Source organism: Acinonyx jubatus, chromosome E3 (assembly GCF_027475565.1).
Source record: "Acinonyx jubatus isolate Ajub_Pintada_27869175 chromosome E3, VMU_Ajub_asm_v1.0, whole genome shotgun sequence".
In the NCBI taxonomy this organism is placed as follows: Eukaryota; Metazoa; Chordata; class Mammalia; order Carnivora; family Felidae; genus Acinonyx; species Acinonyx jubatus.
In genome coordinates, this window is record NC_069398.1 from 12471637 (window position 1) to 12718017 (window position 246381).

General features: G+C 38.0%; 2 protein-coding genes across 2 annotated transcripts; one reads left to right on the forward strand and one right to left on the reverse strand.

The window, feature by feature from the left end:
- Positions 1 to 18907: 18907 nt before the first annotated feature.
- LOC106970513 (phospholipid-transporting ATPase ABCA3-like) lies at positions 18908 to 198640 on the forward strand. The gene is given in 34 exon segments (XM_053212893.1): positions 18908 to 19062; positions 28935 to 29057; positions 29723 to 29791; positions 30140 to 30404; positions 35005 to 35132; positions 36931 to 37078; positions 42977 to 43236; positions 55604 to 55724; positions 56304 to 56417; positions 72194 to 72367; positions 73062 to 73240; positions 73990 to 74124; positions 103529 to 103658; positions 117437 to 117591; positions 117831 to 117986; positions 118348 to 118438; positions 118441 to 118557; positions 136173 to 136323; positions 144235 to 144333; positions 144833 to 145001; positions 145998 to 146298; positions 153344 to 153593; positions 153747 to 153951; positions 161475 to 161691; positions 164353 to 164523; positions 171897 to 172075; positions 179493 to 179618; positions 179849 to 180043; positions 189097 to 189284; positions 189947 to 190117; positions 190494 to 190684; positions 196890 to 196963; positions 197361 to 197492; positions 198378 to 198640. Coding segments are annotated over 32 exon segments (5133 nt in total). The 5' UTR covers positions 18908 to 19062; positions 28935 to 29057; positions 29723 to 29731; the 3' UTR covers positions 198459 to 198640.
- On the reverse strand, positions 181046 to 182675 carry LOC106970512 (lysine-rich coiled-coil protein 1-like). The gene is given in 1 exon segment (XM_015067140.3): positions 181046 to 182675. A coding segment is annotated over 1 exon segment (774 nt). The 5' UTR covers positions 182432 to 182675; the 3' UTR covers positions 181046 to 181657.
- Positions 198641 to 246381: the final 47741 nt, after the last annotated feature.

Genomic DNA, 246381 nt, shown 5'->3' on the forward strand with positions numbered 1-246381 from the left:
AGCCGTAAGAGACTCTTAAATAGAGAACAAACAGGGTTGTTGGGATGGGGGAAATTGGTGATAGGCATTAAGGAGGGAACTTATTGGGATGAGCACTGGGTGTTATATGTTAAGTGATGAATAACTGGGTTCTACTCCTGAAGCCACACCTACACTGTATGTTAACTAACAAGGAAGAGAGAGAGAGAGAGAGAGAGGAGTAAGAGAAGAAAGAAAGAAAGAAAGAGAAGAAAGAAAAAGAAAAGAAAAAAGAAAAGAAAAAAGGGAAGGAAGGAAGGGAGGGAGGGAGGCAGGGAGGAAGGAAAAGAAAGTCATTTTAAAGTCTTTGTGTAACAGATCTATCATCAGGTCTTACTCAGGGACAGTGTCTATTGATTTATTTTATTCCTTTGAATGGGCTCTACTTTCCGGTTTTTTTTGCATCTCTCTGATCAGGAGCAGAAATAAGTAGTCAGAGTACAAGGTGCCCAATATTTGGAAGACAGGATCCCTTTTGCCCACCCTGCTCCACCTAGCTCTATGCAAGCTGCTGCAGAAACATGTCCTCAGATACTATCATAGTGCTGGGAATAGAGGATGGTAGGTGCTAGTGTGCTAAAAGCTAATTAAAACTAACTACAATTTATAGTCCATACCTGCCTCTGGAATTTCCAAGCTTGTAGTAGACTCCAGAGTTCCAAAATATTCTATTAGACAGCTTCTGCCTGTGTAATTGTTGTCTACGTGGGGAGATAAATTGATGCTTCCTACTCTGCCATCTTCCCAGAATCCCCTGAATCTGTATACTTTTTATATTGTTTTGAGTTAATTTCTTAATTGTTTAGTGGGCTTCTCAATGCATCACAGTATTTGTTGTTCAAAATAGTTTGCAAGATGTATTGGGTTCTCTAAAACACCTGAATTATGAGTGTAGGCTTAGAGATTAGTTTTAAAATTTGTAAAATAAACAAGTTTTTAAAATATTCATTATTTTTATTATTGGTTTTAACTTAGGTTTTAGTCAGCTATTTTGTCTGAATATTAGATAATTTTTATAATACATTATCTTTATCATCAATATATGACTGCAATAATAACTAGGATCCCAGTTCTACTCACCTACATCTTAAACGATGGTCATAATGTCATATTGCATATAATAGAGCTATGGAAGGCCTCAGTTACTGCACATCTATCTACTACCACTACCAAAAAGTAGGATGTCACTGAGCCGAACCTAGATGTTATTGTCCAAACCCCCTTCTTTGACAGTCTTTGCTTATGATATCGTAGCATCCCTTGAGATTAAACCAATGAAGACTTATTAGAGAAAATAAAGTCCCAAATTTCAAAAATATCCATCCAGTTATTAACACTGTACATCAAACTAGTGATTTAGATCTCTTTTACTTTTCAGGGTCATCAGATTTTCCTTTAGGTTTACAGTGAGTAAAGGTTGAGCCAATGGTAGGCTAACCACTTTCAGGCTCATTCAGCTTGTTCAGGTGAATATAGTTATGTAAATCGGTACACTGCTATTTTGTAATTATTTTCCATGTATTTAACAGATTAATTATGGCCCTTTATAGGGAAATAACATCATGACAGAAAAATCCATACTTTTGCACAGTTGTAGATCCAGCACGTGACAATACCCTCTAGATGTAATGATTCCATAATCACTGGAGAAATTCTTTGGAAAAACTGTAGGTTCTAACCTTTTTAGACACATGGGCTGGAGAACTACAGGTCTTCTATATTATCCATATTTACCATATGCTCAGTAAGATAGTTGAGTTGTGTTCATTGTTATTTCTTATTGCAGGTGAGGTCAAAAATTGGCTATTGTCCATAGTTTGATGCCTTGCTGGATTACATGACTTGTCGGGAAATAATGGTCATGTATGCCATGTTGTGGGGGGTTCCTGAGAAGAAGATTAAACCATATGTGAATAAATCATTGCAATCACTGAATCTGGAACCCTATGTTGACAAGTTTATTTACACTTACAGGTGAGGTATAGTACTAGTGCTCTCATTGCAGCTAATATTGATGAGCCTCCTGTGTTTCTGCTTTTTGGAATGGGTGCCCACAGTTTAACCAGAGTTCCACTGACAAACAGAGGCAATGACTGTGAAGTGATCTAATGCCCTGGCAGTGTTTAGATGCCAGCAGTAAAGCAGACCTAGACAGTATCATATCTCCCCTTTGCAGAGATGAAACTAAAAATCCTGGTGCTATTAAAATTGTAGCCACTGAATTACAAAAGAGACCATTTTTCTACCTGTCTCTCTATATAGTTCTTTGTCTCTCAAAAAAACACAGTGTAAGATTCTTTGCATTGGCCTGGCCACTATGTAGTTTATATATCTAGGAATCCCAATGAACCTCAAGAATAATAATACAAATTTCACTGATAATGTGGCTAAATTGATTTTGTAAACAAAAGTTACCCTTCTACGTTTCAAATCATCTGGTTTTGGGTCTGGAGCCTTGGTTGAGCCACATGTAATCAGCATTTTTAGTATCTCTGCTTGTTCCCTGACTCAGCATTTTGGAAATAAGCAAATTATTTTCTGTAAAGGTTGATATGTATTAAGTAGATGTTTTATGTATTAAGTTACTATAATGTATAGCCATCTCTGCTTCTGCTTTCTGTCTCCTTCCTTGACCATGAAGTGGAGGAAACAAACGTAGACTCAGCGCTGACATTGCCCTAATTGGAAAGCCCTCAGCTATCTTCCTGGATGAGCCATCAACTAGCATGGACCCAGAGGCCCGGCATCTGCTTTGGAACACAGTGACAAAGACACATGAAAGTGGCAAAGTCATCCTCATTACCTCTCACAGGTGTGGTTTTCCAGGAAGCTTGATTAAGGATTAGAAGGGTTTTCATGGCTATGGGAGGGCATTATTTGGAGCTTGCAATATTGGACAGTGAACTTGCCTAAGCATGAGCTCCTCCTGAATCCTAGTGAGAGGAATGGCTAAGAATTCTCACTGAGAGGAGAAAGCAGAAAGTTTAGGATCTGTTCCATTTGAGAATTTAGTCCTCAACCACCTTGAACTTGAAAATATCTCCATTTCCCATGATATTAATGATGGAAAATGCACCTTCCTATTTTAGAGTCACAAAATACTGAAAATTTGAACTACAGGATGTCTTCCAATGGAGATCTTTTCAGCCTTACATCATTCTGGTGTCTTGTTTTGCTAGTATGGAGGAATGTGATGCCCTCTGTACCAGGCTGGCCATCATGGTGAAGGGAAAATTCATGTGCCTGGGCAGCCCTCAGCATCTCAAGAACAAGTTCAGCAGTATTTACATACTGAAGGGTAAGGTCAAGATTGATACAGATGAGAATAAATTAGAGAATTTTAAACAATATATTGCAGCATTTTTCCCAGGTAAATTAAGTTGGCTAGGCTAACTTTGTTAGACATGTGTTAAATCATATTAGTTGTCCTCACGATCCATATGGTGTGTGTCTCCAATAACTATTTCTTGTGAGTGATTGATATTTATTGATACTCCACATTGAGATCCTTTTTAATGTTTGTTCTTATAAAACTATTGTATCCGGTTGTGTTAAGAACTTTTCACACAAAAAAACACAGAAGTACAGTTGACCCTTGAACAACATGGGTTTGAATGGCATGGGTCAACTTATACATGGATTTTCTTTTCAGTAAGTACAGTATAGTACTATAAATGTATTTTTTCTTGCTTATAGTTTTCTTAATAACATTGTCTTTTCTCTAGCTTTATTGTAATAATACAACATATAATACATAAAACATACAAAACATATGTTAATTTACTATGTTATCAGTAAGGGTTCTGGTCAACAGTAGGCTATTAGTGGAGGACCTGGGGAAGATGGCGGTGTAGGACACTGGGCTCACCGGCGTCCTGCTGATCACTTAGATTCCACCTACACCTGCCTAAATAACCCAGAAAACTGCCAGAAGACTAGCAGAATGGACTCTCCAGAGCCAAGTGTAGACAGGAGGCCCACGGAAGAGGGTAGAAAGGGCGGAGAAGCGGTGCCCACTATACGGACTGGCGGGAGGGAGCCGGGCGGAGGGGCAGCCCGCCGGCCAAGCAGAGCCCCCAAATCTGGCTGGCAAGAGCGGAGGGGCCAGATGGAGTGTGTTCTGATAGCAAGTGGGACTTAACATCTGGAAGGTTATAAGCTAACAGCTCTGCTCGGAGAATGGGAGGGCTGGAGGACAACGGGAGGGAGAGTTGCTGGGCCCCAATGACAGAGCTCAGTATGGGAGGGAACAAAGGCACTCGCCAGCGCCATCTCGCTCGCCCATGCCCCAGCCAAAATCCCAAAGGGAACCAGTTCCTGCCAGGGAACTTGCTTGCACCACGCAAACACCCAACGCTGTGCTTCTGCGGATCCACCCCTCCAGTGGTGGGTCTGACTCCCTCCCGCTGCTGCAGGGCCCCTCCCAAAGCAGATCACCAAAAGAGAAGCGAGCTGAGCCTGCTCCTCCCGCCCCCGTGCACCTTACCTATCCACCTCAGCTAATACAACAGATCCCCACCACCACAAGCCTGGCAGTGTGCAAGTAGCCCAGACGGGCCACACCACCCCACAGTGAATCCCGCCCCTAGGAGAGGGGAAGAGTAGGTACACACCAGTCTGACTGTGGCCCCAGCGGTGGGCTGGGGGCAGACATCAGGTCTGACTGTGGCCCCACCCACCAACTCCAGTTATTCAAGACAGCACAGGGGAAGTGCCCTGCAGGGCAGCACTACTCCAGGGACTATCCAAAATGACGAAACAGAAGAATTCACCTCCAAAGAATCTCCAGGAAATAACAACAGCTAATGAACTGATCAAAAAGGATTTAAACAATATAACAGAAAGTGAATTTAGAATAATAGTCATAAAACTAATCGCTGGGCTTGAAAACAGTATAGAGGACAGCAGAGAATCTATTGCTACAGAGATCAAGGGACTAAGGAATAGTCAGGAGCTGCTAAATAATGCTATAAACAAGCTGCAAAATAAAATGGAGACAACCACGGCTCGGATTGAAGAGGCAGAGGAGAGAATAGGTGAATTAGAAGATAAAATTATGGAAAAAGAGGAAGCTGAGAAAAAGAGAGATAAAAAAATCCAGGAGTAGGAGGGGAGAATTAGAGAACTAAGTGATGCACTAAAGAGAAATAATCTATGCATAATTGGTATTCCAGAGGAGGAAGAGAGAAGGAAAGGTGAAAAAGTGTACTTGAAGAAATAATACCTGAGAACTTCCCTGATCTGGGGAAGGAAAAAGGCATTCCTTTTTCCAAGAGGCACAGAGGACTCCCTTCAGATGTAACTTGAATTGATCTTCTGCACGACATATCATAGTGAAACTGGCAAAATACAAGGATAAAGAGAATATTCTGAAAACAGCGAGGGATAAACGTGCTCTAACATATAAAGGGAGGCCTATAAGACTCATGACTGATCTCTCTTCTAAAAGTTGGCAGGCCAGAAAGGAATGGCAGGAGATCTTCAATGTGATGAACAGAAAAAATATGCAGCCAAGAATCCTTTATCCAGCAAGCCTGTCATTTAGAATAGAAGGAGAGATAAAGGTCTTCCCAAACAAACAAAAACTGAAGGAATTCGTCACCACTAAACCAGCCCTACAAGAGATCTAAGGGGGATCCTGTGAGACAAAGTACCAGAGACATCGCTACAAGCATAAAACATACGGACATCACAAGGACTCTAAACCCATATCTTTCTATAACAACACTGAATGTAAATGGACTAAATGCTCCAACCAAAAGACATAGGGTATGAGAATGGATACAAAAACAAGACCCATCTATTTGCTGTCTACAAGAGACTCATTTTAGACCCGAGAACACCTTCAGATTGAGAGTGAGGGGATGGAGAACTATTTATCATGCTACTGGAAGTCAAAAGAAAGCTGGAGTAGCCATACTTAGGTCAGACAAACTAGACTTTAAATTAAAGGCTGTGACAAGAGATGAAGAAGGGCATTATATAATAATTACAGGGTCTATCCATCAGGAAGAGCTAACAATTATAAATGTCTATGCCCCGAATACGGAAGCCCCCAAATATATAAAACAATTACTCATAAACATAAGCAACCTTATTGATAAGAATGTGGTAATTGCAGGAGACTTTAACACTCCACTTTCACAAATGGATAGATCATCTAGACACATGGTCAATAAAGAAACAAGGGCCCTGAATGATACATTGGATCAGATGGACTTGACAGATATATTTAGAACTCTGCATCCCAAAGCAACAGAATATACTTTCTTCTTGAGTCCCCATGGAACATTCTCCAAGATACATCACATACCAGGTCACAACACAGCCCTTCATAAGTATACAAGAATTGAAATCATACCATGCATACTTTCAGACCACATTGCTATGAAGCTTGAAATCAACCACAGGAAAAAGTCTGGAAAACCTCCAAAAGCATGGAGGTTAAAGAACACCCTACTAAAGAACCAATGGTCAACCAGGCAATTAGAGAAGAAATGAAAAAATATATGGAAACAAACGAAAATGAAAATACAACAATCCAAATGCTTTGGGATGCAGCAAAGGCAGTCCTGAGAGGAAAGTACATTGCAAACCAGGCCTATCTCAAGAAACAAGAAAAATCCCAAATACAAAATCTAACAGCACACCTAAAGGAAATAGAAGCAGAACAGCAAAGGCAGCCTAAACCCAGCAGAAGAAGAGAAATAATAAAGATCAGAGCAGAAATAAACAATATAGAATCTAAAAAAACTGTAGAGCAGATCAACGAAACCAAGAGTTGGTTTTTTGAAAAAATAAAATTGATAAACCTCTAGCCAGGCTTGTCAAAACGAAAAGGGAGATGACCCAAATAGATAAAATCAGGAATGAAAATGGAATTAGTACAACCAATCCCTCAGAAATACAAGCAATTATCAGGGAATACTAGGAAAAATTATATGCCAACAAATTGGACAACCTGGAAGAAATGGACAAATTCCTGAACACCCACACACTTCCAAAACTCAATCAGGAGGAAATAGAAAGCTTGAACAGACCCATAACCAGCAAAGAAATTGAATCAGTCCTCAAAAATCTCCCAACAAATAAGATTCCGGGACCAGATGGCTTCCCAGGGGAGTTCTACCAGACGTTGAAAGCAGAGATAATACCTATCCTTCTCAAGCTATTCCAAGAAATAGAAAGGGAAGGAAAACTTCCAGACTCATTCTATGAAGCCAGTATTACTTTGATTCCTAAACCAGACAGAGACCCAGTAAAAAAAGAGAACTACAGGCCAATATCCCTGATGAATATGGATGCAAAAATTCTCAGTAAGATACTAGCAAATCGAATTCAACAGCGCATAAAAAGAATTATTCACTACAATCAAGTGGGATTCATTCCTGGGATGCAGGGCTGGTTCAGCATTCACAAATCAATCAACATGATACATCACATTAATAAAAGAAAAGATAAGGACCAGATGATCCTGTCAATCGATGCAGAAAAGGCATTTGACAAAATTCAGCATCCTTTCTTAATAAAAACCCTCGAGAAAGTCGGCATAGAAGGAACATACTTAAACATCATAAAAGTCATTTATGAAAAGCCCACAGCTAACATCATCCTCAATGAGGAAAAACTGAGAGCTTTTTCCCTGAGATCAGGAACACGACAGGGATGCCCACTCTCACCGCTGTTGTTTAACATAGTGTTGTCAGCAATCAGACAACAAAATGAAATCAAAGGCATCAAAATTGGCAAAGATGAAGTCAAGCTTTCACTTTTTGCAGATGACATGATATTATACATGGAAAATCTGATAGACTCCACCAAAAGTCTGGTAGAACTGATACATGAATTCAGCAAAGTTGCAAGATACAAAATCAATATACAGAAATCAGTTGCATTCTTATACACTAATAATGAAGCAACAGAAAGACAAATAAAGAAGCTGATCCCATTCACAATTGCACCAAGAAGCATAAAATACCTAGGGATAAATCTAACCAAAATGTACAAGAACTGTACGCTGAAAACTATAGAAAGCTTATGAAGGTAATTGAAGAAGATATAAAGAAATGGAAAGACATTCCCTGCTCATGGATTGGAATAATAAATATTGTCAAAATGTCAATACTACCCAAAGCTATCTACACATTCAATGCAATCTCAATCAAAATTGCACCAGCAGTCTTCTCGAAACTAGAACAAGCAATCCTAAAATTCATATGGAACCACAAAAGGCCCCGAATAGCCAAAGTAATTTTGAAGAAGAAGACCAAAGCGGGAGGCATCACAATCCCAGACTTTAGCCTCTACTACAAAGCTGTCATCATCAAGACAGCACGGTATGGGCACAAAAACAGACACATAGACCAATGGAATAGAATAGAAACCCCAGAACTAGACCCTCAAAAATATGGCCAACTCATCTTTGACAAAGCAGGAAAGAATATCCAATGGAAAAAAGACAGTCTCTTTAACAAATGGTGCTGGGAGAACTGGACAGCAACATGCAGAAGAGTGAACTAGACCACTTTCTCACACCATTCACAAAAATAAACTCAAAATGGATGAAGCACCTGAACGTGAGACAGGAAACCATCAAAACCCTAGAGGAGAAAGCAGGAAAAGACCTCTCTGACCTCAGCCATAGCAATTTCTTACTTGACACATCCCCAAAGGCAAGGGAATTAAAAGCAAAAATGAACTACTGGGACCTTATGAAGATAAAAAGCTTCTGCAGAGCAAAGGAAACAACCAACAAAACTAAAAGGCAACCAACCGAATGGGAAAAGATATTTGCAAATGACATATCCGATAAAGGGCTGGTATCCAAAATCTATAAAGAGCTCACCAAACTCCACCCCCAAAAAGCAAATAACCCAGTGAAGAAATGGGCAGAAAACATGAATAGACACTTCTCTAAAGAAGACATCCGGATGGCCAACAGGCACATGAAAAAATGCTCAACGTCGCTCCTCATCAGGGAAATACAAATCAAAACCACACTCAGATATCAGCTCACGCCAGTCAGAGTGGGCAAAATGAACAAATCAGGAGACTATAGATGCTGGCGAGGATGTGGAGAAACGGGAATCCTCTTGCACTGTTGGTGGGAATGCATATTCGTGCAGCCACTCTGGAAAATAGTGTGGAGGTTCCTCAAAAAATTAAAAATAGACCTACCCTATGACCCAGCAGTAGCACTGCTAGGAATTTACCCAAGGGATACAGGAGTACTGATGCATAGGGGCACTTGTACCCCAATGTTCATAGCAGCACTCTCAACAATAGCCAAATTATGGAAAGAGCCTAAATGTCCATCAACTGATGAATGGATAAAGAAATTGTGGTTTATATACACAATGGAGGACTACGTGGCAATGAGAAAGAATGAAATCTGGCCCTTTGTAGCAACGTGGATGGAACTGGAGAGTGTGATGCTAAGTGAAATAAGCCATACAGAGAAAGACAGATACCATATGTTTTCACCCTTATGTGGATCCTGAGAAACTTAACAGAAACCTATGGGGGAGGAGAAGGAAAAAAAAAAGAGGTTAGAGTGGGAGAGAGCCAAAGCAAAGCATAAGAGACTCTTAAAAACTGAGAACAAACTGAGGGTTGATGAGGGGTGGGAGGGAAGGGAGGGTGGGTGATGGGTATTGAGGAGGGCACCTTTTGGGATGAGCACTGGTGTTGTATGGAAACCAATTTGACAATAAATTTCATATATTGGAAAAAAACAGTAGGCTATTAGTAAAATTTGGGGGGAGTCAAAAGTTATACACTAATCCTCACATTGTTCAAAGGTCAATAGTACTCACCAACCTTCTGTATATTAACTAGTAGGTCTGTTGTAGATTAGGATGTCCATATGTTTATATATGTAAAGTCATATATTTTAGCATAATTCTCAATTATTTGCACATATAATCTAAGTCTGCTAGGGCTGCTATAATAAAATACCACACACTGTGTGACTTAAACTACAGAAATTTATTTTTTCATAGTTCTCTGGCTAGAAGTCCAATATCAAGGTTTCAGTAAGTCTGGTTTCCTCTGAGGCCTCTTTCTTTGGCTGCTGATGGCTGCCTTCTTCCTTTGTCCTCATCCAGCCTTAGCTCTGTGTGCACCTTAGCTCTGGTGTCTCTTCCACTTCTAATAAGGACACTAGTTAAGAGTGGATTGAGGCCCCATTCTTATAATCTCCATTAGTATTAATTACCTCCATAAAGGCCCTTTGTCCAAATACAATCACATTCGGGGTTAGGACTTCAGCATATGAATTTGGGAAGATACAGTTCAGTCTATAAGATCTTTTAAGGTTTTTTCCTTGCACTAATAATGTAACTCTGGTCTCTTTCTGTAAGAGCCAGGATATGGAATTGAGATTCAAATAAAAATCAGTAAGCTTTTCTCTCCTTCAAGAGTAGCATGCTTCTACAAGCTAAATTCAATAAACATCTCTCTGACTATATGGTACAATACCAGAGAAAGCAACTATTTTTTTCTACCCTTTATTTTTCTTTCCTAAATATAAAGCATGGACCTAGCAAGACTTAATAATTCTGGTTTTTCACCTTAGTTTCCACCCCGCTATGCTGTACAAAATATCACAGAAGTTTCCACTGTGTGTCAGGCTGGGAATTTAGAATGTTATCTTCTAAGCAATGGAAAATAGCATGATGGATTATGCAATAAGAATGAAGATCAGAAAATAGAAAGAAATGGATATTAGATTATATCTTGGAAACATATATGTGGGAAATAGAATTACTTCAGTGGTGTTCATAGTCCATTAAGAAGTTCAGTTTTCACTTATGCATTCATTTGCTAAATATTTCTGAGTAGTACTTGTATCAGAGTTCTATTTGATGTGGTCCCTAAATCACCACAAAGAAAAGCTGCCACCATAAAACCTTACTGTGTGCTGTCCTAGAAACTTGCTCTACTTGAAGGAGGAACACTAAACACTGACACAAGACCTATCCCCAAGGATGTGGACACAAGAACTTTAATGGGAATATGGGTTTGAGTCACTTTCTTGTTTGAGGCACTTGTAAGGTGGTTGTTGCCCTGTTGTTCCTCACATTATTTTGAACAAAAAGCTATTCAAATATGATATAATCCAAAAGAAACTGACATGGAACCCTTATATAAATATTGACTTTTAAAAAGATGGAATAAATATTGCAAGCAAAGGCAGCTGGAATATCCACTTCTTTTTTTTTTTAAGTTTTAAACATTTATTCATTTTTGAGAGACAGAGACAGATTGTGAGTGGGGGAGGGGCAGAGAGAGAGGGAGACACAAGATCCAAAGCAGGCTCCAGGCTCTGAGCTGTTAGCACAGAGCCCAACTTGGGGATCAAACTCACAAACCATGAGATCATGACCTGAGCCAAAGTCAGACGCTCAACCAACTGAGCCACCAGGCAACACTGGAATATTCGCGTCTATAATGGGCTTACCAGAGGAGTGAGAAATATTTAGAGTAAATGGTTCCATGAAAGAAAATACTAAATCACATTAGGAAGGGCTAAGAAATTAGATGACTAGACAACAAAGAGATATGGAAAGACAACTGTCAGCTTTTTTTTTAAGTAAACATTTCAGGGGTGCCTGAGTGCCTCAGTTGGTTAAGAGTCCAACTTCAGCTCAGGTCATGTTCTCATGGTTCACAGATTCAAGCCCCACAATAGGCTCTGTGCTGACAGCTCAGAGCCTGGAGTCTGCTTCGGAGTCTGTGTCCCCCTCTCTGTCTGCCCTTCCCCTGCTCATGCTCTCTCTCTCTTTCAAAAATAAATAAAACATTTTTAAAAAGTAAACATTTCAGAAATAATTAGGTATCAGGAACAAATAGTGTAGGAAGTTCAAGGGAAATGGGGATTGGAATGGAGAAAAAGAGGAAAACACCAAACAAAAATATAAACAAGCACTTGAGAGACATTCAGAAAGAAGGAAGGGAATCTTAATATAGCATAATCATAAAAGTAGTCCACAAAGAAAAAATGTCACAGAATAGAATAAATACTAAAAATTTTCAGGAAAATTTCCTAAACTAAAACAAAACCTAATTGAAAAGGCAACGAGACACCCCCCAAAAAACTTACCTCAAATCATTAATGCCAATGAATTCTCACTTGGGTGCCGCCTTACAAGGATCACTGAGGAATCTATGGGGCTTTTACCATTGTGGATCACATAGGAACAGAGAAGGTAGGTGGTGCTTAAAGCAAGCAGCATCCAGATCTTGGCAGACCACATTCCTACTTGTACTAGCATTGGAGCAGAAATTCCACTCTGTGGCTGTGCCTGTGCCTGTCTGCAGAGCTGAGCTGGTACTACATCTGGCCTGGGAGCAGGAGGGTACTTCTGCCTGATTTGGGTCCCCAGCCAAAAAGCTGTGCCAGATATGGAGCCCATTCTACAGCTCTGCTAGCCAGAGAAGTAAATGCAAAGTCCTGACCAACTGCTAAGCATAGACTCCAGCCTTGCCCTACTAGGAAGCCAGGAAGCCATGGAGCCTATCCCACAGCTATACTTTCATCGGTGCCTAATCAGAGATTCCAGTCAGTAGCTCTGCCCAGCTGCAGAGCTGAACCAGTGGCCCTATCTGACCAGTGAACTCAGTGGGCCGTCTGCCTTCTTTGGATCCCAACAATGAAGCACAGCCAGTAGCTTACTAGATTATAAAGGCCAGCCTTCAGTCTTGCCCAACTTTGGGAAACAGTCATGCCCCTGCATAATTTTAGAGCACAGTCTAGGCCTTATCTGACTGTTAGGCCCTGCTTGTGGCTCCACCAGAACACAGAGATCAGATGGTACCATCAACCTGTTAGAGAGCACAGCCTGAGGCCTCCCCTAGACAAGAGCAATGGGGCTTAGTCCCTGGCCCTGAACAATTGTGGAGTCCAAACAGTGGCGCCACCCTTCTAGGGGTACAGAACCCAGTTAATGGCACCGCTAGACCGTGGACCACAGCCAGTAGTCCTGCCCAATCAGGAAGCCTACCCAGTAGCCCTGCTTGAACACAGAGCTCAATGCACAGGCCAATCAAGCGATGGAACACAGACAGCCACTGCCCTTCCCTTCACCTTAGAGCACAAGTGTTCGACCCAACCAAACCAAGACCCTGATAACAAGCACTCTCTGCCCTTGGAAGCTACCACGTAAAAACAGTCTAGTACCTCAAGTTGATGGATGAAGATCTGTCCCTGATAAAGTAAACCTGCAAAGTCTAGGAGACTATTCATTCAAATGTGCAGGTACAAACACAAGGACCACAGAGAATCAGGTAAACATGATGCCACCAAAAGAAACTAATAAATCTTCAACAATCGACCCTAAAGAGAGATCTGTGAACTATCTGACAAAGAATTTAGAATAATCCTTTTAAAGAGGCTTAGTGAACAACAAAAACATACAGAAAGACAGCTAAGCAAAATTAGTTGCATAAACAAAATGAAAAATACAGAAATTGACACCATCATACAAATCCTAGAGCTGAAAAATACAATGACTGTACTGGAGAATTCAATAGAGAGCTTCAGCAACAGACTCAACCAAACAGAAGAAACAATCAGTGAAATATGAGGTATGTCATTTGAAATTATCCAGTCAGAGATGCAAAAAAGAATAAAAAATGAAAAAAAAAAGCCTACAGGACTTAGGGGACACTGTAACAGAAACAATTATAGGCATTATGGGAATTCCAGAAGAGAAGAGAAAAAGAAATAGAAAGTCTATTTAAAAAAATAATGGCAGAAAACATTCCAAACTTGGGGAGGGATATTATGTACATATTCCTGGGGCCCAAGGGACCCCAAATAGTTGAATTAGAAAAACGTTAACTGAGAAACACATTTTAATACATTTCTCAAATGTCAAAAACAAAAGATAATTTTGAAAACGCAAGAGAAAAGTGATTGTCACACAAGGGAATCCCCTATAAGATTCCTTAAAAGAAGCTTTGCAGACTAAGAGAAAGTGAGATTATATATTCAAAATATTGGAAAAAAAATCTGTCAACCAAGAATAATACACCTGGCAGAGCTGTCCTCTAGAAAGGAAGGCCAGAAAAGATTTAAACTTTATTAAACTATCCAACCAAAAGAGATTGGCAGAATGGATAAAAAACATGGACCCATAATTTTTATACATTTGGAGTCCCAGATGGAGAACTCCCAGACTCTTTGAGCTCAGAGGAACTAATTTTTTCCTCTCCATTCCTTAAAACAAAATTTAAACCTACCTTAGGCCCCACACTGAACTCAGTTCAGTTTTAGTTGGATCCAGTCCAACCCTGGACCCAGTTTGGTTGAAGACAGAGAACTAATAATGTTTAAGTCAGACCTTGTTCAACTCCAGACTCAGTCTGGTAAAAGAAAAGGTCAAATGAAGTCGGAGAGCTCGTGACACAATACTGAGGAGCTCAGATATCCAATAGGAACATACACAGACTTTCAGGCACAGTGTGAAAGTAAATGAGTGCAAAGGGCTCAGTGAGTACCTATGCCTGTTTGATCTTTGCTCCCAGGGCCACTGGGGGGCTCTTTTGGATCCAGTTCTATCACCAGAACTATTAAAAGATAAACTGGTGCACATTACGATTTTCAAGAGTTCATTAGAACATATATCAATTCTAATTGGGCAGCTCCAAACTAAAGGTCATGAGGAGGATTCCACAAACAGGAGCTAAGGGAGAGGTTTATACAGAAAAAACCTGTGGATAATCAAGGAAATATTTTATTAAGCAGTTGCCTTATTTGAGAAAAACTAGCTGGTTATTTGTGGCTATCTTTTCTTGAGTTTCATTTTCTTAGATTTGAGTACATTTACTCTGGCTTGGGTTTTGATTTACTTATGTAGCCTACCAAGGAATTAGACCCACCTCAGTCTCATGACTTCTTTAATTACTTTAACATATATTTTAAAAACAATTTTAACCCTGATGGATTTAATTGGTAATAGTTTGCAAATATGCAGTGCTAAGAATAAACACATCTATTTGTTCTTAATTTGAAATGGATGCCCCCTGACCTTCCCTCTCATTCCACCAGTGGGTTCTTATTCACCTGTAAAAGAAATAACACGTGGCCTGACTTTGGGGATTTATATGTGTGATTTCCTATTTCATGTGAGAATAGAAATCCTTGTCCTGCTGCACTCCCCAGCGAACATAGTGTACATGCATACATACTCATACAACCAGAATAAAAATCCTTTCAGTTCATATTCTCAAAACTTGGTTTGTAGTAACAAAAATATCAGAAGGTTCAGGTTTTACATTGTACATATGAAGTAATAATTTTTTGGTGACTGAAGCCTGCTGAAATAATTAACCGTGTTACATATACTAAAAGGTTGGCCTTTGGATTATGTCCCTCTTTTATCTGAGACCTCTATTCATCCCTCTATTGTGTATAATCAAGTCGATGTAGCAATATTTTAGAACTTGAAAATTAAATCTGTAAGATTATTTTCTTTCTTTTCCTAGGTAGGGAATTAAAACACGAACATCGAGGGCTCCTTAACTACTACATTCCCAGCAAGAACAATGCCTGGGCAAAGGCGAATGTTGAAACCATGTTCTTCTAATATTACATGTTAAGAAAGTCCTAATGATGGGAAATATTTGGGACTCTCATGTGGAATGGGAGCCTGATATTATAGAATTAGCAGAGACCTTAGGTTGCTTTTCAGTGGTTCCTAGAGTTTAATTGCTTCAGATTTCTACCTTTTAATCCCACTTTTTGTCCCTCTCAAAAAAATGGGGACAGGGAACTGCTTCCTCACAGATTATCAATGATTTATTCTGTCACTTTCTCATCTCCCCTTTCTGTGCTTTTTGTCTTCCAACAATAACTTGGTAGGAGTTGGAAGAAATGATAGAGAGACTCATCTGGGTTGGGCACTGGAGGGGATGGCTGCAATGTTAACTGTACTTTTTTGTTGTTGTTGATAAAGATGTTTGATGTTTTGGAGAAAGCTAAAGTGAAATTCGATTTAGAAGACTACCCCATCACTCAGAAAACGCTGGAACAAGTCTTCCTGACCTTTGCTAACTCAGAGAACATTGGAGTTGATTGAAAAAAAAGGTACAATGAGACTCACTTCTAACTAGTGACATTTACTATGTCTTCTGTAGTACTCTTTACTAAGCCTGGATACATAGAGGGGCATATCTGTATGTGTACATCTTAGTGTATATATATTTATGTAATAAAGTTTCCCCCTAAGGAGACTATTTGTCACTTTTTTTTTGTAGGTTTACATGGCCTATACAAATCTAAAGACATTTGGTAAAACTCCTGTTTTCTATGCTAGAAACATGAAGGAGCAGCATTTATCAGGGTGAGAACAAGGACTTATTCCTGAGTATTTTGAATGTCTGAACAGAAACATCCAATAATGATAGAGCTGCCACATGGGACAACATGAAGAGCAAAAGCTTTATGTTTTAGCAGCTGAATTAAACATAAGAGGATCATAAAGCCTGGGTCAAAAAATCATCTTTCCCATAGATACACACACACACACACACACACACACACACACACACACCAGTTTTATAACAAAAAGAGTAATTAAAATCAGTATCAAAGTTTATGGTGATAAGTTGGATTATTTTTCAAAATTCAAACCAAGATTCTACATTTGTCTACATTTGTAAAAGAATCTTTGCATCAAGAACATTTAGAGTCCAAGAAAGGAAGCAAAAACATTCTTTAAAAATAGTGTGTTTATTTTCCTACCCTTGCCCAACTCTCTGATTAAGAAGGAACAAAGGACAAATAAGGTGTAGAGGAAACAGAGTTCTGATTCTTGTTTGGGCACATGGAGTCCCCCTTAGAGAGAGAGGGAGAGAGGGAGAGAGAGAGAAAGCTAATCAGTTCTCTAGATTCTTGGGCAGATGAGCAGAAGGGAGGATGATTCTCCTGAAATTACAAGATGGAAAGAGTCACTGAAGCTGTTCTATTTTGGGGTTGTTTGGGGACAAAGGGTTTTATGTCCTCATTTGGGTTGTTTGGGGATAAAGGTTTTTATATCCTCATTTGGATACTGTAATGAAGTAATATCCAGAAACTATTCTGTTTTATTGTTTTTAGCTGTAAAATAACTTTCTGTGGTTTCCAACCAATACCACCCATAGATCTCTGACATGTGATTTCAGTTATTGCAAAAGTTGTTTCCCAGGCTGGCCATCTTTAAAAAGGGAGAGGAACCTCACTTGATTAAGCTCTTAGTTGCATCTCATCTCCCAGTAGTCTTTATTAATGATCCCTTTAAAAAATTCCTTTAGTCAGGTAGTCTTTTTCACTGACTCTGCCTATTTCTCAACCCACCTTTAATCTTCCAGCAATAAACAAACAAAAAATTGTGTCACTTCCTCTACTAAGCACTTTACATGTATTACATCATTTAATACTACTAGAAAACTCTGCTGCTATTATCCTCATTGTACATGGAGCCTCAGAGGGGTTAAGGGATTTACCCAGGGTCACCCAGCAAGCAAGCAGGAACACCTGTCAGTGTCCCTATTAGGAGCCAGGAAACCACACAGCAATTTGAACAGGGAAAGTTAAAAGAATTAGTAACTATAATAGGGCGATAGCTGTAAGGAGGTACAAAGAACTCTCAAGAATAGACTATGGCTGAAGAAAATACGCAAATACCATGGAAGAGGACCCTTCCCCAAGGCTGAGAATCAGGTCTTGGAGAAAGTGCACTTGGGGCTTACTTGATGGTGGAGAAGTTTCTTGGCCCTGGGTCAAGGCTGTTCCACACCTTCTGAGCAAGCAAGAAACACCCCATAGTTACAGGCTGCCTAGGCTAGCCAGCAAGGAACTGTGGCTGGATCTAGCAAGCAGGAAACTCTTCTCTGTGGTTGTTGGCAGGCTGGTGCTAGGCAGGGGCACCTGCCGGAGTCACTGAGAATCCACGGTTAATGGGGGTCGGGGGAGGTACAGGGTGAATGCCCAGAAATGTCCTCCACACCTGCTGCTGGCAGCAAGGGGAGAGCAACAATCAAGAGAAAACACCTGAACCTGGAGCAGCAGCCTTTGGTCCTGTAGCGTCCCGCCAGCACCCTCTCCTGACCAAGCTTAACCTGACAGTTCAAGAACCCAATTCCATTTGCTGCCTGGAGGCCAGAACCCGATCCCCGGCGGGGTAGGGAAGAGATTAGCCTCTGGCAGAATTCAGAACCTGCCTGGCAACGCTTAAGCTACACCGAAGGTGGGTATTGGGGTGGGGTCCGCCAAGAGAAGCGACCACTGACGAATCTGTGGAGCAGGAGAGAGGTCGGGACGTGGGGCCCCCTGAGTGGCTGGCGGGTCGGGGAAGCGCGTGGAGAGGACTCCGTGGGAGTCACAACGCGCAGAGCGCCCACGTGTCGAGGCGCAGGCGGCGCTCGCTGGGGAGCTGGACTCGAGGACCGCGCGCCTTACGCCAGAGTCGCCCCACGTCGGGGGCTGCGAGTGGCCCCCGCAGCAGGCTTGCGGGCCCCCGAGTGGGGGGAACCTCTGCAAGTTCTCTGCTGCCGCCCACAGACCCTAGAGGGCGGCCACTGAATCTCTCCCAACTTCCTGCCACGAGCTACTGGCCCGCTGAGGTGACCATGACACTTGAGGGAGAGGGGAGCCCGCGAGAGTCGGAGGGTGGTGGGGTGGTCCAGCGGGGTCTAGAGGCAGAGAGCCTGGGGGCAAGCGCACGGGCCCCGAGGTAGGGCCCTGAGGGTCTGGGGGCCTCGGGCAGTGCTGGGTGGGGCCCCACACTCTAAGGGGTCCCGGGCGGAGGGTCCAGTGCGCGCAGGGGGCAGGGAGGCGCGTGCGGGCCAGGTGGCGGGGCTGCAGGGAGGAGGGGGGAGGCTGGGGGACTGGGTGCGTGCGCGCATGCGCGAGGAAGGGTCCGTGGCCGCTGACCTGCTCGCGGGGCCGGCAGGCAGCTGGGCGGTTGGCGAAGGCGTTGGGAGGAGACGCCGCGCCCGGTGACCCGCGTCCCTCAGCGGCGGAGGCGCAGGTGTAGCAGTGGCGGTTTCGAGGCCCAAGCGGTGAGTGCGGGACCCCCCGCCCTGGTGGTGTCTTCTCCCCAGATTCCCCCGGGGAGGCGGAGGGTGGCCCTCCTGGACTTCCCCGGAGGCCCACCCCCTGGCCGCACTGTTGAGTGCAGAGCTGGAAAGTGTGAACCCCCCAACACCCCCAAAAGCCCCAGTACACTGGAACCCTCCACAACCCTTTCTGCCCCCTCCAAAGCCCGTTGTATGTAACATATATATTATAATATTCCCCGTACCTCGCTGTCTAACATCGCTCGCCACCACACCCAGCGTTGACCCTCCATCCTGTAGTTTTGCATGTCCCTCACTGGACCTCACTCCCTTCCTTTTCCTCTCCAAGTGCCCCTGCTCTGGGGAATACATCCCGGACTTCCCAGGGAGGAGAAAGTGCCAAAACAAGCACATGACGTAGGAGACACTTCTCTGGACCCCAAGACACACAGAGAAGCTAATGGGAACACATTAAACAAACAATTTTATTTTGGTTGCCTTCAGTATTTGAAAGCCAGGGGTCTTGAGGCACATGTTTTGGGTCTAGGGCTGGGGTGTCCAGAATTGACTTGCTGTGTGACTGTCCCAGTCAGCTGGGGCTGCTGTAATAGAATACCTACCATGGGCTGGGCCACCCAAATGTATTTCTCACAGTTCTGGAGGCTGGGAAGTCTCAGCTCAGAGGTCCGTGAGATTCAGTGTGTGGTGAGAGCCTGATTTCTGGGAGCAGGGGAGCTCTCTGGGGCACTAATAATATGGGCACTATATTATAATGTCTTATAATATGGGCACTAATCCCATTCATCGGGGCTCCATCCTCATGGCCTCATCACGTGCCCAATGTCCCTCATCCTGATACCATCACATCCGGGTTTGGATTTCAACATAAGAATCTGGGGAGGAGGGGAGGACCCAGACAGTCAGATTATAGCAATGACCCAAGGTAAACTTTGACTTCACAAGGCCTGGGTTTCCTTGTCTGAAAGAACCTGGATATTACGCGTACCCATCTCTCAGGGTGACTAGACTATTTCAACTGACAGAACACAGTAAGTGTTCAATAAATAGAGAGAAAGGGTATGGAAGTTAAGTGCTGCAGGAAGCTCACGTTGTCTTAGTTTTCTTCTCTCAAAGCAAAAATTGCACTGGACGAAGTAAAACAGGCAAGGAAGACTTTATGCGAGGCTACCGGAGCAGGGAAGAGAGGCCAGAACTCAGTCTGAGCTCAACTCTGCTGAAACAAAGGGTGGGAAGGTGTTTGTGGACTGGGGTGAGACAATGGGAAAGTTGGAAAAGTTGGAGGGAAGGTTGACCAGGAGAACACCTTGAGTAACTTCCTGAGTTTGTCCATGTGGTTCTCTGATGAGGCCATCTGTGTTTGCTGATTGGTGCCTGTTGAAAGCTAGCTCCCCCCTCGCACAGAGACTGGGAATAGGGGTGTTATCTTCCTTAAGGATTACGTGTCAAAGGATGACTCCCAGGTCCTTCAGAAAGGCAGTTTGGGGTTGTAAAACAGGAAAGAGGCTTGTAAAAAAGGGTTATCTGTATTTTAAACAGAGAAAGGATGTATAATTACAAGTTTTCTAAAGCACATGTTCAAAGAAAAGGGTGGTTAGGACCTAGAGCCAGAAGAGCCTTTCTAAAGGTTGGTCCAGCTCAGAGTAACAGGCAGGCCATCTTGGTCACCTCATTGTATGCAAAGTAAGCAGAAGATTTAAAAGGAAGGAGACCTCTGGGTTTTTAATTAATTAATTAATTAGATCTTTTTTTTTCCTTTGGTAACCGGATATTTGTACCTCTTTTTCTTTTTTTTATATGAAATTTATTGTCAAATTGGTTTCCATACAACACCAGTGCTCATCCCAAAAGGTGCCCTCCTCAATACCATCACCCACCCACCCCCACCCCACATCAACCCTCAGTTCTCAGTTTTTAAGAGTCTCTTATGCTTTGGTTCTCTCCCACTCTAACCTCTTTTTCTTCCTTCCCCTCCCCCATGGTCTTCTGTTCAGTTTCTCAAGATCCACATAAGAGTGAAAACATGGTATCTGTCTTTCTCTGTATGGCTTATTTCACTTAGCATCACACTCTCCAGTTCCATCCACGTTGCTACAAAGGACCAGATTTCATTCTTTCTCATTGCCACGTGGTACTCCCTTGTGTATATAAACCACAATTTCTTTATCCATTCATCAGTTGATGACATTTAGGCTCTTTCCATAATTTGGCTATTGTTGAGAGTGCTGCTATAAACATTGGGGTACAAGTGCCCCTATGCGTCAGTATTCCTGTAACCCTTGGGTAAATTCCTAGCAGTGCTACTGCTGGGTCATAGGGTAGGTCTATTTTTAATTTTTTGAGGAACCTCCACACTGTTTTCCAGAGTGGCTGCACCAATTTGCATTCCCACCAACAGTGCAAGAGGGTTCCCGTTTCTCCACATCCTCGCCAGCATCTATAGTCTCCTGATTTGTTCATTTTGCCCACTCTGACTGGCGTGAGGTGATATCTGAGTGTGGTTTTGATTTGTATTTCCCTGATGAGGAGCGATGTTGAGCATTTTTTCATGTGCCTGTTGGCCATCCGGATGTCTTCTTTAGAGAAGTGTCTATTCATGTTTTCTGCCCATTTCTTCACTGGATTATTTGTTTGTCGGGTGTGGAGTTTGGTGAGCTCTATAGATTTTGGATACTAGCCCTTTGTCCGATATGTCATTTGCAAATATCTTTTCCCATTCCGTTGGTGGCCTTTTAGTTTTGTTGGTTGTTTCCTTTGCTCTGCAGAAGCTTTTTATCTTCATAAGGTCCCAGTAGTTCATTTTTGCTTTTAATTCCCTTGCCTTTGGGGATGTGTCAAGTAAGAAATTGCTATGGCTGAGGTCAGAGAGGTCTTTTCCTGCTTTCTCCTCTAGGGTTTTGATGGTTTCCTGTCTCACATTCAGGTGCTTCATCCATTTTGAGTTTATTTTTGTGAATGGTGTAAGAAAGTGGTCTAGTTTCACTCTTCTGCATGTGGCTGTCCAGTTCTCGCGGCACCATTTGTTAAAGAGACTGTCTTTTTTCCATTGGATGTTCTTTCCTGCTTTGTCAAAGATGAGTTGGCCATACGTTTGTGGGTCTAGTTCTGGGGTTTCTATTCTATTCCATTGGTCTATGTGTCTGTTTTTGTGCCCATACCATGCTGTCTTGATGATGACAGCTTTGTAGTAGAGGCTAATCTGGGATTGTGATGCCTCCTGCTTTGGTCTTCTTCAAAATTACTTTGGCTATTCGGGGCCTTTTGTGGTTCCATATGAATTTTAGGATCGCTTGTTCTAGTTTCGAGAAGACTGCTGGTGCAATTTTGATTGGGATTGCATTGAATGTGTAGATAGCTTTGGGTAGTATTGATATTTTGACAATATTTAGTCTTCCAATCCATGATCATGGAATGTTTTTCCATTTCTTTATATCTTCTTCAATTTCCTTCTAAGCTTTCTATAGTTTTCAGCATACAGATCTTGTACATTTTGGTTAGATTTATCCCTAGGTATTTTATGCTTCTTGGTGCAATTGTGAATGGGATCAGTTTCTTTATTTGTCTTTCTGTTGCTTCATTATTAGTGTATAAGAATGCAGCTGATTTCTGTATATTGATTTTGTATCCTGCGACTTTGCTAAATTCATGTATCAGTTGTAGCGGACTTTCGGTGGAGTCTATCAGATTTTCCATGTATAATATCATGTCATCTGCAAAAAGTGAAAGCTTGACTTCATCTTTGCCAATTTTGATGCCTTTGATTTCCTTTTGTTGTCTGATTGCTGATGCTAGCACTTCCAACACTATGTTACACAGCAGCGGTGAGAGTGGACATCCCTGTCGTGTTCCTGATCTCAGGGAAAAAGCTCTCAGTATTTCCCCATTGAGGATGATATTAGCTGTAGGCTTTTCATAAATGGCTTTTATGATCTTTAAGTATGTTCCTTGTATCCCACATTTCTCGAGGGTTTTTATTAAGAAAGCGTGCTGAATTTTGTCAAATACTTTTTCTGCATTGATTGACAGGATCATATGGTTCTTATCTTTTCTTTTATTAAGGTGATGTATCACGCTGATTGATTTGTGAATGTTGAACCAGCCCTACATCCCAGGAATGAATCCCACTTAATCATGCTGAATAATTCTTTTTATGTGCTGTTGAATTCTATTTGCTAGTATCTTATTGAGAATTTTTGCATCCATATTCATCAGGGATTTTGGCCTGTAGTTCTCTTTTTTTTACTGGGTCTCTGTCTGGTTTAGGAATCAAAGTAATACTGGCTTCATAGAATGAGTCTGGACGTTTTCCTTCCCTTTCTGTTTTTTGGAATAGCTTGAGAAGGATAGGTATTATCTCTGCTTTCAACGTCTGGTAGAACTCCCCTGGGAAGCCATCTGTTCCTGGGCTGTTATTTGTTGGGAGATTTTTGATAACCGATTCAATTTCTTCGCTGGTTATGGGTCTGTTCAAGCTTTCTATTTCCTCCTGATTGAGTTTGGAAGTGTGTGGGTGTTCAGGAATTTGTCCATTTCTTCCAGGTTGTCCAATTTGTTGGCATATAATTTTTCCTAGTATTCCCTGATAATTGCTTGTATTTCTGAGGGATTGGTTGTAATAATTCCATTTTCATTCCTGATTTTATCTATTTGGGTCATCTCCCTTTTCGTTTTGACAAGCCTGGCTAGAGGTTTATCAATTTTGTTTATTTTTTCAAAAAACCATCTCTTGGTTTCGTTGATCTGCTCTACAGTTTTTTTAGATTCTACATTGTTTATTTCTGCTCTGATCTTTATTATTTCTCTTCTTCTGCTGGGTTTAGGCTGCCTTTGCTGTTCTGCTTCTATTTCCTTTAGGTGTGCTGTTAGATTTTGTATTTGGGATTTTTCTTGTTTCTTGAGATAGCCCTGGATTGCAATGTACTTTCCTCTCAGGACTGCCTTCACTGCATCCCAAAGCATTTGGATTGTTGTATTTTCATTTTCGTTTGTTTCCATATATTTTTTCATTTCTTCTCTAATTGCCTGGTTGACCATTGGTTCTTTAGTAGGGTGTTCTTTAACCTCCATGGTTTTGGAGGTTTTCCAGACTTTTTCCTGTGGTTGACTCCAAGTTTCACAGCATTGTGCTCCTAAAGTATGCATGGTATGATCTCAATTCTTGTATACTTATGAAGGGCTGTGTTGTGACCTGGTATGTGATCTATCTTGGAGAATGTTCCATGTGCACTCAAGAAGAAAGTATATTCTGTTGCTTTGATATGCAGAGTTCTAAATATATCTGTCAAGTCCATCTGATCCAATGTATCATTCAGGGACCTTGTTTCTTTATTTACCGTGTGTCTAGATGATCTGTCCATTTGTGTAAGTGGAGTGTTAAAGTCCCCTGCAATTACCACATTCTTATCAATAAGGTTGCTTATGTTTATGAGTAATTGTTTTACATATGTGGGGGCTCCCGTATTCGGCACATAGACATTTATAATTGTTAGCTCTTCCTGATGGATAGACCCTGTAATTATTATATAATGCCCTTCTTCATCTCTTGTCACAGCCTTTAATTTAAAGTCTAGTTTGTCTGACCTAAGTATGGCTACTCCAGCTTTCTTTTGACTTCCAGTAGCATGGTAAATAGTTCTCCATCCCCTCATTTTCAATCTGAAGGTGTCCTCAGGACTAAAATCATTCTCTTGTAGACAGCAAATAGATGGGTCTTGTTCTTTTATCCATTCTGATACCCTATGTCTTTTGGTTGGAGCATTTAGTCCATTTAAATTCAGTGTTGTTATAGAAAGATACGGTTTTAGAGTCATCATGATGTCTCTAAGTTTCATGCTTGTAGTGATGTCTCTGGTACCTTGTCTCACAGGATCCCCCTTAAGATCTCTTGTAAGGCTGGTGTAGTGGTGACGAATTCCTTCAGTTTTTGTTTGTTTGGGAAGACCTTTATCTCTCCTTCTATTCTAAATGACAGATTTGCTGGATAGAGGATTTTTGGCTGCATATTTTTTTCTGTTCATCACATTGAAGATTTCCTGCCATTCCTTTCTGGCCTGCCAAGTTTCAGTAGATAAATCTGTCACTACTCTTATTGGTCTCCCTTTATATGTTAGAGCATGTTTATCCCTAGCTGCTTTCAGAATGTTCTCTTTATCCTTGTATTTTGCCAGTTTCACTATGATATGTCATGAGGAAGATCAATTCAAGTTACATCTGAAGGGAGTTCTCTGTGCCTCTTGGATTTCAATGCCTTTTTCCTTCCCCAGATGAGGGAAGTTCTCAGCTATGATTTCTTCAAGTACATTTCATCACCTTTCTTTCTCTCTTCCTCCCCTGGAATCCCAATTATGCATATGTTGTTGCATTTGATTGCATCACTTAGTTCTCTAATTCTCCCCCCTACTCCTGGATTTTTTTATCTCTCTTTTTCTCAGCTTCCTCTTTTTCCATAATTTTATCTTCTAATTCACCTATTCTCTGCCTCTTCACTTTGAGCTGTGGTCGACTCCATTTTATTTTGCAGCTTATTAATAGCATTTTTTAGCTCTCCTGACTGTTTCTTAGTCCCTTGGTCTCTGTAGTAATAGATTCTCTGGTGTCCTGTATACTTTTTTCAAGCCCAGCGATTAATTTTATGACTATTATTTTAAATTCATTTTCTCTAACATTGCTTAACTCGTTTTTGATCAGTTCGTTAGCTGTTGCTACTTCCTGGAGTTTCTTTTGAGGAGAATTCTTCCATTTCGTCATTTTGGATAGTCCCTGGAGTGGCGTGGAACTGCAGGACTCTTCCTCTGTGCTGTCTGGAGTAACTTGCATTGGTGGGTGAGGCCGCAGTCAGACCTGATGTCTGCCCCCAGCCCACCGCTGGGGCCATAGTCAGACTGGTGTGTACCTTATCTTCCCCTCTCCCAGGGGCAGGACTCACTGTGGAGTGGTATGGCCCCTGTCTGGGCTACTTCCACACTGCCAGGCTTCTGGTGCTGCTTCCATGGGATCTGGCGTATTAGCTGGGGTGGATCCTGAAGGTGCACAGGGGCGGGAGGAGCAGACTCAGCTCGCTTTGCCTTCGGTGGTCCGCTTCAGGAGGGGCCCTGCGGCACCGGGAGGGAGGCGGCCCCGTTGGAGGGATGGATCTGCAGAAGCACAGCGTTGGTTGTTTGCTTGGTGCAAGCAAGTTCTTTGACCGGAACTAGTTCCATTAGGGATTTTGGCTGGGGGATGGGCGAGGGAGATGGCGCTGGTAAGAGCCTTTGTTCCCCACCAAGCTGAGCTCTGTCCTCCGTGGCTCAACAGCTTTCCCTCCCTTTGTCCTCTAGCCCTCCTGCTCTCGGAGCAGAGCTGTTGACTTATAATATTCCAGATGTTAAGTCCTGCTGGCTGTCAGAACACACTCCGTCCGGCCCCTCTGCTTTTTCAAGCCAGACTGAGGGGCTCTTCCTTGCTGGGCGGGCTGCCCCTCCACCACCCCGGCTCCCTCCCGCCAGTGCATGTAGCGCCCATCGCCTCTCCACCCTTCCTGCCCTCTTCTGTGGGCCTCTCGTCTACGCTTGGGTCTGGAGAGTCCGTTCTGCCAGTCTTCTGGCGGGTTTCTGGGTTATTTAGGCAGATGTGGGTGGAATCTAAGTGGTCAGCAGGACGCGGTGAGTCCATCGTCCTCCTATCCTGCCATCTCCCTCCGGAAACCGTACCTCTTATTCATTAATTAGATCTTTATAGCAGCTTTATTCTTTTTAAAAAATTTATTTCAAGTTAGCATACAGTATACTATTGTTTTCAGGAGTAGAACCTAGTGATTTATCACTTACATATGACACCTACTGTTCGTCCGAGTGCCCTCCTTATTGCCCATCACCGATTTGTCCCATTGCCCCACCAACCTCCCATCTAGCAGCCCTAAGTTTGTCCTATTTAAGAGTCTCTTATGGTTTGCCTTCCTTCCTGCTTTCATTTTATTTTTCCTCCCCTTCCTGATGTTTACATGTTTTGTTTCTTAAATTCCACATATGAGTGATATCATATAATTTTTCTATCTCTGACTGACTTAATTTGCTTAGCAAAGTAGGTCCATTCACGTTGTTGAAAATGGCAAGATTTTATTCTTTTTAATTGCCAACTAATATTCCATACTGTGTGTGTGTGTGTATACACATGTCACATTTTCTTTATCCATTCATCAGTTAATGGACATTTGGGCTCTTTCCATAATTTAGCTATTGTTGATAGCATTGCTATAAACATTGGGGTGCCTGTGCCCTTCAAATCAGAATTTTTGTATCTTTTGGTAAATACCTACTACTGCAATTGTTGGGTCATTGGGTAGTTCTTTTTTAATTTTTTGAGGAACCTCCATGCTGTTTTCCAGAGTGCTGCACAGTTTGCATTCCCACCAACAGTGTAAGAGGGTTCCCCTTTCTCCACATCCTGGCCAACATCTGTTGTTTTCCCAAGTTGTTAAATTTAGCCATTGTAACAAGTATAAGGTGGTATCTCATTTGTTTTTCTCCAATGATGAGTGATGTTGAGAGTCTTTTCATGTGTCTGTTAGCCATCTGGATGTCTTTGGAAAAGTGTTTATTCATGCCTTCTGCCCATTTCTTCACGGAATTTTTTTTTTGTATGTTGAGTTTGATGTTTATAGATTTTTGATATTTTATCCAATATATCTTCTTTTGCAAATATCTGCTCTCATTTTGAAGGTTGTCTTTTAGTTTCATTGATTTTTTTCCTTCACTCTGCAGCTTTTTATCTTGATGAGGTCCCAACAGTTCAATTTTACTTTTATTTCCCCTGCCTCCAGAGACCTGTCAAGTAAGAAGTTGCTGCGGCTGGTCAAAGATGTTGCTGCCTCTTTTCTCTTATAGGATTTTGATGGTTTCCTGTCTCACACTTAGGTCTTTCATCTATTTTGAATTTATTTTTGTGTATGGTGTAAGTGGTCCAGTTTCATTCTTCTACATGTTGCTGTCTAGTTCTCCAGCACCATTTGCTAAAGAGACTGTCTTTTGTCCATCGGATGCTTTATCCTGCTTTGTCAAAGATTAGTTGGTCATACATTTGTGGGCCCAGTTCTGGGTTCTGTATTCTATTCCATTGGTCTATGTGTCTGTTTTTGTGCCAATACCATATTGCCTTGATGATTACATCCTTGTAAACAGGCTAACATCCAGAATTATGATGCCTTCAGTTTTTTCAACATTATTTTAGCTATCCAGGGTCTTTTGTGGTTCCATACAAATTTTAGCATTGTTTGTTCTAGCTTAAATGTCTTTTTGAGTGTATTTCCCACTTTAAAAATTTGGGTTGTTATATTTTTATTATTGGCTTATAGCAATGCTTATATATGTCTTTTGTCAGATAAATATGTTAGAAATATTTTCCCCTTTTATGACTTTCTTTCCTATTTTCATGATGGTATTCTTTGAGGAGCAAAAATTTTAGATTTTTATGAAGATCTTTTTTATGGCTTGTAGTTTTTTTCATTTACTTTAAGAAATCTCTGTATCCACAAGGCCACAAAGATATTCTTCTATATGTTTTCTACTAGTTTTATAGGTTAGCTTTATGCTTAGGTCTAGGACCAGTGCTTCCTCCATCCTTTGAGATCCTAATCTAATGCTCTTTTGTGGAATTTCTAAACCTTCTATGTTTTTTGCCTTGAAAATGGTAAGCATACTTATTTTAAATTTTGCTCCTGATAATTCCACCCCAGATGTCAGGAGTGCCAGATGTTATATTCAGAAAAATTGTTTGGAGAAATAGCTGAGTCTCCAGGATAATATTAGTTTTCTTCAGAGAGGATTTATTTATTTATTTATTTAGTTAGTTAGTTAGTTAGTTAGTTAGTTAGTTAGTTCTAGGTACCACAGGCATTTGCAATATAGGATACCTTCATCTGGTATCAAGGATTAAAATTATTTGAAATTGTGCAGTCCCTGCACAGACCATGGCCAGTTTCTTTCACATTCATCCTTATTTATAAGGTGAGGTCCTAAAATAATGTCTCCCCTTCCTGGCCCTGAATTGTAGCTCTCTTTCTGGTAACTCCAAGAATTTAAGTCAAGTGTTCAAGATCACACAGATAGTGGTAGAGCTGAGAACCAACCTAGATAGTCTGATTTCAGATCCTGGGTTATTAATAACCTATTAATAAAATAACAAAAACCTTTGTTATGTTTCCCATTATACACCTAAGTGACTTAATATGTCACGTAATAGATGTTCAGCAAATATTCATTAAATATAAAAATGAATCTTCTCCTATTAGCAATGTTGTTAATGGAAGTACTTTCAGTCTTGCTACTTGTTGAGTGGCATTTTGGGCTTATAGCTATGATGTGATTTTCACATACCATTTTGTCTTTTTGCTGATGGTGATTATTTATTATCTCTTGTATTGTTTCTTAATAATCATTGGGAAAGCTACTGGTCAAATTTACCTGGAAGCTTGCATCAATAACATACTGATCTTTGTTTTGTGCTTGAAGTTTTATACATATTAGAAACCTGGTAGATACTGAGTAGGGATTTAGGGATAAACAGCTTCCCTAATATTTCAAGTGCTTATTGTTTCTTATTGTCCTCCTTTGAGTTTGATTAAAACATTAAACAATTCAAATCTAAGTAAAAATCTTTACTCCCTCCTTAGAATTGAAGAATGGATTTCTCATGGGTTTACCAATTTATGGCTCTTCTGTGGAAGAATTTTATTTTAAAGGTAAGTTGAGCTATCTATAGGAGTTTTGCAACAGCTAAGAGACCACAGTGTGAAAATTCTTACAGCCTGATCACTACATTTCAATTTATCCTGTTACATTTTTCGCAGTCCTACAGCTGGGGGTATCTCTTCCAAATGTGAAGGGTCCTCACAGAGTGAAATAATAGCAGAATGACATGGAGAATGGAGAAAACAGTCCAGGAAACTATTGCTACTATAGAGTTCTTCTTTGCCATCTATATATCTTCTTTTAAGAAGTGTCTTTTAATAAAAAAGAATTAGGCATTTGCAGAGGTAATGGACTTACAGGACATTAACATAATCTTTTTTTTTTTTTCCATCTCCTAGAGGCGGCGATTGGTGGCGTTATTTGTAGAATTCACCTTGACGTTACTGTTTGCTGGTACGCTTCTGTTAACACGCAAGATTTTGACTATAAAGAAGTATGGGCCTTTCAATTACTCTCTTCAACCTATTGATAAGTTACCTGCATTTCTTGGAATGCCCATGATTTTTCCTGGTCCATGGGAACTGGCTTTCGTGCCTTCCAAAAGTGTTGTGGTGAAGAGCATTGTTGACCACGTGAAGAGGGATTTACACTATAATTTCACAGGTTAGAAATTAAAGTTTTTGAAAAAATGTATTATTAAACTGGGTTTCAGTAAAGACACATATGTAATCTTTTAGCCAGGCATTGTTCTCCCAGCTAAAGCATTATAGGATATATCCTCATAACCAGAGAGTACCCTCCTAGATATAATATTACAGACTTTGTTAAACTTGAGAGTTAAATTCATAAAAAAATATTTTCTCCTAGAGCCCAAAACATAGTAATATTTAAAAATTAGATGATCAATTTATATTATTTTGGATTATTATCCAATTCTTTGATACTAAGTCGTCCTGGTTTCTGGTTGTGCTTCTTAAACCTGGTAAGTATAACCCTGGAGGTATATGATGTGCACCAAAGGTACACATAGGCACAGCATAAGCATGAGCCCTCATTCTGGATGTGTGCTCTGTGGTCAGTTATTTCAAACATTGTTCATATAAAAATGTGCAAGTCATATATAGATGCTTTAGAGAAGACTTAAACTACATAGAATTATCTTAAAAGCCCCACAGTAAGCTTACCCCACCTTCTCAACTCAATTTCTCTCCTTTTCCCCCAGAAAGAAACACTGTCAAAAGTTTGGTGAGCATACCTCTAGTGCCCCTTCCTTTTACATACATACATTTATTCACTAGTATATTTTTTCAGCCTTTTTTTGACTCTCAAGGGATTTGAGGGAACTTGAGACCAGATGCCATCTCAAAACATACCTTATTTAAAACATCAGTGAAGCAGAAGAATGCAAAATCCCCAATAAGCTTTGAAGTATATAATACAAATATCCCAATAAACGTAGTCTCTTAGAAGCTACTTTGGGTTACCCAGAATATTGCCTGATTTCCATTCTGATTTCATCTTTGATGCATGGGATTCTTAGAAATGTATTACTTTACTTAAAAACATTTGGAATTTGTTGTTCTCTTTCTCGGTTTTTTTTTTTTCCATTTCTATTTTAACTTCCTTGAATCAGAATATATTTGATTTCAGTTCTTTGAAATTTTGAGAATTGTTTATGCCCACTTTATGGTGTATTTTGAAAAATGTACCATGTACATTTGTAAAGACCATGTGTTTTGCGGGTTTTGCTTGTAGTGTTTTATAAATGCTACCCAGGCGAAGTTGTCAAGTTAGTTAATCATAATGCTTTTCAAATATGTATTCTTACTGGTTTTTGTCTGCTTATTCTGTCAGTTATTGACAGAGGTATTACATTTCCAGCTAGGTGTTGTTAGTATGAAATAGGTGTTTTATATATAAATATATAGATATAAAACATCTACTTTAACATTATATACAATGTTCAAATTTCTTTATGCTTATATGTTTTGAAACTATTAGCTCATGTGATCTCTCTGTTGAATTGTTTCTAAAAATATTTCTCTGTTCTGGAATTTCCGCTTGTCCTGTTTTTAATAGATTTCAGGTAACCAGAGAAGTGTTCTCTCTTAACTATATTAACCATAGTTACTTTTAAAGTCCTTAACTGAAAAATTGTGGTATCTAGATTACTTGTATATATTTTTTTCTCTTTAAGTCATTGAGTTCTGTTTTATAGCATATTTTGTATATTTTTATAAAGTGACAGGTGTTGTGGATAAAAAACATCAGAGGCTCCTGAGGGTTAACTTTTCTTCTGGTTGGTTGTTAGAGTACTGACAGAGTAACTTAATTCCATCAAAGTCTGGTTTTAGGCTTCATAAAGGCGGCTCTGTTTCAGTTTTGTCTTTACTCTTGCAGCATATCCTGTGTTCTAGGGCATGGTTCTTCTAGGGTGTCAGCTGGAAGCCTGGAGTATTTATGAAGGCTCCTCGACCTTTGTGGGGCTTGAATGCTAATCTCTATTTCATCAGCACTGTGTACCTGATGAAATCCCTGCTCAGCATTTTAGCCTGCCAGCTGCTGTTATCTCCTTGGTTTCAAAGAGTCTTAGCCTATACATTCTCAGTTCAGGAGTTGACTGCTGACTTCAGAGGAATTTACAAGCTGATTTTCACTTCTATGCTCTTCTCCTCTCTTTGCAAGTTTACCTCTCAAGTTCCAGCCATTTTGGCAGCCTGAGCTCTCATCTCTTTTCTTCAGCTCAGTAAGTCTACAATTTTCTGCAAATGCGTTCAGGTAAAGTACCAGGGTGAATATGGCACTCACCCTATGCATTTCCCTTTTTCAAGGTTTGTAAGTCCATAATTATTCATCGCAGCATTATTTACAATCAACCAAGGTATAGAAGCAACCATAGTGTCCATCAGCAGATCAGTGCATAAGGAAAACGTGATTATTCCATCACAAAAAAGAAGGAGATCCTGTCTTGTAACAATATGTATTATGTTTGGAGAACATTATGCTAAGTGAAAAAAGCCAGACACAGAAAGACAAATACTTTATAATCTCACTTATATGTGTTATCTAAAAATACTGAGCTCACAGAAACAGAGAGTAGAGTCATGGTTTCTGGAGTGGAGGCAGGTGGGGAAAATGGGGAGATTTTGGTCAGGGTGTATGAACTTTCAGTTATGAAGATGAGTAAGTCCTGGAAATCTAATGTACATGGTGACTACAGTCAATAACACTATATAGTGTATATAAAATTTATTCCGGAAGTAGATCTTGCAGTGTTCTTCTCATAAAAGAGGATGGTGACTACAAAATGTGATAGATGAGTTAATTAACCTGGTTTTGGTAATCAATTCACAGTCTATGCATATATTAAAACATAATGTTATACCTTAAAATCACATTATACGACCTACATATATACAATTTTATTTTGTCAGTAACACCTAAATCACTCTGGGCAGAAAATTTTTAAAATAAAGTAAGTGGTAACTGTGTTGTGGTGGAGATATTAATTAGCTTGATTGTTACAGTCATTTCACAGTGTATACATATATCACATTATCATGTTTTACAGCTTAAATACACAACTTTTATGTGTCATGTACTTCAATAAAGCTGGGGAAAAAATAAAGCCACCCAGATAATAAATGAAAATAAATAAATAATAAATAAATTTCCCTCCAGCTCTATTTTTGAGAAATCCACACAAACACATGTTTTAGCCTCATTAAGCACTCATAAATCTCTCACTTTCAGGGCACATGGGTGGCTCAGTAAGTTAACTCCTGAGGCTCAGGTCTTGACCTTGGGGTTTGTGATTTCGAGCCCAGTGTGGGGCTCTGTGCTGACAGCTCGGAGCCTGCAGCCTGCTTTGGATTCTGTGTCTGCCTCTCTCTCTCTCCCTCCCCGTTCTCTCTCTCTCTCTCTCTCTCTCTCTCTCTCTCTCTCTAAAAAATAAAATAAACATTTAAAAAAATCTCTCACTATCTCCCTTTATCTCTCTCAGTCTTTTCACATACCCCTGCTTGAGCAGGTAACACCTTCCTTGAAGCCCAGATAAATTATTGAAAACAGACTGACAAACTGGTGGATCCCTCCTCAGTCCCTTACCACCTTGGCCAGGCAGTTACAAAGAATTGTGGTTATTCCCACAACATTCCATGGTTAAGGCAGATGGAAGGTTCCCTGGGACGTAAAGAATGCACAGGTGAGATGATGACAGTGGTTAAGTTCAGATGCAGAAGCAGAGGCTACATGCCCCAAAGTGTACCTGACTACCTGTTTGTATGCACTTCACCTTTCCACAGTGTACTTTCAGGATAATATTCTGAAATTTCCAGCTGTGTTCCTATGTTTTATTTTGTTTTGTTTAATTTGGTGGACTTTGTTTTTGCAGCTTTGATCATTTAAACTCTCTGAGGATTTTGTTTTGTCCTGCTCCTGGTCACCTTGCGTGGGTCCAAACCTGATTCTAGTCCCTGACATCCTGCTTCCAGCTTTGGAATTTATATTCCAGCTGTGCCCACCTTGAGAAAAGTATGCACACTTGGCATTTCCAAACTACCAAAAATAATGATTATCACACATAATCACCTCCAATATTAAAATTGTGAAGTTGTTTCATTCTTCAACTTCTAAGTAGTTTTTATTCAGATATTAGAGATTCTCATCGTACACGACTTTGAATAGATTTCATGGATCAATTTTGTTATTTCCTTCTAAAATGAAAATTTGAAAACACTTTGGAAGTATCCCTCTTCCTTTATTTCAGTATGTATTTATTATAATGATTCATTATACTTTATTTTTTTAATTATACTTTAAACTTGTGGTCAAACTTTTAAAACTCCTAAAAATTTTCATGCACTCCTAATATCCATTAGTTTGTTGTGCCGATGTTTGAACACTATTTTAAATTTACTTTAAAAAATATATATTGACTTATTTTTGAGAGACAGCACAAGTATGGGAGGGAGAGAGAAAGGAGACACAGAACCTGAAGTAGGCCCCAGGCTCTGAGCTGTCAGCGCAGAGCCCGATGCGGGGCTTGAACTCACAAACCATGAGATCATGACCTAAGCCGAGGTTGGACTCTTAACCAACTGAGCCACCCAGGTACCCCTGAGCAACAGTGTTTTAAAATTTATATGTTGATAATCTTTCATCCGTGTAAAGCATTTTTCCATCTTATAGATAGAAAAGGCACTCAGATACATTTGCCTGTATGTGGGCAACTCACACATTAGATTTATTTTTCTTTCTACAGTTCAAGGCTTTTCTTCAGAACAAGATTTTGAAGAGTATGTTAAACAAGAGAATAACTCTAAAAAAGTGTTGGTTGCTATTATTTTTGACCATGAATTCCAAAATAGTGATAATCCCCTACCACTTAAGGTAAGAAGGTTTTATGTAGAAACTTCATAAGTGTGCTTCCAGTTTCTGAGGTTTAATGAAGTAGAGGCATAATTATTTCATTTATTAAGTGTGGGGGCTGCAACTTACCCAAGATCATACTGCTTGTACATAGTTGAGCAGGGATTTAAATCCAAATCTAACTAATTTCTGTGTATGTGTATTTATTTAGCCAGAGCTTTATGTTGGTGGGGAAAGAATTAAATTTACCATGTACTAGATTTTCTCCTTATAAATCAGAATCATAGGAGACATGGACCACCAAGGATATTACCTTTCCCACTGTATCTGATACAGCTCTTTCCCAGCTGTGTACATGACGGTGAAGTGAATGCAGATTTCCCAGCTCAAAAGACCTGAGGTGTTAAAAGCAGCTGCATCTTCACCAGCATGGAACACAGCATGAAAATGTTCCTGTTTCTTTTGTTTGAATCTCATAGTTTTTCACCAGAATCTAAATCTAGAAAACAGTGCCAAGGTTTAGCCAAGTGGAATCAGAATTAGGACATAAGCAGACTCTGAGGAAGATTCTGATAACAACCTCCAAGAAGGAGAGACAAGGACTGTGCTTTGAACTTGGTGTCCTTGGTGTTGAAGGAAATAATCAAAATATAGTATAGATGTACGCATGGAGCTATAATTCTGCATTTAAGATAACTGCTGGTTCTCAATGGAAGGAAAAAGTAAGGAAAACCACTGGGTTGTAAGTAGAGTTGGAGGTACGTTTTCATTCTTTTCCCTCACTCTTTCACTCCTTTCACGTATGTAAAATTCCCTCAAGTTACTAATTTGGTATGAGCTGGTGCTGATGTAGGCTCATCAGTGTATATACAGACTGGTTAGAGTGTTTTTGGTACAGTTTCAAACTTCACCTGTTTTTCCTTGGACAATCTCCCCACTGTCCCTGCCACTTGGCTCACTCTCTTACCTTTAACATTGCTACTGTGACTTGCTGTACAGTTTCTCCTAACCACACCCACCTCTGTCCTCCTCCATACTCCCATAAATGCTCCTTACATGTTACTATCATTGAATTTGCTGTAAAGTAAATATATATGTCGTCTCAACTAGAATTTGAGCTCCTTGAGGAATAGGTTCTATGTCTTAGTCCTTGAACATGCAGTAAGTGTCTGAAGCTCTCGGCTTGATAACTGAGTATATTAATATTTACCTAGATTTATGACATCGGCCTGCTCCTCCTGATGTTACTGATTTCTCTGGTCTGACCCTTGACTCTAGGCAACTGCTGGACCATTTTCTGTCTTGTAAAGCTACTTAGACCCAGCATGCTCTACCTTGAGGTTTATTTAGTTCTCTAGAATTAGTATTATTATCTTTTCATTTAATAAGGAAATTATGCAGTATTCCACATTTATATTTTATCACATTTCTCCTCTGTCCTCATGTGGGATTCTTTCTTATGGTTACAATCACTTTTAGGGGAGGAAGGGATTTTCCTCTTAAAACACTTGGCTGATGTAATGGGAAGAGAAATTAGCAGCATCTTTTGGTGTGTTTCATTTCAGTATGCATGCCAGCTGTCTATTTTGGGAAAAAGACATTGGCACTGGTGTGCAAGTTGCCACCGTGTTTGTTTACCGCAAACCCACAATAGCCATATGACAAGTCTGCTCCACTGCCTAACGTTCGGAATCCACTTAGTGCTCAACAGTCTGCCTCAGAATCACACACATGCGATTTTTCTTTAACTTCCTTTTGTTTCTCATTCTTCCTTAATTATCTTTTGTTTACAGGTATCATTTCTTTTTGTTCCCTGTAGGTAAAATATTATCTGCGTTTTAGTAGTTTTCAGAGGAACAAGTATGTGGGTTTTGTCCGAACAGAAGGCTGGGAAACAGGTGTTCTCTTTCCAACTTTTCCTTCTTTGGGTCCCAGAAGTGAACGTAGTTCCCATGGGGGGAGTCCTGGTAAGCAGATCTTTAATCATACTTATTTTTATATCCTAGTCATATAAGTCATATAAGTAAGGCTCTTAAGGCATCACATGTTTATACCTGTATTTCTTTAACCTTGTGATGAAAATTGTTAATTTTTAACTTACTGTGCTGGTGATTTCTTCTTTTTTTTTTTTAATTTAAATTCAAATTAGTTAACATACAGTGTAGTCTTGGTTTCAGGAGTAGAATCTTGTGATTCCTCTCTTACATATGGCACCCATTGGTCATTCCTAAAGGTGCCCTCCTTAATGCCCATCACCCATTTAACCCATCCCGCCCATCTACTTCCCTCCAGCAACCCAGTTTGTTCTCTGCGTTTAAGAGTCTTTTATAGTTAGCCTCCCTCTCTGTTTTTATCTTTTTTCCCTTCCCTTCCCCCATGTTCATCTGTTGTGTTTCTTAAATTCTACTGGTGATTTCTTTATTTAAAATTTTCAGTGTCCAAAAACCTATATAAAACTTCTATATATTGGAACAATGTATTTTTATCTTTTCCTGGTCATTGTATATCCTCATTTTTTCATGTAGGTTCACTTGTGAAATTTGGATTTTAATTACTTTAACATACATGTTCCTGGGTACCGACACAGTCTGACCCATTATAACTGTATGCTACTCTGTTGGGTTGATAAACAGTTTCTAATATAGTTCTATTAATTTAAAATATATTATACAAACTACCATTAAAACATCTTTAAGTGGGGCTTTGTTTTTATTAACAATAATGCACATTTACCTTGAGGAAATTATCCAACAAGAAAAACAAGCTATAACCAATTCACCATAATTCATAAAAATTTGAAATAACCTGCATCTTAAGTATGGTAAATGAATAACAAAAGTATAAAATTTAATTTTACTGAACATTGTACAGTCATTAAAAATAGCCATCATTAAGTCTTCTGAAAAAGTAGAGTTCGGAACTGTATTTTGAAATGATAACTGTGTAAACTGCATATTTATCAGCACAAAGCTGGGACAAATTTCCAAATATGAAAACTTTTACTCTGTTAGGTGGTGGGATTGTTTTGCATGTTATTATTTTTTTTATTTCTTTATTTTCTTTATTATTTTGTTATTATTTTCTTTAATAAATATTTTAAACTTTTTCCCATCATAAAATTTAACAAGGAATCTTATGTCTTTTCCACCATACATACTGCATGCATTATGAACTTCGCCTGGGGTATGATTTTATAAGGGTTAGTTGGATAATGCTAAGGATTGCCAGGGGTATGTAAATGCACTGCAGAAGGGAGGCCACACAAGCTGATACAGCCCTTCTGGGGAGCGGTCTGGCAGTGGCAGCTGTATTAGCTCACTTAGGCCGCTGTAACAAAATACATACCACATATTGGGCAGCTTATAAACAACAGAGATTTCTTGCTCACAGTTCTGGAGGCTGTGAAGTTCAAGATGAAGGCTCCAGCATGGTCATGTTCTGGTGAGGGGCCCCCTTCCTAAGTTTCTCACTTGTGCTTTCTCACTATGTCCTCAGTTGGTGGAAAGGACTAAGGAGATCTCTGGAGCCTCTTTTATAAGGCACTAATCCCACTTATGAGGGCTGCACTGTCATGATTAAAACACATCTCACAGATCCCACCTTCTAATACCATCACCCTTAGGGGTTAGGATTTCTACATATGGATTTGGGGAGACGTGAACATTCACACCATAGTAGTAGCCAAATTAATAATATGTTCCTGGGTAGAAACCCTAAGAAACTCTTTTTAATGATCCATAGAGAGTTCCTGGCACTGCTGGTTGTAGTGGCAAGGAATAGGAGGCAATCTGTAAGTTAAGTTGAGGCCCAGGTTCAGCCCAACTCAGCTGAACTCTTGGAATTTAAATGGTCAGCTTCTTCCTCTAGCTGCATGACAAAGGAAGGAGCTAGCATCTTTAAGAAAACAGAACAAACGATTATACACTTTAGTGTCCACTCTTCCTTTAATCACAATTTCTGGCATGAGATCCAAAATTATAGGACATGCAAAGAAGCAGGAAAATGTTACCTAAAATTAAAAGAAAAAAAGAGTCATTATAAATAAGTGAACTGAGAAGCTAGATATTGGAATTAGTAGCCAAGGAATTTAAAATAATTTTATGAGTACTTTGATGTCATGTTGATAGCAAATATTCCCTGATACAATTTGATGAAGAGGCCACTTTACCTCTGTGGTATCTTTCTCTAAAACTTTTAATTCTAGTCTATTAGTAAAAAAAACATCATGCAAACCCAAATTGTAGATAATTCTCCAAAATACATGCCCAGTATTCTTGAAAACTCTCAAGGTTTTAAAAAACAAGAAAGGATGATAAAGTTTCATAGATCAAAGGAGACTATGGAGACATGGCACCTAAATACAATGTAGTATCTTGGATGGGGGTTCTGCAACAGAAAAAAAATGACATTGGTGAGAAACTCGTGAATCCAAAGTTTGTATAAATTAGAAATTGTATTGTGCCATTGTCAATTTCTTAGTTATGACAGATTTACCATAATAGTATAAGATACGATATTTGGGAATCTGGGTGCAGTGTGTAAGCAATATTTCTCAATCTTTTTTTCATCATTGCCCTTATAGAGAATCATTTTGGATATTTTCTCCCTAAGTGTTCTCATGAAATTTTAATACTACAGGTACACTACAGATCTGCTCTGTGTGCTATGGTCTAATTGAAGTTGTATAACCCTCTGTTGAGAATGCATGGTATATGGGACTGTCTCTATTATTTTTGCAACTTTTCTGTAAGACTACATTTTTTCCCCAAATATAGAGGTATATTTTAAAAACTCTCCAAACCAAAGTAGCAATACAAGTGAAGTTTCTGGCCGCCACCCCCCCCCCCCCCCCCGCCCCAGGTGGCTCTGTTAAGCATCTAACTCTTGATTTTGGCTCAGGTCATGATCTCATGGTGGTGAGATCCATCCCTGCTTTGAGCCCCACTTTGGGCTCCACGCTGGGCATGGAGCCTGCTTTGAGATTCTTTCTCCCTCTGCCCCTCCTCTGCTTGTGCACTCATGTGCATGCATGCTGTCTCTCCCTCTTTCTCAAACAAAACAAAACAAAACAAAACAAAAACAGTGAAGTTTCTGAATCTGATCAAGTACATGTGTGAGAAATTTGTTATCTTCCTAGTGAAATATTGAACATTTCTCCCCTAGTAATCAGGAATAAAGTAAAGTTGTTTGCTCTCATCAGTTCTATTCAGCATATTACTGGATGTCCTAGCTTGTATCAGAAAAAGGAAATGAAATAAAAGGTATAGATTTTGGAAAGGAAAGAGTGAAATTACCTTTGTTTGAAGTTGACAGAATCACGTGTGCAGGAAATTCTGAAGAGATCCACAAAAAAGTATTACATACAATGTATTAATTTAGCAAATACCCAAGATAGAAAGCCAGTCTACAAAAATAAATTATAAATCTACACCAAAAATAACAAAACATTTCTGAGAGATAATTTAAACACCTAAACAAATGATATCTAAATCTCATTGGTTGGATGACTCAAAATTGTTAGGATGTAGATTCTCCCTAAATTGATCTATGATAGCAATATAGTGACAGTCAAAATCCCAGCAGTCTTTTTTGAAAAAATTGGCAAGCTATCCTAAAATTTATAAGGAAATGCAAAGGGTCTAGCTTAGTAAAAAAAAATCTTGGAAAGGAATGCCAGTGTTAAAGAACACTTAAGACTTAGTACATATGTACATAATGTACATAATTAGTACAATTGTACTATTGTACAAATGTACATAATTAAGACAAAACTGTATAGGTTTAAGGATGAAGAAATACATTAAGTACAAATGTACTTAATTAATGTAAAAATGTACATAATTAAGACAAAACTGTATAGGTTTAAGGATGAAGAAATACATTAATAAAAAGAATGAGGTAACTGGAAATAGACATTTGATTTTCCACAAAGATGCCAATATAATTCACTGGGGAAATGAAATCTTTTGAACAAATTGTGATGGAATAACATGGCATTTATATGAAAAGAATGAATCTTGATCACTAACTCATATCTACACAAAATTAGTTAACGAGATAATCATAAACCTAAATGCAAAAGCTAAAATCATAAATCTTCCACAACAAAATTTATGAGAATATCTTCATGAATTTGGGGCTAGCAATGATTCATTAAGACAGAAAGTATTACCATGAAAGGGGAAAAAATGGATAAATTGACTTCATTAAAATTAAATACTTCTGCTTATGTGAAAGACACTATTAAAAATAGTAAGGTGGGGCACCTGGGTGGCTTAGTTGGTTGGGCGTCCGACTTCAGCTCAGGTCATGTTCTCACGGTTAGTGGTTCTAGCCCCGTGTGGGGCTCTGTGCTGACAGCTCAGAGCCTGCAGCCTGCTTCTGATTCTGTGTCTCCCTCTCTCTGGCCCTCCCCCACTCACACTCTGTCTCACTCTCTCTCTCAAAACTAAATAAACATTAGAAAAAAAAATAGTAAGGCAAGAGGTGCCTGGGTGGCTCAATTGGTTAAGCGTCCAACTCTTCATTTTGGCTCAGGTCATGATCTCACAGTTTGTGAGTTCAGCCCCGCATTGGGCTCTGCACTCGCTGCACAGAGCCTGCTTCAGATTCTCTGTCTCCCCCTTTCTGCCCCTCCCCTGCTCTCTCTCTCTCAAAAAAAAAAAAAATGAACATTAAAAAAAATATAGTAAGGAAAGATCCAGAGGGGAAAAAATGTTACACATATTCACATTCAAAATCTATAAAGAATTTGTATAGATTAATAGAAAAATCAGTTTCAGATGTCACAGCAATGCCAAATTTTAATAAGTTTTTTAAGTGTCTGCTCATTTTCATACTAAAGTTATATGACGGCAAGAAGCTTTTGCATACTACCACAGATCTAAAGACCACACTGAGTATTACTGCCTTAGTGGATATCAGCTCACAGTATGAACTTCACTTAATTTTTCAAATGTCAAGAGTACTGAATTAAAATCTATACCTATACAGTAATTCTCATTCAGTTGATTGAAATTTCAGAAAGCAGTTCTGTAATTTCATACAATATTTACTTTCTGGGAAGCTGGGAATTAGGATCCTTTTATTATTTTTTAATTTTTTTTTTTTGAGAGAGTGTGTGTGAGCATATGAGTGAGGAAGCAGGGCAGAGGCAGAGAGAGATGAGGAGAGAGAGAGAGAGAGAGAGAGAGAGAGAGAATCCAAGTAGGCTCTACACTGTCAGCGTCGAGCTCAACATGGGGCTTGAACCCACAAACGTGAGATCATGACCTGAGCCGAAATCAAGAGTTGAATGCTTAACCCATCAAACCACCCAGGTGCCTCAGGATCCTTTTAAAAAGAATCTTAAAAAAAAAATGAATAAACAAAAAGCAAAATCAGACCTATAAATACAGAGAACAAACTGATGGTTGCCAGAGGAGGGAGGGATAGGAAAAATGGGTGAAGGGGAATGGGACATACAGGCTTCCATTTAAGGAGTAAATTGGTCATGAGAATAAAGCACAATATAAGGAGTATAGTGAATTGTAGTGTAATAACATTTTATGGTGACAGATAGTATCTGCACTTGTAAGCATAGCATAACGTATAAACTTGTCAAATCACTATGCTGTAGACCTGAAACCAATGTAACATTGCGTGTCAACCATATTCGTATTTTTTAAATAATAAAAAGTATTTATTATCTGTTTGTATGGGTAAACCATAATAGCTGCTCTGGGAAATTTAAGACTATAACAAGGGCCTCTTTACAATAATTAACTTTGTTGTTTGTCTTTGACATACTTCAGTTACCTTTTTCTTTGTTCAGCTCAGCTGTTACTTGTTCTGTTGTCCTTAGCAATCCTTGTTTTCTCACTTAGGGTACATCACTGAAGGATTCCTGGCTATGCAGCATGCCGTGGATATTGCCATCATGAAATACTATAATCACAAGGCTACACAAAAGCTATTCCGAGAAGTCACTGTATTTGTTCAGAGATTTCCATATCCAGCATATTCTCATGATTACTTCTATACCTTTTTTGGTATTTTCATCCCTTTAGTAATCTTATTTATCTTCTCTATGAATCATCTTACCCTCATTCAGGCTATTGTGTGGGAAAAGGAAAACCGACTGAAGGTAACTTTCCTTTTCTTGTGGTAGATAGAATTTCTGTAGAAAAAGTTGGGTTTGTAGCATAAATTTTTGTGGAGGGTTGGATTATTTCTGACCACTCAGCACTAGTGGATGGTTATGTTTTGGTAGCAGCCAAAAGTGAACACTTACTTCTCTTCGCAGTTTTCTAGAATTTTTTTTTATTGGAATTATTGGATTGGTCTTTAGTTTTAGTTTCAGAAGATAATTACAGATAGAATTTAAATGCCAAATGCTCTAAATCTCTCTGGAATAAGGTGAGTTACAAAGAAATAATCAACTGGGCTGTGGAATTGTCTTGATGAATTCGGATACAATTAAATGTCAAGATTTTATGATTGTGTGATTAGTTTTTCTATTTTCTGATATATGAATTTTTTTTTCTAAATGACCTCTCATAGTTCCCTTCAGAATTTCTGTTTCTTGGTCAGAGAGCATGTTGTGTTATGGCCACATGCTTTGCAGTTCAAACTCCAGTCATTTAGCCAATAATGTATATAATATATATAATGTAAATATATAAAATACATAATGTAAAATAATTTTATATAATATATATAAATGTATAATATAAATATAGAGGGTGAGATGACTTATATAACTTACATGTATACACACACACACACACACACACACACATACACACATACACATATGGTTGATTTATTGCCTAATTTGTTTCAGGAACTGATAAATCATAGATTTAAATCCTATCTCTGTTGTTTATTAACTGTGACATGTCGTATAACTTTTCTAGCCTTTTTTTCCTCAGACATAAATTGATTAAAACTAATTTACAGGACTGTCATGATATTCAACTAGATATTGTGTGAAAAATTATCACTGTCTAGTCATCTGGACCAGCTGTTGTGAGGCATAAAGGAGGAAATGCATGTTGAGTGTTTGATAGATTGCCAGGCGCATAGTTGAATACTCAGTAGCTGTTAGATGTGACTGTTCACATCGGCCATCTCCATGTCACTTATCTCCTTATGTAATCTTGAATCATATCATTTTCTCTCTTTCCTTTCTTAGTGGCCACAACACTTCATGTATCAGGCTCCTGTTGTTTCTCCCCATCCAGCTCTTCTCACTCAGGGCTCTTGTCATACATCTCCTTATCCATCCATCAAACAAATGGCTTTTTTGAAACTTCCTTTATGTTTATGTTTCCTCTGACTGTAATGCTTTCCTCTTTCTTTTCTGGTTGGTGTACACACAGTTAACTTACTTGTCCCAAATGTTGTGCTGCTATCTCCTTGTTGATGGTCTCTTTTTTTTCTCAATGATAATTTAAAGTTTTTTCTTTGAGTCCCCAGAACATGGTACATAAATGTCAACATTGTGACTTATTTATATTTCATTTTTTAAAAATTTTCATTGAAGTATAACATACAAACAAAAAAATACACAAGTCCTAAGTGTATGTGTTTTAATCCCTTCAGGCTACTATAACAAAAATATCAAACAGTATACCTTATAAGCAATAGAAATTTACTTCTCTCATTTCTGGAGCCGGGAAAGTCCAAGATCAATGTGCCAGCAGATTCAGAATGTCTGATGAGAACCCACTCTGTGTTTCTGGTTCATAGATGGCACCTCATCACTGTCTCCTCCTGTGACAGAAGGAATGCAAGCTCTCCAGGGTCTGCTTTATAATGGCACTATTCTGATGCATGAGGGCTCATCCCTCATCACCTAATCATCTCTCAATACCCCACCTCAAAGTGCCCTTAGAGTGGGGACTGGGTTTTGGGTTTTTTTTAATACAAAATTTATTGTCAAACTGGTTTCTTTTTTGTTTATTTTGAAAAAAATTGGTAAGTGTGTTTATTTTTTTAATATGAAATTTATTGTCAAGTTGGTTTCTTTTTTGTTTATTTTGAAAAAAAAATTGGTAGGTGTGTTTATTTTTTTAATATGAAATTTATTGTCAAATTGGTTTCCATACAACACCCAGTGTTCATCCCAACAGGTGCCCTCCTCAATGCCCATCACCCACTTTCCCCTCCCTCCCACCCCCCCATCAACCCTCAGTTTATTCTCAGTTTTTAAGAGTCTCTTATGGTTTGCCTCCTTCCCTCTCTCCAACTTTTTTTCCCCTTTCCCTCCTCCATAGTCCTCTGTTAAGTTTCTCAGGATCCACATTAAAGTGAAAACATAAGGTATCTGTCTTTCTCTGTATGACTTATTTCACTTAATATAACACTCTCCAGTTCCATCCATGTTGCTACAAAAGGCCAGATTTCATTCTTTCTCACTGTCACGTATATTCCATTGTGTATATAAACCATAATTTCTTAATTCCATTTATCAGTTGAGGGACATTTAGGCTCATTCCATAATTTGGCTATTTTTGAAAGTGCTGCTATAAACCCTGGGGTACAAGTGCCCTTATGCATCAGCACTCCTGTATCCCTTGGGTAAATTCCTAAGAGTGCTGTTGCTGGGTCATACGGTAGATCTATTTTTAATGTTTTGAGGAACCTTCACACTGTTTTCCAGAGTGGCTGCACCAGTTTGCATTCCCACCAACAGTGAAAGAGGGTTCCCGTTTCTCCACATCCTCGCCAGCATCTCTAGTCTGATTTGTTCATTTTGGCCACTCTGACAGGCGTGAGGTGGTATCTGAGTGTGGTTTTGATTTGTATTGCCCTGATGAGGAGTGACGTTGAGCATCTTTTCATGTGCCTCTTGGCAATCTGGATGTCTTCTTTAGAGAAGTATCTATTCATGTCTTCTGCCCATTTCTTCACTAGGTTACTTGTTTTTTGGGTGTGCAGTTTGGTGACTTCTTTATGGATTTTGGATACTAGCCCTTTGTCTGATATGTCATTTGCAAATATCTTTTCCCATTACATTGGTTGCCTTTTAGTTTTGTTGATTGTTTCCTTTTCAGTGCAGAAGCTTTTCATCTTCATGAGGTCCCAATAGTTCATTTTTGCTTTTAATTCCCTTGCCTTTGGAGACGTAGCATTTGACAAAATTCAACATCCTTTCTTAATAAAAACCCTTGAGAAAGTCGGGATAGGAGGAACATACTTAAACATCATAATAGCTATTTATGAAAAGCCCACAGCTAATAATCATCCTCAATGGGGAATAACTGAGAGCTTTCCCCCTGAGATCAGAAACAAGACAGGGATGTCCACTCTTACCACATTGTTTAACATAGTATTGGAAGTTCTAGCATCAGCAATCAGACAACAAAAGGAAATCAAGGCATCAAAATTGGCAAAGATGAAGTCAAGCTTTCACTTTTTCCAGATGACATGATATTATACATGGAAAACCCAATAGACTCCACCGAAAGTCTACTAGAACTGATACATGAATTCAGCAAAGTTTCAAGGTACAAAATTAATGTACAGAAATCAGTTGCATTCTTATACGCTAATAATGAAGCAACAGAAAGACAAATAAAGAAACTGATCCCATTCACAATTGCACCAAGAAGCATAAAATACCTAGGAATAAACCTAACGAAAGATGTAAAAGATCTGTATGCTGAAAACTATAGAAAGCTTAGGAAGGAAATTGAAGAAGATACAAAGAAATGGAAAAACATTCCATGCTCATGGATTGGAAGAATAAATACTGTGAAAATGTCAATGGTACCCAAAGCAATTAACACATTCAATGCAATCCCAATCAAAATTGCGCCAACATTCTTCTCGAAGCTAGAACAAGCAATCCTAAAATTTGTATGGAATCATAAAAGACCCAAATAGCCAAAGTATTTTTTTTAATATATGAAATTTATTGTCAAATTGGTTTCCATGCCACACCCAGTGCTAATCTCAAAAGATACCCCCTTCAGTGCCCATCACCTACCCTTCCTTCCCTCCCACGCCCCCATCAACCCTCAGTTCTCACTTTTTAAGAGTCTCATGCTTTGGCTCTCTCCCACGCTAACCTTATTTTTTGTTCCTTCCCCTCCCTCATGGGTTTCTGTTAAGGTTCTCAGGATCCACATAAGAGTGAAAACATATGGTATCTGTCTTTCTCTGTATGGCTTCGTTCACTTAGCATCACACTCTCTAGTTCCATCCACGTTGCTACAAAGGGCCAGATTTCATTCTTTCTCATTGCGACATAGTACTCCATTGTGTATATAAACCACAATTTCTTTATCCATTCATCAGTTGATGGACATTTAGGCTCTTTCCATAATTTGGCTATTGTTGAGAGTGCTGCTATAAACATTGGGGTACAAGTGCCCCTATGCACTAGTACTCCTGTAACCCTTGGGTAAATTCCTACCAGTGCTATTGCTGGGTCATAGGGTAGGTCTATTTTTAATTTTCTGAGGAACCTCCACACTGCTTTCCAGAGTGGCTGCACCAATTTGCATTCCCACCAACAGTGCAAGAGGGTTCCCGTTTCTCCACATCCTCTCCAGCATCTATAGTCTCCTGGTTTGTTCATTTTGGCCACTCTGACTGGCGTGAGGTGATATCTGAGTGTGGTTTTGATTTGTATTTCCCTGATGAGAGCGATGTTGAGCATCTTTTCATGTGCCTGTTGGCCATCTGGAGGTCTTCTTTAGAGAAGTGTCTATTTATGTTTTCTGCCCATTTCTTCACTGGGTTATTTGTTTTTGGGGTGTGGAGTTTGGTGAGCTCTTTATAGATTTTGGATACTAGCCCTTTGTCCGATATGTCATTTGCAAATATCTTTTCCCATTCCGTTGGGTGCCTTTTAGTTTTGTTGGTTGTTTCCTTTGCTCTGCAGAAGCTTTTTATCTTCATAAGGTCCCAGTAGTTCATTTTTGCTTTTAATTCCCTTGCCTTTGGGGATGTGTCAAGTAAGAAATTGCTATGGCTGAGGTCAGAGAGGTCTTTTCCTGCTTTCTCCTCTAGGGTTTTGATGGTTTCCTGTCTCACATTCCGGTCCTTTATCCATTTTGAGTTTATTTTTGTGAATGGTGTGAGAAAGTGGTCTAGTTTCATTCTTCTGCATGTTGCTGTCCAGTTCTCGCGGCACCATTTGTTAAAGAGACTGTCTTTTTTTTCCATTGGATATTCTTTCCTGTTTTGTCAAAGATGAGTTGGCCATACTTTTGTGGGTCTAGTTCTGGGGTTTCTATTCTATTCCATTGGTCTATGTGTCTGTTTTTATGCCAATACCATACTGTCTTGATGATGACAGCTTTGTAGTAGAGGCTAAAGTCTGGGATTGTGATGTCTCCTGCTTTGGTCTTCTTCTTCAAAATTACTTTGCTATCCGGGGCCTTTTGTGGTTCCATATGAATTTTAGGATTGCTTTTTCTAGTTTTGAGAAGAATGCTGGTGCAATTTTGATTGGGATTGCCTTGAATGTGTAGATTGCTTTGGGTAGTATTGACATTTTAACAATATTTATTCTTCCAACCCATGAGCACGGAATGTTTTTCCATTTCTTTATATCTTCTTCAATTTCCTTCCTAAGCTTTCTATAGTTTTCAGCATACAGATCTGTTACATCTTTGGTTAGATTTATCCCTAGGCATTTTATGCTTCTTGGTGCAATTGTGAATGGGATCAGTTTCTTTATTTGTCTTTCTGTTGCTTCATTATTAGTGTATGAGAATGCAACTGATTTCTGTACCTTGATTTTGTATCCTGAAACTCTGTTGAATTCATGTCTCAGTTCTAGCAGACTTTTGGTGGAGTCTATCGAGTTCTCCGTGTATATTATCATGTCATTTGCAAAAAGTGAAAGCTTGACTTCATCTTTCCCAATTTTGATGCCTTTGATTTCCTTCTGTTGTCTGATTGCTCATGCTAGCACTTCCATCACTATGTTACACAGCAGCGGTGAGAGTGGACATCCCTGTCGTGTTTCTGATCTCAGGGGGAAGCTCTCAGTGTTTCCTCATTGAGGATGATATTAGCTGTGGGCTTTTCATGATTGGCTTTTATGATGTTTAAGTATGTTCCTTCTATCCCAACTTTCTCGAGGGTTTTTATTAAGAAAGGATGCTGAATTTTGTCAAATGCTTTTTCTGCATCTATTGACAGGATCATATGGTTCTTATCTTTTCTTTTGTTAATGTGATGTATCATGTTGATTGATTTGCGAATGTTGAACCAGCCCTGCATCCCAGGAATGAATCCCACTTGATCATGCTGAATAATTCTTTTTATGTGCTGCTGAATTCGATTTGCTAGTAGCTTATTGAGAATCTTTGCATCCATATTCATCAGGCATATTGGCCTGTAGTTCTCTTTTTTTACTGGGTCTCTGTCTGGTTTAGGAATCAAAGTAATACTGGCTTCATAGAATGAGTCTGGAAGTTTTCCTTCCCTTTCTGTTTTTTGGAATAGCTTGAGAAGGATAGGTATTATCTCTGCTTTCAACGTCTGGTAGAACTCCCCTGGGAAGCCATCTGGTCCTGGGCTGTTATTTGTTGGGAGATTTTTGATAACTGATTCAATTTCTTCACTGGATATGGGTCTGTTCAAGCTTTCTATTTCCTCCTCTTTGAGTTTTGGAAGCATGTGGGTGTTTAGGAATTTGTCCATTTCTTCCAGGTTGTCCAATTTGTTGGCATATAATTTTTCTTAGTATTCCCTGATAATTGCTTGTATCTCTGAGGGATTGGTTGTACTAATTCCATTTTCATTCCTGATTTTATCTATTTGGGTCATCTCCCTTTTCGTTTTGACAAGCCTGGCTAGAGGTTTGTCAATTTTGTTTATTTTTTCAAAAAACCAACTCTTGGTTTCATTGATTTGCTCTACAGTTTTTTTAGATTCTATATTGTCTACTTCTGCTCTGATCTTTATTATTTCTCTTCTTCTGCTGGGTTTAGGCTGCCTTTGCTGTTCTGCTTCTGTTTCTTTTAGGTGTGCTTTAGATTTTGTATTTGGGATTTTTCTTGTTTCTTGAGATAGGCCTGGATTGCAATGTATTTTCCTCTCAGGACTGCCTTTGCTGCATCCCAAAGCATTTGGATTGTTGTATTTTCATTTTCGTTTGTTTCCATATATTTTTTAATTTCTTCTCTAATTGCCTGGTTGACCCACTCATTCGTTAGTAGGGTGTTCTTTAACCTCCATGGTTTTGGAGGTTTTCCAGACTTTTTCCTGTGGTTGATTTCAAGCTTCATCGCATTGTGGTCTGAAAGTATGCATGGTATGATCTCAATTCTTGTATACTTATGAAGGGCTCTTTTGTGACCCAGTATATGATCTATCTTGGAGAATGTTCCATGTGCACTCAAGAAGAAAGTATATTTTGTTGCTTTGGGATGCAGAGTTCTAAATATATCTGTCAAGTCCATCTGATACAATGTATCATTCAGGGCCCTTGTTTCTTTATTGACCGTGTGTTTAGATGATCTATCCATTGTTGTCAGTGGGGTATTAAAGTCCCCTGCAATTACCACATTCTTATCAATAAGGTTGCTTATGTTTGTGATGAATTGTTTTATATATTTGGGGGCTCCCGTATTTGGCACATAGACATTTATAATTGTTAGCTCTTCTTGTTGGATAGACCCTGTAATTATTATATAATGCCCTTCTTCATTTCTTGTCACAGCCTTTAATTTAAAGTCTAGTTTGTCTGATATAAGTATGGCTACCTCAGCTTTCTTTTGACTTCCAGTAGCATGATAAGTAGTTCTCCATCCCCTCACTTTCAATCTGAAGGTGTCCTCAGGACTAAAATCATTCTCTTATAGACAGCAAATAGATGGGTCTTGTTCTTTCATCCGTTCCGATACCCTGTGTCTTTTGGTTGGAACATTTAGTCCATTTACATTCAGTGTTATTATAGAAAGATATGGGTTTAGAGTCATTGTGATGTCTGTAGGTTTCATGCTTGTAGCGATGTCTCTGGTACTTTGTCTCACTGGATCCCCCTTAGGATCTCTTGTAGGGCTGGTGTAGTGGTGACGAATTCCTTCAGTTTTTGTTTGTTTGGGAAGACCTTTATCTCTCCTTCTATTCTAAATGACAGACTTGCTGGATAAAGGATTCTTGACTGCATATTTTTTCTGTTCATCACATTGAAGATTTCCTGCCATTCCTTTCTGGCCTGCCAAGTTTCAGTAGATAATCTGTCACTACTCTTATTGGTCTCCCTTTATATGTTAGAGCATGTTTATCCCTAGCTGCTTTCAGAATGTTCTCTTTATCCTTGTATTTTGCCAGTTTCACTATGATATGTCATGAGGAAGATCAATTCAAGTTACATCTGAAGGGAGTTCTCTGTGCCTCTTGGATTTCAATGCCTTTTTCCTTCCCCAGATCAAGGAAGTTCTCAGCTATGATTTCTTCAAGTACACCTTCATCACCTTTCCCTCTCTCTTCCTCCTCTGGAATACCAATTATGCATAGATTATTTCTCTTTAGTGCATCACTTAGTTCTCTAATTTTCCCCTCACACTCCTGGATTTTTTTTATCTCTCTTTTTCTCAGCTTCTTCTTTTTCCATAATTTTATCCTCTAGTTCACCTATTTTCTCCTCTGCCTCTTCAATCCAAGCTGTGGTCATCTCCATTTTATTTTGCAGCTCATTAATAGCATTTTTGAGCTCCTCCTGGCTGTTCCTTAGTCCCTTGACCTCTGTAGCAATAGGTTCTCTGCTGTCCTCTATACTGTTTTCAAGCCCAGCGATTAATTTTATTACTATTATTCTAAATTCACTTTTTGTTATATTGTTTATATCCTTTTTTAATCAGTTCTTTAGTTGTCATTATTTCCTGGAGATTCTTTGGAGGTGAATTCTTCTGTTTCGTCATTTTGGATAGTCCCTGGAGTAGTGCTGCCCTGCAGGGCACTTCCCCTGTGCTGTCTTGAATAACTGGAGTTGGTGGGTGGGGCCACAGTCAGACCTGATGTCTGCCCACAGCCCACTGCTGGGGCCACAGTCAGACTGGTGTGTACCTTCTCCTCCCCTCTCCTAGGGGCAGGATTCACTGTGGGGTGGCGTGGCCCATCTGGGCTGCTTGCACACTGCCAGGCTGGTGGTGCTAGGGATCTGGCGTATTAGCTGGGGTGGATCAGCAAGGTGCACAGTGGCAGGAGGGGCAGGCTCAGCTTGCTTTTCCTTTGGAGATCCACTTCAGGAGGGGCCCTGCAGCACTGGGAGGGAGTCAGACCCGCCAGAGGGATGTATCTGCAGAAGGACAGTGTTGGGTTGGGTGCGCGATGCAAGCAAGTTTTGTGATGGGAACTGGTTACATATGTGATTTTGGCTGGGGGATGGGCGAGGGAGATGGCGCTGGTGAGCGCCTTTGTTCCCCGCCAAGCTGAGCTCTGTCATCTGGGGATCAACAACTCTCCCTCCTGTTGTCCTCCAGCCTTCCTGCTCTATGAGCAGATCTGTTAACTTATAACCTTCCAGATCTTAAGTCCTGCTTGCTGTCTGAACACACTCCATCTGGCCCCTCCACTTTTGCAAGCCAGACTCGGGGCCTCTGCTTGGCCGGCGGGCCATCCTTCCACCTCAGCTCCCTCCCACCAGTCCTTGTAGTGGGCACCGCCTCTCCGCCCTTCCTGCCCTCTTCCGTGGGCCTCTCGTCTACGCTTGGCTCTGGAGAATCTGTTCTGCTAGTCTTCTGGCGATTTTCTGGGTTATTTAGGTAGGTGTGGGTGGAATCTAAGTGATCCACATAATGCAGTGAGCCCAGCGTCCTCTTATGCCACCATCTTCCCAGAAGCTGCCAAAGTAATTTTGAAGAAGAAGACCAAAGCAGGGGACATCACAATCCCAGACTTTAGCCTCTACTACAAAACTGTAATCATCAAGATAGCATGGTATTGGCACAAAAACAGACACATAGACCAATGGAATAGAATAGAGACTCCAGAATTGGACCCACGAAAGTATAGCCAACTCATCTTTGACAAAGCAGGAAAGAATATCCAGTGGAAAAAAGACAGTCTCTTTAACAAATGGTGCTGGGAGAACTGGACAGCAACATACAGAAGAATGAAACTAGACCACTTTCTTACACCATTCACAAAATTAAACTCAAAATGGATGAAGGACCGGAATGTGAGACAGGAAACCATCAAAACCCTAGAGGAGAAAGCAGGAAAAAACTTCTCTGACCTCAGTCGCATTTTCTTACTTGACTTGTCTACAAAGGGACTAGGTTTTCAACTTAAGAATTTTGAGGAAACAATAACATTGAAACTATTGTAGTAGAATTGAATGGGTTATCATAAAGAAAGTATGCCCATATTATCATGATCCTGTAAGAAATAAAACACTGCCGACACTCTAGAAGTCTGATTGTGTTCCCCTCAAAACATTTTCCCTAAAGTATACAGTAACCTGATTTCTAATATCATGAGTTAGTTTTGTCTGTTTTGAACTTGATATAAATGGAATCATGCACTATATTGTGTCTGCGTGATTCTTTACAGCTAAATATGTAGCTGTAGTTCGTTCATAGTCATTGAGTTATAGGAGTTTTAAGATTCCGTAGTATGACTATCAAAACTTACCTATTTTCCTTCTGTGTTTGGAGTTTGGGTATCGTAAGTAATTCTATGAATATTTTATACATTTTTTGCTGAATGTTAGATTATGCATATTTAACTTTAGTAGATAATGCCAGTGCTGTCAGCACAGAGCTCCATGTGGAGCTTGATCTCACCAACCATGAGATCATGACCTGAGCCGATATCAAGAGTCAGGTGCTTAATGGACTGAGTCACCCAGGTGCCCAAATTTTATCTAATTTTCTAATTTTTTTCCAATTTTATGGGAGTGTTTTGGCTTCAAAAATGTAGAGATCTTTCACTTTTCATTGTTTCAATTGTACAAGTCTTTTGCATCCTTGGTTAAGTTTGTTCTTATGTGTTTTATTCTTTTTGATGCTATTGTAAATGGAATTGTTTTCCTAATTTCCATTTCAGATTGCTCATTGATAGTATATAGAAGTTCTACTGATTTTTGTGTGTTGACTTTGTATTCTCCTACTTTGATGGGTCATCTATTAATTATGACTTTTTTTAATGTGTGGAATCTGTGGGGTTTACATGTAAGATCATCTCATCTGCAGAGTACTCCTTCCTTTCCAATTTGGATGCCATATGATACACACACACACACACACACACACATACATATATATGTATATGTATATGTGTGTATATATATATTTATATATTTATTTGCTCTGATTAGAACTTCTAATACTGTGTTGAATAGGAGTGAAAGCTAGTATCATTAATTTTCTCTTGATCTTAGGTGAAAGAGTATGATATTAGCTGTTATTTTTTTATATGGCCTTTGTTATGTTGAGGGAGTTCCCGTCTATTTCTAGTTGAATGTTTTATCAGTCTTGAATTTCTGCATCAACTGAAATGATCATGTGTTTTCTCTTAATGTGGTGTGTTATATTGGTTGATTTTCTATGTTTAACTCTCCTTGCGTTCCATGAATAAATCCCACTTGGTCATGGTGTATAATCCTTTCAACATGCTGCTAAATCTGGTTTGATACTATTTTGTTGAAAAATTTTGTGTCAATATTCACAAGGCATATTGGTCTGTAGTTTCTTTTCATGTGTATCTGTCTGAACACTAGACTTATAAAATGAGTTTCCTCCTCTTCAAGTGTTTGGAAGAGTTTGAGAAGGATTATTGTTTATTCTTTTTGAAATATTTGATAGAATTCACCAGTAAAGCCTTCTGCTCCAGGGATGTACTTTGTTGGAAGTTTTTAATTAATGATCTAATCTTATTCCCCATTATTGATCTGTTCAGATTTTCTCTTTCTTCATGATTCAGTTTTGGTAGCTTGTGTGTTTTTAGGAACTTGTGCCTTTTATATAGGTTATCTAATTTTTTGGCATATAGTTGTTCATAGTATGCTTTAAGTGATTGTTTTTATTTCTGTAAAATCAGAAGTAATGTCCCCAGTTTCATTTGGATTTTAGTAATATGAGTCTTCTCTCATTTTTTAGCCAATTTGACCAAAAATTTGTCCATTTGCTTTTATCTTTTGTAATTGAATTAAAATATACTTACATTACATGTTTACATTTATAAAATATATTTATATTACATTGAATTAAAATATATTATGCCCTACTAGAAGAAGGCATAATAAAAAGAAAGGGGATATTAATGTAAGTAGTTTATAGTTTTGTTAAGGGTGTTTCATGCCTGAAAAATATCAGGTAAATTATTGGTGAGGTCATCTATGGGCTTATAAGCATCTCAGAGCTCCCACACACTAGCTGAGTAATTTTAGTCAAGTCATTGATCTCCTCTATAAATTGGGCATGATAATATTTCTTATTTAGCCAATTTTGATTGTGGTGGAAATTTAGATAATATTTGTGAAAGCATTTTGTATATTATATTGTTTTACATGATGTTGATTTGTGTTAATTCTCCCACAGGAGTACCTGCTCATGATAGGACTCAGTAATTGGATGCTCTGGGCTGCCTATTTCTTCACATTCCTCTCTTTGTATTCAGTTATCATCCTTTTGATGTGCATTATTTTCTTTGCCAAGGCAAGTGTCTATTTCACTGTCCAGGCTATAGCTAAACTCTGAGAGGAAAAATGGATACATATGGTGTGGTCCTGTTGGATTCAGGAAGTGAACATGTGCCTATTGGTGACTCCGCTCTGGAAATTCAAGTGCTGCTTAGTCTCTCAGCAAACTAAACTTTTTTTTTAAGATTTAAAAAACATGTTTATTATTTTTGAGAGAGAGACAGAGAGACAGAACATAAGCAGGGGAGGGGCAGAGAGACAGGAAGACACAGAATCTGAAGCAGGCTTTAGGCTCTGAGCTGTCAGCACAGAGCCTGACACAAGGCTCGAACTCACAAGCCGTGAGACCATGACCTGAGCCAAAGTTGGGTGCTCAACTGACTGAGCCACCCAGGCACCCCTCCAGCAAACTAAACTTTAAGTCTAGGTGTGTGGACCTTCTGTAGTTAATGAATTGTTTACTCATCTCCCTGAGGCTTGTCATTAATTTCACTAGGACTTTTAAAATATTTAAAGATGTTTCATTTCTCTTCTATTGTTTTGCTGTGACACCATTTAGAGTATGACTCAACTGGTTTCCTGATTGTTTTGCTAGATAGAACCTGTGCCAGTTATCCAATACAGTGACCCATCTCTTGTCTTCGTCTTTTTGCTATGTTTTGCTATCGCCACAATGTTCTTCAGCTTTATGGTTAGCACATTCTTCAATAAAGGTAAGTCAAAAACTCCTGGGAAAAATTGTCAGTGACTCAGTGGGGATTATATTTGGAAGCTCCTGTGACTTTCATTTGCCATCTCATCTGTAGCTTGTTTACATTCTAGCTAAAAAGACAAGTATTATATGTACATGAAATGATTCCAAAAGAAATGAAAGGAGTAGTGAAAATATAGTATAGTATACATGTGAAAAAGGATAAGAACCAAAATAAGATAATGTTTGAGGATTCTTTTTAACCTTTACCTGTGGCTTCACATGTGGTATCTGTTTAACCATCCAGCAGGAATGGTAATGATTCAGATGGCTTCTGTATATTCTACTAGAGGGAATAAAGTCTGTCAGTATGCGATGATGATCCTGGGGTATGTGAAGAGGAAGAAAACAACAAAATTGCTTTCCTGAAATAAAGGGTCTGTGTACTTCATTAATAGATTTTTATTGTGTGTTTGATGTGAATTGGAAATATAGTGTCCCATAGAGCTGACATTGACCTTGGAGACATGCATATCATATGCACAAAAAAAGATTTGACAGGACATGCAGAGAGCAATGAAAATTAATGGATCATAGTATACACACGAAAAAAGAATTAAAATCCTCCAAATTCATATTAAGGTTGAGATAAACCAAAGAATGCTTCCTGTAGAGATTAGTTTTTAAACACTTTTGAAAGACTAGAAGATTGGAATAGGAAGTCAATGGATGCAAGCATCATTCATATCTTTGTGCTGGCACGGTGTCTAATATACAAAGGCAAGTGAAAATTGTTTCCTTCCTTTTTGAGGGCTCATACCAATAGCAGTCATGACCAATAATTCTATTTCATTTTATTTTTATTTTTCTCAGTACATTATCACAGTATTGTTAGTTAATGGCTCCTCACAAGGCACATGATTGTATGTATGACCATAAACAGCCAAAATTAAAAAACAAAACCAGCCAACCCGGAGGTAAAGAAAAGTGGTGTGTCAACGTAAGGCACAATGTGATATACCAAAGAGAAAAAAGAGATAGTTAGAAAACAAATACTGTTGTTTTCTGTTTCTGGAATTATGGCAGACTAGATATTTAGAAGGTTTTTGTACGTGTCTTTTGGTATATATGTGTAAGACTTTCACTGTGGTATATAGTTAGGAAAGGAATTGCTAGGTCATAGCAAGGTTTGTAAATGCCCAGCATGACTACCCATGTCCAACATTTCCAAAGTGGTTGTGTGCTTTTACAGCCCCACTAAAGGAAGATGAGAATTCCTACTGCTCATATCCTTGCCAGAATTTACTGTCAAGCTTTAATTTGTGCCACACTAGAGATATGAAATACTATCTTATGGCAGTTCAAACCTTCATTTTCCCACTTACTGATGAAGCTGAGTGTTATTAATATGAGTCATGTGTTTCCTTTTCTATAAAATCTGTGCATGCTTGTCTATTATGATTATTGATTTTCAGGAGTTATTTATATATTCCTACTGCCGACTTTTCGTTAGTTGCAAATGTGTTGCAAAACTTGTCCCAGTTTGGAACTTTTAGCTTTTTGTTAATGTTATCTTTTAATAGCGATTTGAATGTAACCAATTGTTTCCTTTACCAATCTCATCCTTCATAATCTGTGATACTAAATATTTCAGTGAAAAAAAATTTTCCAAGGCACAGAGTTATCTTCCTGTGTTCTATATAGGGATTGATATTTTGTGTGTGGTATGATATGGTGAATTGATTTTTCCCTCAAGTGCATAAGCAGTTGTCCGGCAACATGTGATAAATAGTTCACCCTTTCCTCACTGCTCTGCAGTACCTATTCTGTTATACGTCAAGATCCCCCTCATGTGTGCATTTGTATGGAGGTGGTCCTTTCACTGATACGTTATGTTTGAAGCATATTCACAGCATTTTAGTCAAGATGGCTTCATAATAAATCTTATCACCTGGTAGGGAAAGACGTCCAGTCCATTCTTTTTCTTCAAGTATGTCTTTGACTATTCCTGGCCCTTTGCTACTCTGTATACGTTTTAGAATAAGTAGGTTATGTTTCATAAAAAAAATACTGTTTGCATTATCAATCAAAGTGTATTAAATCTATAGATCATTTTGGGGAGAATTAACATCTTTATAATTTTGAATCGTCCTCTTCAAGAACATGATATATATTTCCTTTTGATTAGGTCTTTTAAAATTCTTTTTTCTAGCTTTATATTTTTGTTATAAAAATTTAATAACTGTCTTCCTGAGTGTTTTTATTCTTTATTATTAAAAATGAAATATTATCAAAGTTATATTTTCACCTGCTTGTGATAATATTTAAATGTTGCCTTTCCTTACAATTTATTAAACTCTTAAATTATTTCTAAGAACTATACATTCCTTTGGATTTTCTATATGCACATTCCTATAACGTGAAAATAAGGTGGGTTTTTTTTTCCCTCAGTCATTTTGTCTTATTTTCTTTCACCTCTTACTGCACAGGCTAGATCCTCTAATATATAATAAAAGGAATTAATGTAGATATCTTTGTCTTGTTCCTAAAATTAAATGGAAGTGGGGTGTTGTTGTTTGTTGTTTGTTTTATTTTAGAAAGAGCGTCCAAGAGTGGGGGAGAGTGACCAAGGGAGAGGAAGAGACAGAATTCCAGGCAGGGTCCATGCTTAGTGTGGAGCCTGCCATGGGGCTCAGTTCCACAACCCTGGAATCATGACCTGAGCTGAAATATAGAGTCAGATGCTCAACCGACTGAGCCACCCAGGTGTCGCAAATGGAAATGTTTTTTATTAGTAGTAAATACATACAACATAAAAATTACCATTTTAGCTATATTAAATAAGTATACAATGTGGTAGCATAAAGTATATTCCTAATATACCATCACTATTATTTAATTTCAAAACATTTTCATCACCTGAAATGGAAACCACATATCTGTTAAGCAGTACTCCCATCCCACCATCCCCTCAGCCCCTGGCAACCACTAATCTGCTTTCTGTTTTTATGGATTTGCCTATCTGGATATCTCATATAAATGTAATGATACAAATATGTGACATTTTGTGTCTGAATTTTTTTTTACTTAGCTTAATGTTTTCAAGATTCATCTGTTGTGTGGCATTTATCAGTACTTCACTCCTTGTTATGACTGACTAATATTACATTGAATGGATGTACAACATATTGCTCATCTAGTCATCCATTCATGGGCATTTGGATTGATTCCTCCTTTGACTCTTGTGAGCCAAAGTGCTTCAATGAACATGTGGGTACAAATTATTGTTTGTGCATGTGCCTTCAATTATTTTGAATATAAACCTCAGAGTAGAATTGTTTGGTCATATGGTAATTTAATTCCCAACTTTTTTGAGGAACCATTAAACTGTTTTCCATAGTTGTTGCAACATTTTACATTTCTACCAAGAATAAAGGAAGGTAACAATTTCTCCACATCCTTGCCACTCCTTGATACATTCCATTTTTTATTATAGCCATCCAAATGAGTGTAAAGTGATACCTCATTGTGATTTTGATTTTCACTTCCCTAAACGGTAATGGTGTTGGGCATCTTTTCATGTGCTTGCTAGTCATTTGTATATCTTCTTTGGAGGACTGTGTGTTCAAGTCCTTTGACTAACTTTTAATTGGATTGCTTGTATTTTGGTTGGTGTGTTGTAAGAGTTCTCTATATATTCTGGATACTAAGCCCTTTCAGGTACATGATCCTCAAAATACCTTTTGACTCTCTTAATAATATCCTCTGGTGCACAGAAATTCTTAATTTTCATGAAATCCACTTTACCTCTTTTTCTCTTCTGTGTGTCAAAGAACCCATTTGCTAAACCTAGGGTCATAAAGATTTACCTGTACATTTTCTTCTGAGAATTTCATAGTTTTAGCTGTTATATTAATGTCTCTTATCCACTTTTAGTGTTTATATATGGTATGAAATCCAGGTCGAAGTTCATACCTTTTGCATTTAGATTATCTGTTTGTCAAAGGACCATTTATTGAAGGACTGTTCTTTCCCTTATTGATGCTCTTGTCACCATTGTCAAGAATCATGTGTATATAGGACATATGACATAAGTCCTTTATTTCCATATTCTCAGATGTATTCCACTGGGTTTATATATATCCTTAGATCAGTAACACACTTTTGAGATTACTATGGTTTTGTAGTAAGTGTTGAAAATGGGAAATGTGAGCCTTCAATTTTGTTTTTGTTTTTGTTTTTGTTGCCTGTTTAGGGTTCTGTGCAATTCAACATGAGTTTTAGGTTTGGCTTTTCTATTTCTGCAAACAAAAAAGGCAAATGGGATTTTTTTTAAAGATCACAATGAATCTGTAAATCACTTTGGGGAGTATTTTTATCTTAACTATATTGTCTTGTAATTCATGAAGACATTTCTTTCCATGTATTTAGGTAGTCTTTAATTGAGGAATATTTTATTGTTTTCAGTGTACACTTCTGCAACCCCTTGGTTTAATTTATTCCTAACTATTTTATTTTTTTCTGCTATTACAAATGGAATTCCTTTTTAATTTTATTTTCAGATTGTTCATTGATAGTGTCAAAAATTCAGCTCAGGGGTGCCTGGGTGGCTTAGTCAGTTACACATCCGACTTTGGCTTAGGTTATGATCTCACTGCTCCTGAGTTTAAGACCTGTGTCGGGCTCTGTGCTGACAGCTCAGAGCCTGGGGCCTGCTTCAGATTCTGTCTCTCCCCTGCTTGCATACTCTCTCCCTTTCTCTCTCTCTCAAATATAAAACATTTAAAAAAATTTAATTCAGCTGATTTTTATGTATTGAACTTGTACCCTCCATTGTTGCTGAATATGTTCATTAGTTTTAATAGATTTTTTTTGTAGATTCTTTAGGGCTTTCTGCATATAAGATCATGTCATCTGCAAATAGAAAAAATAGAAATAAGCTTACTTCTTCCCCTCCAATTTGGATGTCTTTAATTTTTTTCTTGCCTAATTGCTGTGGCTAGGACTTCTAGTGCTATGTGAATAGAAATGGTGAAAACACTCATATGTGGAATTTAAGAAACAAAACAGATGAACATATGGGAACGCAGGGAGAGAATAAAGGGGAAAAAACCACAAGAGACTCTTAATGATAGAGAACAAACTGAAGGTTGAAGGGAGGGATGTGGGTGGGCAATGGGCTAGATGGGTGATGGGTATTAAGGAGAGCACTTGTTCTGATGAGCACTGGGTGTTGTATGTAAGTGATGAATCACTAGATTCTACCCCTGAAACCAATATTACACTGTATCCTAGCTAATTAAAATTTAAATTGAAAAACAAAAACAAAAAAAGAAAGATACGGTGAAAACAGAAACTCTTACCTTCTTCCTAGTCTTGAGGGAAAATTTTCATTCTTAAACCATTAAGTGTGATCTTAGCTGTGGATTTTTCATAATCTCGTTTATCATGTTGAAGTTTCCTTCTTTTCCTAATTTTTGAGGTTTTTTTTTGTGAAATGATGTTGAGTTTTGTCAAATCTGTTATCTGCACAAATTAAGATGATTATATGGGTTTTTTCCTCCTTTCTACTAATGTAGTGTGTTTCCATGGACTGATTTTTCTCTGTTGAACTATCTTTGCATTCCTGGGACAAATCCTACTTAGTCATGGTGTAGAATCCTTTTAATTTGCTGCTGCATATTTGGCAAAGTACAACATCCATTCATAGTAAAAACCCTCAACAAAGTAGGTCTGGAGGGAACATACCTCGACATAATAAGGCCTTAGATGAAAAACACACAACATCATACTCACTGGGGGAAAATTGAAAGCTTTCCCCTTTAAGATCAGGAAAAAGACAAGGATGTCCAATCTCTGCACTTATATTCAACATTGTACTGGAAGTCCTAGCCATAGTAATCAGACAATAAAAAGAAATAGAATGCAACTATATTGGTAAGGAAGAAGGAAAACTTCCACTCTTTCCAGATGACATGGTACTATATTTAGAAAACCATAAGGACTCCACCAAACTACTATAACTGATAAATGAATTCAGTAAAGTCTCAGGATATAAAATCAATGTACAGAAATCTGCATTTATATACACTAATAATAAAGCAGCAGAAAGAGAAATTAAGAAAATAATCCCATTTGCAATTGCACCAAAAGTAAAATACCTAGGAATGAACTTAACCACAGAGGTGAAGGACCTGTATCCTGAAAACTATAAAACATTGATGAAAAAAATTGAACATGATACAAAGAAATGGAAAAACGTTCCATGTTCATGGATTGGAAGAACAAATATTGTTAAAATATTTATACTACCGAAAGCAATCTACAGATTTAATGCAATTCCAGTCAATATACCAACAGCATTTTTCACAGAACTAGAACAAACAATCCTAAAATTTGTATGGAAACATAACAGACTATGATTAGTGAAAGCAGTCTTGTAAAAGAAAAGCAAAACTGGAGGTATCACAGTTCCAGACTTGAAGTATATTACAAAACTGTAATAAAACAATATGGTACTGGCACAAAAATAGACACATAGATCCATAGAACAGAATAGAAAACTCAGAAATAAACCCACCATTATATGGTAAGTTAATATTTGACAAAGGAGGAAGGAATATCTGATGGGAAAAAGACAGTATCTTCCAACAAATGGTGCTGGGAAAACTGGACAGCTACATGCAAAAGAAACTGTACCACTTTCTTATACTACACAAAAATAAACTCAAAATGGATTAAATACCTAAATGTGAGACCTGGAACCATAAAAATCCTAGAGGAGAGCATGAGCAATAATTTCTTTGACATTGACCATAGCAACATTTTTCTAGATATGTCTGTTGAGGCAAGGGAAATAAAAGCAAAGATACTTAACTACTGGGACTACATCAAAATAAAAAGCTTCTGCACAGAAAAGGAAACAATCAACAGAACTAAAAGGCACCCCCCGGAATGGGAGAACATATTTGCATATGACATATCTGTTAAAGGGTTAGTATCCCAAATATATAAAGAACTTATAAAACTCAACACCCCAAAAACACCCCAAAAACTAATGATTCGATTAAAAATGGGCAGAAGACATGAATAGACACGTTTACAAAGAGGACATCCAGATGGCCAACAGACACATGAAAAGATGGTCATCATCATTGATCATCAGGGAAATACAAATCAAAACTACAATGAGATGTCATCTCATACCTGTCAGAATGGCTAAAATCAAAAACACAAAGAATAACAAGTGTTGATAAGGATGTGGAGAAAAAAGAATCCTCGTGTACTATTGGTAAGAATGAAAACTGGTGGAGTTACTGTGGGAAATGGTATGGAGGTTCCTCAAAAAATTAAAAATGGAACTACCATAAGATCCAGTAATTCCATTGCTAAGTATTTACCCCCAAAATACAAAAACATAATTCACAGGGACACATGCACCCCTGTGTTCATTGTAGCATTATTTACAATAGCTAAATTATGAAGTCAGCCCAAGTGTCCTTCAATAGATGAATGGGTAAAGATGTGGCATATATATATACAATGGAATATAATTTGGCCATGAAAAAGAATTTGGCCACTTGCAACAACATGGATGGAGCTAGAGAGTATTTTGCTAAGCAAAATAGTCAGAGAAACACAAATACTATATGGTTTCACTCGTGTGGAATTTAGGAAATAAAGTACAAAAAACGAGGGAGGGGGGAAGGAAGAGAGAGAGAGAGAGAGAGAGAGAGAGAGAGAGACAGAAACAGACTCTTAACTATAGAGAACTGACTCATGGTCACCAGAGGGGAGGTGCACTGAGTAATGTATAAAATTGTTGAATCAATGCATTGTAAACCTGAAAATAATGTAACCCTGTCTGTTAACCATACTGGAATTAAAATATATACCTTAAAAAAATGTTGCTGTATTCAGTTTACTAGATTTTGTTGATGACTTTTGCATCTGTTATTCACATTTTATTTTCTTGTGATGTCTCTCTCTGACTTTGTTACTGGGGTTATGCTTTCCTCAAAGAGTGAGTTATGAAGCATTCCTTTCTCTATTTATTTTGGTAAGTTTGAGGGGGATTGGTGTTAATTATTCTCTAAGTTTTCATATAATTCACCAGTGAAGCCATAGAGTACTTTGTTTTTTCAATTGGAAAGTTTTTGATAGTAATTTAATATCTTTGCTTGTTATAGGTCTATTCAGATTTTCTATATCTTCTTGAGTCAGTATTGGCAGGATCTGCATTTCAAAGATTTTTCCCATTGCATCAAGGTTGTGTAGTCTGTTGCTATGCAGTTATTATTAATATTTATTATTTGTATTACTTTGAAGTTGGTGTGAAAGTGCACATCTTTCTGATTTTAGTAATTCTCTTTTTTAGGAGGTATATGTAAAAGTTTATTAATTTTGTTGACCTTTTCAAAGAAAAAAAAACTTCTGTTTTTCTTAATTGGCTCATTGTTTTCCTATTCTCTATTTTGTCTCTACTTTAATCATTATTATTTCCTTTTTTCTGCTAGCTTTAGGTTTAGCTTGTTCTTCTTTCTCCTTTTCCCTAAGGTGGAAAGTTAGGTTATGATTTGAGGTATTTCTTCTTTTTTAATGTAGGTCTTTACAGCTATAAATTTTCCACAGCACTGCTTTCATTGTATCTCCTATGTTTTGGTATGTTGTATTTTTGTTTCATTTATCCTTAAATATTTTCTAATTTTCCTTGAATTTCTTCTTTGACACATTGGTTGTTTAAGAGATTTTTTTTCTATAATTTTCACACATTTTTTGGTTTAATTTGTACACATTTGTAACTTTCCACCTGATTTCTTGCTTCATTCCATTGCAGTCCTAAAATATCGTTTGTGTGATTTAAACCTTTTTAAAAGATTTATTGAGACTTGTTTTGTGGTCTAACATATAGTCTTTCCTAGAGAATGTTCCATGTGCACTTAAGAATATATATTCTGGGGTGCTTGGCTGACTCAGCCTATTAAGCATCTGACTTGATTTTGGCTCAGGTCATGATCTCATGGTTCATGAGGTCAAGCCCCCTATGGGACTCTGCACTGACAGCATGGAGCCTGCTTGGGATTCTCTCTCTCTCTCTCTCTCTCTCTCTCTCTCTCTCTCTCTCTCTGCCCCTCCCCCACTCACACACTCGCTCTGTCTCAAAATAAATAAACATTCTTTAAAAATGAATAATATATATTCTGCTCTTTTTGGATGGAGTATTATGTATGTCTTTTAGGTAAAGTTAGTTTACTGTGTTGTTTAAGTCCTCTCTTGATCATCTGTCTAATTGTTCTCTCCATCATTGAAAGCTGGGTATTGAAGTTGTTAAGTATTATTAGAGAGCTTTCTATTTCTCCCTTCAGTTATCTTTTTTTGGTTCTTGGAATTCTCTTGTTAGATGAATATATGTTTTTAATTATTACATCTTTTTGATTGATTGACACTTCCATAAGTGTATGATATCCCTGATTGTGTCTTGTAACAATTTTTTACTTAAAGCCTATTTTATCCTATATTAGTTGAGTTACTGTAGCTCTCTTTTGGTTACTATTTACATGAAATATCTTATTCCATTCTTTCCCTTTAACAAAATTGTATCTTTGGATCTTAAAAATTTTTTTTTGTTTTATTTATTTTTGAGAGAGAGAGAGAAACAGAGACAGAGCATGACCCGAATAGGGGCAGAGAGACAAGGAGACACAGAATCTGAAGCAGGCTCTAGGCTCTGAGCTGTCAGCACAGAGTCCAAGGTTGGGCTTGAACTCAGGAACTGTGAGATCATGACCTGAGCCACACAGGCACCCCTGGATCATTTTTAAAAAATCCCTTCTATTACCTTCACTTTTTAATTGGAGTTTAATCCATTTATATTGAAAATAATTACTGATAATGGAGGACTTATATCTGCTATTTTGGTATTTGTATTTTATATATCATACCTTTTTTGTTCCTTATATCCTCCGTTTTGATTCCCTTATCATTTTTTTGTATGTATTTTCTAGTTATTTTCTTAAGGGATAATTTGGAGAGTACAATGAACACTTTAAACAACTTAATTATAATTAATACTAATTTAGCTTTAATAGTATTAAAAGCTCTGCTCCTGTCAGTCTCCATCTACCTTTTATGTTGGTATTTTCACAAACTGCATCTTTATATTTATATACCTATTAACACATCTTTACAGTTATTTACATGAATTTATTTGTCATATAGGAAAAAAAAAGAGGTGTTATAAACCAGAAAATACCATAATTCTGATTTTCATATTTATCGATGCAGTTACCTTCACTGGAGTTTTCTATTTCTTTATATGGCTTTGAGTGACTATCCAGTATTCTTTCATTCAGATTGTTCATCCTTGTGTGGCACATGTACAAGCAACAAACTCCATCAATTTTTGTTGATTTGGAAATTTTTTTTAATGTTTATTCATTTTTTTGAGAGAGAGACAGAGCATGAGTGGGGAGGAGCAGAGAGAGAGGGAGACACAGAAACCAAAGCAGGCTCCAGGGTATGAGATATCAGCATGGAGCCTAATGCGGGGCTCAAACCCACAAACCATAAGATCATAACCTGAGCCTAAGACAGAAGCTTAACCGACTAGCCACTCAGGTGCCCTGATTTGGAAATTTCTTAATGTCTACTTCATTCTTGAATGATAGTTTTGGTGTGTGCAGAATTCTTGCTTAACAGTTTAGTTTATTTTTACTTTTAATGCTTTAAAAATGTCACTCTACCTCCTTCTGGCCTGCAGCTTTCTGGCAAATTGGTTTTTAATCTGGTACATTATGAAACAGTTCTCTCTTGCTGCTTTCAAGATTCTTTTTTTTTTTTTTTTTGTCTTTGACTTTCCTCATTTTTGTTTTAATGTGTCTTAGTGCTGATTCCTTTGATTTTATTCCACTTGGAGTTTGTGTAGCTTTTTGGATTTGTACATTTACGTCTTTCATCAAATTTGGGAATTTTTCAGCCATTATTCCTTCATATAATTTCTCTGACCCTTTCTCTCCCTCTTTAATTTCTATGACTCCACAATTATGCACTTATTGGTAACCTTCATGGTGTCCCACAGGTCTCTTAAGCTCAATTAACCTTTCCTTATTCTTTTTCTGCCCTTCAGATCACATAATATCAGTTGTCTTATCTTCAGTTTGCTGATTTTTTTTCTTCTGCCTACTCATATATACTGTTGAACCCCTCTAATCAAATTTTCATTTCAGTTTTCTGTTTAAGCCCCCAAATTTCTGTTTGATGCTTTTTATAATTTAAATCTATTGATATTTTCTAGTTCATGGGATATGATTCTTGTTATTTCCTTTAGCTCTTTGTTAATAGTCTCCTTTAGATATCTGTGCATATTTAGGGCACTCTATTTAAAGTCTTTGATTAATAATGTAATGTGGTAATTCTAGAAATGTCTCCCCCAACTTCATGGTTTATTGTTGGTTGTGTGGATTGTAGTTATTAACTTAGTGAGTTTTCTAAACTATTTTTACAAAGACTGTATTATTTTGATGTGTAATCACTGAAGTCTGTGCTCTGTTGGTTTAGTAGTCAGCCAGCGATTTGACAGATTTCCTTAACTAGAGCAAAAAAAAAAAAGTATACTCTCTGATTGGCTCTCTGTTGGGCACTCTTTCAATATTTAGCATTAGTCTTCACTTCTCACTTTTGCAGAGCCTAAAGGTCAGCTCAAGGTTAAAGAGTAGGGTCTTCTCAGGTCAGTTTTGAACATTGTCCAACCCTGAGCATGTGAGTGGCCTTCTAGATTCTCCACTATATGTGGAAGTTTTTTAATGCCCTTATTCTTCCTTGTGTTTCTTCTTCACACCTTTTTTCCCCCAGGCTTTTTGTTGTGTCTGCTACTTTTCTCATTGTTATCCTTTGCAGCAGTCAACTGTGGGAAGTGTGTTTGCCTTTAAATGCTTTCAACAAACACTGATTGGGAGGCTGACTCTGCTCTGAGAAAGTTCAGAGGGGTGTGAAACAATGTGAAGTCCTTGAGCCACTTCCTCCGGAATCCCTCAAGGAGCCATCAGGCAGATCAGAAGAGTCAAGCACAGTTCTTTAAGAGTCAAGTCTGTATTGCACCCTCTGGTAACAGCAAGCCATATCAGGAAGGTAGACACCATCCCCATGGTTGGCACTGAGCTGGGGAGTCAGTTATGGTAGGCAGTTAAGAAAAAAAACACCATAATGTTGTTTTACTGAAAGTTGTCAGCTTTTTTTCTTTATTTAAGCACTTCCCTGGTGCTTATAAGTGTTAAAAATAACATTCCAGACCTCCAAAAAATCAGCTGATTCTGACAGCTTGAACCAATCAAGCTTATATTTGTCAGTTTACTCATTGTTTAGTAGAATACAGTTTTGGAGTTCTCTGCCTAAAAGAAACATTTTAACAGTTTACCATATATATGTATGTATGTATGTGTATATATATATATATATATATATGGTCTTGGTCCCCTTTTCTGGCACATAGATTTTAAAATCTTTGAAATTTTTGAAGTGTTGAGAACAGCAGAGGTGTCTTTTGTTACGTATTGAGGTGGCTTTTGGAAAGCACCTAAGGATGGGGGATGGTTGCCGCAGGAGCCAGCCATGTGATTAGAAGATTGGAACTCTCAGTCTCACTCCCTTGACCTCCAGCATCCAGGAGAAGGCCTGGAGGTTGAATCAGTCATCCATTGATAACTGATGATTTAATCAGTTGTGCCTATTTAATGTGTGAAGCCTCCATAAAAATCCAAAAGGATGGATTAGGATTACTTCCAGTTTGGTGAACATCTGAATATTTGGAGAGAGTGGTGGAATGGGAGAGGACAAGGAAGCACGATGCCTTTGTGCTATACCTTATTTTATGCATCTTTCCATCTGGCAGTTCCTGTGTTGTATTGTTTAGAAATAAACTAATGGTCTGGTAAGTAACATGTTTCTCTGAGTTGTGTGAGCTGCTCTAGCAGATTAATTGAGCCTAAGGAAGTTGTCCTTGGAGCCTCTGATCTATAATCAGTCAGCAGAAGCAAAGGTAATAATCTGGGCTTGTGACTGGCATCTGAAGTCAGGGTAGGGGGAATGGCCCTGTAGGACTGAATCCTTAAACTATGGAATCTGATGCTATCTTGGGATAAATAGTGTCAAAATTGAGTGACACCCAGCTAATGTCCTGGAAACTTGCTTGGTGGTATGGGGAACCCCCCCCACACACACACACATCCACTTTAAAATTGGGGTCCACAACAAGTTTTTAGGGTATAAGGTGACTGGAAGCTTTTAAAGTATATAGATATATAATTATCAGGTTAAAAAGATTCTGTTCATTTACTGTTTAAGAATTTTATCTGAGCTAAGGATATTGAGTTTTATTTAACATTTTAATTTGCATTTATTTAGATGGTAAAAATATATTTCTTCTTAATGTGCATTATATAAGCTGATTTTTAAATGCTATACCAATCTCATTCTTTTTTTTCAATATATGAAATTTATTGTCAAATTGGTTTCCATACAACACCCAGTGCTCATCCCAAAAGGTGCCCTCCTCAATACCCATACCAATCTCATATTCTTAGAATAAATTTGTCAAGATATGTTTTCCTTTGTATACAGGCTGGATTCATTTTGCTAATATTTAGTTTAAAATTTTTACCTATATGTTCAGTAGTGAAATTGCTCTATAATTTCCTTTTTTGTACTGCCTTTGTTTGATTTTGGTATCAAGTTATGGTAGTTTTATAAAAGTACTTAGGAAGGATATCCTCTTTTTCTGTATCTCTATCTCTCTGGAAATTTCAGTGCAGTGTCCTAATCATTTCCTCTTTGAATATCTGCTAGAAGTTGCTGAAAAAGCACTGAGAAGGATTTTAATTATTGATTCAATTTCTTTAATGACTGTAGGACATTCAGGTTTTCTAGTTCTTTCAATTTTGGTAAGTTCTGTTTTCTTTATACTTTTAGTTTTGAAATTTATTGGTGCAATATCATTAATTTAATATGTGTTTCTTCTGTTTTTAATGTCTGTAAGTATCTGTCATGATATATCCTTTTTTACTCTTTGTACTGGTAATTTGTGCCTTCTGTCTTTTTTCTTGATCAGTTTCATAACAGGTTTGTTAGCATTATTAGTCTCTACAGAGATTCAGCTTTTGGCTTTGTTGGTTGTCTTACCTATAGTTTTGTTCTAATTTCTGCTTTTACCTTTACCCTTACGTTCCATAAACTTTGTGTTTATTGCCATTTTTTAAAGCTTTTGGTAGTGAATATTTGTCTTATTTCTTTCAATAAATGAATTTAAGGCCAGTCATTTCCCTCTTAGTACTGGTTTGCATGACACAAATTTTGATAAGTAAGCTTTTTTTGGTTGTTACTTTATTTTTTTAATATTTTTTTAGTGTTTATTTTTTGAGAGAGAGAAAATGAGCAGGGGAGAGGCAGGGAGAGGGAGACACAGAATCCCAAGTAGGCTCCAGGCTCTGAGCTGTCACCACAGAGCCTGATATGGAACTTGAACTCACAAGATTATGACCTGAGCTGCAGTCGGAGGCTTAACCAACTGAGCCACCCAGGCACCCCTGAGCTATTACTTTAAAATGTTTTATAATTTTCCTTGTAATTTCCTTCTTTAATTGAGAATTATTCAAAGATGTGTGTCTTAATTTCTCAACATACTGGATTTTTTAGTCATCTTCTGGTTATTGATTCCCAACTTAATTTAAATCCTTTAAAATTTGTTAGGATTTATTTTATGACCTAGTTAATGTCTGTTTTTTTTTTAAATTAATATTCCAAGTCTGTTTGAAAAAATATATATGATGAGGTTGTTTGGGGTAGTTGACATGTATTTTCATTTAGGCCAAGTTTGTTAATCTGGAGAAAGATGGTCAACGTTTCTACTGTGGTTGTAAATTTGCATATTTATTCTAGAATCTGTTACTTTTTGCCGTATATACTTTGATTCTTTTTTATCAGGTGCATCTGATATATTGCCTTTATTATCCCTTATTTGTCCCCTCTCATTCTCTTTATAATTTTAATTTTAGAAAATAACAGACATGTACATAAGATGTACACGTACATGAGACATGTACATAAAGATGAGTACATAAAACATAATTGTTCTAGTTGGTGAATATGGTATGTGGAGTGAGGTAAAGAAGAAAAGCAAGAATCATTCCTAATAGTGGGATAATATGTTGTATTTCATAATATCCAATTTTTATTTAGATGCTAAATTTTGCTTCCCAATGACGTTAATTGGTTTCTTAACAGGGATTTTCTTTTTGGTGTTTTATCAGAGTCACATTTTTGGAACTCTTCATATTCTAAACCATATCTGGCTTTTTAAGACCAACTTTGTATTTCTGTTTATTCAAGTATACTTCTTTTCCCCCAGTATTATGACATAGACTGAATCTCATAGTGTCTGGAAATCTAGATATTTTCTGATACTATAATAACAGTATTTACATTTATAATTTTTTATGCTGAGTGATAATAAATATGTAAAATTTCTATTAAGAGCTATAATATTTATAGTTACTACATATAGAATGACAAATTCCAGAAAAATCAGTTACTAAAATGTTTAATTTCAGACTTTTATTCATTCAAAAAATACTTTTGAGCACTTAGGAAGTGTCAAGTATTATATAATGTGCTGAGGAAGCAATGGTGAAGAAAACAAATTTTAATTCTCCATGTGTTTATTTTATTACATACATCCTACAAAATATTTGTAGTTGAGGCTTTTGCATATTGCTTAAATTGACCTTATAATTTCCTTTTTATTTCTAGTACATTTTGCTGTTTCTGTTGGAGGTTTCATTTATCTCGTTACCTACTTTCCAGTTGTTACTGTCTCTATAAACTTTGCAGAAATGACATTCACCCAGAAGCTGGCTTCCTTTCTCAGCTCAAATATCGCAATGGGGATGGGAACTAAATTCCTAGTCAAGGCAGAAATGGAGAGTGAGTATTTACCTTGTAAGTTTGGCCGTATTCTCATAAGATATTCACAGTTTTAAAGTTGATTAATATTGTTAAACTGTCCTTCAAAAAATGATATTACTTCATACCACCACCTGTAGCACATGAGTTCCTCCACATTCTCTGCATAAATTTATTCAAGTCTGCTACTCCATTTGGAGTTCCTGGCTGTTCTTTGATGCTAGGAGAGGAAGCAGCACAGGTCTGCTTTTAGCACCTTTCAGTCTTCCTTTTTTCATCAGTGCAATATCTATGCAAAAATTCTTCTAGTCTTCTCTTCTGTAGATAGCATTTATTTCTGCTTTTCAATGATTATGTTTTCCAAAATTATATTTTCCAGTGAACATTTAGCATGAGGAGGGATTGAGAGAAAGGAGTCATTGTCTTAACCCATAGGGGCTTCCTTATTTTTCTTAAAGCTTATATTCCTGAGTTTTTAGTATATGTATTTTGTTTTGGTTTCACTCATAACTGATTGTTCCTGGCACACTAGAAAACATCTTAAATGATTACTTTCTCAAATATCCTAAATTCTAGTGGTATTAGAAAGTGACTATAGTAGGAATTTCTAGAAAATATTAACACCTTTTCTCTTCACTCTTTAATTATGATGCAGATGGATAACTGTTTTAGTGTCGGTTGGCACCTAAATTAAATGTCAACTGTTGTCTCTTAGAAATTGGAATTAAATGGAGCAACATCTTCTCACCACCCCAAATGGAGAACTTTGGCTTTGCCCACGTACTGGGAATGTTTTTATTTGATGCTTTCTTATATGGCCTTGTGGCCTGGTATATAGAAGCTGTCTTTCCAGGGGAGTATGGTGTGCCCAAGCCATGGAACTTTTTCTTGCTGGTGAGTTCTAATGCTTGTGTTACTGAGAAAGGCCACAGTCCTTATGAATATGTATTGTAATTTCTGTAAAAGCCACCATGAGTTAATTTTGCACTGTGTATACTTGAACCAATAGATCAGGTGAAAGAATCATTCTACTTACTCCAGCCATTCACTGGCCTTTTCTTATTACACTTTAAAGCATCCAGTATATATAAATATAAATAACCTGTAGATCATGGCCTATTACCTCAAACTTTACAAACTCTGAGTTATCCATCACATTTACAGGCAAGTATTTCATAAAGGATTAAACTCGGGCATAAAGAAAGTAATATAGGATGGGTCTTTGGGTGGTAAAAAAAAAAAAAAAGTTTAGTTAAGTCCCCCATCTGGGGACTGCTTTTTATCCTTGGTTAGCACAGATCTCTTGGAGTCAGAACTATAGCATGATGGCTCATTCTTTTTCTTGATTCCTTTCCTTATCTGCTAAGAGAAGATATGACAAAAAATGATACAATCATTTTTGCCATGACCTCATTTTGGAGTAATTTTCTTTTGTCCCTCTTGGACACTTATAATTTTCATAGAGTAGTCTGCTTTTATGCCCGGGAATGCAAATTATAACCAATTGGCTCCAAAATTTAATCACAAAAAAATTTCAGCAATCCATCTCAGTACAAAAGATAACAGGCTAGAGTATTTTATAATGAATCATTTTTCAATACCATTGCAGTAATGTCACATTCATTCCCCTCTTTTTTTTTTAGCGCTCTTACTGGTTTGGGGAAGCATCTAAGGGAAAAAAGGAAAGAAGGCAATTTTATGAGACAAATGAAAGCAAGTATTTTGAAGCAGAACCTACTAATTTGGTGGCAGGTATCCAAATCAAACATTTGTGCAAGGTATTGTTTCAAATTTTTTCTTCTTGATAGGACTGAAATTTAGTTTAGTGTTCACTGTAAATGATTATTACTAGAAATACAAGAAAAAGATCACATGCTAATAAAAGATCACAGCCATCCTTTTGATCTTTGAGAAAGATAAAAAAAATCATTTTTTTTCAGTATATACTAAAAAGTCAAATCTTTTTCTCCTTCCCCCAGAATAGAGTCAGGTTTTCTATAAGCTGTATGGTATCTTCCAAAAATTCTCTCATTTTAAAAGGTAGAGTCTATTGGAGATGAATGATTTGAGTGTGTAAGCATTAATTTCTGTTCACAAATACTTTGCATTTATCTATTATGTAATCTTTCCCCTGTCAAGGAGTTCATCAAGGGAGGGCTTTTAATCTCTTAATTTATCTGCACCAACTGTAGGCATGTAGTATTCAGGTAACCTGTATTGGCTGGCATTCCGTTGCCTCTCAAAGGTCTACCTAAGCTTGGTTTGAACTCTTAACCCATAGCCTATGGAAACCCAAAGCCCTCCATGCTAATTCAGCTAATTTTGGAGATGAGTATACTCTTGTCGTACCCTTTGCCTCCAGTATGCTATATGCTTTCTCTGTTTTGGTTACATCAACCCAAATGCAAAACTCACTCTTTTCCCTGGTTTTCTCAGGAAATGTAGTCACATCCAACATTTTTGTGGATATCAGTATAGATTAGGGCTGGAGGGTGTTGGCCTAAGGAACACATGGTCTGTGACCATTTCCCCAGCTGTAGTTACCTTGGCCCCCCCTTATTTCTCTCTTCATAATTTTCCTACCAGATTTTCCCTGAGAAGCCACTCTGATGTGACTCCCTCAGATTCTCATGAAAATGCCCAGAAGAACCAAGGTCCTTCTATGTATCACTCCATTCATTCATTCATTATTGACACTGGGGATATAAGTGATGAAAAATCCAGATTAGACCCATGCTCTCAAGGAGCTTACATTCTAGTATGAATGAAAGTGGGTTGAGAAGTGAACAAACAGGGTAATTACAGCATACAGTCAATGCCATTGGGAAAACAAATAGGGTGATGATACAGTAATTTAAGTGGGGGAGGAAAAACTTTGGGTAAGTTATTCATTTGAACTCTCTGAAAACATGGCCACTGTGGATACTGGCCACCCTCTCCAACCATAACCTCACCTGAACAGAGTCACCTCACACAGAATCAAATGCATTTCCTTGAGGAGTTGGCCCAACTATTCTCTCTCCCAAACCTTCTTGTCTTCACTCAGATGTTGATCTCAGGAACACTCCTCCATGCTAATTTCCATCTTTTGTAAACTTCCTGGATACTAACTTCTGTCTTAGAGTGTACTTCCCACTGGGAATGTAAGTTCCCAGGGAACTTAATTAGGGATAGTTGGTACCTGAGTGGACTGAGAAAGCAGATGATGAGATACAAGGTAGCAGTGCAGTGTCCATAGGTGTTGAACTGGGATGTATTCCAGGGAAAGAAATCCATTAGTTGGTGTCATGTATCAAGCATGTGAAAAATATGGGTGAAGTAATTATAGGTACCATGGGATGGGTGGCTGTTTTGGGGGAAACTGATAGACTGGAGACAGAAAATTAAAGGCTGTCTATGATTAACCATCAGAGGCTAACTGAAATCTAGTCAGTCTTCCAGGAAGCACATGAAGAGATTTTCATTTCCAGCACCCAAGAGCAGAAAAGCTGAGAACTAAGCCATAGACTTAATCATAAGAATAGCAAGCTTTAGAAAAAGTTAAAATTGTAATTTAGGAAAGTCTACTCTCCCAGGATTAAGGCATTGATTTGGAGAGAATGGACTATGGAGACATAGGATAGGAAATCTAGGATGCAAAAATCTCAAGTCCCATTTTCTCCTGAACCCTTTGCCTGCAGAAATGGTTCACTCCTCCCTGTTCAGGGCTAGGATTTCTTTCTCTCTTCCTTGAAGATCCACCCCACAAGACAACTCCTTCTAGCCACTAGGAAAATAACATAGATTATATCACAAAAGGTAGTAGACAGCCTCAAAGATGATCCTCAGTGACACACATCGCCTGATTTTCATGCCTTTGAATAGGCCTGACCTGTATGAGCAGTCAAGAACTGCAGAAGTGAAATGACTGCTTTCTAAGACTAAGTCATAAAATGCATTGAGGCTTCACTTTGGTCTCTTGGGTTGTTTACTCTGGCTAAGTCAACTGCCATGCTGTGAGTATACTCAGTCGCCTAAATGACTGAAGAGAGGCCCACATGGGATTAACTGAGTCCTTCCTCCAACAACCAGAACAAACTTGCCAGCCAGTTGAGTGAGTCACTTTTAAAGTGGGTCTTCCACTCCCAGTGAGCCTTTCAGATGACTGTAGCTCTTGTCAACATTTTGAATGCAAAATCAAGACAAACCCTGAGCCAGAGGTCCCGAGTTTATGAGGCCAGAAACTGTGAGGAAAAACAAATATTGTTTTAAGTCACTAAGTTTGGGTAATTTATTACTGAGCAATAGATAAATAGATATTGGTACCTGAAAATGGGATGCTGCCATAACAAAAAACCAATAAATGTGGGAGTAGTTTTAGGATTGGGAAGTGAGGGGACACTGGAAGCCTAAAGGGCCTACAGTAGACTGTTAGCAGAAACCTAGTGATCTTGGAGATGGTTGCCTTTGAAGGCCTAAAGGGAAGTGAGGAACTGTTAACTGAAAACTGGGAGGAAAGAAGTACTTGTTATTTAAGATACAAAGTCTGTCAACACCATCACTTAACAGTAATGTGGGAAACAGAAAATGTTACTAATGAGCTGGTTAAATGAAATATTTTCAGGTGAGTTGGTGAAGGAGCTGCCTGACTTCTTGTTGCCTTAAGTAAAATGTAGTGTATGTGAGAGGAGAGAGAGAAACAGAAGAAAGGATTATGAAACTTAAAGGAGACAGATACTGGTTTAGAGAAATCCTAGCCTCTCCTGATGATAGATGATGTTGAAATTGAAGTGGCATCTAATCAAAGAGAAGATCCAGATCAGAAAACCATGGTCCGAAGTTGAACCCACAGTGTTGAATAAAGGAATTCCAGTTCAAGATGGTAACATAAGAAGACTCTAAACTCCATCCTCCACAGAACACACCAATTATACCTATTAATAGAACAATTCTTCCTGAAGAAGTACTGAGGGCTGACTAAACAGCTACTAAACAGCTCCCAGCCTAAGGCAGGGAGAATGGCAAGAGAACAGCAAGAGAGACAGAGACATGGTAACAAAGGGAACCCCCCCCCAACTCTGTGAACAGCACTGGGATGGGGTAGTTCTGAGAGACCAACAATAGATCCTTCTGTCCTTGGGCACAGGAAAACACACACACACACACACACACACACACACACACACACACACACACACACACGGTTTAAAAGGGCAACTACCTATAAAAGAGGCAACACTAGAATTGTGCTAAGCAGTGGAGGAGCTATATCACATCAAGATCACATCGAGATGACCAACCCACTTGCCATGATAGCCCGACTCTGCTCTGGTCCAGGCTTCCAAGGTGGGATGAGAACATAAACTCCTCAGTCCCTCTGATCAGGATCCTGAAACTCTCACACCAGCCCCAGTCACACTGGGCATAGGGGGAAAAAAGCCTTGGTTTGAAAGGGCTGAGGAACTCTGGGAACATTCTTTCCCACCTCCACCTCCAGATCAGAGCAAGGTTTGGCTCATGGTGAGCTTGCAACCTAAGTGAGCCCAGGGTCCACAAGCCCATGCCAGCTGTTCTGTGGTGCTGGGGCACAGAAAACAAGCTGCAGTTTTGTGTTTTGTTGTTGTTAGTTTTTAATATTTTCATTCTATACTTATTAAAATTTGTCTTATTTTTTATTTTTTATCTTTTTTTCTTTCAAGTTTTTATTTAAATTCCAGCTCATTAACATACAGTGTAGTATTAGTTTCAGATATAGAATTAGTGATTAATCACTTATATACAACAGCCAGTGCTTATCATAACAAATGCCCTCCTTAATGCCTATCACTGAATTAACCCATCATTCCCACCTACCTCCCCTCCAGGACCTTCAGTTTGTTCTCTAAAGTTAAAACTCTGTTTCCTGGTTTGCCTCTTGTTTTTCTCACCCCTATGTTCATGTGTTTTGTTTCTTAATTTCCACATATGAGTGAAATCATGTAGTATTTGTCTTTCTTTGACTTACTTCACTTAGCATAATACTCTCTAGCTCCATCCACTTCAATGCAAATGGCAAGATTTCATTCTTTTTGATGGCTGAGTAATATTCTATTGTGTGTGTGTGTGTGTATATATATATATATATATACACACCACCTTTCTTTATACATTCATCAGTTGATGGACATTGGGCTCTTTCCATAATTTGGCTATTGATAATGCTGCTCTAAATATAGGGGTACATATATCCCTTCAAATGAGTATTTTTCTATCCTTTGGGTAAATACATAGTAGTGTAATTGCTGGCTCATAGGGTAGTTCTATTCTTAACTTTTTAAATACTGTTTTGCAGAATGGCTGCACCAGTTTGCATTCCTAAAAATGCATGAGGGTTCCTCTTTCTCTGCATCCTCTCCAACACCTGGTGTTTCATGTGTTGTTAGTTTTATCCAGTCTGGCTAGTGTGAGGTGATATTTCATTGTAGTTTTGATTTGCATTTCCCAATGATGAGTGATGTTCAGCATCTTTTCATGTGTCTGTTAGCTGCCTTGATGTCTTCTTTGGAAAAATGTCTATTCAAGTCTTCTTCTCATTTCTTACCTGAATTGTTTGTCTTTTGGGTGTTGAGTTTGTTAAGTTCTTTATGGATTTTAGATACTAACTATTTATCAAATATGTCATTTGCAAATATCTTCTCTCATTCTGAAGGTTGCCTTTTAGTTTTGTTTATTGTTTCCTTCGCTGTGCAGAAGCTTTCTATCTTGATGAGGTCCCAATGAAAAGTTTATTTTTGCTTTGTTACCCTTACCTCATAAGACATATCAAGTAAGAAGTTGCTATGGCCAATGTCAAAGAGGTGTGTTCCCCTGCAGGATTTTTGTGGTTTTCTGTCTCACAGTTAGATCTTTCATCCATTTTTTGTGTATGGTGTAAGAAGTCCAATGTTACCCTGATTCCAAAACTGCACAAATATTCCACTGAAAAAGAGAACTATAGGCCAATATCCCTGATAAACATGGATGTAGAAATTCTCAATAAAATATTAGTAAATTGAATCCAACAGAACATTAAAAGAATCATTCATCACAATCAAGTGGGATTTATTCCTGGGTTGCAAAGGTGGTTCAATATTTGCAAATCAATCAATGTGATATAGCACATTAATAAAAGAATTGATAAGAACCATATGATCTTCTCAATAGATGCAGAAAAGAAGCTTTTGACAAAGTACAACATCCAATCATGATAAAGACCCTCAACAAAGGAGGGATAGAGGGAACATACCTCAACATAGTAAAGGCCATCTACAAAAAAACCCACAGCTAAGGAATAAGACAGGTGTCCCCTCTCACCACTGTTATTTAACATAGAACTGGAAGTCCTTGCCTCAACAGACAACAAAAATAAAGGGCATCCAAATCAGCAAGGAAGAAGTCAAACTTCCATTATTTGCAGATGACATGATACCCTATATTGAAAACCCGAAAGATTCTACCAAAAAAATTGCTGGAACTGATACACAAAGTCATAGGATGATTCGATAAAGTCACATGATACAAAATCAACATACAGCAATCTGTTGCATTTCTATACACCAAATATGAAGCAGCAAAAATAGCAATCAAGGAATCGATTCCATTTATAATTGCACCAAAAACCATAAGATACCTAGGAATAAACCTAACCAAAGAGGTAAAAGATCTGTATTCTGAAAACTACAAAACACTAATGAAAGAAACTGAAGAGACATAAAGAAATGGAATAACATTCCATGCTCATGGATTGGTAGGACAAATTGTTAAAGCATCTATACTACCCAAAGCAACACATTCAATACAATCCCTATCAAAATACCACTAAAATTTTTCACAGAGCTAGAAAAAATAATCCTAAAATTTGTTATTTTTTTGTTTTTTTCTCTTTTTTCTTATCTTCCTTATCTTTTATCTCTTTTCTTTTTAAAATTATTTAGTTTTTCTTTATTCTCTGTAAAAAGCCACAGTTCAAAATATAACTAGCATGTACAGCCACAGCTCCAACCAGCCATTAAAAGTCAACAAGCACACAGTCTATAGGGGGTCAGCATACACAAGACCACTCCTTTAACTTTAGGAAAAGTAGCCATTTCATCTAATCCATAGAAACAAACACAGAATGTCAAGCAAAATGGGAAGATAGAGGAATATCGTCCAAAGGAAAGAACAAGACAAAACCTCAGTAAAACAATTAAATGAAATAGAGATAAGCAATCTACGTGACAAAAAAAATTTTAAGTAATTACCATAAAGATACTGACTGGACTGAAGATAACAATGGAAGAACTCAGACTTCCAATAAAGAGAAGAAAATATTAAAAATAACCAATCAAAGCTGAAGAATACAATAACTAAAATTAAAAAAAAAAACACTAGAGGGAATCAACAGATTAGAGGATTCAGAAAAACATACTAGTAATCTGGAAGACAGAGTAATGGAAAGCACACAAGCTGAACAGAAAATAATGTTTTAAAATAAGGATAGATTAAGAGATTTCCTGGGCAATATAAAGCAAACAAACATTTGTTGTAGACTATGAGTCTGGAGTTCTCTCCTGTCCAGCAAGAGAGCAGATGCAGAAATGAAAACAAGAGAGGCTAATGTCTGGGAGGAGACAAGAGCCCCAAACAGTGGTTTCATCTCTGTATTTATTGAGCCCACAAGATATTACCCACATGGTAAACGTGAAGAAAATAAGATCTTACACAGTTGAATGTGGAGAAAAGAATCAGACAGTAATCATTAAGTTGTGTAGGAAGCAAACGGTCTGGGCTGGGGGCAAGTGGAGTTTGTGATCAAAGTATAATAGTATATTGGCGTCAGATGGAAAGTAATTTCCTGCAGGTGATATAACAAGTTACTCGTGATCCCATTACAGTATCTCGCTAGCTATCCTTGGGCACTTTTGTCCTATGGTGGTGGCTTTCCACCCTAAGCTTTTTTCTAACCCATTTATGTAAGTAGAATCTATTTCCCCACAAACATTAGCATCCCCAAAACATTTTAGGGTCAAAGGAGAAGAAGAAGAAGAAGGAAGTGTAGAAAACTTACTTGAAGAAATAGTAACTGAAAACTTCCATAACCTAAGGAGGAAAATAGACATCCAAGTCCAAGAAGTACAGAGAGTCCCAAACAAGATGAACACAAGGAAATCTACACCATGGAAAATAATAATTAAAATTTCAAAGGCTAAAGATAGAGAATCCTAAAATCAGAAAAACAAACAAAAATTTACCTATAAGGGAAAACCTATAAGACTACTAGCTTATTTTTCAGCAGAAATCTTGTAAGCCAGAAGGCAATGGTATGATACATTGAAAGTGCCAAAAAGAAAGAAAACCTACAGCCAAGAATACTCTACCCAGCAAGATTACCATTAAGATTTGAAAGAGAGATAATAGAGTTCTCAAACAAAAGATAAAGGAGTTAATCACCACTAAACTAACCTCACAAGAAATGTTAAAGGGACTTCTTTAAGTCCAAAAGTGGCCATAATTATGCATATGAAAAATATGAATAAAAAGATGTAAAATAAGACAATATATACTTGAATGTGGATAAGAAACTAAAGACAGAAAAGAAGGAAAAAGAAAAACAATTTTCTTTGTTTTTTTTTAAATGTGTTTGAACTTAAATGACCATCAAATTAATATGAACTGGTATTATGATGTTATATATAAATCTCATGGTAACCACAAACCCAAAACCTGTGATAAATACACACAAAAATAGAGCCAAACAAAACACTAAAGATACACATTGACCAGAGAAAAAGCAAGAGAAGAAAGGAACAAAGCAAAACTAAAAATAAAAAATAGAAAACAAAATTTTAAATGGCAGTAGTTACATACCTATCAATAATTACTTTAAATGTAAATGGACTAAATGCTCATAATCCATGTCACTCAAAAGACACAGAGTATCAAAATGGGGGGAAAAACCCAAGACCCATCTATAATGCTTCCTACAAGAGACCCACATCAGATCTAAAAATCCGTACAGACTGAAAGTGAAGGGATGGAAAAACATTGACCATGCAAATGAATGTGAAAAATAAATCCAGGCTAGCAATACTGTCTGACAAAATAGACTTTAAAACAAAAACTGTAACAATACAGTACATAATGATAAAGGGATCAGTCAAAGGATCAGGATCAGTCAAAGGATATATTAGTTGTAAATATCTCTGAAAAAAATAAAATACTGATGAAAGAAATTAAAAATAACACAAATGGAAAGATATTCCATGATCATGGGTTAGAAGAATTAATATTGTCAAAATGTCCACATTACCCAAAGCAATCTACAGGCTCAATGCAATCCCTGTCAAAATGCAAATAGCATTTTCACAAAACTATAACAAATAATACTGAAATTTGAATGGAACCATAAAAGCGCATGAATAATTTTTGGAAGATGGCGGCGTAGGAGGAGGCTGGGCTCACCTCGTCCTGCTGATCACTTGAATTCCACCCACACCTGCCTAAAAACCCAGAAAACCACCAGAAGACTAGCAGAAGGGACTCTCCAGAGCCAAGCATAGACAAGAGGCCAACAGAAGAGGGTAGGAAGGGCAGAGAGGCGGTGCATGCTACACGGACTGGCAAGAGGGAACCACAGCAGTGGAGGGGCAGCCCACCCGGCAAGGTGGAATCCCTGAGTCTGGTTTGCAAAAGCGGAGGGGCTGGACTGCATGAGTTCTGACAGCCAGCAGTACTTAACATCTGGAATGTTATGTCAACAGCTCTGCTCCGAGAGCAGGAGGACAAGAGGATACCAGGAGGGAGAGCTGCTGAGCCCCAGAAGACAAAGCTCAGCTCAGCGGGGAACAAAGGCCCTGGCCAGCACCATCTCCCTCTCCCATCTGCCAGCTGAAACCTCAAAGGGAACAAGTTCCCCTAACCTGCTTGCACCAGACAACACCCAACACTGTGCTTCTGTGGATCCATCCCTCGGATGGGTCAGCCTCCCTCCCAGTGCTGCAGGGCCCCTCCCACAGGGGACCACCGATGGCAAAGTGAGCTGAGCCTGCCCCTCCCACCCCTGTTCACCTTGCGGATCCACCCGGACAACACAACAGATCCCATCAAAGCAGGACCACAAGCCTGGCAGTGTGCAAGTAGCCCAGACAGGGGCCACACCACTCCACAGTGAGTCCCGCCCCTCAGAGAGGGGAAGATAAGGTACACAGCAGTCTGACTCTGGCCCCAGTGGTGGGCTGGGGACAGACATCGGGTCTGACTGTAGACCCACCCACCAACACAAGTTACTCCAGACAGCACAGGGGAAGTGCCTTGCAGTTCTGTGCCACCCCAGAGACTATCCAAAATGATGAACGGAAGAACTCTCCTCAAAAGAAACTCCAGGAAGTAGCAACAGCTAAAGAACTGATCAAAAACGATTTAAACAGTATAACAGAAAGTGAATTTAGAATAATGGTCATAAAATTAATTGCTGGGCTTGAAAAAAGTATAGAGGACACCAGAGAATCTATTGCTACAGGGATCAAGGAACTAAGAAATACTCAGGAGGAGCTAAAAAATGCTATAAATGAGCTGCAAAATAAAAATGGAGGCAACCACAGCTTGGATTGAAGAGGCAGAGGAGAGAATAGGTGAATTAGAAGATAAAATTATGGAAAAAAGGAAGCGGTGAAACAGATAAAAAAAATCCAGGAGTGTGAGGGGAGAATTAGAGAACTAAGTGATGCGATCAAACAGAACAATATCTGTATCATAGGAATTCCAGAAGAAGAAGAGAGAAAGGGGCTGAAGGTGTACTTGAACAAATATTAGCTAGGAACTTCACTCATCTGGGAAAAGAAAAAGGCATTGAAATCCAAGAGGCACAGAGAACTCCCTTCAGACGTAACTTGAATCGGTCTTCTGCACGACATATCATAGTGAAACTGGCAAAATACAAGGACAAAGAGAAAATTCTGAAAGCAGCTAGGGATAAACAGGCCCTAACATATAAAGGGAAATTTATAAGACTAGTGACAGAACTATCTACTGAAACTTGGCAGGCCAGAAAGGAATGGCAGAAAATATTCAATGTGAGGAACAGAAAAAATATGCAGCTGAGAATACTTTACCCAGCAAGTCTGTCATTCAGAATAGAAAGAGACATAACGGTCTTCCCAAACAAACAAAAACTGCAGGAATTCATCACCACTAAACCAGCCCTACAAGAGATCCTAAGGGGGATTCTGTGAGTGAAATGTTGCAAGGACCACAAAGTACCAGAGACCTCACTACAAGCATGAAACCTACAGACATCACAATGACTCTAAACCCATATCTTTCAGTAATAACACTGAATGTAAATGGACTAAATGCTCCAACCAAAAGACATAGTGTATCAGAATGGATAAAAAAAAACAAGACCCATCTATTTGCTGTCTACAAGAGACTCATTTTAGACCTGAGGACACCTTCAGATTGAAAGTGAGGGGATGGAGAACTATCTATCATGCTATTGGAAGTCAAAAGAAAGCTGAAGTATCCATACTTATATCAGACAAACTAGACTTTAAATTAAAGGCTGTAACAAGAGATGAAGAAGGGCATTATATAATAATTACAGAGTCTATCCATCAGGAAGAGCTAACAATTATAAATGTCTATGCGCCGAATACGAGAGCTCCCAAATATATAAAACAATCACAACATAAGCCAACCTTATTGATAAGAATGTGGTAATTGCAGGGGACTTTAATGCTCCACTTACAACAAGGGATAGATCATCTAGACACAGGATCAATAAAGAAACAAGGGCCCTGAATTATACATTGGATCAGATGGACTTGACAGATATATTTAGAACCCTGCATCCCAAAGCAACAGAATATACTTTCTTCTCAAGTGCACATGGAACCTTCTCCAGATCACATACTGGGTCACAAAACAGCCCTTCATAAGTATAAAAGACGTGACATCATACCATGCACACTTTCAGACCACAATGCTATGAAACTTCAAGTCAACCACAGGAAAAAGTCTGGAAAACCTCCAAAAGCATGGAGGTTAAAGAACACCCTACTAAAGAACCAATGGTCAACCAGGCAATTAGAGAAGACATTAAAAAATATATGGAAACAAATGAAAATGAAAATAAAACAATCCAAATGCTTTGGGATGCAGCGAAGGCAGTCCTGAGAGGAAAAGACATTGCAATCCAGGCCTATCTCAAGAAACAAGAAAAATCCCAAATACAAAATCTAACAGCACACCTAAAGGAAATAGAAACAGAACAGCAGAGACACCCTAAACCCAGAAGAAGAAGAGAAATAATAAAGATCAGAGCAGAAATAGACAATATAGAATCTAAAAAAACTGTAGAGCACATCAATGGAACCAAGAGTTGGTTTTTTGAAAAAATAAACACAATCGATAAACCTCTAGCCAGGCTTCTCAAAAAGAAAAGGGAGATGACCCAAATGATAAAATCATGAATGAAAATGGAATTATTACAACCAATCCCTCAGAGATACAAGCAATTATCAGGGAATACTAGGAAAAATTATATGCCAACAATTTGGACAACCTGGAAGAAATGGACAAATTCCTAAACACCCACACGCTTCCCAAACTCAAACAGGAAGAAATAGAAAACTTGAACAGACCCATAACCAGCAAAGAAATTGAATCAGTTATCAAAAGTCTCCCAACAAATAAGAGTCCAGGACCAGATGGCTTCCCTGGGGAATTCCACCAGACATCTAAAGCAGAGATAATACCTATCCTTCTCAAGCTGTTCCAAGAAATAGAAAGGGAAGGAAAACTTCCAGACTCATTCTATGAAGCCAGTATTACTTTGATTCCTAAACCAGACAGAGACCCAGCAAAAAAAAGAGCTACAGGCCAATATCCCTGATGATTATGGATGCAAAAATTCTCAATAAGATACTAGCAAATTGAACTCAACAGCTTATAAAAAGAATTATTCACCTTGATCAAGTGGGATTCATTTCTGGGCTGAAGGCCTCGTTCAACATTCACAAATCAATCAGTGTGATACATCACATCATAAAAGAAAAGAAAAGAACCATATGATCCTGTCAATCGATGCAGAAAAAGCATTTGACAACATTCTGCATTCTTTCTTAATAAAACCCTCGAGAAAGTCGGGATAGAAGGAACATACTTAAAGATCATAAAAGCCATTTATGAAAAGCCCACAGCTAATATCATCCTTAATGGGGAAACACTGAGAGCTTTCCCCCTGAGATCAGGAACACGACAGGGATGTCCACTCTCACCACTGTTGTTTGACATAGTGTTGGAATCAGCAATCAGACAGCAAAATCAGACAACAATCAGCAATCAGACAACAAAAGGAAATCAAAGGCATCAAAATTGGCAAAGATGAAGTCAAGCTTTCACTTTTTGCAGATGACATGATATACATGGAAAACCTGATAGACTCTGACAAAAGTCTACTAGAACTGATGCATGAATTCTGCAAAGTTGCAGGATACAAAATCAAGGTACAGAAATCAGTTGCATTCTTATACACTAATAATGAAGCAACAGAAAGACAAATAAAGAAACTGATCCCATTCACAATTGCACCAAGAAGCATAAAATACCTAGGAATAAACCTAACGAAAGATGTAAAAGATCTGTATGCTGAAAACTATAGAAAGCTTATGAAGGAAATTGAAGAAGATATAAAGAAATGGAAAAACATTCCATGATCATGGATTGGAAGAATACATATTGTCAAAATGTCAATACTACCCAAAGCTATCTACACATTCAATGCAATCCCAAGCAAAATTGCACCAGCATTCTTCTCGAAGCTAGAACAAGCAATCCTAAAATTCATATGGAACCACAAAAGACCCCGAATAGCCAAAGTAATTTTGAAGAAGAAGACCAAAGCAGGAGGCATCACAATCCCAGACGTTAGCCTCTACTACAAAGCTGTCATCATCAAGACAGCATGGTATGGGCACAAAAACAGACACATAGACCAATGGAATAGAATAGAAACCCCAGAACTAGACCCACAAAAGTATGGCCAACTCATCTTTGACAAAGCAGGAAAGAATATCCAATGGAAAAAAGACAGTCTCTTTAACAAATGGTGCTGGGAAAATTGGACAGCAACATGCAGAAGAATGAAACTAGACCACTTTCTTACACCATTCACAAAAGTAAAGTCAAAATGGATGAAGCACCTGAATGTGAGACAGGAAATCATCAAAACCCTAGAGGAGAAAGCAGGGAAAAACCTCTCTCACCTCAGCCGCAACAATTTCTTACTTAACACATCCCCAAAGGGTAGCGAATTGAAAGCAAAAATGGACTATTGGGACCTCATGAAGATAAAAAGCTTCTGCACAGCAAAGGAAACAACCAACAAAACTAAAAGGCAACCAACCGAATGGGAAAAGATATTTGCAAATGACATATCAGACAAAGGGCTAGTATCCAAAATCTATAAAGAGCTCACCAAACTCCACCCCCAAAAAACAAATAACCCAGTGAAGAAATGGGCAGAAAACATGAATAGACACTTCTCTAAAGAAGATCTCCAGATGGCCAACAGGCACATGAAAAGATGCTCAACGTCGCTCCTTATCAGGGAAATACAAATCAAAACCACACTCAGATATCACCTCACGCCAGTCAGAGTGGCCAAAATGAACAAATCAGGAGACTATAGATGCTGGCGAGGATGTGGAGAAATGGGAACCCTTTGCACTGTTGGTGGGAATGCAAACTGGTGCAGCCACTCTGGAAAACAGTGTGGAGGTTCCTCAAAAAACTAAAAATAGACCTACCCTATGACCCAGCAATAGCAGTGCTAGGAATTTACCCAAGGGATACAGGAGTGCTGATGCATAGGGGCACTTGTACCCCAATGTTGATAGCAGCACTCTCAACAATAGCCAAATTATGGAAAAAGCCTAAATGTCCCATCAACTGATGAATGGATAAAGAAATTGTGGTTTATATACACAATGAACTAGTACGTGGCAATGAGAAAGAATGAAATCTGGCCTTTTGTAGCAACGTGGGTGGAGCTGGAGAGTGTTATGCTAAGTGAAATAAGTCATACAGAGAAAGACAGATACCATATGTTTTCATTCTTATGTGGATCCTGAGAAACTTAACAGAAGACCATGGGGAAGGGGAAGGAAAAAAAAAAAAGAAAGGTTAGAGAGGGATGGAGCCAAAACATAAGAGACTCTCAGAAACTGAGAACAATCTGAGGGTTTATGGGGGGTGGGAGGGAGGGGGGTGGGTGATTGGTGTTGGGGAGGGCACATGTTGGGATGAGCACTGGGTGTTATATGGAAACCAATTTGACAATAAATTTCATATTTTAAAAAAAGAGCCTGAATAGCCAAAGCAATCATAGAAAAGAACAAAGCTGGAGGTATCAGAATCCCAGATTTCAAGATATACTACAAAGCTTTAGTGATCAAAACAGTATGGTACTGGCACAAAAGTAGACACAAAGATCAATAGAACATAAAGATAGTGACTGTACTGAAGACACAAGTGGAAGATATCAGACCTTCAATAAATGGAATAAAATGCTCCAAATGTGGCAGCAACCAAATATATAAATCAATTAATCACAAACATAAACTTATTGATAGTAATACCATAATAGTAGGGGACTTCCACACCCCACTTACAGCAATGGACAGATCATCTAAACAGAAAATCAACCAGAAAACAATGGCTTTGAATGACACAATGGACCAGGTGGACTTAACAGATATATTCAGAACATTTCATGCTAAATAGTGGAATATACATTCTTCTCCAGTGCACATGGAACTTTCTTCAGAATAGATCACATACTGGGACACAAATCAGCCCTCAAGAAGTACAAAAAGATCGAGATTATACCGTGCATATTTTCAGACCACAACTCGAAGAAAAAATTTGGAAAGATAACAAATACTTGGATACTAAAGAACGTCCTACTAAACAATGAATGGGCTACCCAAGAAGTTAATGAGGAAATTAAAAAGTACATGGAAGCCAATGAAAATGAAAGCACCACAGCCCAAAACCTCTGGGACTCAGCAAAGGTGGTTAATAAGAGGGAAGCATATAGCAATCCAGGCCTTCCTAAAGAAGGAAGAAAGTTCTCAGATACACAACCTAACCTTACACCTTAAAGACATGTAAAAAGAACAACAACTAAAACCCCAAACCAGCAGAAGACAAAAAATAAAGATTAGAGAAGAAATCAATGCTATCAAAACCAAAAAAAAAAAAAAAAACAGTAGAACAGATCAATGAAACCAGAAGCTAGTTCTTTGAAAGAATTCACAAAATTGATAAACCACTAGCCAGTTTGATCAAAAGGAAAAAGTAAAGGACCCAAGTAACTAAAATCGACAATGAAAGAGGGGAGATCACAACCAACACAGCAGAAATAAAAACAATAATAAGAGAATATTATGAGCAATTATATGCCAATAAAATGGGCAATCTGGAAAAAATGGACAAATTCCTAGAAACATATAAACAACCAAACTGAAACAGGAAAAAATAGAAAATTTGAACAGACCCAGAACCAGTAAAGAAATTAGATTAATAATCAAAAATCTCCCCAAAAAACAAGAGTCCATGGCCAGATGGCTTTCCAGGATAATTCTACCAAACATTTAAGGAAGAGTTAACACCTATTCTCTTGAAGCTGTTCCAAAAAATAGAAATGGAAGGAAAACTCCCAAACTCTTTTTATGAAGCCAGCATTACCTTGATTCCAAAATCAGACAGAGACCCCACTAAGAAGGAGAACTATAGACCAATTTCCCTGATGAACATGGATGCAAAAATCCTCAACAAGATATTAGCCAACTGGATCCAACAATACATTAAAAAAATTATTCACCACGACCAAGTGGGATTTATAACTCGGATGCAGGGCTGGTTCAATATCCACAAAACAATTAACGTGATTCATCACATCAATAAAAGAAAGGACAAGAATCAAATGATCCTCTCAATAAATGCAGAGAAAGCATTTGACAAAATACAGCATCCTTTCTTGATAAAAGCCCTCAAGAAAGTAGGGATAGAAGGAGCATACCTCGAGATCATAAAGGTCATATATGAAAGACCCAATGCTAATATCATCCTCATGGGGAAAAACTGAGGGCTTTCCACCTAAGATCAGGAACAAGACAGGGATGTCTACTTTCGCCACTGTTATTCAACATAGTATTGGAAGTTTTAGCCTCTGCAATCAGACAACACAAAGAAATAAAAGGCATCCAAATCAGGCAGGGGAGGTCACACTTTCACTCTTCACAGATGACATGATAGTCTATATGGAAAACCCAAAGGATGCCACCAAAAAACTGCTAGAACTGATCCATGAATTCAGCAAGGTTGCAGGATATAAAATCAATGCACAGAAATCAGTTGCATTCCTATACACCAATAATGAAGCAATGGAAGAAGAATTCAAGGAATCAATCCCATTTACAGTTGCACCAACCCATAAAATACCTTGGAATAAATCTAGCCGAAGAAGTGAAAAATCTATACACTGAAAACTATAGAAAACTTATGAAAGAAATTGAGGAAGACACAAAAAGGAAAAATATTCCATGTTTCTGGATAGGAAGAACAAATATTGTTAAAATGTCAATACTACCCAAAGCGATCTACATAGTCAATGCAATACCTATCAAAATAACACCAGCATTCTTCACAGAGGTAGAACACACAATCCTAAAATTTGTTTGGAACCACAAAAGACCCAAAATAGCCAAAGCAATCTTGAAAAAGAAAAAGCAGGAGGCATCACAATTCCAGACTTCAAGCTGTTTTACAAAGCCAAAATCATCAAGACAGTATGGTACTGGCACAAAAACAGACACTCAGATCAATGGAACAGAATAGAGAACCCAGAAATGGACCCACAAATGTATGGTCAACTAATCTTTGACAAAGCAGGAAAGAATATCCAATGGAATAAAGACAGTCTCTTCATTAAGTGGTGCTGGGAAAACTGGACAGCGGCATGCAGAAGAATGAACCTGGACCAGTTTTTTACACCATACACAAAAATAAAATGGATGAAAGACCTAAATGTAAGACAGGAAGCCATTAAAATCATTGAGGAGAAAGCAGGCAAAAACCTCTTTGACCTTGGCTGCAGCAACTTCTTACTCAACACGTCTCTGAAGGCAAGGGAAACTGAAGCAAAAATGAACTTATTGGGACCTCATCAAAATAAAAAGCTTCCACACAGCAAAGGAAACAATCAGAAAAACTCAAAGGCAACCGACAGAATGGGAGAAGATATTTGCAAGTGACATATCAGATAAAGGGTTAGTATCCAAAATCTATAAAGAACTTATCAAACTCCACACCCCAAAAAAACAAATAATCCAGTGGCGAAATGGGCAAAAGACATGAATAGACACTTCTCCAAAGAAGACATCCAGATGGCCAACCGACACATGAAAAAATTCTCAACATCACTCATCATCAGGGAAATACAAGTCAAAGCCACCATGAGATACTACCTCACTCCTGTCAGAATGGCTAACATTAGCAACTCAGGCAACAACACGTGTTGGTGAGAATATGGAGAAAGAGGATCTCTTTTGCATTCCTAGTGGGAATGAAAACTTGTGTAGCCACTCTGGAAAACAGTATGGAGGTTCCTCAAAAAATTAAAAATAGAACTACCCTACGACCCAGCTATTGCACTCCTAGGTATTTATCCAAGGGATACAGGTATGCTGTTTCAAAGTGACACATGCACCCCAGTGTTTATAGCAGTGCTATTGACAATAGCCAAAGTATGGAAAAAGTCCAAATGTCCATCAGTGGATGAATGGATAAAGAAGATATGGTATATGTATACAATGGAGTATTATTTGGCAATCAAAAAGAATGAAATCTTGCCGTTTGCAACTATGTGGATGGAACTGGAGGGTATTATGCTAAGTGAAATTAGTCAGAGAAAGACAAATATCATAAGACTTCACTCATATGAGGACTTTAAGATACAAAACAGGGGCGCCTGGGTGGCGCAGTCGGTTAAGCGTCCGACTTCAGCCAGGTCACGATCTCGCGGTCCGTGAGTTCGAGCCCCGCGTCAGGCTCTGGGCTGATGGCTCGGAGCCGGAGCCTGTTTCCGATTCTGTGTCTCCCTCTCTCTCTGCCCCTCCCCTGTTCATGCTCTGTCTGTCTCTGTCCCAAAAATAAATAAACGTTAAAAAAAATTTTTTTTTAAAAAAGATACAAAACAGACAAACATAAGGGAAGGGAAGCAAAGATAATATAAATACAGGGAGGGAGACAAAACATAATAGACTCTTAAATATGGAGAACAAACAGAGGATTACTGGAGGGGTTGTGGGACGGGGGGTGGGCTAAATGGGTAAGGGGCATTAAGGAATCTGTTCCTGAAATCATTGTTGTACTATATGATAACTAACTGGGATGTAAATTTAAAAAAAAAGAAGACTTAATAGTATGTACTGCCAACTCATGATTACTCATGAAATTTATTGTCATTGGGGGAACAATATTTCAAAGCTATAAAAGTCAATAAAATTATAAAAATAAAAAAGCAAGATAGCATGTTGGAAAAATCTTGACTGCATCCATAGGATGCTTTTCATGATTAAGAAAGGATGATTGAGAAGTCAAGAGAATAGAAAGTGGAGCCAAAAGCCTTGGAGAAACATTCTGTGGTCTTGAGTCCTAATCAAAGTACTGCCAATAATCCCAGTAGTAGGTTTCACAATTTCATTTGACTGATTTATACTTCCTGCCTTCCACTTATTTCACTGGGAGTATGTGTAATGGTTAAGTTATGCATATCTCACCAGTTTTTGTTGTGTTTGTGGGGAGAGTGTAAGAGGATACATATCAAGTCTCTTTGGATCACAGGTCTTCAGATCTAGAATAATTGTACTCAGGAGGTAATCTCCAGAAACTAGACCACAAGGGGCTCATCAACACCTGGACCTGATTTAGGTGACAAGACCCCGGACTTTGAGCTGATGCTATAAAGGTTTGGTGCTTTTGTAGCAGTGAGAGCAGGTAAAGCTGTCTTTATGAGAGAATAAAATGAATCATTGGAGTCAGAGGGTGGACTATGGTTGTTGGCAACCTCATCATGGGATGAGAATCCCCAGGAATTCTCACTAATATTCACATTTTTGTGCAGTCCTCTTCTGCAATGAATAGGCTAATCTTGTGACCTGTATAATACTGTGCAAGTGAAGTATGGGACTTCCAAGACTGAATCATAGAAGTCATCATGGCTTTTGCCTTGGTCATAAATTGCTTGCTCTGAAGATAGCCACCATATCATTCAAGTTGTTCATATGGACGAGAATTGAGTCTTTCTAAATCAATCAGTATGAACTTGAGTAGGCCTGCTTGGAAGTGGATACCCTGGTCTTGGCCAAGTCTTCAGATGACTGTAGCCCAGGTTGCTACTTGATTGTAGCCTCAGAAAGACCCTGAGCCAACCTCACCCAACTAATCTACTACATGACTATGCTTTTGCATGTGAGCCTAGTCAAAACAATAAGGAGTATACTAGTGAGAGGAACATGATCATCACTGATCATGGCTAGCAGTAGGAGATATCTTGACAGAAATGGACACACTGGTAGCAGTGGAGTAACATGACTCCAACATAATAAAGGATAGGTGGTGACACAGGCAGGAACAATTTTTCTAATAAAGTGGCAAGTATGGAGTCTGGAACACCTGATCCACAAATGATGGTTATCAGAACGCAACACTCTTGAGGCAAGATAGGAGGACATCCAGTGAGGATATTGACAACCTATGCTACCAGAAGAAATAAAAGTTGGATTGTCAGAAGCTAAGACAGGCACCTGATATAAATTCATGGTCTCCTCCACCGTTTCCCGTTTTCACAGCTTACACTCATTGACTCAAGGAGGATCTGGATTGGCTAGGAAGAAATGCTCTACAATACCACAGGAACTGTACATGATGATGATTGCCCAAGTCTACAAAGGGACTTCTAGCAATTTACTTGGGTAACCATACTTGGAGATTCAAAGTACCATCATAGTCCTATTGTTAGAGCAAGGCTATGTGCATGCTAGGTAATAATTTTAATCTTAGCTTTTAATGACTTACACTGGGACCACACAATCACCTAGTGGGAATTTCTATGGTTGCCAAATGTATAAATAGAAATTACATACCTGGTAGCTGGTGTAACCCTTATCTTCACTCCTTGGCTTCTGGGGCAGAGCTATCCTTAGAAATGGCCTATCTCCACTGGACAAGGTGGTTATCAAAGGCAATATCACATTCTTGGGAAAGTGGCAGGGATGAAAGAGGCATGAGTTGCAGTTCCCATAAACCCATTTAACTCTCCACTCTGGTCCTTGGAAACCTGAAAAATGACAGTGAATCCACCACAAATTTAAACAAATAGTTCACCTATTTGCCACTTTTGTGTCAGATGTGGTAACTTTGACTTGTGGTAGGAGATTAACACAGCCTAAGAACATGATATAGGGCCACTGATTTGGCAAATTTATTTTTCAAATACCATTAAAATGGGGATCAGAGATTTTTGTATTCATTTGAAATGGACAACAATAGTATATATTTATTTGTCCAGGAGGGCTTCTCAGCTCTCTGTCATAATATAATCTGGAGGAACCTGGATTAGCTATACATTTTGCAGAGCATCGCTCTGGCCCACTATATTGATGATTGGACCAGACAAGCAGGAAATAGCAAGTATTTTGAAGGCCTTGGTAAGACATATGTATTGTGAGGAGGGTACAGATAAAGCCTATGAAGACAGATGTCACTTCACACCAGTAAGAGTGGCTAAAATGAACAAATCAGGAGACTGTAGATGCTGGAGAGGATGTGGAGAAATGGGAACCCTCTTGCACTGTTGGTGGGAATGCAAACTGGTACAGCCACTCTGGAAAACAGTGTGTAGGTTCCTCCAAAAATTAAAAATAGATCTTCCCTATGACCCAGCAATAGCACGGCTAGGAATTTACCCAAGGGATACAGGAGTGCTGATGCATAGGGGCACTTGTACCCCAATGTTTATAGCAGCACTCTCAACAATAGCCAAATTATGGAAAGAGCCTAAATGTCCATCAACTGATGAATGGATAAAGAGGTTGCAGTTTATATATACAGTGGACTAGTACGTGGCAATGAGAAAGAATGAAATCTGGCCTTTTGTAGCAACGTGGGTGGAACTGGACAGTGTTATGCTAAGTGAAATAAGTCATACAGAAAAAGACAGATACCATATGTTTTCACTCTTATGTGGATCCTGAGGAACTTAACAGCAGACCATGGGGGAGGGGAAGGAAAAAAGTTAGAGAGGCAGGGAGGCAAATCATAAGAGACTCCTAAAAACTGAGAATAAACTGAGGGTTTATTGGGGGGGGTGGGAGGGAGGGGAAAGTGGGTGCTGGGCATTGAGGAGGGCACCTGTTGGGGTGAGCACTGGGTGTTGTATGGAAACCAATTTGACAATACATTTCATATTAAAAATAAATTTAAAAAAGACTCAGGGGCTTACTACATCAGTAAAATTTTTAGGAGTTAGTGATCTGGTATCTGCCAGTATTCCTTTCCAAAATAAAGGATAAGTTAGTATATTTTATACCTCCCACCATGAAAAAGGAAAATAGTTCCTGCTGGCCACTTCAGGTTTTGAAGTCAATATATTCTATACCTGAGAATACTGTTTTTACCCCTATACCAAGTGACACAAAAAGATGCCAACTTTGAGTAGAGTCCAGAGCAGGAAAAGACACCACAGCAGGTCCAGGCTGTAGTAGAAGCACTTCTGCTGCTTGGTGATCCCAGTCCATCAGACTTTATGGTATTAGTGGTGTCATGCTGGGAAAGTATATCTTGTTGATTTTATCGTAAACCTGAATGGGAGAATAACAGTGCAGACATCTAGAGTTCTGTATCAAAGCCATGCCATCAGCAATTGATAGATAATTGTGTTTTTCAACAACAGTTCCTGGCACACTGTTGGGGAGATGAAGTAACTGATAACAGGACACCAAGTAACTGGGTCCAGAAGTGGCCATGATGAGCTGGGTTCCATCATGAGCTGGAACCACCATATTATTAGAGACAGGCAGCTACCCCATCATGAGATGAAAGTGGTATATCAAAGATTGAACATGAGCACAATCAGTGGACGTCAGCAAGCTGTGTGAGCAGGGAATCTAAATCTTCATGTCATCCATGATTATCAGTTCAGTGCTTCTCCCTCAGCTCACACATATGGCCATAGAGAATTATCATTTTAACCAATTCACACAGGAGGAAAAAGTTCCGAGTTTGCTTCACAGGTAGTTCAGCTTGGTACATAGGTGAGGTTCATAAATGATTAGCAGCTGCACTAGAGCCCTAATGGGAATAACCTTGGAAGAGGAAAGGAGAGGAAATTCTCCCAAAAGACAGCTTCCAGCTCTTCACCTTGTCCTCCACTTTGTGTCACTGAATTGGCCCAAGACTACTGAACTGGGCAGTGATTAATGATCTGGCAAATTAAGGGCTTACAGTGAGAAATAGTGGAAGATTAGGTTCAAGAAATTCTAGGGTAGAGGCACATGGATGGAACTATAAAAATGAGAACAATGTAGGAAGATATTTGTAATGCATGTTAACAACCACTAGAGACTACATATCATGGAAGAAAGTACTAAATTTACCATGTAGACAAATTGACTCAGGTGACATTAGGTAGCCTCTGCCATCAGTGATAATACTAGTGGTACAGGAATAGAAATCTATAGTGTCAGGAGTACAAGAAAAACTAAAATATGGGCTCTTACCATAGTTAATCTTGCTATTCTTTTTGCCACATTTATAGCATGTCCTCAACAAAACTCACTTCTGAGGACCATTCCAAAGGAGATCAGACATCTGCTTGGTGTCTAGATGAGTACTTTGGGCCTCTTTCACACTGAAAGGCACTTCATTTCATCTTATAGGAATCAACACTTACTGTAAGCACTTTCTTGCCTGTAGAACCTCACGCAAGATGACATCCCAGAGCTTATTGATTGTTTGGTCCACCAGTATGGGATTCCACATACAGTCACATCAAAGAATCTTACTTCACAGCAAAGGAAGTACAGTAGTGAGCTCACAACCCTGGGATGTGCTGGTCTATACGTACATCCAGAAGCTCTCATCTGAAGGAAGTAATGAAATAGCCTGCTGAAGGCATATTTGAGGCAACCATGTAAAGATGGTAATTTGCACAAATGAGTCACCATCCTTCAGGATGCAATAGTCACACTAAAACAAAAGCCATTATGTGGTTCTTTGTCCCCAACAGGTAGGAGACATGGTTAGAAACCAAGGGGTAGAAGCAGAAGTGGTCCTAGTTACTGGTACTCCTAGTGATCCACTTGGGCAGTTGGTGCTTCCTGTAATCCCAACCATGGCCTCTGAGAGATCATGATCCCAAAACGGAAGATGCACCAAGGGATCCTTTGAACTATAAACTGGTTACTGCCAAGCCACTTTGAAGCTTTTATGCCAAGAGACCAACAAGAAGAGGAATCACATTTCTGCAAAGAGTAATTGATTATAATCACCAGGAAGTAAAGTTGATAGCTATTACATAGAAGAGGGAGGAATATATTTAGCACTCACATGATCCCCTTGTATGTATTTATACTCTCCTACCCAATTTGGTAGTAAAAGGAAAAATGTAGCAGTCATGGCCTGAGGAGTGCATAGCAACCTCAGGAAGAATGTTTGGATCAACCCCACAAAAGATCATCAACAATGCTAGCCAAATATGAGAGTAATCTAGAATAGACAGTAAATTATGAAGATAATCTCAGCTGCAGTGTTAAGGCCAGTGGCAGGGATCCCACTTAACTTTTTTCATATAAGTTTCCCTCAGGAAACGTTTCACTAGAGTCCTGAAGAAGCTGCTACCAGAACTTGATGAAGGAAGAAAATTTAATGCAAGGAGTGGACTGGAGAGTATACTGCACTACCCAGATGCCGCTCTCTGGAAAGAAAGACCTTTTTTCCCAACTGTGGAAAAGAGTGTGAAAAAGATGACAGCCTTAGCTGACAGCTCAGTGTCACCTTGTTTGGAATATCTTTGGCAATGGAGAGCTACCCTCACCTAAGCTCTTGTTCCTTGCCTTGGAGAAACCTAAATCCAATGACTATTCCATGAGAGGGCATGAAGACCCTATCTCTCAAGTTGGGATAACTTTAAATAGCCATCCTAGCCTAACAGCTTCTCTGAGGCCTTAGAGTTGCTGAACTGTATTTTGTATTCATCCTCTGCCCAGTTTCTTTCCAGCCTTTTCTTCTACAGGTGTTGATCTTTAATAAACTTCCTACATTCTAATCTTCCAATCAAGTGTGCTTCCTGGGAACCCAGCTTGTAACAGTGACATTAAAGCTGAGATCAGAATGATGATAATGGGGTAGATAGTTAAAAAACAAACAAACAAACAACAACTAGGTACAGATAATTCAAACAAACAGAAAATTCAAAGCCCTGAGATGGAAAAGATCTTCATTTGTTGAGGAACACAGATGAGATTAAAGTTGGAGTGAAGAATTTCTCACACCATTCACAAAAATAAACTCAAAATGGATTAAGGACCTGAATGTGAGACAGGAAACCATCAAAACCCTAGAGGATAAAGCAGGAAAAGACCTCTCTGACCTCAGCCGTAGCAATCTCTTACTCGACACATCCCCAAAGGCAAGGCAATTAAAAGCAAAAATGAATTACTGGGACCTTATGAAGATAAAAAGCTTCTGCACAGCAAAGGAAACAACCAACAAAACTAAAAGGCAACCAACCGAATGGGAAAAGATATTTGCAAATGACATATCCGATAAAGGGCTAGTATCCAAAATCTATAAAGAGCTCACCAAACTCCACCCCCAAAAAACAAATAACCCAGTGAAGAAATGGGCAGAAAACATGAATAGACACTTCTCTAAAGAAGACATCCGGATGGCCAACAGGCACATGAAAAGATGCTCAACGTCACTCCTTATCAGGGAAATACAAATCAAAAGCACACTCAGATATCACCTCACGCCAGTCAGAGTGGCCAAAATGAACAAATCAGGAGACTATAGATGCTGGCGAGGATGTGGAGAAATGGGAACCCTCTTGCACTGTTGGTGGGAATGCAAATTGGTTCAGCCACTCTGGAAAGCAGTGTGGAGGTTCCTCAGAAAATTAAAAATAGACCTACCCTATGACCTAGCAATAGCACTGGTAGGAATTTACCCAAGGGATACAGGAGTGCTGATGCATAGGGGCACTTGTACCCCAATGTTTATAGCAGCACTCTCAACAATAGCCAAATTATGGAAAGAGCCTACATGTCCATCAACTGATGAATGGATAAAGAAATTGTGGTTTATATACACAATGGAGTACTACATGGCAATGAGAAAGAACGAAATATGGCCTTTTGTAGCAACGTGGATGGAACTGGAGAGTGTGATGCTAAGTGAAATAAGCCATACAGAGAAAGACAGATACCATATGTTTTCACTCTTATGTGGATCCTGAGAAACTTAACAGAAACCATGGAGGAGGGGAAGGGAAAAAAAAAAAAGAGGTTAGAGCGGGAGAGATCCAAAACATAAGAGACTCTTAAAAACTGAGAACAAACTGAGGGTTGATGGGGGGTGGAAGGGAGGGGAGGGTGGGTGATGGGTATTGAGGAGGGCACCTTTTGGGATGAGCACTGGGTGTTGTATGGAAACCAATTTGACAATAAATTTCATATATTGAAAAAAAAAGTTGGAGTGAAGAAAGCAAATGACATGAAATGAATTTGGCAATATACTCATAATACAAATCATGTAGGGGACGTTGAAGGCCACAATAAAACTTGGATTCCATTTTTAAAAGGTTGGACAATAATTATAGGCCTTTATTATTTTTTTCTCCAAGTTTTTGTTTAAGTTCCAGTTAGTTAACTTACAGCGTAATATTGGTTTCAGGTATAGAATTTAGTGACTCATCACTTACATACAACACCCGGTGCTCATCACAAGTGCCCTCGTTAATACCCATCACCCATTTAACCTATTGCCCTACCTACCTCCCCTCCTGTAATCATCAGTTCTCTACACTTAAGAGTCTGATTCTTGGTTTGCCTCTCTTTTTCCTCCCTGTATTCATTTGTTCCTTAAATTCCACATATGAGTGAAATCATATGGAGATAGAAGTGTAGAGATTCAGAACATACAGTAAATTCATTTGCAAGTATAATTCATTTTGGAAACATGTTTGTAATCCAAAGCACTTGTATGTCAAAGCGAATTTCCCCTTAAATAATGGAAACTCAGATGATTCGTTCCACAACCCAAAAATACACATATAACAATGATTACAATACTGTGTAATATAATACAAAATAATAAGGAAAATACAAAATATACAGAAAAATAAATTAAGCTGCACTTACCTTTGAAAACCTTCATGCTGGTGTGAGGGAGACAAGAGAGTGGAGGGTTATTGTGTAGGACGATTTTTACTATCATTAATGGAATCACTGCTATCTATTGGCTCAATGGAATCTTTTTCTTTTTGTGCAACTTTAATAAGGAACCTATCCAATGACACTTGGTTTTGCCTTCTTTTCAGGATTTCATGTAAAGGTGATTTTGCATTGTCATTAAACATATTCATCCTTCACACTGCTACATCCTTATTCGGGTGATGATTTTCTACAAAATTTTGCAGTGTTTCCCACATTTTACACATCCCCCTAATCTCACTTGAAGTGAGGAATTTCTCCACCTTTTTGTCCTCCTCCTCCTCTATAGACAGAATAGAGACAGAGACTTCTTATAAAATCTTGCACTTTCAGCCACTTGCATACCTCGTTTGTACTTCTTGATTTCATTCTTAACTTCCACCATAATCATCTCCTTCTCGCCTTTCTTTTCAACCCTTTTCTGCACGGGGCCCATTGTATATGCTTGCACAGATGTTGACTACAATACAGTATTAATAAATTCTTGTCATATACTGTATTTAATGTAACTGGCAGTAAGGCAGCAGAAAAAAAGTGTCTATGTCTGCAGGCAGCCTGACCTAGAATGAAGCAAAGCATCCCTAACCTTACTCTTGTATGAAAAAGCAAAGGACTGTCCATACATGCTTTGAAGTGACAAAAAATACACTAGTGCCCATTATGGGCACCTTCCAACATTCTGAAAAAAATCACTGACTTCTGCCAAACACTGTGGCCTGAGATCGAGCATGTGAGCATAGGAGATGATCACTCTCAATACCACAGAGAGAAAGAAAGCGAGAGAGAGAGAGAGAAAAAGAACCATTGGTCAGTTGTGATCATGTGATGTTTGGCATCATGTACTATTTGTATTACAAGACATCTCTCATTTATCAAGTTAAAATTTATTAGAAATATTTGCTCATCTTGCAGAACATTCACAGAACAAGTTACTCACAAACCAATGTTTTACTGTATTTGGGGTTAGAGCTGAAAAGATTTGCTTAATGGTTGCTTGTGAAATTGAAGGAAAAGGAGGACACTAATGTAGCTGTTGGTTTTGTGCCTTGAACAATGGGTGGTTGTTGGAGAGATTTATGGATATTGAAGACATTGAGGGAGAATTTGAGGTTGGCTTGGTTGAAGTTTGAAAAAGACACAGGGGTGCCTGGGTGGCCTAGTCGGTTAGGTGTCCAACTTCGGCTCAGGTCATGATCTCGTGATTCATGGGTTCAATCCCCACGTCGGGCTCTGTGTGGACAGCTCAGAGCCGGAGCCTCCTTCAGATTCTGTGTCTCCCTCTCTGCCCCTCCCCCAGCTCACACTCTGTCTCTCTCTCAAAAATAAATACACATTAAAAAAATAAAAGAAAAAGATACAAAAATACAGATTTCAAGGGGTATATGCACCCTGGTGTTTATAGCAGCATTAACAGTAATAACCAAACTATAGAAAGAACCCAAATGTCCATCAACTGATGAATGGATAAAGAAGATGTGGTGTGTGTGTACACACACACACACACACACACATACACTGGAATATTACTCGGCCATCAAAAAGAATTAAACCTTGACATTTGGAACAATGTGGGTGGAGCTAGAGTGTATTATGCTAAGAAAAATATGTCAGAGAAAGACAAAAAGCATATAATTTCACTCATGTGGAATCTAGGAAACATCAGATGAACATATGGCAAGGAGTAAAAAAAGAGAGAGGGAAGCAAGCAATAAGAGACTCTTAAGGATAGAGAACAAACTGAGGGTTGATGGAGGGAGGTGAATGGGGGGTGGGCTAAATGGGTGATGGGTATTAAGGAGGACACCTAGGGAAAAAACTTTTACTGCCATTTGGAATAAAAGAGAAATAGCCTTTTTTTGTTGTTACGCAAGATGTTTTGCTTTATTCACCATCTGTTAGTTATATTGGAAGGAATAGATGTTTGAAGTCTGAATGAAATGGGCTTGAATCCCAACTTTTTAATTTAGATATTGTTTCTTCAAGTGTTTTTACTTTATTTTCATCAAAAATTGACCAGAATCCTTTTACTAGCTTCATAGTGCCTGTGTTTTCTCCAGACAAGCAGATGTTTGTATATCATCTCTCCTTGAAGGCATCTATCTTTTCTTAAATTTAAGGCTGATTGGTTGCCTGGAAATATCACTCCTCTGATGAGTTCAAGAAAACTTAAGATTTTTTTAGATTATTTAGTTTCTTGTTTTCTAGAGTGAGAGTGATGCTCTTTCCATATTTTTGCATCTTAAGCAGAAGCACTGCTAACCTACACAAAAGAAGAAATTTGAGATGCCTATAAAATATCTATGTTTTAGATGTTTCATCCAGGTTTTCTGTTGGCAGTTGTCCAAACCAGGAAAAATGCATGAACTTAAGAAGATAATGGCATTATCAGCTTTAAGATGTTAATTGAATCAAAGCATGAATGGATATTACTGAGGGATGTTTATATATTTACTGTGAAATTTTACAACTCGTGTTATGGCATCAATTAATTTGTTCCAATCACAATTTCATCCTTCTTAAATTTTTATTTCTTTTTCCTTACAAGATTATGTGGTATGGTTTCTTGTATAAATAGTTGATTTGAGTGTTTGTTCTTTCAAAGTGATAGTGATAGATGAAGTCAATATTTGTGTATTTTCCCCAACAGGAATTCCGAATGCAAAATACTACCAAAATAGCTGTAAAAGACTTGTCTTTGAATTTATATATGGGGCAGATTACTGTTCTTCTAGGACACAATGGAGCAGGAAAATCCACTATTCTGTCTATTCTCTCAGGTAGGTCTCTTCAGAGTGTCATAGACACTGTAGATCAAACTTGCAAGACTTTTGTGTATCCCTTTGATGTTTACAATTTAGTCAGTTCAATGATACATAAAATTGTTCAGTAATTCACTTTAAGTTGTAAATAATTCCATGTGAGAGATGCCAGATATCACGTTTTACAAATATTTTACAATGTAACCATTGTAAAAAAAAATGTTCAAAGAACTAAAGGAAACCATGATTTAAAAAATAATGGAATGTAGGGGCGCCTGGGTGGCTCAGTCGGTTGAGAGTCCGGCTTCGGCTCAGGTCATGATCTTGCGGTCTGTGAGTTCGAGCCTCACGTCGGGCTCTGTGCTGACAGCTCAGAGCCTGGAGCCTGATTTTGTGTCGCCCTCTCTTTCTGCCCCTCCCCCACTCATGCTCTGTCTCTCTCTGTAAAGAAATATTGGAATGTATGAAAACAAGATCAAATAGAAAATATCAGTAAAAAGGTAGAAATTATGAAAAGAAGAGCCAGTTGGGAATTCTGGAGTTGAAAAGTATAATAACAAAAGTGAAGAATTCATTAAAAGGGCTTAATAGTAGATTTAATCAATTGTCACAAGAGAGAACCAGTGAACTTGAAGAAAGATTGATGGAGATTATAAAATGTGAATAAAACAAAGCAAAAAAGAATTGAGTAAAATTAACAGTTTCATAGGAAGTTTTGATATCTTTATCTTTTTTTTTATTATGAAATGTGTTCTCAAATTGGTTTCCATACAACACCCAGTGCTCATCCTAACAGGTGCCCTCCTTGATACCCATCACCCACTTTCCCCTCCCTCCCACCCACCATCAACCCTCAGTTTATTCTCAGTTTTTAGGAGTCTCTTTAGGTTTGCCTCCCTCCCTCTCTAACTTTTTTTCCTTCTCCTCCCCCATGGCCTTCTGTTAAGTTTCTCAGGATCCACATAACAGTGAAAACATATGGTATCTGTCTTTTTCTGTATGACTTATTTCACTTAGCATAACACTGTCCAGTTTCACCCACATTGTTACAAAAGGCCATATTTCATTCTTTCTCATTGCCAAGTAGCATTCCATTGTATATATAAACCACAACCTCTTTATCCATTCATCAGTTGATGGACATTTAGGCTCTTTCCATAATTTGGCTATTGTTGAAAGTGCTGCTATAAACATTGGGGTACAAGTGCCCCTATGCATCAGCACTCCTGTATCCCTTGGGTAAATTCCTAGCACTGCTATTGCTGGGTCATAGGGTAGATCTTTTTGTTTTTTTTTTTTTTATTTGAGGAACCTCCACAGTGTTTTCCAGAGTGGCTATACCAGTTTGCATTCCCACCAACAGTGCAAAGGGTTCCCATTTCTCCACATCCTCGCCAGCATCTATAGTCTCCTGATTTGTTCATTTTAGCCACTCTGACTGGCAGGAAGTGGTATCTGAATGTGGTTTTGGTTTGTATTTCCCTAATGAGGAGTGACATTGAACATCTTTTCATGTGTCTGCTGGCCATCTGGAGGTCTTCCTTAGAGAAGTATCTATTCATGTTTTCTGCCCATTTCTTCACTGGATTATTTGTTTTTGGGGTGTGAAGTTCGGTGAGTTCTTTATAGATTTTGGATACTAGCCCTTTGTCCGATATGTCATTTGCAAATATCTTTTCCCATTCGGTTGGTTGCCTTTTAGTTTTGTTGGTTGTGTCCTTTGCATTGCAGAAGGTTTTATCCCAATGAGGTCCCAATAGTTCATTTTTGCTTTTAATTCCCTTGCCTTTGGGGATGTGTCAAGTAAGAAATTGCTGCAGCTGAGGTCAGAGAGCTTTTTTTCCTGCTTCCTCCTCTAGGGTTTTGATGGTTTCCTGTCTCACATTCAGGTCCTTCATCCATTTTGAGTTTGTTTTTCTGAATGGTGTAAGAAAGTGGTCTAGTTTCATTCTTCTGCATGCTGCTGTCCAGTTCTCCCTGCACCATTTGTTAAAGAGACTGTCTTTTTTCCATTGGATATTCTTTCCTGCTTTGTCAAAGATGAGTTGGCCATACTTTTGTGGGTCCAATTCTGGAGTCTCTATCCTATTCCATTGGTCTATGGGTCACTTTTTGTGCCAATACCATGCTGTCTTGACAAGCACTCCTACACTTTTTATGGAACCACAAAAGACCCTGAACAGCCAAAGTAATATTGAAGAATGCCAAAGCAGGAGGCATCACAATCCCAGACTTTGGCCTCTAGTATAAAGCTGTAAGAATCAAGTTGTGATATCTTTAAATGCACCAGAATACATGTAATAGAATGTAGGAGAGGAGAAAGAGAACAAAGCTAAAAAGTAGTCTACAAAATAATGGATTAAAACTTGCCAAATTTGCTGAAAACATTAATCTACACATCTCAGAATTTCCACAAACTTCAAATAGCATGAATGTGAAGAGATAATCACCCATAAATATTATACTAAAAATTATGAAAGAGAGTATCTTGAAAACAGCAAGCCAAAAGTTATTTGTCACATTAAGTGGTGCCCCAATAGGACTAGAAGCTGAGTTCTCATTACAAATAATGAAGACAGTCTCTTCAGCAAGTGGTGCGGGGAAAACTGGACAACGATATGCAGAAGAGTGAACCTGGCCCACTTTCTTACACCAGACACAGAAATAAACTCAACATGCATGAAAGACCTAAATGTAAGACAGGAAGGCATCAAAATCTTCGAGGAGAAAGCAGGCAAAAACCTCTTTGATCTTGGCCACAGCAACTTCTTACTCAACACATCTCTGGAGGCAAGGGAAACAAAAACAAAAACAAAAATGAACTACTAGGACCTCATCAAAACGAAAAGCTTCTGCACAGCAAAGGAAACAATCAGCAAAACCAAAAGGCAACCGACAGAATGGGAGAAGATATTTGCAAACGACATATCAGATAAAGGGTTAGTATCCAAAATCTATAAAGAACTTATCAAACTCAATACACAAAACACAAGTAATCCAGTGACAAAATGGGCAAAAAACATGAATAGACACTTCTGCAAAAAAGACATCCAGATGGCGAACCGATACATGAAAAAATTCTCAACATCACTCATCATCAGGGAAATACAAATCAAAAACACCATGAGATACCACCTCACACCTGTCAGAATGGCTAACATTAGCAACCCAGGCAACAACAGAGGTTGGCGAGGATGCAGAGAAAGAGGATCTGTTTTGCATTGTTGGTGGGAATGCAAGCTGTTGCAGCTACTCTGGAAAACAGTATAGAGTTTCCTCAAAAAATTAAAAATAGAACTACCCTACAACCCAGCCATTTCACTACTAGGTGTTTACCCATGGGATACAGGTGTGCTGATGCATAAGGGCAAATGTACCCCAATGTTTATAGCAGCACTATCAACAATAACCAAAGTATGGAAAGAGCCCAAATGTCCATTGGTAGATGAATGGATAAAGAAGATGTGGTATATATATACAATGGAGTATTGCTCAGCAATCAAAAAGAATGAGATCTTGCCATTTGCAACTACATGGATGGAACTGGACGGTATTATGCTAAGTGTAATTAGTCAGTCAGAGAAAGACAAATATCATGATTTTACTCATATGAGGGCTTTAAGAGACAAAACAGATGAACATAAGGTAAGGGAAAGAAAAATAATATAAAAACAAGGAGGGCAACAAAGCATAAGAGACTCATAAATATGGAGAACAAACAGAGGGTTACTGGAGGGGATGTGGGAGGGGGAATGGGCTACATGGGTAAGGGGCATTAAGGAATCTACTCCTGAAATCATTGTTGCACTATACACTAACTAATTTGGATGTAAATTTTAAAAAAGTAAAGAAAAAGAAAGAATGGAGTCTAGGGGACCTGGGTGACTCAGTTAAGTGTCTGACCCTTGGTTTTGGCTCAGGACATGATCTCATGTTTCATGGGTTCAAGGTCCACCTTGGGTTCTGTGCTGGCAGAGCAGAGCCTGCTTGGGATTCTCTCTCTCCCCCTCTCTCTTTGCCCCTGCACTGCTCATGCTATGTCTATCTCAAAATAAATAAATAAGCTATAAAAAATTTTAGAAATAGTGGAGTCCAGAAGGCAATGGATGATATACAAAAAGTGCTGGAGAGAGACTGGCAGAAGATGGCGGCATAGGAGGATGCTGGACACACCGCACGTCCTGCTGATCACTTAGATTCCACCTACACCGGCCTAAATAACCCAGAAAACCACCAGAAGACTAGCAGAATGGAGTCTCCGGAGCCAAGCGCAGATGAGAGGCCCATGGAAGAGGGGCCCCTCCTGAAGTGGATCACCTAAGGAGAAGCGAGCTAAGCCTGCCCCTCTGCTCCCATGCACCTTGCCTACGCACCCCAGCTAATACACCAGATCCCCAGCACCACAAGCCTGGCAGTGTGCAAGTAGCCCAGATGGGCCACGCGACCCACAGTGAATCCCACCCCTAGGAGAGGGGAAGAGAAGGCACACACCAGTCTGACTGTGGCCCCAGCAGTGGGCTGGGGGCAGACATCAGGTCTGACTGCGACCCCACCCACCAACTCCAGTTATACACGACAGCACAGGGGAAGTGCCCTGCAGGTCCGCACCACTCCAGGGACTACCCAAAATGACCAAACGGAAGAATTCCCCTCAAAAGAATCTCCAGGAAATAACAACAGCTAATGAACTGATCAAAAAGGATTTAAATAATATAACAGAAAAGTGAATTTAGAGTAATAGTCATAAAATTAATCACTGGGCTTGGAAACAGTATAGAGGACAGCAGAGAATCTCTTGCTACAGAGGTCAAGGGACTAAGGAACAGTCAGGAGGAGCTGAAAAACGCTTTAAACGAGATGCAAAATAAAATGGAAATGACCACAGCTCAGACTGAAGAGGCAGAGGAGAGAATAGGTGAACTAGAAGATAAAATTATGGAAAAAGAGGAAGCTGAGAAAAAGAGAGATAAAAAAATCCAGGAGTATGAGGGGAAAATTAGAGAACTAAGTGATACACTAAAAAGAAATAATATACACGTAATTGGTATCCCAGAGGAGGAAGAGAGAGGGAAAGGAGCTGAAGGTGTACTAGAAGAAATAATAGCTGAGAACTTCCCTGAACTGGGGAAGGAAAAAGGCATTGAAATCCAAGAGGCACAGAGAACTCCCTTCAGATGTAACTTGAATCGATCTTCTGCACGACATATCATAGTGAAACTGGCAAAATACAAGGATAAAGAGAACATTCTGAAAGCAACAAGGGATAAACATGCCCTAACATATACAGGGAGACCTGTAAGACTCGTGACTGATCTCTCTTTTGAAACTTGGCAGGCCAGAAAGGATTGGCACGAGATCTTCAATGTGTTGAACAGAAAAAAATTTGTAGCCGAGAATCCTTATCCAGCAACTCTGTCATTTAGAATAGAAGGAGAGATAAAGGTCTTCCCAAACAAACAAAAACTGAAGGAATTTGTCACCACTAAACCAGCCCTACAAGATATCCTAAGGGGGATCCTGTGAGACAAAGTACCAGAGACATCGCTACAAGCATGAAACCTGCAGACATCACAATGACTCTAAACCCGTCTCTTTCTATAATAACACTGAATGTAAATGGACTAAATGCGCCGCCAAAAGACATAGGGTATCAGGATGGATAAAAAAACAAGACCCATCTATTTGCTGTCTACAAGAGACTCATTTTAGACCTGAGGACACCTTCAGATTCAAAGTGTGGGGATGGAGAATCATCTATAATGCTACTGGGAGTCAAAAGAGCTGGAGTAGCCATACTTAAACCAGACAAACTAGACTTTAAATTAAAGGCTGTAACAAGAGATGAAGAAGGGCATTATATAATAATTACAGGGTCTATCCATCAGGAAGAGCTAACAATTATAAATGTCTATGCGCCAAATATGGGAGTCCCCAAATACATAAAACAATTACTCATAAACATAAGCAACCTTATTAATAAGAATGTGATAACTGCAGGGGACTTTAACACTCCACTTATAGAAATGGATAGAACATCTAGACACACGGTCAATAAAGACACAAGAGCCCTGAATGATACATTGGATGAGATAGACTTGACAGATATATTTAGAACTCTGCATCCCAAAGCAACAGAATATATTTTCTTCTCGAGTGCACATGGGACATTCTCCAAGACAGATCATATACTGGGTCACAAAACAGCCCTTCATAAGTTCACAAGAATTGATTTTATACCATGCATACTTTCAGACCACAATGCTATGAAGCTTGAAATCAACCACAGGAAAAAGTCTGGAAAACCTCCAAAAGCATGCAGGTTAAAGAACACCCTACTAAAGAATGAGTGGATCAACCAGGCAATTAGAGAAGAAATTTAAAAATATATGGAAACAAACCAAAATGAAAATACAACAATCCAAATGCTTTGGGATGCAGCAAAGGCAGTCCTGAGAGGAAAAGACATTGCAATCCAGGCCTATCTCAAGAAACAAGAAAAATCCCAAATACAAAATCTAACCGCACACCTAAAGGAAATAGAAACAGAGCAGCAAAGGCAGCCTAAACCCAGCAGAAGAAGAGAAATAATAAAGATCAGAGCAGAAATAAACAATATAGAATCTAAAAAACTGTAGAACACATCAACAAAACCAACAGTTGGTTTTTTGAAAAAATAAACAAAATTGACAAACCTCTAGCCAGGCTTCTCAAAAAACAAAGGGAGATGACCCAAATAGATAAAATCATGAATGAAAATGGAATTATTGCAACCAATCCCTCATAGATACAAGCAATTATCAGGGAATACTAGGAAAAATTATTTGCCAACAAATAGACAACCTGGAAGAAATGGACAAATTCCTAAACACCCACACGCTTCCCAAACTCAATCAAGAGGAAATAGAAAGCTTGAACAGACCCATAACCAGCAAAGAAATTGAATCAGTTATCAAAAATCTCCCAACAAATAAGAGCCCAGGACCAGATGGCTTCCCAGGGGAGTTCTACCAGACATTTAAAGCAAAGATAATACCTATCCTTCTGAAGCTCTTCCAAGAAATAGAAAGGGGAAGAAAACTTCCAGACTCATTCTATGAAGCCAGTATTACTTTGATTCCTAAACCAGACAGAGACCCAGTAAAAAAAGAGAACTACAGGCCAAAATCCCTGATGAATATGGATGCAAAATTCTCCATAAGATACTAGCAAATCGAATTCAACAGCATATAAAAAGAATTATTCACCATGATCAAGTGGGATTCATTCCTGGGATGCAGGGCTGGTTCAACATTCCAAATCAATCAACGTGATACATCACCTTAATAAAAGAAAAGATAAGAACCATATGATCCTGTCAATCGATGCAGAAAACGCATTTGACAAAATCCAGCACCCTTTCTTAATAAAAACCCTCGAGAAAGTCGGGATAGAAGGAACATACTTAAACATCATAAAATCCAATTATGAAAAGCCCACAGCTAACATCATCCTCAATGGGGAAAAACTGAGAGCTTTTTCCCTGAGATCAGGAACACGACAGGGATGCCCACTCTCACCGCTGTTGTTTAACATAGTGTTGGAAGTGCTAGCATCAGCAATCAGACAACAAAAGGAAATCAAAGCATCAAAATTGGCAAAGATGAAGTCAAGCTTTCACTTTTTGCAAATGACATGATACTATACATGGAAAACCTGATAGACTCCACCAAAAGTCTGCTAGAACTGATACATGAATTCAGCAAAGTTGCAGGATACAAAATCAATGTACAGAAATCAGTTGCATTCTCATATGCTAATAATGAAGCAACAGAAAGACAAATAAAGGAACTTATCCCATTCACAATTGCACCAAGAAGCATAAAATACCTAGGAATAAACCTAAGCAAACATGTAAAAGATCTGTATGCTGAAAACTATAGAAAGCTTATGAAGGTAATTGAAGAAGATATAAAGAAATGGAAAGACATTCCCTGCTCATGGATTGGAAGAACAAATGTTGTCAAAATGTAAATACTACCCAAAGCTATCTACACATTCAATGCAATCCCACTCAAAATTGCACCAGCATTCTTCTCAAAACTAGAACAAGCAATCCTAAAATTCATATGGAACCACAAAAGGCCCCGAATAGCCAAAGTAATTTTGAAGAAGACCAAAGCAGGAGGCATCACAATCCCAGACGTTAGCCTCTACTACAAAGCTGTCATCATCAAGACAGTATGGTATGGGCACAAAAACAGACACATAGACCAATGGAATAGAATAGAAACCCCAGAACTAGACCCACAAATGTATGGCCAACTCATCTTTGACAAAGCAGAAAAGAACATCCAATGGAAAAAAGACAGTCTCTTTAACAAATGGTGCTGGGAGAACTGGACAGCAACATGCAGAAGGTTGAAACTAGACCACTTTCTCACACCATTCACAAAAATAAACTCAAAATGGATGAAGCACCTGAATGTGAGACAGGAAACCATCAAAACCCTAGAGGAGAAAGCAGGAAAAACCTCTCTGACCTCAGCCGTAGCAATTTATTACTCGACACATACCCAAAGGCAAGGCAATTAAAAGCAAAAATGAACTATTGGGACCTCATGAAGATAAAAAGCTTCTGCACAGCAAAGGAAACAACCAACAAAACTAAAAGGCCACCAACGGAATGGGAAAAGATATTTGCAAATGACATATCGGACAAAGGGCTAGTATCCAAAATCTATAAAGAGCTCACCAAACTCCACACCCGACAAACAAATAACCCAGTGAAGAAATGGGCAGAAAACATGAATAGATACTTCTCTAAAGAAGACATCCGGATGGCCAACAGGCACATGAAAAGATGCTCAACGTCGCTCCTTATCAGGGAAATACAAATCAAAAGCACACTCAGATATCACCTCACGCCAGTCAGAGTGGGCAAAATGAACAAATCAGGAGACTATAGATGCTGGAGAGGATGTGGAGAAACGGGAACCCTCTTGCACTGTTGGTGGGAATGCAAACTGGTGCAGCCACTCTGGAAAGCAGTGTGGAGGTTCCTCAGAAAATTAAAAATAGACCTACCCTATGACCCAGCAGTAGCACTGCTAGGAATTTACCCAAGGGATACAGGAGTACTGATGCATAGGGGCACTTGTACCCCAATGTTGATAGCAGCACTCTCAACAATAGCCAAATTATGGAAAGAGCCTACATGTCCATCAACTGATGAATGGATAAAGAAATTGTGGTTTATATACACAATGGAGTCCTACGTGGCAATGAGAAAGAACGAAATATGGCCCTTTGTAGCAACGTGGATGGAACTGGAGAGTGTGATGCTAAGTGAAAAAAGCAGAGAAAGACAGATACCATATGTTTTCACTCTTATGTGGATCCTGAGAAACTTAACAGAAACCCATGGAGGAGGGAAGAAAAAAAAAGAGGTTAGAGTGGGAGAGAGCCAAAGCATAAGAGACTCTTAAAAACTGAGAACAAACTGAGGGTTGATGGGGGGTGGAAGGGAGGGGAGGGTGGGTGATGGGTATTGAGGAGGGCACCTTTTGGGATGAGCACTGGGTGTTGTATGGAAACCAATCTGACAATAAATTTCATATATTGGAAAAAAATGCAACTGAATTCTGTGCATTGATTTTGTATCCTGCTACTTTGCTGAATTCATCTATCAGTTCTAGTAGACTTTTGGTGGAGTCTATCAGGTTTTCCACATATAATATCATGTCATCTTCAAAAAGTGAAAGCTTGACATCATCTTTGCCAATTTTGATGCCTTTCATTTCCTTTTGTTGTCTGATTGCTGATGCTAGCACTTCCAACATTATGTTAAACAACAGCAGTGAGAGTAGACATCCCTGTCGTGTTCCTCATCTCAGGGGGAAAGCTCTCAGTGTTTCCCCATTGAGGATGATATTAGCTGTGGGCTTTTCATAAATGGCTTTTATGATGTTTAAGTATGTTCCTTCTATCCCGACTTTCTCGAGGGTTTTTATTAAGAAAGGATGCTGAATTTTGTCAAATGCGTTTTCTGCATCGATTGACAGGATCATATGGTTCTTTTCTTTTCTTTTATTGATGTGATGTATCACATTGAATGAGCCCTGCAGCCCAGGAGTGAATCCCACTTGATCATGGTGAATAATTCTTTTTATATGTTGTTGAATATGATTTGCTAGTGTCTTATTGAGAATTTTTGCGTCCAGAATCATCAGGGATATTGGCCTGTAGTTCTCTTTTGTTGCTAGGTCTGTCTGGTTTAGGAATCAAAGTAAATGCTGGCTTCATAGAATGAGTCTGGAAGTTTTCCCTCCCTTTCTATTTTTTGGAAAAACTTGAAAAGGATAGGTATTATCTCAGCTAGATGTCTGGTAGAATTCCCCTGGGAAGACATTTTGTCCTGTACTCTTTTTTCTTGGGAGATTTTTGATGACTGATTCAATTTCTTCGCTGGTTGTGGGTCTGTTCAAGTTTTGTATTTCTTCCTGTTTGAGTTTTGGAAGTGTGTGGGTGCTTAGGAATTTGTCCATTTCTTCCAGGTTGTCCAGTTTGTTGGCATATAATTTTTCCTAGTATTCCCTGATGATTGCTTGTATCTCTGAGGGATTGGTTGTAATAATTCCATTTTCATTCATGATATTATCTATTTGGGTCATCTCCCTTTTCTTTTTGAGAAGCCAGGCTAGAGGTTTATCAATTTTGTTTATTTTTTCAAAAAACCAACTCTTGGTTTCATTGATTTGCTCTACAGGTTTTTTTTAGATTCTATATTCTCTATTTCTGCTCTGATCTTTATTATTTCTCTTCTTGTGCTGGGTTTGGGGTATCTTTGCTGTTCTGCTTCTATTTCCTTTAGGTGTGCTTTAGATTTTGTATTTGGGATTTTTCTTGTTTCTTGAGATAGGCCTGGATTGCAATGTCTTTTCCTCTCAGGACTGCCTTCACTGCATCCCAAAGCATTTGGATTGTTGTATTTTCACTTTCATTTGTTTGCCTATAAATTTTAATGTCTTCTCTAATTTCCTGGTTGACCCACTTATTCTTTAGTAGAGTCTTCTTTAACCTGCATGCTTTTGGAGGTTTTCCAGACTTTTTCCTGTGGTTGACTTCAAGTTTCATAGCATTGTGGTCTGAAAGTGTGCATAGTATGATGTCAAGTCTTTTATACTTATGAAGTGCTGTTTTGTGACCCAGTATGTGATCTATCTTGGAGAATGTCCCATGTGCACTCGAGAGGAAAGTATATTCTGTTGTTTTGGGATGCAGAGTTCTAAATATATGTGTCAAGTCCGTCTGATCCAATGTATCATTCAGGGCCCTTGTTTCTTTATTGATCCTGTGTCTAGATGATATGTCTCTTGCTCTAAGTGGAATATTAAAGTCCCCTGCAATTACCACATTTTTATCAATAATGTTGTTTGTGTTTGTGATGAATTGTTTTATATATTTGGGGGCTCCTGTATTCGGTGCATAGACATTTATAATTGTTAGCTCTTCCGGATGGATAGACTGTGTAATTATTATATAATGCCCTTCTTCATCTCTTGTTACAGCCTTTAATTTAAAGTCTAGTTTGTCTGGTGTAAGTATGGCTACTCCAGCTCTTTGACTTCCAGTAGCATTATAGATGATTCTCCATCCCCACACTTTGAATCTGAAGGTGTCCTCAGGTCTAAAATGAGTCTCTTGTAGACAGCAAATAGATGGGTCTTGTTTTTTTTTATCCATTCTGATACCCTATGTCTTTTGGTTGGAGCATTTAGTCCATTTACATTCAGTGTTATTACTGAAAGATATGGGTTTAGAGTCATTGTGATGTCTGCAGGTTTCATGCTTGTAGCGATGTCTCTGGTACTTTGTGGTCCTTGCAACATTTCACTCACAGAATCCCGCTTAGGATCTCCTGTAGGGCTGGTTTAGTGATGATGAGTTCCTTCAGTTTTTGTTTGTTTGGGAAGACCTTTATGTCTCCTTCTATTCTAAACAACAGACTTGCTGGGTAAAGGATTCTTGGCTGCATATTTTTCCTGTTCATCACATTGAAGATTTCCTGCCATTCCTTTCTGGCCTGCCACGTTTCAGTAGATAGGTCTGTCACTATTCTTATCGGTCTCCCTTTATATTTTAGGGCCTGTTTCTCCCTACCTGCTTTCAGAATTTTCTCTTTGTCCTTGTATTTTGCCAGTTTCACTATGATATGTCGTGCGGAAGATTGGTCCAAGTTACATCTGAAGGGAGTTCTCTGTGCCTCTGGGATTTCAATGCCTTTTTCCTTCCCCAGATCAGGGACGTTCTCAGCTATGATTTCTTCAAGTACACCTTCATCACCTTTTCCTCTCTCTTCCTCCCCTGGAATCCCAATTATGCATATGTCATTGCATTTGATTGCATCACTTAGTTCTCTAATTCTGCCCTCCTACTCCTGGAATTTTTTTTATCTCTCCTTTTCTCAGCTTCCTCTTTTTCCATAATTTTATCTTCTAATTCACCTATTCTCTCCTCTGCCTCTTCAATCTGAGCTGTGGTTGCCTCCATTTTATTTTGCACCTCATTTATAGCATTTTTTAGCTCCTCCTGAATATTTCTTAGTTCCTTGATCCCTGTAGCAATAGATTCTCTGGTGTCCTCTATACTTTTTTAAGCCCAGCAATTAATTTTATGACTATTATTCTAAATTCTTGTTCCATTATATTGCTTAAATCGTTTTTGATCAGTTCATTAGCTGTCACTACTTCCTGGAGTTTCTTTTGAGGAGAGTTCTTCCATTCATCATTTTGGATAGTCCTGGGTGGCACGGACCTGCAGGGCACTTTCCCTGTGCTGTCTGGAGTAACTTGTGTTGGTGGGCGGGGCCACAGTCAGACCTGATGTCTGTCACCAGCCCACCACTGGGGCCACAGTCAGACTGCTGTGTACCTTATCTTCCCCTCTCTGAGGGGCGGGACTCACTGTGTAGTGATGTGGCCCGTCTGGGCTACTTGCACACCGCCAGGCTTGTGGTGCTGCTTTGATGGGATCTGGTGTATTAGCAGGGGTGGCCCACAATATGCACAGGGGTGGGAGGGGAAGGCTTAGCTTGATTTGCCATTGGTGGTCTCCTGCGGGATGGGCCCTGCAGCACTGGGAGGGAGGCTGACCCATTTGAGGGATGGAGCCACAGAAGCACAGCATTGGTTGTTTGCACGATGCAAGCAATTTCGGTGATGGGAACTGGTTCCCTTTGGGATTTTGGCTGGGGAATGGGAAAGGAATATGGCACTGGCCATTGCCTTTGTTCCCCGCTGAGCTGAGCTTTTTCTTCTGGGGCTCAGCAACTCTCCCTCCCAGTGCCCTCTCGCCCTCCCCGCTCTCTGAGAGCAGAGCTGTTGACTTACAATAGTCCAGATGTTAAGTCCCACTGGCTGTCAGAACTCACGCAGTCCGACCCCTCCGCTTATGCAAGCCAGACTTCAGGGGCTCTGCCTTGCCAGGAGGGCTGCCCCTCCACCACCCCGGCTCCCTCCCGCCAGTCCAGGTAGCATGCACTGTCTCTCCGCCCTTCCTACCCTCTTCTGTGGACCTCTCTTATCTATCCTTGGCTCCAGAGAATCCATTCTGCTAGTCTTCTGATGCTTTTCTGGGTTATTTAGGCAGATATGGTCTAAGCAGTCTAAGCGATCAGCAGGACTCGGTGAGCCCAGTGTCCTCCTGTGCCTCCATCTTCCAATCTCCATATGTAGATTTCAAATTTAAGGTATTAAAGAACAGTTTGTTATGTCCCTCATGAAAGCTAAGATTTTGTTATGTCTTCTACTTGATCCTAGGTCTCTATCCTGCTACCAGTGGAAAGGCCTATGTTAATGGATATGACACCTCAAAACAGATGGTCCAGATCAGGAAAAGCTTGGGCTTGTGTCCCCAACAGAACTTGTTGTTTGATTACTTGACCGTCTCAGAACACCTTTATTTTTATTGTTTGGTAAGCCAAAAATATGTTCCTTTTTCCCATTCTATTGGTGTACTTCAGGCACATTACCAATTATCCATATCCTTATTCTTAGAAAGTTCAAAAACTTATTTTTGATGAATTCTCCTTTAAACATAAAGTCAGACAAAGGGAAAAAGACACTATACAGATGATATAAGAGAACAGCTTGTGTAAGGTGTTTCTAAGGATAAAGCTGGAAGTACCATGTAAAGTCTCGCTTCTCTTTCTAGGTAAAAGGAATACCTCGAAAGAAACGTCTTGTGGAAATTGATCATATGTTGTCTACTTTTAACCTGCTAGATAAGCATAATGCATTTTCATTTTCACTGAGTGGAGGAATGAAGCGCAGACTCTCCGTGATCATAGCACTTATAGGGGGCTCCCAGGTAAAAACAACAAGAACAATGACAAAAAACACACATAAACAAAAAATGGATCCACACTGAAGCTGGTCTAAAAAAATCAGCCAACAGAAACCTGAGAGCTGATATAGATCTAAGACTGTTAAAGGAACTTTACATATGAAATCCCATATGGAATTCATATTGTCAACCTTGTAACCAAACTGTCTCAGGTTTGGAATTTTCCTAGCATTCGTAATTCAGTTTTAGTCTAAACTTGTTATCTTAGCTTAATTGGACAAGTGACTGAAAAAGCAAAACCAGAATAAACCCCATAACTGGTAAGACCCTAGTGACACTAGTACATAGTATTTAATGGTTATGGAATTGTTCTTCTGGTCTTTAGGTTGTGATACTTGATGAGCCAACATCTGGAATGGACCCACTCTCAAGGAGGGCCACCTGGGATGTCCTTCAGCAGTATAAAGAGGATCATACATCTTATTGACCACCCACTACATGGATGAAGCTGACATCTTCGGTGACCGCATAGCCATCATGGTCAAAGGATCCCTGCGGTGCTGTGGCTCTTCAGTTTTCCTGAAAAAAATATATGGTCTCTTTCCCTTTGATTATTCTTTGGATATTGATATGTTAATATTCTTCAAACATAATCTTCATGGATATTGATTTCTTCGTAATATTATAGTATAATTTCCCTAGTTTTTTGTCTATCACCCCAAAACTTCTATTTCCTTTGTCCTTTTATTTGGAACTCTACAGTGAGCTCTTTGAAGTAATGGTCATAGTTTACATATTGTTAATATGGAAGTAGAGTTGACATACAGTGTCATATTATTTTCAGGTTTACATCATAGGGATTCAGTATTTTTATACATGACAAAATGATCCCCATAAGTCTAGTTACCATCTGTAATCACACAAAGTTATTGTAATATTATTGAATGCATTCTCTACACTGTGTATTATACCTTCATTACCTATTTATTTGGTAACCAGTGTTTATTCCTCTTAATCCCCTTCACCTATTTGCTTGGCCTCCAACCCCTTCTACTTCTGGTAACTGACAGTTTCTTTCTTTTTTTTTTTTTTTAAATATTTCTTTCTTTCTTTTGTTTTTTCAATATATGAAATTTATTGTCAAATTGGTTTCCATACAACACCCAGTGCTCATCCCAAAAGGTGCCCTCCTCAATACTCATCACCCACCCTCCCCTCCCTCCCACCCCCCATCAACCCTCAGTTTGTTCTCAGTTTTTAAGAGTCTCTAATGCTTTGGCTCTCTCCCACTCTAACCTCTTTTTTTTTCCTTCCCCTCCCCCATGGGTTTCTGTTAAGTTTCTCAGGATCCACATAAGAGCGAAAACATATGGTATCTGTCTTTCTCTGCTTTTTTCACTTAGCATCACACTCTCCAGTTCCATCCACATTGCTACAAAGGGCCATATTTCGTTCTTTCTCATTGCCACGTAGGACTCCATTGTGTATATAAACCACAATTTCTTTATCCATTCATCAGTTGATGGACATGTAGGCTCTTTCCATAATTTGGCTATTGTTGAGAGTGCTGCTATCAACATTGGGGTACAAGTGCCCCTATGCATCAGTACTCCTGTATCCCTTGGGTAAATTCCTAGCAGTGCTACTGCTGGGTCATAGGGTAGGTCTATTTTTAATTTTCTGAGGAACCTCCACACTGCTTTCCAGAGTGGCTGCACCAGTTTGCATTCCCACCAACAGTGCAAGAGGGTTCCCGTTTCTCCACATCCTCTCCAGCATCTATAGTCTCCTGATTTGTTCATTTTGCCCACTCTGACTGGCATGAGGTGATATCTGAGTGTGCTTTTGATTTGTATTTCCCTGATAAGGAGCGACGTTGAGCATCTTTTCATGTGCCTGTTGGCCATCCGGATGTCTTCTTTAGAGAAGTGTCTATTCATGTTTTCTGCCCATTTCTTCACTGGGTTATTTGTTTGTCGGGTGTGGAGTTTGGTGAGCTCTTTATAGATTTTGGATACTAGCCCTTTGTCCGATATGTCATTTGCAAATATCTTTTCCCATTCCGTTGGTGGCCTTTTAGTTTTGTTGATTGTTTCCTTTGCAGTGCAGAAGCTTTTTATCTTCATGAGGTCCCAATAGTTCATTTTTGCTTTTAATTGCCTTGCCTTTGGGTATGTGTCGAGTAATAAATTGCTACGGCTGAGGTCAGAGAGGTTTTTCCTGCTTTCTCCTCTAGGGTTTTGATGGTTTCCTGTCTCACATTCAGGTGCTTCATCCATTTTGAGTTTATTTTTGTGAATGGTGTGAGAAAGTGGTCTAGTTTCAACCTTCTGCATGTTGCTGTCCAGTTCTCCCAGCACCATTTGTTAAAGAGACTGTCTTTTTTCCATTGGATGTTCTTTTCTGCTTTGTCAAAGATGAGTTGGCCATACATTTGTGGGTCTAGTTCTGGGGTTTCTATTCTATTCCATTGGTCTATGTGTCTGTTTTTGTGCCCATACCATGCTGTCTTGATGATGACAGCTTTCTAGTAGAGGCTAACGTCTGGGATTGTGATGCCTCCTGCTTTGGTCTTCTTCTTCAAAATTGCTTTGGCTATTCGGGGCCTTTTGTGGTTCCATATGAATTTTAGGATTGCTTGTTCTAGTTTTGAGAATGCTGGTGCAATTTTGATTGGGATTGCATTGAATGTGTAGATAGCTTTGGGTAGTATTTACATTTTGACAGTATTTGTTCTTCCAATCCATGAGCAGGGAATGTCTTTCCATTTCTTTATATCTTCTTCAATTACCTTCATAAGCTTTCTATAGTCTTCAGCATACAGATCTGTTACATCTTTGGTTAGGTTTATTCCTAGGTATTTTATGCTTCTTGGTGCAATTGTGAATGGGATCAATTCCTTTATTTGTCTTTCTGTTGCTTCAATGTTAGTGTATGAGAATGCAACTGACTTCTGTACATTGATTTTGTATCCTGCAACTTTGCTGAACTCATGTATCAGTTCTAGCAGAGTTTTGGTGGAGTCTATCGGGTTTTCCATGTATAGTATCATGTCATCGGCAAAAAGTGAAAGCTTGACTTCATCTTTGCCAATTTTGATGCTTTGATTTCCTTTTGTTGTCTGATTGCTGATGCTAGCACTTCCAACACTATGTTAAACAACAGCGGTGAGAGTGGGCATCCCTGTCGTGTTCCTGATCTCAGGGAAAAAGCTCTCAGTTTTTCCCCATTGAGGATGATGTTAGCTGTGGGCTTTTCATAATTGGATTTTATGATGTTTAAGTATGTTCCTTCTATCCCGACTTTCTCAAGGGTTTTTATTAAGGAAGGGTGCTGAATTTTGTCAAGGCCTTTCTGCATCTATTGACAGGATCATATGGTTCTTATCTTTTCTTTTATTAAGGTGATGTATCACGTTGATTGATTTGCAAATGTTGAACCAACCCTGCATCCCAGGAATGAATCCCACTTGATCATGCTGAATAATTCTTTTTATATGCTGTTGAATTCGATTTGCTAGTATCTTATGGAGAATTTTGCATCCATATTCATCAGGGATTTTGGCCTGTAGTTCTCTTTTTTTACTGGGTCTCTGGTTTAGGAATCAAAGTAATACTGGCTTCATAGAATGAGTCTGGAAGTTTTGCTTCCCTTTCTATTTCTTGGAACAGCTTGAGAAGGATAGGTATTATCTTTGCTTTAAATGTCTGGTAGAACTCCCCTGGGAAGCCCTCTGGTCCTGGACTCTTATTTCTTGGGAGATTTTTGATAACTGATTCAATTTCTTCACTAGTTATGGGTCTGTTCAAGCTTTCTATTTCCTCCTGATTGAGTTTGGGAAGCGTGTGGGTGTTTAGGAATTTGTCCATTTCTTCCAAGTTGTCCAGTTTGTTGGCATATAATTTTTCCTAGTATTCCCTGATAATTGCTTGTATTTCTGAGGGATTGGTTGTAATAATTCCATTTTCATTCATGATTTTATCTATTTGGGTCATCTCCGTTTTCTTTTTGACAGGCCTGGCTAGAGGTTTGTCAATTTTGTTTATTTTTTCAAAAAACCAACTCTTGGTTTCATTGATTTGCTCTACAGTTTTTTTAGATTCTCTATTGTCTATTTCTGCTCTGATCTTTATTATTTCTCTTCTTCTGCTGGGTTTAGGCTGCCTTTGCTGCTCTGTTTCTATTTCCTTTAGGTGTGCTGTTAGATTTTGTATTTGAGATTTTTCTTGTTTCTTGAGATAGGCCTGGATTCCAATGTATTCTCCTCTCAGGACTGCCTTTGCTGCATCCCAAAGCATATGGATTGTTGTATTTTCATTTTCATTTGTTTGCATATATTTTTTAATGTCTTCTCTAATTGCCTGGTTGACCCATTCATTCTTTAGTAGGGTGTTCTTTAACCTCCATGCTTTTGGAGTTTTTCCAGACTTTTTCCTGTGGTTGATTTCAAGCTTCATAGCATTGTGGTCTGAAAGTATGCATAATATAATTTCAGTTCTTGTATACTTATGAATTGTATGCACTCGAGAAGAAAGTATATTCTGTTGCTTTGGGATGCAGAGTTTAAATATATGTGTCAGGTCCATCTGATCCAATGTATCATTCAGGGCCCTTGTTTCTTTATTGACCGTGTGTCTAGATGATCTATCCATTTCTGTAAGTGGAGTGTTAAAGTCCCTTGCAGTTACCACATTCTTATCAATAAGGTTGCTTATGTTTATAAGTAATTGTTTTATGTATTTGGGGGCTCCCGTATTCGGCGCATAGACATTTATAATTGTTAGTTCTTCCTGATGGATAGACCCTGCAATTATTATAATGCCCTTCTTCATCTCTTGTTACAGCCTTTAATTTAAAGTCTAGTTTGTCTGATATAAGTATGGCTACTCCAGCTTTCTTTTGGCTTCCAGTAGCATGATAAATAGTTTTCCATCCCCTCACTCTCAATCTGAAGGTGTCCTCAGGTCTAAAATGTCTCTTGTAGACAGCAAATAGATGGGTCTTGTTTTTTTATCCATTCTGATACCCTATGTCTTTTGGTTGGCGCATTTAGTCCATTTACATTCAGTTTTATTATAGTAATAGACAGATTTAGAGTCATTGTGATGTCTGTATGTTTTATGCTTGTAGCGATGTCTCTGGTACTTTGTCTCACAGGATCCCCCTTAGGATCTCTTGTAGGGCTGGTTTAGTGGTGACGAGTTCCTTCAGTTGTTGTTTGTTTGGGAAGACCTTTATCTCTCCCTCTATTCTAAATGACAGACTTGCTGGATAAAGGATTCTCGGCTACAAATTTTTTCTATTCATCACATTGAAGATCTGCCAATCCTTTCTGGGATGCCAAGTTTCAGAAGAGAGATTCGTCACGAGTCTTATAGGTCTCCCTGTATATGTTAGGGCATGTTTATCCCTTGCTGCTTTCAGAATTTTCTCTTTATCTTTGTATTTTGCCAGTTTCACTATGATATGTCAGGCAGAAGATCGATTCAAGTTACGTCTGAAGGGAGTTCTCTGTGCCTCTTGGACTTCAATGCCTTTTTCCTTCCCCAGTTCAGGGAAGTTCTCAGCTATTATTTCTTCAAGTACCACTTCAGCACCTTTCCCTGTCTCTTCCTCCTCTGGGATACCAATTATGCGTGTATTATTTCTTTTTAGTGCATCACTTAGTTCTCTAATTTTCCCCTCATACTCCTGGATTTTTTTATCTCTCTTTTTCTCAGCTTCCTCTTTTTCCATAATTTTTTCTTGTAGGTCATTTATTCTCTCCTCTGCCTCTTCAATCCGAGCCGTGGTCGTTTCCATTTTACTTTGCAGCTCGTTTATAGCATTTTTCATCTCCTCCTAACTATTCCTTAGTCCCTTGATCTCTGTAGCAAGAGATTCTCTGCTGTCCTCTATACTGTTTTCAAGCCCAGCGATTAATTTTATGACTATTATTCTAAATTCACTTTCTGTTATATTATTTAAATCCTTTTTGATCAGTTCATTAGCTGTTGCTATTTCCTGGAGATTCTTTTGAGGGGAATTCTTCCGTTTGGTCATTTTGGATAGTCCCTGGAGTGGTGCGGACCTGCAGGGCACTTCCCCTGTGCTGTGGTGTATAACTGGATTTGGTGGGTGGGAACACAGTCAGACCTGATGTCTGCCCCCAGCCCACCGCTGGGGCCACAGTCAGACTGGTGTGTGCCTTCTCTTCCCCTCTCCTAGGGGCGGGATTCACTGTGGGGTGGCGTGGCCCGTCTGGGCTACTTGCACACTGCCAGCCTTATGGTGTTGGGGATCTGGTGTATTAGCTGGGGTGGGTAGGCAAGGTGCATGGGGGCAGGAGGGGCAGGCTTAGCTCGCTTCTCCTTAGGTGATCCACTTCAGGAGGGGCCCTGTGGCAGCGGGAGGGAGTCAGACCCACTGCCGGAGGGGTGGCTCTGCAGAAGCACAGCTTTGGGTGTTTGCGCGGTGCAAGGAAGTTCTATGGCAGGAACTGGTTCCCTTTGGGATTTTGGCTGGGGGATGAGCGAGGGAGATGGCGCTGGCGAGCACCTTTGTTCCCCGCCAAACTGAGCTCTGTCATCCCGGGGCTCAGCAACTCTCCCTCCCGTTGTTCTCCAGCCTTCCCGCTTTCTGAGCAGAGCTGTTAACTTATGACCTCCCAGATGGTAAGTCCCGCTTGCTGTCAGAACACACTCCATCTGGCCCCTCCGCTTTTGCAGTCCAGACTCAGGGGCTCTGCTTGGCCTGTGGGCCGCCCCTCTGCCCGGCTCCATCCCGCCAGTCCATACAGCACGCACCGCCTCTCCGCCCTTCCTACCCTCTTCCACAGGCCTCTCGTCTGCACTTGGCTCCAGAGACTCCATTCTGCTAGTCTTCTGGCAGTTTTCTGGGTTATTTAGGCAGGTGTAGGTGGAATCTAAGTGATCCGCAGGATGCGCGGTGAGCCCAGCATCCTCCTACGCCACTATCTTCCCTAGAATCCCCAAATATTTATTTATTTCTGAGACAGAGAGACAGAGCATGAGTGAGGGAGGGGCAGAGAGAGAGGGACACAGAATCCGAAGCAGGCTCCAGGCTCTGAGCTGTCAGCACAGAGCCTGACGTGGGGCTCGAACTCACCGCAAGATCATGACCTGAGCCCAAGTCCGAAGCTGAACCGACTGAACTACCCAGGCGCCCCCTGACAGTTTCTTTCTTATATTTATGAGTCTCTCTTAGTTTTGTCTATTTGTTTTGTTTTGTAGATTCTACATGTAAGGGAAATTATTTGGTATTGTCTTTGATTTATTTCACTTAGCATGACACTCTCTAGGTCTATCCATGTTGTCAAAAATAGCAAGATTTCACTTTTTTAATGAGATTTATTGTCAAATTGGTTTCCATACAACACCCAGTGCTCATCCCAACAGGTGCCCTCCTCAGTGCCCATCACCTACTTTCCCCTTCCCCATCAACCCTCAGTTTATCCTCAGTTTTTAAGAGTCTCTTCTGGTTTGGCTCCTTCCCTCTCTAGCTTTTTTTAGCATTTTTTTTATGGCTAAGTTATATTCCATTGTATATATTTACCACATCTTCTTGATCTGTTCATCAATGGATGGATACTTGGGTTGCTTCCATATCTTTGCTGTGATAAATAATGCTGCAGGAAACATAAGGGTACATATATCTTTTTGAATTAGTGTTTTTGTGTTCTGTGGGTAAATACCCAGTAGTGGAATTACTGGATCATATAGTAGTTCTATTTTTAATTTTTTGAGGAACCTCCATACTGTTTTCCACAGTGGCAGCCCCAGTTTCCATTCCCACTAACAGATTCTTTTTTTCCCACATCCTCACCATCCCCTGTTGTTTCTTGTGTTACTGATTCTAGCCATTCTGACAGGCATGTGGTGATTCTCCTTGTGGTTTTGATTTGCATTCCCTGATGATAAGTGATGTTGAGCATCTTTTCATGTGTCCGTTGGCCATCTGTATGTCTTCTTTGGAGAAATGTCTGTTTTTTAATTGGATTATTTGTTTTTTGGAGTTGAGTTGCATAATTTATATATATAAAAACTATATATGTACATATGTATATGTACATATATATACGTATATATATATATGTTTATATCATGGATATTAACCCCTTATTGGTTATCATTTGCAAATAACTTCTCCCAATCAATGTGCTGTGTTTTTGTTTTGTTGATGGTTTCCTTCCCTGTGCAAAAGCTTGTTTGGGTGTAATCTCAATTTAATTTTGCTTTTGTTTTCCTTGTCAGAGACATGTCTAGAAAAATGTTTCTACAGTCAATGTCAGATTACTGCCTGTATTTTCTTCTAGAAATTTTTGGTTTGCAAACATTTTCCTTTATTCTGTATGTAGCCTTTCCATTTTGTTGATTGTTTCCTTTGCTTCTCAGAATCTTTTTAGTTTGGTGTAGTCAAACTACTCTATCTTTTATTTTGTTTCCTGTGCTTTTGACTTCATATCCAAAAAAATTAATTGCCAAGACCTATCTCAAGAGGCTTTTAACTCAGTGTTCTCCTGTAGGAGTGAATCTTTTTTTATGTATTTAGTTACTCTGTCTTTTGATTGGAGAGTTTAATCAGTTTTTATTTAACACAGATTTTGATAAGGAAGTACTATTGTTAATCATGTCCCATTTGCCTTGAAGTTCTTATGTCCTTCTTTTCATCTCTTGCTGTCTTCCTTTCCTTTTTACTAATTTTTGTATTGATATGTTTTGGTTTCTTTCTTTTTCTTTTGTGTAATTTCTAGGCATATTTTCTTTGTGGTTATCATGGAACGTACATAAAATATAACAGTATATTATAAGCTGATAACAACTTAACCTCCATTGAATATAAAAAACTGTTTTCTTTACTCTCCTCATAAAACTTTAGTTATTGATATCAGATTTATATCTATTTGTGTTGTGTATTGTGTATCTTATTATTTAGTTATACTTTTTAGTAAAAATATAACACTTTTTAGTTATGGTGTTTAATGCTTTTATCTTCTAACTTTTATAATAGAATTAAAAGTAATTTAGGGGTGCCTGGGTGGGTCAGTCAGTTAAGCATCCAACTTCGGCTCAGTCATGATCTCACGATTCGTGAGTTTGAGCCCCGCATTGGGCTCTGTGCTGATAGCTCAGTGCCTGGAGCCTGCTTCTGATTCTGTGTTTCCCTCCCCTCAGCTCCACCCCTGCTCATACTCTGTCTCTCTCTCAAAATAAAGAAAGATTAAAAGCAAGTTTCTTTAAGTAATTTACCCATTACAATATAAATTATTGTATTTATTGTATAAATTGTATTTATTGTATAATTATTGTATAAATTATTATATTATATTACCCATACAATATAAATTATTCTGTATTTGTATATTTAACACTACCTGTGAGATTTATACTTTCATATGACTTTGTATTACTGTTTACCATCCTTTCTTTCCTTTTCTTTAAATCATCCTTTCTTTTCAATTTGAATAACTCCCTTTAGCATTTCTTATAATGCAGATATAGTGGTAGTAAACTCTCTTAGCTTTTGTTTGTCTAGTAAAATCTTTCTCCTTAATTTTTGAAAGACACTTTGCCATGTATAGTATTCTTGGTAATTTTTTCTTTCAGTACTTTGAATATATCTCATCATTCCCTTCTAGCCATCTTTTCAGGTTTCTGCTGAAAAATCAGCTAATAGTCTCATGTGGGTTCCCTTGTATGTGACAACTTGCTTTTCAAAACCCTCTCTTTGTCTTTGACTTTTTACTATTGGATTATAATGTGTTTTATTGTAGATATCTTTGGATTCATCTAGTATAGATCTTTTGCATTTGTGACCCAGAATGTCCATTTCTTTTCCTTGGTTCGGAAGTTTTCAGCCATTATTTCTTTGAATAAACTTTCTAACTCTCCCCACTTTCTCCCCATATGGGACTCTTATATTGCATTTATTGCTCTACTTAGTGATATTCCATAAGTCTCTTGGGCTTTATTTACTTTTTTCATTCTTTTTTGTTTTCTTTTGTTCCTCTGAGTGAAATTATTCACTTGACTAATTAATTCACTTGGCCAATTAATGACTTGACTTTGAGGTCACCCATCCTTTTGTCCACTTTATGTAGTCCACTTTTGAACCTGTCTAATGAATTTTTCAATTCAGTTACTGTATTCTTCAGCTCTGCAACTTCTTTTTGGTACTTCTTTTTTTTTTTTAATTTACATCCAAATTAGTTAGCATATAGTGAAACAATGATTTCAGGAGTAGATTCCTTAATGCCCCTTACCCATTTAGCCCATCCTCCCCTCCCACAACCCCTCCAGTAGCCCTCTGTTTGTTCTTCATATTTAAAAGTCTCTTATGTTTTGTCCCCCTCCCTGTTTTTCTATTGTTTTTGCTTCCCTTCCCTTATGTTCATCTGTTCTTTGTCTTAAAGTCCTCATATGAGTGAATCCATATGATATTTGTCTTTGACTAATTTTGCTTAGCATAATACCCTCTAGTTCCATCCACATAGTTGCAATTGGCAAGATTTCATTCTTTTTGATTGCCGAGTAATACTCCATTGTGTGTGTGTGTGTGTGTGTGTGTGTGTGTGTGTGTGTGTGTGTGTACACACAGCACATCTTCTTTATCCATTCATCCATGATGGACATTTGTGTTCTTTCCATACTTTGGCTATTGTTGATAGTGCTGCCATAAGCATGGGGGTGCATGTGTCCCTTCGACACAGCACACCTCTATCCCGTGGATAAATGCCCAGTAGTGTAATTGCTGGGTCGTAGGGTAGTTCTATTTTTAGTTTTTGAGGAACCTCCATACTGTTTTCCAGAGTGGCTTGCATTCCCACCAACAATGCAAAAGAGATCCTCTTTCTCTGCATCCTCACCAACATCTGTTGTTGCTTGAATTGTTAACCTTAGCGATTCTGACAGGTCTGAGGTGGTATCTCATGGTGGTTTTGATTTATATTTCCCTGGTGATGAGTGATGTTGAGAATTTTTTCATGTGTTGGTTGGCCATCTGGATGTCTTTTTGGAGAAGTGTCTATTCATGTCTTTTGCCCATTTCATCACTGGATTATTTGTTTTTTGGGTGTTGAGTTTGATAAGTTCTTTGTAGATTTTGGATACTAACCCTTTATCTGATATGTCACTTGCAAATATCTTCTCCCATTCTGTCAGTTGCCTTTTAGTTTTGCTGATTGTTTCCTTCGCTGTGCAGAATATTTTATTTTGATGAGGTCCCAGTAGTTCATTTTTGCTTTTGTTTCCCTTGCCTCTGGAGATGTGTTGAGTAAGAAGTTGCTTCGGCCAAGATCAAAGAGGTTTTTGCCTGATTTTTCCTCGAGGATTTTGATGGCTTCCTGTCTTACATTTAGGTCTTTCATGAATGTTGAGTTTATTTTTGTGTCTGGTGTAAAAAAGTGGTCCAGGTTCATTTTTCTGCATGTCACTGTCCAGTTTTCCTAGCACCACTTGCTGAAGACACTGTCTTTATTCCATTGGCTAGTCTTTCCTGCTTCGTCAAAGATTAGTTAGCCATACATTTGTGGGTCCATTTCTGGGTTCTCTATTCTGTTCCATTTATCTGAGTGTCTGTTTTGTGCCAGTACCTTACTGTCTTGATGATTACAGCTTTGTAGTATAGCTTGAAGTCTGGGACTGTGATGCCTCCTGCTTTGGTTTTCTTTTTCAAGATCACTTTGACTATTCAGGGTCTTTTCTGGTCCCAAATAAATTTTAGGATTATTTGTTCTATCTCTGTGAAGAATGCTGCTGTTACTTTGATAGGGATTACATTGAATATGTAGATTGCTTTGGGTAGTTTTGACATTTTAGCAATATTTGTTCCTCCTATCCAGAAACATGGAATATTTTTCCATTTTTTTTGTGTCTTCTTCAATTTCTTTCATAAGTTTTCTATAGTTTTCAGTGTATAGTTTTTTTCACCTCTTTGGTTAGATTTATTCCTAGGTATTTTATGGTTTTTTGTACAACTGTGAATGGGATCGATTCCTTGATATTTCTGTCGCTTCATTGTTGCTGTATAAGAATGCAGTCAATTTCTGTGTGTTGATATCCTGCAACCTTGCTGAATTCATGGATCATTTCTAGCAGTTTTTTGGTGGAATCCTTTGGGTTTTCCATAGAGAGTATCATGTCATCTGCGAAGAGTGAAAGTTTGATCTCCTCCTGGCCGATTTGGATGCCTTTTATTTCTTTGTGTTGTCTGATTGCAGAGGCTAAGACTTCCAATACTATGTTGAGTAACAGTGGTGAGAGTGGACATCCCTGTCTTGTTCCTGACCTTAGGGGGAAAGCTCTCATTTTTTCCCCATTGAGGATGATATTAGCATTGGGTCATTCATATATAGCTTTTATGATCTCGAGGTATGCTCCTTTTATCCCTACTTTCTTGAGGGCTTTTATCAAGAAAGGATGCTGTATTTTGTCAAATGCTTTCTCTGCATCTATTGAGAGGATCATATGGTTCTTGTCCTTTCTTTTATTGATGTGATCAGTCACGTTAATTGTTTTGTGGATATTGAACCAGCCCTACATCCCAGTTATAAATCCCACTTGGTCGTGGTGAATAATTTTTTTAATGTATTGTTGGATCTGGTTGGCTAATGTCTTGTTGAGGATTTTTGTGTCCATGTTCATCTGGGAAGCTGGTCTATAGTTCTCCTTTTTAGTGGGGGTCTCTGTCTGGTTTTGGAATCAGGGTAATGCTGCCTTCATAGAAAGAGTTTGGAAGTTTTCCTTCCGTTCTATTTTTTGGAACAGCTTCAAGAGAATAGGTGTTAACTCTTCCTTAAATGTTTGGTAGAATTCCCTTGGAAAGCCATCTGGCCCTGGGTCATTTTTTGGCAGATTTTTTATTACTAATTCGATTTCCTTACTGGTTATGGGTGTGTTCAAATTTTCTATTTCTTCCTGTTTCACTTTTGGTAGTGTATATGTTTCTAGGAATTTGTCCATTTCTTCCAGATTGCCCGTTTTGTTGGCATATAATTGCTCATAATATTCTCTTATTATTGTTTTTATTTCTGTTGTGTTGGTTGTGATTTCTCCTCTTTCATTCTTGATTTTATTTATTTGGAGCCTTTCCTTTTTCTTTTGATCAAACTGGCTACTGTTTTATCACTTTTGTTAATTCTTTCAAAGAACCAGGTTCTGGTTTCATTGATATGTTCTACTGTGTTTTTAGTTTTGATAGCATTAATTTCTGCTCTAAACTTTATTATTTCCTGTCTTCTGCTGGTTTGGGGTTTTATTTGCTGTTCTTTTTCCAGATCCTTAAGGTGTAAGGTTAGGTTGTGTATCTGAGATCCCCTTTCTTCTTTAGAAAGGCCTGGATTGCTATATACTTTCCTCTTATGACCACCTTTGCTGCGTCCCAGAGGTTTTGGGTTGTGGTGTTATCATTTTCATTGACTTCTATATACTTTTTAATTTGCTCTTTAACAGCTTGGTTAGCCCATTCATTCTTTAGTAGGTGTTCTTCAGTCTCCAAGTATTTGTTACCTTTCCCAAATTTTTCTTGTGGTTGATTTTGAGTTTCGTAGCATTGTGGTCTGAAAATATGCATGGTATGATCTCGATCTTTTTGTACTTACTTAGGGCTGATTTTTGTCCCAGTATATGGTCTATTCTGGAGAACATTCCATGTGCACTGGAGAAGAATGTATATTCTGCTGCTTCAAGATGAAATGTTCTGAATATATCTGTTAAGTTCATCTGGTCCAGTGTTTCTTTCAAAGCCATTGTTTCCTTGTTGATTTTTTTATTAGACGATCTGTCCATTGCTCAGAGTGGGGTGTTGAAGTCTCCTACTATTATGGTATTACTATTGATGAGTTTCTTTATGTTTGTGATTAATTGATTTATATATTTGGGTGCTGTCACATTTTGTGCATAAATGTTTGCAATTGTTATGTCTTCTTGGTGGATAGACCCCATGATTATGATATAATGCCCTTCTGTTTGTCTTGATACAGTCTTTATTTTAAAGTCTAGATTGTTTGATACAAGTATAGCTACTCCGGCTTTCTTTTGTTGACCATTAGTAAGATAGATGGTTCTCCATCCCTTATTTTCAATCCGAAGGTGTCTTTAGGTCTAAAGTGGGTCTCTTGTAAACAGCATATAGATGGATCTTGTTTTCTTATCCATTCTGTTATCCTGTCTCTTTTGATTGGAGCCTTGAGTCCACTGACATTTAGAGTGAGTAATTAAAGATATGAATTTATCGCCATTATGATGCTTGTAGAGTTGGAGTTTCTGGTGGTGTTCTCTGGTCCTTTCTAATCTTTGTTGCTTTTGGTATTTATTTATTTTTATATGTATATTTTCATCTTTTCTCCCCTCAGAGAGTCCCCCTTAAAATTTCTTGCAGGGCTGGTTTAGTGGTCACAAACTCCTTTAGTTTTTGTTCGTCTGAGAAACTTTTTCTCTCTCTCCTTCTATTTTGAATGACAGCCTTGTTGGATAAAGAATTCTTGGCTGCATATTTATCTGATTCAGCACACTGAATATATCCCACCACTCCTTTCTGGCCTGCCAAGTTTCTGTGGATAGGTCTGCTGCAAACCTGGTCTGTCTTCCCTTGTAGGTTAGGGACTTTTTTTCCCTTGCTGCTTTCATGATTCTCTCCTTGCCTGAGTATTTTGTGAATTTGACTATGATATGCCTTGTTGATGGTCGGTTTTTGTTGAATCTAATGGGAGTCCTCTGTGCTTCCTGGGTTTTGATGTCTGTGTCTTTCCCCAGGTTAGGAAAGTTTTTTGCTATGATTTGCTCACATAACCCTTCTACCCATATTTCTCTCTCTTTCTCCCCTGGGACCCCTATGATTCTGATGTTGTTCCTTTTTAAGGAGTCACTGATTTCTCTAATTCTTAAATCATGCTCTTTTGCCTTAATCTCCCTCTTTTTTTTTTTTCTGTTTCATTATTCTCTATAAGTTTGTCCTCTATATCACTGATTCTCTGTTCTGCCTCATCCATCCTTGCCGCTGCTGCATCCATCCATGGTTGCCACTCAGTTATAGCATTTTTAATTTCATTCTGGATATTTTTTACTTCTTTTATCTCTGGAGAAAGGGATTCTAATCTATTTTGACCCCACCTAGTATTCTTATTATCGTGATTCTAAATCCTGGTTCAGACATCTTGCTTGTGTCTGTGTTGGTTAAATCCCTGGCTGTCGTTTCTTTGTGCTCTTTCTTTTGGGGTGAATTCCTTTGTTTTGTCATTTTGAAGGGAGAAAAGGAATTAATGAGGTAGAAAAATTGAAAATAAAAAATTAAAATTAAAAAAATATTAAAATTAAAAATTAAAAACACACACACACAAAAATAAAATAGATGATGCTAGATCCTTGGTGTGTTTTGGTCTGGGTGTTGAAAGTGGTTTGACAGATTAGAGAAAAAAAGGTCGGAGCAGAAAAAAAAGGAAATCATTTGAGAATTTGAAAAAAATACACTGAAGTAGACTAAAATGAGATGATGGGGGTAAAATAGAATTTGAAAAAATTTACAGAAAAGTAAAAAATATAGTAATAAAAATTAAAGGAAAATATTTTTAATAAAAATTAAAAATAAAAATGAATTTTTTCTCTTTCTGTAGTCAAGAAAAAGAAATGCAAAAGAGAAAAAGAAAAAAAAGAAAAAAAAGAAAGAAAATTGAATAGATGAACCTGCTAACATATTGAAGTAGGGCCGAAATTACTTTGTTTTCCCCTAGAAATCAGTCTCTGTAGCGCTTTATAGTCCATAAACTAAGCTGGTGGATAGACTTGTGTTCTTGAAGAGCAAAGTTGGCCCAGGCTCAGTGTAACAGCTGCACTCTCCTAGAAGGCACTGCAAGCCTACTGGGGTGGATTGTTGCGGTGCTCATAGGTGCATATGCACATGCCTGGGAGTGGTGAAAATGGCGCCACCCAGCTACCCAGTCTGTTCTCCCAGATCAGCAATCATGCACCCATCCTCTATCTTCAGCTTTCATCCACTCCCTGCTTTTTCACTCTCTGTGACCAGGCCCCAGGCAGTACCTCTCTCCTGAGTTTTGTCTCAGATGCAGCTGTTTTCCCCAGCCCCTTACTTCTGAAGGACTGCGGCTTTGACCTGTTCCGCCCCTCTGCAGGAGGGTGTCACCGAGCAGTGGCCGAATGAGCAATGGCCGAATGTCGGCTGCACCTAGGAACACTTGCTGGACCCTGCTGCTGCCGGTGTCCCGAGACTGCGGCCAGGTGCCAGCCTGCCCCAGAAAAAGTCTGTGAGATAGTGTAGCAGCAGCATTTCAGGGATTATGGAAAATCACAACACACATCTGGCACCAGGCTTCACACTTAATGACCTTGTTCCAGCACCAGTGAATGTGACTGTTTTCTGGGATCTGCTGGGACCAGGTGGCTTGAACAGTCTCTACCAAATGTCCTTCCAGCAGTGGAACCACTTTTCCCTGTGTGGCTCGAGAACTTCCTAGACCCCACTCTGTTCCTGGGGATTCGCCCTTCCCACCAGAGCACCACCAGGTATCGAGCTGAGGAGTTGCAGCCTTTGCACTCCCTTTGTTTACAATGCTAATGGAATTTAAACCTTCTCCTTTCTCCTTTCTCCTTTTTAGTTTAGTCCCTGCGGCTGTTTCCAATTTTCCACTTTGTCTCCAGCTGCTTTTGGGGAGGGGTGATTTTCCCGTATTCTGCCCCCCTCCCCAGTCTCCACCCTCTCTCTGCCAGCAAAAGCAGCTCCCTACCCTCCACGGCTTCTCATTCCCCAAATTTACCTCTCCGTTCTGCGTACAGCTGATTTCTGTGGTTCAGGTTGTGCAGATTGTTGTGTTAATCCTCCAATCAGTTTTCTAAGTGTGTAGGATTGTTTAGTGTTGGTCTGGCTGTATTTCATGGATGCGAGACACACAAAAAACTTCCATGCTGTTTCGCCATCTTGGCTCCTGCTCCGAGCCTCTTTTCAGTACTTCTTAAGCTTTCTGTTTCTTTGTGGAAATTCTCACTTTGTTCATGCATTGGTATCCTGACCTTGGTGAGCATCTTTATTATGTTATTTTAAATTCTCTGTCAGGTAAGTTATATAGATCCCCATTTAATAGAGCCATATTCTGGATATATATGTTTTCTTATTGGAAAACATTTGTGTGTCTGCTTCTCTTGATTTTTTCCATCCCATTTAGTGTTATATTTTCTAGTTTCCTTGCATGTTTTTTTCATTTTTATAATTAAATTTGTGAATAAAATAATAGTGCAGACTAAAGTAATTGGTAATTATCCTCAGTAAATGGTATACCCTGGTCTATTAGGCCACGTTTATGGAAGACTGAGTTAATATAACCTGTATTTGAGCGAATATTGGGATGTATTACACCTTTATTTAGATTCTCTTTATCACTGTCTTCAAGTGTGTTAGTAATAGGATCAGGATTTTGCTCTTAGCAGAGGATGGGATCTGTATATGAATGAGATCATGGGGATCTCTTGAAGCTATAATTCAGTTCCCAGCTTTTAGATCTGACAAATGCTCTTTGCTTTCCATTTCTAAACTATTTTCTTTACCTCAAAGGTTTTCTCTCTATGCTGCTGCCCTCTTCCTACCCTTTAAAGGCCCATTGTAATAAAGGACTGATGTACCTCAGAAGTATTTTTCTTAGCTTTTTTGTCCTGTCCTGAGCTATCAGAGTACCACTGCAATGTTTTCACAAAGTTCTGAAGAGCCCTGACGGCATTTTTGTTCATTTGTGTGTTTGTTTCTTTGTTTGTTTGTTTTTACTGCCTTACCCTTCCCCCACCCCCCACCCCCCAGCCGCACCTTTGAGAGCCTAGGGCAGTGCAGGTAGTGGAGGTGGAGACTACTTTGGAAAGGTTTCTCAGATCTCTGAAAGAAAGGACTTGTATCTGATTAATTTACCCCCTTACATATAATAGGCACCAAATGTATATCTGTTTAATGAATATTAACCTTGTTTTCTCAGATTTTATTGTCAGTACAACAAGAGACTATGTAACAGAGATTTTTCCCTATCTCTGTTCTCTCAGTCCCTAAGAAAATTAATGAAATTACAAAAGAAGTATTTACTAGATTTCTTAGACTTGTAATCATATGATTAGCATGCCTTATCTTCTACCTCACACAAACCATGGAAAGCCAAGTGTGGTCTCACAAGAATATTGGAAATACAAAATTGTTTTATTCATTCTTCTAAATGGATTTTCTCAGGTGTGGGATACCACATGGTCATGGTGAAGGAAGCTCACTGCAATGTTGAAGAAATCTTAAAATTTATTCAGTATCATATACCAGAAGCCACTTTGGAGAAGAATGTTAATAATGAAATATCTTTTCTTCTACCCAAAGAGTATACACACAGGTATGAGTCCAAAGAATGTAAAATGATTGATGTTTAGATAACCGGATGTTATTATTGCTTTTTCTGGTTTCTTCAGGCATAGCAAATAGAGTTTATTTAACAAACCAAAACTCCAGTCATTGCTATCACTTGCACTGAAAAGAAGGATGCTGCTTTTGGCTATAGATTCCTGGTTTTAATTGGCTATAATGGATGGTATTGGTAGAGTAAAACTTGTCTGGTGAGTGAAGTGAATGGAAATATAAATATAATGAGATAAAAATTTAGTGGTGGCTCTTGAAGTCAAGGTGACAAGAACTTCGAGTAAATAGGCAGTTTGACTACACTAGCTAGGCAAGTTTTTCATCAAAGGGAATCACAAAGAATAATAACTTTACCTAAGACAACCATCCTAATAAAGGGAAATGGAAACTAAGCGTACTTATCAGAGACTTTCAGAGTATGATATTTTTATCTTCTTGTAATATACAAGTAAGTAGTTGATGTAGTATTTCCTAAAGTAAATCCACTTGTCATATTCAAGAAGAATATGAAGGACTTTAATGCCCCCTTTTCTAGTAAATCTGAAAGTTCTTGAGAATCAGCAGCATTGTATAGTGTGATCAGGTACCAGAATGGAACTAAAATTCTAGTCATCTTCTGGAATAAGAGAATGAAATACCATGGAGAATTAGAAATAAAATTCTAGATATGTAACCTCAGAGATGCATGGTGGTTGACTCATTCAGTAAAGTTGGGAGCCAGATGAGTGCTTTGGCCCATTGTGACATTTGTGATCCATGTGAAATGCACAGTCTCTCTTGAAGGAGACATAAAGGTAAACCACTTCTTTAAACTTATCACATTGGGGCGCCTGGGTGGCGCAGTCGGTTAAGCGTCCGTCTTCAGCCAGGTCACGATCTCGCGGTCCGTGAGTTCGAGCCCCGCGTCAGGCTCTGGGCTGATGGCTCAGAGCCTGGAGCCTGTTTCCGATTCTGTGTCTCCCTCTCTCTCTGCCCCTCCCCCGTTCATGCTCTGTCTCTCTCTGTCCCAAAAAATAAATAAACGTTGAAAAAAAAATTTTAAACTTATCACACTATCTGCCTGTCTTTATTCATGTGGGCACAAATGGCATTCTCAAAAAATGTCTAAAACTGGAAATGAAAATATTCTGAAGGAGATGATATTTTCTGTGTATTTGTTTCATATTTATAAAATGTATTCTTATTTATTGTATCATATCTTCATATTCATATTGATAATATCTTCTCCATATTTTATCATACCTTCATATTTGGAAGCAAAGGATGTTTATCACATATTCTTACTAATCATTTGGGCTTCAAGAACAGAAAAAGAAGGGGCGCCTGGGTGGCTCAGTTGGTTGAGTGTCCGACTTCAGCTCAGGTCATGATCTCACCGTTCATGAGTTCGAGCCCCGCGTCGGGCTCTGGGCTGACGGCTCAGAGCCTGGAGCCTGCTTCTGATTCTGTGTCTCCCTCTTTCTCTCTGCTCCTCCCCCCGTTCATGCTCTGTCTCTCTCTGTCTCAAAAATAAATAAACTTAAAAAAAAAAAAAAAAAAGAACAGAAAAAGAAGATCCAGAAGGTGAACAACTAATTATAGATTGCTGGGCAATAAATTCAGATTTAGAATGATGGACTCACTACAGAATAAACTGAAAGCCATGAAATTAGGGAAGAATGTGTTTTTCTAACAGGGAGATGTTTTAAAGTATGAAATAGGAAAAACAATTTTAAGACAAAAATACCTATGGATCTATTTTTTCAGAGTATAATATGAAAAAAAAAAGAAATGATGGTTACAATTCTTAGTGATCTTTCATTCCAGCTAAGATTTTCATAGCTAATAATAATTGAGCACAAACTGTTTGCAAGATATTGTCCTAATACGGATTTATTCACAAATCTGAATAAACAATAAGGAAGAGAAAAAGAATGTTAACAGCATATACTTGTATTCTGATTCATTGAATGTATCTCGTAAGGAAAGTACTCTTGAAACTTTACAACAGTGTTGTAACTTGCTGTAAAACAGTGCTGAGACTTGTTGGAATGAAGCTTAAGTTCAGAATGTAGCAGTGGAGTGACATGCAGCCTTCCAAAGGCACAGAGACATAAGATGGGTCTCATAATAGTGCTACATATCAGGGAATATTTATAGGCTTAAAGTTCATGAGTTAGAGACTGTCCTGCCCTCACTCTTTTTTTCTCTCTCAAAAATAAATAAACATTTTTTAAAATTTTTTAAAGAGGCTATAAATATAAAGGGAAACCAGCAGGTGACAATAGGAAAAAAAAGAAACAAGTATAATTTTGTGAAACTCCTACAAGTTAAAAGGAGGAAGTGTGTTATTCCTGATATAAGGTTTAATTAAGCAAGACAACATAATAAAGAGAGTAATCAAGTATAGTCATGCAACAAATATTAAATTTACCTCAAAGCAGATTTCCTGATGAGTCTCTGAGGTTTGTCGCCAACAAATATGTCTTAGAAAAGTGGAGGAAATAAAAAACAAACTAACTCTGTATATCTAATTCTGATAATCAAGAAAATGTTGGTTGAAGGAAAAAAGAGTCAGATATTTTACGGAAAATGTACAACATCATGGTAAATTTCATGGTTGGAAAGAAGGAAGGATCTGGTATTTTTAGATACAGGCCAATATTGGAAGATACATAGAAAAGCAAGTTTCCGTAACATAACCTCAAGATTGTTTGGAAGCTTCAAAAATGAAATTTTTACCACAGATCCCAAAGATAAAGAAAATAGACTGACAGCTGAAATTCAATAAACAAGAATAATAGAGTTGTTATAGAATATCAGGAATTTTATCACCCCAATCTGTTATTCAACGGTAATTTAAAAAGTAGTTCATTTCATGTTAATTTAGGGTGTCTTGAGCAAGTCTGGCTCCTAAGCAGAAAAGTTGGAAAGGTATATGAGGGTTACAAGAATCTATTTGGTAGAGCAGAAGAAGAGCTAGTATTTGAGACAAGGTCCAGCAAGTTAACCAGGAAGAAATAGAAGGGAAATTAAATGTGCACATGAAAGCTCCAGATAACTGTTATGTTTCTGCAAGGCTTCTTTTGAAGTGTTCTGAAACCTTCCTCTAGTCTGGCTTCAACTTGTCTTAAAGGCATAAGATTTTGAGGTTAGGATATGGAAATGAGAAAAAGAAAAGTCTAAAATATCATCAAGAAGGAAAAGAAGCTTCAGTGCTGGGGTCAAGGAAAGAAAAAATTTTAACTCCTGTTTTGATTCAATCTTTTGATCAAAGTAAATGATCTTTCAACTTAAAATATAAGAACAAACAAAGAGGGAGAAATTTTCATTGTGCTTCTCACAGCTGTAAGTAACTTCAAGTCTCCAAGCTAGGATAAAGTGCATGTGAGGCACACCACTATGAAGTGACTGCAGAGGAATAAATGCTAGTTCAGATGGAATAACTTTGCAACAAATAAGGGAAGAAAATCAAATGTACTTAATTTTACCTTTTTATAAGAGATATGATGTCTCACGTTTAGAAAGATTATACCAAATAATAAGATTAAGTTAATAGTAAATCAAGAGAGATTAAGTCAAAAAGAAATGGTGATACAATTGGATTCAAACACAAGGCCATTTATCTCCAAACTTTATGTTCTCCCATCAACACCCGTGGTGTTAGAAAACTGGAGATGTGCCAATCCAATTCTAATTTTAAACTTCAAAAATTGACATTGATGATCCCATGGTTGATTCACAAAGAAAACAATCAAACACAACAAAACCTAGAATGAGAACTAAGAAATCACTAAATCATGCAAAAACTCATCTTAGTCTTGGACAGAATTCCCTCCACATGTTTCCTCCACATGATGGATAAACATCAATCTCTTTCATAAAGGTGAAAAGGGAAAGAATGCCTGTAGAAAAGATACTGCATTTTGAAATAAAAGCACCAATCTAAGAAATAATAAGAAATGCCTACTTTGAAAATAATTTCCCAAAATGAAAAATTTTAGAAACTCTCTGCTTTATAGTCTCAATCAAATTAAAGAGAACACTTGAACAATTAAAGAGAACACTTGGAGGAGGGAAAATGGGATAAAATGATACGAAATTCTTGATTGACTAGTAAAAAACTGACCAAATAATTGTGGCAGAAAAGAGAACTCCTGAAGGAGAACACTGTGTCAAGAATTCTTCCCAGAACTATGAAGAAAACTGCAAAAAATAAAGAGACCAACCAGTACATTACCACTACACACCCACAGGAATGGCTAAAACTAAAAAGACAGATTATAGCATATAAACATGGTAAATGGATCTCATTGCTGATAGAAGTATAAAATGGTAAAACTGCTTAACATGTAAACTTAGTAAACATTGCTATGTTTACTAAGCTAAATATGTGCTTATCCTACGACTCAGCAATTATTCCTAATATATACCCAAAAAAACACTTGTCCCTGAGAAGAGACGTAGAAGAGTGTTTATATTTGTAGACACTATTCATAATAGCTCCAAAATGTCCGTCAGCAGGAAAATGGAAGAATATAGCAATAAAAAGAAAAAAATATTAGTATATACAATATGAATGAATCTCACAGACATGGAAACATTAGGAAAAAATATATAGGCTGTAGGATTCCATTTATATGAAGTTCAAGAAAAGAAAAAAAATCTTTAGTTATGGAATTCTAGAATTAAAATCACCTCTATAAGAGGAGTGCCTGGCTGGCTCAGTCAGTGGACCATATGACTCTTGATCTTAGGGTTGTAAGTTTGAACCCTACATTGGGTGTAGAGATGACTTAAAAATAAAATCTTTTTTTAATATTTATTTAGAGAAGGAGAGAGAGAAAGTAGGCACAAGCCGGGTAGGAGCAGAGAGAGAGGGGAGGGAATCCCAAGCAGGCAAAGCCCGATACAGGGCTCAACCCCACAACCCTAGGATGATGACCTGAGCCACTATCAAGAATCAGGTGCTTAACCAATGGAGCCACCCAAGTGCCCCCAAAATAAGATCTTTTTTTAAAAAAAATAATAAAATTACCATAAAATGCCTAGGTGTGTGTGTGTGTGCGCACGTGGGGGGGGGGGGTTGTGTGCACACATAGACACAGGGAAGGAAGTTATTGATTAAGAAAGGGCCTTGGGAAATCCCCCTGTGGGGTTCTGGAAATGTTCTCTATCTTATCTGGGTGGTTATCCAGGTATGTACATATGTGAAAATTAGTTCATAAGCAGTACACTTTGTTATACCTCAGTAAAAAAATATCTTTATTTAAAAACATGGGGCGCCTGGGTGGCACAGTCGGTTAAGTGTCCAACTTCAGCCAGGTCACGATCTCGCGGTCCGTGAGTTCGAGCCCCGCGTCAGGCTCTGGGCTGATGGCTCAGAGCCTGGAGCCTGTTTCCGATTCTGTGTCTCCCTCTCTCTCTGCCCCTCCCCCGTTCATGCTCTGTCTCTCTCTGTCCCAAAAATAAATAAACGTTGAAAAAAAATTTAAAAACATATGTAATGAAAAAAACTTCGTAATGGGTAGAATACATCAAATGTCAACAGTAGTATACTCTAGATGGTCACATTTTTTCTGTTTTTATATTTTTCTGTATTCTCCTCTTAAGTAGACTATATATTATCTTTATAATTTTATCTATATACTTATTAAATATATATTTATGTGTATTATAGATAACATGTATTATATATTGTATATAATAAATAACAAGACATATAAGAAAAACAGCTATACTCAAGATGGTCACTTTTATTTCTTTTTTATATTTTTTGTATTTATCTCAAGTATAATATATAGAATGTATATAATTATATTTGTTAAATATATACTATTTTATATATTATACATAATAAAACTTATATAATGAGAAAAGTACATGTTCTTCACATTATGATTGGCTCATACAATAATTTTTTTTTACCTATTATCTTTTTTCTTTACTGATTATCACTAAGGAGGCTAAAGTTTGCTCAGCTACAGAATCAAAAGCTTATTTAGTTCTGAAGTGTATGAAATAGAAAGTGAATGTCTCCCATAATTACTGGGAAAATTTCTGTGTATATTTCTCAGGATCATTACATGCATATACTGACATGAATACAATATATTGTACATTGCATACATATACTGACATAGATACAATAATAATAATTAGTTTTACAGAAATGAAATCCTATCGTAATAGTGTTCTGAATCTTGTTTTGTTTATCTGAATCTTTGGTCAGCTGTTTATGGTAGGACTTTTAGGATTTCCTATTTTTAAGATAACTGAGGAAAAATCTACATTTTACTTAGATGTTATTGTATCATATCATACCATAATTTATTTGTTAAACTGTTAATGGGTATTTGTCTCCAGTTAGTGCTATATTTGTGCATTTAAAGCATTATACAAGTTTAATTTTGTGATGTATTGTATAAAGTCAAAGCAAACAAAAACAAATAAATATGCCAAATTATAGTGTATTAACAGTCGGTGTCTTTGGGGCCTGGTATTGTGATGATGTTTATATTTTTATAATTCATCTCTAAATATTTTATGATGCATACATATTAATTTCTTAACTAAAATTAAAGAAAAAAAAGAAAATGTGTGAATCCTAGCTGAAAAGTCAAGCACTAGGAATGAAGAAGCACCCAGAAGAAATGGACTTAAAACATGTGAAGGCTGTCATGTAGGTAGATTATACATGTTCTATATAACTAAGGGTGTAAGTTTAGAACCAATGTGCAAAACTAGATGTATTGAATGGAAAACAATTTAAGTTTAAATATGGAGGAAATTTTTATCTTCCAAAGAGTGAATTTTGAGTTCCTCCAACACTGAGAGGGGCAAACACTTCACTTGCTCCTCATTGGGAATATATCCCATGGTTTTGAGACCTGGAGGGTTTTGGAAAAGATCATCTTTTAAACATGAAGTACTGTAAAATCTTCCCAGGAAAACTATTCTTTAAAACTCTTGATGTCTCTGGGGCACCTGGGTGGCTCAGTTGGTTAAGCTTCTGACTTTGGCCTAGGTCATGATCTTGAGGTTCGTGAGTTCGAGCCCCATGTTGGGCTCTGCGCTGACAGCTCAGAGCCTGGAGCCTGCTTCAGATTCTATGTCTCCCTCTCTCTCTGCCCCTGCCTTTCTCTCTCCCCCTCTCTCAAAAATAAAAATAAACATTAAAAAAAATTTTTAAACCCACTCTTGATGTCTCTACATTGCATCTGGCTCAATTTCCATGGCTTTTCTTGATTGCTGAAACTGTATGTTCTTCTCTGCATATAATTTTTACTATACCTACTCCATTTTCTATTTTTGAGTGATTTTTTCCCTGCTAATTGGAATATGTTTTTTTGTTGTTGTTGTTGTTTTTTAAGTTTATTTCCAGTAAGAGAGTGCATGAGTGAGGAAGGGGCAGAGAGAGAGGGAGAGGGAGAATCCCAAGCAGGCTCCGTGCTGTCAGTGTGGAGCCTGGTGCCAGGCTCAATCCCACAACCCTGGAATTATGACCTCAGCCAAAACCAAGAGAGAGACATCAACTGACTGAGCTACCCAGGCGCCGCCCTTTTTTTAAACTTACTGAATAAGAACCATAGCCTGTATATGTGCATGATAAATTAACTCATGTGCCCTAGAGTCATTAGCATATATAGTCTTTTTGTAGTTTTAGAAGACCAGAATTACGTGTTTTCAAGAATTAAGTAGAATGGGAAACAATTTGCTGCAGCAGTCTGTGGGTTCCATTATAAGTATTGAAGTGAAGAATGAGCTACATTTTCCCCACTGCTGGGGGGAAATCAGTTCAAAATAAAAATATATAAGTAGGAAAATCTTCTGATTTGGTGCTAACATTTACTCCTCCCCTTCCCCATTTCCCTTCCCCTTCTTACTTTTATTCTAATTCTTATTCTAGCTTTGAAGCTCTGTTTACTGATCTGGAAAAGAGACGGTATGAGTTACGCATTGCTAGCTTTGGTGCCTCTGTTACTACCATGGAAGAAGTATTTTTTAGGTGAGCAAGGATACATAGGGAAAATAAAAACCATGGCCAGGGGGTGGGGGGAGGACCATATCTTGGTCCCTTCTGTACACTCACCAGGCTCAGAGTCACACATTAGAAATTTAAGAGGTGCGAGGAGGAGGGAACTGACATGATTTGTTTTACAGCAACACTGAAAAAATACTGCCATCATTTCAAAATAGGAGCAGATATTTTGATATACTCAAAATATGACTAAGATGTTAATCTTTAACTTGAATCAGTTCAACCTAATGAAGCATTCAATACCTTGCACTAGTTTTCCTAGATTTACTATGTCTCGCAGCAGTCCTGTGACTGGTGTTTGGGAACCACTACTCTACCCGAGTTACCCTGTTGCCTCCATATAATGCCCCCTGCCAAGTCAATAAGCAAACCAAGGAGGCTTCTGAGTTGAATGTTGTGACTCACATTCTTCAAATAAGACATGGGATAGAATTGAAATTAAATGCTGTGTTCTATTTTTATGCAGAGTCAATAATATGGAAGATTCACAAGTAGATATCCCAGCTACCCAAACTCCACCTCCCTCTGTGATGAGTGAAGTCTCAGTTAAGAACCAGAATAGGAATATGTCAAGCAATGAGAGAGCACAGTGTTCCACCATGAACGAAAGTCCTGCTATTATGTTTAATACTGGGGTAAGCACCTTTGCCAAGAAACCTTATGTATATTTATTTGATTGGTGCACAAGAGGTACATCTTCTTTTACTACTTGAACAAAGATGGTGTGGCATTCTTAGCCACTGCACCCCACCAGTTAGGGAGCAGTCTGTACCACGAACTAATTAATTTCCCAGTGCAGAAGTGATGAGGTCTAGATAAAGGTCACTCTCACCATTGCTATTCCTTAGTTCTTTTTTCTGTCTTAGAATTCTTTTCTTTTCTCTCAAATTGCTAACCCGGAAATTTGGTAGTTCACTGAAGCTAAAGAGAACTGGAAAGAGCATGGTTTTTGGTAATCAAGTATGCCCAGTGTTTTAAGTTTTTGCTGTGGGTATTCATACTGCATAAGGGATGTTTCCTTAATCAGTGTGATCCTCAGCATGGGAAGTCTCTTCCCATGGGAAGTGAGTTGCCCAGCATTTCTTTGCTTCTTCTTCTAATTATCTCTTCCTCCTATAAGGAACCTGTTTGTTTGTTTGTTTGTTTGTTTGTTTGTTTGTATTTTGACTGTCAGGAGTCTGGGGAAAATCATCCTGTTGAGATTTTAAGTGTGTTATATGAAAATCCAGACCTTAAACACCATATTTAATACCTTACAACAGTGGCTAGCAAACTTGCAGAAAGGGATAATAGATATTTGAGGCAGGTTGCCCACTTGGTCTCTCTTGCAGTCACTCCAAAAAAGCAACCATAGACAATACAGAAATGAATGGGTATAGCTGTGTTCCAGGAAAATTTGGTTTACAAAAATAGGTCATAGTTTGTTGACCCCTGCCTTATAAAGAAAAGACTGATCAAACTCTCAGGTAGTGTCACACTATGCTTAGATTCTAAGTATTTATGTAGGTAAATTTTATGTGTCTTCTATAAAATTCCAGAGTGTTCATTCATCTTAATGAATGTCATCATGAATGATCTGTTTGGGTCCATGAATATTGTAACACGGTGTTTTTTTTTTTCTCCTTCTTTAGTATTCCCTCTACCACCAGCAGTTCTGTGCCATGTTCATAAAGAGGGCGCTGTTCAGTTGGAGGAATTGGAAATTGATTTTGCTACAGATGCTGGCACTTCTAGGTTCCTTTACTTTTCTCTCAAAGGCTGAAAATTTTTTACATAATAATGATGAAAAGGCCAGACAAATGGATTTGAATCAATATGGTCAAACTATAGTGCCTTTATCTATTTCTGGGAATTCTAATTTGACCCTGATTTTCCTAAAACATCTTAGGAGTATGCTAGAGTCTGACAAACACACACTTAAGGAAGTGCAAGGTAAGACTCTTTAAGTAAAAAAAGACTGCTCTTAGATGAAGATCTGGTTGTATGATTTGCAAAGAAGGTCTTAATGGTATATTTGGCTACAGTGTAACTAAAGACTTAATGGGCTAGTTCCTCTGAATACATTTGTTTTTAAGATACTAGCAATAATAGTTTATATTTACTGAGCCCTTGGTTTTGACAAGAACTCAGCTAAGCACTTTACCTGCATGTTATTTAATCTGAGCAATCACCCTGATTTATTTTTTTAATGTTTTTTTAATGTTTACTTATTTTTGAAAGACAGGCAAAGTGCGACTGTGGGAGAGGCAGAGAGGGAGGGGGACAATGAATCCAAAGCAGGCTCCAGGCTCTAGGCTCTGAGCTGTCATCACAGAGTCCAAAGCAGGACTCGAGCCCATGAACTGTGAGATCATGACCCGAGCTCAAGTCAGACGCTTAACCAGCTGAGCCACCCAGGCACCCTATAGTAGATATTTTTATTCATAACATCAGTTAAATGAAGGGTACTGGCATTTAAGGAAGCAGTAATTTGCCCCGTATCAGGCATGTAATAAATAGAGACTTTAATCTGTTCTGCTGACATCTGCAAACTTAACCACTCACTGCACTGCATTACCTCTCTGACCATAAAGTCTGTTTGTTCTCTTAAGTCATCATTTCCTCCCAGAGACTACACTTTTTTTTTTTTTAACTGTGATCTGATGAACAGTGTTCTTGAGTTAGCAAACAGCCTGAAGTTTTGGCAAGCTTGTATGGTTCTTTTTCTTCTGTCATTGAGGTTCTGTTGTAAAAATGCATTTCAGAAATGTTAATTGTTCCTTATAAACATCATACTGATACTGATTCTACAACCTACAAGTAATAGGTTGGCTGACTACGAATAATCATCCCTATTCTTCCTCCACTACAAATAGTAGGTAAGCCTTTGTTAACCAAGGTCATACAATAAGGACAGAGGATATGATTTAAATGATTTAAAAATCATTATTTTTAAAAAATTATGACATACTGGGGCGCCTGGGTGGCGCAGTCGGTTAAGCGTCCGACTTCAGCCAGGTCACGATCTCACGGTCCGTGAGTTCGAGCCCCGCGTCAGGCTCTGGGCTGATGGCTCAGAGCCTGGAGCCTGTTTCCGATTCTGTGTCTCCCTCTCTCTCTGCCCCTCCCCCGTTCACGCTCTGTCTCTCTCTGTCCCAAAAATAAATAAACGCTGAAAAAAAAAAATTAAAAAAAAACATAAATAAATAAATAAATAATTATGACATACTGCTTACATTAAAAAAGTAAAATGATTAAATATGCTTTATTATATTGATAATAAGACTGAAAAATACAATAGAATAATACAGTAGCCCCACTGATAAGCATTCTCAATTTAGTGTTATTATTTTAAAGTTCATTAGCTAGAAATTATCAAGTCGTAGAGAGATAATGTTTAGGCTTAGCCAGTCCTACTTTGTTTTTTAAGAACCTTACATGTACTTTTCTATCTTGTACTCTCATTAGCTTAGACACAGAACCTTTTATAAGTGAACTCTACTAATTTTACATGGTTTCTCTCTATTCCAAACTGCATGCCTTTTTTAACTGAAAATTTTAGGGTAAAGGTAGAGCGAGAACTTGCTCTCTCTTTTCCCCAAACTATAAGAAAATGTTTACTAACAAGGAAATTGTTTCTAGATAATTTCTCCTCTCTAACTTTCTTCTCAAATAGTATACACATTAACACTGGGGAAATCACTGCTAACTTTTTAAGCAGAACCACAAAATAAGTGAGTATGTGCTTTAGAAAGGATATGAGCTTATAATAACTGAAAAATGCCATCTGCCCTACCAAACAACAGTTTACATTTCCTCTTCTTTCACAATTTAGATGAATGCCTCTTTTATGGAATTTATCTCACTGAATTACAATAGCACATTTTTCATGTGCCTCTGAAACTAATTGTGGAGAGGCCAGAACTTCTTTTATATCTCTAGAACCTAACCCAATTCCTGGCACATAATGAGCATATAATTAAATATAATCTTATCAAACTGAATTAAATGTGAGGGAATGATTCGAAAGGGGAGGGATCCAATGTCAATGAAGTCAGCTAGGATATAATTGTGATAATCCAGGCAAGAGAGGTTAAGGCTGTGAAAGAAGGAAAGAAAGAAAGATAGGTTTGAAAGATCTCTGAAGAGGACTAAAGTAGATTTTGTTTTCCCTTTAGAAGTGGAGGAGAATAAGAACCATTAGCACTGAATTTGATACTTTAACTTTTTGTTTTGAGATAATTGTCATTTTAGTGTTGTGCAAAATAATACTGAGAGATTCTGTGTACCAAGGGTAACATCTTTGCAAAACTATAGTACAATATCCCCACCAGGATATTGACATTGATACAGAACATTCCATCACCACAAGGATCATTCCTGCTGCTCTCTTCATTCCCTGTCTACCCTGGCAATCACTAATCTGTTCTCCACTTGTATAGCTTAATCATTTCAAGACATAAAAATGGAATCATATAATATGTAAACTTCTGGGTTTGGCATTTCACTCAGCATAATTCTCTGGTGTGGTGTCTCTCCATAGTTCATTCCATCATATGTTATGAGCTGTTCCATCATGAGGATGTACCACAGTTTGTTTAACTGTTCACCCATTGAAGGACACCTCGTTCCCCGCCCCCCCCCCAGTTTTTGTCTTTTATGAATAAAGCTGTTATGAAACTTTGTGTACATATTTTTGTGTGAACCTACATCTTAAGTTCTATGGGATAAATGCCTAGGATTTTAATTTTAATTGTTGACTCATGATAGTTGCATGTTTGTTTTTTGAAGAAACTACAAAACTGTTTTTCAGGATGGCCGTATCTTTTTACATTCCCACCAAAAATGAATGAGTTCCTCTCATCTTCCCCAGCATTTGTGTTGTCACTATTTTTATGTTTATTTTAGCCATTCTGATAGATGTGTTGTGGTATTTCATTATGTTTTTTTATTTCAGGTTAGTTAACATATATTGTAGTATTGGTTTCAGGAGTAGAATTTAGTAATTCATCACTTACATACAATACCCAGTGCTCATCACAAGTGCCCTCCCTGATTCCCATCACCCATTTACCCCTTCCTCCACCCACCTCTCCTCCAGCAACCCTCTATTTGTTCTCTGTATTTAAGACCATTTGAAACAACATGGATGGAACTAGAATGTATTATGCTAAGTGAAATACAAGTCGATCAGAGAAAGACAGATATCGTATTTCACTCATATGTGGAAATTAAGAAACAAAACAGATGAACATAGGGGAAGGGAAAGAAAAATGAGATAAAAACAGAGAGGGAGGCAAACCTTAAGATTCTCATTGTTGTTTTAATTTGCCTTTGACATCCTTTCTTATGCTTATTGACATCTGTGTATCATGTTCAGTGAAATGTGTGTTCAAGTGTTTTGCTCATTTTCTAAGTGGATAGTGTTTTGTTTTGTTTTTTACTGTTGTTTTGAGAGTTAGTTATATATTCTTTCTCGTACTGTTTATTATCTTTTCATTATCTTAATGGGTTCTGCAGGATAAAAGTTTTTTATTTGGATGAAGTCCCACATATTCATTTTCTTATATATTGTGTATTTGGTGTCAAGTCTAAAACTCATTGCCTATTGAGGAGGGCACTTATTGGGATGAGTACTGGGTATTGTATGTAAGCGATGAACCACAGGAATCTACCCCAAAAACCAAGAGCACACTTTACACACTGTATGTTAGCCAATTTGGCCATAAATTATGTTTAAAAAATAATTTAAAAACTCATTGCCTAGCCCTAGATCCTGAAAATTTTATCTTAAATGTTTATAGTTTTCTGAAATTTTTAGTTTTACACTTTACATCTAAAGTCATGATTCATTTGGCATTGACCTTAATACATGTGAGATGTGGGTCAAGGATAAATTTTGTACTTGTAGATGTCCAAGTGCTTCAATAACATTTGTTAAACTATGATATCCATTTAATTTTTCACACATTTATCAAAAATCATTTGGGTGCATGTGAGCCTATTTGGGGGCTCCCTTTTCTATTCCATTAACCTGTGTATCTCTTCCTTCATCACTATTACGTTTGATATGTGGTAGGCTGATTCCTCCCACTTTTTTCTTATTATCTAAAGTTTCTTAGTTCCTTTGTTTCCATTTAAATATTTTTTAAATTTTTTTAATGTTTGTTCATTTTGAGAGAGAGAGAAACAAAATGCAAGCAGGGGAGGGGCAGAGAGAGAGGAGGACACAGAATCTAAAGCAGGGTCCAGGCTCTGAGCTGTCAGCACAGAGCCTAATGCAGGGCTCAAACTCATGAACCATGAGATCATGACCTGAGCTGAAGACAGACACTTAGCTGACTTCAGAGCCACCCTGATGCCCCTCCATTTAAATGTTAGAATAAGCTTGTCTATAAATACAAAAATAAATTTTTGGAATTTTGACAAGATTTAATTAAATCTGTGTCTCAATTTGGGGAGAAGTGACATCTTTACTGTGTTAGAGAGTCCATCCATGAACATAACTGATTTATTTAGAATTCCATGAAGAACTTTTTTCTTTCATCAGTGTTGCATACTTTTCATCGTACATGTCCTGTATGTATTTTGTTGAATTTACACCTAAACATTTCATTTCTTTAGCAAATATAAATGGTATTGTATTTTTAATTTTGGTGTCTATATGTTTATTCTAGTGTATAGAAAACAATTGATTTTTGTACGTTATTTTGTATCTTGCAAACTTGATGAATTCATGCATTAGTTTCAAATTTTTGTGTGTGAATTCCTTTGGATTTTCTATATAGACAATCAAGTCACCTGCAAATGAAAGCAGTTTTATTTCTTCTTTTATGATCTGCATATCTTTTATTTACTATTTATGCTTTACTGCCGTGGGTAGAACCTCTAGCACAGTGTTGGATCAGAGTGGTGAGAGTGGGCATTCTTTCCTTTGTTCCCGGTTTTAGGGAGATAGTAGGCAGTCTTTCATCAAAAGTATAATTTTAGCTATAGAGATTTTCTAGATGTTGTATATAAAAGTGAGGAAGTTCAGCTCTATAACTTTCTTTTTCAGAGTATTTTCATGACTGATTACTGAGTTTTGTCAGATGTTTTTTCTGCATAGATTGATATGATTATTAATGATTTTTCTTCAGACTAAAATATGGTGGATAACATTGACTGAGTTTTAAATGTTGAACCAGGCTTGGATCCCTGGAATAGACCCCACGTGATCAGAGTTGCAATTATTTTCATGCTAAATTTTATTGCTAATATTTTGTTAAGGGGTGTTTCATTATATTTGTGAAGAATATTTGTCTGTAATTTTCCTTTTTTTTTTTTTTAGTGCTGTCTTTCTTCTATTAGAGCAATACTAACTTGATAAAAAGAATTCAAAAATACTCCCTTCTCCTATATTTTCTGAAAGACATTGTGTATAATTAGTGTTGATTCGTCCTTAAACATTTGGTAGGAATTTCCAGTGAAAACATCTAGACCTAGAGATTTCTTTTGGGAGGAATTTTTAATTTATGAGTTAAATTTCCTTAATAATTACAATTATTTGAATGACCTATATCACATTGGGAGAATTGTTGTAGTTTATCCATTTAGAGGAAGTATTCTGTTTCATCTAAATTGTCAAATTTTGTGTGTAAAGTTGTTCACAGTATTCCTTTATTACCATTTTGACATCTGTAGGATCTGTATTGATTTCCCCTGTGTCATTTCTAATATTGGTAATTTATGTCTTGTCTTTTGTTTCCCATTCTCTTTCTCACTGTGCTTTTAGCTGGGTATTTTCTAATCAACCTGTCTTCCAGTTTCCTGTCAACTCTTTATTTGTATCCAACCTGCTATGAGTTATATGTTGAATTTTTTTTAACTTTTTAATGTTTATTTATTTTTGACAGGGGGTGGGGGGAAGGGGCAGATAGAGATGGAGACACAGAGTCTGAAGCAGACCCCAGGCTCTGGGCTGTTAGCACAGAGCTTGATGCAGGGCTCAAACTCAAACCATAAGATCAAGACCTGAGCCAAAGTTAGACGCTTAACCGACTAAGCCACCCAGGTGCCCCTATATATGTTGAATTCTTAATTTTAATTGATGTGTTTTTTCAATTCTAACATCAATATTTGATTCTTTCTGTGGACTCCAGTTCTCTGATAAATTTTCTGTCTCTAATACTTAGTTTATATGTGGATCTAGTTCTATTATCTGTGCTTTTTCTTGGTTCTGTTTTTTTATTATACTTAGTAATTTTTTAATTGAATGCCAAATATTGTACATGAAAATGATATGACTCTACTGGAGATTGTCTTCTCCAGAGGAGATTTAATTTAGCTTCTGAAAGATAGTGAGGTTAAGGGAAGATCTAAATCTAATCAGTGATTTAAGTAATTTGAGACTGGGTGGAAATTTTTATAAGAACTGATCTAATGTTACTCACTCTTACTCTTATGGAATAGCCCTCAGGAGCCGCACTGAAAGCTTGAAGATTTACCAATGCATTCTGTCATTTATAAATCTAAAATGCCTTACAGGAAAAAGGGGTATGGAATTTTTGGCTTGCTTCAATGCATTTATATTCCTTCTAGGGGCTTAGTCCCCAAATGTTGATTGTATTTTTAGATATCTACACCTTCAAACAGGTGACTTTTTATTTTTTTAATCCACACTTTTATTTTCACAGAGGAAGGGTTTTTTTGCCTTAAGCAATAAAATCTATAAGTGGAAATACTTATGGATCTCTTTGAGTTAGATAAGGAAGTCTATACCATGTGCCTGTGTTTTCTCAGTGAAGTAGGAATCTAGGTTATAGGCTATGAAGTGAGAGAGCTTGGAATTTAATGATGGAATAGAGTGCTTGAGGAGAATGGCAAATCTTTGAAATAATTATTATGAGAAAATTTAAAGGGATGAGAACCAAGTAAAATTATTTGTTCCTTTCCCCAACATATGTTGTAGATGACCTCTTTTGTGGATAAACTGATCAACTTCGTTTCCTCATCTTAGGTGACCTACTGAAATACTTAATGGAAAATGAAGATTGTATTCACTTATGCATTGTTGCATTTTCCATTGAGGTGAAGACAAATAAAATAATACTTACTGGTCTTTTCAACAATCAAGCATATCATTCACCATCTCTGACCCTGTCGATATTAGACAACATTCTTCTCATGACCATTGCTGGCTCTAATGCTTCTTTAACAGTCTCCAATAAGCCTCAGCCATACCTTAGGCATAAAAAACAAAGTGCAACGTATGTTATCCTTTTTATTAAAATTTGATATTTTAAATGCATCTCTCCTATGCTATATGATTACATTTAGATAATTAAAAATACCTATTGCTAGAAATTTGTTTCTGCTGTATTGATTTTCTGATATATCTACTTTTGTTCCTTATTCTGTAGATTGTCAAATGGACTCCACGTGGCCTTAAATATACATCTTGGCATGGCTCTTTTGATCAGTGGCTTTTGTCTCCTGACAGTGACCGAACAAATCACTAAGGCAAAGCACATCCAATTTTTGAGTGGGGTTTATGTCCCTGTGTACTGGCTTTCTGCTCTACTGTGGGATTTCATCATATTCTTTATTACCTGCTGCTTACTACTAGTAAGTATTAGATACAGTTTCTTGAGGGCTCATTTTCCTTCTGTACCCCATGGAAAATTCCTATTCTCTAATTATGTAACTTAACTGTATTTGTAGATAGGACCTTCAAAGAGGTGATTAAGTTAAAATGAAGTAGTTAGGGTGGGTCCTAATCCAATCTGACTGATATCCTTCATAAGAAGAGGATATTTGAACATACAAAGAGATACAAGGAGTGTGCATGCACATAGTAAAGACCATTGAAGACACAGCCAATAAGTGGCCACTTGCAAGCCAAGGAGAAAGATCTTAGAAAAACCAACCCTAAGATGGCGGCAGAGTAGGATGATGCTAGGCTCATCTCCTTCCATGAACACAACTAGATAACTATCAAATCATTCTAAATACTCCAGAAGTCAACTTAAAGACTGACAAAGCTAACTCCACAACTAAAGGGAGAAAAGAAGCCACATCATAGAAGGTAGGAAGTGTGGAGATGGTTTAGGGGAGAAAAAGATAACAGGTGCTGTGGATGGGAGAGAGCCATGGTAATGGAGAAGGGTGAGAGAGAGTAGAGCACACAGGGGAATGCACAGGAAATCATTTCCCCAAGGTCATTGGCTGGGAAAATGAGAGGGAATGATTTTTGTGAGTTCTTGCAACCACCAGGGCTTAAATCCTGGAGTTTTAAAGGTCAGGGGGCTTGGGTGGGCTAGATCCCTGAAGTCATTATCCTGCTTCTGGAGAGAAGGGCAGCAAACAACCTAGGGGCAGATGATGTGGAAAAAGCAATCTGAAGAATGCCTGGGACACACAGGGGTGCGATTATTTGCTCTTCTTGGAGGGCATCCCTGAGAGGCAGCATTCATGAAGATGCCTCTCCAGGGACAAAGGAGGTGGCTGGCCCCATTTCCTTCCACTACCCCTTAGCTTAAATACAGAGCCACCTGGAAGAAGTGCAGTGCTGACAAAGGCTGACTAACTTGCTGATACCAAACCCCACACCCCTGTACTCTGGCAGGACTTCTCTTCTCAGTCAAGCTTGTGTCAGTACAGCATAGAGAGTCCTTCCCCTTGAAGACCAGCCAAGCCCCTGCCCACACCATGTCTCTAAAGCCTGGAATTTTAAAGGTCAGCAGGCTGGCTGGGATAGAGCTCAGAGGACGCTGTGCTGCTCCCTGGAAAGAAGGCAGGAACAGTTCAGAGGCAAACACCATGGAAACAGCGATCTGAAAAACACCTGGGACACACAGTGGGGAGCTTATTCGCTCTTCCAGTAGTGCTTTTTTGAGGGGCAACATTCACAGAAACATGTCTCTGGGGACAAAGGAGCTGGCTGGTGCCATTTCATTCACCTGCTCCTCATCATAAACACACAGCCACCTGAGGGAAGCAGCACAGCACTGACACAGGATTCCTAACCTGCTTACAACAAGTCCCATGTCCCGGTGCTTTGGCGGAACGGCCCATCTCAGTCAAGCATGACTCAGTCCCAGTGCAGTGGTCCCCTTCCCCAGAAGACCAGCAGAAACCCCTCATCACACCATGTCTCCCGACCAGAGAGTTCTGCAGGTCTTCTAGAAGTAGTATGGTCTCATTTAATAAGCAGACTAGAGCACACCTAGTTAAAACTCAACACATTCTGGCCAAGGACTAAACACTGCCCACTGCAGGCAAGGAGAGCCTCTGCAGACAACTGGTCTGAAGGATAGAGCAGCCAGAACACAATGCAGAGTGTATGCGACATGCACCAGAGAGAGTAAGGCACCAGACTCTGGACACTATATGACCCCTCCTTCCTAAAGCCACTTACTCTCAGGAACAGAAAACATTACAGGCTTTTCTAACACAGAGAAGGCAGGGGAGACTTGGACAAAAATGCCAAGATGGAGGAATTCATCCCAAATGAAAGAACGAGATAAGGCCACCGCCAGAGATCTGAGTGAAACAGATATAAGTAACATGCCTGATGGAGAATTCAAAGCAACAATTATAAGGGTACTTGGTGGGCTTGTGAAAAGAATGGAAGACCTCAGAGAGGCCCTTACCACAGAGATAAAAAAGTTAAAAAAGAATCTGTCAGAAATAAAGAATGCAATAACTGAGATTGGAAACAAGCTTGATGCAGTGAACAGTGGAGTGGAAGAGGCAGAGGAATGAATAAGTGATATAGAAGACAAAATAATGGAAAATAATGAAACTGAACAAAAGAGACAGAGAAGAATCATGGAACACAAGAATAGACTTAGGGAACTCAGTGACTCCATCAAACGTTATAACATTTGTATTATAGGAGTCCCAGAAGAAGAAGAGAGAAAAGGGTACAGAAAATTTGAGGAAATAATAGCTAATAATTTCCCTAATCTGAGGAAAGAAACATCAAAATCCAGGAGGCACAGAGAATTCCCAACAAAAGCAGACCAACACCAAGATATATTATAATAAAATTTGCAAAATAAAGTGCTAAAGAAAAAAATTTTTAATGCAGCAAGACAAAATAAGTCCTTAACTTACAAGGGAAGACCCATAAGGCTAGCTGTAGATCTCTCAACAGAATCATGGCAAGACAGAAGGGAGTAGCATGATATATTCAACATGTTGAATAGGAAAAAGCTGCAGCCAAGGATACTCTATCCAGGAAGCCTATCATTCAGCATAGAAAGAGACATAGAGTTTTCCAAACAAAAACTAAAGGAGTTTGTACCACTAAACCAGTCCTGCAAGAAATATTAAGAGGGAATCTTCAAGTGGAAAGGAGAGACCAAAAATGACAAAGGCAAGAAAGGACCAGACAAAATCTCCAGAAACAACAATAGAACAAATAATAAAATGGCATTAAATACATATCTATCAATAATTATTCTGAATGTAAATGGACTAAATGCTCCAATCAAAAGATACAGGATGTCATAATGGATTAAAAAAAGACCCATCTATATGCTATCTACAGAGACTATTTTATTTTATTTTATTTTATTTTATTTTATTTTACTTTATTTTATTTTGAGAGAGAGAGAGAGAGAGAGAGAGAGAGGGCATGAGAGAGGGCATGAGTGATTGAGGGGCAGAGAGAGAGAGAGAATCCCAGGAGAGGTGGAGGAAGAGAGAGAAGGAGAGAGAGAGAGAGAAAATGGGGTTCCCCTGAAGTGGGGCACATTTTTTTTGTGATTTTTTTATCCAAAGCAGGGCTTGAGTTCACTGGAATTGGGGCTCGTGCTCACCTGATGTAGGACTCAAACTCAAGAACTATGAGATCGTGACCCGAGCCCAAGTCAGATGCTTAATGACTGAGCCACCCAGGTGCCCAAGAGACTCATTTTAGAGCTAAAGACAACAGCAAATTGAAAGTAAAGGGCTCAAGAAACACTTATTATGCAAATGTATCTTAAAAGAAAGCTGGGGTAGCAATACTTATATCCAACAAACTAGACACTAAACCAAAGACTATAACAAGACATGAAGAAGGCCACTCTATCATAATAAAGGAGACAATCAAAGAAGAAGATCTAACAATTGTAAATTGTCGACCTCAACAGGCCATGGACTTGGGGTGGTGAAGGAAGTGAGAAAAAAAGACAACAGTAGAGCAAGGCACAGGGGACCCAAGCCAACAGCCCGGGGTACCAAGGTTTATTGTACATCTTATATACATTTTCAGGAAAAACAGATCAGCAATGATTAACAACAGAAGCTTAGCAAAGCATGTCAACAATGTACATCTGATTCAGCTATCATACTTATCTTGCATACAAGAGCAGTCTTGCAGATACATATGTTCTGATAAGAATCTTTAGGATAGAAGCGAAGACAAAGAAGGGAGTGAACACACTGTGCTATATACAGCTGGCTTCCTTTAAGCAAAACATCCCTATCTGTGTACTAAAAAACAGACCACATTTCCCAAGGGCAATTCACTCAAGTCCTTTTAGGTTATTTTTAACCTTACAATCTCAAGTTTTCTCAGAGATCTTGGAGCCTGAACAAATATGCACCTGTGGTCATTGTGGTGTTCTTGTTCCCACAGTAAATATTTATGCATCCAACATGGAAGCACCAAAATATATAAAACAATTAACAACAAGCATAAAGGAATTCATTGATAATAAGACAATAATAATAGGGGATATTAACACCCCACTGACATCAATGGACAGATGAACTAAACAGAAAATCAATAAGGAAACAATGGCCTTGAATAACACTGGACCAGACGGACTAATAGATATAATCAGAATATTCTATCCTAAAACAGCAGAATACACATGCTTTTCTAGTGCACATGGAACATTCTCCAGAATAGATCGCATACTAGGACACACGTCAGGCCTCAACAAATGTAAGAAGGTTGAGATCATACTGTGTATATTTTCTAACTATAACTCTATGAAACTTGAAGTCAACCACAGGATTAAATTTGGAAAGACCACAAATACATGGAGGTTAAACAATATGCTACTGAACTATAAATGGGTAAATCAGGAAAATCAAAGAAAAAATTAAAAGAAATACATGGAAACAAATAAAAATGAAAACACAACAGTCCAAAAGCTTTGGGGTACAACAAAGCAGTCCTAAGAGGGAAGTATATAGCAATACAACAAAACTAAAAGGCAACCGATGGAATGGGAGAAGATATTTGCAAATGACATATCTGATAAAGGGTTAGTATCCAAAATCTATAAAGAACGTATTAAACTCAACACCCAAAAAACAAATAATCCAATTTAAAAATGGGCAGAAGACATAAATAGACATCATTTCCCAAGGAAAACATACAGATGGCCAACAGATACAGGAAAAGTTGTTCAATATCACTCAATATCAGGAGAACAGAAATCAAAACTACAATGAAATATCACCTCACACCTGTCAGAATGGCTAAAATCAACATGAGGAACAACAGGTGTTGACAAAGATGTGTGGAAAGGGAAACCCTCCTTCACTGTTGGGGATGCAAACTGGTGCAGCCACTCTGGAAAACAGTATGGAGTTTCCTCAAAAAGTTAAAAATAGAACTACCCCACAATCCAGCAATTGCACTACTAGGTATTTACCCAAAGGATACAAAAATACTGATTCAAAGGGGTACATGCACCCCAGTGTTTATAGCAGCATTATCTACAATAGCCAAATAATGGAAACAGCCCAAGTGTTTGGAATGTAATATTATGGAATATCATTCAGCCATCAAAAGAATGATATATTGCCATTTGCAAACACATGGATAGAGCTAGAGGGTATTATGCTAAGTGAAATAAGTCAGAGAAAGACATGTGATACCACTCATATGATTTCACTCATATGTGGAATTTAAGAAACAAAACAAATGACCATGGGGGAAAAAAGAGAGAGAGAGGCAAACTAAGAAACAGACTTTTAACTATAGAGAACAAACCGATGATTACCAGAGGGGAAGGGGGTGGAGGGATGAGTGAAATCAGTGATGAAGGTTAAGGAGTGCACTTGTGATGAGCACCAGGTATTGTATGACGTGTTGAATCACTAAATCATACACCTGAAATATTACACTGTATGTTAACTGGAATTTAAATAAAAACTTTTAAAAATTGCCTAAGTAAATTGCGATACACTTATATAAAAGAATGATATTGAACTACTAAGAAGCTACTAGAAAAGTATATTTTTCTCATGAAAAGCATTAAGTAATCAAAAATTTAGTCCATTATAAGAAAAAATATATAAGTGTATGCAGTTGAAATAGTCTGAAGTGATAGATGTTCACATTTTAATAGTGAAGTTGTTTGAGCTGTGAACTTTGAGTATTTTTGTATTTTCCTATGCATATGTGCGTTTTCTAGTTTTTCTACATTGAACATGTTCTATTTCTGTGACTAGAAAAACATGTTTGAATAAAATTTTTCAGAAATATTAAAAAAAGAGAAAATAAAATAAAAAATAACCCTGCTGGCATTTTAATCTTGGACTTCCAGCCTCTAGAACTGTGAGAAAATGAATTTCTGTTGCCTAAGCCACCAGTCCACACTATCTGGTTACGGCAGCCCTAACAAAGCTACTACAGTGATGAAACTTTGGGAGCAACCCATTATCGATCAAAAGTAAAACTCAAAGGAATTTTTTATAGCAATGATAAAGAGTGAACTAAGGCTGCATTCATCACATGAATGAATCACACAAACATAATGCTGAGTGTAAGAATCCAAATTCAAAAAATATATATTGTATAATTACAATCATAAAAATTTCAAAATACAGTTAATACATATTTTAGTATTTAGGAATGCATGCATATCATACTATTAAGAAATATAAGGAAGTATTGATAAATTTCAGAATAGTGGTTACTTTTACAGGAGTTGAAGGAGTTCATGATTGATTTCTTTGGGTACTGGCATGGTGTAGTTGCCCGCGATGTTTTGTGGTAATAAAATGTGATAATTCATTTATATTTTATGCATTATTCTGGGCATGTGTTACATTTCATAATAAAGAGGTTGAAATATTTACTTAAAAACCTTGTGTGCATGTTTATTTATAGATCAATTTGGGTAGAATCTACATATTCACAGTATGCAGTCTTCTTGTCAAAGAACAGAATATATTACATATCCAAGTAGGAATTTAACTTTTCCTTGAGATAACTTATGATTTGTGACTTTCAAGGATTTTAAGCCTTCAAACACAGAGATTTCTAGATCACCCCAACTTTTATTTGACTACCTCATTGTATTTATTCTGTTTAAGTTTACAGAATGCTCATTCAGAAACAAACCAACCATAGCTACAGATACTGGATTTAAATAAATAACCTACTAATCCTTTCGATTGCTACTGCTACCACCACCAAGAGTATCAGTAATCAATTGCATAACTATTCTTAGCTTAACTGTATTATTTTCTCCTTGGTTGTCCTGCTATGTAATTGTGTAACTGCCCAAAGAGACAATGCTGACATTTGTGGAGAAACTGCATTTACTAACTAATGAGATACAGATTTCTAGAAATCTTTTTGCTTTAACAACTACAGGTTTCTCTCCACCACCATCTTCCATTCAGTTTAGGTACCTCTAATTTTGTGCTTCAGTATCTGTTTTTAAATTTCAATTAGAAAAATGGAAGAAAGAGGCCCCAGAGTTGCTTGGGTGGATGTGATAGGAGTGGGAGAATAGAATAGAATCAGGAGACCTGGTTTAAAGGTATGATAAATAATATATATAACCAGAGATCAACAATCTTTAGAGAAATAGGCTTTCTGGAGAAATAATCTACTTTTGGGGGAAAGTATACTGACTTTGTTTGTTAATTAAAAAATCATTCCAAGTAGAAAAAAATAAAGGGAATTATACTGGTTCTGCTCATTGAGCTGTCCTCTACTGAAGCAGACGTAGAAGTATCTTACTTCATGTTCCTAGGCTAATGACCTTTTTAGAGGCTGATGTAATTAATGAATACTTCCATGCTAAATAGTGATGGGATTTGCTATCTCCTTCTCTAAACATTCTGGCTTGCATTATTTTTGCAGTTGCCCTTCACTTTGCCTTATTTCTGTGTCTTCTGTGTTTCAGGGAGCATTCAAATTCTGCCAACTGGATATTTACATCACAGACTACCATTTTCTGGACACAATGCTGATCTTCATGCTATATGGCTGGTCTGTCATTCCCCTCATGTACCTGCTGAGCTTTCTGTTTACTAAAAGTACTTCTGCCTACATCAAGCTTGTCCTATTCAACTACCTTTCAGGCATTTTCAGTGTCCTCATAGATGCCACTCTTCAGTTCGGTAAGGGTAAGGGGCTTCACAAAACTTCTCTTTCCCCAGAAGGCAATAAATAAATAAATAAATAAATAAATAAATAAATAAATAAATAGATAGGAATGGACTAAAGACATTAGTAGACAATTAAGTTCACAGTTTGGGGAAAATCCTGTACTTTATCTAAGTCCATAAAATTATTTTTGAGTGCCTCTGATATTCTGGGCACTGTGTTAGAGCTGGGATCCTCATGCTGAAGTGATAGGACTGAACCTGACCTACAGGTCTTTGACAGGGTTCCTCCTCTCTATCCCCACCTCCAGTAACTCCATCACATGACCTAAAAAGTCCGTTTCGCAACAGATATGGTAAATTTTAGGAGCATTTGTCCTGAGACTCATTTGTCAGAGAGAGAGAGAGAGAGAAAACACAAAAAAGCAGCTTTCTTCTTTGAAGGGGAGGCCTCAGAAAGTTGGAATAAATTCTGTCTCAACTATAGGAGGTCATTATTATCTTTAAAAAGATGAGCACTGGGTGTTGTATGGAAACCAATTTGACAATAAATTTCATATATTAAAATAAATAAATAAAAAAATGTTCTTCCTTTTTTTAATTTTATTTTTTCAATTTACACCCAAATTATTTATCATATAGTGCAACAATGATTTCAGGAGTAGATTCCTTAATGCCCCTTACCCATTTAGCCCATCCCTCCTCCCACAACCCCTCCAGTAGCCCTCTGTTTGTTCTGCATATTTGAGTCTCTTCTGTTTTGTCCCCCTCCCTGTTTTTATATTGTTTTTGCTTCCCTTCCCTTATGTTCATCTGTTCTGTGTCTTAAAGTCCTCATATGAGTGAAGCCATATGATATTTGTCTTTCTCTGACTGACTAATTTTGCTTAGTATAATACCCTCTAGTTCCATCCACATAGTTGCAAATGGCAAGATTTCATTCTTTTTGATTGCCAAGTAATACTCCATTGTATATATATACCACATTTTCTTTATCCATTCATCCATCGATGGACATTTGGGCTCTTTCCATACTTTGGCTATTGTCGATAGTGCTGCTATAAACATTGGGGTGCATGTGCCCCTTTGAAACAGCATACCTGTATCCCTTGGATAAATACCTAGTAGTGCAATTGCTGGGTCATAGGGTAGTTCTATTTTTAATTTTTTGAGGAACCTCCATACTGTTTTCCAGAGTGGCTGCACCAGCTTGCATTCCCACTAGCAATGCAAAAGAGATCATGTTTCTCCGTGTCCTCGCCAACATCTGTTGTTGCCTGAGTTGTTAATGTTACCCATTCTGATAGGTGTGAAGTGCTATCTCACTGTGGGTTTGATTTGTATTTCCCTGATGATGAGTGATGTTGAGCATTTTTTCATGTGTCGGTTGGCCATCTGGATGTCTTTTTTGGAGAAGTGTCTATTCATGTCTTTTGCCCATTTCCTCACTGGATTATTTGCTTTTTGGGTGTTGACTTTGATAAGTTCTTTATAGATTTTGGATACTAACCCTTTATCTGATAGGTCGTTTGCAAATATCTTCTCCCATTCTGTTGGTTGCCTTTTAGTTTTGCTGATCGTTTCCTTCTCTGTGCAGAATATTTTATTTTGATGAGGTCCCAGTAGTTCATTTTTGCTTTTGTTTCCCTTGCCTCAGAGACGTGTTGAGTAAGAAGTTGCTGTGGCCAAGATCAAAGAGGTTTTTGCCTGATTTCTCCTCAAGGATTTTGATGGCTTCTTGTCTTACATTTAGGTCTTTCATCCATGTTGAGTTTATTTTTGTGTCTGGTGTAAGAAAGTGGTCCAGGTTCATTCTTCTGCATGTCGCTGTCCAGTTTTCCCAGCACCACTTGCTGAAGAGACTCTCTTTATTCCATTGGATATTCGTTCCTGTTTTGTCAAAGAATAGTTGCCCGTACGTTTGTGGGTCCATTTCTGGGTTCTCTATTCTGTTCCATTGATTTGAGTGTCTGTTTTTGTGCCAAAAAATGTTCTTCCTTGATGTTAGGGCAGTTCGTAGTGAAGTGAAGAGAGGGAAGAGTGTAGAGGAATCTTGAATTCTTGGGAGAGGCTGACAGTTTTGTTGAAGGAGGTTTTATCATGTGGCTGTCCTTCCCTAATTCAATGAAAAGGTACAAGCTTGTGAGCACCCTAACAAGGTTTTCCAAAGAAAATCTCTATATGCCTCTGACACACATACAATTACCTAAGCCAGTTTTTCTTCCTCCCAGGCCTGCTTTTTATAGTATTCTTGAATTTGTATCTCATTTTCCTTCTCTGATTTTGAGATTCAGGGAGATATTCACTAAAATGGTTATTGTTAAAAATGAAGTTGTTGATTCACCCTCTAATGTACATTTTCAACTGACCTCAGCACTTCCCCCACATCCTCCCTCTCTGCTGTTGCTCCACAGACACTGGTCTTGTTCCCTTAGTCCTTCACTGGTATCTCATAGACACCCACTTCACCAAAGAGACTTTTCAGAACTCTGCAATTATCAACACAAACTGTCACTGGATATTGACTGGAAGAAACTTATTGAATAGTAATTAGTATTCTTCAAATGTAATATTTTTTTTTAATTCCCAAAGTTTATTTTGGTCATCCTTGGGAGATTTGTTGTCCTAGGGATAGTTCATTTCCTATAATGAAATCTAATTTTATCATCTTTTTAGAAGTTCAACATAAGATGTCAAAAGCCACCAGAGCCTTCATACTTAATTCATTACTGTTCTTTCCTAATTACAACCTTGCGAAGTGTATCGATGACTATTTTACTTTCTACCAGATAAAGAAATGGTGCTCTGGAAACAAACCTCCTGTCTACATAAATTGTAGTAAAGAAAGTAAGTATCATTAATCTTAAACATAAGAATGCCAGTAATTTTTCCAGCAAAAATGGGTTTATTGGGGAATGGGAGAGAATTGCAATACAGGACAAGCAAGTTACAGCAAATCACAGACAAGTCTCACAAACATTATTATTTTAGAGAGGAACATTATTTAGGAGGAGGAGAGAAATTGGGAGGAATTGTTTGAACAAAAGTCTATTGGAGAGAAGCAAGTGTTCAGGGTGATGACAGTTTCTTATTGACTGAGCTGCAGGGGGTAGTCAATTTCTTATAGGACATACAGTGTGCTTTTTTGTTGTGGTTGGGGTCTGTAATCGATGATTCTTTCTTTTTGAGGATTCTTCTGTTGGGTGTACAATTGACAATTCTTGTAATTGACAAGTGGCATGGTATGAGAGTTCTGCCTGTTGGCCTTCTGACTCCATCTTAGTGAAGATTACCTTTAATTTTCACAGTATCCTTAGAGTCCCTAAGCCTAAAAAATTGGTCTCAGTCTTAGCCTATGAGACATGTGGGGAATCAGCCCTTTTTTCAAAGGAGAGAGTCAGGACACATATTCAGTACATAAGTCATTTTATCAGAGTGGGAGAAAGCCTTTGTAATAATAAAACCTCAAAAACAAAGCCAAGTTAAGTTTCAAGTAGTCATCGGATATAAAAATAAGAGCTACTAGTAATCAACCACATAGTAACTATGTTATGTTAAATCTTCACAACCTCAAGTTATCGGTTTTTATGCCCATTTTGAGGAAACTGTGCCCTAGGCCACATAGCTTTTGTGGTCCAGAACTGAGATTCACAGCTTATGTTCCCTCATTGCATAATGCATTTCATCTTCAGAAGAAAACCTCCATAGGAAGAATTTGTGTGATATTTACTTTTGTTACTTCTCAGCACTTTCATCACTCATAAGCACCCACACTCACTTGGCCACAACTTATTTGAAGAAATAGATAAAACCCATTCTCCAGTGTCTAATATAGTATCTGCACATAGAGGAACTCAACTTTTTTAAATAAATAAGTAAAGGTCAGGATGTGGTGATTTGAGTAATAAAGAGCAGTACAATAGAGAAAAGAGCCAGAAAAAGAGAGTAAGAGAAAGGAGAACAATACTGCAGATTTGTCAGAAAGAGTAAACATTTAGAAATCCTCATGGTGGTGGTGCCTGGGTGGCTCAGTTTGTTAAGCATCCAGCTCCTCATATTAGCTCAGGTCTTGATCTCAGGGTCATGAGTCCAAGCTCTCCCTGCACTGGGTGCCATGCTGGGCATGGAGCTTACTGAAAAGGAAGGAAGGAAGGAAGGAAGGAAGGAAGGAAGGAAGGAAGGAAGGAAGGAAGGAAGAAAGAAAGAAAGGAGGGAAGGAAGAAAAAGAGAAAGAAAGAAAGAGAAAAAGGAAGGAAGGAAGGAGGAAAGAAAGAAAGAAAGAAAGAAAGAAAGAAAGAAAGAAAGAAAGAAAGAAATCCCCACAGTGGCACTGTATCATTTATTAGGTAATTTTGGAAGTATCTTATTTTTGTGAGAGTGGGCAGAATGAGAAAGGCGGGAATATTTAGTAGCAAACCAGATCCTACCTAGAATAGTAGTTGATGACCTCAAAGGGAAGATCAGTAAACTGTAACTGTATGACAATAAACTTTAGCAGATGGGGTGAGGTGGGGAAAAAATGGAAGAGAAATATTTCATGCAAAATCTAGTGACATGGGAAGTCAAGTATTACTGAGTCTCCATAGAAGCATGGAGTATTTTGTACGGCAATATAGAAAGGTTCCAGTTTCTCCATATCCTCTCCAACAATTGTTATTTTCCATTTTTTTATTATAGTCTTTCTAGTAGGTATGAAGTTGTATCACACTGTTGTATCAATTTGCATTTCTCTAATGACCAGTGATTTGAGCATCTTTTAATGTGCCTGTTGTCCATTTGTGTATCTTTTTTCATAAAAGTGTCTATTCAAGTTCTCGACCCATTTGAAATTGGGTAATTGGCCTTTATATATTCTGTAAAGTAGACCCTTCTTTGATATGTGGGTTGTAAATATTTTCTCCCATTCTGAGGGCTATCTTTTCACTTTCCTGCTAGTGTCCTTTGATACACAGCAGTGTTTCATTTTGATGAAGTCTAGTTTATTCACTGTTTTTTTGTTGTTTTTTGTATACTTTAGGTGTCAATTGCTTAATCAGAGGTCACAGAGATTTATTCAATGTTTTTTCCTAAGAGGTTTATAGTTTTAGCTGTTACATTCAGGTTGTTGATCCTTTTTTAGTTGATTTCTGTATATAGTGTGAGACAGTGTTCCAACTTGATTCTTGTACATATGGATATCCAGTTCTTTCAGCATCATTTGTTAAAAAGACTATTCATTTCCCCATTTAATTAACTTGGCACTCTTGTTGAAACCAGTTGACCTCAGAAGCATGGGTTTATTTCTAAACTCTCAATTGTATTTCATTGATATGTATGTCTGTCCTTGTTTCAGTATCACCCCCATCTTGATTACTTTAGCTTTGTAGTAAGTTTTTGAAACTGGAACTTGGCTATGTCTTGATATTTGTTTTGCAATTCCTTATACATTTAAGAATTACCTTTTTTGAGGGTGGGGAGGCACCTGGGTGGCTCAGTCAGTTAAGTGTCCAACTCTTGATTTTGGTTCAGGTCATGATCTCATGATCATTGACAGTGCAGAGACTGCTTGGGATTCTCTCCCCCTCTCTCTGGTCCTCCCCTGCTTGTGCTCTCTCTCTCGCTCGCTCTCTCTCTCTATTTGAAAATAAATAAATAAAGTTTTTAAAAGAATTACTTTTTTTAAGACCCAAAAAACAAATCTAGTAGGATTTAAACAAATTTTATTTATTTATTTATTTATTTATTTATTTACTTACTTACTTATTGAGAGAGAGAGAGAGAGTACTCAAGATGCATGCACGAGCAGAAGAAGAACAGAGGGAGAGGGAGAGAGGGAATCTTAAGCAGGCTCCACACCCAGTGTGGAGCCCATCATGGAGCTTGATCTCGTGACACTGGAATCATGACCTGAGCTGAAATCAAGAGTCAGACACTTAACTAACTGAGCCATGCAGGCACCCCAGAATCTGTAGGACTTTTATTGACATTGCCTTAATTCTATAGAACAATTTTGAAAGATTTAATACCTTTACAATTTTGATTTTACAGTCTATGAACTTGGTACATTCCTTTGCTTATTTAGTTTTAGCCATCCATCTATTTACTTATGCCTTCTGCATTTTTATTTAATACTGTTTATTTGTTATTGGTTTAGAGGTATTATAGATATGTTGTTAGCTTTATTCCTACATATCTTTTGATGTTACTATAAATGGTATCACTTTTGAAGAGTCATTTTTCATTGTTTTTTGCTGATATAGAGAAATAAAATTAAAGAGCTCATTTTTTGTATATTGAACTCCCTAAATTATTTTATTAACTTTAATAATTTATGAGTAGATTATTTTTAATTTTCAATGGGTACACTCAAAGCAGCTGCTAATACGGACACTACTTTTACTGCTTTGTTAAGGACATACAATTTAAATATAATCAAAGTGGTGATAGCTGACATCCAGTTTCACTCCAATTTCAGAGAGAGCATCTTCACTGATACTGACTATATGCCCTATTTCACACAGCTTTGATGAGTCAGAACTGAGATTCAAAGGGATCCTACTTTTTGGATTAAAAACGTTTTTCGTTTTTTTTTTTCTATCCTGTATTTAGTAAACCTTTTTTTTTTTTAAATCACAAAAAACTGTTCAGTTTTTCTTAAGCTTCTGTTGAGATGGGCAAATGATTTTTCTCTTTGTTTTACTGAATTACATATTCTGTTGAATTACATAAACGGATCTTCTAATGTTAAATAATAAAAAAATTAAATAGACTGAATAATTACACATGGAGATTATTGATCATGTTTCCTTAATAAAGATAGAATTATTTGGGTGTCCCATTAATAATTTGGGGAGAGGAATTAATAGAGTTTTTGTAGAATCCTTTCATTTACCTAAAATTTCAAAATCATTGGAGTAAATTTGTTTATAATATCTTCTGGGGTTTTTTTTAATGTTTATTCATTTTTGAGAGACAGAACATGAACAGGGGAGGGGCAGAGAGAGACACAGAATCTGAAGCAGGCTCTAGGTTCTGAGCTGTCAGCACAGAGGCCAAAGTGGGGGTCAAACTCATGAACCACGAGATCATGACCTGAGCTCAACCAACTGAGCCACCCAGGCACCCCATATCTTCTGGTATTTTTAACACCTGTGAATTCTATAGAACTTATCATTTTCACTTATGATATTCTGAATTTTTTCCACCCACATTGTTTCTTGATAAATCTTACCAAAGTTTTATCAATTATTTTAGTCTTTTCAAAAAACATGTTTCAGGGGCACTGGGGTAGCTCAGTCAGTTAAGTGTCTGACTTTTGATTTCGGCTCAGGTCATGATGTCACAGCCATGAGATCAAGTCCCACACCTGACTTTGTGCTGAGTATAAAGCCTGCTTAAGATTCTCTCTCTTCCTCTCTATCCCTCTCCTGCTTGCTCTCTTTCTCTCTCAAAACAAGAAATAAAAAACAAATTTTCACTTTTGTTGATTCTTCCTATTGCATGTTTATCTCCTAAATTATCAATTTAAGCTCTTTATCATTTTCCACATTTTCCATTTTGGGGGATTAATTTTCTAACATCATAAGATGGGTTCTTAAATCATTTATTGTCAGCCTATCTCCCTTTCATGATAAGGATGGATCGCAGTGGGGTTTGGGAAGTTTGTATTTTCCTTGCTTGTATTTTCTGAACTTCCTGTATTTGTGAGTTGATCTCTCATTACTTTTATAAAATTCTCATCTTGGGAAGATATCACTTTTGAGAAGAACAACCTAGAAGACAGAATTATCCCTTAGAAGCTTGATGATGTGCAAAAAGAAGGAAAATATAGCAATAATGGATAGTACTGCAGAAACAGAAGGTTATCAGGAAATCAGAAAACTGTATCCACATTACCACCACACTACCACTACCACAAGCAGAAGGACATTTATTAAAGAAATTACATTTCACTCTGCCAACAAAAATCCTTTCATAAACTAAGCAACCAAGGAATCAGCCCAAACTTATCATCACTACTCCATAAAATTATTGTTTTGATGGTTCCTGAAAATTCCCAATTCACAACAGAGATAACCAACATTCATAAAAAGCTAGTATGGCTAGAAGACAAAAATAACACATACTAGAAAATAAAATTTAAAAAGCCACAGAGTTAACTTAGTTAGAAATATACATATAGTGGGGTGATATGTGGGAAGCGAAGCAAATATGGCTAAACATCAACATAGTTGATACTAGGTGCAGGGAATGGTCTTTATTTTATTATTTCAATTTTACTTTATGTTTGAAAAAAAATTTTTCAATGATAACACGGAGGGAAAAGACACTCCCATAGAATACATAGAGCATGATACTATTTCTATAAAGTTCAAATTTGAGAATTAAACAAAATTTTATTTACTTACATATATAACTTTATATATTTACATATTTCATATATATTTAATGGTCTATTTGTATTTAAATAAAATAAGAATGCAGAATACAATTCATCATAGTGGTTACTTGTGGAAGATGGAAATATATGAAGGAGCATCTAAGTATTTTAAAATTGTTTATAAACTCTTAATTTGGAGACTGGGTTCATAGATTCCATTATGATATTATGCTTTAAATCTGTACATATATAGCATATAATATGCATGAATCAAGTATTTTTTATTTAGAATTCTAAAGTATGAGGAATAGAAAAGGTAAAATAATACTAGATTTGATGGTCTAAGGAGGAATCTCAAAGGATCCCCTGATAAATTATTAGGCTTTATAAGCCTAATATTGTGGTTGATTACTGCAAAATAAATACAAACAGAACATTCAATTGCATTTCTGTACATCAACTGTAAACACTTAGAAAAGTGTTCAAAGGCAAAGCTGGAACAATTTCAACAACAAAATAAGGTAGTATTGGATTTGTAACTGAAAGTATAAATTGATAATATGAATCTGTTTTGATATAAATAAATGACTAAATAAATAATGATGGATAGAAGAAAAATTCTCCATAGAGTTTCAATCAATTTATGTAGATATTCCAACCTCTAGGAGGTAGAGGATAACTTCCCAGTCCATATTTGTGGGATGTACATTTTGACTTCCCTCCAGAGAATAGAGAGCACAGACAAGGGATGAGAGGGAGTAACTTTACAGCAGAGAAAGCTGACAAACACAATCTCAACCACGTGATCAAGGTCAACATTAACAGTGACAAGTCACACTGGTAGTGTGTACATTTTATTGTTGTTGCAAAAAAATATCCCTTTACTTCTGTGAGTTTCCTCCCCCAAATCCATAATCCCAGTTTAATAATGAAGAAGAAAAAAAGAAACCATTAGACAGGTCCCAAATGAGGGATGTCCTACAAAATTCCTCACCAGTACTCCTCAAAACTGTCAATATCATAAAAAAAAATAAAGAAAATATGAGAAAATGTCACGGCTAAGAGGAACCAAAGGAAACATGACTATTAAATATAATATAGAATTCTGGACTGGTTCACAGAAGAAAAAAAAATAACACTACGTTAGAAAAAAAAGGAATCCTGAAAATGTCAGAGACTTTAGTTAATGGTAATATTTGGTACTTATTAATGATAATATTTATTCATTATTGTAACATACCATACTAATGTATGTTGCTAATAATTAGGGAAAGCACATGCAGAGTATGTGAAATTCTCTATATTGTCTTTATAATTTTTCTGTAAATCCAAAACCATTCTAAAGGATTGACTTTTTTTAAAGGAGGGAAAGTATATAATTTTCTTATAACAAATTCTGGACTTTTTACTCAACTTCTCAAGACAGTTCAAGAAGTATCACTAATGGTCATTTTTACCTTTTAAATGCAAAATGTTACCTTTTGCAAGAGTACTTGCACTTTAATACTGGCTTCTAATTATTGGTTTAAGATTTCACACTTTTGAAAGGACTTGGAGCATTTTTTCATGGCATGTAATAATAAGCATATCAATAAATATATTAATATTCATCTGCTTAGCTTACTTGATTACCATACATTATATTCATGAAATTAGCCTTCAGAATTCATTGTTGAATATTAGTGTAGCAGGATAATCACTTCTCACACTCCAAATAGTTTACTTGTCTCAGTGTAGCCTAATGTTTCATTCCACCCTATATTTCTTATTTATTGTTTTCTCAGGCCTTGTTCATAGTGTCAATGTTCTGTACTAATCTCTCTCTCCACCCCACCCCACCCCCCACCCCCGCCATCCTCAGATACTGCGAAGAATGTTTATTCTTTGGAAGAGAAAATGATTGGAAAGTACATGATTGTAATGAGTATCACAGGCTTTATTTGCCTTCTCTTGCTTTTCTTTTTGGACACTACTTTGTGGAAGCTAAGAACATTTCTCAGTCAATATGTTTACTTTGGTATCTATAAGACATTCAGGAAGGTAAGTAATTAAGCATGATCCTTAAGAATAACTCCAAGAAAAGGGAACATTAAGCCTGAAAAGCATGTATCTATATATGACTATCTCAGGGTAAAAGAAAATCTATGTTCACAGAAATATGTTTTCTTAAATAAAACTCATTGAGGTTTAATTTACCTACAATAAACTGTATTTGTTTTTATTGTTTCAAAGCACCAAATTTTGTGTTTACTAATTTCCTTTATTGTTGACTATTTTCTCTTTCATTGATATTTTTGGTCTTTATTTAAAATTTTTTCTTCCTGCTGCTTGCTTTTGGCTTACTTCTCTCCTTCTAGCTTCTTTATGGAAAGACTGAAATTACAGGTTTTAGGTCTCTCTCCTTTAATAACACAAACATTTAAAGCAAAACATTTCCCTGCAAACACTCCTTTAGATGTACTCTGAAAAATTTTGATTTTGTACATTTTTGTTATCATTCAAATGTTTTAAGTATTTTTTAAATTCCCTATACGATTTCTTTTTTGATGCATGGATTACTTTAAAAGTCTGTAAATAAATGTAAAAATATTTGGAAAGTTTCTAGATATATTGTTATTGATCCCTAGTTTAATTCCTTTGTGGTTAAAAAACATACTCTGTAGTGAATTTTTTTAAAAACCATTGATAATTGCTGTATATGGCTCAGCATGTGACCAATATCGGTATTGTGCCATGTACATGTGAAATAAATGTGTACATTTGTTAGTTGTAATGTTCTATAAATATCAATTAGGTTATGATGGTTGATAGGATTGCTGTATACCTAGTCTCTAGCTGATATATTTTTGTCAGATTTATTTTTCAATTGCTAAGAAGAGTGTAAAATCTCCAATCCCAGTTGTAGGCTTATTTCTCCCCTTTAATTCAGTCATTTTAAAAAGTATATTTTGAATCTCTATCATTAAGCCAATAGACATTTATTATTTTATGTCTTTCTGATTAATTAAATTCTAGAATATCTGGTAATGACATATATCTCTGGTACTATTTTTTAAGCCTATTTTTTTTTGTCTTAAAGTCTATTTCCTATGACATTAATATGGTACCTTCAGTCTTGTACTTACTTTCTCATGGTATGCCATTTTACATACACTTATTTTCACTGTATTTATTCTGACTATAAATAGCATATAGTTACATCCTAATTTTTTATCCATTCTGATAATCTCTGCCTTTTCAATATGAGCATTTAGCCTTTCATTGATAAGTTTGTATTTCCACCTACCACATACATATATTATTTGTTTTCTGTTTGTCCCTTCAGATTTTTGTTTCACTGCTTTCCCATTTCTGCTTTTCCTTGGATTATTTGAATATATTTAGAATGCCACTTTAATTTTTCAATTCACTCTTTAGCTATACTTCCATACTTATGTTTAATGATTGGTGCAGGGTTTACAAAATAATATATAGTTCTTTTTTCATAGTCTGTTTAGAGTTAATATTGTAAAATGTAGAAAATGTGAAACCATGATTTCTGTTTCTATCCCTCACTGTTTTTAATGCTATAGTTGGTGTATGTCTTACATCTATATATGTCATTATATAATTAACCATGAAAAATAATACCATATTTTGCCTTAAAACAGCATGTATTTCAAAGTAAGTAATAGAAAAAAATGATTTTATATTCACCTAGATATTTAGCATCTCTGGTGCTGTTCATTCTTTCCTGAATATATGAGTTTCCCTCTGCTATGGTTTTCCTTTAGACCAAACACTTACTTAAGCATTTATTTTAGTTAAGAACTAGAGAAGAGCTATGTCTTCTTTTATCTGAAAATATCTTTATCTTTATTTGTGGAGTATATTTTTGCTTTCATTAGAAGTCTGGGTTGATCATTTTTTTTTTCTGGGCACTCTATATGTAATATCATTTAACTGTCTTCTGGTTTCTTTTATTTCAAATACGAAGAGGTAGTCATTCAAACTGCTTTCTCTTTTATGTAATGCACTGTTTTTCTTTGGCTGTTTTATTTACGAGTTTCTCATTATCTTTGGTTTCCACCAATTTGACTATTATGTACTAAGGCATAAAGCCAACTTAGCTAAGCCAGAACCTTATTTTCCAGAATCCCCTTCCCTGTATTATCCCAATTTAGAGTTGTTACGGAAGGAGATTCACATGAGATTTTGAAGGCAGAATTGAAGCAGACTTAGACTCAGTCTTACAGCAGCATATCTCTCTTCTTAACTTGTCCACTCCAATCTATACTAGCAGCTGTGCATAATGCCACTAAAAAGAGTATCATCTAACATAACTCTAGTCACAATTATTTACTTAGGATAAGTCAGGGAATGGCAATGTCATTTTCCATGATTAGATACTTTTTTTTCCAAATACTTGTTTGTTGTATTGCCGTGTTTAAAAAACAAAGTAACGAATATCGAGCAATTCATTTTACTGCATTTTGCCTGTACATGTTTATATTTTATTTATTTTTATTAAGTTTTAAATTTTTAATGTTTATTTATTTTTGAGAGAGAGACAGAGCATGAGTGGGGGAGGAGCAGACAGAGAGGGAGACACAGAATCCAAAGCAGGCTCCAGACTCTGATCTGTCAGCACAGAGCCCAATGAGTGGCTCGAACTCACAGACCACAGACCACGTCATGACGTGAGCTGGAGTCATACGCTCAACCGACTGAGCCACCCAGGCGCCCCATATTTTTACTAAGTTTTAAATTTTAATTCCAGTATAGTTAACATAAAATGTGATATTAGTTTCAGGTGCACAATAGAGTGATTCAAAAAATTCTATGCATTACTCAGTGCTTATCATAAGTGTACATTTTTTTAATGTTTGTTTGTTTGTTTGTTTGTTTATAGAAAGATTGTGTGTGCAGGTGGGGAGGGGCAGAGAGATAGAATCCCACGCTTTGAGTGCAGAGCCCAACCCTACAAACTATGAGATCATGACCTGAGCTGAAATCAAGAGTTGGACACTTAACTGACTGAGCCACCCAGGCCCCCCTACCTTGAAGCATCTTTAGGGGCACCTGGGTGGCTCAGTCGGTTGAGCCTCCGACTTCGGCTCAGGTCATGATCTCGCAGTCCATGAGTTCGAGCCCTGCGTCGGGCTCTGTGCTGAGAGCTCAGAGCCTGGAGCCTGTTTCGGATTCTGTGTCTCCCTCTCTCTCTGACCCTCCCCCGTTCATGCTGTCTCTCCCTGTCTCAAAAATAAATAAACGTTAAAAAAATAAAATTAAAAAAAAAAGAAGCATCTTTAGCAGGATAAGTGTACTCTTAATCCCCTTCACCTGTTTCACTCATACCCTCCACCAATCTCCCCTCTGACAACCACCAGTTTGTTCTCTATAGTTAAGAGTTTCTTGGTCAGCTTCTTCATTTCTTTCTCTCTTTCTTTATTTTGTTTCTTAAATTCCACATATCAGTGAAATCATATGGTATTTGTCTTTTTCTGACTGAGTTATTACAATTATCATTATACTCTCTAGCTTCATCCATATTTTTACAAATGGCAAGATTCATTTCTTTTTTATAGCTGAGTAATATATATAAATATATATATATATATCTAAAACTTCTTTATCCATTTATCCATATAGATGTACATATATAAAAGTTATACGTATATACACATGTATAAATATTATATATATGTGTGTTCATACATATATAAAAGCTTTATATATAAATATATATGTTTTATATAAACATATATAAAACTTCTTTATCCATTCCTCAGTTCATCTCTCCATATTTTGGCTATTGTAAATAATGCTACAATAAACGTAGCTGTGTATGTATCCCTTTGAATCAGTGTTTTTGCATTCTTTGGGCAAATACTCAGTAGTGCAATTGTTGGATCATAGGGTAGTTCTATTGGTAACATTTCCAGGAACCGCCATACTGCTTTCCACAATGGCTGCACCACTGTGCATTCCAACCAAGAGTACACAAGAGTGTCTTTTTATCCACATGCTTGCCAACAGCTGTTGTTTCTTGTGCTGTTGATTTTAGTCAGGTGTTACTCTTGTTGGGAATCTCTTATAAGTGACAAATGTTTTTCTCCTGGTGATTTCAAGATTGTCTCCTTGCCTTTGGCTTTCAGCAATTTTTCTGTGTACAGATATATTTGTATTTATTGTAGTTGGTACTCACTAAGCGGTGGATGTGTATAATGTTTTCCATGAAATTTGGGGAGTTTCAGCCATTTCTTTAAACATTTTTCTGCTTACTTCTCTCTTTTCCATTTGACATTCCCATTATGCATATATTGATGCACTAAATTGTATCCCACATTTCTCTGAGGCTTTGTTCATTTTTCTTGATTGGTTTTTTCTCCATCTTCAGGTACCTCTTTGTGTCTATCTACAAGTTTTCTAATTCATTTTTCTACCAGTTCAAATTTGCTATTGAGCCCTTCTAGTGAGTTTTTCATTTTAGTTATTATAATTTTCAACTCCAGAACTTCCACTTGATTCTTTTTTTTAATTTCTATCTTGTTATCATTAATCTTGATTTGAAAAAAACATTGTCATAATACTTCCCTTTACTCCTTCAAGCATGGTTTCCTTTCCTTTGAAAATATTTATAATGGCTACTTTGAAAGTCTTTGAAAGTCTTTAAAAGTCTTTGTCTGTTAAATCTTGCATCTGGTCATTTTCATTTTCATAGGCAGTTCCTATTGCTTGCTCTTTTTCCTGTGTATGGAACACAGTTTCCTGTTTCTTTTATCTCATAATTTTTGCTGAACTCTGGATATTTTATTTATTTGTTTACTTATTTATTTTAGAAAGAGGTCTTTTTTATTTTAGATAAAGAGAGAGAGTAGGGAGAATGAAGAGGGAGAGAGAGAGAGAGAGAGAGAGAGAATCTTATGCAGGCTCCACACTCAGCATGCAGCCTGATGTGGGACTCAATCCCACAACCCTGGGATCATGACGTGAGCTGAAATTAAGAGTCAGACCCTCAACCAACTCAGCCACCCAGGCACCCCTGAATATTTTAAATGTGTATTGGTTCTCTAGGTATTGTTCTTTCCTAGGGAACTTTTGTCATTTGCTAGTTTGTTTAAGTGACTGGCTGGGATGTTTTTGTGAAGTCTATTTTCCTTGTAGTGTGAAGCATCTGATATTATTCCTCAGAGGGTGCAGACCTGGGCATGGGGGCAGTAACCCTGGAATGACTGTAGTTTTAAGGTCTCTCTTTGTCTCTTTCCATATCCACACCCAACTGTTAAGCTCCACTAATTGCTGGCTGATTTTTTATTTCAACAATGTGTTCTCCTAACACATAAATTGCTCTATTGATAGATCCATTAAATTTGAGCTTCTTTGCAGAAATAGCTTGAGGTCAGTATTCAAGATTTGTTTCACCCAAGAGGGCTTTTCATGGCTGTCTCTTTCCCTGTTTCTTTCTAGTAGAGTAGCTAGCCTATGGTTAATTTATATATCTAATGAAGCTACCAGTCATTTCTTAATTGCTTTACACAAAACCACCATTGTTTTGAGAGTATCTTTAGGCTTGAACTTCTCTATCCTGTTTTGAATGAAGGCAGTTCTATGGGGGAGAATATATGAGCTCTCTGTTTTACAACCTAACTCTATCCCTGGGTAAAATTTCTGAGCCATGGCTCCAAAGTTAAAGACAGAGACAATGGTATGCTTCTTTCTCTTGAGTGATATCACTGTTTCAGGAGCTGGGTACTCAGTAGGAAACAGCGGTCTCTGGTCTTGTTGGCTTACCTCTCCCAGCATGAAGCCTCTGCCCTAAGAATGAACTAGAGTCCACATTACACCCAACGTAGAGGATCCTCCACTCCCTGTGTGGAGAATAGGTGAGAGAAGGGAACCCCAAATTCCCATTTACACTCACCCAGAACATAGCCTCTGCAAAATGAGAAATGCTGATATCCTGTGTCTCCCAGAATTTACTTGGCCTTCAATTGTAAAGGTGAGGGAAGGGGAGGCTTTGTTTTCATAGCTGCACCTGCCTGAAGTGAAGTTCTTTTCTGAGCAATAGGAAGGGAGGGAGAGAGTGGGTTATGATCCAATGCCACAGGATTTCCCTGTTCTTACCAAGTTTAGTAGATTTATTGAATAAATTTTTCTTAATTTGCTATATGCCCTTAGGATCATTTCCAGAACCTTTAAATGACTATTATTTAGGTAATTTTCACCAGTTTCACTAGGGCACATGTCCACATAACTCCTCAAATTGACATTCTGTTAGTTGTAAAATATTTCAGGGTGAAGTCCTACTGATTTTTTCCTTTCCCTCATAGAGAAAGAGTCATTCTTCTTTAGGCTTTCACTGTTGAACGTGCTGTACTTGTAATAAATCACACTTGATTGATCTCAGTTGTGGCTGCAGTTTTTCCTGAGGTGTCCAGTTCTGGAAAAAACAACATGCTATGTAATCCTAATTTTTTAAATTTGTATAAATAAAAATGAATACGTTCTGAATTGATTGGACAAAACAGTCTGTAAAATTATGCCAAATTTCTGTTCTACCATCTTGATATCAGTTTCCTAAAGCTACTTGGTCTAGTCAAGAATAATAAAGAGCAATGTTATCTTGTAATATTTATCCTGCAAATATAGGCCATAGGGTCCAGGCATTTCTTAGGAAAAGTCTAGTTAAGCCTTGCTGATTTTCTTGCTTCTATTCCTGATTAATTTTGGAAAAAGTTATTCATTATTTAGAATTCATGGCTGTTTTTTAGAATTTCCATTCCTCTTGGGATGATTTCCTTCTTAAAGATCCAAGTTATAAAAATCACTTCTCTGAATGCTTAAAAGAAATTCTGTCTTTTAAAAAAATAGCATATGATTTAATTGACATGTAGAATTAAGAAACAAAACAAGTGAACATAGTGGGGTCGGGGGGAGAGAAAGAGGCAAACCAAGAAACAAACTCTTAACTATAGAGAACAAACCGATGGTTACCAGAGGGGAGGGGAGTGTGGAGATGGGTTAAAAAGGTGATGGGGATTTAGGTGTGCACTTGTTGTGATGAGCACCAGATGCTGTATGGAAGTATTGAATCACGATATTGTGTCCCTGAAACTAATATTACATTGTATGTTAACTAACTGGAATTTAAGTAAAAACTTAAAAAAATAAATTCTCTCTTTTAAAGATTTAAAGTACATATTGTAGCATGTTAATTCACAATATTTCTACTATGTGGATGACTTTTCCTTCTCTAATCTCTGCCATCATTCTCCCAACAAACTATTTATTATTCAAAACTCAGTCAACTTGTACACGATGCTGAGGTGATATTCAAAGACTTCATGGAATTACTAAAATAAATCTTTGTTAACATCTTTGAGATTATCCCCAGTTTAGCTTTCATGAAACCACCCACTCTAGACCAGACACCTAAATAGAATTTACTTTTATGATTCTTGTTTTGAAAATATAGGAAAAAGTGTCCAAGGAACTATCTGGAGAATCCGATGATGAAGATGTACAAAATGAAAGACAGAGAATCCTGGGGCAGCCTAGGGAGTTGCTGAATTCTGCAGTACTTATTAAGGAACTCACAAAGGTAACATCATTCACTGGCCAATATATGCTGGCTTCATTTATCCCTAAGAACATGTCATTGGTGTCTGGGACACACTGTGGTTTGTCAGAATCTATGAGTATTTTTCCCAGTGTAATAGAAAAGTTCTTGTAAAACTGTCTGAAGTAGTGGTCCATAGAGATCTGATAAATTTATTATATTTGATTTTCAAATATTCTTTACTATATTGTGTTTTCTGGCTTTTTTTTTAGATATATTTTAAGTACCCAGTCATTCTGGCTGTGAAAAATATCTCTGTTACAATCCAAAAGGGAGAGTGCTTTGGATTGCTTGGATTCAATGGAGCTGGAAAAACTACTACCTTCAAAATTTTGACTGGAGAGGAGACTGTTACCTCTGGGGATGTGTTCCTTGAGCAATTTAGCATCACTAAAAGGCTCCAAAAAGTAAGACACTATTACAGTCTAAGATATAAGAAGTTTGATGACTTGAGGTACAGGTAATGGGCAGATGCTAAAGATAATAGATGGCCATCATGAGAGACATTGATATTGATACTCTTGGCTCAGTAGATTCTGGAGAGAGAAATATATTTTTAAGGATAGGCAACAAGAGCAGAATCTAAGATATGAGTATCTTTTGTGTTCTTTGAAAATGTTAGATTAAAAGGCAAGTTCTATCAATAGTACATCTAATATATGCCAGACAAGGTACTGTAAGGAAGGAAAGACTGGGCAGAAGATGCAGTTCACATATAAGTGCAGTTCACTTATAATTGAGGTCTTCATGCACATTAGAGTTCTGGAACAGGATGGCCTTTCCAAGTGGTCCCAAATCAAAGCAAGATAGCTGTCTTTTGTATCTCTGAATCAGCCAGTCATTGGTTTACATGCCACCTTGGAAAGAGTGAATAATCTTGGGGAAAAGCTAAGTGGGGGGGAAATTCAAGAAGAAATGGTCAAAGGTTTCAAACTTCAGAAAGTCTCAGGCAACATAAAGCCTGAATAGTGCATATTGGATTTTTTTTAAGTTTACTTATTTTGAGAGAGAGAAAGAGAGAGAGACAGAGAGACAGAGAGAGGAGATAGAAAATCCTAAGCAGGCTCCATGGTGTCAGCACAGAGCCTGATGCGGGGCTCAAACTCACAAACCGTGAGCTGAAATCAAGAGGCAGACACTTAACTGACTGAGCCACCCAGACACCTGTATATTGGATTTAGCAACTAGAACTTCACTGATGCAGTTAGCAAGAACTATTGTACTATGGTCAGTTGGGTGGTAGTAATGGGAGCCTGAATGGTTCATTTCTTTCCTCTTTAGTTCACAGGACATTGTCATTATGACATCAGGAAGATGGGGTTGTGGGAGTCTGCATGCTCTAGGATGAATAGTATTCTAGTAACAGAGGTGAAGCTAAGAATTTGGATTATACTTTGAAGAAAGTTAGGTTTTTTTTTTTCAGAAAGTAGAACACTTTATTATAAATATTTCCAGAATATAAACTGATTTTATATCAAGACTCTTTGAAACTTTTAAAACTATATGTAACCTTAGCTTATTATTATTATAATGTATTTCATTTTCCACTTTGCAATCTAGAAAATACACTGCAAGTTAGGTCTAACAAAGGAAAAAAAATCAGTCTAAATTGTGTCAAAGAGAAAACTAATGAATATAAAAATATCCCACCCAAAACTAAAACAAACCTAATCAAGAAATAGATTCTGCAAAGCCCGTTAATACTTCAATTTAAAATAAGTGACCTCCCAAGGGAAAAATACTTCCACTATCATAGCAATTTGATGAGTAAAAGCAGTGCCACTCTCATTAAGGAAAATTACATTATATAGAAGAAAAATGTAGGGATGCTTTCAGGAAATAAGGAAAAGTAATTTCCGTGCTGGAGAGTAACCACATTAAATACTTCCAGTTCACTTGGCCTGTTGTTAGAAATTAAAGTACCTGTTCATATGAAAAAATCGATATGAACATGGACATCATAAAACCAAGCTCCTCAACTATTTGTTCAATTTAACCTCAGGAGAACCAACTCAGGATCTTCAAAATCCAAGGATAGACTGGTCCCAAAGCATTTCTTCCTCTGTCCTCTCTTTACCTTGTTCCTTTTTCTCTTTTCTACGCTTACATTCCTCTTTCTTAGAGGCCACATCTCGGCCTTTTTTCTCCTTTCGATTCTTAAGCTTTTCTGTACTGACCCTGACTGTTTCCATTTGTGTTTCATTTCTTTGGAAGTTCTTGTGTTTGTCTAAATCTATTTCCTCACAACCTTTTTTCCTCCTATGCTTGGGCCGCTCCTCCTCTGCTTTTTCTCTGGCTTCCTCTGGGTGCCTTTTCCCCTGCTGATGTATCTGTTTATGACTGGCTTGATGGGCGCTGGCACTGTTTTCTGAGGAGAGACGCTTGTAAACTCAAGATTCCACACTGTATGAGCGACGGTTATACCCTTGCTGACTAAGTTTCAGGGGTCCTGGTTTTTCTGAGAAACAGTCCCTGGTGAATTGGCAGTAGCTCAGAGAGTCTAGTCTTAGCCTGCTGTCATGAGCTGGTAGCCACTGAGGTAACCGGTTTTCCACCTTTGGTGAAATAGAGCATGATCTCGGGTAGGTCTGGACAGTCTCAGATGAGAGTCTGTGATCAAACATTCTATGCCTCGGTCTGTAATCAACCTCTTCTTTGTACCCACAAGTTTCCAAACAGTCCTCTCTCATCTTTCTGAAACAAGTCTTTGGCTCTACGCCTCTGGCTTTCTGCACTTTGATATAATCTTCAAGTTCATCTTGCAAAGAGTCATATGTCTTCTTTGAATGCTTCATTAGGTTGACAACAAGGGGTTCTCTTTATCAGGCTGGGAACTTGGTGAAGAAATCTGATCATATTCCCCCATTAATTGCTTCAGTTTTCTAGCATGGACTTTCCCCAAATGGTGAGACTGTGCAACAACCAGGAAGCTTCTCTGAGGCAGGGGCGGGTGTCTACAACTACTGTCCCCCTCCCCGCCAACGCCACTGGCCAGCCGGGGGATAGGCCGGGGTGGAGGTGGCGGAGAGGCAGGGACAGGCGCTGAGAAAGTCAGTTTTGAAGCAAAGAAAGTTCATTTGTGAGAAGTTTGAGAAACATTCACTCAAAGTTGTGGGAATGAAATAGGAGATATTTTATACATTAAATAACTTGACCACATTTACACTTGAAGGGAAGAAATTGAAATAGAGAAAGAAGTGATACATGATAAAAGGAAGTGAGTGGGTTCTTCCAGGTGGTCCTTGGGGTCAGAGATTTCAAAATTCCCAGCAGGCAGTGATGAGGTTCTTAAAAAAATAGAAATGGAAATGTCATATGATCTGGAAATTTCACTACTATTTACCCAAAGAACACAAAACACTAATTCAAAAAGATATATGCATGCACCCTTATGTTTATTGCAGAATTATTTACAGTAGTCAAGATACAGAAGTAACCTAAGTGTCCATTGATAGATGAAGGGATAAAGAAGATGTATATACAATGGAATATCACTTAGCCATAAAAAATATTATCTTGCCATTTGCAACAACATGGATGGACGTAGATGGTATTATTCTAAGTGAAATAAGTTATACAGAGAGAGAAAAATACCATGTGATTTTACTTATACGTGGAATCTAAAAAAAATGAACAAACAGAAACAGAAACAGACTCTAGATACAGAGAACAAACTGGGGGTTTTCAAGAGGGAAACAGGTAGAAAGATGGACAAAATAAATGAAAGGGATTAAGAGGTACAAACTTCCAGTTATAAAATAAATAAGTCATGAGGATGATAAACATAGCATAGGGGATATAGTCAATGATATAATAATAATATTGTCTAGTGACAGATGGTAACTATACATATGGTGAGCCCTGCATAATGTATAGAACTTAATCACTATCTTGTACACCTAAAACTAATATAATATTGTATGTCAAACATACTTCAATAATAAGATTTAAAGAAAATAAGTAAAAGTGGGGTGCTGAAGTCTCCAACTCATATTTTTCAGTTGTTTATTTCTCCCTTCAAATCTATGATTGTTATCTTCATATACTTTAGAGCTCTGATGTTTGGTGCATATATGTGTATAATTGCTATATTTTCATGGTAAATTGATCCTTTTATCAATATATAATACTGTATTTGTTCTTGTAGCAGTTATTGACTTTGTCTATTTTCTCTAATAATAGTATAGCCATTCAGCTCTTTTGGGCACTATTTTCATGAATTTTTTTTCCTATCCTTTTACTGTCAACTTATTTGTGTCCTTAAACCTAAGTGAGTCTGACGAGATAACATATATTTGGATCATGTTTGTTTTTTTTAATTCATTTTGCCAATCTATGCCTTTTGATTGGGGAATTACATTTAGAGAAATTACTGATAGAGAAAGACTTACTTTTTCCATTTGTTGTTTACCATATCTCTTATTGATGTTTTTTGCCCCTGATTTCCTCCATTAATGCTTTACATTGTGTTTAGTTGATTTTTTTGTAGTTACATGTTTTGATACACTTATTTACTTTTGTATATATTGTACAGATATTTTCTTTGTGGTTACCATTGGGGTTTCATCTAATATCGTAAAGTTGTAACAATCTATTTTGAATTGATACCAACTGAATTTCAATCACACACAGAACTCTATTTCTGTACACAACTGTTCCCATGTCCACACCATGTCATTGTTGTCAAAAATTACATCTTTATACTTTGTATACCATTAAAAATTATTTTATGCATTTGCCTTTTAAATATTGTATAAAATAAATAGTTGAGTCATAAATCAAAAGTATAATAATTCTGGTTTTTATATGTGTCAGAGGATTTTGCTTCACCAGAGATCTTTATCTCTTCACATGGCTTTAATTTACTGTCTAGTGTCCTTTAATGTCCATGTAAAGGAATGTTTTTAGCATTTATTGTAGGGTAGATCTGTTGTTGGTACTGAACCCCCTTATCTTTTATTTATCAGGGAATTTCTTATTTTCTATTTTTGAAGGACACAATTCTTGCTATAGAATTCTTGGTTGATGTTTTTTCTTACTTTAAATATATCATCCCACTACTTTCTAGTCTCGGAAGTTTCTGCTGAGACGTCTACTGCTGTTCATATTGAGAATCCTTTATATATGATAAATTGCTCTTGCTTGCTGCTTTCAAGATTACATCTTTGTTTTAGTCTTTTGACAGTTTGATTAAAATGTGTCTTATTGTAGGTATCTTAGGGTTTTCCTACTTGAAGTCTGTAAGTGTCTTGAATTTGTAAATCCATATATTTTGTTAAACTTCAGAAGTTTTTTCTAAAAACCTTTCCTCCCATTTCTGTCTCTCTTCTCCTGGGAATCCCATGTGCATATGCTGCTGTGTTTGATGATGTAGAATAAGCCCCTTCTTTTTTCTTTCTGCTACCCATACTTAATAATTTCAAGTCTCCTATATTCAAGTTCACTGATTCTTTCTTCTTCCTGATCAAACTCCTCTTGAACACTTGTAGTGAATTTTTAAATTCATTCATTATATTTTTCAGGTCCAGAATTTCTCTTTTTTTTTTAATTATTTCTTCCTCTTTGTTGATATTCTCCTGTTGTTCATTTATCATTTTCATAATTTTCTTTAGTTTCCTTTAGTTCTTTCAGCATATCGAAGACAATTATTTTAAAGTCTTTATCAAGTAAGTCATAGCTGTGCTACTTCTGGAGCAGTTTCTGCCAATTTATTTTATTCTATTCTTTGGGCCTTATATTCATGTTTATTTGTATGTCTTTTTGAAAATTGGGCTGTTGACAAAGCAGCCACCTCTCCTAGTCTTTGCCGACTGGCTCTGTGCTGAGGCAGTCCTTCACTATTTAGCTGACTGTGTTCTGAACTTGGATATCAGCTTTAGGTGAAGGCTTATGATAGATATTCTATGTCTTCTGTGCGTGCATCTTGTCTGCTTGTTCATGTGGCTTTTTGTATTCTTCCAGGAGTCTGCAGGTCTATAGTCCTCCTGCAGCTTTCATGAACAGTACCCTCCAGTTTTTTGCCCAAGCAAAACAAACGCCAATCTTCAGGCAGTCCCCAGCCAGGTTAGATTTACTCAACTCCCTCTCATTTGGGAGAAGAAATAGGGAACTGGGCTGCTGCCTCCTCCGACCAAGACTGTTCTGCAACAGGGAGGGTTTGGGCAAGGATGAGTAAAAATGCCACCAAATATCTTACTATTTTGAAGATGGCTTTTTCTTAATTAAATACTCACTTGGTTGCTGTAGGCTTCAACGGTTTTTCAGAGCTCCTATAAGGATATTTTAGTCCCTTTCTGATTGTTTTTTGAGGTTTCCATGGAAAACAAGGGCTTAGAGCTTCCCAGGTGGACATTTTTCTGATTTACTCTTTTTAGCATTGTTTTGTAATTCTACCCCTAAACTCCTTTACAGTTTTATTTATTTCCTTATAACAACTCCTCCTCCTCCTCTCCTTCCCCTCCTCCTCCTTTCTCCTCTTTCTCCTCCTCCTCCTCCTCCTTTGTCACGTTATTATTATTTGTACGTTGTGGGTTTTATTTATACTGTTCATGGGATCTTTTTTTTCTGACATAAGTTGCTAGTATTCAGGAATGCTATTGAATTTTTATATGCTGATATTATTATCCAGAAACCTATATGAACTAATTCTCTAATTAGTTTTCAGTTTATCTACAGATTAACTTGGCTTTTCTATGTAGGTAGGTTTATCATCTAAAAATAATGAGAGTTTTTCTTCCTTTCCCATTGTCATTCTTCATTTATTGTGCTATTGCATAAAGTGGGACCACCAGTACAATGTTGAATACTGGCAATGATGATAAATATCTTTTTTTGCCCCTGCCTTTGCATGGAATACTTCTAAATTTCTACTACTATATATTATATTTGGCTACCCTTTGTCAGTTTAAGAAAATTCATTTCTATGTCTAGTTTGCTACAAGCTTTTAGCATTTTTTTCTTTTTTTATTTAAATCTAAGTTAATTAACACATAGTGTAATAACAATTTCAAGAATAGAATTTAGTTATTCATCACTTATATATAATGCCCAGTGCCCATTCCCACAAGTGCCCCCCCTACTGCCCATTGTCCATTTGGCCTATTTCCCCACCCAACACTACACCAGCAACCCTCAGTTCTCTGTATTTAAGTGTCTTACAGCTTGTCTCCCTCTCTGTTTTTATCTTATTTTTGCTTCCCTTCCCCTATGTTCATCTGTTTTGTATCTTAAATTCCACATATGAGTGAAATCGTACGACATTTGTCTTTCCCTGACTGACTTATTTCGCTTAGCATAATACACTCTAGTTCCATCCACATTGCTACAAATGGCAAGATTTCATTCTTTTTGATTGCCAAGTAATATTCCATTGTATATATACATACCACATCTTCTTTATCCATTCATCAGTCGAGGGGCTCTTTCCATACTTTGCATTTCCACAAACAGTGCAAGAGGGTTTCCCTTCCTCCACACCCTCACCATCACCTGTTGTTTCTTGGGTTGTTGGTTTTAGCCATTCTGAGAGGTGTGAGGTGATATCACATTGTAGTTTTGATTTGCATTTCCTTGATGATAAGTGATATTGAGCATCTTTTCATGTGGCTGTTGGAAAGCTGAATGTCTTCTTTGGAGAAATGTCTGTTCATGTCTTATTCCCACTTTTTAATTGGATTATTTCATTTTCAGGGGTTGAGTTGTATACATTCTTTATATATTTTGGATACTAACCCTTTATTGAGTATGTCATTTGAAAGTATATTCTCCCATTCAGTAGGTTGTCTTTCAGTTTTGCTGATTGTTTACTTCACTATGCAGAAGCTTCCTATTTTGATGTGGCCCCAATAGTCTATTTTTGCTTTTATTTCCCTTGACTTGGGAGACATGTCCAGAAAAATGCTTCAGTGGCGAATATCAGAGAAATTACTGCCTATATTCTCTTCTAGGACTTTTATGGTTTCATGTCTCACATTTTGGTCTTTAATCCATTTTGAGTTTTTTTGTGTGTGTATATGGTGAAAGAAAGTAGTTCAGTTTTGTTATTTTTCATGTAGCTGTCCAGTTTTCCCATCATCAATTGTTGAAGAGACAAGACTGTTTTTATTCCATTACATATTCTTGCCTCTTTTGTTGAAGATTAATTGGCCATATAATCATGGGTTTGTTTCTGGACTTTCTTTCCTGTTCCATTGATCATGTGTCTATTGTTGTGTCAGTACCATACTGTTTTGATTTGTATAGCTTTGTAGTATAACTTGATATCTTGACTTGTAATATCTCCAGCTTCACTTTTTTCATTAATATATTCTTATTTTTTTTAAATATATTTAAACATAATAAGCACAATCATTTTATCATCTGATCTGATAATACCAATATTTGAAGTCATTAAAAATATGTTGCTGGTAAGTATTATTTCTACTGATGGCATTCATGGTATCTTTTTCTTTGTTCACTGGGTTATGTTGTATGCAGTTCATTTACTTTCAAAAATAATATGGGACAATAATTTTATACCTAGAATAGAAGAAAGGGTTTGTTTTGATTTCTGCAAAGAGACTAGGGCTGCAAATAGTCTGGGATTACTGTAAATTAATTAATTAAATCTCAGAGGAAAAGGGATGAATTTTAATTATTTAGAAATACTGTTTTAAATATTAATTAATTTTTAATTAATTTTAATAAAATAATGTTACATGTGGATCTTGAGAAACTTAACAGAAGACCATGGTTGGGGGGGGAGGGGGAAGGTACAAACAGAGAGGGAGGGAGGCAAACCATAAGAGACTCTTAAATACAGAGAACTGAGGGTTGATGGGGGTGGGGGAGAGGGGAAAGTGGGTTATGGGCATTGAGGAGGGCACTTGTTGGGATGAGCACTGGGTGTTGTATGAAAAACAATTTGACAATAAATTATATTTTTAAAAAACAATTATAAAAATAAATAAAATAAAATTTTATTATCTTTTCCTCTGAATACCTATTTGCATCTGAATGCAAATCCATAAAAGGATTGGTTAATTGGCAAAGCAACATTCATTGCATTCTGTTTGTGAGAGTGGGATAAGGCTTTGCTTCTGGTTCAGTCTTACTGTGAAACAAGATCTAGACATGACTGTGCAGGTTGTGCAATGCAAAAACTTCCATGGTGGCCATGCCCATTAGAGTTTCTTATTAATGAGGGGAGTATCTCATACTCTAAAATTCCAAATTCACTGGGCTCTGAGACTTTATTTCTAACTTTCTCATTGCTAATATCATTAAAACTGAACTAAGGAATCTTTTATTCCAACTTATTACAACAGATCCAGTGGCCATCATTGTGTAGCATTTAGAAAAGAAAAATTCTTGGTAGGACTCTTAGAGACATGGCCTGGAGGACTGTAGTCTTCTGTCTCATCCAGGGACACTCAGTGGGATAGATGACTTGGGTCCTTATTAAGGCAATTCTCTTAATCAGGTGAAATCGAGAGTTGGCTATTGTCCTCAGTCTGAAGCATTGCTGGAATACATGACTGGTCGGGAAATAATGATCATGTATGCCAGGTTATGGGGAATCTCTGAGCCCCAGATTCAGCTGTATGTGAATAGATGGTTGAATTCAATGCAACTGGAACTCCATGCTGACAAGCTTATCATAACCTACAGGTGAGTTATTTCATTATTAGGATCTTTTTGTTGCAGCTGTTATAATGTGGAGATGCCTCCCTATGTCTCTGATGTTTGAAATAAATGTGCACAGCTCTACCCAAGTCCCTCTGTAACAGTATTATCTAATTGTGAAACTATCTCATGAGTTGCTAATATCAGATAATAGCAATTAAGATAAATCAGTGTAGTTCCATGTCTTTCTTTTGCAGAGATGAAACTAAAATCCTGGTTAAATTTGAACTATAGCCTCTAAATCTCAAAAGAGATGTTTCCTCAATATATTATCTATTATCACAAAGGTATACTATTCGTCCTAGTGTCCAAATAGTTCTTTGTCTCCCAAGAAAGAAGAAATCTAGGCCCTTTGAATTATGGGAGATTCATATACTTGGGAAATCATGGTACCCTAAGCACAACTAAATAAATGTCACTGATAATGTGGCTAAAATCAGTTACATAGAAGTCACTCATCTACATTTCAAATGAAAATTATTTGATATATACACCTGTACTGGACCTAACTTATTGAAGTAAAACTAATCAACATTGTGCAATTTCATGTTAAATGTTTGTTGATATGTTTGTGCTATTTCCTATAAATAACTAATTTGTATAACCTCCCTTTCTTCTAAATTTTCTTTCCTTCTATGACCATAAAGTGGAGGAACCAAACGTAGGCTGAGTACTGCTATTGCCCTAATGGGAAATACCTCAGTCATTTTGCTAGATGAGCCATCAACTGGCATGGACCCTGGAGCCCGACGCCTGCTCTGGGATGCTGTGACATGGACACGTGAAAGTGGCAAAGCCATCATTATAACTTCCCATAGGTGTGGCTCATTTGGAGGCTTGAACGAGGGTTGGCAAGTACTATACTGACTATAAGCAAGAATTATTTGGGGCTAGGAATATTGACAATAAATTTTAGTGTATGTGAGTTCCTCCTTAATCCTAATGAATAGAGTGGCCAAAAATACTCACTGAGTTAAATAATTAAGAGTGGGGAAAGAGCAGGAAGTTTAAGAGATGCTGTGTTTGAGGATTTGTACTCTACTAATTGTTTGAAAATTTTTCACTTCCCAACTATAATCTTTATGATTACCAAATTCCATTTCACATTGAAAATAGAGTCACAAATCCTGGCTCTGTTTGAACTACAGAATGTCCTCCAAAACAAGAATTTTTTATGGTATCATGTTTTGCTAGAATGGAGGAATGTGACGCCTTCTGTACCAGGCTGGCCATCATGGTGGAGGGAAAGTTCATGTGCCTGGGTAGCCCTCAGCACCTCAAAAGCAAGTTTGGCAACATTTACGTCCTGAAGATCAAGGTCAAGATTGATGCACAGGAGGATAAACTGAATGATTTAAAATTTTTCATCACAATGACATTCCCAGGTAAACTAGGTTAGGCTAACTTTTATAAAGATGTGTTAAATCATGGTTTTATTGTTTCATCATCCATATGTTTTATGTCTTCAGTAAGTGTTTCCTGTGGGATATTGATATTTATTGACCTTCCATACTGAATTCCTTTTGGGATCCTTCTTTCTATAACTTTAGCATTACAATACATATTTTTTCACACACATATAAAAAGGTTCTCACTAATCTCTTGTATCATTGTAATAAGGCAGTTTTGGATTTGTGCTATCAATATAAATTATACCACTAAAGTCATATTTTCAAGTACAATGCTCATTTTCACATATTACTTTTGCAAAGTCTTAAGGCTTTTTATTCTAACTAAGCATGTATCCCAATCTTTTGATATCTCAGCCAGGATGTGATATAGAAATGCAAACAAGAAACACTAAGTTTTTCTCTTCTCTCAAGATTAGTTCTGCTTCTGCTGCTAAATGCAACAAGCATCTCTCTGCCTATATGGTACAATACCAGAGACAGCAACTATTTCCTTCTGTCCTTTACCTCTCTTTCTTTTTTTTTTTTAATGTTTATTTATTTTTTGAGAGAGAAAGACAGAGCATGAATGGGGGAGGGGCAGAGAGAGAGAGAGAGACCACAGAATCTGAAGCAGGCTCCAGGCTCTGAGCTGTCAGCCCAGAACCCGATGCGGGGCTCAAACTCATGAACGATGAGATCATGACCTGAGCTGAAGCTGGACACTTAACTGACTGAGCCATCCAGGTGCCCCTTTACCTCTCTTTCTTAAACATAAAGCAGAGGCATGGAAAAGATTTTAATAATTCTGGTTTTTCATCTTACTCCACTTTGTGAGGGTGAGTAAAATATCAGAGAATTTCCCACTGTGTGTCAGGCTGAGGAGTTATAAGTTTATCTTTCAGGCAATGGAAAAGAGCATGATTGATTACACAGTAGGAATAAATATCAGAAAATAGATAAGAAGGGTGCCTGGGAGGCTCAGTCGGTTAAGCATCTGACCCTTGATTTCAGCTCAGGTCATGATCTCACAGTTCCTGGATTCAAAGCCTGTGTCAGGCTCCGTGCTGACAGTGTGGAGCCTGCTTAGGATTCTCTCTCTCTCTCTCTCTCTCTCTCTCTCTCTCTCTCTCTCTCTCTCTCTCTCCTTCTCTCTCTGCCCCTCCCCCCCAAATAAATAAGTAAACTTAAAAAAAAGAAAATAGATAAGAAATGAATGGAAGTGGAGATGTGGAGAATAGATGTATGGGAAAGTAATTACCTCAGTGTTGGCCATAGTGATTATGATGTGCATAGGACACATGCAGATGGATGCGTCCATTAAGAAAGAAGTTTAATACTCACTTAATGCATTCATTCACATATTTTTGAGTACTACTCTATCAAACTTCTATTTCATGTGATAAATTACCATGAGAGAAGCTGTGACCAGAAAAGCTCACTACTGTGTGCTGTCCTAGCTCTTCTTGAAGGAAGGACACTAAACACTGACCCAAGACCTATTTTCAAGGATGTGGACACAAGAGCTTTAATGGAAATGTGGGTTTGAGGCATTTTCTCAACTGTAAGGTGGTTGTTGCCCTGTTCTTTCTTACATTATGCTAGAGCAAATACCTATTCAAATATGACAGAATCAAAAAGGAATTGACATGGCATCTATACCTAAATTTTGATTTTTAAAAAGAAGAAATAAATATTGCAAGCAAAAGTCATCTAGAATGTATACTCTAAAGAGGATTTGCCACAATAATCAGATATCTAGGGTAAATGATTCTGCATAATCCTGAGTAAATTTAAATGACCATGTGGTTTTTTTAAGGCAAAGATGATTTCTACAGTATGTTAGCTTATATATTCTGAAAAGTGCTCCTGGTAAAATAACCTAGAAATTGGTAAAAATTTAAACAAATACATCTTAAATACAATAATTGTCTTACAAGCAAAATTGGGAAAAAAATTTTAACAACCAGAAAATAAGAAAAAAGGAGAAAACAAATAAAAGAAACAGTGAGCAGTTAGAAAATGCGAATTGTGGAAGCAAGTGCCATCTTGGCACTGGGATCATTGATGAAGCTCTGGACCCTCGTCAGGGTTGGGAAGCTCATCCAGAGACAGCCACAAGTGGGTTGGTCAGTTATGATGAAGCTTTGGTTCATGGGGTCTGGATCCAATGGCCAAGAAAAACTTCTTGAAGACATCTTTGGTGCAAAAAGGTGATTTCATTAAAGCATGGGGACAGAACCCATGGGCAGAAAGAGCTGCACTGGAGTCCTGATGGGTAACTCATTATACACCCTCAGGTTGGGAGGGAGTCAGGGATAGAGTAAGTCTCTGGAAGAATTCTGGAAGCAAGGTTTCCAGGACCTTGAGGGGCTAGCTGTTGCTAGGGAAACATCATTTATTACCATTTAACAAAACCTCAGTCTTGAGACCCTTCAGAAGTATATCGGGGGGCCGTAAGCTTGGAGTATGATTGTCAGCATATATGTTGGGGCAGTTGAGATAAAGGAAGTAGACTTTCAGGATCCTTAAGGTTGGGATATTGTTAAGCTAATGTTCTCTTTTGCCCCAGCAAACTGTCATCATCGAGGCAGCTAAGCTCCTAGAAGGAGGTCACTCTGTTTCAAGGACTTGTCAATGGGCTACAAGCAGTAAAGAACTTAATTTTTCATTTGCCTTAGTTTCCCATATTACTGTGGCAAGCACTTAAACCCCTTTCCTTTGTTTTTGGGTAACCAGGAGTGTCCAAGGAATATCACACATATTCCACTTGTTGGGGGGGGGGGGGTGGCAGGGGATGCCAGCCTACATTTTGCCCTCAGCTTGCCCCAAGCTCCCTCATCAAAGTAGCATCCTCTGATTCCAAGTAGAAGCAAGCAGATATCCTTTCTGGAGGAAAGGATCTCAAATTTAAGCTTGGAGTGGAGAGAGACCCACAGGAGGCAGATATCAGAGAGTACCAGAGGAAGGCCTACTTGATAAATCCCAGAAGACTCTTAGAAGGAACCCTTCAAAAGAGGACTCTAAAGCTAAGAAAATATTCTGTCCTACCCTACCTTCTACATAGGAAACACCTACTAAAGCTATAAGAAAATTAACCTCATTTAAATATAAATGATTGAAAAGATTAAAATTGATTCCCACAGAAAAATATCATAAAAGAGGATAAAAGAAAATAACCTACAGAGATTGAAAGAACAGCAGAGCTGTAAGGCTACAAAGCAGATGAAACTAGTATCTAATATGTCAATATGAGCTTACAGAATTAAGAAGGGAATAGATGGTATGTAAGAAAATCCTAAATGAGAATTGAAAGGGCAAGAAGATTAGATGGCTAGACAACAAGGGGATATATAAAGACAGCTGACCTCACTGGAGAGAATACTCTAAGTAAATATTTCAGAAATACTTAACTATCAAGAGCAAATAAACCACACAGAAAGCACAAGGGAACGGTATTGGAAAGGAGAAAAACAGAAAACCATCAAACAGAAACATAGTTAAGCATGTGAAAGTAAGAGAGAGGCAAGGCAAGGACCATCCAACACAATATGAAATTAGTCCACAAAGAAGAAAAGGAAAGCCATAAAATGGAATAAATACTAAAAACTATCATTCAAGAAAATTTCCTAAGATGAGACAAACCTGCTTACTAAAAAGGACAACCTGAAAAATTGACTCAATATCATCAACACCAAGGAGTATTCCAATGTAACTATTGTATTTTAATAATAAAGGTGGTTGACCTTTGGATTCCAGGTAAAAAGATAAGGGAAAGAAGGAAAGTTTATAAGGGAAAGAAAATTAGACTGATCTCAGGCTTTGTGATAAAACATTTTATGCTAAGAAAAATACAACCTGTAGTTTTCACATGCAGCCAAAATGATCTTCAAGAATAAAATTCAAAAAGAGTTATAAACAAATAGGTATTCAGGAGATATTGTCCCCAGTGGTTCTCCCTGAAGACCATACAAACAAAAATTTCGTATCGACTAAGGAACAATTGGAGAAGTTTCTGCATAGGAACTACTGGTGAGCACTGAATGTTTATACCACTGTCTTGAAAAGAAGGGACTATTTATGGGTATTAGGAAAAGACATTAGTATGAAGTTAACCATAAGAACAAAATATATCACCCATATAACAGTAAGAATAAAAAGAACCAACCACAAGGTGAAGTACATACACACATGTATTTTGTATATTTACATTTGTATTTATATTTATGCATTTATCTGTATATATATATAATTTTAAAAATTATATAGGAGGACCACAATTAAACATACTGTTGCTTTCAGCATATATAAATAGACTTAATTCCTGCATGAAATGAAAAAAAAAATTCAGCGTGGCTCATAAGCAAAATCCAGTTCTCTAATGTGTGTAAGAAGCACTACTAAAAAAAACTAAATCAGAGAAGTTAAAAATGAAAGAGTGGGCTTCTTAATTCTCTTGCTGTCCCACACTTGATCTTTAGCTACTTATTCCGTTTTTTAAATTCAGCTTCTATCATCTGGCAGTGTCTGCCTTGCACAAACAAATGCTCTGGCCCTAATCCTCTCTGTAGATGCCTGTCTCTCCCCAGACACAGGTTGCTCTGAGTTTGCCCTATCATAAAACTGATGGGTTCAAGAAAAAACATTATTTCCAATTTTTCCAGCTTTCTTGTAGGAAGAGTGCAAGTGACACTCTTTCCAGTTTTTAAAAAAGCTATGGCCCAACAATTCTACCTACAGCTACACTTTAGATACTTGCATCCACCTGTAACAAGGAGATAAGTAAAATAATACTTAAGTCGGCAATATTCACAATAGTCAGACAATCTGTATGTCTATCAGTAGCCTAATGGAAAACAAACTGCGGAATATTCATATACCGGATTACTATTTACAGAGGAAAATGAATTATAGCTATATGCAACCACACGAATGAATCTCACAACATTTAGTGAAAGAAGCAGAAAAAAAATATATATATCAGATGATTCCATTCACATAAGCTTCAAAGGTAGGAAAACTCTACCTCAATTTTTAGAGGTGTATGCACAGGTAAAAACACTTAGGAAAGGAAATATCCACAATAACAACGAAGGTATTGGTGACCTTTTATGGGGGATAGAGGCTGAGAAGTGGCACATGGGAGTTTCTGTGTTACTATTACTTGGCCTAAATGAGATGATTTCACCAGTGTTTGCTTTGAGTAATTCATTAAACTCCATGTTTCAAATATTTCACACACAAAAAAGAGCTGTACATGACCATGGAGACAATACATGCATTAAAATTCGCATTAAAGGGGCGCCTGGGTGGCTCAGTCGGTTGAGCGTCCGACTTCGGCTCGGGTCACCATCTCACGGTCCGTGAGTTTGAGCCCCGCGTCGGGCTCTGGGCTGATGGCTCGGAGCCTGGAGCCTGCTTCCGATTCTGTGTCTCCTTCTCTCTCTGCCCCTCCCCCATTCATGCTCTGTCTCTCTCTGTCTCAAAAATAAATTTAAAAAAACTGTTAAAAAAAATTTTTTTTAAATTCGCATTAAAAAATCTCACCATTATGAACATGTATTTTTTACTTTAAAACATTTTAAACCCAGTTAATCCAATTTTCATCAACCTGCAAATGTGCACTGATGAGCGTAAATGTTTGTTCCCATTAGAAATGGATACCACCCTTTTCCCTGTCATTCCACCAGTGGGTAAGAACACACAGAACATACAGGCTGACTTTGGTAATCTATAGGCATGATTTTGATTTTCATGGGGCATGTGATCATGCGAATAGTGAGGAGGCATTGTCCTCCTCTCCTCCCCACCAAGCACACTGTACATGCATACATATCCACACAACCAGAGTGAAAATCCAGCCAGCTCATCATATTCTCAGCACTATGTTCAGGAATAAAGTCTTGTTGTAACTTTAGAATTTGAGGAGGCTCAGGTTTTGAACATGGGGCATGTGAGCTGACAACTTTACTGTACCTGAAAGCATACCTTTAGTAATTGCTATGAACTCCACATAATAAGGCTATTCATCAGGAATAAATCTGAAAGGAATTAACCATGTCATGTGTACCAAAGAGAGTGGGTTATTTGACCATGTCATTTTTTTGTATTAACAATTGTGTATAATGAAGTTGATATAGCAATATTTTGGAAATTAAAAATGGTATCTGTTAAGATTATCTATCTTGCTTTCATTTCTTAGGTAGTGTATTAAAGCATAAGAATCAAGGGATCCTAAACTACTACATTCCCAGCAAGGACAACAGCTGGGGAAAGGTGAATGTAGAAACCATGCTCTTCTAACATTACATGTTAAGAAAGCGCTTCTGATGGGGGAAGTATCTGATATCCAAGCATATGTAATGGGAGGCTGACATTGTATGAGGAGCAGAAAAATTCCCTAAAGTATGTTATTTTTCAAAGGCCCCTAGAGTTTAATTGATTTTTCTTTCTTAAATCCCATTATTTGTCATGTCTAAGAAGATAATAGGGACAGAGAAGTGCTTCCTTGCAGATTCTCAATTATCTGTTCATTTTCTCATCTTCCCCTTTTGTCCTCCAACATGAACTTGGCAGGACTTGGAGGACGGGCAGGAGATGCTCAGCTGGGTTGGAGGCTGGAGGGGAGGCCTGCAATGGTAACTGCACTTTTTTACTGCTGTTGTTGCTAAAGGTGTTTGGTACTTTGGAGGAAGCTAAAGAGAAATTCAATTTAGAAGCCTACTCCATCAGTCAGATAACACTGGAACAAGTCTTCCTGATCTTTGCTAACCCAGAGAACACAGAAGGTGATTATCAAGAAAAGGTACCATGAGATTTACTCCCAAACAGTGACCCTTATGTCTTCCTTAGACTACTCTGTCTATTACTGGACACATAGAGGGGCATTACTATGGGTGTGTATATCTTGGCATAAATGTATTTACATAATAAAGAGTCCTCCAAAGAATAACATACATATGTCACTCTTCTGTAAATTTACATGGGTGGCTTGTGTATCCAGCATGCGCAAATCTAAAGACATTTGGTGAAATGTTTGTTTTCCTAGAAATACAAAAGAGCAGCATTAATCAGGGTAGGAAAAGGACATATTCTTGAGCATCCTGAATGTTTAAACAGAAACATCCAAAAAAAATGGTGCTGTCAAATGGGACAGCTTGAAAAGCAAAAGGATTGTTTCAGTACTTGAGTTGTGGTTAAGAGGAACATTAAGTATGTATCAAACCATTTTTCCCATGGATACACACACACACAAAGACACACACACACACACACACACACACACACACACACACACACACACACACTATTTTTTGAGGGCAAAGGGAGAGGGAGAGGGAATCTTAAGCAGTCTCCATGCCCAGTGCGGAATCAGATGTGGGGCTCAGTCTCACGACCATGAAATCATGACCCAAGCCACAATCAAGAGTCAGAGACTTAACTCACTGAGCCACCTAGGCACCCCTCACCCACACACAATTTTATACCAAAAAGGATCTAATTAAAATCAGTATCAAATTTTAAGGGGTAGGGGTGTGTGGGGTTATTATTTCCAAAACTCAAACCAAGATTCTTCATTTGCAAGAGAATCTTTGTACCATAACATTTAGAGTCCAAGAACAGAAAGCAAAACCATTATTTAAAAAATACTATTTTCTTTTCTATTCTTGTCCCACCTCTGATTAAGAAGAAAAGAAGAAGAAATGAAGTGAAGAATGATATACAGAGCTCTTCCTCAGATTCTTGTTTGGCCACATGGAGTCCCCCATAAGCCATGTGAGAAATCTAGCAACTCTCAAGATTCACAGGCAGATGAGCAGACAAGAGATGATTGTTGTCCAGTTGCAAGATAGAAAGAATCCATGAAGCTGCTCTACTTTAGGATGGTTTGTTCAAGGTTTATATATTCTTAGTTGGATATTTGTGAGTAATAAAATTATACCCAAAAGCTAATTGTTTTTAGGTATAACTTTCTGTGGGTTCCACTCCCGTACGCGCCATACATCACCAGTGATATCAGTAATCGCAAAATTTGCAGGCTGGCAAACTTTAAAAGAGGAGGGGGAACTCATTTTATTAAGGTCTTACTTGCATCTAGTCTCACAGTTGGCATAATTAATGACTCTTTTTAAAATTCCTTGAGTGTGGTGGTCTCTTCACTGTCCCTATGATCCAATTCACCTCTTATCTTCCAGCAAGAAACGAACAAATTATGTCAGTTCCTCTACTAAGCACTTTACATGCATTGCATTGTTTAATCCCACTACAAAACTCTGGGCTAGGTATTGCAGCTATTATTATCCTCACTGTACATGGGAGAGGCAGAGGGGTTAAGGGATTTACCCAGGGTCACCCAGCAAGTAAGCAGGAGCGTTCGTCAGTATCCCCACTTGGAGTCAGGAAACCACACAGCAATTTGAACAGGGAAAGTTAAAAGAATGATTAATTATAGCAGGGGGTTAGCTATAGGAGGTACAGGGAACTCCAAAGGATACACTATGGATGAGGGAAAATATCCAAGGAAGAAACAAACTTGGAAGAGGACCCTTCCCCAAGGCTGGGATTCAGATATTCTTGGAGAAGGTGAACTTGGGGCTCACTTGATGGTGGAGAAGTTTCTTGGCCCTGGGTCAAGGCTGTTCCAAACCTGCTGAGCAAACAGGAAACACCCCATAGTTACAGGCTGCCTCGGCTAGCCAGCAAGGAACTGTGGCTGGATCTAGCAAGCAGGAAACTCTTTTCTGTGGTTGTTGGCAGGCTGGTGCTAGGCAGGGGCACCTGCCGGAGTCACTGAGAATCCACGGTTAATGGGGGTCGGGGGAGGTACAGGGTGAATGCCCAGAAATGTCCTCCACACCTGCTGCTGACAGCAAGGGGAGAGCAACAATCAAGAGAAAACACTGAACCTGGAGCAGCAGCCTTTGGTCCTGTAGCGTCCCGCCAGCACCCTCTCCTGACCAAGCTTAACCTGACAGTTCAAGAACCCAATTCCATTTGCTGCCTAGAGGCCAGAACCCGATCCCCGGCGGGGTAGGGAAGAGATTAGCCTCTGGCAGAATTCAGAACCTGCCTGGCAACGCTTAAGCTACACCGAAGGTGGGTATTGGGGTGGGGTCCGCCAAGAGAAGCGACCACTGACGAATCTGTGGAGCAGGAGAGAGGTCGGGACGTGGGGCCCCCTGAGTGGCTGGCGGGTCGGGGAAGCGCGTGGAGAGGACGCCGTGGGAGTCACAACGCGCAGAGCGCCCACGTGTCGAGGCGCAGGCGGCGCTCGCTGGGGAGCTGGACTCGAGGACCGCGCGCCTTACGCCAGAGTCGCCCCACGTCGGGGGCTGCGAGTGGCCCCCGCAGCAGGCTTGCGGGCCCCCGAGTGGGGGGAACCTCTGCAAGTTCTCTGCTGCCGCCCACAGACCCTAGAGGGCGGCCACTGAATCTCTCCCAACTTCCTGCCACGAGCTACTGGCCCGCTGAGGTGACCATGACACTTGAGGGAGAGGGGAGCCCGCGAGAGTCGGAGGGTGGTGGGGTGGTCCAGCGGGGTCTAGAGGCAGAGAGCCTGGGGGCAAGCGCACGGGCCGCGAGGTAGGGCCCTCGGGGTCTGGGGGCCTCGGGCAGTGCTGGGTGGGGCCCCACACTCTAAGGGGTCCCGGGCGGAGGGTCCAGAGCGCGCAGGGGCAGGGAGGCGAGTGCGGGCCAGGTGGCGGGGCTACAGGGAGGAGGGGGGAGGCTGGGGGACTGGGTGCGCGCGCGCATGCGCGAGGTAGAGTCTGTGGTCGCTGACCTGCTCGCGGGGCCGGCAGGCAGCTGGGCGGTTGGCGAAGGCGTTGGGAGGAGGCGCCGCGCCCGGTGACCCGCGTCCCTCAGCGGCGGAGGCGCAGGTGCAGCAGTGGCGGTTTCGAGGCCCGAGCGGTGAATGGGGGACCACCCCGCCTGGTGGTGTCTTCTCCCCAGATTTCCCCGGGGAGGCGGAGGGTGGGCTTCCTGGACTTCCCCGAAGGCCCATCCCCTGGCCGCACTGTTGAGTGCAGAGCCGGAAAGTGCGAATCATCTAACACCCCAAAAGCCCCAATACACTGGAACCCTCCACAACCCTTTCTGCCCCCTCCAAAGCCCGTTGTATGTAACATATGTATTATAATATTCCCCGTACCTCGCTAACATCGCTCGCCACCACACCCAGCGTTGACCCTCCATCCTGTAGTTTTGCATGTCCCTCACTGGACCTCACTCCCTTCCTTTTCCTCTCCAAGTGCCCCTGCTCTGGGGAATGCATCCCGGACTTCCCAGGGAGGAGAAAGTGCCAAAACAAGCACATGACGTAGGAGACACTTCTCTGGACCCCAAGACACACAGAGAAGCTAATGGGAACACATTAAACAAACAGAATTTTATTTTGGTTGCCTTCAGTATTTGAAAGCCAGGGGTCTGGAGGCACATGTTTTGGGTCTAGGGCTGGGGTGTCCAGAATTGACTTGCTGTGTGACTGTCCCAGTCAGCTGGGGCTGCTGTAATAGAATACCTACCATGGGCTGGGCCACCCAAATGTATTTCTCACAGTTCTGGAGGCTGGGAAGTCTCAGCTCAGAGGTCCGTGAGATTCAGTGTGTGGTGAGAGCCTGATTTCTGGGAGCAGGGGAGCTCTCTGGGGCCCTGTCTTATAATATGGGCACTAATCCCATTGATCGGGGCTCCATCCTCATGGCCTCATCACGTGCCCAATGTCCCTCATCCTGATACCATCACATCCGGGTCTGGATTTCAACATAAGAATCCGGGTCTGGATTTCAACATAAGAGGAGGGGAGGACCCAGACAGTCAGATTATAGCAATGACGCAAGGTAAACTTTGACTTAAGCCTGGGTTTCCTTGTCTGAAAGAACCTGGATATTACACGTACCCATCTCTCAGGGTGACTAGACTATTTCAACTGACAGAACACAGTAAGTGTTCAATAAATAGAGAGAAGGGGTATGGAAGTTAAGTGCTGCAGGAAGCTCACGTTGTCTTAGTTTTCTTCTGTCAAAGCGTGACATGAACAGACATTTCTCCAAAGAAGACATCCAGTTGGCCTTTGGAGTCAGATCCAAAAAAAATATTGGTAGGACCATTGTGAAGGAGCCTTATTGCCTGTTTTGTCCTAGGAGTTTTATGGTTTCAGGCAGGCCTTACATTCAAATCTTTCATCCATTTTGAGTTTGTTTTGCATATGGGGTAAGATAGTGATCCAATTGCATTTTTTTTGCGTGTAGCTGTTCAGTTTTCTCAACATTTGCTGAAGAGACTGTCCTTTTGACATTGTATATTCTTACCTCCTTTGTTATAAGTTAATTGCCATGTATGCATGGATTTATTAAGGAGCTTGCTATTATTTTCCATTGATTTATTTATTTTTTATTTATTTTATTTTTATTTATTTATTTATTTTTTTGTTTTTATGCCAATACCATACTGTTCTGATTATTATAGCTTGGAAGTATACTTTGAAATCAGAGAGCATGATACCTGTTAGCTTTGTTCTTCTTTCTCAAGATTGTTTTGGCTATTCAAGGTCTTTGTGGTTCCATATAAATTTTAGAATTATTCTAGTTTTATTTAAAAAAATGTCATTGGAATTTTGATAGGGATTACTTTGAATCTGTAGATTGCTTTTGGTAAAATGGACATTTTAACTCTTAATTCTAACAATCCATGAGCATGGAATAATCGTTCCATTTATCTGTGTCTTCTCCATTTTTTTTCCAACAATGTATTATAGAGTTCAGTATGCAGGTCTTTCACCTCCATGGTTAAATTTATTCCTAGGTATCTTATTATTTTTTTCTGGTGCAGCTGTAAATGGGATTATTTTCATAATTTTTCTCTTATTGTTTATTGTCAATGTATAGAAATTCATATATTTGTGTATATTAATTTTGTATCCTGCAACTTTATTGAATTCCTTTTTTCTGTTTTAGTAGGGTCTTTAGGATTTTTTATATATGGCAAACAGTTTTACTTCTTTCTTTCAAATTTGGATACCTTTTATTTCTTTTTCTTGTCTGATTGCTGTGGCTAAGAATTGCAAAGCTATGCTGAATGAATAAAAGTGGGGCTAGTGGACAGCCTTGTTTTGTTCCTGATCTTAGCTTTCAGCTTTTCACCATTAATATGATTTTAGCTGTGGGTTAGTCATAAATGGACTTTATTATGTTAAGGTATGTTTCCTCTGTTTTTACTTTGTTGAGAATTTTTATCACAAATGGATGCTAAATTTTGTCAGATGCTTTTTCTGCGTCTGTTGGGATGATCATATAATTTTTATCTTTTATTTTGTTAATGCTATATCATATTGATTTGCAGATGTTGAGCCATCCTTGCATCCCTGGAATAAATCCCACTTGATCATGGTATTTGATCCTTTTAATATATTATTGAATTTGATTTGTTAATATATGTTTTTTTTAAAGAAGGGATAACAGTATTTAATGCACAATTTAAATTTTTTTACTTTTATTTATTTTTGAAGGAGAGAGAGACAGAGCACAAGTTGGGCAGGGGCAGAGAGAGAAAGAGACACAGAATCCAAAGCAGGCTCCAGGTTCTGAGCTGTCAGCACAGAGCCCAATGTGGGGCTCAAATTCATGAACTGTGAGATCATGACCTGAGCCAAAGTTGGACACTTAACTGACTGAGCCACCCAGGTGCCCCTGGTTTGTTAATATTTTGTTGAGTATTTTTACATCTGTATTTATCAGGGATACTGGCCTGTAATTTTATTTTTTGTGGTGTGATTGTCTGGTTTTGATACAGAGTAATGCTAGCCTTTTTAACTGAGTTTGGAATTGTTTCCTCCTCTTCATTTTTTTTGAAGGAGTTTGAGAAGGTTAAGTATTAATTCTTCTTTGATAGTTTGTTAGTATTCACCAGTGAAGCTGTCTACTCCTAGAGTTTTGTTTTTTGGGAGGTTTTTTTATTACTGTTACATTCCCTTTACTAATAATTGGTCTATTCAGAATTGCCTATTTCTTCATGTTTCACTCTTGGAAGATTATAAATTTCTAGGAACTTACTTCTAAGTTGTTCAGTTTGTTGATGTATAATTTTAATAGTGGTCTCATGATCCTTTGTATTTCTGTGGTATTAGTTGTAAATTCTCATCTTTCATTTGCGATTCTATCTGCACCCTCTCTCTCTTTTTCTTGGTGAGTCTAGCTAAAGTTTTATCAGTTTTGTTTATTGTGTCAAAGGACTAGCTCTTAGTTTCATTGATCTTTTCTATTGTTTTTTTAGTCCCTAATTTATTTCCATTATAATCCTTATTATTTCTTTTCTGGTAACTTTGGTCTATGTTTATACTTTTCAAGTTCTTTTAGTTGTAAAATTAGATTGTTTATTTGATACATCTCTTGTTTCTTGAGATAGGGCTAAATTGCTAAAAAAAAAAAAAAACCAACCTTCCCTTTAAAACCACTTTTGCTGTATATCATAGATTTTGGTGTATCATAATTGTTTGCATTTTTTTAAATTTCTCCCCTGATTTCTTCTCTGAACTAGTTGCTGATCAGTAACATGTTTAATCTCCACATATTTGTAGTTTTCTAGTTTCTAGTAATTGACTTTAGTTTTATATCATTGTGTTAGAAAAAAAGGTTGATAAGATTTCAGTTTTCTTGAATTAGTGAGACTAGTTTTGTGGTTTAATATGTGATCAATTCTGGAGAATATTCTGTGTCCATTTGATAAGAATGTATATTCTGCTTTTTTATGGAATGTTTTGTATATATATATTAAGTCCATCAGGTATAATGTGTTATTTAAGGCTGATGTTACCTTATGGATTTTCTGTCTGGATGACCTATCCATGGGGTGTGAAAATCCCCTACTATATACTACTGTCAGTTTCCCAATTTAGGTCTGTTAAGATTTGTTTTATGTATTTTGGTGCTTCTTTGATGGGTGTGTATATGTATAAATGTCATATTTCCTTGCTGGATTGACTCTTTGATCATAATGTAGTGGCCTTTTGTATTTTATTATATTTTCATTTCAAAGTCTTTTTTTTTGCATGGTTTTAAAAATTAATTAATTGTGTATTTATTTTTTATTTTTATTTATTTAATATAATTAATTGTCAGATTGGCTTTCATACAACACCCAGTGCTCATCCCAACAAGTGCCCTCCTCAATGCCCATCATCCTCATTCCCCTCTCCACTACCCCCCTTAACCCTCAGTTTGTTCTCTATATTTAAGAGACTCTTATGGTTTGTCTCCCTTCCTCCCTGTTTGTAACTTTTTTTCCCCCTTACCTTCCCCCATGGTCTTCAGCTAAGTTTATCACGATCCACATATGAGTGAAAACATATGGTATCTGTCTTTGTATGACTTATTTCACTTAGCATAATGCCCTCTAGTTCCATTCACATTGCTACAAATGGCATGATTTCCTTCTTTCTCATTGCCAAGTAGTATTCCATTGTATATATAAACCGCATCTTCTTTATCCATTCATCAGTTGATGGACATTTGGGCTCTTTCCATAATTTGGCTATTGTTGAAAGTGCTTCTATAAACATTGGGGTACATGTACCCCTATGCATCAGCACTCATATATCCCTTGGGTAAATTCCTAGCAGTGCTATTGCTAGGTCATAAGGTAGTTATGTTTTTAATTTTTTGAAGAACCTCCACACTGTTTTCCAGAGCAGCTGCACCAGTTTGCATTCCCAACAACAGTGCAAGATGGTTCCCATTTCTCCACATCCTCTCCAGCATCTATAGTTGCCTGATTTGTTCATTTTAGTCTTTCTGACCTGTGTGAGGTGGTATCTCAGTGTGGCTTTGATTTGTATTTCCCTGCTGAGGAGTAACATTGAGCATTGCTTCATGTCTATTGGCCATTTGGATGTCTTCTTTGGAAAAGTTTCTATTCATGTCTTCTGCCCATTTCTTCACTGGATTATTTGTTTTTCAGGTGTGGGGTATGGTGAGTTCTTTGTAGATTTTGGGTACTAGCCCTTTATCCAATATGTCATTTGCAGATATCTTTTCCCATTCCATCAGTTGCCTTTTAGTTTTGTTGATTGTTTCCTTTGCAGTGCAGAAGCTTTTTATCTTCATGAGGTCCAATAGTTCATTTTGGCTCTTAATTTCCTTGCCTTTGATGATGTGTAAAGTAAGAAACTGCTGTGGCTGAGGTCAAAAAGATTGTTGCCTGCTTTCTCCTCTAGGGTTTTGATGGTTTCCTGTCTCCGTTCAGGTCTTTAATCCATTTTGAGTTTATTTTTGTATGTGGTGTAAGAAGGTGGTCTAGTTTCATTCTTCTTCATGTTGCTGTCCAGTTCTCCCAGCACCATTTTTTTAATTTTTTTAATATTTATTTACTTTTGAGAGAGAGAGACAGAGCATGAGCAGGGGAGTGGCAGAGAGAGAGAGGGAGACACAGAATCCAAAGCAGGTGCAAGGCTCTGCGCTGTCAGAATAGAGCCTGATGCGGGGCTTGAACTTATGAAACGTGAGATCATGACCTGAGCCTAAGTCGGATGCTTAACTGACTGAGCCACCCAAGGTTCCCTCCCAGCACCATTTGTTAAAGAGACTTTCTTCCATTGGATATTCTTTCCTGCTTTGTCAAAGATGAGTTGGCCATACATTCGTGTGCCCAGTCTGGGTTCTCTATTCTATTTCGCTGGTCTATGTGTCTGTTTTTGTGCCAATACCAAACTGTCTTGATGATTACAGCTTTGTAGTAGGGGCTAAAGTCTGGGATTGTGATGCCTCCCACTTTGGTCTTCTTAATTATTACTTTGGCTATTCGGGGTCTCTTGTGGTTCCATACAAATTTTAGGATTGCTTGTTCTAACTTTGGGAAGAATGCTGGTGCAATTTTGATTGGGAATGCATTGAATGTGTAGATTGCTTTGGGTACCCTTGACATTTGAACAATATTTATTCTTCCAATCCATGAGCACCGAATGTTTTTTCATTTCTTTGTGTCTCCTTCAGTTTCTTTCATAAGCTTTCTATAGTTTTCAACACATAGGTTAGTTAGGTTTATTCCTAGGTATTTTATGCTTCTTGGTGCAAGTGTGAATGGGATCAGTTTCTTTATTTGTCTTTCTGTTGCTTCATTATTAGTGTATAAGAATGCAACCGATTTCTGTACATGGATTTTGTATCCTGCGACTTTGCTGAATTCATGTATCAGTTCTAGCAGACTTTCAGTGGAGTCTATCGGATTTTCCATGTATAATATCATGTCATCTGCAAAAAGTGAAAGCTTGACATCATCTTTGCCAATTTTGATGCCTTTGATTTCCTTTTGTTGTCTGATTGCTGATGCTAGCACTTCCAGCACTATGTTAAACAACAGCGGTGAGAGTGGACATCCCTGTCGTGTTCCTGATCTCAGGGAAAAAGCTCTCAGTTTTTCCCCACTGAGGATGATGTTAGCCGTGGGCTTTTCATAAATGGCTTTTATGATGTTTAAGTATGTTCCTTCTATCCCAACTTTCTCGAGGGTTTTTATTAAGAAAGGATGCTGAATTTTGTCAAATGCTTTTTCTGCATCGATTGACAGGATCATATGGTTCTTTTCTATTATTGATGTGATGTATCACATTGATTGAATTGTGAATGTTGAACGAGCCGTGCAGCCCAGGAATGAATCACACTTGTTCATGGTGAATAATTCTTTTTATATGCTGTTGTATTTGATTTGCTAGTGTCTTATTGAGATTTTTGCATCCATATTCATCAGGGATATTGGCCTGTAGTTCTCTTTTTTTGCTGGGTCTCTGTCTGGTTTAGGAATCAAAGTAATGCTGACTTCATAGAATGAGTCCAGAAGTTTGCCTTCCCTTTCTATTTTTTGGAAAAGCTTGAGAAGGATAGGTATTAACTCTGCTTTAAATGTCTGGTAGAATTCCCCAGGGAAGCCATCTGGTCCAGGACTCTGACTTGTTGGAAGATTTTTGATAACAGATTCAATTTCTTCACTAGTTAATGGGTCTGTTCAAATTTTCTGTTTCTTCCTTTTGAGTTTTGGCAGTGTGTGGGTGTTTAGGAATTTGTCCATTTCTTCCAGGTTGTCCAGTTTGTTGGCATATAATTTTTCCTAATATTCCCTGATAATTGCTTGTGTTTCTGAGTGATTGGTTGTAATAAAGCCATTTTCATTCGTGATTTTATCTATTTGGGTCCTCTCTGTTTTCTTTTTGAGAATCCTGGCTAGAGGTTTATCAATTTTTTTTATTTTTTTCAAAAAACCAACTCTTGGTTTCATTGATCTGTTCTGTTGGGTTTTTTTGGGGGGGGGGGTTGGATTCTATATTGTTTATTTTTGCTGTGATCTTTGTTATTTCTCTTCTGCTGGGTTTGGGGTTTCCTTGCTGTTCTGCTTCTAGTTCCTTTAGGTGTACTGTTAGATTTTGTATTTGGGATTTTTCTTGTTCTGAGACAGGCCTGGATTGCAATGTATTTTCCTGTTAGGACTCTCTTTGCTCCATCCCAAAGGGTTTGGATTGCTGTGTTTTCATTTTCATTTGTTTCCATATATTTTTTAACTTCTTCTCTAATTGCCTGGTTGACCCATTCCTTCTTTAGTAGGGTGTGCTTTAACCTCCATGCATTTGGAGGTTTTCCAAACTTTTTCCTATGGTTGATTTCAAATTTCATAGCATTGTGATCTGAAAGTGTGCATGGTATGATCTTAATTCTTTTATATTTGTTGAGGGCTGTTTTATGACCCAGTATGTGATCTATCTTGGAGAATGTTCCTTGTGCACTCAAGAGGAAAGTATATTCTGCTGCTTTAGGGTGGAAAGTTTTAAATATATCTGTCAAGTCCATCTGGTCTAGTGTATCATTCAGGACCATTGTTTATTTATGATTTTCTGTCTAGATGATCTGCCCCTTGTTGTAAGTGGAGTATTAAAGTCCCCTGAAATTACCACATTCTTACCAGTAAGATTTCTTATGCTTGTGATTAATTGTTTTATATATTTGGGTGCTGCTGAATTTGGTGCATAGACATTTATAATTGTTAGCTCTTCCTGATGGATAGACCTCATAATTATTATATAATGCCCTTCTTCATCTCTTGTTACAGCCTTTAATTTATTTTTTTAATATATGAAATTTATTGTCAAATTGATTTCCATACAACACCCAGTGCTCATCCCAAAAGATGCCCTCTTCACTGCCCACCCCCTACCCTTCCCTCCCTCCCACCCCCCCATCAACCCTCAGTTTGTTCTCAGTTTTTAAGAGTCTCTTATGCTTTGGCTCTCTCCCACTCTAACCTCTTTTTTTTTTCCTTCCCCTCCCCCATGGGTTTCTGTGAAGGTTCTCAGGATCCACATAAGAGTGAAAACATATGGTATCTGTCTTTCTCTGTATGGCTTATTTCACTTAGCATCACACTCTCCAGTTCCATCCACGTTGCTACAAAGGGCCATATTTCATTCTTTCTCATTGCCATGTAGGACTCCATTGTGTATATAAACCACAATTTCTTTATCCATTCATCAGTTGATGGACATTTAGGCTCTTTCCATAATTTGGCTATTGTTGAGAGTGCTGCTGTAAACATTGGGGTACAAGTGCCCCTATGCATCAGTACTCCTGTATCCCTTGGGTAAATTCCTAGCAGTGCTATTGCTGGGTCATAGGGTAGATCTATTTTTAGGAACCTCCACACTATTTTCCAGAGCGGCTGTACCAGTTTGCATTCCCACCAACAGTGCAAGAGGGTTCCTGTTTCTCCACATCCTTGCCAGCATCTATACCGTCCTGATTTGTTCATTTTGGCCACTCTGACTGGCGTGAGGTGGTATCTGAGTGTGGTTTTGATTTGTATTTCCCTGATGAGGAGTGACGTTGAGCATCTTTTCATGTGCCTGTTGGCCATCTGGAGGTCTTCTTTAGAGAAGTGTCTATTCATGTTTTCTGCCTATTTCTTCACTGGATTATTTGTTTTTTGGGTGTGGAGTTTGGTGAGCTCTTTATAGATTTTGGATACTAGCCCTTTGTCCGGTATGTCATTTGCAAATATCTTTTCCCATTCCATTGGTTGCCTTTTAGTTTTGTTGGTTGTTTCCTTTGCTGTGCAGAAGCTTTTTATCTTCATGAGGTCCCAGTAGTTCATTTTTGCTTTTAATTCCCTTGCCTTTGGGGATGTGTCAAGTAAGAAATTGCTGCGGCTGAGGTCAGAGAGGTCTTTTCCTGCTTTCTCCTCTAGTGTTTTGATGGTTTCCTGTCTCACATTCCGGTCCTTTATCCATTTTGAGTTTATTTTTGTGAATGGTGTAAGAAAGTGGTCTAGTTTCATTCTTCTGCATGTGGCTGTCCAGTTCTCCCAGCACCATTTGTCAAAGAGACATTGGATATTCTTTTCTGCTTTGTCAAAGATGAATTGGCCATACTTTTGTGGGTCTAGTTCTGGGGTTTCTATTTTATTCCATTGGTCTGTGTGTCTGTTTTTGTGCCAATACCATGCTGTCATGATGATTACAGCTTTGTAGTAGAGGTTACAGCCTTTAATTTAAAGTCTAGTTTGTCTGATATAAGTATGGCTACTCCAGCTTTCTTTTGACTTCCAATAGCATGATGGATAGTTTGCCATCCCCTCACTTTCAATCTGAAGGTGTCCTCAGGTCTAAAATAAGTCTCTCATAGACAGCAAATAGATGGGTCTTGTTTTTTATCCATTCTGATACCCTATGTCTTTTGATTGGCACATTTAGTCCGTTTACATTCAGTGTTATTGAAAGATATGGGTTTAGAGTCGTTGTGATCTCTGTAGGTTTCATGCTTGTAGTGAGGTCTCTGGTACTTTGTGGTCCTTGAAACATTTCATTCACAGAATCCCCCGTAGGATCTCTTGTAGGGCTGGCTAAGTGGTGATGAATTCCTTCAGTTTTTGTTTAGGAAAACCTTTATCTCTCCTTCTATTCTGAATGACAGACTTGCTGGATAAAGGATTCTTGGCTGAATATTTTTCCTGTTCATCAAATTGAAGATTTCCTGCCATTCCTTTCTGGTCTGCCAAGTTTCAGTAGATAAGTCTGCTACTACCCTTATGTGTCTACCTTTGTATGTTAAGGCCCATTTATCCCTAGCTGCTTTCAGAAATCTCTCTTTATCCTTGTATTTTGCCAGTTTGAGTATGATATGTATGCAGATCAATTCAAGTTGCGTCTGAAGGAAGTTCTCTGTGCCTCTTGGAGGTCTTTTCTTTTTTTTTAATGTTCATTTATTATTGAGAAACAGAAAGAGACAGAGCATGAACAAGGGAGGGGCAGAGAGAGAAGGGGAGACACAGAATCCAAAGCAAGCTCCAGGCTCTGAGCTGTTAGCCCAGAGCCCAACACAGGGCTCGAACTCACAAACTGTGAGATCATGGCCTGAGCTGAAGTTGGATGTTTAATGGACTGAGCCACCCAGGCGCCCCTGTGCCTCTTGGATTTCAGTGTCTGTTTCCTTCCCCAGATAGGGGAAGTTCTCAGCTATGATTTGTTCAAGTACATCTTCAGCCCCTTTCTCTCTCTCCTTCTTCTTCTGGAACTCCTATGATACGGATATTGTTCTGTTTCAGTGAATCCCTCCATTCTCTAATTCTCCCCTCATGATCCAGAATTTTTTTTCACTCTCTTTTTCTCAGCTTCCTCTTTTTCCATAATTTTATTTTCTAATCCACCTCTTCTCCCCACTGCCTCTTCAGTCCATGCTGTGACAACCTCCATTTTATTTTGCACCTCATTTATAGCATTTTTTAATTCATCATGACTATTTTTTAGTTCCTTGATCTCTGCAGCAATAGATTCTCTGCTGTCTTCTGTGCTTTTCTCAAGCCTAGTGATTAATCTTATGACTATTATTCTAAATTCTTGTTCAGTTATATTCCTTATATCTCTTTTGATCAGTTCTTTAGCTGTCACTTCTTCCTGGAATTTCTTTTGTGGAGAATTCTTCCGTTTTGTCATTTTAGCTAGTTTTCTGTCCCTTATGCATTTTAAAAGCTTGTTATGTGCTCTGCACCTGTAAGCACTGCTGTATTAAAGGGGGGCGGTCATACACTGTCCAGGGTCTGGCCCTTCAAGCAGTGTTTTTTGGAGAGTGTTAACTTGCTCTCTGTTGTGACTTTGGTTATTTTATTTCCCTACTGGCAGTGATTTTTTGGACCCTCCACCAGGTGTGCTTTGATTTGTTCCTTGAAGTAGCCCTGGAAAGGAAAACAAACAAACAAACAGAAAACAAAAACACACAAACACACAAATTTAAAAATAAGAAAAAAAGAAAAAAACCACAAACACCAGCCAGAAGTAAAGATCAGGGTGGAGACGGTCCTGATGGAAGAGCACATACTAAGGGAGAAAGGACAGGGGCTGGGGAAAAAGAAAAAGTAAACATTGACCAAGCAGAGAGACTAAATGGCCTAATCCAGAGAGAGAGAGAGAGGGAGGGAGGGAGGGAGAGGGAGAGAGAGAAGGAGGCAGGGGGGAAAAGAAAAGAAGATAAAGTTTCACAGACAGAGAAACTATACAGCTTAATTATTCCAGAGAGAGTGAAAGGAAAGAAGGAGATGTAGAACATGTGTCAAGAGAATGGATTAAATATGTCTGTTTAAACAAACCAACAACCAGAGTAACCAGACTAGAAGAGGGAAGAGATAAGAAGAAAAAGAAGGGGGGCGCCTGGGTGGCTCGGTCAGTTAAGCATCCGACTTCGGCTCAGGTCATGATCTCACGGTCCGTGAGTTCGAGCCCCGTGTCGGGCTCTGTGCTGACAGCTCAGAGCCTGGAGCCCGTTTCAGATTCTGTGTCTCCCTCTCTCTCTGCCCCTCTCCTGTTCATGCTCTGTCTCTCTCTGTCTCAAAAATAAACAAACGTTAAAAAAAAAAAATTTAAAAAAAAAGAAGAAAAAGAAGGAAGAATATATCTATATAACGAGAATTGTCCAAGAATTAATCCAGGCCATGCAGCAGCGCTAGTCTGGAGGAGGAGGCCATCTGGTTCCTCAGCATCTCTCCTACCCCAATAGATACCCAGTTACCCAGCGCAGAGGGGCATGGTTTGGTGTAGGTGGGTCCCGCCTCCACTGTGGGCCCCACCGACTGATCCCTGAGGCCCCTGACTGATCCCTGAGGTGGTGGGGATAAAAATGGTGACTCCCTCCTCCCCAGTCTCTCTTCCACAGACCCAGTGTCCCAAATCACCTCGTTAGAGCCATCCTCACTGTGCCACAGGTACAGACGAGGTGGTCTGTCTCACTCTGCTAACTCCCACACCCTGGCGCTTGCTGGGTGGGATTCAAACTCCCGCTCAGCACCTCCAGTACTGGGAAGCACAGCTCCACTCCACCCGATATGTGATCCCTGGACAGGCTTTGTCCTGTCCTGCAGCATTCCAGGAAGGGATCCCTTTTTCCTACTGCAGACTGCGCCTCTGACCTAGCCACCGAGCCGAAGGCTGACTCCCCTCCTCTTCAGGTGCACGAACAGGGCAGCCGGCCCCAGTCTGGAGAAAGCCCAGCAGTTACAGATTGGATCTTTCCCCATCCCAGTCCAAGGTTTTCCTCTTGTCCAGATACAGTCCTATGCTTCCCAAGTTGCTCTTTCTCTTCCCTTTGTCTGTCCACAGAAGAGGATCCCTCCCCTCCATTCCTTTAATCTCTCCCAGTTCGCACCCACACACCTCTGGCCCATCCGATTGTCCCAGTGTATCCCTAGCAGCAACTCAGTCTCTTTTCCTCCCAGACTCTTGGGGTTCAAGGTCCTTTGGCTTCAACACTTCTTTGTTTGAGAAATGTGGGAAGTTCGGATCCCCCTACTTCTCCACCATGTTGGCCCCCTCCTAATTATTTATTTTTAAATAGGCTCCATACCCAGTGTGGGGCTTGAAGTCATGACCCTGAGGTCAAGTCACTTGCTCTACTGACTGAGCCAGCCAGTTACCCTTAAAGTCTGTTTTGACTCTACTATAAGTAGAGCTACATCAGCTTTCTTTTTGTTTCAAAGAAACATGGAATATCTTATTCTGTCTGTCCTTCTTAAGTGAGTCTCTTATAGGCAATACATAGGTGTGTCTCATTTTTTTATCCAGTCAACAGCCATTCTTTGTCTTTTGATTGGAGAATTTAGTCCATTTATGTTTAAAATAATTATTGATTGTAGAGTAGTTCTATTTTTAGTTTTTTGAGGAACCTCCATACTCTTCTCCAAAGTGGCTATACCAGTTTTCATTCCCACCAGCAGTGCAAGATGGTTCCCCTTTCTCTGCATCTTCGGTAACACCTGTTGTTTCTTGTGTTGTTAATGTAATTCTGACAGGTGTGAGGTAGTGCCTCATTGTGGTTTTGATTTTTATTTCCCTAATGATAAGTGATAGTGAGCTTTGTTTTCTGTGTGTTAGCCATCTGGATGTCTTCTTTGGAAAAGGGCCTCTTCATGTCTTCTTTGTTTCCATGTCTTAACTGGGTTATTTGTTTTTTGGGTGTTGAGTTTGGTAAGTTCTTTATAGATTTTGGATACTAACTCTTAGCTGTGTTATTTGGAAATGTCTTCTCCCATTCCATAGGATGCCTTTTAGTTTTGTTCGTTGTTGCCTTCACTGGGCAGAAACTTTTTTATCTTGATGAAGTCCCATTAGTTCATTTTTGTTTTTGGTTCCCTTGCCTCTGGAGACATGTCTAGTAAGAAGTTGCTACCTCCAAGTTCAAAAGAGGTTGCTGCCTGTGTTCTCCTCTAGGATTTTAATAGCTTCTGTTTCACATTTAGGTCTTTCATCCATTTTGAATTTATTTTTGTGTATGGTATAAGAAAGTGGTTCAGTTTAATTTTTCTGCATTTCACCATTCAGTTTTCCCAACACCATTTGTTGAAGAGAGTGTCTTTTTTTCCACTGGATATTCTTTCCTGATTTGTCAAAGATTAATTGACCATATAGTTGTGAGTCCATTTCTGGGTTTTCTGTTGTATTCCATTGATCTGTGTGTCTGTTTTTGTGACACTACCATACTATCTTAATGACTACAGCTTTGGAGCATAGCTTGAAGTCTGGAATCGCGATGCCTCTAGTTTTGCTTTTCTTGTTCATGATTTCTTTGCTAATTCAGATTCTTTAGTGGTTCCATACATAGTTTAGGATTGTTTGTTCTCACTCTGTGAAAATGCTAGTGGTATTTTGATAGGGGTTGCATTAAATGTGTAGATTGCTTTGGATAGTATAGACATTTTGACATTGTCCCTCCAATCCATGAGCATGGAATTTTTTCCCATTTCTTTGTGTCCTTTCCATTTTCTTTCATAAGTGTTCTATAGTTTCTAAAGTACAGATCCTTTACCTCTTTGGTTAGGTTTATTCCTAGGAATCTTACTATTTTTGGTGCAGTTGTAAGTGGGATTGACTCCTTGATTTCACTTTCTGCTGCTTCATTCACTTTCTGCTGTATAGAAATGCAACAGATTTCTGTACATTGATTTTATAATCTGGAACTTTGATGAATTCATATATCAGTTTGAGTAATATTTGGTGGAAACTTTTGGGTTTTCTGCATAGAGTATCATGTCGTCTGCAGATAGTAAAAATTTGACTTCTTTCTTTCCTATTTGGATGCCTTTATTTCTTTTGTTGTCTGATTGCTGAGACTAAGACTTCCAGTATTGTGTTAATTAGGATTGGTGAGTATGGACTTCCCTTCTTGGTTCTGACCATAAAGGAAAAGCTCTGTTTTTCCTCAGCAAGGATGATATTATCTGTGGGTCTTTTGTATATGGCTTTTATGGTGTTGAGGTATGTTCCATGTATTCCTACTTTGTTGAGGGTTTTTATCAAGAATGGATGCTGTGTTTTGTGAAATGCTTTTTCTGCATCTGGTAAGAGGATCATGGGATGCTTGGGTGGTTCAGTCAGTTAAGCATCCAACTCTTGATTTCAGCTCAGGTCATGATCTCATGGTCTGTGAAACTGAGCCCCACATTGGGCTCTGCACTGAGGGTGCAGAGCCTGCTTGGGATTCTCTCGCCCTCCCTTTCTCTTGGCCCCTTCCCAGCTTTCTCTTCCTATCAAAATTAACAAATAAGCTCTTAAAAAAAGAAGATCGTATGCTTCTTATCCTTTCTTTTATTAATGTGGTGTATCACATTGATTGATTTGTGAATATTGAACCAGCCCTGCAGCCCAGAAATATATCCCACTTGATCATAGTAAATAATTCTTTTAGTACACTGTAGTTTCAATTTGCTAGTAACTTGTTAAGAATTTTTGCATCACTTTTCATCAGGAATATTGGCCTGTAGTTCTCCATTGTAGTGTGGTCTTTGTCTGGTTTTTGAATCAAGGTAATACCGGCCTCATAGGAGTTTGGAAGTTTTCCTTCTGTTTCAATTTTTTTGGAACAATTTGAGAAGAATAGATATTAACTCTTCTTAAATATATGGTAGAATTCCCCTGGGAAGCCATCTGGCCCTGCCTGGACTTATGTTTGTTGGCAGAGTTTTGATTACAGATTCAGTTTCTTTGCTGGTTATGGGTCTGTTCACATTTTCTATTTCTTCCTGTTTTCATTTTGGTAGTTTGTGAGTTTCTAGGAATTTGTCCATTTCTTCCAGATTGCCCAGTTGTTGGCGTATAATTTTTCATAGTAATCTCTTATAGTAGTTTGTGGTGTTGGTTGTGATTTCTCCTCTTTCATTTGTGACTTTATCTATTTGGGTCCTTTCTCTTTTCTTTTTGATAAGTCTGGCTAGGGGTTTATCAATATTGTTAATTCTTTCAAAGAACCAGCTCTTTGTTTCATTTTGTTCTACTGTTTTTGGGGATTTTTGTTTATTTGTTGTGGGGTTTTTTTTTGCTTCTATATCACTTATTTATGCTCTATTGTATATTATTTACCTTATTCTGCTGGCTTTAGGCTTTATTTGCTGTTCCTTTTCTAGCTCCTATAGGTATAAGTTTAGGTTGTGTGTTTGGAGACTTTCCTTGCTCCTTCCCTCTTAGGACTACCTTTGCTGCAGCCCAAATGTTTTGGATTGTTGTGTTTTCATTTTCATTTGCTTCCATGTATGTTTAAATTTCTTCTCTAATTTCCTGGTTAACCCATTCATTCTTTTGTAGGATGTTCTTTAACCTCTATGTATTTGTGGTCTTTCCAAATTTTTTCTTGTGGTTGACTTGAAGTTTCATAGTGTCGTGATCTGAAAATATGCATGGTATGTTGTTGATCTTTTTGTACTTGTTGAGGTCTGATTTGTGACCCAGGATGTGATCTATTCTGGAGAATGTTCCATGTGTACTTGAGAAGAATGGTATTCTGCTGCTTTAGAAGAAATGTTCTGAATATATCTGTGAAGTCCATCCAGTACAGTGGGTCATGCCAAGCCATTGTTTCCTTGTTAATTTTTTGCTTAAGGTGATCTATTCATTGCTGTGAGTGGTATTAAAAATCTCCCATTATTATTTTCAGTGAGTTTCTTTATGTTTATTGTTAATTTATTTATATATTTGGGTGCTATCAAGTTGGGGGCATATATATTTATAGTTGTTATATCTTCTTGATGCGTGGGCCCCTTAATTATGATATAATGCCCTTCTTCATCTCTTGTTACAGTCTTTGTTTTAAAATCTGGTTTTTGTGATAGAAGTATGGCTACTCTGATTTTCTTTTGATCTCCATTATCATGATAGATGGTACTTCATCCCCTCACTTCCAGTCTGCAGGTGTCTTCAGATATAAAATGAGTTTCTTGTAGGCAGCATATAGAAGATGGGTCTTGTTTTTTCAGCCATTCTAATATCCTGTGTCTTTTGACTGGAACATTTACTTCATTTACATTCAGAGTGATTACTGAAAGACATGCGTTTAGTGCCATTGTGTTACCTGTAAAGTTGGTGCTTCTGGTGGTGTTCTCTATTCCTGTCTAGTCTTTGCTGCTTATGGTCTTTTCTTCCCCACTCAGAGAGCCCCCTTTAATATTTATTGCAGGGCTGGTTTAGTGGTCATGAACTCCTTTAGTTTTTGTTTATCTGGGAGACTTTTTATCTTGCCTTCCATTCTGAATGACAGCCTTGCTTGATAAAGTATTTTTGGCTGCATATTTTTCCCATTCAATGTGTTGAATATATCCTGCAACTCCCTTCCAGCTCTCTAAGCTTCTGTGGACAAATCTGCTGTGAATCTTACCTGTCTTCCTTGTACATTAGGGATTTTTTTTTCCCTTGCCGCTTTCATGATTCTTTCCTTTTCTTTGTGTTTTGTGAATTTGACTATGATGTGTTTTGGTGATGGCCAGCTTTTGTTGAATTTAATGCAGGTTCTCTGTGCTTCTTGAATTATGATTTCTGTGTCCTTTCCCATATTAGGGAAATTTTCAGCTATAAGTTGCTCACATAAACCTTCTGCCCCTTTTCTGTCTTTTCATCTTCTGGGATTCCTAGGAAACGAATGTTATCCCATTTTAATAAATCACTGAGTTCCCTAAGTCAACCTTCATGATCCAATACCTTTGTTTCCCTATTCTTTTCAGCTTCATTATTTTCCATAACTTTATCTTCTGTATCACTGGGTTAGTCCTCTGCTTTGCCCATCCTTGTTGTCATTGCACCAGTTGGCTTTGTGTCTCAGTTAATAGCTTTTTTTTTGTTTCAGCCTGAATGGTTTTTAGTTCTTATATCTCTACAGTAATGGATTCTGTAGTGTCTTCTGTGATTTTCTTAAGCCCAGCTAGTATCCTTATAATTGTTGTTTAAATTCTGGTTCACACATCTTACCTATATCTATATTGAAATCCCTGGCTGCTGCTACTTGTTTTTTGGAGGTGAATTCCTCCATTTTGTCATTTTGTCTAGTTCAGTTTTTTGTGTGTGATTGTTAGGAAAGCCTGTTATATTCCTGCTCCTGAGAATAATGGCTATATTAAGAAGAGGTCCAAAAACAAAAACAGAAAAGAAGTCCTATACTGACTTGGGTCTGCTGCTTCAGGAGGTGTTTGGAGTGTGCATTCTACTGTTGTGTTTTCACTGCTCCTTCCCACAAGTCTGTCCTTTGCAAAGTTTTTCCTTGCCTTCAGAAGCAGATGGGTGTATTTGGACCTTGTCCACTATGTTGCAAGTTTTAATTAAGTGTGTTTTTGTCTGCTTGATAAAGGAAGATAGATCATTAAAAAAAAAAAAAAGAGGAAGAGGAAAAGGAAGAAGAAGCAGCAGCGGCGGCAGCAGCAGAAGCTGCTAGAGGGATCCTATTTCCCCTAGAGCTGAAGCTTTGCAGCACTCTGTGATCAATAGATTTAGTGCATGGGAGGAGTTTGTGCTGGCCTCTGGTGGAGGGGTCTGCTGCACTGATTCTCAGACAGACTTGCCCTAGTGGAGATGCACCTGCAAGGTGCAAGAGTGTGGGACTTTGTGTAAGCGGCCCTGGCCTCCAGTTTTGGCATTGTTTTGCTCACTGAAGTTGGTCAGGACTGATGGAGAAAGAGGGTGGAAATGTCATCACCCCACTGTCTTATCTCCAGAGCAGGGAGCTTGTACCTGCCACTCTTCAGGAAGCCCTCACAGAAGAGGAAACATTCACCCTTTTGTGTCCCTGGCTTCTGTCAGATCCCTGCCTTCACTATGTCTGTGACTGAGCTGTCTGCCTACCATGCAGCCCAGTACTCCTGTATTTTGTCTCAGTGGGTTTCCAAGCGCCAAATTTCAGGCATCTGTGTTGCACATACCCACACTGCTCCTCTGGGGGAGAGTCTCACTGTGCTGTGGCCAGTGCTAGTTTGTCCCAGAAAATGCACATGCGACTGTGCAGCAGTTCAGTTTATGGTAAAGCACAGCAAAAAAACCAGCACCAAGGTGCTGCCCTCAGCCTGTGTCTTCATTCCTATGCTAGTGAACAGAGCAGTACTTTGGTGCCACAGCTTCTTTTGTCCCTGGAGAAGCCATGACAAACTCCCAAATGTACTCCAAGAAGGGGTACTGTTTCTCCCCATGCAACCCAGGGGATCCTTAGACCATGCTACCTGCTCCTGGGTCTCTGCCCTTCTTCCCTACCAGAATGCCACTAAGCTGACCAGGCACAACCCTGGCAATGCCACAGACTTCTAAAACTTCAGATTTTGTGCTCCACTGCCTATAAAAATTTGCAGTCATTGGTTTTGGGTATGAGTTTTTCTTGTGCAATTCCCTGCACGTGCTTTCACGCACTCTCTCCCTCTTTCTCTTCTCTGTGTGTGTGTGTGTGTGTGTGTGTGTGTGTGTGTCACTCCTCTCTCCATGATCAGGTCTCCTTCTCCTCTGCAGCACCGACAGTTCTTTTCTCCCCCAAATCCACTCTCTGCAGCTTCTACCTTCCAAAAGGTGGCCATTGTTCCATCTGTAGATGTGCAGTTTGTGCTCTCAGTCCTCAGATCAATTTCTTGAATATTCAGAATGATTTGATATTTATCTAACTGTGTTTGAGGGACCAGGCAAGCTTAGGGTCCCCCTACTCTTCTACCATCTTACTTAACTCATCTCAATTTTTACTTTTTTTGTAACTTTTCATTTTGTTGATGTGTTTTCCTAATTTTATTTAGTTGTACTAAATAAAAGCATTGTACTCCGTGCTGCTTGTAGTTTGCTAAAGTCCTTTAAGAACGTTATTCTGAATTCTTTGTCAGACACTTTGTAGACCTCCATTTTTTAAGGGTTACTCATTGGAGTTTTATATTCCTTTGGTGGTGGTCGCATTTCTTAGATTATTCATAATCTTTGCGGCCTTGTGTCTGGCATTTCAGGAAGTAGGTACATCTTCCAGTCTTTGTAGACTGGGTTTGTCAGGAAAAGCCCTTCACCAGTTAGCCAGTCCAGAGTTTCTGGGTGGGCAGTCTGGTGCTGTCCACAAATGGGCTACTGCCAGTGGGCTGATCCAGTATCTGGAGCAGCAGGTGTGAAGGCCTGGTATTTGGGTGCATGGGGGCCAGTCTAGTGCTTAGGTCTATAGGGATAGGTGTGGTACTTGAGTGGTGGTAATGGACCTTGGGACCTGGGTCTGTGTGGGTACTACTAAAGCCAGGTCTACAGGAGCCATCCAGCACCCTGGAGCACTGTGGTGGGTCCAGCAACAGGTCCACGGGTACTGGTCTGATACTGGGACAGGTCAGGAGCCTGGTTTCACAGGAGTGAGCCTAGAGACTGAAGCCATAGGTACTGGCCTGACCCTAGGGTTTTCTGGGAAACTGGACTATAGGAGGCTGCCTGTAACCTCAGTATGCAACATGGAGGTTGCGTCTGTGGGGGCTGATATGGTCCTGAGGTAGGATGGGAACGTGGGTCCCCATGGCTGGTCTGGTGGTGAGGTAAGCCAGAAACCTGAATGTGTGGGAGCCAGGATGCAATTTAAGTCCATGGAGGCCAATCTGGTACTGGGGTTAGCTGGCAGCCTGAGTTCACAGGTGCCTATCTGGAACCTGGGTTTATGGGGACTAATTGGGAGGCTAGAGCCACAGGAGCCACCACAGTCATGGAACTGGTGAGCATTGGAGTGAGCCAGGAGCCTGGCTTTTGAGACCCTGTCAGGAGCTTGGTGCCATGGAGCTGGCTAGCATCAGAATGGACTGGGAATCTGCTGGATGGGAGCTGGGTGGTGCCAGAGTGGATTGAGAGGGTAGGTTTATGGGAGCCATCCCACTGGGAGCCTGGGACTGTGGGAGGCACCTGGAGCAATCTGGTTCTTAAGATGGCGATTATATCTTCAGCATACAGGAAATCTAATGATAAGTGTATAATTCTACATATACAAGCAGAGGTAAATAAATTGTACATAATGTATAATTTCAGGTATAGTGTTACATATGTATTCCATACAAGGACTTTATGTGCACCTTATTTTAATAATTGTTCAATTTATAAAATTCATATTCTAGCATTATAAATCTCTCCAGAAGAAAAAAAAGCCAAGAGGGAAAATGCTGTATATTATTGTAGTGATTTATGAGACTTTTTCCACCAGAAAGCCAAAAAAATTCAGCCATTCTCTGAACATACCTTGTAGTTTTATGCCATCCTACCTTTCTTCTTATTATTTTCCCTCCTCTGTTGAAATCTAATTTATCCTTTTGGTTCCTGACTGAGTGTTGCCAGTTCTAATAAGCCTACCAAGAGCTGACATCATCAATTAACTTTTCTTTCTATATTTTTGAGCTATCTTTACATTTCCCACATTCTGTTGTGTATTTTCAGTATTGTTTTAGGAAGCAGGTGTGACTCTCAGTTCCTAAATATGAATGAAAGTGGGTTAAAAACATTATTTCCAAGTTTGCTTAATGTTGCTACATGAATACATAGAGAAGACTATTATATAAGAAATTTAAACTATAATGAAGAAATACTTATTTTTTATAGTATTAAATAATAACATTTACAGGAATTTAGAGCCACTTGTAAACCTCTCTCCAAACCTAGTCTGTAGGTATTCTGATAATTTGGATTAATCCTTTCCTTGTTGCAGTATAATTCCTGTGAATACATTCTTAATCACTATGTGCTGAAGTTTTGCCTTTTGAGCTTGAGCTAAATGGGAAGTTAATGAACATATTCTTCTTCGACTTGCTTTTCTCTTTTCTTTCTTTTTCTTTTTTCTTTTCTTTTTTTTTTTTTAAGGTGGTGGGGGGAAGGGGTAGGGAAAGAGGAAGAGAGAATCTTAAGCAGGCTCCATTCCTAGTGAAGAGCCTGACATGTGGCTCTATCTCACGACCCTGAGATCATGACCTGAGCCAAAATCTAGAGTCATGCACTTAATCAACTGAGCCACCTGGGCACCCCAAATTTGCTTTTCATTGGTAAGTACTATGTTGGGATGTTTAGACTGTGCATAATTGCAGTTAATCCACTGTTGATTTTGGGGTGGTTTTTAGGTTTTCTGTATTACAAGTAGTTATATTAAGTGTATTCATGGATATTTTCCTTGTTGCGTGTATGTATGTATTTTATTTGGATATATATCATGAAACCATTCTCAGCATCATTCTATGAAAGAATTAGGATTTGGCCCTAATATCCACAGGCATATAACCATTTGGAGAAATGGAGCCACATCTTAATTATACTCTAATTATGTTCATTAGATGGTAAATAAACTAATAGAAAAATAGACACGGTATGACTTTCTTTAATTCAAATATGTAATCATAATTGCTATCAGTATTTGAGGCTGATTGAAAGGAAAATTAGGAGAAAGAAGTAATTCTATTATTTGCTTGATATCCACATTATTAGGTAACTTAACATTATAAAACCTTTCCTCTATCCCCAGAGTTGAATTGTGGAAGAGTGGATTTGTTGACATTCAACCAATTTGCAGTGCTCCTCTGGAAAAATTTCACTTTAAAGGTGGGTGAAGGCATCCATATAAAATGTTCATAAATTCCCGTTTGTTGCAGTTGAGGGGTATGTGTGTACATGCTTTTGAAAAAAGCAATTCCAAAGTTCTTCTAAATGTATAAAACTGGTTAATCAATAGTTTAGTATGACCTATTAGAAAGTTGGGAGGGGAGAAGACGGGGTAGCACAAGATAGGCTAGGAAGCACTTGGCTGTTTCAGAGTGAAATTGGCAGACGTTCAATATCATAGAGCTATCCATTTGCATTAAATGTGTATTCTCAGATTAATTAATACCATCTTTTTGTTCCTCTTCTAGAGGAGGCATTTCTTTAATTTAATATTGGAAGTCTTATCAGTACTGGTGTTCCCAACAATGATTTTGGTATTCCGTACAATTATTAATATAAAGGCTGTTGGGCCTTACAATTTTATTTCTCAACCTATCAATACTCTGCCTCCTTTCTTCATAAATCCTGGAGACTGGGAATTGATTTATGTGCCTTCTAATAGTAATTTGGTAAACGACATTGCCGAGAATGTGAAGAGGAATCTGAACATCAGTGTAAAAGGTTAGAAATTAAAATTTTCTGTAAAACTTATTAAATTGCTTTTCAGTGGAGATAAAGCAGTGTTTTAAAAAAGAATAAAATCAGAGGAATCACACTTGCTATTTTTCTTTTATTTTGTGGGAGGAAGTGTAAAAGGAGAGGTGGGGGGAGGGAATATGAAGCAGGCTCTACACCCAACGCAGAACCCAACGCGGGGCTCAATCTCATAACCATGAGATCATGGCCTAAGCTGAAATCCAGATTCAGATGCTCAACCAACTGAGCCACCCAGGCGCCCCACACTTCTTGATTTTAAAACTTGCAGTATAACTGTAGTTGTAAAGACAATGTGGTATTGGTGGAAGGATAGACACATAAATCAATGAAACAATACAGGCCTACCACAGGGAGATACTGTGTTTCAGTTTCAAACCACTGAAGTAAAGCAAATATCACAGTAAAGCTAGTTAGATGAATGTTTTGGTTTCCTAGGACATATAAAAAGTTATGTTTACACTCTACTGTAGCCTGTTAAGTGTGTAGTAGCATTATGTCTAAGAAAGCATTGCATATCTTAATTAAAAAATACTTGTTACTGGAGTGCCTAGGTAGCTCAGTCAGTTAAGCATCTGACTTCGGCTCAGGCCATGATCTCACAGTTCATGAATTCGACCCCTGCATCAGGCTCTGTGCTGACAGCTCAGAGCCTGGAGCCTGCTTCAGTTTTTGTATCTCCCTCTCTGTCCCTTCCTCACTCATGTGCTTGCTCTCTCTCTCTCTCTCGCTGTCTGTCTCTCTCTCAAAAATTAATAAATGCTTTAAAAAAATACTTGTTAGTGCTAAAAAATGCTGACCATCATCTGAGCTTTCAGCGAGTCATAATCACTGATCACATATCACCATACAAATAAAATAATGATGAAAAAGTTTGAAATATTGCAAGAAATACCAAAATGTGACACATAGACATGAAATGAGCAAATACTGTTGGAAAAATGGTGCCAGTAGACTTGCTCGACTCAGGGTTGCCACAAACCTTCCATTTGTAAGAAACACAGTAGCTGTAAAGTGCAATAAAACAAGTTATACCTGTGGAGAACCCAAAGATCTGCCAAAATATTTTTTTACAATAGCGGAAGGATAATCTTTTCAACACATGGTGCTGAACAATTGGACATCAGTATCTAAAACAGTGAAACCTCACTCTTAAACAGAAAATACATCAAAATGGATTACAGATCTAAAAGTAAAATGATAAAACACTTAGGAGAGAGCATAGGATAAAACCTTTGTAACTTCATAAAGAATTAGTTGAAGAATTCTTAGGCATGATACCATTTCTGAAAAAAATGAAAAATTGGACTTCTAATATATAATATAAGTGGTTGCTCTTGGGGTTAAAATTATGCATACATAATTTTTCAGTCAATTTAGAATATTTTACTACTTTATTGTAATGACAAATGTTTACCAGTGTATAGGTCCCTTTATATCTCTCTCTTCAGTTTGTAGTTTTCACATCTATGTAAGTTGAAAACTATACCAGGAAGTGTTACAATTTACACACATATTTTAAAAAACTTAAGAGAAAACTATTTAACCAGATATTTACCATAGTTCTTGCTTGTAACTTTATTCTTGAAATTCCAACTTTCCTTCTTCTATCCTTTTCCTTCTTTCAGAAGAAATTTCTTTTAATAATTTTTTAGAGCATGTCTACTAGCATTGAATTCTCTTTGTTTTCCTTCATCTGAGAATGTCTTTAATTCATTTTCATTCCTGAAGATTATTTTCATTTGGTATAAAATTTTGGATTGACAGTCTTTTCAACATTTAAAAAGTATTTGCCACTTTTTTCTGACTTCCTTGGTTTTTGAAAAGAATCTGCATTTGAATCCTTGTTTTTTTATAGGTACTGTATCATTTCTCTCTGGCTGCTTTCAAGATTATTTTCTGTCTTTATTTGTCAAAACTATTATTACTATATGTCCGAGTGTGGATTTCTTTTGGTTTATTCTGTTAGGGGTTCACTGAGCCTTGTGAATCTGTAAGTTTCTATCTTTCATGAAATTTGAAGAGTTTTCAATAATTATTTCTCAAAGATGTATTGTCCCATAGGTCATTAAGGATCTATTCAAGTTTTTTCCCATTTTTTCCATCTCTCATTCAGATTAGATAATTTCTACTGATCTGTCTTCATGACTCCTTCCTCTGTTATCTCTCTACAGCTTTTGAGCCATCATATGAGTTGTATTTTTAAGTGCAATTTGAAGTGATCTCCATCTCCTGATTTATCTTGTTTTGAGACAGGTTTTTTTGGGCTCCTGGCTGGCTCAGTTGGTAGAGCCTATGACTCTTGATCTCAGGATTGGTAGAGCATGTGACTCGTGATTTCAGGATTGTAAATTCAAGCCCCAGATTGGGCATGGAGCCTACTTTAAAAAAAAAAAAAAAAAACAGAAAAAAGAAAACTGTGACACAGCTTTTTGAAATATAAGGCATATACCATACATTTACCCATTTAAAACATACAATTCAGTGGCTTTTAGTGGATTCACAGAGTTGTGCATCCATTACCATAATCAATATTAGAGCATTTTAATCACCAAAAGTAAATCCTGTAACCTTTAGCCATGACTACAATTTCCTATCCCACCAGGATTAGGAAAACACTAATCTACTTTCTGTCTCTATCAATTTGCCTATTATAAACCTTTTATATAAATAGTTTATAAAGAAATCTTATATGTATAAATTTTATATAAATGGAAATTGTGGGCTATTGTGCCTGGCTTTTTTCATTTAGCATAATGTTTTCAAGGTTCATCTATGTTGTGGTTTGTATCAATACTTCATTCCTTTCCATTGTCAGGTTATAGCCCATTGTATGGATACGCTGCATTCACTTGGTATATCCTTCATCAGTTGATGGACATTTGGGTTGTTTCTGCCTTTTGGCTATTATGCTGTGAACATTCATCTCTAAGTTTTATGTAGACATATGTTTTCATTTCTTTTGGCTATATACCTAAGAGCGGAATGAATATGTCATGTGGTAACTATGTTTAACTTTTGGGGGCTACCAAACTGTTATCTAAAGTTGCTATGCCATTTCCTATTCTGATCAGCAGTGTATGAAGGTTCTAGTTTTTCCATCATCTCACCAGCACTTGTTACCTTATGTCTTTTTTATTGTAACTACCTCAGTGGTTGTGAAGTGGAATCTCACAGTGATTTTGATTTGCATTTCCCTTATGATTAATGATTTATATTTATATATATTTTATAATGATTATTTAAAATTGGAGTAAGGTTTATAAAATACCTAAAATTATTTTGAACCTCCAGTATCTATTAAGTAGTTGTGATACCAGTATTTGAAAAACAGTGTTTTTAAATTTAAAATATTGGGATAAGCTTTTATCCCCTCAGGAAGAATTATCAGATATTTCCATTATCCTGAACAATTTATCCTCTTTACAGTTCGAGGGTTTGCTTCAGATATGGAGTTTGAGAAGTATGTTAAGTACGACTCTGGATCTAATAAAATACTGGCTGCCATCATTTTCTACTGTAACTTCAAAAGCAGCAGTGATCCTCTGCCACTTCAGGTGAGATTGTTTTATTTTGAGTTTTCTAAATACATAGTTTTCTAGCAGTTGTACTTCCAGTTTCTAGGGTTATAATGATTTGATATTACTAACCCTATTTTATAAATGAAGAAACCAATTTTCCCAAGATCAAGCTACCAGTATACAATAGAGCGAGATTATAAATCCAGATCTGAGTAATTTCTATGTTCTTAATTAACTCTTGCACTATGATAAGGAAAAAACTACACACAGAAGGCCTCAGATTCATGGGAAATTTTGACTTCTCAGGCATCCGTTCTAGTTCTACAAAGAGTGGTGAGCAGATACATTTTCACTAACAAGGAACCACGCATGGGGAAAAAAAAATCCTCTTTCTCTGATTGAAACAGAGTTTACGGGGCACTGGGTGGCTCAGTTGGTTGGGCGTCCGACTTCAGCTCAGGTCATGATCTCACGGCTCGTGAGTTTGAGCCCCACACCGGGCTCTGTGCTGACAGCCCAGAGCCTGGAGCCTGCGTTGGACTCTATGTCTCCCTCACTGTCTGCCCTTCCCTCGCTTGTACTCTGTCTCTATCTGTCTCTCAAAAATAAATAAACATTTTAAAAAACATTAAAAAAAAAAGAAAGAAACAGATTTTAAGTTCTCTCATAAATCAGTAGAAAAAACTCTAAGGTTCAGCCATATTGATTCAGAACTAGGACAACCACAGGCGCTGAGAAAGGATCTGATTATAGTATAGTCCATGGGAAGGAGAACGAAAAACAGTGCTTTCAACTTGGTGTCTACCTAGCAGATCTTATTAGACATTCTATGCTGGAGGTGATGGAAGTAAATGGTCTATAATACCTAGACATGGAGCCAAATTCTATGTTTAGAATGCATTTGTGTGTTAGTAGAAGGCAAAAGTAATAAATGCACTGATAGGATAATCAGGCAACATAAATATGTCAGTTTATCCAATGCTGGGGGCAAATGGGAGACAGTAAATGTTGATTGTGGAGGGTGTTGGAGGACTTCAAAAATGAAGATCTGGCAGGCACTCTTTTTACCCCTACACCCCAGCATAAACACAGAGCCACCTGAGAGAGTCAGGAGCTACATAGACTTTTCCTACCAAACCTGCTAGCAGTGCACCATGCCCACAAGTTCTGAGGATTAGCCCACTCCAGGCCTCCTGGCCTAGGCCCTGGGCTCAAGGCAGAATTTTTTTAAAGCCATGCATGTGACCAGGTGCCAGGTGCACAGTTTCCACAGCACTTCACACACATCCACCACAGCACCCAGCCATGTGCCCCCAGCCACTGACACATACCACATACCCCCAGGTGCCAGCACGTCAGGCCCAGTCATGCCCAGCCTCTGACCTGGAAGCCCTGGCACACAGTCCCCAGCTGCCACAGCACTTCAGAGGATCCAGTATAGGACTAGTGGCCCAACAGAAATTTTGCTAATCCTGTGGATTTGCTCTCAAGTTCTCCAGCTAGCACACCCCCTCACAGCTGGCCTCCCTGGGTCCCACTAACACCACAGAGAGCAAGCACAGCCCACAACATGCAGAGAGTCTGTGCAGACAATTGCACTAAAAGAAAAGTGACTCATATACAACAGGGTGTAAGCAAGACAGGATACTCTCATCAAGTGCCAGGTTCTGGCAAACGAGGGACTGCAAGGCACTCCAGGACCTCTTCTTCATAAAGTGACTATTTTCAAGAGAAGAAGACACAGATGACTTTCTTAACACAGAGAAATGGACACCAAGAAGCCGACAAAATGAAGGGACAGAGAAATGTATCCCAAATAAAAGAACAGGACAAGGCCGCAGCCACAGATCTAAAGGAAACAGATATAACGAACATGCCTGAAAGAGAATTTAAAGCAGTGATCATAAGGATACTCACTGGACTTGAGAAAAGAGTGGAAAACATGAGTGAGACTCTTATCACAGAGATAAGGAGTAACAGCAGAGAAAAAGTGCACAAGAAATGAAATGAGAAACATGCTTGATGGAATGAACAGCAGGATGGAAGAATAGAGGAAAAATTAGTGACCTAGAAGACACAGTAATAGTAATCAAGCTGAACTAAAAAGAAAAAAGGGAATTATACAACATGAGAATAGAGACCTCAATGACTCCATCAAACATAATAGCATTCACATTATAGGAGTCTCAGAAGAGGAAGAGAGAGAAAGGAGGGCAGAAAATTTGTTTGAGGAAATAATACCTGAAAACTTCCCTAATCTGGGGAAGGAAACAGATATCCAGATCCAGGAGGCACAGAAAACTCCAACAAAATCAACAAAAGCAGACCCACACCAACACATGTTGTAATTAAATTTACAAAGTATAGTGATAAAGAAAAAACCTTAAAAGCAGAAAGACAAAGGAACTCATTAACTTACAAAGGAAAGCCCATTAGGCTAGCAGGAGAGTTTTGCAACTGAAAACTTTGCAATTTGAGAAATATTAAATTTGAGAAATATTAAAGGGGACTCTTTGAGTGAAGAGACCAAAAGTGACAAAGACAAGAAGGGATCAGAAACAATGACAAAACAAGTAATAAAATGACAATAAATATGTACCTATCAATAATTTAAGTGTAAATGGACTAAATGCTCTAATCAAAGACATAACATGTCAGAATTGATTTAAAAAAAAAAGAAAAAGAAAACAAGGGGCACCTGGATGGCTCAGTCAGTTAAGTGTCTGACTTCCACTCAGGTCATGATCTCACAGTTGGTGAGTTCGAGGCCCGCGTTGGGCTCTGTGCTGACAGCTCAGAGCCTGGAGCCTGCTTCAGATTCTGTGTCTCCCTCTCTCTCTATTCCTCCCCTGCTCACACCCTGTCTCACTCTCTCTCAAAAATAAATAAACATTAAAAAAAATTTAATAAAAACAGAAAGAAAAAAAAGAAAACAAGAGCCATCTATATGCTGCCTACAAGAGACTCATTTTAGACCTCAAGACACCTGCAGATTGAAAGTGAGGGGTGGAAAAACATTTATTACACAAATGGACATCAAAGGAAAGCCAGAGAAGCAATATTTATATCAGATACACTACACTTTAAAACAAAGACTAAGGGTGCCTAGGTGGCTCAGTCTGTTAAGCATCCAACTTTAGCTCAGGTCATGATCTCGCAGTTTGTGAGTTCGAACTCTGCATCAGGCTCTGTGCTGACAGTCCAGAGCCTGGAGCCTGCTTCAAATGCTGTGTCTTCCTCTCTCTCTGCCCCTCCTCCACTCATGCTCTCTACCCCCTCATGCTTGCTCTCTTTCTCTCTCTCTCTCTCTCTGTCTCTGTCTCTCTCAAAAATAAACAAACATTAAAAAGACTATAAAAAGAGACAAAAAAGAGCATTATATAATCATAAAGGGAACAATCCAACAAGAAGATATAACAATTCTAAATATTTATGTACCAAATTTGAAAGCACACAAATATATAAAACAATAACAAAGGAACTTATTGATAATACAATAATAGTAGGGGACTATAACACCCCAATTATATCAATGGACATATCATCTAAACAGAAAATAAACAAGGAAACAATGGCTTTGAATGACACATTGGAGGGGCACCTGGGTGGCTCAGTTGGTTGAGCATCCAACTTTGGCTCAAGTCACGATCTTGTAGTTCATAGGTTCATGCCCCACGTTGGGCTCTGTGCTGACAGCTCAGAGCCTGGAGCCTGCTTCGGATCTGTCTCCCTCTCTCTCTGCCCCTCGCCTGCTCTCACTCTGTCTCTGTCTCTCTCTCAAAAATAAATAAAAACATTTTAAAAAATTAATGATACATTGGACCAGATGGACTTAACAGATATATTCAGAATATTCCATCCTAAAACAGCAGAATACACATTCTTTATGAGTGCACATGAACATTCTCTGGAATAGATCACAGATTAGGCCACAGCAGGTCTCAACAAATACAAAAAGACTGAAATTATACCATTCATATTTTCTGACCACAACGTTATGAAACTAGAAGTCAACCACAAAAAAAAAAAAAAAAAAAAAAAAATCTGGAAAGACCACAAATGCATGGAGGTTAAAGAACTTACTACTATACAATGAATGGGTCAACCAGGAGATAAAAGAAGAAATAAAAAAAGTGCATGGAAAGAAATGAAAATGAGAACACGATAGTTCAAAACCTTTGGGATGCAACAAAAGCAATCCTAAGTGGGAAGTATACAGCAATATAGGCCTACTTCAAGAAGTAAGAAAAATCTCAAACAACCTAACCTTACATCTAAAGGAGCTGGACAAAGAATGACAAATCAAGCCTAATACCAGCAGAAGGAAAGAAATGATAAATATTAGCACAGAAATAAATTATATAGAAGCTAAAAGAAAAAACAATAGATCAATGAAACCAGGAGCTGGTTCTTTGAAGTTTTTAATGAAATTGATAAACCCCTAGCCAGACTTATCAAGAAGAAAAAGAGAGAGTACTCAAATAAATAAAATCACAAATGGGAGGGGAGAAATAACAACCAAAACTACAGAAATACTAGCAACCTTAAGAGAATATTATGAAAAACTATATGCCAACAAATTTGACAACCTGGAAGAAATGGATAAATTTCTACAAATGTATAAATTACCAAAATTGAAACAGGAAGAAATGGAAAATGTGAACAACAAAGAAATTGAATCAGTAATCAAAAAACTCCCAACAAACAAAAGTTCAGGGCCAGAAGGCTTCACAGGGGAATTCTACCAAACATTTAAAGAAGAGGTAATACCCATTCTTCTCAAACTATTCCAAAAAATAGAAGAGGAAGGAAAACTTCCAAACTCATTGTATAAGACCAGCATTACCCAGTACTGGATGAAGGCACCACGAAAAAAGAGAACTACAGGCCAATATCCCTGATGAACATAGATGCAAAAATCCTCAACAAAATACTAGCAAACTGCATCCAGCAATATATTTAAAAAATCATTCACCACAATCAGGTGAGATTTATTCCAGAGTTGCCAAGGTGGTTCAACGTGATACACCACACAAATAAGAAAAAAGATAAGAACCATATGATCATTTCAGTAGATGCAGAAAAAGTATTTGACAAAGTACAACATCATTCATGATAAAAACAACAACAACAACAACAACAACAAAATAGGGTTATAGAGAACATACCCCAAAATAATAAAGGTCATCTATGAAAACCTCACAGTTAACATCATCCTAAATAGGTAAAAATGGAAAGCTTTATCTCTATGGTCAGGAACAAGACAGGGATGTCCACTCTTACTACCTTTATTCAACATAGTACTGGAAGTCCTAGCCACAGCAATCAGACAACAAAAGAAATAAAAAGCTACCAAATCAGTAAGGAAGAAGTAAAACTCTCACTATTGGCAGATGACTTGATACTATATATAGAAAATCTGAAAGACTCCACAAGAAAACTGCACAAATCTGCACAGATCTGATGCACAAATTCAGTAAAGTTGTAGGATACAAAATCAATGTACAGAAATCTGTTGCATTTCTATACATTAATAATGAAGTAGCAGAAAGAGAAATCAAGGAATCAATCAGATTTATAACTGCACCAAAACCAATAAGTTGCCTAAGAATAAATATAACCAAGATGTGCAAAACCTGTACTCTGAAAACTATAAAACACTGGTGAAAGAAATTGACGACACAGAAATGGAAAGACATTCCATATTCATGTATTGGAAGAACAAATATTATGAAAACACCTATACTACCAAGAGCAGGCTGCCCATTTAATGCAACCCCTATCAAAATATCAACAGTATTTATTACAGAGCTAGAACAATCTTAAAATTTGTATGGAATAACACAAGACCCCAAATATCCAAAGCAATCTTGAAAAAGCAAAGCAAAGTTGGAGGCATCACAATTCTGGACTTCAGGTTATATTGCAAAGGCATCGTAATCAAAACAGTATGGTAGTGGCACAAAATAGATCAGTGGAACAGAATAGAAAACCCAGAAATGGACCACAACTATCTGGTCAATGAATCTTTGACAACTTTGACAAAGCAGGAAAGATTATCCATGGGAAAAAGTCTCTTTAACAAATGGTGTTGGGGAAACTGGACAGCATCATGCAAAAGAATGAAACTGGACCACTTTCTTACACCAAACACAAGAATAAATTTAAAATGGATTAAAGACCTAAATGTGAGATATAAAAGCATAAAAGTCCTAGAGGAGGGGCACCTGGGTGGCTTAGTTAGCTGATCGAACAACTCTTGATTTTGGCTCAGATCATGATCCCAGGGTTGTGCAGTTGAACCCTGTGTTGAGCTTTGTTCTCAGTGTAGAGCCTGCTTGAGATTCTCCTGCCCTCTCTCTCTCTCCCCACCCCGCCCCTCTCCCCTGCTTGCTCTCTCTCTTTAAAATAAAATAAATTTTAAAAAATTAAAAAAAATTCTAGAGGAGAACACTTCCATACAACACCTAGTGCTCATCACAACAAATGCATTCCTAATCCCCATCACCTATGTCACCCATGCCCCCACTCACCCCTCTGGTAACCATAAGCTTGTTCTCTATAGTTAACAGTCTGTTTTATGGTTTGCTTCTCTCTCTTTGTTCCCCCCATATGTTCATCTGTTTTGTTTCTTAAACTCCACATATGTGTGAAATCGTATGGTATTTGTCTTTCACTGACTGACTTATTTCACTTAACATAAGATTCTCTAGCTCTATCCACGTTGCTGCAAATGGCAAGACTTCATTATTTTTTATGGTAATATTCCATTGTATATACATACCACATCTTTATCCATTCATCAGTCGACGGACATTTGGGCTCTTTCCATAATTTGACTGTTGTTGATAATGCTGCTATAAACATTGGAGTGCACATATTCCTTCAAATCAGTATTTTTGTATACTTTGGGTAAATACCTAGTAGTGCAATTGCACTGTATGTTAACTAGCTGGAATTTAAATAAAAACTTTAGGAAGAGCACTTAGGTGGCTCAGTTGGTTAAGTGTCCAAATCTTGATTTCTGCTCAGGTCATGATCTCATGGTTCGTGAGACTGAGCCCCATATCAGGTGCTGCAGAGACAACACAGAGCTCGATTGGGATTCTCTCTCTCCCTCTCTCTTTCTGCCCCTCCCCCATCTTTCTCTCTTTCTCTCAAAATGAATAAATAAACATTTTTTTTCAAAAGTGGGGAAAAAATTATTCACCATGATCGAGTAGGATTTATTCCTGGGTTGTAAGGATGGTTCAATATTCAAAAATCAACCAACATGATACATCATATTAATAAAAGAAAAGATAAGAATCATATGATCATTTCAATAGATGCAGAAAAGGCATTGGACAAAGTACAACATCCATTGTTGATAAAAACCCTCAACAAAGTAGGGTTAGAGATAATATACCTCAACATAAAAAAGGCCATATATAAAAAACCCACAGCTACTATCATTCTCAATGTGGAAAAACTGGAAGTTCTAGTCTGTAAGATAAAATATGATCAGGAAGAAGAGAAGGATGGTCAGGAAGAAGACAAGGATGTCCACTGTTACCTTTTTTATTCAACATAGTACTAGAAGTCCTAGCATCAGCAATCAGATAACAAAAAGAAATAAAAGGCATCCAAATCTGCAAAGAAGTAAAACTTTCACTATTTGCAAATGACATGATACTCTATATAGAAAACCCCCAAAAGACCACCAAAAAACTGCTAGAACTTTTATATAAATTCAGTAAGGTTACAGGATACAAAATCAACATATAGAAATTTATTTTATTTCTATATACCAATAATGAAACAGCAGAAAGAGAAATTAAGGAATCAATCCCATTTACAACTGGGAGGAAAACAATAAGATAACTAGGCATGAACCTAACCAAAGAGGTGAAAGACCTGTGCTCTGAAAGCTATGAAACACTGATGAAAGAAATTGAAGATGACACAAAGAAATGGAAAGACATCCCATGCTCATGGATTGGAAGAACAAATATTATCAAAATGTCCACACTACCCAAAGCAGTCTACACATTTAATGCAATCCCTATCAAAATACCACCAGCATTTGTCACAGAACTTGAACAATCCTAAAATTGGTGTGGATGCACCAAAGACTCCAAATAGTCAAAGAAACCTTGAAATTGTTTTCTTAATTTTATTTTCTGCTGCTCCCTGCTAGTATATAGAAATCCAAATGATTTTTTGTTTATGTTCAAAATACTATGACTTTTTGGTCTTATATCCTGTGCACTTAATTAGCTCATTTATTACTTCTGGTAGTTTCTTGTGTATTCCTTAGGATGTATTTATATGGAGGATTATGTTGTTTGTAAATACCCTTACTTCATCCTTTCAAAATCAAACCTTCTTTTATTTTTTATTTTCTATATCTTTATTTTACTGACTAGAACTTCCAGTACAATATTGAAGAGTAGTGATGGGAGTAACATCCTTGCCTTGTTCCCAGTCTTAAGACGAAGGCAATCTGTTAAGTATGATTTTTAGCTGTAAGTTTTTCATAGATTCTCTATAAGTTTGAGGGAGGTCCATTCTACTTCTGGTTTGTCAAGAGTTTTTGTCATGAATGGGATAAAGTGCTTTTTCTGTGTCTTTGAGTATCATATGGAAGTTTTGTGCTTTATTCTTCTAATATGGTATAAAAGTTAATTGATTTTCTGATGTTAAACCATATTACTTAAAAGGACTCTGATTAGTTTATCTGATTTTATTTTCTTTGCAAATAGCCTATTCCTCTGAAAACTTCTACCTTCTATCATTATCTTTTGGTGTTGTGGAATTTTACCATCAACTATTCAGGGATGGATTCCCCCACCCCTTAATTCACTTGATGGCAATTTCAACCCAAAGTCTCTAGTCCTCATTTAGTGCTGGAAAATAATCTGTCATTTCATTTATCACTTTTCCTCCATCTCTTCTGTTTTCTCCTTCTTGAACTCTTACTACTTGCTGTACTTTCTATACTGATATAATACTGAAGAAGACAGTTTCCTGGTTTCATAGGACTTATATTCTAAGGGCTGGGACAGGTGAGAAAAAATGAAACACAGTAGTTGCATGTAGAAATAAAACAATAAGCAGGATAAATGAGATAATAAGATAGAGTAACTTAGCCCACTTCCAATAGAACATATATAGAGGACATCTCTGCAGAGTGGTATTGGATCTGATGACTAAAAGAATGAGATTAACTAGCCAGTGAAGAGCTAGATGAATGATATTTCACTGATGGAAGAGCAAGAACAAATGCCTCAAATTAGGGAAGGACCATATGTGTTTAAAGAACAGAGTGGTGGGGCGCCTGAGTGGCGCAGTCGGTTAAGCGTCCGACTTCAGCCAGGTCACCATCTCGCGGTCCGTGAGTTCGAGCCCCGCGTCAGGCTCTGGGCTGATGGCTCAGAGCCTGGAGCCTGTTTCCGATTCTGTGTCTGCCTCTCTCTCTGCCCCTCCCCCGTTCATGCTCTGTCTCTCTCTGTCCCAAAAATAAATAAACGTTGAAAGAAAAATTTTTTTAAAAAATAAAGAACAGAATGGAGGCTTGTATGGGTGGTATAAGATAGAAATAAAGCTGTACAACACTTTTATTAAATATCCTAAATACCTTTTCACAAGACCACAACAGCAGCATTTCATTTAAAGCTTCTCTGAGATTTTGTCTCTTAGGGCCACAATTTTTTTTTCCTCGGGTTTATGGACCACCACCACCCAGTCATCTTTCCTTCTTACAAAAAGTCAAGAAAATTTCAAGTTATCTGGTTCCCATTATTTCCTCCACTTCCATTCTCCATGTTGGTATGGATTTATACTTTTTCCCATATCTTTAACGACATTTGAAATGAATTTTAGGAAAGGGAAGATGCAAGTGTGTGTGCTCACTGACCATTTGAAAATGAGAACTCTGAAATTTTTTAAGTAATAAGGGAATTATTTGATTCTTGATGGAGCTTAGCTTGTGAAGTTGTCTAAACTTGTCATATTTTTCCTGAGAGATTTTTAACAATTTCTTCAGTTATTGATCCACTCTTTCCATGGTTCAATCCACAGAATAGGTAAGGTAATTTATATTTTTATTTAAAAAATTATTTATTCTGAACCCACTACTGTATGGTCAGTTAATTTCTGACAAAGCAGGAAAGAATATCCAATGGGAAAAGTCTCTTCAACAAATGAACAGCAACACACAAAATAATGAAACTGGACCACTTTCTTACACCATACACAAAAATAAATTCAAAATGGATTAAAGACCTAAATGTGAGGCCTGAAACTATAAAAATCCTAGGGAGAATACAGGCAGTAATCTCTTTGATATTGGCCATAGCAACTTCCTTCTAGATATGTCTCCTGAGGCAAGGGAAACAAAAACAAGAGTAAACTATTCAGACTTCATCAAAATAAAAAGCTTCTGCACAGCAAAGGAAACAACAAAACTAAAAGGCAACCTATGGAATGGGAGAAGATATTTGCAATTGACATATCTGATAAAGGGTTAGTATCCAAAATCTTTAAAGAACTTATTAAACTCAACACCCAAAAAGCAAATGATCCAATTAAAAAATGAGCAGAAGACATGAATAGACATTTTCCCAAAGAGGACATCCAGATGGCTAATAGACACATGAAAAGGTGCTCATCATCACTGATCATCAGGAAAATACAAATCAAAACTACAGTCAGATATCACCTCACACAGGTCAGAATAGCTAAAATGAACAACATAAGAACAGGTGTTGGCAAAGATGTGGAGAAAGGGGAACCCTCTTGCACTGTTGTATGGATTGCAAACTAGTTCAGCTTATTTGGAAAATTGTATGGAAGTTTTTCAAAAAGTTAAAAATAGAACTACCCTATGGTCCAGTAATTGCACCACTAGGTATTTACCCAAAGAATACAAAAATACTAAATCAAAGGGGTACATGCACCCCAATGCTTATAGCAGCATTATCTACAATAACCAAATTATGGAAACAGCCCAAATGTCCATCAAATGATGAATGTATGAAAAGGATGTGGTATAGATACAGATGTAGATATAGATACACAAACATACACACACACATACTAGAATATTATGCACCCACAAAAAAGTGAAATCTTGCAATTTGCAATGACATGGATGGAGCTGGGGGGTGTTATACTAAACAAAATAAGACAAGGAAAACATACTGTGTTATTTCACACATGTGGAATTTAATAAACAAAAATGAGCAAAGGGGAAAAAAGAGGCAAAACAAGAAGCAGACTCTTAACTATAAAGAACAAACTGAGGGCTACTGGAGGGGAGGTGGATAGGGGATGGGTTAAACAGGTGATGGGGATTAAGGAGTGCTGTGATGAACACCAGATGTTGTATGGAAGTGGTGAATCACTGTATTGTATACCTAAAACTAATATTACACTGTATGTTAACTAACTGGAATTTTTTAAAATCTATTTTTTCTGAAAAAAAAAAAAGTTGCAGGGCACTTGGGTGGCTCAGTCAGTTAAGCATCTGACTCTTGATTTTGGCTCAGGTCATGATCTCACTGCCATGAGATCAAGCCCTGCCTTGGGCTCCAGGCTGACCATGGAACCTCCTTGAGATTCTCTCCCTCTCCCTCTGATCTTCCCCCAACTTGCTCTGTCCCTCTCTCTCCACCCCCCCCCAAAAAAAAGAAAGAAAGAAAAGAAAAGAAAAATGAAAAAAAGTTGCTATACAACATAATTTATGAAAAAAATTATTCTGATATCCAGTCATTGACATAAAGCTAAATATGATTATTTTATTCTCTTCTAGAATTGTAAATCATACCTACTTTCTCCTTCCTAACATAGTATATTCGGGGGGAGGGATTCTCTTATTTTTTCTTACTCTTCCTTACCAGAGTGTAATGCATACACTCTGACAGCAAAGATTAAGTTTGAAAACAATGAAGATAAATTAAAGAAGTTCAAAGAATTCATGGCAGCAACTTTCCCAGGTAATGTAGGCAGGGCTGCCTTGTGACGATTGTGTTAAGTTTTAATGTTCTGCTTCATGTCCTCAATAATTAACTTTTTCCTGTGAGTTGTTTTTTATTGAGCTTTTCTATTAAGCTCCTTTTGGAATAATTTCTCTCTGATATTATGCATGATTATGCTAAGAAACTTTCTCAAAATAGCAGAGGCTCTCACCAGTCTATTTTAGGAATCAACCAGTAAGACAAACCTGTTTTATATGTATTCATCTAGAATTAAATTATTAAGGTTAAGCCTATTTTTTACCCTTGATAATTTTTTAAGGTTTCCCCTTGACCATGTTTCTTCTGCCTTTCCCTGATCCCTGAGGCAGGCAATGCTTATGAAATGCAAGCTAGAACAGTAAACTCCCTTTATTCCTTTCAAGGAAATAATCTGGATGCATAACACATAAAAATCCATTTGCTTTTGTGGCTAAATTTAGTAAGTGCCTCTCTGTGCTCATGGTACACAGTCATTTACAGCTAGCTCTATTTACTTCTATTCCTACTCCTTTATTCTAATCATTAAGCAGAAACATGATAAAGAATTTTTAGTTCCTTAGTCTCCAGCTTGAGTGATCACTCTATCAACAGTGTGGTGGCCAGATAGTCAGGATATAAGATTAAAAGCATGGTGACTATAATGATGATAAAGCAATAAATAGTATTGGACTGCACTGAGAAAGTCAGTGTAAGAGAGAGAGGAGGGTAGCTCCTGGGTAGCTCAGTCAGTTAAGCCCCTGACTCTTGATTTTGGCTGGGGTCATGATCTCGCAGTTCGTGGGTTTCAGCCCCATGGTGGGTTCCATGCTGACAACGCAAAGCCTGCTTGGGATTCTCTCTCTCCACTGCCCCCCCCCCTCTTTATCTGACCCTCCCCACTCACACACGTACACCCTCTCTCTGTCAAAATAAATTTTTTTTAAAATCTTAAAAAAAAAAAAAAAGAATAGAGAGGAGGACATGATAGGAAATAGATACACACACATGTCTGTGTGTTCAATTAAAGAGGAAAAACCACTATGTGGGAAAGATCATTAGTTCAGGTATATATCAGGTATATTAATTATACCTAGATATTCAGATAAATATGTCTGTTAGGCAGTTGAATATTCATTTAGTCATCATTCATATGATTTATGAACACTTATTGTATGCAGTGTTGAAGATACTGAATTAACCACACATCATATATACTGTCTTTCACATGTTATATTTCTTTCTTTTCTCCTTTTCTGGATATCCAGATTATCCAGAAAAGGAGAAAAGAAAGAAAATAGTTGCTCTTTCTATAGCATGGCAAATTATACTCTCAGAAAGGTTCTTCTATTAAGTAAAAATATATACTGGAAACATTAAGTAAAATTCCTTTTCACTTATTTTCTTAAACTCCCAAAGAAAATGAGAACAATTCAAAGAACCAAAACAGAACAGAAAAAAAATCATGAAGCTGAAACTTGATAGAAAAATATAAAAATGAAAAAGCTGGTTTTCCTGAAGAAAATTCCAATACCAATATTGAGATAGGATGTGACTTTGGACTCACTGCAATGTTGCACAGATTAACCTAAGATATATCAATTGAAGATATATCAATAAAATCACCAAAACCAAAAAACAAAGAAAACAAAGACAAAACAAAAACAAACAAAAAACAGAACAGAATATGTGAAGACTGTAGGACAACTACAAAAGGTGCAACATATGCATAATATATGCAGAAGATAAAGAAAGAAAGAAACAGAAGAAATATTTGAAACCATAATGACCGAGGATCTCCCCAAATTAGTGTCAACACCAAACCACAAATCAAGGAAGCTCAGAGAACACCAACAGAATAATTTCAAAACAACTACACCCAGGCATATAATTTTGCAACTGCAGAAAATCACAGAAAAATAAAAAATCTTGAAAGAAATCAGAGGAGAAAGATACCTTACCTACAGAGGAACAAAGAAAACAATCACATCCAACTTCTCAAAAAATCATGCAAGCAAAACAGTGAAATGAAATATTTAAAGTGCTGAGAGAATAAAACCACCAACATAGAATTCTGTACCCTGAGAAATTACCTTTCAATGTGAGGGAGAAATAAAGACTTTACCAGGCCAAAAAAAAAAAAAAATTGAAGTTTTTTGTTTTTTGGTTTTTTTTTTTTACCAGTAGACCTGCCTTGCAAGATACATTAAAACAAGTTATTTAGAGAGAAGGAAAATGATGCAGGTCAGAAAATCAGATCTACATAAACAAAGGAAGAGCATCAGAGAAGGAATAAGTAAAGATAAAAATGAAAACTTTTATTTTTCTTATTCTTAATTGACCTGAAAGATAAAAGTTTATTCAGAGTAATAATAGAGTGATGTCAGCAAATGACCAAATAGGAGTTTTCTACAGTCTTCTCCACAAAAAGACTTCAATTTGAAAGTCATCCACATGCAAGAGTAGTGGAAGTAGAGAGTCCAGAAGAGAAGTTTCAGCACATTAGTGGGCAGAGAAGTCCAAGACTGGTCACACTGGTGAGAGTACGAGAAATAATTTCACTTTACCAACATTACCCTGACTTCAAGGTGGCACACAGCTCAGTGCCAAGAGAAACCTTATTTGCACACATTTTCCCTCATGAGGGAAAGAATGAGTAAGTAAGCACCTGACTTCCCAAGTTTTGAGGAACACTGACAAAGAAACCCACCTTGTCTTGCTCCATCCAGGATACTGAGATGCACTGCATGACTGGGGCAGAGACAAGCTGGGAGAACAGGAGCAACTAAGTCTCTCAGAGGTCATGAAAGGGATGCAGATCCTACAAATTTTAATTGGATTATTCATTTGGGGGGGGGGGTGGTATTGAGTTTTAAAAGTTCTTTATGTATTTTGGATACTACCCTTTATCAGATATGTCATTTGCAAACACCTTCTCCCATTCCATAGGTTGATTTTTAGTTTTATTATTTCCTTCTCTATGCAGAAGCTTTTTATTTTGATGAAATCCCAATTGTTTTGTTTTGTTGGTTTTTTTGTTTTGTTTTGTGTGTGTGTTTTGTTTGCTTTTGTTTCCCTTGCCTCAGGAGACATATCTATAAGGAAGTTGCTATGGCCAATGTCAAAGAGATTACTGCCTGTGTTCTCCCTCAGGATTTTTATGGTTTCAGGTCTCACATTTACATATTTAGTCCATTTTGAACTTATTTTTGTGTATAGTATAAGAAAGTGGTTCAGTTTCATTCTTTTGCATGTTACTATCCAGTTTTTCCTAACACCATTTGTTGAAGAGACTGTCTTTTTCCCATTGGACATTCTTCCCTGCTTTATTGAAGATTAATTGAACATATTAATTGAACATTCATTTCTGGATTTTCTATTCTATTTTCTATTCTATTCTATTGATCTATATGTCTGTTCTTGTTTGTTAAGAAACAAAACAAATGAGCAAAGGGGAAAAAAGAGAGAGAGGCAAACCAAGAAACAGACTCTTAACTATAGAGAACATACATAGTTACCAGAGGGGAGGTGGCTGACTAGATGGGTTAAATAGATGAGGGGGATTAAGGATATACTTGTTGTAATGAGCACCGGGTGTTGTATGAAGTGTGGAATCACTATATTGTACACCTGAAATATTAATATTACACTGTATGTTAACTAACTGGAATTTAAAGAAAAACTTAAAAACATATACTAGCGAACAGAATTCAACAGTATATTAAAAGGATCATATATCTGGGATTCTCTCTCTCTCTCTCTCTCTCTCTCTCTCTCTCCCTTTCTCTGCCCCTCTCCTGCTCTCTCTTTCTCTCTCTCTCTCAAAATAAATAAATAAAATTTTTAAAAGGGTGGGTATCTTGGGTGGCTTAGTTGGTTAAGTGTCTGACTCTGGATTTCAGCTCATGGTTCATGAGTTCAAGCCCCACATTGGGCTCTGAGCTGACTGCAGAGCTTGCTTGGAATTGTCTTTCTCTCTCTCTCTCTCTCTCTCTCTCTCTCTCTCCCTCCCTCCCTTTCTCCCTCTCTCCCTCTCTCCCTCCCCCTCCCCCTCCCTCTCCTTCTCCCTCTCCTTCTCTCCCTTTCTCTGCCCCTCCCATGATTTCTCTCTCTCTCTCTCTCTCTCTCTCTCTCTCTCTCTCTCAAAATAAATAAGTAAACTTAAAAAAAAATAAAAGGATCATACGTCATGAACAAGGGGGACTTACTCCTGGGATGATGCAAGGATGGCTCAACATATGGAATGTGTGATATACCACATTAATAGAATGAAAGATAAAATCATACAATCATCTCAATGCAAAGAAAAGCACGACAAAATTCAACATCCTTTTATGACAAAAAGTCTCAAATTAATTATAGTAAGAATGTACCTCAACATAATAAAGGCCATATATGGTAATCTTAAAACTAATATCGTAGTCAACAGTGAAAGGTCAAAAAAATTTCCTCTATAGGACACCTGGGTGGCTTAGTCAGGTAAGCATCAAACTTGATTTTGGCTCAGGTCATGATCTCACAGTCGTTAGATTAAGTCCTGCATCAGGCTCTGTGCTGGATGTGTAGCCTTCTTGAGGTTCTCTCTCCCTCTGCCCTAACCCCACTCACTTGCAGACATGCACTCTCTCTTAAAAAAAAAAAAAAAAAAAAAAAGTTTTTCCTCTATGATCATGGTTAAGACAAGGATGTCCACTCCCATCATCCTATTCAACATAGTACCAGAAGTCCTAGTCAGATAAATTAGGTAAGAAAAAGAAATAAAAGTCATCCAAATTAGAAAGTAAGAAGTAAAATATCCTTGTTCACAGTAACTTATCCTTTGAAAATACAAATAAAGTCCATAAATGTCTAGCCAGGATACATAAGAAAAAAAAAGACACAAATTACTAATATCAGAAATGAAATGGGGACATCAGTACAAATCCCATGGATGTTAAAAGGATAATCAAGCAATACTATGAATTAGTCTATGTCCACAAATTTGATAATGTAAATGAAATGGACCAATTCCTTGAAAGACACAATCTTCCAAAACTCACACAAAAAGAAATAACCTGAATAGGACCTTATCTATTAAAGAAATTGTCTCAATAATTGAACTTCCCAAACAGAAACTACTAGACCCAGAGGGATTCTGGTGAATTCTACCAGACATTTAAGGAAGAAATTATACCAATTCTCTACAATCTTTCAGTGAACAGAAGCAAAGGGAATACCTCCTAACTTATTTAGCATTATCTTAATACCAAAGCCAGACAAATATAACACAACCAAGTGTGATTTAGTCCATGGATACAAGGCTGATTTCAACAATCAAAAGAGAACAATGTAATCCAATACATAAACAGTCTAAAGAAGAAAAATCACATGATTATGTCAATAGATATATAAAAGGCGTATGATGAACTCCAACACTCATTTGTGGTTTTTAAAACTTACAATATACTAATAATACAGAGGAAAGTCCTCAATGTGATAAAGAATATCTACAAAAAAACTAAAGTTATCATTATACTTAAAATGTGAGAAACTTGAAGATTTCCTACTTAGGCCAGGAATAAGGCAAGGATGCCCTGTCTAACCACTGCTCTTCAACATTGCACTTGAGATCCCAGCTAATGCAAGAAGACAAAAAAAAGGACATAAAAAAACAGATTCGAAAGGAAGGAATAAGTGGTGGTTTTTCACAGATGACATGATTGACTCAGAAAATCTAAAAGAATCAACCCAAAACTCTGGGAATTAATAAGTGGTTAAATCATGGATGCAGGATACAAGGTTAATATACAGAAGTCAATGAATTTTCCATATACTACCAATGAACATGTAGAAGGTCCTTTTTAATAATTTTTTTAGTTTTACTCATTTATTTTGAGAGAGGGAGAGCATGAGTGGTGGAGAAGAGTGAGAGGGAGAGAGAGAATTCCAAGAAGGCTGCATATTGTTAGCTCAGAGCCCAATGACAGAATTGATCCCACAACCCTGGGATCATGACCTGAGCCAATCAAGCATGGGGCGCTCAACCAACTGAGCAAGCCAAGCTCCTTGAACAAGTAGAGTTTTAAATTGAAAACACAATACCATATACATTACCCTCCAAAAAATGGTATGCATAGGTAGAAGATCTATATGAGGAAAACTGCAAAATTCTGATGAAGGAAGCTGAAAAAAAACTAAATAAATGTAGAGATATGCCATGGTCATAGATAGAATAAGTAATTTTGTGGATATCAATAAATTGATTCTAAAGTTCATATGGAGTGGCAAAAGTTCCAAAATAGCCAACATGATATTGAAAAAAAAAAGTTGGAGGACTGACAGTACCTGACTTCAAGGCTTAATATAAAGGTACTGAAATCAAGACAGTGTGGTACTGGGGGGGAGAGTGGGATAGATAAATAGATTAATGTAAGAGAATAAAGAGCCCAGCAATATGAAGCCAACTGATCCTTGATAAAGGAGTAAAAACGATTAAATGGAGCAAAGGTAGTCTTTTAAGCAAATGATACTGCAACAACTGGATATCCACATGCAAAAAAAAAATGAACCTAGACACATACCTAACACTCTTAACAAAAATTAACTCAAAATATATTACTGGCCTAAATGTGGAATGTAAAACTTTTATAGTTTTACAATAAAACTCCTACAAAAAAAATTGGAGGAAATATAGATTACCTTGAACATGGCCATAACTTTTTAGATACAACACTGAAGTCATGATCCAGGAAAGAAATAATGGGTAAGTTGGACTTCATTAAAATTATTTTTTTCTGCTCTGTGAAAGACACTCACTGTCAAGTGAATAAAAAGACAAGCGACAAACTGTGATAAAATATTTGCAAAAGACATATCTGATAAAGGACTATTATCCAAAATATACAAAGAACTCTTAAAACCCATCAATAAGAAAACAAGCAACCTGATTTTAAAATGGGCCAAAGATGGGACACTTGGGTGGCTCAGTTGGTTAAGCATCTTGGTTTCCGCTCAGGTCGTGGTCTTGGGGTTTCATGAGTTTGGGCCCATGTGGGGCTCTGCACTGGTGGTGTGGAGCCTGCTTGGAATTCTCTCTCTCTCCCTCTCTCTGCCCCTCCCCCACTCACACTGTCTTTTTCTCTTTCAAAATAAAAATAACTTTAAAAAATAAAATGGGCCAAAGACACAAGGACACCTCACTAAAAATTATATACGGATGGCAAATAAGCACATGAAAAAATGTTCCACATCATATGTAATCAGGGAAATGCATACTAAAACAACAATGAGTTA